General features: G+C 38.4%; 6 protein-coding genes and 1 long non-coding RNA gene across 9 annotated transcripts in view; 5 read left to right on the forward strand and 2 right to left on the reverse strand.

Annotated features, from left to right (window-relative positions):
• The first annotated feature begins 12,911 nt into the window (after nucleotides 1-12,911).
• RGS17 (regulator of G protein signaling 17) lies at nucleotides 12,912-84,080 on the forward strand. 3 transcript variants are annotated; one of them, XM_036380023.2, is made up of 5 exons: nucleotides 12,912-13,134; nucleotides 53,665-53,808; nucleotides 75,328-75,417; nucleotides 77,283-77,517; nucleotides 80,575-84,080. In XM_036380023.2, the coding sequence occupies exons 2-5, from the start codon at nucleotides 53,690-53,692 to the stop codon at nucleotides 80,761-80,763; spliced, it is 633 nt and encodes a 210-aa protein (XP_036235916.1). In that variant the 5' UTR covers nucleotides 12,912-13,134; nucleotides 53,665-53,689; the 3' UTR covers nucleotides 80,764-84,080. The 3 variants fall into 3 exon arrangements, with proteins under 3 accessions (XP_036235916.1, XP_036235914.1, XP_036235913.1); XM_036380021.1 differs by lacking the exon at nucleotides 12,912-13,134 and adding an exon at nucleotides 51,363-51,415 and having other exon boundaries at nucleotides 75,340-75,417; XM_036380020.2 differs by lacking the exon at nucleotides 12,912-13,134 and adding an exon at nucleotides 51,367-51,415.
• A 3,118-nt stretch (nucleotides 84,081-87,198) lies between these two features.
• On the forward strand, nucleotides 87,199-98,889 carry MTRF1L (mitochondrial translation release factor 1 like). Its single transcript, XM_036381216.2, is given in 8 exon segments — nucleotides 87,199-87,558; nucleotides 87,560-87,593; nucleotides 89,000-89,079; nucleotides 90,297-90,480; nucleotides 94,021-94,184; nucleotides 95,096-95,213; nucleotides 96,994-97,130; nucleotides 97,724-98,889. Coding segments are annotated over 8 exon segments (1,182 nt in total). The 5' UTR covers nucleotides 87,199-87,309; the 3' UTR covers nucleotides 97,940-98,889.
• Nucleotides 98,890-102,206: 3,317 nt separating this feature from the next.
• FBXO5 (F-box protein 5) lies at nucleotides 102,207-106,137 on the forward strand. Its single transcript, XM_036380945.1, has 4 exons — nucleotides 102,207-102,934; nucleotides 103,238-103,328; nucleotides 104,501-104,662; nucleotides 105,886-106,137. The coding sequence occupies exons 1-4, from the start codon at nucleotides 102,216-102,218 to the stop codon at nucleotides 106,135-106,137; spliced, it is 1,224 nt and encodes a 407-aa protein (XP_036236838.1). The 5' UTR covers nucleotides 102,207-102,215.
• A 14,564-nt stretch (nucleotides 106,138-120,701) lies between these two features.
• Nucleotides 120,702-220,280, forward strand: LOC118685278 (uncharacterized). Its single transcript, XR_004979948.1, has 4 exons — nucleotides 120,702-120,776; nucleotides 134,748-134,812; nucleotides 210,330-210,425; nucleotides 220,173-220,280. It is a non-coding gene; the product is annotated as an uncharacterized LOC118685278 (long non-coding RNA).
• Nucleotides 220,281-221,843: 1,563 nt separating this feature from the next.
• Nucleotides 221,844-228,910, reverse strand: VIP (vasoactive intestinal peptide). Its single transcript, XM_036380741.2, has 6 exons — nucleotides 228,700-228,910; nucleotides 228,141-228,262; nucleotides 226,551-226,691; nucleotides 224,468-224,587; nucleotides 223,678-223,786; nucleotides 221,844-222,132 (listed from the first exon to the last, which is right to left on the reverse strand). The coding sequence occupies exons 2-6, from the start codon at nucleotides 228,251-228,253 to the stop codon at nucleotides 222,124-222,126; spliced, it is 492 nt and encodes a 163-aa protein (XP_036236634.1). The 5' UTR covers nucleotides 228,254-228,262; nucleotides 228,700-228,910; the 3' UTR covers nucleotides 221,844-222,123.
• Nucleotides 228,911-243,038: 14,128 nt separating this feature from the next.
• On the reverse strand, nucleotides 243,039-266,500 carry MYCT1 (MYC target 1). Its single transcript, XM_036381373.2, has 2 exons — nucleotides 266,251-266,500; nucleotides 243,039-246,048 (listed from the first exon to the last, which is right to left on the reverse strand). The coding sequence occupies exons 1-2, from the start codon at nucleotides 266,498-266,500 to the stop codon at nucleotides 245,516-245,518; spliced, it is 783 nt and encodes a 260-aa protein (XP_036237266.2). The 3' UTR covers nucleotides 243,039-245,515.
• A 16,285-nt stretch (nucleotides 266,501-282,785) lies between these two features.
• SYNE1 (spectrin repeat containing nuclear envelope protein 1) overlaps nucleotides 282,786-288,358 on the forward strand; it is a 288,350-nt gene continuing 282,777 nt past the window's right edge. The window contains 1 exon segment of the mRNA XM_054514453.1: nucleotides 282,786-282,807. The gene's annotated coding sequence lies outside the window, so the exon portion shown is untranslated.

Here is a 288,358-nt window from a genome sequence, read left to right on the forward strand (position 1 = left end):
GAATAATGTCTGTGGTGGGAAATTTCCTCTCTGTTCCTCCCCCACAGAGAAAAGTTCTGTGAATGCTGTGTAGGAGGGATGTTGTGATGATCATATAAACAAAAGAGGTAAATGTATATCATAAAAAATAAAGGAAAAAAACAGCAGACATGAACATTTACTGTCTGTTGGGAAACAAACTCTTACATAAATGAGCTTTATAATTGAACCAGAAAGGCTTCTAGTTTGTTGACATACTGTTCTCTGAAACAGATTTTCAAATTCCAGACCTCACTGTAAACTTTCAGCAATGAACACTGGGGTCAAGGCGGGAAGTCTATGAATGTGGACCTAACAGTAAGTATCATTATTATACACTGAAGAGAAAAATATAAATTTAAAGGACATCTTTTAATAATTTGAGTTATTCACTAAAATGTATAGTGATAATGTTTGTGTTTGTTTAGTAAATTACAAAAGATAATCAGTGATCCATAGGACAGGGAAACTCTGCAGCATCAGTTCATTTTGGGGGCCACCGATATCAGTGCAGATAAAAATCTTGTCAGTTATATTTCAAGCCATCCATCCCAATATTTGGACTTACACAACCTTAGTTCCAAATCTTCTGCTGATGTTAATTAACCCTTTGTCAATTAATCCCATGATTTCAATGTCCCCGTGAATCCACTGACTGTTATCATGGGTGCATAGAGATTTGCAGGCATTTGATTTGCAGGCTTGCAGAAATTGTGTGGGTTCAAGGGACAACATCCCACAATAAGGAGAAGACAATGCAGAGCCCAGGACATGCTCCAGGCCAATACACATTACCAATCAGATCATCTTACTGCTTCACTAAACATGGAAAATTCTGGAATATTTAAATAGTATCTGGGCTAACATCTAATCACACTGAAATAGCATTGTCTTAGCTAGGCAGAAAGCAGGAATGCTATAAAGTTCCTAGAGAGAATTAAACCAGCCCTTTCCCTAGGTATAAATTCTGCACTCTGCCTGGTTTCTGTGACCACACTTACCACTGAACTGATTAGTGCTGGATGCCCTAATTTCAGCAATAACAGCTCTTTCTCCACAAGACAAGCACTGATGTGCACAGCTGTCAGTCCTGATGGTCTCTGCTGGTTGCTCCTTGTGCTGGTTTCAGATGGGGTAGAGTTAATTTTCTTCATAGCATGATTTGGACTTTTGCTGAACACAGACTGTTAATAATGTGGAGATGTTTTAGTTATGGCTGAGCAGGGCTTACACAGAGCCTTTTCTGCTTTTCATACTGCCACGCTGGTGAGGAAGTTGGGGGTGCCAGGGAGGTTGGAAGGAGACACAGCAGGGATAGGTGACCCCTACTGACCACAGGGATATTCTAGACCGTATTATTTCACCCTCAGAATATGAAGTGGGGGGAAGAAAGAGGAAGGGTGGGACCTTTGGAGTGATGGTGTTTGTCTTCCCAAGTCACCATTATGCATGATGTGTCCCTCTCTCCCAGAGATGTCTGATCACCTGCCTGCCCATGGAAGGAAGGAATTAATGCCTTGTTTTGCTCTGCTTGTGTGAGTGGCTTTGGCTTTCCCTATTAAACTGTCTCTATTTCAACATATGAGTTTGGTAGCTTTTACCCCCCTGATTCTCTCCCTGGTACTGCTGGTGGGAGACTGAGTTGAGGGCCTGCCTGGGGCTTGGCTCCTGGCTGGGCTTAAACCTTGACAGTCCTTTATACAGAAATGTTTATCTCTCTGCCATCAGCAAAGCTTGGTCCTTGGCTTTTTTCTTCTCCCTTTTTCCCACCTCATCAGCAAAATTATCCCACTCTTACAATTGTATTTCTTGTGTATTGATCAGGTTGTTATTCTCTTAAATTGGATGTTCTCAACCCTTGCCTTTTTATTTACTTTGAAAAGCAAACTTCATTCCCAATTCCAACACAATATTTCTACAGAAAAACCCCGGGGAGCTCTGAGTGGGTAGGAATAAAACACCAGATTCACTTTAGACATATATATTTTATAAAGAAATCACATACAATAGCCTTTGGTTTCACAGTCAGGATTTTTTTTTGTATTCTCCTACATTTAGACTTGCTCTGTCTCTGGAGTTGTTCAAGGCCAGGTTCCATGGGGCTCTAACAACCCAATCTAGTGAAAAGTGTCATTGCCCATGGCAAGGGAGTTGGAACTAGATGATCTTTAAGGTCCCTTCCAGCTTATGATTCTATGATTTGACTCACAGAAAATTGACAGATGGGGCCAGGGCTTGAGATTTTGGTAATTAAATTACTTCACTGCCATTTTCTGTATGCACAAAGAGACTACATGGGGATGCAGAGATTCTTACAAATTATAGTCCAGATTCTTACAAATTATAGTCCAGTTGTCAGCATCACCAGAAAAATCAGATGCCTTATTAAGTTTCATAATAGGATATGATCTAAAAACCTCTAAAAGATGCTGTTGAAGAAATTGCTCCCAAGCCTGGTTAGAGCTGGGGAGGTGGGGCTTTTTGTAAATTAGATGAGGTTTGGGAAGCACATGTGAGCAAATCCCAGACACAAAAGCAGCCTTATAAAAGCAGTTTTTTTCAGTCCTATGTAACTGAACTGCATCTTCATCTACTGGGCTGTGAAGCAGAATTGAATTTGGCCATTGACTCCCAGATTGAGCTTGTATAAATGAAAGGACAACTTTACCCAAGGTCTGAATTTATAAAGGGCTATTAAAAGAATGGTCTCAATAGTTGCTTGAGTAATTTTTTTCATCAAAATGTTTTCACAGAAAGCCCACAGCACCAAAGGCATTGTGCCTGTGCATGCATGTGCAATACCATTTGTATTATATTTTCCCACAGCCAGTGATTATGTATGTCTCTCAGAGGTTTATACTGCATGCAAGACTGTGACAAACAGGGCAGAAATCATTTTTAAAATACACAGGCACTGCTTATACTCCTTTCTTACTCTTGTTGCTGCTTATTGGCAATATCAATCCTCTACTAAAAAAATGGGATTTTATAGTTCATTATTGGTTTTATTGTTCTGTTTTGTTTTGTTTTTTTAAGGTTGTATGCCAAAGGGCCCTTTCTTGCATTATGTTCTTATCCATTGGGGATTAATAAGAAAAAGAAATATTTTCATATTACTGACTATGGGACTTAAATGTCCTGTAAACTTCATCTTGATCTAAATTAAAATAGCACTACTGTTCAATGAATTCTATTAAATGTGGTGTTGTTGTTTTTTAATTAAGATCAGACTATGACCATGACTTTTATAAAACAGTAAGTGAATTAGAGGAACCAATTTAAGATGTTTCCAGAAAGTCAGTATTATAGAAACTCAAGAGCAAACCATGCTTCTTCCCTGTCCTCTCTTTAAAAATGAGAGACTTTGGGGTGTCTCAGTTTTTTGAGACAAAATAATAAATAATTTCTGAAATATGATTATTTTTAATGTTGGCAACTTTTTCTACCTGCTTTTGACAACACATCAGCCATGAGAAATACCTGGATCTCATAAATAGGAGTTGGTCAGTATAAAAAGGGCCTAGAGTTTAAGGTGCTTTGAAGTTATTTCATTTTATGTCCTTTGATTTGATTCATAAAGTGGTGGTTAGGAATTCTTTGTAATATTCCTTAGCTCAACTATATTTCCAGATGCTTTCCCTCCACGATAGCTCTGATGATATCTTCGGAACAGTCCTTTTTGATTAGAGGGTGCCAGTTTTAAACATCCATATTTCAAGCATAATTTGCTGTTCAGGTTCTGGTCTGTTGCCTTCTGGGCTCTGACAAAAATTGCTCTCCAAAAAAAAAAAAACCAACCTCAAAAAGGCTTTCTTTTCTCTCGTTTCTTGTGTCTAAAGTATTTTATTGGGCAATATCAGCCACATGTAAATTTTTTAATTGTTAGACTCCAGAGAGACTTACCAAAAAAAGGATTGATCTTAAAAAGCTTGATTTTTATACTTACAAACAGTGATGCTATCCACAGCATGTTTATAGTTCTATCTTCTTAGTTTTGAGACAAACTAGAGTTGAAAAGATGTTGTCTTTCATTGTGGGGAAGAAGAAGAAACTTCTGTGACCACATGCAAATTTCCCAGAGTTTATCAATTATCTTTTATTGTAGAAGATATAATGAAACCTAATTTACCACACTATCATTCTGGATTGTGTTAAACAGTTTCTAAAGATTTACAGTAATATACTCTAAATTAAATTCTACAGTTTCAAAAGGGAGAGAAGGTTCTGGCTGGCTCCATTTTAGAAGCTTGCAGTGATTTTTCCTGGAAAAAAAAAAAAACAGTGTGAATTCACATTCCTCTGTACAGTGTTATTGTGTCATGTTTATAGATTAGGTTCATCAAACTGCACAATATTAAACAACTGATATAATAGCGAGCTCTTACCCTTTTATAAAGTGCTGTAGGCATATGGTTAGAAAATAAAGATGGAGTCTTGCTTAAGAGAAATGACATGTGATTTCAAAACAAAGGTGACAGAAGAAGAAAATAAATACAGGAAATTTTTGACGGAGGGAGGCTAAAAATGAAATAATGAGGTGGTGTGGCTGTCTGGTTATAAAATTCAGAATTGCTTTATCATTTTTAAATAAATAAAGACCTGTCTGAAAGTCTTTAAATAAACAAAGACTAATCCCGGGGTCTACTTAGGGAAGAGAGTTTTGACAGATACATAACAGCCACATATGAGAAATAAATATATATGAGACTAACCTCATGAAGCCTTCTGATTTCCAGTTAGGTGTTCAGCTCATTGAAACACAATGACAAATTTGAGTGACAAATTTACAAGTCTTCTTCTAATTTGGATTTATGTTGTAATATTCAAATATAAATGCTTTCAGTTCTGCAAGTCAGGCAAATACCTTTCTCCTTTACCCTCTAAATGAACAATAAGTTTAGGACATAAAGTACTACTTTAAAAATTAAGAATTAAATCTTCAGGACTTTGTATCATTAAAAATGATACATAGCTGAAATAAAGGGGCACTTCCTTTTCTTGTCAGTGAGAGTGCAGTTTCCTTTCTTCCAGAGTCACAAAGCTAGAGGTCCATAAGATTGCAAGAGTAAAAATGAAAACAAAAATCTAAGTCCAAATGGAGCCATAAAAATGCCACTTTGCACAAACCAGCATATTTTCTAATCAGTTCTTTACAAATCACTGGATTTACACCCATTCCCCATTTTTCACCTGCAAATTTCCAAAAGCATTAGGATGCTGTTGGTCCAAACCTGATGCAGTTTGCAACAGTGATGCTGGGCAAGGAAAGCTTGGTAAAAGTCACTACTTATCAGCTTGGGATTGCCACACAGGGTGACTCTGGGAAAAGAACAAATGGAACACATCCTACATACCCTAACACCTGCAATTTAAAGAAGAAACTAAATTGGGAAAAGCAAGCTATATAAAAGCATTCAAAATTTATGCTAATTTTGGGCTGAGTGCAGCAAAACTGCACAGGCATTGGGATGTTTCAAAAAACTTTAAATGGTCTTTAATAGGAAAGTTTGAGAAGCATAATTCTCTGATCAGCTGCGTATGTCACTTGCAGGTCAACACTATTCCATTGTTTTGTGAGAAGGAGGTTGAGGTAAAAAATGTCCTGATCTCTCAGCCTTTGGATTAAGCCATTTCTTTGCAGACTGAACAGTAAATATATTATGGAAGAAAATGCATCAGGGAGACTGTCTCTTGATTTTCAACAGAGTATTTCAGAAGTCAGGAAATTGCCACTAAGTTTACACTATCCTGCAGAAGACTTTAATTGTATGAAAAAAAAATTGTTATTTTAGTGGAGATTTGACAAAAGCTTCTTTGTATTGGCTTTACTACCAGTTATTCTCAGTCAAAGCAAAAAGAAGAAAAAAGTGGGTGAGGAGGAAGAAGTACCAAATAAATACACGTCAAAATTTTTGCCTGATAACTGCAATGAAAGCCACAGTGCTTGCACATGGTATTTCCCTTCTGTGAAGGGTATTAAATTTACCGAAAGTATTCTTGCTCAAGTAGGTGGAAAGCCAATTTCTGTTCTACCTCTGACCTCTCACCAGGTCCAATCCATGTCCATCTACAAAGTCTGTTGTTGGCTAGCTAACCTGTGGGCTGTATCTTAAGGTCAGTGAAGTCATTGATTTTTAAGGACTGATGGAGTTTGCTTTGATAACTTTTATTAGAAGGTTGTTTTCAAATAGAAAGGATTAGGTTTTTTTGTTATGCAAACTCAAAGTTTTCTGGCTAGGGCTGTAGCCAGCTCATTGTTCTTGCATCATATACAAATTTTGACAGTGTTTTTCAAATATTCAGACAAGGGATCAGAGACAGCCAAAAGCAATTAGTTAAGACAATGACACAAGAAGAGCTTCAAATTTTCTTGTGGCAGTTAGATTAAATAAGCCCTTGCAGAACACTTTGAGGATTGTTCTGGTTTTATAAAAATGTTCAGATCACTTTTGTCAGTCTTTATAACAAGTTCTTAAAATGTACTACATTATCTGAAAGTATTTGTATAAAGTGCTTACAAGACAGAGGATTAAGCTCATATTTCCATCTATTATTGGCTTGAAGAGGGCATACCCCAAAAGGGTATGTTACAGAATACATGAGGCATCCTCCACAAGGACAATTTAATGATACTTGCCTACTCTCTTGGCTACATCTGCTAACATTACTTACCCAAGTTACCCTCTGGGGACTCTCTGTGGCTGTGTACCATGTTACTTCAGAAAAGTTTCACCTTATGGAGCACAAGAGGAAAAAGCCAGCACCAACCAGAGAGCGGCATCTTCATGGTTGTTTGTGTACAAGTAAAAACACCATTAAAATGATCTGACATCTTCTAAAGAAGAGGGTTAGAAGTACTCTACCGTATTGAATCATATAATTAAATTACTTGCCCCCACATGAAGGGCTCTATGTGCTCAGGTAGAGCACAGTGGCCAGGCCCCGGAGAGGGAGAGCTCTGCCTCCATCTCTTGGTGATCGAGAGGAAGGGCAGCCAGAGGAGACTTTTTCATCTGGATTCTTCATTGACCCCAAAGCCAGATGAACAGATGCTTGAAGGCAGAGGACAGCTGTGCTGTGACACGCAGGGAAGCATGAGTAGAGGTTCATTCCTGTAAGCTTATCTCCTAGGGTCTTCCACCACTGCTGGGGGACCCACCATTACTGCAAACAGCGGTTGTGGTGCCAATCCAAGGAAGGAGGAAGGAGGCACTTAGTTTGTGGTAAGGATTCTTTTCAAATTACTATCAGATGCTGGTTCCCAGCCATTGAAACCCATATGGATTTGGCAGGTTTCTTTGATACACAGTGACAAAGAGGGAATGAAGAACAGCGAAATGCCTTTGCAATGGGAAAGGCACTTACTGCTGAAGGCAACAAGGCTGGCAGCAGAAGGACCAAAGCTGAATCCTGGTTGCAGCACTGAGGGGTGCAGCTGCAGATGATAAGCCCAGGAGACTTCCCAGCTGCCTGGATCCAAGGCTACCCCTTGTGTCTGGGGATGGTGGGAACACACAAACCCCTGGCACCCATCTGTGACTGGCACGAGAGCCAGGTGGGAAAGTTGCCTCTCTGATCCCTCTCGTTGCCTCTCATTGGCTCTGGGCTGAGTTAAAAAACTCCTGTCAAACCTAGGGGGGATGACTGAGAGAGTGATACGCCATCCATAACACAGGAAGTTGCTCACCCTGCTCCTTTGAGTGTATAATAAAACTTCTGAAGCTGAGAGCTGTAAAACCTGCCTTTCAGAGTGCTGAGGAAAGTCTCAGCTACAGATCAGACCCTCAGCACCTCACCACCAGCTGCATAGCATAGGCAGAAATATACAGGATTAAAACCACATAAACTTCAAAAGCTTCATATTAAACAACTTTTAAAGATATGCCATGACCCTTTATTTCTATAACATAAATCATTGCTATGGTATATCATAGTTTTTCTCCTTGAAAATAAGTTCTTGGTTCTCTCAGAAACTCTGGGTGGTCACCTACATGTGCTCCCAGTCCCAAGTCTTGCTGCTACCAACTTTGAAAAGGGAATTAAATACATTTCAAAATTCTTATTAAAAAATAAGAAATGGGCTCACTTAATTAATAGACATAAAATTCATTTTTCACATTATACTGACCACATTGACTGTACTTATAATAGAGACACGACCCAAACTCACAAATAAGATAACCAATTTTATTGCAACACATCTACCTTGTTCTATATTTAGTTACAAGTCTCCACCTGAAATATTTGCCTCTTTTAGAAGGTGGGCTTATATTCACCCATACTCAGTGGTTTCAAATGCTCAGAGGTTTTAAGTCAAACCATACCATATTGAATTTCAGCAGTATAAGCTTCTATAGGCACTCTTGTCTTATCAGGTGCAAGTTTTTGGGACCTTTTTACTACTAATATTTACATTTTGATCTTTAGCTTCAGCTTAACTAAGATTTTCATACAAATATGAAGTAGACCATTTAAATAAAAAAAGTTATAAAGCACAAGTCCTTGTGATTTCATTTTACCTTCAGAAAAATATATGACATTATAAACTAAGTAAAACACAAACAAAATTACAAACTTCTACTTGAGAAAGCAATCAATGTGCTATTTTTACAAAACTTCTTAAGTATGGAATTACCACTAAATCTCTACATAAGTCTCATTTATTGAGAACAAGCATGTGCTCAAAGGCTTTCTTGACTCAGGATAAATTTCTAAAAGTAATTATTTACTGATAAAAACCAAAGTTTTAGGGACATCGCATTACAATAAACCCATGACATGTGGATGTCAACATTAAAAAGAAATATTAAAGAGTTTGTGGGTCAGCAAACTAAGTAAAAACTAGCATGTCATTGTTTAACTTTAATCTTGATAATTTATTATGAATTTGTCATGATTTACAACCTTGGGATTATCCATCACTAGAAACAGACATGTTCCAAATACTTCATGCTAAATGTCATTTCTTGAGAGATACAGGTGGGGTTTATGACTCCTAGTCTTAAAATCTTACTATTGGTCCTTTCTGTTCAGTGCTACTTAAAGAAATATTTTGCTGCAGAGTGCAAAGATCAGCTGGTTACTGAAGCAAATCTCCATCTCCTGCTTCTGTGCAATGAAACATTTTAAAATCTATTCACTCTAGCTGTTAAAGAAGAGGAATGAAATACATTTAGCTGTATGAATGGTGCTAGGAATCTTTGCCTAGCTTGCAATGAAAGAATATATTTGGTGAAATGATAAACTGATACTACTTCACTACTGAGCTGTGATGAAGAGACCACTGGGGCAGCCCAAGCCCATAAGAAGCCATCTCAAGCAGTAGAGCTATAGCTCAGTTTGGTTTAGTAGCAGTGACATTTTTCTTCTGAGTCAACAGACTTTTGTTTTTGGTGGCTTTTGGCACATAATACCAGCCTTTGAAACACTGATTGCTCAGCCAAAGTTACCAGAAACAGCTGCAAAACAAGATGCCATTATCTCTGGGTCTTGCTCTAAGTAAGCTACAAGAGCACTGCCATCTGTAAAGAGCAGTTCTTTAATAAGGAGACTTCTGAAGCTTTTGTTTCTGCATACAAACAAGCCAAATTATAAACGTTGCTTGGGGAAATCTGAAAGTGGACTGTCAGAGACAGACTCTGTGTTTGCTCAATTTGCTGCTACTGAAAAAAAAAATCTCCCTACTATTGAGATGCTGTAGCTCTAATCACAATTACAAGGGAGCTTTCCATCCAAAGAACCAACTGAAGATGATGATCTCTTCAACTCATTGCTTTGGGACAAAGAAGAGTTAGGTGTTGGTGTTGGTGGATGTTCGGGTTTTTTTCATTTTCATGGTTTTATGTGTAGCAGCACAGAAAGGTCTATTTAGTTCTTTAGATGCATCTTAATAATGTCAAGTAGCTTTAGATAGCCTGATAGTTGTAAAAAAACTCCACAGCTGAAAAAGAACCATGGTATTGCACAGACATAACTAATAAAGATTCAAGATTCATTTTTTTGAATGAAGTAGACCATAAATACACATAAATACATCTCTGTAACTGCAGGACATTTTCCTGACCCATTTCCCAGCTGATACTACAAATATAAGTGTTTTTAAGCTACTACACTACTGCTGCTTACAGAGAAAAAAATGTATATGATCTGCATTTTAAACACATTTTAAATATTTCATTTTGTATCACATTAAAGTCATGCTGGGGCCACAAAAGAAGATCATGGCTTTATGATCAATATTAGGTCTTCAACTATTGAGTTGTTTTAATGTTAGTCTTTGATTTCTTTTATGTTGAACATATGCAGATACTATTAACTGACTGTCGCCTTAAAGAGTTCATGACCATGACAAGTTTTAAATGCCTGGTTTCCTACAGGTAAAATAGGAAGTTGACTGAAATTATACAGCCAACTAACAATAGTGCAGACTTAATACTGGAAAATAAGGAACCTAGCTTCACCCCCATCAAATTCAATAGGAATTTTACAGACATTTAAGCTCACAATGTTGTAGTAAAATGATTTTATTTGATTTATTTGGACTCTTTGTTCCAGAAGACCTTCTCAAGTACATGTTATAGATTTTCACATGTTCTTTTATAATACATTTCTCCATTTCTCCATTTTTTCCTTTTCTCAAAAGACAGTGAAAATTCTTTGGAAAAACAATGCAAATAGGTTTTAATTAATAAAAACAAAAAGGAAAAAAGGAATAAATGGTAGTAAGTAAACCATTTGGATTAAGAAATGCAAAGAAGCATGGAACAAAACCCATAAACCAGGGAGAGAGGATTGAAAGGCCTGGAAGAAAAAGTCATTGAGAGCAATGGCAGGGCTCTAAAATAGGCACAAGGATTAGGCAGTAGCCAGAACAGAGCAGCTGAACAGCTATTGAAAGGAAGTGGGTTTATAAACAGGAGTTCAAGCAGCAACAAGGAATGGCTTCAGTGCAGGAAACTATGGTAAATAGGAATGGCTGGGCTTGTTCAGAGCTGTGGGAAAGATTAAGAGAGTAATAAAAAGCACAAGTCTTTTATTCATTCAATATTTTAAGCATGGCATTTTCAAACTTGTAGTATTTGGTATTTTTCTGATATATGGATAAAATTATTTTCCTTCAATCCTACCCATTACTCAGTTTCCCATTACTGACTCCCTTTTAAACTGAACGTTTCAGTGTAGATACTAAATCTGTAGGAGAAGATGCTTGCTTTGATTGGTTTCATAGTTTTTGTCAGAGTGGAGCTGTCTTCCTAATATTAAGCGGGTATGAAGCCTCACATTCTTTACTGTGAAGTCATTAAGCTTCAACTCTTGAAATTATTTCCTAAATATGGAGGTTTTTCCCAATTGAGGCCTTAGAATAGCACTGGAGCTCCTTAAAGCAGTGGAAAGATAGTCAAGATTGTAAGCATTGCAATTAACTAAATATAAAATACTGTTAATGCTTCAGAGATACATTTTATCCTTTACAATACTCTTTTGAGCACTGTTTCTAGTGATAGGGAATATAACTTAGATTATAAAGACTACCAAATTGTCATGCCAATAATCTTTGGTAATCAGACTGAGTTGTGGCTTCAAGTTGAAGGACTTTTTCTTCACAAGCATTAAGATCAGAAGAAAAAAGAAGTTGTGGTTTTAAGGGGAGAGACTTTCTGGGAGATTAACACTGACTTTAGTCCTTGTGAGATTCAGAATCTGAAGCTTCTATCCCAGAAGACAAAAAGTAAACCAGACAACCATGGCTGCTACTGTCACATTTTAAATTAGTTGTGTTTTGAGAACAGATTCCCGAGAGGCGGGCTTGTTTTGATGTGCCTATGCTCTTACAGCTCATGGAAGCTAGCTGTTCTGGACTGCTTTAAATCCTTTTAATTTCAGCCCTACTAACATATGTGTGATTTTGGCTTCAGTTTTTGCAGCACTCCACTTTGGGCTCTAGATGAAATACAAAGGTGTATTGACCAGTTTTGCAAAGAGAATTGGTACACATTGATGGCAAGCCACAGAACCACCTTAATGCAGCCTTGTGCTTTTAGTACCACCTTGCCAGGCTGTTTTAGTGAAATGGTAAATGTAGTAATGTGCCCTCTCCTGAGTTATTAACATTTCTGGATTCATGGCATGATTTGACAGGATCCAGATGCCAAACATGTACTTTTCCAGTGCTGTTACCTGGAGGCATATCAGGCTCAGATTTCTAAGGTGCAGAAGGAAAGCTAAAAAACGTTCTCTATTGAGCCAAAATTTGGAAACTGGAGTTTGGAAAGATGGGACAAACTAACTGGCAAAACCTGTCAGGATTCTGATTCACAGTCAGATTTTCAGAGCATCCTGATCTTGATTCTTATGGTTGACACCGAGAGATCCATGCAGATCCACCCTGGTTCTTTATTCCCAAACTGTGCTTCAGGTGCCCACCATCAAAAAGTTACTTGGCCACTAAATCCCTGCCTCTCCCTTGGCAGGGATTTAGTGGCCAAGTGAGAATAAAGTGTTGGATAGCGGGTTATGGACTTTCTATTTTTTTTTATCTATTTGGACATAGTGATGTGGGGACCAAAATAAAACCAAAACCGCAGCCCGGCAGCTCTAGCGCTTTACTGAGCACGCTGCCAGCCCACCAGCGGGGATGCTGCCGCTCCGCCGGCGGAGTCGCCCGGCCCTGGCTGCCGGGAAGTGTCCCTGCGACCGAGCGGGCCGGGCCGGGCGGGCGGCGCTGCCGAGCCGGGCCGAGCCGAGCCGGGCCGGGCCGGGGTGGGCCGTGCCTCCCCCGCCGGGCCGCGCCGAGCGGGGAACTCCCGCCGCCGGCGGCAGAGCGCATGTGCGGGGGCTCCCCGCTCCGCGCCGCTCCTCGCACCCTCCCGCCCGCCCTTCGTCTCCGCCGCCCTCCCTCCCTCCCAACCTCTCCCTCTCTCTCGCTCTCTCTCGCTGCCCCCCTCCCTCCCTTCCTCCCTCCCTCCCTGCCCGCCCTCCTGCCGCCGCCTCCCGCCCTCTCCCCGCCGGCTGGGTGCTGAAGTTGGGCGGATGGCAGCGGAGCAGCTGCGCTAGGGGACGAGCCGCACCAGCCCTTCCCGGGATCGCTCAGCGCCAACTGCACGCAGCCGGGCGGGGGTGGGTAAGGCGCTCCGCGCTTATTTCAGCCTGAACCGTGATAAACGGCACCAAAATGTCTGCTTTATAGTGATGCAAAGGGTGTGTGTGGGGGGAAAACCACACCGACCAAAGGGAGGGATGTGGGGGGGAAGAGGAAAAGGAGGGAGGGAGACCATAGGGAGGATGGATGGATGGATGGATGGATGGATGGATGGATGGATGGATGGATGGATGGATGGATGGATGGATGGATGGATGGATGGATGGCGGGCGGTAGAGTGCCACAGAAAATGTATTCTCGGGGTGACAGGGTGTGTATAAGCGTGCCTCTGTGTGTGCGTGTGTAACAACGGGCGGCTTCGGCGCCGAGGTTGCAAGGTGGAGTGTGTGTGTGTGTGTGTGTGTGTGTGTGTGTGTGTGTCGTGCCCGCGATGCACAAAGGGGTGGGGAGAGGTGTCGCCGGGCTCTACCCGCGCCCCCCATCTCCGCCGCCCCCCGGTTTGTGTTGGGGATGCCGCGGGGCATTCGCCGCGCCGGGCGATGCTGCCCAGCCCGGCAGGGGGAGGGATTGGGCCGCCCCCGGGGAAGCCGGGGACACGGGCTGGCGGTGTGACAGCCGCCAGATCGGAGGCGAGGCAGCGCTGCTCCTGTCTTTCCTCTTGACCTTCCCCTGCCTGTAACGTGGGGTCTGCTTCGCGCGAGGAGAGGAGGTGTAATTTTTATTAATATTATTGTTGTTGTTATTTCAATCCGAGGAGCCGGCGGAAGGTGAGGGTGAGCAAGCGAGTCGTTGCTCTAAGATCAGGAGTTGCTTTCCCATCCCTCCCTCCCTCTGCCCCCTTTCTCGCTGCCCCCCCTGGCCGGGCCGGACCGGGGCCGGGGAACCCCCGGGGGCAGCGGCCGCGGAGCCCCGGGCGGCACCCAGCCTCCCCCGCCCGCCGTGCCCTGCGGCACCGCCATCCTCTGCCCGGCCTCCTTCCCGCCCCTCCCCGGGAAATGTCGGCGGGAGGCGGGCGGGGGCCGCGGGAGGAGCAGGTGGCCGGGCGCGGCCGGCGGGCAGGGATGCTCCCGGTGCGCCGTGCCCGGCCCCGAGCGGAGCGGGGCTTCCCCGCGCTGCCGGGAACGCCCGCCGCCGCCGCGGCGCTCGGTGCGGCGGGGATGCGGTGCCTCTGCTCGGACCCGCCGTGTGCTGTTCCTGCGGGGCTGCGCCTCTCCTCGGGATGGAACCGCCCGCAATTAAGAATGCCGAGGTTGCCTCGCTGGCTCGGCTGCCAGCCTAACGTTCATCTCTATCTCTTCTTGTTGATGTAGAAGGAAACCTTACTGGTGCTGCCAGGCTTAGAAATAGCAGGGGTGAAATTTATGGTTTTCGGTATTCAGTTTCTTCGTTTCTGTATCTGGATTTTCACCAACGTGTGTTATAGGTTTGCAGCCAGGATGCTTTTGCAAAATGGATGAAATCTGAAATACCCTTCTAGGTAAATTTAAGTTACATATTGGCTGGCAATACTATTATGGGTAACAGGTGAAAAATAGCTTCCTACAAATGTAATGTTCATGCATTACAAATGTTGGGAGTTCTATAAAGGAAGTTGATTCTTTTTCACATCAGTTGATGCTAGTGTCATCATCCTTACATAAATCACTGGGAAATTTACCTGTGGCACAAGCCATTTAGGCAAAAAACCTATTTAACCTTTATAGAAAAACAGTGTTGCAGTCTGTTACATTGTTATCAAATACATATTTTTATTCTAGCTCATACCCAGAAAAAGCAAAGTCCGATTAAAGATGAGTGAGCCCCACCCCAGTAACTTTATGGCCTAAAACGCAAATGCTATGATACACTCAAGTACTCGCCTCCCTGAAATAACGTGAGCATTAAAGCATTTAAATGCCTTTCTCCATCAAGGCCTTAGATCCTTTTAAGTAGCCAAAATAAGAACATAATTTAATTAAAAGAATACGATCAAATAAATTGCTATAGTGAGTTGAACATCTAGTCCAATATCCTGGCTCTGACTACAGTCATTAGCAGATGCTGAAGGAGAAAAACGTAAGAAACAGGACTGGCATACAGGGATCTTTTCCTGGCGTATCCTTTCAAGTTTCAGCAACACATAGAACATGGATTTCTTAAACTGGAGATTGCTCTCAGACCATCATCTATAATAAAATTCGAGTTTCCCTACTCCCTTTTAAAAACTCTGTTTATGCTTTGGTCTCAACCCTGTTCTGTGGAAATGAGCACCAAAATTTAATTATGATTTGTGTGAAAAACTACTTCCTTTTGTTTGCTATGAACCTGCTGCCTGGTAATTTCACTCAGTGCTCCCTAGCTGACAGGGAGCACATATTGTGTCTATGTAAGGTGCCAGGAGTGTCCTCTGAAACCAGAGCAGGTACAGCACTGGCAGGTCAGGTCCCTTCATTTTACCTATCACCAAGGTGAGAGGCCTGCCCAGGACTGTAAAGCTGTACTCAGCCCTTGGTCTTTTTCTTGAAATCTACAGATAAGAATAGTTCTTCTTCCTCTTGTTATGCAACATGGACACTTATGTACAAAGAATTGCCCTGAACCCTTGAACTTGGTTTCAAGTAGGCTACTGAAAAGCTGTCTGTTGAAAAATACTCGCCGCACTATTGATTTGAATTGAAATCTGACTGACAGCTTGGTGAAAAATTCCCTATCCCAATGCAGTTTTCTACCTACCCCGAAAAGAAGATGAAATATTTTGTTCTTAACTGCAATTCTTATTTTTTTAACAAGTATATTGAATACAAAATGCAGGCTGTATGTCAAGGCCCATATATATATGTATATATGTATATATGTATATATATATATATATAAATATATATATGAACTCTGTACATTTCAAGTAGCATCATTTTCTAATTGTTCTGTGTAATGTTCATTATAAGGATGTGCATCAATATGCACAGTTTCAAAAGGAAAGTTTAAATGTGCCATAAAATGCAGCTGATTTGTAAGGAGCTATAACACAAATTCTTCTTCAGAAGAGTGCTCCTGAATTCAGTCCTGCTTGAGGAGGTATTGATCAGATTAACATTGCAGAATACTTCCCTGATCTCAGTGGTAGCTTCTCTTTGATTTTGTCATAAGAATAGTAAAGGAATAGGAGACCAGGGAACTACAAAAGCACAACCCAGACCCAAAGACACAGAAGTTCTCACAGTTTTAATTTGGCAGCAGACACAACTTGGAGCAACACAATCACAGCAGAATGTGATACAGTAGAGAAGGGTAAAAACCCATGAGCTGTGAAATTCTTCACAAAAAATAAAATGCTAGAAACCTCAAATGTGTTAATCCCCATCTCCCAAAAGACTAAAAGGAGGAGAGGCTGAGTGGTATTGTTATGGGGACAGGATAGGAGGAATGTCAGCTTCCAGTCTCAGACATGATTTTCTACTTACAAGTGGTGTATATGTAGCAAAACACATATATACGTAGATGTATATATATGGTATATACACTTTTGTTCACTAAAAATACATTACCCTAAATAAATGTTACAATCCTAGTACTTTTAAATAGCACTCTCTTACTTGTATGCTTCACATGCATGCCTTTAACTATGAACGTAGGGAGATTTTTAGGAATACACGAGAAGTGTACTAAGTGAGACACTATTAGCTCTTACAGAGATGTTCATCACTGTTCCATTAGCTCCCTCCTGGTCATGGCTTCATGATGCCAGGGATTTATTTTGCACTCATACTAAGATTTCAGCTTCTACAGTGAAAAATATATCCCTACCATACTAGTAGTGCTTATTCTATGAATACAGGATGAGTTTTCTAAGAACATAAAATTCATGTGCTAATTGGCTTGAGCTAAAATTCATTAAAAATAAATCCTTCACAAAACTTAGCATTTCTGTTGACATACCCTTTTCCTCTAAGTAGTTTTTATAATGAAATAATGCAATCAAACTTTCCATACCATTAATTAATTAAAAGCTTGTGCATAGGGTATAAAAACAAGTGAATAGATTAAGTTGTAATTAAGTTTATCTATTCGTGGTTATAGCTAATGGCTATGGCTATACAGGCTGTAAGTAGAGTTGTGTGAATGGCTTTGCTGCTGACTCTTCCAAAGAAGCCCAGCACTTCAGCTTGGCACTTCTGCAGGTCTTGGCTGCAGAGGGTCTGAGGAAGTGAGTTGCATGTGTGTCTCACTCTGATTCTCTGGAAAGTTAACCATTTCAGAGAGCTCTTTTCTACAGAGATTTTGTGTCTCCACTTGAAGTCGGGTTATTGCTCTCAAAAGGTTTTCCTTGGCATGGCTGCTGTCTCTAGCACACACAGAGGAAGCAGCCAAGCGGTGTGATGGTGGCAGGGACCTTGGGGAATGCTTGAAGCACACAAACAGATGAACTGGGGGTCTGCTCTGCTCCTCCTGCCCAGCCACCATGTAACCTGTGCCTTGACCAAACCGACGTAAGGGCTCAATTCCCTAGTGTGCTTTCTTCATTTGCACTGCTCCAGGGATGCAAAATAGATGTAAACTCAATTTAAATGACTTATGGGCTTTGAAAAACTTTCGTTGTTCTGGTATATTAAAGAATCTGGATTTAAATAGGAGTATTTTAATCAATTTAAGGTTGATTCTATCATAGCATCATAAAAATTTTGAATCATAGCTTTGTCTTTAAATTCTTTGCTTCTAAAATATAAATGAAATGCATCTTAACTTCCATACAATAGAAATATTCATACATTATTTACTTTGTAAGCCAATAGCAGCAAGTTCTTAGAAATCAGTAAATATCTAAATAGAATGTATGTGGGAAATTACGGGTAGGGAGATAGAGCAGAAATAAAATCTTAAATCCAGCAGCCAAGCATTGAAAACATGCACACACCTTAAATCCTACATCTGTGCTGCATAATCTTTCTCCAAACAAGACCAATATATATCTCGCCTACGTTCTTCAGTGAGAAAGGGGTAAATTAGACAGTGAGGCATTAACACCTCTATGTAGCCTCTGCTACCAGAGCAGCTTCATTTGGCTGCTCTCTCCAGTGATGCCAGCTCTGTGCTTGCTGGAATAGGAGAGATCACAAGCTGAACCACTGTATACAGCCAGCCCATCTCTGTGCGTACAGACTAGCATAGAGACTGTCACAGTAGCACTGCCTTTAAAGGACTCAGCCACTCTGTCTCAGATCCCTGATTAATTGATTATGTCACCTTGCTAAGCAAGACTCGAGGTCTTTTTTTTTTTTAGGGAGGCTGAATATGGTTTGGGCAGTTTTGCAGTATTATGTTTTTGCTGTATTTTGTTTTGCTGTGCTATGGTATGCTGTAACAATGTCTTCATTTATCAGCAGCTCATGTAAGTTAAAGTAAAATAATCCTGTGAGAGAAAGCAATTAAAGCCCAGGAAGCATGGATGGAAGGTGTCATGGTATCCTTAGCATAGCACTTTTATACCTGCTTCCAAGGCCAAGTTGGACATGGCTTTGAGCAGCCTGGTGGGGGGGGTTGGAACTAGGTGATATTTAAGGTCTGTTCCAACCCAAACTGCTCAGTGATTCTGTGGTTCTCTGATTTTGTAGTTCAGACAGCTTTCAAGAGAGAGACTTCAGAACAGTGAGCACCCTTAGAGGCAGTGTGTCCTAGGCACATTGCAGCTGTGGCAAGGAGCTGCAGGAAGCCCTGACATTTCTCACAGCACCACTGCCTGATTAGTATCAGTATATATGCTGCTCTCATAAAAACTTAAATTAGAGAGAAGTCATAGAATATCTGGTCTGGAAGGGCCCCTGCATATATTTTAGTTGCAGTTCCCCTTGCCATGGACGAGGACAATTTCCACTAGACTGAGTTGCTCAAAGACCCATCCAACCTGACTTTGAACACTTTCAAGGATGGGGCATCCCCAGCTTCTCAGGGCAACCTGTTCCAGTGCCTCACTGGCCTCATAGTGAAGAAATGTATAGTAAATTTTAAATACCATTGTTAATGTTTATGGTTTGCTTAATGGGAACAACCGTCTGAAGTAAGGAATTTCTTATCCATTTTGCTTTATTTTGACAGTACTGCAGACAGCACATGCTCTCTGATATTCACATTGCACCAGACCTTTGGGTAGTGTAGATTCTGCTCTCAATGATTTGCATCATATGAAAATTGAGAACAGTGAATAATAACTTCCTGTACAAGAGCTTCACAAGTAGCCTTGATTTAATGAATGTAGGTGGGAAGTGTCATCCTAATTAGTCAGTGTCCAAAAGGTACTTTTATTTTCAAGTCTTATTATCTTCAGAAATTACAAAGTCCTAAAATATTAGTCAGATGCTTCATAGCTTTCAAGGTGGGTTTGGGAAGAGTGAGATGTAAAAGTTTTTTTTTTATCATTCATGTAGAATGGTTTAAAAATATATCTACTGTGTTGTAATGCAGTTGTCTTATAATGGTCTGATCATCTAATGGATATAGTTTGATATATCTGATAACCTGGTAACTGGAATCTCATGTGTAGAATTTTTTCACTATTTTATATATTACATTTGTCCAAGTATTTTTATAAACACTTACTGACCCTCACAATTTAAAAAAACCCAGATGATAATAAACAGAATCTCAGCTGTATGGTAAGCATTGTGCTGACCAGAATAGACAAGGCTGCTTTCAAATTTTTGATTATTTGATATGTAAAATTGAGTCACAGAGCAACCACAAAAGAAATAAGTACTCATGTGGTGAGAATCTTGAAAGGATAGAGGGAATACCTATAACCAATGAGTGCTACTTCATAAACTATCAAGTTATGAAGGCAGCAGCTTTGAGCTGGGACTGGGCATTGGTCAGTGATTCAGAACACAGAAATCTGACTGTTTATTGGATTTGTCCTCAGCTCTCTCTGCAGAAGGACCATCCCATATCCAGCATCTGTCTCAAAGCCTATGCCTACACTGCTGATTGCAGACTAGGATAGAGATAGCTGACAACGTTCAGACACTTGAAAAATCTAGTAAAAGCAGAACTAACAAGAAAGTTACCTTATTTTACCTCTATTATCGATCATCTTGCATCCTGCAGTACAAACTACTCAGAAGCTGAGAAATGCACTCCTAATTTTTTTCTATTTTTAACCTAAAAAGCTCCTGAAGACATTTACCACCAAATACGTTCCATAGTCCTTCAACCATTGTCTTAGCTCTTCTTAACCTGCTTCAATTGATCAGTAACCATCCAAGGAAATCACAGCTGTTGTTTCAATAGCAGTCAGTACTAAAATACAGCAGTAACATGGTGTTTGTGTGGCTGTCTAAGATTCTGGCTTTAGGTACTAGCCAAAGTAGCACAACTCCTGTGGGTGCAGGATTGCACTGAGCACTTCTTTTAGTTGCCAAGACTCTCAGTTTTTAATAAGAGTCCCAGGTTTTTTTCTCTGCAAAGTAACAGAAGCCTGAGCTTTTGCACCAGAACTTGATTGTCTGTGTACTGAGTTCTTAGGATGGTCCCAGACTTGACTGGAAAGTTACCACATTCCAGGGATCATTCCCAATAAAATGCTAATATGAGACTGTCCTGTTATGCAGAGCAGGTGACTCTAATTGTACGAATGAAACTGAATTGGCCATTTAGCCTCAGAGCCAGAGAACAAACCCAGGAACTGTTTCTTTACAGTACAGGCCCATCACATCTCTCTGCCTCTGGCCTGAATTCTTCCTTGTCAGGAATATGGTATTGACCAAAGGAAACAGTGTTTGCTGAGATTTTTTTAGCTTATGTTGTTCCCTTGATATTCACCTACCACAAACAAGAACACTGCAGATTTTTATAGTTCCTTCTATTTTGTTCACAACAGAGGGGTACGTTGTCAGGTTGTACAAATGAACATATGCTTGAAGGATCCAGTTAGTAACACACCTGCTTAATATTTATTCCCCATGTTTAGTTTCAGATCAAAATTTATCAGCTTTTAATACATTGAATGTTTATCATGTTGACTTTTACCATGTTTATTCTATAATCACAATGTTGTATTCCCTTACAGAAGTCAACATATTTATATTGAAAATACCATAAATTTGGAAATCTGATATATAAAATATTAATATCACCATCTCATACCCATCTCAAATATATATGGTTTTAAAAGTTATATTTAGCATAACTCATATTGAATGGCTTTAACTATACTGAGTTCACTTAAGTCCTTCGTGTGTTTATTACTATTAATATTCTATCACACCCGTGGGACAGGAGGTCATGATTTATGTTCAATATTAATTTTTTTCATACATAACAGGAGAGAGAATTGTTTGAACACATTTTTAAAGAAAGTCTAAAGTTTAGGAAAGGTGAGTTGTTCTTATCTGTACGTGTGTGAGGTAATAGGAAAGTTATATATCTTGTATGACCTTACTTCTGCTGAGCATTTTTCTTGGTCAGGCATATGATGTCTGGTTTAAAATACAGTGTCCTGGTTTCATACAATGTGATATTTCAGGAACTTTTAAGAAAATAGAGAATCCAGAAAGATGAAAATAGTAAAAGAGGAGGTGACTACTCATCATATTATTATTATTCTGAGAATCTAGCAATTTAGCAAGCACTAAGAATAAATAAAGAACACATTATGAAAAGACTATTTCTGTCCTTCCAGATTTTGGCAATTTAGACCTAATAAGTGCTTTTTAATCATTCCATCATGCTCCTTTCTACAAGCTCACCTTTCAAACAACCACTAAATTACCTTTTCATGCTAAGACAGCAGCATTGCTTTTCACAGAACAGAAATGCAGCTACATATCAATTAAGCAATTAGAAGATCACACAGTAAAATGGTGGCAGATGCAGAAATTAAAAATACAGGGCAAAATTCTTGTTGATTTCAAGGGGTAAAATCTAACATTAAGAATCTTGTCTCCTACTCCAGCTTCTTATTACCAAAGTAATGCTCATATATAGAAATCAGAGAGAGCTTAAGATCCAGAAAATCTTCATATGCAGACAATTTCCAGGACAAAATTGGAAATTTGCAGCTGAATGAGAAGTTAGTCTTTCTGATCAAGTATTCTTACTCATTTGAAGATGACCAGGGTAAAACCTCTCCAGTTTTCTCCTTTGAATATGTAATCTGAATATCAACATGAAAAATATTAATTAGGGCCATGTTAGAAAAAAAATTGCTCAGTAAGCAAAACACTACAAAAACAGGAAGACTTTGGATGGTTGAGCAATGTAAACCTGCATTTAAAAAATGAAAAAGAGAGAATGGAAGCATATGGCAAGTAGCATGAGATACCTTCTGCATATATGTATCCCATAACTTTCAGCTCATCAGTTCTTTAAAAAGATATGGGATTTTGGGGATCCATTAAACTGCTACCTCTAGATGTCATCCTCATAAAATGACTTAACTCCAGTATAGTCAGCGCAGTCCTGTTCATAACAGAATAAAACCTGTCCTAGCTTTTCCAAATTATGCATTTAAAAAAAAAATCTATACACATTTCTTTTAGCTTGATTGTTTTCATGACATAAGTTCCTGTAATATCGCAGCTATAGTGCAATAAAATATTTTTACAGGTAACAAAAGGGAGTAGACTAATTAGTCAATGGATACCTAATTCTAATAATGAAGGCAGCATAAGATTTCTAAGCCCAAATTACTCTGAATGTTAGCAACACTTCAATCTTGGATGCAATCAGAACTAGGGGAGATGATTTACCCAGTCCATGTCAGCATATACTTTATATATGCTTATATATATTCATTTGTAACTTAGCCTCAGAAACTTTTAATTAATTGCCTTCTGGTTGTCACTGTGAGAGGACAAACCCATGAGCTGTGGCATGAGCTCCCACCAATTAGCTTCTCCAGGAAATTTCCTGTGAAGCAGGCTGATGGCTCAAGTAAATGCAATTTAGTTTATTTTTTAAAGAAAAGAAGTAAGTTACTGTATGTCCCTTGAAAGATGGGGGAGAGGTCTCCTTGAATTCAAGAAAATATGGTCTGAAAGAGCTTTAATGTATGAAGACTAAATTTATCAGCAAGCACAATTTATTGCAGGTCTAGCTGCAGATGGGGTACAGTTCTTAGGGGTTTTAAGACTCCAAATAATTGAATTGCTAATGTTCAAGACATTTTTCCATTAAATTGAGTGGACTTCTATGGCAGAAACTATTCTTACAAGTAATGCTAATCATGATTCACATTTTAAACATAGGATTGTAAGGCTCTGTTTAGGCTCTGTTAAGTAGAAATTGTTCTGGTGGGCAGTGAGATCATCCCAGAGAATGCCAGAGACACCTTGATTTTGACTGCTTAATATTTGGTGAGGTACTATGTAGAATAACCTAAAGACAGTATTTAATGTTTTAAAACTAAGTTGGGTACTATTCATACAGCAGACTGGCTGTTTTTGTTGGTTTGTTTCTACACTAAACCTTGAGCTATTTAGGTGAGGTACTGTTTAAAATTGTGCTACAGTCCTGTCCTCTGAGGCAGAGAGTGTATCCAGCAGGGTGCCAAGGAAATCAGCTGCTATTGAACCAGGCAGGCAGTGTGTGCTCAGCAGAACTCTGGGTTAGGCTCTGTTCAGTAGCATGGCTGATTCCAGCAGGTGCCACAGTAGCAACTTTAGGAACACTGGAAAATAGGAAAGTATGCTGAGGGAAAAACCCTAGCTAATTTAATCCCAAACTCTGTTTCCATCAACCAGTTCTTACTTTTTCTTTCCTTCTCTCGATCAAGTTGATATTAGGAGCAGGAAATGTTTTTTGTTTTGTTTTGTTGTTGGTTTGGGTTTGTGGCAGTTTTTGGGGGGAGAGGGGAGAAGGTTGTTTGGGTTTTCTTATTTCATTTGGTTTGGTGGGTGTTTTTTTGTTTGGTTGGTTGGGGTTTTTTTTACATTTATTCTTACCCAGAGGCTGTTCCAGATCTCTCGTCGAAAACCTTTTTCTCATTTCCAGCCACATTCACTCAAAGACTGCTTATTCTTCATTTGCTCTTGTGCAATGATCCATATTAAATTTTTCTTCCTCCCTTCCATTTGTTCACCTGACACATTCATATCCCTCCCCTTTAAACATTTGTCCCAGAAACTCTCTTTAGGTCAAACAGACATGAAAAAATGAAGAGAACACTCAGAATGCAGAATCCGTATCTTGTGAAACAAGGGGGCTCAAATGTCCTGGCCACAGCTCTCCTCCCAGTCACAAAACCCCTCCTCCAGCCTTTTCCCTTCATAACTCATCTGTGGAGCTCCTTGGAACAGGAAGACAATAAAGCCTGTGTGACTGCTCCATGAGCATTCTCTCCTGATTATGTAAGGGGGATCCCTTGGTAAGGAATATTCGAGGTGCAGCTCACACCTGAAGCAATCTTAGAAGTGTGCTGCTTGAATTTCAGTGCTGTGTGACCCAGTAGGATCCTCACTGAGAACAGTGGCAGCAAAAGACATAAGGTCATGTGTGTAAGAGAAGATTCACCTACATACCTGAACTTTGGGGCAACCTAAAGGGTCTTTTTTTTTTTTTCCGGTCCACTGTCAAAATACATTTCCATGTTGATTTGGATACAAAATAGCTTCAATATTAGTATAATTTCTCTTCTCAGACAAAATAACTCTTTCAGGAAACTCTTCTCTATGTTACTTAAAAGTGCTTCTCAATCTTGGTATCCTGTGGAACTAGATAGAGATGTAACATTTTAGTACAGACGTGTCTAGAAGAGAAGGGTTCCAGCAATAGCAACTGTGTTGCAAATGCACTGGTTCACCTACATGAGATTGCTCAGGACAAACAAAAGTGTCATCATTTTGATTTGCTGTGCATGACTCACCTTCTAAAGAAAAGTTAGATCACAAGAGAAAATTAAACATTTGTCAAGGAAATGAAGAATCCGGGCCACTAAGATGAATTGGTGATCGTTGGTGATTGTTCTCAGACTTCAGTTCTGTTATGTTGACCCACTTGCAGACTTGAATGGAAACTGATCATTCTTCTTTATAAGGGTTTCAGAGTCATACCTAAAAAGTTGGGTTTTGAGCCAAGGAGAGATTTGAAATGACAATAACCACACTGTGTCCTTTATTCCACTTGTTGACATCCTACCTGTTACTATGTACTGAGAAAAATAACACTATCTCAGGACAGGCACTTAACTAGAAAAAAAAAAAATAAAATTGGCTGCACCCAAGCCTTTGGTGGCTGAATAAGGATCAAACATTTAATGTAATCAGCAGGCAGCTCTGCCTCCCACACTCTCCTGCAATTATAATGTTCAGTTTAGTTTTTCTATTTAAAAATAATTTTATTGTTCGAACAAAAATAAAACCATTCAGAAAACGTCTAAATTTGGCTTTCAGACTCAGATTTTGAATGCCTGGTCACTGCTTCTGAGTGATGTGTAATGGAAATGGAAAGGTCAGTGCTGTTAGCACATGGAAAACATCTTCATCCACATCTCCTTCCTAAGATGTTGCATGGATGAAATACCAGCAGGCAGTGAGTGTCACACATATTTTCTATGTGTGTTCCCTGATCAGAAGGAGCAGCTACTCCGAGATCGTAGGTATGCACATACTGTTTATTAAAGGCAGTATGGAGCTCAGAGACTCCCAACAAGCATGTTGGGACACTGAGATGGCCTGGCTGCCCAAAATTAGCCCTTTTCTTTTCAGCATCCAGTGGATGGTCTTCCATCAGGCACTGCACATCCCACCCACGTGCCTGGGCCTCCCTGGTCCTGCTGCTGTTGTGATGTCCCACACAGGCACAAGTAATCTTGTCATCTTCTTCCCCAGAGAGCAAAGGGTTCCTCAGCACATGCTTATTCTTGCTAGGACTCTAATCTGCAACTCCCCAGAAAGAAAATTTCAGGTGTGTATTTAAACAGAATACTGTTGGCAAGGATCTGTAACCTGTCATAGCAGGTATGTCATACCATCATCCAGAAGTCATGGGTCATAACACAATTAAGGCAGTAAGGCTGTAACTTAAAGTGAAGCCAGAGAAAGAAACTTCCAGGAGTTTTGAGACATTTAGATTGTCCTTGAGAAACATTTAAAAATTAAAGTATCACTTGCCTACAGGTCTGCCCCAGTGAAAAAACATGTTAGTCCAAATCAGTAACTGTAGGGCAAAATTCCTTCCTACATTCCCCCCCAATGAAACAATAAACATGAGCACAGGCATTCACTCTAGCAGCAAAATCTGCAAAATCTTACTTTGTGATCATGCAGGTGGTTCAATTTAATTCTTACTAATTCTTTCCACAAAGCTAAAAAATTTCCCTGAAGGAAGAAGTGCTTGAGTCAGCTCCACAGAGAACAGAAGTTTATCCCATTCACTAACTGGGATGAATCTTCTATTGAGATGCTAAGTGTTGTTTCATTGCTTTCCATACAGCCTTTCCATAAGATCTAAAGAACTTTTTATGCCACATTTATATTCATTGTGAGATTTTTGCCCCGGGCTCTCCAGCTGTTTCCTTGCTTACATCCTGAGGCAAGAACTGCTGAACTTGGGGAGCAGGAAGACTGAATTATTGAGAGGGACAGAAAATTTTAGAGTGTGTAGACCTCAGAATTGGTTATCCAGATGGTCCAGGTGAAGGGACAAATCTCAGGAGTGGAAGTAATAACCAGCATGACAGAGAAGTTGAAAAGGACCTTTAAAATCTGAAGGGGCAAGAAACAGGCATAATAGACAGTGAGACTGAAATCTCAGTAGATAGCAGTGAATGGTACTGAATGTAACATGGATCTGGATGCTAGTTAGTGAAGAAAAAAGCAAATTAGTAAAGAACAGGTGAATTAAAAGGCTACAGTGATAAAGTCTGGAAGTATGGAATAGCAGAGATGGACACTGAAAAATAAATGTATTAGAGCCACTTCTTAAAATATCAGCTGATTTCTAATAGCTTTTGATAATTAGAAGATGTTTGCAGCATTTGAGGAATTCAGTCTTGTAAGAATTTTGTTCAGCCAGATTAAGAATCTGCCTTAAAAAAAGTGTTGAAAATTAAAACCTGCCTTAAAAAAGTTTTAAAAATTAAAACCATTCCTTTATATGCAATAAATAATGGCATATGGGCAACAACAAAAACAAAAAACCCACACTAAACCTAGGTTGTTTTCTTTTCCTATAGGAAAAGTTGCTCTAGTTGCTCTAGTTGCTCTAGTTCAGGAGCAACTAGAATTTGCTCCTGAAAAACTCAAAACTGTGTGCTGTTCAACTAAGTTTCCTTGATCTAGAGACAACAGGAGATAGGAGCCAACAATTAGACAATGCTTCTATTCCTGCTCCTCCTTTCTGATCCTATACCATAGGATCAGAATAAGTAAAATGCCTCTGGCTAAGCAAGAGCAGATGATCTTGAAAAGAGATCAGCTTTCCCAATGCTGTGTGTTCATTGGATCTGGAGATCTGCACGTGAGGAGGAAAGAAGGCCGATAACTTTTGATGGCAATGAAAGGTCACACTATTTGCTGCATGTGGCAAATCTGCTGGAGGCCTTTCTCACCTGCAGGACACCTTCTAGTACAAGAATATGGTCCTAATGAAGAAGGTACTGTTGAGTCAACTGCAAGTCTCCAAAAGATTTTATTGCTGTTACAGATAACTTAAAATTTCATTGTATCCTGTACCCTTAGCATTTAAAAACTAATTTTTTTTACTTGTTTTTGTCTTTTTTAAAAATGAGGCAATTTTCTACTATCCCAAGTTTCCCTAAAATTGTTTTCAACAATTCTGTTTATGGAAGACGCATAAATATTAGAGTAGCATACTTATTGGCACCACTGGTGCCAAAAAAAAAAACCCAAAAAACCACAAAAACCACTCTGGTAAACAGAAAGAGGCCATTTCATAAATGCCATAAATATACATTCAGGGCTCAATCTAAGCACTCCATAATTCAGAGGATACAGGCATTTCTAATAGCCATCTTCTTGAGGAAAGCACTGGGCTTAGATGAGAATTAAAAAATGTGATTAAAATATTTCTCTTAAAATAGTTCTCTTAATTTAAACATTTTCTGTAGCTCCTTCTTCCATGCAGCCTTCCAGGGTGAGGTATTTGTGCACGGGTGGAACTGGCCTAGCACAGAGATGGACAAGGAGGAATTTATCTTCTTTACTGGGATGACAGTAGGTGCTGTGTGCACCTCCACCCCAAACTGCTATATATACTGGGCATCCAAACTGAGACTTAGTTGGCTTTCAGTCCTCTAAGAGGACTCTGAGTTTTTAAGAGCATACAAGGTCCCATCCCCCTCCCACCCTTAGGTACCCAAATTTCCCCAGTTAAGTGCATTGAGTGCCTATTACTCTTGCTTGAAACTACATCCTGCTAACTAGGTCACAACCAGCTCTCAGCAGGACATGTTGTCTGCCAGAGATCTCAGAGGAGCTTGGTCCAGAAGGCACACTGAGAATGTGCCTCTCATTTTCTAAAAGAGCTGAACTCATCACAAAACACTAGACATAAATGAACTGTCAGTCCAAAACAGCCAGAAAGGAGGCTGGTCAGGTCTGGGGTTATTTCATCCCTCCTGCCCTCACCAAAACTCTTGCCATTGTCTCAATTTTTCTTTCATAAAATAAAGGAGGAGGGACAGGTTCAGCCAGGATGTGATACACCTGGGTTCATCCAGTGTGAAGCTGAGGGAATTCAGACCTTCCCCTTCCCACCACAAAAATTCTGCTCTAATCACCAGTTTTGAAGATATTCAAAGGCAGAAACAGTTTCCATTGTTACCATTGACACTGTGCTGTTTTGCAAAGAAACCTACCCAAAACCCTATCAAAAACTTAAAGAGAAATTAGCCAGGTAGAAAGCAGTGCATCCACCATTACAATGTTCACTGGGGAGCAGGATCACCTTGATTTTTGCCTTTTTCTAAGTGCTAAAGAGTGTGGATGCCACATTATTAAATCTTTGCAATATTGAATAAAAGCAAGAAAGCACATCCACTATGTCATTTTACAAAGCATGTTCTAGTCCATAATGTGTTTTTTTTTTTTTGAGGAATGACTCAGGGTCATATCTTACAAAAAATATGATCATATGCAATAGGACTAACTTATAATAAATAACCTGAATCAAAAGCTAAAAAAAGTGTTCAACTTACCAAATAAATAGAAAAATGTAATTAGGGCACACATTAAAACCAGCACAGGTGCCTACATGGGACAAAGACTAAACCTACAGTAAATGTTGCTTAGAACAGATTGCCTGCCAAGTTCTCTTCAAAGAACTAGACATCCTAAAAGGTTTTTATCCTTGCATAGAAGTTTGGCAGCTGTGTGATTATCCTACACCTGTTATCCCATAGCTTCTTTCTCTTTTCTCTTTACTAGCTATGCTATAATCAAGTCTCCTTAAACTTCACCTGGGTGAAAATACTCACCAAACCTGGATGCTGGGGGAACTGAAGGCAGCCTTTTTCTAAGCATTTCATCTAACACAGCTTTTGGTCAGGGCAAAGAAGAACTCTTCTGGGAGTTGTGTCAGACAATTTTGAAATTGTTTCTTTCTGAAAAATAGTACCTTTTAAATCTTTCAAGTGCCATGAGAACATCAGACAAAACTGTAAGGAAATCACTTCCTGGGGTCAAGACCATGCTGATGCAAGTAGAGTGTGGCTGGATTGAGAAAACTCCATTTAGCATTTCTGAAATATCTGTCAGTCCCTGGTTCCAGAGACCCATGGAAGAGAAAAGAGAATGTTCCCCTAGTCCATGAAATTATCAGTATGACAGGTGTCATATGTGGGAGATAAAAGCTGTTGTTTAAAAATTATTGTAGGACTGAAACAAATAATGTACATCAGTTTTGGTAATTCCAGACAGGGCTCCCTTAATACAGGCAAGTACCTCCCACACAACAACTTAGAGGAATGCTAACAGTAAATTTATACAAGTTAAAGTTGTTATCTTACCATTTACATTTCTTTTGTATCTGTCATTATTATCTTGTCCAAGTGCCTCAGAATCTTAAAGATCTTCTGTTCAAGTCCAAGCTCAACTTTTTGGCTATCTAATCAAAAAGAAAATCTCCTTTCTCCTCACTGTCAGTCACTGATTCTTCCACCTGGTTTTAGAAAGCAAGGTTCATGGTGAGCAGAAAAGGTACTTAGACCTGCATCTCTTGCATCCCCTGTTAGCTTTTGAATCTGCTAACAGCTATATCCCATTTGATGCAACCTACACACAAGGGAGAAGTCTGGAGACACTCACTTCAAACATGGAAAGATTTTTAAATCATGTATATGTTTCATGAAAAGGACAAAATTAAGTTTTGTGAGAATACCTGAAATACATGCTCTAACAAACTCTAGTGTCCAAATCCTATTGAAAGAAGTAGCTTACCAAAAGATAATAATCAACAATTTAGTCAGGTTTCTTAAATTCTAGGATAGTCCTCAGCTACTGGATCATCTTTTCTCTCCAGTTTGTTGACTATCTCTGCTCAATGTGCTGTGGGCACAAGTGTTACTTCCTTTGTTAGCTATCTATTAAAGTTCTGAATGTCCAGCTGTTGCAGAAAGTTTGATGCTTCTGTTCTTTAGGGGAATCTGAACACTTGCTCTTAGAATGCCTCTGGCTTATCTACTGAGACACTGTCACATGTGAAGGGTTGCAAAAACTGAGAAAGTGTTCACATCTCCATAAACAGATTTTCTAGTTAGGTAATATAAATATTAACTCAATGCTGTTGGATACTTTTCTTCCTTGAAGTAATGTCCTGCTTATACACTGACGAATTTTAAGATATGAGACAGCAGTGAAGATGAACACTGAAAGACAAATCAAATAAAGAACTGTGTGGTCTGTTAGGGGAATGCAACAGCAGAGAACACTGATAAAACCAAAGTGCAATAAGTGAGAGGGTTTTTTATGCTAAATTTAACTTTAATTATAAGGATTGCACCAGGAGCTCAGAACTTACTTCTTCAGTTAAAAAGCATGCAAGCATCTTTGTGTGATTCTAAGAAGCAGACTGACCAATTTTTTGAAGGTTCTCATGAAAGTGACACAAATGGACAGAAATAGGAATAAATAAATGGGGAAGCAATATTTCTCTCCATTGCTACAATAACTTAGATGGAAAAGGCCACACCATTAAAAGAGAAAGTGTGATAAAAGCATATCACTAGACCACTAAGTTTGCCTTGCACTTTGCTGTAAAAGCTAGGGATCATCAGTCTGAGTGTTCTGAAAGCTCCTCCATTCATCAGGACTCAAAAAAGCAGTTCCTACATTTTGTTATGAGTCAAGCCAGCAAAATGTTTTTAATGGGCTTTCAGACTTGATTTTGGAATTGTCATAGTGTCACTTATGGTAAAACTAGAAGAAATAATAGCATCTGTCTTGAATATAGCCATCTCAGCCCCATTACACTGTAGCAATGCCATTAGAAGCAAACTGGTTTTCTTGTCTTCTCTGTCTATTAAATTATCTTCCAAAGTGATAGCATTCTTGCCAGGAAAATTTGCTAAGCATGTCTAAAGAATGATTAACTGTTTATATATCACTTCAATTTCTCCATCTATTGCAGTTTCTGGTTTCCTTTCATTTATGTCTTGAACATCACATCTAAAAAGTAATTTGTTGCCCCCATTTGATAAAAATTACCCTCTGTATCTGAAGGAAACCAGTGTTCAGCTTGCATCAAGGTTAGTATAAGATACTTGGGAGATTATGGATTAGCAACTCCAAATTTAAAGAAATCCATCTTTTCAAGAAACTGTGGTATGTGAAGTATGTTGCTGGACGTGGGATTGGGGTTTTGGTGTTAGGGTTTATTTTAAACATCATCCTTTAACCTTTCCCAAAGGAAGCATACTGAAGTAACCCATGTAAACTGCAAGTATGCCCACAGGGTAACTAATGTCAGCTGTCACTGAAGAAAATGTTCGAGTGTGCAATGGTGTAGACCATTTAGCATGGGATGGAAAACTCTGAATTTCATTCATGTCATTTTGGGGACCAGATATGACGTGATGCTGAAAAACAAAGTATTGTTCTCCTGAACTGAGTATTGCTCTCTGCAGCTCATCCTTCATAAACTCACTTGAACTAGTGGACTTGGATAGCTAAACTACCAGACAGGCATAGCTTCAGCAGGACTCAAGACTGAGATTGTTCCTGAAATCTGAGGTCAGTCTGTTGTAACCACATGGCTGCTGAACCTCACTGACTCAAATCAGTTTCCTGACATGGTAAAGCATAAACCATCTTTCTTTTTGCCAAATGGCTGTGAGCTGCTCACCAGAGCCTCACAGTAGATCTCTCTGTGACTGAAGCATAAGCACTCACTGGATAACAAGGGAGGATAGAGAACAGAGAAAGGGACCTGAAAAAGCTGACACAGCTGGCAGAACTGCTTTTGTAAAGGAAAACAAGGGGAGCACTGCAAACCCCTGCATCATGGCACATGTCATTCCCTTGAGCAAGAGCAAGGAGTAAACTGTCCTCTGCACTTCACTGCAGTAAGTTAGAGGTCTGAATCCTGTACCATTCCCTTATTCTTTGTAGGAGTAAAAATGCAAGCAAAAAATCCATTGTCATTTAAGAACTTTGTCCCTCATTGTCCTGACCATAAAAAGAGAAGAAAAGAGGAGAAAAAACCCCAAAATTTTAATTGTGTCCAATATGAAATATATTCAATTCTATCTGGAAAACATTGGGTCATTCAAGAAAACCTTGTGTTCTGTAATTCTTGGCTGGTGATTTGCTGTATAACTCTGCAAAATATCCTGCCAAAGCCTTATGCACTTGCTTTTATGTTTAGATGGACAGTTACAGGAAACTAAAACTCCCCTTCCTTCTAGGGTTATTTGGGAACCTGGTGTGTATCCCATGTGTTTGGAATCTGATGGAAATTCTATGCAAATGCATAAAGCTGCTTTCTTACCAAAGTGTGTCTTTGCAATGGCTAAGATGGAGTTAAACCAGAAATACATCTGGGAAGCTTTATTGGGTCACTGGTTGAAATGATTATTCTTTGATCTACCCTACAGCTTCTTCTCCAACCGCTCATGTAAAGCTTTTCCTCACTGTTCACTTTCTCATTTTAAAATACCAGTTTATGTAGCTTTTCCAGTTTATAAGTAAAGGTATGGTAAATGGTGCCTAATAATTTCTAGATGTATTTATGATTCAGCAACACTAGAAAACAGCTATGCAAATAACAGATACCTGCCTTGTGAAAGAAATACCAGGGTAATTTCATAATCTTTGAACCAGAACTTTTTAGACACCAGTCACTTTGTATCACTCAGTTTTGCATCCTGATCCATTCAGTTGCCCAGAGAAAAAACCTTTCACCCAGTTCAAGTGCTGAGGTGCAGTTAGGACAAAATATCTTGTTATAGCATGCAGTAAATGTGATATGGTCATTCTGTTGCTTTATTCATGAAGAGGAGTGATTTTTGTTATCACATATAAGATTTCTTTTTGCACAGGTTTACCATAAACATCAGATATTATAATTATTATATCAGGTATTATATTATTATAATACTATATTTCTCCACATACTTCTTAGCTATTTGATGCTACCTGACTGTGTGGAGCTCTAGCTTTTCCTCTCCATTATGCCCAAAGTGTCCCATCCCTTCAGTTCAATCATCTACTTGTCTACTGGTGCACTCAAAATGAAATGAGCTAATTAGCAGAGGTAAACCTAGATGTCTGTCAAAAAGTTATAAATACTGTCTTTTTTGTTCTTATTGTGAGATACTCAGAATAACCAATTTGCTTCTAGTTGCCATTATTTGCCTTTGTACGTACTACTGCCATTCAAGTATAATTGTTTTATTAAGTGGAAAAGCTTTGGTAATCTAAAAACCTTTCATTAGTATTCATTCTAAGCTAAATACTAAGCTTGCTATGGGGAAACACTTTTCTCCTCTAAAATAACCAGGTATACCCAACTGAATCAGTAGCAATCAGTTGATTAAAGACAAAATTAAAGGCATTTATTTACATCATAAAAAGCGAGCAAATATGGTTTGGGTACAATAAGAATTCTCAATGTATTCACTAAGTATTGGTTGGCTTTTTTTCTTAACCAAGAATTTATGAGTTCTATAGCTTGAGCTCTGCTTTCTCCTCTGAATTGTTCACCCATTTTTAGCTACACTGCAGCCATTTTCACTATTCACGTGGAAGCACTCGGGGTGTTTTCAGCACAACTGCTTGAAAACACAAGAAATTGGATTCCAGGGGAGAATGAAACTTTTGAATCTAGAAGATTAGTGGTTTATAGGCAAGTAGGAAATGGATATTATAATAAACATTTTGTGTTCTACTTTTCACTTGCTGGCTTCTCTAGGAATGTGTTGACACAGAGTCCTGAACAATTTCAGTCTAGAGCCAGAAGATTTGGTGTGTCCCATGAGCATATTAATATTTTCAAAACTGTTTCTGCCCCAAATAGTGAAAAAAAGTCTTAAACATAAAAACTCTTCATACATGGGAAAATGTGTGTATTTGATTTGACTTATTAAAACAAGGTTTTGTTATTTCTTTATTTCAATTCACAATATAAATGGATTAATTTTGAACCAAAATTTCTTTAAATTAAAAACTGCTCTTTATTGATACAAAACAAAACTAACTAAACCATTACAGTGAGATATTTTGGGAACTTCCAAACTTGCTATAAAAGATTTTTTTAAGACAACATCTGTAAAAAACAATTCCTTCAGCAGTCAGTTTTGATTTTGACAATTGTAGTTTTTTCTAATAAATATTATTTGAAAAATTCCTGACCATACCTCTGCTAGATTGATATGGGAGTTGGCTAGAAATTGGCACTGTGCAAGAGAAATATGATAGTTGTGTAACTCAAGGAAGAAAAGGAAGCTGGGAGTGAGGGAGGGCATAAAAATTAAGGTGATGTTATCTCAGGCAAATTCTTTCCCAGAAAAATCTCATAGTGAACAGAAAGCATTACAGATTTAATTTGCTGTGACTGCAAGGGGAAGTAGCATGGTCAAACTGGGATTGCTTAATGCCCTGGCTATTTCCCTGCCCTGGAAAGCATCTGCACATCTCTGCAGCACATAGTATATCAACATGCACAGTGCCAGGAGTTAAAAGTTGAAATTTCACAGAAGACTGGCATCATCAATATATATTTTTGATGAAAAAAAGATTAAAATCTAGATTTTCCTTTACTCCATGGCATAGCCTTTGTGACAGTGATGCCCAACAAAAAGTTTATGTTCTGCTAATTGCAGGGCTACAGAAAACTCTGTACATGAACAGAGTTGCAGAGCTTCCTGCTCCTCTTGATATACCTTAATATAATAATTACCTTGCCAATTACAAAATAGCCCTGCTTATAAAGCATCCCCCCATTTTTAGGCTGAATTTTCAAGGGAAAAAACGGGGTTGTTCTTGGCTGCTGTTGCACCTCCTACCAGATTTATTACTGCTGCCTGAGCAGAGGTGGTGGTGAGGGGCCCTGCCACAGACAACAGTGGCACTTGCAGCAGGAGTCGTACCAGTGGAGGTGGAAAAAGTGCAATCATAAGAACAGTATCAAAAGAGTTGAGTACATGTAGGATGAGTTGGAATTCCTGCATTCCTAGGAAGTGAGATGCTGGAGAGATTTCAAACCTTTTTATTCCTCCACGTCAAATCCTCTTTTTTTTTCTTTCTTCTTTGTTCTTCTAGAGTACAGAAGGAGAATAATGATTACAGTCTCCCTGTGCAATTCCATCTTTCTAGCCACAGACATTTGGGGGCAGATATAATTAATCTTTTTCTTGTGCACTTGAGCATACCTTGGGATATTCTCCAAGTCTCATCTTCAGCAGACACCTTTGTTCCTCAGGGGGAATTTATTCTCTGCCACAAATCACTCACTTTGAACATCCTAATCGATATGTTTCAAGAGAGTTTGAATAAATTATGCTGGGAATCTCTGGTGAATAATTCTTCATCTAAAAGAAAACAAACTCTCCTTGAGAAGGTGTGGATCATGTGTAATTCCAGAGGAGAACTGAAAAAAAATGACTAGAGATCCCTGGATAGCTGATTCACTACAGCAGCTACTCCTCAGTGCAAATTTTAGGCAACAATAAATCAAAAAGATAGAAGATATTCAGGGTTTTAGTGTAATGGCTGAGGTTGTTCTTTCAACCATAGCAGCAAAAGTAGTCTCATTTGCATAGGCCTTGCTGACTTTACAGCCCTGGATGTACCAAGAGTGTAACAGATCACTTTCTCAGCCTCAATAGGTAATGAAACAAAGTCTGCAGTCTTGAATTGCTGAATGAGAAGTAGGTGGAGACAGAGATGGAATCATTAGAAGTGCCAAAGTGGCTGGCATTCCTGATTAGTGCAAGAACACCCAGGCTCACCATACCTCTGCAAAGGAAGAACACCTGCAATAGACTCAACAGAGTAGTTGCATTTACCACAAAACAAGAAGATCAGAATTTGGCCTTTTGTCACTAAAATGTCAATTCATTAATACAAATAATAGTTTCATTACAGGCAATTAAAATAATGAGTAATGAGAACAGGCAAATTCTCATCACTCCATAAAAATTATTCTTCTGGATTAATTTGAATTTGAAAAGACCACAAAGCTGATAGAAGTGACAATGGACTTTTTGAGCATGTTTTCTGGCTCTATAACATAAATTAACTTGCACAAAAATTAGGTTTTCAATCCAATGGTAATCTGCCTTACTTAAATATTTGTGTTCATTTCAAATTATTGAAATAACTCTGCAAAGTTTCTGACCTTTAATTATAACAACGCCAGTCAAAGTATTTTAGGCATTACTTGCAGAATAGCACCTTTCCATTGCACCAAGATCTTCTCTACCAGCTGTTTCCTACGAGGCACTTCCAGTAATGGGACTTCAGTGATACATTGTGGGTTTAGTCAGTGAGGGAAAAGCAGTATACCAGAGAAGATAAATCTAGCAAATGCTCCCAGCATTTGGGAAATTGATGAATCATGGCATCAGTGGCAGAAGCAGCCTAATGTTGAACTGAACAACAGTGGGGGAGAATTCTCCCATCCAGAAACTTAGAACATTACTAGCAAAATCTTTCCAACACTACCACACCACTGTAAACCTTTAGTGTTGCAAAAATTCTGTTTTCCAGCAGCCATAGGGAAACTTTGATTTGTCCTTAGCAGAACAATACTAGATGTTGTTCAGTAATTTGCAGCAAGACACAGCTCTTGGCTTCTGCAGAATCTTTTGTGGTTTTTGAACTATATAACTCAAACATCTCTCAAAAATTTTGCCTAATATCTGCTATGAGCAGCAACACTTAATTTGAGTCTTTTTTTCTGGGAAAAATGTGCCATCATAGTTGTGAATATCATTATTGAGTAATTCACAAGTGTTTCAGGATAGAGAAGGTTATTTTGTAGTTTTGTTCATGGATAAATAAATCACAAGTAAGATACCTCGTAAGTTCACAAGAACCTGAGCAAGAGTGTCCAGCAACAGCATCTGAATAATTTTTCATAAGCCATTTTTTGGTTCAGCTGATTTTGCTTTCCTGTCAGAGCGCATGTTACTAATGGAGTACACAACTTCCAGGTTCTCATCATTTTCATTAACTAGATTCAGATTATCTGTAGTGATTAGTCAGCTTGAAAAGAACCGCCAGCAACCTGCCTTTAACCCACCGTGGTCTTGACACAGAAGGGGAGGGTGGCAGATAAATCTACATAAAAATAGGGGAAAAAAATCTCCCTTCTCCCTCATGTTTTCAGGTTCCTGCCTCCTGCAGTAAGAATTGTTCATGGAGTTGTCTCAGCCCATTCTGGGGGACCTTATTCCTGCAGTTCCCTCTGTGGCACAGCATCCTTCTGTGGGCTGGAAGCAGGGATGGAGCCACAGGTTGGGTTTGGGGAGGGAGGACCTGCAAGGGATGGTGACCTCAGCCAGGCACTGGTCCAGAGATGACAAAACAATAATGGAAACTGTCACCCCAGCCTTAGGGGAAGAAAGGAGCCGGTCATCCTCCACTGAGAGCTGGAAGTCTTGGGATAGAAAAGGCTAATAGAGAAGTTTTAGAAATTCTTTTATTTTGACAGGAGTCAGTGCTATTTGAAAAGGAAGGTGGGCAGGAGCATTACGTTTCGAAAAGTAGATGGTACCAAAGAATCTGTTGCTTTTGTTATTTTTAACAACTCAAGTAAAGGTGGCTAATGACCTATGGTATGCTCAGACCAGGAGCAATGCACAAAAAGGAGCCCCAGAAACAACAAATTTTATAACAAGATATTGCATGCAACTAAAAATGGAGTTAAGGACTGGTCTAGATTTCAAAGATAATTTGGGGAAGGTGAATTTAGATACAAAACCCCATGAGGACTGCAATTTGAGACAAATCCCTTGGCTTACTGAAAGATCCATAAATTGACTCTTATCAATAGGTTTGTTAGGCAAAGGAGGGGAATCTGCCTCAAGTTTTGAATAATAAACAGGACTTTGAATTCTGAATGCCATTCTACTTCAGTTCTATTTCTAAGTTTATGTCCTCATTTTCCACAATGTCAAAGTCCACCATGGGCAGCACCCCACAAATAACCTAAGTACACTTGGCCAGTGTGGAAAAACCAAAGGAACTGTGTTGGATTTTCCCCTTAGGATGACTCTGCAAATTTTAGGAAATTTGATGAGTAGAAGACTGCTTTGTTACAGTCCAAGAGAGCCCTGAAATAAAAGGTGAATGGATTATTAACTGCAGCTATATGGAGCATTCAGTTATCCAATGTTGAATGCTGATGCAGTTAGTGCTGACAGTATTTCAGAGAGAAAATCAGTAGATTGTAACAAGTAAGCAGAATCAGAGTTGTCCAGGTGACTTTTCACCCACAAGAGGACAGCTAGACAACAAACAGAAGAGGTAACTAAAACCTGCAGTACTGCTGGGGGAAGTATTCCTGTTAGGGTTTACAGCTTTTATATCTGTTATATCTTTTCTTTTGGTCTGTGAGCTGTTCCCCTTCAGAAGAGGCTTCAGGTGGCCTCCAGTGGAATGGTGGTCCAGAGACCTCTGCCCCACATGTTCTGTGGGGGTCACGTGTGCCTCTCATATCAGCCTCATTTCTTCCGCATCTGTGAGCTCCTCTCTACAGAACAGGGCAGTTTTTCTCCATCAGTTGTCTCCAAGCATAACCGAGTGGTTCCACTGGGATTTTTTTGTTCTCCTTGTCTGTAATGTGGAATGAAGCCACTCCAAGAGAGGTGTATTAGAACTAGCAAGGACTGGCAGAGGGGCATTAGGCATTCTGACCTGTGTCAATTGTGCTGGGAAGAAATGCTGAGTTTTGCTGTTTCAGTTGTGCATTCACTGAATGTACTAAAACTTTGCAAGAGGCATGAGTCAAATATAAAACATTACAGAGAAGAACAATTTTGTTTGAGAGCTCTTGAAACAAAGCAGTGGTCTCTTTATTGAGAAATATTGTGTTTCCCTCTCTGAAGAAATATTTATGTCCCTCTCTGAAGCCTCTGTTCATACTTGTCATTGCGGTTGCACACCATTCAGATATCACCAAGGAAAGACATAAAGTAGAACTCTGAGGCTGCACAGTTGTGTTAAATATTCATCTTTTGTCTCAAAGGACAAGGATTTATTTAGCTGTAGCAAATGTAATGGTTTTTGCTTCATGAAAAACTATAATGTCAGAGGAATCTCTGCTCCAAATCATGAAACCTTAGAAACCACTACTATGAAACAACCTTGTGTCTAACACCTAAAACACAGATAGCTTTGCAGTAAATAAAATTAATTTCATGTAGTTTTCTGTGATTTATGGGTTTTTTTTAGGTTCTTTTTCTAAAATCTTTATACCTAAAGTTTTTAGAGTATCTTCAGAAATGTCACCTTCTTCATAGTGACAGCCTTGTCTTCACTTTGCTTCAAATTAGAGAATTTTTAAGAACTGATTCTGTTCAGAAAGTACTAGAATAATATGGATGGTTTTGAAAGTCCTATAATACAGAACATACTGTATTTTTCATAAGAGGAAAGATATGTCTTGGTCCATAACAAGCTCTACTTGCTACAGTGCCCTAATTTCCAGTTTGCTCACTCAACAAAAGCCTCATTATTCTTTTATTGTAAAGGGGTTTAGAGGGGAATATACTAGAAATTGCTATGGTAGATTTTAAAGCAACTGATTCCATATTGCATATAAATATAGAACATACTCTACCTTTTGACTCAAAAGAATCAGCTGAGGCAAATTAAAACAGAACATAAGAATTTTGACCTGAAATGAGAGCTAGATCAGTCCCTTAAGATGGAAAACTTCAAATTTTTATGTCTTATGTGACAAAAAAAATAAACCTAAAGAAACATTTTTTCTCATTTTTGCCTTTTTTAAAAAGAGACTTAGGTAGTTTCTAATATTAAGCTTCCTCCTTAGCCTGCTGCAAAGCTTGGTGGCTTCAGTTCAGCCATCTTTTCTAGTTTATTTCATAGCTTGTTTCTCCTCCCCAAAGCACGAAATGACGAAACTGCACAATTGGCAGGATTGAATCTAGCCTAAATACTCCTGACATAGGGAAATAAAACCACAGAGGGGCCTAGCTCTGCTAAACTTTCTAGCTGGGCTAGCAAGTGAGCACTATTCTCCTTCCGCATCCTTTTCCAGCAACAACATTCCTTCTTTGCCTCGATGACTGAAGGCAGCTCCTGGATCAGGGTTGGGGCTGGAAAAAGCAGGAAATGATTATTCGGTGGTGGGTTAGCCAGAGCTCAAAGCTCTTCACCATTCATATAATTTCTGACTTTTCATGTTGGTTTCCCAACGGATGATCCTTGCTGTGTCTGCCTTTCTCTCTCCACTAATTTCTTGTATGTCATTCAATTTCAACCAAATAACAGGTCACACTTTCAAAGACAATCTTAAAGGCAGAAGATTAGGCCAAGTGAAGGGAAGAAAATTTTTTTTTTCCAGCCAAGTGAAGCCTGGAAAAATTCAAACAACCAAGTAAAGGAGAGAGGTCCACTAAAGGTTTTGTGGAGAGAATCACAGCTAAGTATCTGGGAGAGGGCAAATTGTGGGGAAGGTGGAGTTCCAGCTGGCTGGATGGGCCAGATCTGCCATGCCCATAGTACTTTTTAATCCACTTAATGCTGTGCTTAAACATACAGTCAACAGGCTTCCACAAGCTCCTCTTGAACTGTTCTTTTAAGTTAAAACATTACCTTGTCCTCTTATCATTATAGTCATAAGTTTTCTAAAACTCAGCAAAATCCCCCTACCTAGGCATATTTCACTGCCTAGAGGATGTATATCTCTGCAAAGCTCTGTATTTTTTTTCCTGTTCTTTACATTATGAAATATTGGATAAAAGGATGCTTCTGAACTTCCCTCATGGAATCTGAAACAAGGACATCAGGCTGTACTGCCAGTGAGCAGAGCTTTTATGGGGGGAGGGATGCTAGACCAGACATTCACATCAAGCTCCACTCAGTCACATGACACCAGTGTTTCAAGAGGACTCATCTGCTGATCTTAAAAAATCTATTTTTTTAAGTTAAGTCAATTCACTTTATCTCATTGAATACTCTGGTGGAAGAGCTCCTTTAATGTCTTGCTGTGCAGTAACACAGGTAGTGATTGCAGTCTGTGCTAATGCTCAGCATAAGAGCAGAGAGACTGTAAATGTATGGATGTGACTATAGAAGTGAAACTTTCATACAAAATTTACATGTTTCCAGAGATTTTGAAGCTTTTAGGTTTTCACAGCATGTTTTCAGTCCCTTGCGGTTTAGCAGGTTTGGTTTTTTTGGTTTTTTTTTTTACATTTTTATAATATAAAGATAATGAAAAATCATGAACTTCATATTATGGAAGAACAGTTTTAAGTTCCAGCCTTTAAACTTCATAAAAATAAACTGTTAAAGACCTTTTATATAAGACTCTTTTTTAATTCACTTATAAGTGGTATTCAGAGGATTTTCTGTGTTTGGATGTATTTTGCTCTTTTCTGGTCATCAGATAATTTGCAATTCTTTTTCTCCTCTTAAGCTTTGAAAAAATGCAGTAGCACCACAGCCTTCCCTGGGCACATATTGCTTCAAGTAAACATCATAGAAAGAAATGGGCAAAAACATTAAATTCTGGAATATCACTTATTTGTTGTTTGTCCTCCAAATAAAAATATCCTTTCTGAGAAGAAAAAAATGATGGATTCTTTCTATCAAAATTTTTATTTAGCATTTGTAGAAATTATAGAAAAAATAACTCACATGCTTGGTAGGTTAAAAAAATGAGGAAAAAAAAAAGGAACTAAAGCCTCCTATATTGTTTTTTAATATTAAGTTTTCCATACAGCAATAACTGTCAGATTCTGCAGGAAGACATAATTTTTCATTACTGTTGGTGCATATGAAAATACATGCACAGCTTGCTATAAAAAATTTGTTTACTGGGACGGTTGGCATTTTTTTTTCAAACTGACACATTAAATAATGACCATGGGAAGAGAAAAGAGAGGAGAAGCAATAATTGGTTTTGTTTTCTTCCTGTGAACCTCCATACATCCCCTTCAACACACAACATGCTAAATAGTTTTCCACACTAGTAATTTCAGAACATCTTAAGCTTTCTGCCTCAGCGTGTTACTTTGGAAATTCTGTGAACTAAGATACCACATAGCCTGTTAGTATTTTGTGTATAATTTAGACTTTATGTCTTTTTACTTCAGACTTGCACCATACCTCTGTGTTTAGGGGAGGGAGGCTGTGCTCCAAGTGTTCACCAGTGAGTGGCTCTGGGGGAACCGACCCATTCTTCCAGGCAAGCTAACAAACAAGACACTAGTGAGGATTCAGGCAGCTGAGGCAGATGCTCAAGTGGTGAGGTCCACAAAGGAGGCAGCAGCTTTCTGCAAGGGAATCCTTCCAGCCAGAGAAGGGATAAAATGAGGACAAGAGAAAGGAGACTTGCTTTCTCTCACTGAAAAGACAGTAAGTTCTCAAATGCTCTTATAATGGCAAGGGGATTTAACCTGGAAGTCTGAATTTGTTTTTTTCTCCACAAATCTGTTTTTATTTTCTGTGCTGCCTAGTGAGTTGTAGTGAGTCTTGCTGCAGCAGCATTAGACAGGCATCTGCCTGCTATATTGCTCTGCAGGTTATCAGTTTCACAGCAGAGCTGGCAGACACCTTAACCAGGTAAAGAACGTGACCTCAGAAGAGGGATGGAGGCCATGGAAAAGAACAGGCTTGAGTGCATATTGTACCATATTGTGCTACTGTACTATTGCATATTGTATATTATAGTACCACATTGCATATTGCACTATTGGCTGAGTGCATCCTGTACCACTGCCCTGGGTTGTTGCAGGTGAGTACAAATCAAAGCTTGAAGAGCACAGTGTAGTAATTTTAAAAAAACCTGTGGTGTTTTTTTTTTTTTCCTGCTGTCAGAGAACCTTAGATTGCAAATAGCTTCAGGCCTTGACTGGTGGCTTCCACCACACAGAGATGTGTTGGGCTTGGGGCATGGCTTGTCTTTTCCACGAGATCTAGGCAGAAGTTTTATATATTTCACCACATAAATGTTGCTGCTGAAATGTTCACTTTGTTAACATATAAACATAGTTCAGAACACAAAGTAGCTGAAAGCTGTGTGCCTGTTCTTCTATATATTAAAAAAGCCTCCCATTATAAGTTTGGTTTTTCCAGCCATATAGTTTGTGTTGTCTCAGACATCTACTCTAATTTCTAGCTCCAAAATGGTTCTAACCCAATATTTAGTCAGGTAAATTAATGGGTTTTTTCTTCCATCCTTATTTTTTCATTGTCTTCCCATTTTCCTACTCTAGTCAGCTGCTGGTTTTATTTCATGCCAGTTTTTCCTGGTAACTTGCGGAATGGAAGAAAGTTATAAAAGAGCCCCTGTTAACTCCTCCTGACTGTCCTGTGCTGGTGGCTGGATCAGTCTCCCAATTCCCTCTGCACTGGTGAAGCTCCAACCATGTCTCAAAACCAGCTGTAAGTGACACAGAGCCTGGGGAAGGGAGAGAACCAAGTAGAGTATGTAACAAAACCTTGAGGACCTCTGTGTCCACAGTGCCCACTCCAGCACATCCATACATCCATGAACCATTCTGTTACTAAAGAAAAGAGCCACATTATTTTTATAAGTGGGAAACTCTCACATGTGACTGACCATGAAGGACGTGATGCTTAGTATCAGCAGATGGAGAAATGAGTTGCTACATGCAACATGCAGGTAAACAAAGTAGCATTGAACACAGAACAAGCAAGTACAGTGAAAGATTCAGACAGTAGAAATACAGGACTTCAGACAAAAAAACCTTCTCCAAGCATAGTGACAGTATCTGGTTCTAATACCATGTGCCAGCATGGTGGAAAAGAGCACGTCCCTCAGACAGAGTAGAGCTGGTCTTCCCTCACTTCCTCAGACCATCAAGCATCAGCACTGTCTGCAGGAGCTTGCTATGAGTTTAACAGTCGTAGCACAACTTGTGGGAGAGAAGTGGAGATTCATTACAGGTGGGTATGCACCAGCCTGGCCACTCTGCCAAGGGCAAATATTTCTTTAGTTCTATAGACATGAAGTTCATAAAAACTGTAACGTGAGCAGAACATGGCACCTTGACAAGCCTATCTGAGTGTAGTGCTTGCTTCTCCCACCTTCTCCCACTGTTCCAAGCCATCAGAAAAACTTTAGGCTTTGCTACTTCCTTCTACTTTCTTCTCCTCTCCCTCTGTCATACCATGTTAACCAAATACCTTCTCTACGCCGTACTACTCTCTTAATTTTGTTTATACTTGCTATTGTATTTTTTTTTTCCTTTTGAGGGTGTCTGAGGAAAGGAGGACTGGAACACACAGAGATCATGTCAGAAGATATCTCAGAAGTCAGTCAGTGTAACTAAAATCAGCATGACTACCAAATATTGAGTTATTTCAAAAAGCCTATAGTCAGGAAGCCTTTTTGAAGCTCCTTCTGTTCAAATTTGAGACTTTTCATTTTGAAAAGGAAATTGAAAAAATAAAGGGCCTTTGAAGTGGAGGATGCAAATCTTCAGCTTACAGTGAAAATGTGGATTCTGTCATTTCAGAGACTAGAACCATGTCCAATGTGCTTTCAGAAAAGCTCTTCTCACATTAAAACAGTTTTCCTCATCCTTTCCTTTGTCTTTCAACCCTTAGTAGCATGTGCACCATAAACAAAATTTAGGTGCACTTATTTGATTAAAAGCTGCCATTTCTGCAGATGAAAATTTTCCAGAATGGTCTTATCTGCAGAAAAAGTAGTTCACCAAAAATAAAGCTTGTTTGACACTTGGATCGCACTTGCAAATCTGTTTAGCCTATGCTGGCTACAAATTCTTGTGCTATGTCTATGAATTTTTTCCTAAATTTCTGCAGAAATTTGTGCAGAATCTTTGCAGTTCACAAAACCCCCAGATGACAGCTGGCTTTTTATATAGAGAAAAGGCTTTGAGCACAAGAAAACTTATTTAGAAATTACAATGCTAATGCATAAAATAAAGCTCTCTGGGTTCTCAAGTGTCTTCTTAGTGTCCTCTTTATGAGAAATGTCAGAGACTTTAACAAAGCACTTCTTTTCAGCAATATGTCAAGGTTTGTATTTCCCCACTGTAAGGAAATTATCTTCTCAGCTTTCTAAAGTGTTGTGTATGTAAGTCAGTGGAAGCCATGCTAGCTATAATGAATAGGAATATAGATGTCATGTAAACAGGATTCTTAGATGTTTTTCAAACACAAATATGAATAAAAACAATGCACTTAAAAATAAATAAAAGGCTTCCTGATGAGTTTTATATTTTGCTTTTTATAAAATGTTCCCGAAGAATGTAAAGTGCTTTTAATCATAATTTTAGTGCAGCTTCTTAAAAACCACATGCAACCATCTCAAACTTTTCAATAATGCATTACTGTCAGGTTTAATGTTTTGTTGCTGAACAGTAATGTCTGATTCAGAAGCACAAATGCATATTTACTTGATGATGCGAAGATTTAAGCAAGGCTTCTTCAAGATACCAAGTTCCCATAACATAATAAAAAGAAATCTCAGACATCCTTTATGACTACAGAAGGTGTCTGGGAAAGTCATAAAAAGAATATTACTGTAAAAAAGACAAGGATTTCATAGTGTTCAGCCAAATTGCACCGTTTCAATTTAAATGAATATTTGTATAGCAGTGTTCTACCCTAAATAAAACATTTAATGTCTGAACACTTTTTGCCAGTTTTCCACTAGATTTTATTTTCTTTTTATCCTATCCTATAATGGTTAGAATGTCCACTTTATGACCTTCTCAGGGCTTGCTGCAAAAGACTTTAGAAAGAGTCCTACATCTCCAAGTCAGAAGACCTGACAGGAGAAAGATGTCTGCATGGCAGTAATAAATCATGTGCCTTGAAATGTTTTTGTTGAGCTTCAGTAACTAATAGAAGAGCAAGATATTTTACTCTAGACACTCGAGTCCTCAGTTCTCCAAAAGCAAAAGTCAGTAGGTGCAATAACTTGTTCTCTGAGCCAACAGGTGTTCGAAACCTGTGATGTCAAAAGTTCAAGATAACTCAATTGCATTTCTTCTGGTAGATTTCTTCTTTTCCATCCATTACTTTGTATGAATTTATTTGTGAAGTACTGAATGACTTTCAGGATTTATTAAAGAAACCATGTTGAGGTTTCTCTTGTGCAGAGTGAATAGCATGAATGCCATTGCTGTATGATGGCTGTCAAGTGGTCAGCAGCACCCAAAAGGAAGCCTATAGTACTGCTGTCTTGATTTTGCTGCTCACTCAGCATTGCAAGGGGAGTATGGAAATATTTTTGTACCTTGGAGACATCTGTTAAAATCTTGTGGTCTGTCTTCATTTAGCTTGAGGTACCTTTAAAACATTCCTCCAGATGAATGAAGATAGCACAAATAAAAAATCGATGTTGTGTTAGGGCTGTCTTTGCATTGCAAGTGCAGCACATGCATCAGTGATATTATTTAACTGGCAGCTGTATTCAGACTGTGCTGCATGGTTCTGTTACTCTAGGATGTCTGTTCTTAAAAAGCACTATGGATTTCAAACAGATGGTATAGATGGTATATCATACTGCCTTTAAAACAAATAGCACGTCACAGATTATTAGATGTGCCACATTGTAGCATTCTCTGAGGGTTTTTGCTTAGTGTTTCAAGTTAAAAAGTGGTCTATACATTGAAAATTGACTGACTACTGAAAAAAAACCTGACTATTTGAGAAAAAAGAAAAAAAGCAACAGTATTTCAGGGTTATCTTTGTCACTCTCTTGCTGACTATTTTAGGAAACTAAAATCCAAGCAACCAATCAAAATCTTGTAAAGGCATCCAATTATCCCCAAACAACTCATTAAAAAGATTCAATAAAGTGTTAATGTAAGTCTATTCTAATAAACACTGAGATTTTCCAAATATATGGAATATATTCTAAAATGGTAGTTTGAAGTCTTGAATCCACAGGATACTAAGCCTTCCTCAATGTACATTTTAGTTCTTATGGTGAAGCCTGGATGGGGTCCCAAATGGATATTGTCTACCTTAATGCTTAGGTTTTAAAGGCTTTCAAAACCCCTAAACTTAAAAACAATCCTTGTTAGGAATCGAGTGAATGCCAGTAAAGACAGCGAAAACAAGTATGGTTAAGAGATTGATAGAATCATATCTGGGTTTGAAATAAACTAGTATAAAGTACGAATTTAAACTACACAGTTGAGGTTTTGGCCCTTTATTTTCAAAGTCAAGAGAAGAAAAGCAATGCAGGAGAACTGATGTGATAGATCACAAAAAAAGAGATATTTTAAGGGCTCAGTTTCTTGCCTGCAGAGTAAATCACTCTCTGTATCCTTAAGTCATCTACTGCACCTTTCTTTTGCAAGGTGATCTTTCTTGCCTATTGCAAAGTTTGAAAAAGGACAGATTGCTCTAGCTGATTCTGCACCAATTCTGCCCCAAAATATCAGCCATTATGTGTCCTACCTGCAACAAAAGACAAAATGCTACTTCTTTGCTGTAAAAATGGTACGTGTTTATTCTCATCCTTATATGGTCTGTCTCTTCCAAAACAGCTGTTAGACCATGGTTCCAGAAGATAGGATAGGATAGAAACTCTTCTCAACCCCCTGTGGAGTTACAAGGTTTTTCTCTGACTTCATAGCTCAGGAGCTTCTCCAGGGAATGCCTTCACAATGCTAAGAGGGGGACAGAAAATATTGCAGGGGGGTCATGTGCAAGGGAAGGCTCCAAAACAAGCAAAGAGGGCCAGATGGGACAGTGCCAAAAGTTCAGAAAATTGCAGCACTGTAATGACAGCCTTTTGAGGAAAGGGGAAAAAAAGAAAAAAAAAAACTTTTCATCAGAAGAGAGACATCAAATTAAATTATTGAAATGGTGCAACTTGTGTTTTTTGCCATGTCCAATACCTTGGGAATTGCTGGGAAAAACACTTTAAAACCTATCTAAAAGTTAGCACAAATCCTGCAGGAGGTAGAGAGTCAGGGAAGTGCAACAATTGAGAAATTGCCTTTTTTTCATTTTCTAGAGTTACTCTGTGGAATTTGAAGGACTGTAGTCTGTATTCAATAGGGCTTCCCAGGTATAAATGTAATAAACCAAATAATTCTTCCATCAGTTATTTCTTTTGAGCAGTCTTCCCAAGACAGTGCTCTGCACACAAGGGGTTTTCTGTAATAATTACTCCTGGGAACCCAATGAAATAAGTGGTAATTACACTATCTAAACACAGAAATAGATCCTTGTGCCATTGGTTCCAGAACTAATAGGAAAGCTTACTCCAAATTTCTAAGGGTTTTTAAATATTCATAATCTTCCAGCACTAGAAGATTGAAGGCTTGCACAGACTTCCTTACTCTGCAGCTTATAATAGCTATCTGTCTCATAACTGGTATAAAAAACAGTTGCTGTACCCTTGGGCTCCTTTCCTCAGCTACAGAGTAGGGCCAGCAGATGTTACGCAAAATGAAGTCCTCCATGATTGTGGGATTGTTCAAAGGGCCATAATACCAATCCACCCCCAAGAGAATGAGTCAGTCCAACCAGCTCAAATACTATTCCTATTTCCTACCAGTACAAACAGAAATCATAACACAGTTAGTAAACCATGCCACCAAATGCAAGCAAAGAGCCAGATGCAAAACCAACAGAAGAAATTGATACCTGTGATAGTCTGAGAGATCATATGTAGTTTAACAAAGAGAAAAACTGTTCCATTGGACAAAAGGCCCACCTTCACCAACTACTCAGCACTTTTGCCAAGCTAGAGGGTCTCAGGAAGAGTGAAAGTGGTGAAAAAGCTAAAAGGCAACTGAGATCTTGGAGACAGTGTGTATTATTTGTACTATTATTCAAGGTCTACTCAGAATCACTGCACAACATTCTAGTCCTTCATAATTATGTACTAACTTTCACACTCCAGAAAAATTGTTCATTTCATCAGAGTCACTTGCTGAATCAAAGATTCTAAATTTCTTTTTATGCCTTGGACCAAGGCACCAAAAATAAACCCTCTATCTGCTCAGTCTCTAAATATAGCCAAGAATTAAGATATTCCTGCTTCTGCATCCTAAATAATCTAATGGAATCAATTACTGTTTTGCGTAGATGACATCTGGTATTTGCAAATAAAACATGAAACATGAAATCCAACCAAAATAAGCATGAAACTAAAGTTTCCAGCCATCCAACTACATCCTCAGTAAATGTAATAGTTTTGCTTCACAGGGTGGGTTTTTCATATTATAAATTTCAGCTTAAATCTGAGAGAAAGTAACACAAGCAGAAGAACAGGGCTGAAGACTTTGACTTCAGCCACTGGTTGAGCCAGTGAACACTTCATGTATTCACTGAGAATAGTCCCATTGCTTGGAGCTTCAGCCTCAGGCTTTTATTGAGCAGAACACCAGTCATGCCAGGCAAAATCACTTTTTTTGTACCATGAGACACAGCAAGGTTCAGAGTGAACACCAATGTCAGCTGTGGAAAGGAGAGAATCTGAAATGGATTAAATACAACTTTTTCCCACTGTGGCAGTAAGATCTTTCCCCATTATATTTGGCAACTAAGGATAGTCCCACTATATAATATCCATGTTTACAACCCATTTCAAAATGTATCCCATTGTAGCACTTCACTGGCATTGCAATTAATGCTTTATTCTGCTAGAGCCAGAATATCCTTGGATGTACATACAGGACTGGGCATTGTTGCTTGCTCTTTTTTCCTTTCTTCCTTCCTCAGGAAAAGAATTCTTTACTGTGAGAGGAGTGAGGCACTGGAAAAAGTTGCCAAGAGAAGTTGTGTGTGCCCCATCTATCCCTGGCAGCATTCAAGATCAGGTTGGATGGGACATTGAGAAACCTGTCCTAGTGGAAGGTGTCCCTGGCCATGACAGGGAGATTGGAACCAGATGATCTTTCAGGTCCCTTCCAACCCATTCTATGATTCTGACTCTATGAATCTTTTCTTTCTTTCTTTTAGCTGTTTCTTTTTATTTTTCAAATACAGCCTAATTAGATAAATGTAAGTCTACCTGCAATCAAGGACTGCCCTCTTCCTTCACCAAGTAATGCATGGCTAGAAAGGGGATGGATTATGTGCCTCCCCATACTCCAGAGCTGTTATAACATAGCAAAGCAAGCAGTTCTACTCTGAAGACTGGCTAGACTGGCTCTGAGCAACATTGGAGGAAGTAATTTCTCCTGAAATGCTCTACAATGGAGAGCCATATTTCCTCACAATTCTGTGTCCTACCAAACTTGCAAATCTCTGAAACAGTTGACCATGCTAGTTAATACCAAAAGATGAATGCTGGAGAATTTTCAGTGGTTGAGGTTGCTGGTCAGGATCAAAGGTATGAAACATTCCGGAGAAACCCCACTTCTGACTGTCCCTCTCTGCCATATTCTGTGTGTTGGGAACTGCAGTTGCAGATTTTACCTTTCTGCAGCTGCATAATTCCCACCCATTTCACCATCACTTGCTGACAGTGTGAGCAGGAATGGAAGAAAGTCGTCCCCACATTCTCCTTGCCTGCCTGATGTTCAGTTTTCTCCCCTGCTCTGTCCAAGTTCTCACATCTTCCCGAGGTAAATGAGAAAGTCACTTGAAGCAAGTTAAGTCTATTTTTTTTCTTCTCCCTCTAGATTAAATTTCAATCATGGCTATTCTCTTATCAAATTCACCAGGTTCCTGTACAAATGCTACTTCCAGCACAGAGAAGGGAGACAGCTCAGATGAGGTAATGAGTGACTGTGAGCTGTGCAGGAGAAAAGGGAGAGGGTTATTTATTTTAGTTTGCTGCAGCATCTTGTGGTGTGGTAAAGTTTTTGTGAAACTACAGCAAAGTCACCAGTGGTCATCATCATGTCTGAATTGATAACCTTCATCCTGTCCCCTGTATTTATAGTGCCACATATTCTATCCATAGTACATTTTATATGTATATATAGCTAAAATGGTGAAAAAAATGCTTGACTTCAGGTACACAGGTGAAATGAATGGGATTATAGCCCAACAATCCTTAAATATGGATAACTTACTGGTTTCTGAAACTAATACATTTTGTTTGTTTTTTTGTTGTTGTTGTACAAATATTTCTAGAATCACTATCTTACTTAAAAGAAACAAACATTCCATTTGCAAATATCTGGCTTTAATTCCTTTAACCACAGTCATTGCACTTGCTGAAAAAAATACCAATTCACAGCATGACACAGCTATCTATAAAATAATTTAAATGCATCATGCACAGTCAGCAGAAGTTCTGCATTGTAATTTGGAGAAAAAGACTTCATACTGTCACTTACGCTCTGAGCTACATATTATGCTTCAACAATTTCCCTTCCATCCTATCTATTGAAAAAATATGGGCAGTTATCCAGTTACACCAGAGCATCCCTTTGTAACCCCAGAAGTTTGCATTTGATATGAAAAAAAAAAAAATAAAGGCATGGGTTTTGTTTGCATGTCATTTTAATTTTCAAGAGCAGCTATAAACCATAAGTCATATCAATGGCCTAAGCAGGTGCAACTAGCAGTGATAGTTAAATGACTCTTCATTGTTTGATTTGACCAAACACTACAGAAATTACTTGATTCTACTCAGTGACAGTATACATGGAAAAGGTAGCTATGTAAGAAGCCAAAATAACCACCAACCTAGAGTTTCTTGAGTTTTAGAGCATGGGTTTGAGTTCTGAAGCTTAGTATCCTTGCTGTGTGTGGTTGTGTCTAAGCTGTCTAGAAGGACACTATTTTAAAATAAAAGCCTCTGGAGTTTTAGCAACCATGTAAATGATAACTCTCACAGCTGCTGCTTGAGTGCATGTAGAAGAAGTGGCATGTCTCTTATTTGTCTGTGCATGGTGTACCCGGGTGGCAAATCAATCAGATTTTGCCTTTTCCCAGCACCCCTGGTTGTAGCAGGATGCCCTGGGAGTGTGGAGCACAGTGCATGCTGCTCAGACCAGGTCATCTCTACCTGCTTCTCTTTTAAACCAAGCTCCTCTCCACAGTAATCTGTTAGCACTTTTGCAAAGACAAAAGTAGCAAATTTTACTCTAATTTATATGTTTGTACTAGCCATTACTCTGGGAAACTTAAAGTTGTTGTAGAAAGATGTGAGCCATTAGAAGGAGCCTGACATCTAAACCTTCCTAAATAATGTAACTTATCAGTAAATGTTTAACTTCTTTTGAAGAGTAGATAACGCACGGTATACTACTTCCAGCTGCATGTTTTAAGTCACTGGAAGGAGCAAAATCTTGGCCTAGTAAAATCTAGGAAAAACTGGCAATGAGCAAAGAAGATCTGAGACTTTGAGAAAAGATCTTTTGAGAAAAGATCTTTGAGAAAATAGTCTCAAAGGTGGAAAAGTATTTTATAAATACATATTTGCTATTCATTTTATTTACCAAGTATAACTCTTAAGTAACAAGCCTCTCTGTTATGCCATATAAAAATCTTGGCCCTTACCAGACAGCTGCCCTCAATATAAGATCACGTATATCAATTTCATTGGTCCAGTGTAGACTAAAGTCAAAAAGTAAAAAAAAAATCAGTTTCCAACTCATGTTGAAGGTGAATAACCATCCTGCTGTATTTTTAGCTGTATATTTAGCACAATGGAAACAGCTGTGATAGTCCTATGGTGAGGAACAAGGCAGTCTCTCCCAAGTGCTACAAAAGCTGTATGGCTTGCTGTTAAAAACACTGATAATAAAGAGCTCTTTGAGTGCAGCCTAAGCAGTAAGGATGGGCGTGATTCAGCAGCCCAGGAGCATAAGAGTGCCACTGAGATGTGCTCTTCTGGAAGCTGGTTTCAACACACAGGAGCTATTCCTTGGCTGCCTCAGTTCATGGTCACATGCTTTTGTTGCCCTGTGCTGTGAGCAGGGCAGTTGCATCAGGCATTGCTGTAGAAATGTGAATGTAATTTATGACAGTCTGTAGTAATTCTGTACATCTCTTATGTCTGTGTTCTTATAGCCACTTGGGCACTGAAGTAGCTGACATGAGAAAGAGGCAGCAGTCACAAAATGAAGGAACATCAGCTGTGTCTCAAGCACCTGGAAACCAAAGGCCCAACAACACATGTTGCTTTTGTTGGTGCTGTTGCTGCAGCTGTTCATGGTATGTCCTGTAGAATATTTGCTTCCATATCCACCACAGGTAAACAATGAGAATGGAAAGCACTGGGAACATGTTAACTTCTGGGAGAGGAGACACAATTTAACTTTTCACTTAAAAATTTGATTTAAATATTCCCTGATTTGGTTGGACATCTTGTGATGGGGAAGAGGAAAGAATAGTAAATTCAAGCTATATTTATCCTACTTAAGCCATAACTAAATGAGAAAATTTTGGTTGTAAAACATGTATTTGTGAGTGAGAGACTCAATAATGAATATTTTATAGCTTGCATTCAAAACAGTTTTTTCTGCTTGTACTTCTGATAGTGCAGTTCTCTGCATTCAGGAGAATAAAAGGGAGATGGTCATAAATGTGAATATGTGGTATCCTGTTATATTACTAATATAAATAATATAAATTTATAATTTATATAATTATAAATAATATAATTTATAATAATATAAATAATAATATAAATTCTGTAAATCTGAAAACATGAGCCTTAAATTCCACTTTTAAATGAAGTGGCATAATTTTAGTGGCTGCTTGTCCTTCCTCAACAAAGTGTTCACTTGTAAAGTCAAAGATTTAAAGTCAGTTCCAAAAATAGCTTTAAATTCTCAGTGTCTTGAGATGCATCAGATCTTTATTTCTTATTTTTATGAACACAGTATTGAAATATAAGGTAAATGACATTCAGTACTGTTCAGACCCTGTGCATCATATTAACCAGACAGTTCAGTGTTTTGAAGTCACCATCCCTCTGTGTATCTGTGCTATTTTCACTTCAATCACCCATCTGGCCCCAGTCTAAAACCTGAGGCCATTTGCTTCAGTATATTTAAAAATACTTACCAGTATATATGCACTAGGGATAGTTTTTTTTCCAAGATACTGCCACATCCTGGAGGCAGCGGCAGGGGGGACCTGCCTTGGCCGTCATTTCCACTTTCACCTGAAGGCAGAGCGTATTGGGAGCAAGGATGAGCCAGAGCTCATGTTTTACCAAGTAACTTTGCAATATGTTCAATCCATATTGAGAAATAGGTGGAAGTGTATTAAACAGGAAGCAAAGAGAGGGTGTTTTGTCACTTTTCTTTCTGCTCTGGGACAAGGGCACAATATCAGCTATGCTGTTACAGTCCAGAGATTCATTTACCTGTGTCTTATTTCAGGAAGTGACCTTTATCAGGTACCACAAGATAAGGATAAAACAAGTAGATATGCACCTCCTCAAACTACCCACAGTAAAACACCTCACCACTACTGCCAATCTGCAATTTAGGAATTTCCTGGCCCAGAGTTCCTTTTTGTGTGGTTTATAGACCTTGGTGGAATTTTCTTTCCTTAATTTGGTAAAACATTTTCTGAAGCTACTTCCTAAACTCATCTAAAATTTTGGCACCCAGAGTTTCCTCTAGCAATAAGTTCTAAAATGGGCCTGTGTACTCCCTTTTATTTGTGTTAACCTACTAGAAATTAATTTCATTTGATGCTTCCTTGTTCTTATGTGAAGAACAGTGACTAATCATTCCCAGGATGGTCAAGATTTTACAGAGCTCTCTCATATCTTCCTTCACCTGTTTTGTCTTCCACAGTCTTCTCTATTTTAATCTCTGTGATACAGAAACTGACCCAGAGCATGATTTATCCTCATCTGTCCTATTTACTCATCTACTTTGTGCTCACTATATACCTTCTTATTCTATACTATTTCCTGTCTGAGATGTGTGACTAGACCTGTGCTGTTGAGACATGGATGCACCATGTTTTGTGTTTGCTCTTGAGTTTTGTTACTAATTCCTAGCACTCTGCTTAATTTTTAGCAGCCCCAGAGATGATGTTTTCATGGAATTATCCACCCTGAACACAACATCTCTTTCCTGAATGAAAATAAAGCCCATCATTGTGCATGTACAGCTAGGGTTGGCTTTTGCCTTGCATGCTAGAATATTAATAATATTCATATAATGTCAATAGTATTCAATCAAATATCCCTCTAATTTCTAAAACTTAATGACAATTGATTTCATTTTTAAAGCATGCTGCAACTCAAGAAATCTTAAATTTGACAATAATACTCTACTTTGAAGCCTTGTGACCCTTGGAGTGCCTCCAGTCCTTAGAAGGCAATACCATTATATATGTAAACAGCTTATGCACATTAAACTTAAATTAGAGTAATTATTGATTAAAAACATACGATGTACCTTCAGGTGCTCTATTAATTGTTTTTACTGTCTTTCAGGGTTTTTCAGGGCTTGAGGTTGGGATTTTTCTTTGCAAAGTAAATTAGAGCATGGAGAAATCCTGTGAGCTAGTCTTCAAGATTAAGTGAAATAAGTGATCAAAGGAACTGTTACATCACTCATGTTGCTAAAATCAAAGAGAGAAAATGTGATTCAATAAGTACTTTCCAGCTTTAACTTCTAAGATTCTGTGGTAGAAACTCCATTAGAGGAAAGATGGGACAAAACTTTGAAAAATGCAGTATGAAGTGTTTCAGAACCTCAGTTAAAATTAAGTCATTGATTGTGATGCCAAATTTAATAATAACTTTTAAAAAGTAACTAACTTTATTATTCTCTCATATATAGGAGATTCTAGCTAATTAATTCTCTAGGGTAGTTCTCTGTAATGGAAAAGCCTAATCAACAATTGTAACAGGTTCTCTGGACCTAATGTAATTACATTCTTTCCCTAGTTCCACAGGTCTTTGTATTTGAGTAACAGTAATTTCTCAAGAGATACCTGTCTGGAAATGTTGCTAGATTCATTAATTGGGAAGGCAATGTTAGAATTTTCTTCAGTTTTTCCATCTGTATGTGACTGCTGATAGCTCTTACATCTCTAACCACTCATTGCCTCAACTTCACCATTCACAGAAGTGGTAGAAGTATGTGCAGATTTTATTAAAAAATGTTACCTTCCTCCTGTTCAAAGAGCTAGTTCAGTAGTTCCTATATCCAAATAAATCATTAGAATTCTGAAAATATCTTTTGTGACTCATGTGGGACTTGTTTTTTTCTGTTCTACCCTATGTTAAAATCAGAATAGCCATTAAGTCTTCTGTTTACACAACAGCATAGGCAAATATTCACACCTTTGTTTGGGGAAATAGTATCTCGCTTAACAGACACTTGTCAAGAGCAAAAAATTTGAGAAATTATTTGGTACATCTTATTAAAACTCTTTTAAAAATTATTTTTCTCTAATATATTTTTCTTAAAGATAACAACTATTTGAAGGACTTCTCTACTGGTATGGGATAATCCTTGTAGGTAGCTCAGCCCCAGGCAGATGCTTACTCACTGCTCAGCAGCAGGATAGAGAAGAGAATCAGAAAAGTGAAAGCAACAAAACTCTGCCATTGAGATAAAGAGTTTAATTGATAAAGCAAAGCTATGTGCACAAGTAAAGCAAAACAAAAAATTCATTCACAGCTTCCCATCAGTTCAGCCATGTCCTGGAAAGCCATGGTCCATCACATCTTACAGTGACTTGAGGAAACAGCTGCTACAAATCTCAGCCTCCATCCTTCCTTTTTCTTCCGCAGCTTTTATTGCTGATCCCAACGTCATATTGTAGGGAATATCTCTTTGGTGAGTTGTGGTCCCAGATATGTCTCCTCACAACTTATGCACCCCCAGCCAGCCCACTGACCAGGCAGTATGAGAAACAGAGAAATCCTTGATACTGTTCAGTGACTGCTCAGCAGCAGCTATAACATTAATGTGTTATCAACACTGTTTCGGTCAAAAATCCAAAACATAGCACCACAAGGATCCCTATGAAGAAAATTAACTCCATCCCAACCAGACTCAGTACTGTTGGCACTGATAATTATCAGGAGAGTAAATTGCTCAGTTTATGGGGACAAAGCAAGACTTATTACCAAGTTTGCTCAGATTGAAAAATAGTGGAGATTAACAGGACTATTAAGATGGCTATTTTATTTTAATAGGTATGCTCATGAGGTTGCGCAACTAGTTTAAGCTCTGAGCTTTTTTCTGAGTACAAGTAGTGAAGGGAACACTCAGTGGTCCTCCTCAGTGGAAAAAAAATAAAGCCCTTCTGAGGCTCCCAACAGGAAATGCTTGTCCCCTTTCAGCAGAAACAGAAGATACATCCCTGTGAAGATCTTCTATAGGCCTTCTTCTCTTCACTGACCAGACATAGACCTTAGGTACTCATTTCAGGAAGACTTCCTAATTAAAGTAGCTAACAGACAAGTACCAGTCATGTACCTACGGTCCTGGACTGAATCGCCCCCTGTCTTAAGCTTCTGTAAAGCTCCATTTCAATTGAGGACACAAGAATGTGCTTCTTTATGAAGGATCATTTCAATTACTTGGGCAGCCTGAGACTTGCAAAATTTGCAGTAAGTCTTCTGACATGACATTCCATAATTTCCTCAATTACGCTTTCTCCAGAGACTTGCCCATTTAGTACTTAGAGCGGTGACTTTATAGTTTTGAGCTCAGTTTGACAAGGTTAGAGGAGTAAGCCTGCTATTTCGCCTCCCCAGCCTTATTTAGAATCAATTACTCCAGCTTCCTGAGCAGACATGAAACTAGTTGTTTTCTTGCAAACACTTGTAAATTGCATTCTTCAAAAAAACTCTTCAGGCACTAGCATAGGGAGGTTGGCTTTTCTGCCAGTTTTATTTTGCTTTCTCCTTTGTCTCCTACCCAGAGCAGGAGTCATATCTTTTTATTCCCCCTTTCATAAGGTGCTCTGTGATTTGAAAACTGTGGGACACTGATGCTCAATAATCTGTCTCCTTTTACTGTACACAGAAGGCTCAGAAGGGGTCTGACATCTGCCCTGCAAGAGACTTTAGCAGTATGGCAGTCTGGGGGACATGGAAAGGCTTCCAAGGGATAAGTGAAGATGATCACTTAGCTTCACCTGTAGCTCGACTGGAGTGAGCTGAAGGGCCTTTATCCAAAAATGTATCCATTAAAACTGCTGAAGACTTGTGGAAGAGAGTTTCCCACACACAAGAGATCCCAGGGAAGATAGGGTATTGCCATCTTGGCAGTAAACAGGAGTTGCTCTCGGCAAGAAGCCTCTCTCCTCAGTTCTTATAACTTGTCTATGACTGCTGTGAGCTACTCTGAAATTTCTTCTTGATGATGTTGCTACACAAATATTTTTTTTATTAAAGGGAACATTTTCCTTGCAAGAGTTTCACAGTTTACTTGGGCCTATAAGAAAATATTTCTGTCACTTGTGCAATGAATATGAAATGGCAGACACAGTTCTAAGAACAATTTGAAACTGCATTAATACCCACTCTCTATGGGGTTCAGTGTTATCCTCTTAATAAACAGTGTGCTCTAAATGTAATAAAAAACAAACAAACAAAAACAACTACTTTTTTTCCTTTATTTTTTTCTTTTTGCATTTCCCACCTCCCTAGTACTTTGAGAAGAATAACATTTTCCTGGCATATTCAATCTTAGTTTGTTATCAAAAAATTGTGTCAAGGCTTTGCATGAGTCTATACAAGATTATTTCTGGGGGCTACAGTCATGGCCGCTTTATTTCATTTAACTGTGGCAGAAAGTTTGAAGGACAAAGAAGCAAAGAAAGGATGGAAGCAAAAAAAAAAATTAATGCAATACATTATAGCCACATCTTCATAAGTATGTGGAAAACAAAACCCATATCCTTTTTCCCATGCCTGTCTGCAGCAGAACTTTTAGACTAGGAGCAGACTAGAGTTGGACTGGTACAAAAAAGTCACCCAGACTCCAGGATTTTGTTAAAGCTTCTGGCAAGAAAAGAAAATCTTCATCTTTGAAACAAAAGCACTGATTTTGAAAAATGTATTTTGGCTTTTAATTTTGCTTTTAATTCTTCTTTTCCTCCCTGAACACATAGGACAACACATCTGAAACTCAATTCTCTGTGCTTTACCTTTTCAAAACATCACATCTGTAAAAGAACGAATATGGAAAAATGAGTAGACTGTAAACATAATAGACTTTTCTGCATCAGGAAATTTTTTACTCTAGTGCAGAAGACAGAAGTGCAGGCTACTGTACTCTATTTTACTGAAATAGAAGGTGATATTTTTAAAAATATTTAATGGGAAAAGATGTTCCAATCTGAGCCCTTTTATACTTTAAAATATCACACAACACCGTTACATTTTTACCACTTGCTATTGCAGAGGTCAAAGATGAAAACATTCCATCTCTTTCCCAGAGAGTACTTTATTCCGAGGGTGAGAAGGCTTAGGGACTTGTGCTTTGTGCAACTATGGGACAGTATCATCTGATTATCAGAGTGCAATGGGCAGTACTGGTGCTTTCTTAGGAAAGTAGCACCAGTTCTTTGATGGGTAGTATTTAAAGCTGGATAAAATCCATTATCTGTCTTGTCACAGAAGCTACTGAACATGATATTTATGAAAATCAGTCTTAGATCACATTGTCTTTAAATCCACATATCCTCAGTGCTGAACCCATGAGAGAAAGCTGGCAGACATTCCTGTTGTTGATGGAATGCACCATGGGGTGAGCGTGGACTGAGGATTTAAATATCTAGTCTTCAGAAATGGGCCTCTCAAAGTTCCCTGAGATACTTAAAATAAAAGAATTAAATTCCCAGCATTTGTAAAAATAATCAGAATACACACTGAAAATAAATAGCTTGTCAAGTTGTTTTTTTTCATACTTCTGTAAGTTAACAGTGCTTATTAAATACTGCCCAAGAAAAGCATTTCTCTTCCCTTTAAAGCAAAAGAAAAGGATGATCTCTAAACTGAAAAAAAAAAATCAAAGCAGGGAAGCATGTCTTCCTAATAAGTATGAAATTTAATAAGCTCTTTTTCCTTTATAATTAAGACAGGGGAAGTGATTTTGCTGGAAATTTATGGAAGTTTAGGTCCTCAGGGCAGGCTGGAGACAGGTGGCTGTGTACATGCTTGCTTACACAACTCTCCTAGGGCAACACAGCCTGACTTGCCAACCTCTGGACTTGCACTCTTCTGTGACACTGGTCCAGATTGTCAGTGTTAGCCTAATAATTCCTGGAAGCCTGCTCTGTCCTTGAGCCAGACCACAAATTTACCTCATATGGGATTCAATACACAGCTTATCTCAAAGCTCCAGAGCTGGCAGGTAAAGGCAGGTTTGACCACTTCTTGCACCTCCCTGTGAGGCAGATGTGAAATGCTGCCTTTTCAAAAGAGGGAGGCACATTTCTTTGCCACAAGGTGTAAAGGTAGGTAGGCTCACAGATATGCTAACTGCTCCTAACTAGTAGTCTATCATTTTTTCCTGCATCTGCTTCTAGAGAGTAAGATGTGAATGCAGGAAAACAAGATTTACTGGCAAACCAAAAGGACTTTAGAAGTAAGATTTACAGAAAACAAAAACTTCATGTAAAAACAACTAAAGGAAGCTTAAAGTTAACTTATTCAATGTCATGAGAATCTGCCTTGGTCACTATGGATCCCTCTTCTGAATCAATCAAGTATATCTCACCTCCTCTCATAAAAAAGCATCTAAGAAATCCCTTAATCCAAGCTAATGCACCACCTTTTGTCTTCTTCCTTTCTTCTTCTCAGCATCTTGCCACATACCTCCAAATTCCTGTTGGAGCACAAGCTCTTGCACAGCCTTGGAGTAGGGGTAAGGACAATGAGCCACCAGCTCCCACAGCAGAAAGGCATTTCCACAGGAAATTTGCCAAGAAGTAGATTTGATGCAGGCCATTGCTTTCTGGGACATGTAAAGTAAATTAAAATCATGTCCTTCTCTGGGAGAAAGCTGTAAACTACACACTGTATTTATTTTGGCAAGTGGTGCAAAGAGGTAATCACTAAGATGCTGCCAGTCTACCATGAAATCATGGTGGAAGCACAAAGATACACAAGACATTACACAGATGTTCAGCATATATAAATAATTCTGAATTAGTTTCCAACCAAGAACCCTGGTTTGATAAAAAATTAACACTGTAAACTAAGTCCATACAAACTGATAAATGTTTCTATTTTCAAAGGTATGAGGAAAATGTGTTTCTCCCCATAATAAAATAATAAAAATAGAAGGCTAATGCAAAAAGTGGAGCAACAGCTACTTCTGCAGCTGGTCTGTTAACTTTCATCACAAGCCAGTGGTAGAATCCTCATTAACATCAAAATCAGCCCTGGGCTTTCTGTGCCAAGCTTTCCTAGTATCAGGATTTTAGTATGAATAGTTTAAACTTTGAAAGTTCATTTCATTTTGAGGAACAGATGGAGACTCATGTGTTTGCTGATATTTTTCTCCATCTGTGATAACACAAGCAGGTTAGAAAATGAGTAGACTGTAAACATAATAGACTAGGAAAGTTTAAATAAATGTTTCTGAAGATTCACTAATAAAATGCAGATTCCTTTGTGTATAGTACTACTGAGATACAAACCCCTGATCAGTCTAACTGCAGAAAATAGTTCTATTTCAAGCAAACATTTCTGTAAAGAAAATTACAGTGAAAAAAAACCCCAGAACTGCAGTTCTTCTAAATTGAATAATAAATACATGCTGAGAAGGGATTTGGGATTACACCAGGCTCATTCTAATTCAGTGGTGCAAAAGATACCAACAGTAGCTCCTTAGAAGAAGAGAGCAGACTAAATCTAGTTAACTTTAGAACATGATCTTGATTCGGTCCTGGCACAGCACACAAGAGTGTATTCAGGGACAACTGCTCTTGAGGAGACTGGAGGGAGGGAAAGCAGTGGCAGAATCACTTCACTGGTGAAAAGCAGCTTGATGCCTCCTCTGAGGCTGTTTAAAAGATGGATTGCTTCAGAGCATCAGTGCCTTGGCTCTCCCTCACCCCTCATACCCATTTCCCACCTGCCTGTGCCAAAATGCTGTTCAGCTTGGTGTCTGTGGAACACTGGCTGGAGGAAGATTCGTAATGTCATGACAGATTTTCTGTCACCAGAGCACAGCTTGACTGTTGCTGTGGAGAAAATAAAAAAACATAAGGAGCGCTGAGAATGCCTGAGTCCAGCTTATGCTGTGAATTACAGATATTAGGAGTTTGGAGCCTTTGAAATCTCCCCTGACAGGATTTGGGCTGCTTTTGGTTTTCTTATGACAAATTTGCAATTAGATATTTACTCAAAGATGCATTAACTCAGAAGTCCATGGAAAACCACATAAGCAGAGAAGTACATGAAAGGTCACAGTGGGTCTGAGATTAAAATATTACCTGAAGTAAGACATGTTGATAGATGGTGACATTTTAAAGGCGCCAAAGTCCCCTTGCAGACCCTCTGAACTTTATTCGTTGTAGAATAATAAAAACTTTAATATTCAACATGCAAAAACAATAACAAAATACCCTTATCCAAGTTAAACACACTGACAGTGCCTATACCACTAAGCAAACTAAGCAGGGCCAGGGTCTAATGGGCTACAGTCAGCCTGTACAGTAAATTATTAGCAAGTGTTAACTCCCTGGCAGAGATTTGACCAGTGCCAAAGTGGCCAACAAATGGCCTATGGCAGAAACCCTGTTTTGGGCATGGGCTTTAGTGGACTGGGGCTATGTGGTGCCAGTCAACCTCAGGACTTTCCCAGAACATTTTATCTGCAAGAATAAATGCAGCCTGTAGTTCTAAACCAAAAAGGAAAAAAAAATTAGGCTGCTAAAATCTGTCAGCAGCAGAATTTCTATCTTGCATACGTTTATTTTTTAACTGTGCATAATTCCAAATCAGTTTAAGATGCCAGTTAAAACAGGAATAAATGTCTAGCACTTTAAAGAGAAAAAATTATAATATTTCATGGAAATGAGTCTGGACCTCTGTTATGAAGCACTTATTAGATGGAGATCCTCTCACTAGAAAAGTGGGCCAGACATTCATTGTGTGAGTCAGAAAGGCAAAGGAGATCTGAGTCTTGTCTAGTCACCCTGAATAATTCCATAGCACATGCATTTGTCTAGATAGCAGCTCTGGTTCTTCTGAAATACCTGGTTGAAGGCCAGATACTGGCAGATGCTGAGCACCCATTATGAAGGAATGGGTAATTTCAGTTCTTGTTGACATCCATGCTGAAAGGGCTTCCCAGCTGAGGGCCTTGTCTTAAAAAATTTGGAAACCAGCACCAACAAAACAGATGTCTGTAAGATATACAGACTGGCACAGAGGGTCTCAATCCTGTTTGTTATCTGGATGAATGTAAAGCAAATCCCCCATTTTACTTGACTGTGATCTGGATAAGTATCAACTAGTTTAGTCAAGGCTAATTTCACAAAATATGGTGTTGCTCCTACTTTAATACCTGAAAACCAAGAATAATAAAGAAAAAGTCACTACAGAAAGTGAGACTAGGCTCATTTATCAGAATTAGTTGAGACCATTAGGTTTGCTTGCTAGTGATTTGGAGGGCTTTTATTCATCTAGCTACCCTTTGAAGGGATACAATCTCCATTTATTTGAAGAGTACAGAACTGTCACTTTTGATTGTCTCAAATATATGAAGGAATTGCTTGCAAAATAGCTGTAGCCAGGAGTAAGGATGCTGCAGATTGTCTAGTAATTAAATGTATCCATCATACAAGATGGAATATGAATGGTAATATTCTGAAGGAAGGAATGAAGCCAGACTAGCAATCTCTGGGGTGACCTGACAAGAGAAATACATCTTTCGGTTGAATATTGCCTAACGCAGAAACCATCTCTAAACTAATGGAAGAAAGCTAGAGTAACTCCTCTAGAAATCATTGGTAAGCAAACTTTGGCAAGCCTTGGGTTTCTTACCTGTACAAAAATTACAAAAATTCCACATATGAGAATAAAAATCTCAAAAAAATATCCTAGAAAGGACTAGCAGTTTAACAAAAGTTGAAATTACTTCTGTTGTGGCTATCATTATGTAAAAGTAATATAATCTCTTTAAGGTAAAATCCAGCAGAAAGTATATTTTCTTACAGATTTTCAGGAGAACAAAACATTATAAGTAAAAAAGAGTTTAGGAAATTGGATTGCTTTAAATCACTAGTCCTTTCTTCTCTTGCACAGTTACATATTTTGCTCTGTGTTAGTCTAAGTTTGAGGGAGATATTGTCCTTTATTTCAGAAGTTCAAGTGCAGTGCACATTGGTAGTTTCCATCTGCCTTTGAGCTCCTGCTGAGCTGCAATATCTGCAGGTAGGAAGATTAAATAAGTCACACAAGAGCAGAGGAAGAAAACAACACGTTCAGCAAGGCTGTCCATTAAAAGGGCCAGTCTTCTTTCACATAACATTTAACCTGCTTTGACATTGAGAACAGTTCTCTCCTTCACTCTGAAGTCATCCTGAAATGTAAATATAATTGCTTTTTTTTTATGTAGCCCCCCAGAATATTCCTCAATTAGAATCTCTTTTAAAATATATTTTTTGTGGCACTACTGGCCATGCCTAGAGCACTATATCCAGTTCTGGGCTCTTCAATGCAAGAGCCCTGGGTATACTGGAAATAAGAGGCCCTTCCAGCAAAGGGCCTCTAAAATGATTAAAGGACTGGAGCTCCTCTCCTGTGAGGAAAGGCTGAGAGACTTGACATGGTTCCACCCAGAGAAGAGAAGGCTCAATATGTATAAATGCTTTAAGTGAGTGAGCAAAGAAGATGCAGCCAGGGTGTTTTCAGTGGTGCCCACTGACAAGACACCAGAGGCAAGGAAAACAAGCTGTAACAGAGGAGGTTCCATCTCAACATCATAAAACACTGAACTCAGTGCACTGAACTCAGTTTTAAGACTAAAACTCAGATCTTAAACTTTTGCAAAACATTTCTGAGGGCCTTTATGAGTATTTTAGGAGAATATCCCTTTTATCAAGGGTTTTCCAGCAGGTTAGTTTTTCCATTACCAATACATATCAGAACATTTTCTAAAAGACAAAAAAATCAATATAAAAATTATATCAAATATCACATTGCAAATATGAATCTATGATGGAAGAAGTATTGACATGTGGATTTTTAATTCTACAAGGCTTTTCTTTCAAATTTTTCATGGGGTCCAAAAGGAGAAGGTAGTTTGGACAAATTTGACAATTTGTCTGCCAAACATACACTAATTTCAACTTTGATGGAAAATACAGAAGGAAAATATAACTCCTGTCTTTATAAAGAGACTGTTAATCTGACTGTCCCTTAAGAAGAGAAAAGGTTACCAGATTTTATGTCTATTCCATTTAAAAATATTAAATATACAGGAAAGGGAAGAGGGTGATATACTGCAGCTTTGCTAAAACCTTTTAAGTACTTGCTTTACAGAGCACATCCCTCTATGACTTACTTTACTTTAGCACTCATATTTCAGTAAGGATGATCTACCTTCACTGTGCCATGTGGGATGCAATTTAATAACTTTTTATAATGATCTTACATAAACTCCATCTTGGCCAAGATTTCCCATAAACAAAGGGTTGATTATACTCTTAAGCAGTAGATCATTTGGGTTCAATTCTGCTTCTACTCAAGCTGAGGAATAGCACAACATAATACTATCAGGACAGATCTAAACATCTTAACAGACTAGACCTTAATAGCCTGAGGTGCTCCAGATATATTAAACTTTGATTTCCACCAATCTCCTTTTTCTTTTATGGTTTATAGTCAATCTATATTGGCTTTTGACCAATTAGGCTGAATGCTGCGCAGTATTAAGAAAGCACAGCAATCGAAAACCAGTAAGAAATCAAACCTATTCTTCCCCACATTCAAAGTATGACAGAGAGATACAATCTCAAATGAACTGAGAAGTTTCTTATTTTTCATGGAAAAGTTACAGCTCTCAACAAAGATGATCTGGCCTTATCATATACCTTTGAACAAAAGAACTCACAGAACTTTGTCCAGGTTTGCACAAGGAAAAAAGGTAGGACTCTATCCATCTGTAGTATTTTAAAGTGTATTTCCTTCTGAACTCTTCAACATCTCACAGGGCTAAAAGCTATTCCTTCACACAGAAAAGTTGAAATAGAACAGCAATAGCAGCACTAAAGAACAAACACAGGAGAATGGGCAATGATTCTTTCAGTCACCCTGGATTGCTGCTACAGCATTGGTGTCAGAAATAAGACAGTTAATGGGCCAAGATACCCATCTGTAGGCACAAGGAGTTTTGACTATATCTCTGTTCCTGTGTCTGCACCCTCCACAGCCCTACTGTCAATGCTACTCTTCTAGAAATCTCAAGACTATTTTAGGGAAACAAGGATACTTCAAACACAAGAGACAAATGCAATTTTTGCTGTGCTTTGGGATTTTAATGCTGTAAGGCATTGTTCTTCACACTTCTCTCCATAGCTCTTAGTATAAACATGATTCTGAGTGAAAAAATGGAGATGCTGTTTGCAGCACTCTGGGAGATAAAGCTTTAACAAACACTCCATGTATCATGAAGTTAAGAGTTATAGCTGCTGGATTTCCTGATGAGCTGTTTTCTTAATAGAAAATCACTTGTCTCATAATCAGAAAACCCACTGGAAAAGAAATCTGCTATGACAGAATGTAATTTTTCTAAAGAGCTTCTTAAATTTAAGCACAATATTTCATTTAAATCTATTATTTTACGACATTAACTAGAATTACTCACAAAGGAGTAGTAAGAATAATGCTAACTAACAATGAATAAAACCAAGACAACTGATTATTTCGTTTTAAAATGTAATGATAATTATTTTTAGAAATATGAAAAGCAGTTATGAAATGTCATTAAACTTTTCCACAAACACTATTTTGTTAGAAACTCAGTTCAGAAGTAAATTAATTTTAACTGTCAAATCTGTGCAAAACACAAACTCAGTTCCATTCAGCTGCATTCTCCATAAAATCCTGGTGGAAGGGCCTGTGAGACAGCTTCTGTATCCATCCTAGGTAGGAAAAATCAGACCAGAAAGTTTACACCTTGTGTTCCTGCTTGGCCCACAGAATTTATGGTATGCAGAAATGCGCATGTGGGAGCCAGAAGTCTGCCTGCATTTAATATTACTGGATCCTGAGCAGAGGATCCTAAGCTTTCTCAAGGAAAGCACATTCATGGCACATAGAAGTGCCCAACCCTCTGTAACAGACTATTTCTCAGCTGTGTGCTCTTCAAACAGAGATGAAAAAAGGGGAAAAATATGAACTGCAACACTACACACACTACATCATAAACGGAATCAAGGGGGAAAATACAACAAAGAAAAATTTGAAATGACAAGTTGTAGGCTTTCTAGCCATTGGAAGAGACAAAGCATTGGAAGAGACAAACCACTTACTTCATTTTATCTTACTTTTGTGACCTATGAGAAAAAAAGCCAGGCCAGTTATTCGTGCAGCCCTTGTAGTTCAAGGCTAAACCAATGAGAGTACACTGTAAGCTGAACAAAGAGCTGGGAGGTTTGTGACTCCACATTCCTCACCTGATGCTTTGAAATACTGGAGGCGTTTTAGCTGTAATACAAAATCTCTAGGATGGTTAATTTGCAAATACTTGTATTATTAAAAAACAAAAAAATGTTTGGGGTTTTAGTTACATGAGGTAAGACTCACAGAAGCAGATGTCAAGTTTATAAATTCAAGCTGGAGTCTATGCTGGATTGCTTTTTTCTTTTAAAAACAATTTGGATCATACTTGCCTCTTGCACCATCTTATCACCTAAGGCAAATGTAACTCTGGCACTCAAAAGACTCAGCACCACAGGTACCTGGACTTTTTGAAAGGAGTTTATAGTTTCAGTGGACAATGCCAAGTGGGCTGATTATAGCCTTATGGTAATTGTTGGCTTTGCCCCAACAGACTGCTTTCCTATGTCAGTCTGCTAAACACAATCTCATTGTTTAGTTTTAAGCACAAGGCAAGTAATTTTTTACTCAGAGTAGGATGTAGCTATTTTTCATTAAATTTCTAACTTGTTTTCAATATAAAATTTTACATCTTACATTTCTTTATTGAATTCAGTGAAGAGCTGTAAATCATTGTCTTGTTAAAGAACTGGGATTGACACTAATGACAAAAAAACCCTTCACTTTTTTTTGATCTGTTTCTTATTTGTAAAAAAAATTATTATATTCTGCTGACTGAGTTAAGACCATATTCTGATCAGTCTAAGCAAATGATTCCACAGGATTTTGACTACCATTTCCCTTCAAAGTCTCTCACAGACTACCAAGGCAGACATATGGGAATAAAAAATTTACTACACATCACTTATGTTTGCCTTGCAGACCTCCAGGCATCCATGTAAGCCTCCACTCTCAAATTCATTCATTGCCACAAATTTAGCTGACATTTTGAACATACTGGTGTTATTGGAAGAGTTGTAGAGCTTTAGTCTTTCTTGCTATTCTTACAAACTTATAAACTCAAACTTATAAACATTCTTATAAACTCAAGGTCAGATAAGAGATGGGTCCCCTTTCCCTCTCATACAGCCAGGGACTTGAAGGATATAATGCAAGTTTATCTGAGGCTATGAAAATGTCTAGTACATTATCATAAAAATAATGATTCTAGATCTAGTTTTTCTCAGAATAATGATTCTGGATATTATTCACTTACTGCAACAAAAAAGTGAATTCTTTCCTTAACTTTAATAGAAACAAGTTTTTTTACCCTTTACCTCAGCTTTAAAAAAAGAGCTATCATTGGATAATATTGTTCATATAACATTTCATTCTGATCCTAATTTTGTGACATTAAAAGGGAGATAGAAGACAGTGATTTGAGATTAACATAGCTGTATTCTTTATGAATGGGTCACAATAATATTGCAATTATTTTCCATTATTATTGCTTTGCAAAGTGTAGCAAAATCATCATTCTCCTCTGTACATAAACAAACACAGTCTTGACTAGTATTCAGTGACATCAAACTTAAATATTCCAGGTGTCAGAAAAAAATGAGGTGACAAAATGATTTTGAGTCATTTTTAAGTTAAATCAAGTTTCATAATAGAAATTGAAGAATCTCAGTATAGTTGGCTTTTCCATTATCACACAGTATATGGGATATTGGGACCATATCTATCTCTGACATCTAACAGAGCATACCTCAGCATTTAGGAGTCAATTCTGAATACAATTGTGTGAACAATTGATTTTTCAGTGACTGACTGTTGAACTGCAGTATTGAAGATAGTTTGATCAGGTTGAACTGCAATCAAAAATTAAAAAGATACTAGCATGCAGTTTTTTTGCATCTGAAATAAAACCAGAAAAAAATATATTTGTTCATATGGCATGATTTAAGCTAAACACTTGTAATAAAAGGAAAGGAATCAGAGAGCAGGGAGATCAGCAGGAGCACACCATTTTGAATTGGAGTGAGGGTATTTACCCAGCTGGCAAAAGATTGAGACAAAGATGGGCACCAACACTAAGAGTTTTCAAAACCACTTTCCCCTCATTTCAGGAAAATGCACTAAACATATGTTCTTGTTTTCATGCGCAGTAATTTGTTTGTTTAAAGGCCTTTCCTTTTCCAATCAGAAGAGAAAAGATATTTCCTATCTGAATCTATTTGGTAAATTTGGTAAATTGTGTTTTTCAAGACTTTTGGTGAATGGTCATTTTACATCATCTATCTCTGTAATTTTAAAATCATAATTAAATCTTGATATATTGAGGTCTTTTGTGGGGAAAGAGTTGTTGGGGTTTTTTTAGAAAGCTAAAAATATTATGTCTCTTGATCTGATGATAATAAAAAATTCTAGGAGTAGCATAGGGTGAAGTGCAATGCCAGTGAGATATAGTCTTTCAAAGGGTCGATCAGTGAAGGAAACCTGTCAGCACATCTGTTATCCCCAGAATCTTATCTGTACATTAATTTTCATGTGAAAACAAAATTGGGCCTTCAGATTATGTATGGACAATTGACTTAATGTGACTTTTGGCATAGAGTAAAGAAGATTTTTCTGTTACATTTGTGGCTTGAGGGCTCATGGCCCTACTGTGTGACATAAGCATGTCCAGCCTAAAGCGCAGTCACTGCCCAGCAGACTACAAATTTCAGCCAAAAAATAGAAACTGAGCACAGATCTCCTAAACAGCCAACCCAATAGCCATTCACAGTGTCCCTGTTTAATTTCTACTCCTTATCTGCATGGCAATATAAAAAAACCCCATTAAGGCAAGAGGTTTTAATAGTTTTAATTATCTTCAGAGCCAGATATAATCACAAAATACTGTGAGGATATATTGCATATGAGGCACATAACAGAAGATACCAGAACAAATAGTACCTGGTCAGCCATGCAGAGGCAGAATATTAATCTTGGCATGTCTCACAATGGCATGGTTTTCTTGCCATAATGAAAACAGTAATTCCACTGATTTACCAGATTTAGGCTACTGATACATGAGAAAGTGACTCTTGGGAACCAATTAAATACCATTTAATATAAAAAAATACCATTTATTTACTGGGTATGCAGAGAATGAAAGATCAGGTGCAAACTCTAAATTACCTTCAGTTTCTTAAAGGCAGTAGAAGGTAAGTGCAGCAACAGGGATGCAACTTACAAAAAGGCTAAAACCATCAGCTGGAAACATCTGGAGGAAGTCAGTGAGATATTTGCTCTTAAATTAGTTCAACTCTTGATGATTCCATGCAATTAACTTGGCTTTTTTATCTTCTCATGCAATAGGGTGCTTCAATACAGATTTAGCTATGTAATTACTCAACAAAATAATTACTTAATTGCTTAACTTGAATATTACCAGCCAAGTATTAATAGCTAAATAAATAAAGAAATATCAGTTTTCTAAATCCCAGCAGTACCCCCAAAACCATATCAGCTAGAAACCTGGACAGACTTACCCTTATTTGTGGTCATTTGTTCAATATGTATGCTTCTTCAAGTAGTCCCTGATCATTAACTTTTTTATTTATAAAGCTTGTGAAGTTGCAAAATAGAAATACCTTCACTCCAAGAAGAAATTTCTCATAATAATACTGTTGCAGTAGTTCAAGAAACTTATTGGTTTGTAGCAGTCAGGAACCCAAGATATATTTGAAAGGTACATCAAGCTCCAGCCACTGAAGTATTTTTTTCTGCACTCTCCAGAGCAATAAAATCAACATAGAAGTGGGCAGAACAAACCTTCCATACAAAGAGAGAACAAACTCATACTAGTGTTTTCCATTTAAACTCTGCCTTTGGACATCCCAAACTCCCTTTTTAAGGCACTATTAGTTTTGGTGTACTTTTATCATGGGTAATTTGCATCTCTAAATTTTAAAGATATATGATGAGTGTATTCCAATTAATAAATAATACCAAATATGTTAATGACACCAAAGGCGTTCATTTACATCAGATGTCTTTCTAGTGCACTTCCCTTTCATTTAACTGCTTTTTGGTGAGATCTATCAGTAATGTCCTTTTCTTAAATCCTTAACTAAGATAATTTTCTTAATCTTTAGCCTGTTACTTTTAGTCTGTTTAATATTACACTGTACAGCAAAATCCTTCTGACACAAACAGCTAGCTTCAATGATGGATAAATATATCAAGGACATCAGCTCAGGTATGCAGAACACCTTTGCTGCTGCAGACTGCTTGAATTCCATAGAGAAACATGAACAGATAGGGTGTTTCCAGCTGAATATAGCAACATGGGAAAGAGCAGTGCAGTGTTTTCATTTCAAGTTAAAAGGTAACAATCTCTTATTGTGATCAGTTACTTAAAGGCTGCTTTCAAGCTAGCTTTGCAGTCAAAAATGCTTAAATATTTAATTTTTTTTCTAAGAGATCATGAACCAGTTCCTTGAGTGAAAACAAGCATACCTGAATTGAGTGTACTTGAGTATAAAAATGATGGTTTCCTTTACAGGAAAAACATATTAAAAGTAATATATCTGATAGAACTCTAGCCTTGACAGATGTAGATAAATAAAAGTTGAAATTTAGTGCTAGTTTTGTCACAGGAAACATAATGCAGAATATAGGCCAAGATGAATTACAAAAGTATCACAGTTTTAAATGCAATACCCAAACATGTTCCAACCCAGTGTGAGGCTTCTGTCTTTGGAGTGTTCTCTGTTTTGCAGCCCTGACTAACTTCAGCCATTAAACTCCAGTTATGAATGGTGAGATGACGGAATCAGGGCCAAGTGTGTACCTTGCATTGATACTATGGTATACATACCATAAAACTGCATACTGTGTTCCAGGCCCACAATCGCAACTTTTTATTGGGGTTTTTTTTTTTGGGTTTTTTTTTTTTTTTTTTTGTCATTTGGAAAATAAGAAAATAAAATGCATACTGTGCATACTGTCTATTAGTTATTCCTTTGATAGACAAACATTGCAATGAAGTCAACATGGCCTTCTTGCTCCTATTCCTATTTCTCTTTTTCACCACTCACTACTTCACTATCATTGTTTCCCCTTCATCAACCCATGATGGTTTTCCCAAATCTAGCAGAGACTTTGCATGAGCAAAGCAAACAGTATTTGATCCCAGACAACAAATTAAATTAGTAGTGGATACTAACTGCTCTCACATGAGTCACTTTCTACTTCCAGTAAGACTCTGCATCCAAACCTTGAATGTCTAGTACCTGACAAGTAAATTATCTCAGCACAGCTTAGTTGCTGTTCATGTGATGGAGGAAGGAAAACAGGCAGCTTCATTCTCTTTTAGGTAGACTCAACACCTTATTGCATTCGCAACCTACACAAGCTGTTTCCTCCCTCCATGGTATTATTCTTCCATGGAACCAAAGGACACTCTGCTTTCTGCACCCAGCAGAGAAGACAAATGCTGCTCTACCTATGGACTGCAAAGGAGGGAAGGAGGGAGGAAGGCAGGGAGAGAGAGCTTTGTGCCTTCCCTGCTTCTCCCTCACTCCAACTTTGTGCTCTGGCCAGATGCAAGGTGACTCTAAGCAGTTACATGTGTGGACTTAAAGATTACAAGACAGAAAGAAAGTGGATGGTCCCTTTTTTTTTCTCCTCCTGTATATGGAACTCCTTTCTGTCTTTCCTGGGTGCTCCCTCTGTAGACTGACGAACAACAGGTCAGAGGAGACAGAAAGGCTTTTTACCTGCCAACCCCAGAGTTCAGGATGTGTTGTTTCTCCTGCAGCAGTTGATGACACCCTAACAACCTTAGCAGCACTGGAGCTGCATTCCTACGCTGTAACAGGGGAAGCAGGACCAAGGGCCTGAACTAAGGTCTTGGCAGGTAAGTGAAGGAGCAACCAGTATCAAAGAGCTTCGTTTGCAAGTGTACGTCTCTGTAATGTTTAAGTCTTAATATGTGCTCTGCTTTACCTGGGAGCTTAAACTTCCAGTTTTCAGAAGAGTATTTGAGAATACCTATTAGCTCTGCCAAATGCTTGAAAAAAATGTTGAAGTCACTCATAAATGCAGAGAACCTATAAAGGAAGATTATTTGTGCTAGAGATGTCTCAGAGCTGGGATTTCTTCTTAGAGCTGAGCAGGAGTTATTTAGATTAGTGGGGGAGGGAGAAGCTTTATGCTACAAATATATTTTTGTAGCAACACTTAGAGCGACTGAGACCATCATTGTATGGTGAATACTTAATATTCGAAATATGAGCTCTTGAGATTAGAAGGGGGATTTTTTGCTTGGTTGCTTGTTTTCTCTCAACTGGACACATAGGGAACACCTGATGAAAAGAAATTTCCATCTCCTTACTACATTCCACTTCTTAAGCTGAATTATCAGAACCAGGTTTTCCACATGAATATCTAAGTCACTCAAAACATACTTTATTTCAGTAGTTATCAGGAATTGTGGGTTTGCTGGCAATACCCTATTCGAGAAGATTCACAGAGAACACACACAGAGGAAGTCTTTACCACTACAGCAAATCTGATTTAAAAGATATTTGCAAAATAATAAGTGATTCTAGTTAGCAGTTCTAAAAAGAAGCAAAAAACCATTAAAAATATCCTCTCATAAAGGAAGCCTTTCTTTTCCTTGCTTGTAGTAATATGAGGGTAATGGATGCCTTTCTGCTCAGAGGCCAGTATATTTTACTTTTTGGAATCGAAAACACATTTAGGTCAGAAGAGGAAATCATAAGGAGCTGCCACATGCTAAGTTCTGAATCTGAGCCATCTACTGCCACTGTATCTTGGAGACAGAAAAGGGAACATTCATAAAGCCTGAAAAACTATCCAGAACTGGTGGGGCATCAAAGCCCCATCAATATCCAGTTCAGATATTCATATCCCCCCTACTCATACTGTTCCTAGTATTCTCAGTTAACTAAGTGAAATCACTCCAAAAGTGACCTCTAAGTATTTTCACATCTTTCAGTGGATAAACTGTGAGCTTCTAAAACACTGCATGTGCTAATAGCAACTGTAAATTAATATTCATCATAGTTCAGGGGAAAAGTCATTATGAAAACTTTTCTCCAAAATTTTAGACACAAGAGTTAAAAATGATACCCTATATAGGACTATACCTTTTAAAAATTTGCATTACTGTAGTCATTGTCTTAAATTAACTTTCTCTAGACAAAATAAAGTGTTGTACTACATTGCAGCCTCACTGTTAGGAATGAAGATAGAGGAGACAATGCAGGAAGGCCAATACATACGACCAAACTGGAGAGTATCCAGGTCATAGAAGAATGGTAAGTTGGTCAAACTGTTATCTAATAAGTGTTTTGTCCTTAACTAGTATCAAGAATTGTCTTGGGTTTAATTCTTTGGGAATGTCTTTTTCATTGCTTTTCCTCCAAAAAATTCTATACAAAAGGAAGCAAAATCTGTCCTGACAATGAAATGACAGCAGAGACATTCTCAAGTCAGGTTTATTTACATTTTCTTATTTGTGGGCAAGAACCATGGGGAGAAATGGAAGATGCATAGACAGTTCCATATGTGGGTCTCTGTAAGAATCCTCTGCTGCCTGTGAGAGTACTTTTTCCCGTCTCTCCAGACAAGAAGAAAAAATAATAGTCACAAGTGTACTTCATGACCAGATTTTTAATGTGGCTACCTTTCATAAAGCATCTTGAACTATGGTTTCACTGGAATTAAAAAAAAAAGCCACATACCTTGCAAACCAGGTTAAACACACAAAGTCTGAGCTTCTACTTCTGTCTAAAGCTTGGGGCCATGTTTATTATGTGGGGAAAAATGGTAATCTGTCAGGGAACCTGAGTAATCACACAAGAAGAAATTTCAAACTTTAAAGGACATATATGATGACAAAAAAAACCCCAAAAAACTCATTGCCTTTATTGTTAATCATCATCTTTTATGAGAAGGCAATATCGTAAATAGTAAAATATGATAGTGAAGAGCTTCCCAACAGACAGTAAGGGAGCCCAGGTTGTTTGTCAGCCCCATTCAGCTCAGCAGGTTCTTTGAACTCTCCTCAGTGGAGAGCGCAAAGTTCTGAGAGGACTGTTCACCTTAAAATCTGTGTTTAAACTTTTTCATTCAGTTTACAATTACTTTACGGTTAAAAAATTTGTGATTTATCACTAATAGCTTCCCATCATCCATTCTACCTTGCATATAGAGTAGGAGTTGATAAATTGACTTGAACAGAAATTATATAGACAAATGTCACTTATTGTGCATCATGATAACACAAACAGTAATGACAACAGCTAGTAAGGCTCTTGTGTTGGATCAGGAAGGAGAGGGCAAGTGCTCAAAATTAAGTTTGAAACTATATTAAATTGTTGCTAAGTAATCTGGATAATTACTTTCTTAAGCTGTTCATTGGTACATTAATTGATGCCAGTAAGTCTTCTGATCACTTACCCAGTGCATCCACTGGTAAAAGCCAGGAAATAGTTTCCTTCAGGAAATGGAAATAAGGACTTTTCCCCATTTCTTCTCTTTCCTGTTTTGCCAGCAAAATCCATCACATCTCATGCCAAAAGATCATCATTCAGGTCAATAGCATGAAACAGAGGGAAGCTTAGCAACCCTTACGTACAAGCACAGAAATATGCTAATTTAAAATCTCTCTGAATTACTACTTTGTTTGGCCTCATTAGTATGCTTTTGGCTGCTTTTTGTTTTTCTTGTTCCTCCTAAACCAAATTGTGTACAGTCACCATCAGAGGCAGGCAGGGACATCAGGTGTCATCTAAACTCTTCACAGAAGAGTCTGTTTCCAGCTTCCTGGAATCTCCTTTCACTCCAGAGGCAGGAATTCAGTGCTGTTGTAGGATTTTGTCTTTGAGCCACTTGGCTAAGAACACCAGCAGAAAACTCATAAAAAGTCAAGTGCATGTCTCATAACATTAAATACATTTAGTGGGCTAATGGGATAATGAATGCACAAGTGAAGAGCAAACAAAATTCCCCTGTTATTGCTGAAGTTTTTTTGCTTCCAGTTTTTTTTTGCTTTCCAGTTTTTTCAGTCCAAGGTGAAAACCTTGGACTAAAGTGGGTCAAAAGGAGAATTTTTGGATGAATATATGAAAACACCACTACAAAAATAGAAGCATATTTGTAATGATATTTTCTTTTGCAGCCAAAACCCTACTGCAGATGAAATTTTGTCTTGGGCTCAGAATTTTGACAAGATGATGAAAACACCAGCTGGGAGGAACCTTTTCAGAGAGTTTCTTAGAACGGAGTATAGTGAGGAGAACCTGCTTTTCTGGCTTGCATGTGAAGATCTAAAGAAGGAACAGAACAAGAAAGTTATTGAAGAAAAAGCAAGACTTATATATGAAGATTACATTTCTATACTATCACCAAAAGAGGTAAAGCTGTAAATGCTCCACTTGCATTTTCTGTTATCCCAGCAGGAATGTTATACACTGGACTGCCTAGTGAGGGTCTGAAAGTCCGTCAGATGAAAGTCTTAGTATGAACATTAAATCAGGAAAGGAAGGGACACAGACAGTAGAGATGCAGGGACAGGGCCATTTAGCATTACCAGCCACAACACATCCAAGTTCTCTATAAGGCTCAAGAAACTCCAGTAAGACAAAGCTGAGAAATAGCTTTGCCTCTTTAGTAATGCTACATGTTGGAGAGAGAGGAAATAAGTAATGCAAATGCAAATTGATTTCTGGAGAAAAAGCACCAAACTGAAGGAATTTAAATCAGAATCTTTATAGATTTATCTGCTGCTGCAGTTGTCTAGGAGAAAATCTGAATTTCTACTGGTTATTCCTATGTGAGAGTCCAAGAATGAAGATGACATATTTTATCTAGTGAAATGTATAATATCTAGGGAATTTTATAAGATTTTATTCAACCCTTTAACTGAAATAGAAAAATTTTAAAATTATCTTCACCTGTAGTAAAGAAAAAGCATCCCTATCAATCCATGTTTTATTGTACAAAGAGATACATAAATATATAAGCACTATAGAGTTTTTCTTAGGCCACATCATGTACTTTTCTTTGCCTTATCTTTGTGCAGTGCATTTGAATTTCTACTCAATGGCATTATGCTAATTTATGCTCACTGTGGAACTTCCTTCCTACATTTTACTTTTTCACTACATTCAGTAATAATTTGCAACTTCATTCATATGAATGAAGCCAAAAGTGAATTATAGCTCCATTATCTTCTCTTGTGCCATAGTATCTACTTTTGCTTTGGAGTGAAATACAATTGCCAATACAGCAAGCTAATAATAAGCTTTTACTCTAATATTCTTCTGTATTTTTACCAGATAGGTATGTGATGAATGCTCATTTGTCTTTTTAAGCTAAGGCCATTCAGCATTTAAAATTCAAACACTAACCAAGCATTGTTTAACAAAGCTACTCACAAACTTGGTGCACTGGATGCATACAAATCTCATCAATCCGGTTGCTCCTGCCCATACTGGAAATCTTAGGAGGCAAAAAAGAACTGTTTGCAATGCATTAGAATAGCATGGGAACTGAAAAATTCTTGTTCATCCAGGCATGCCTATCCAGATGTTACCTTTTGGCAGAAGAGCTGATATATTTAGCATGACTGGTACAGTAAAGAAGTTATTGAGGCAGAAGGTCTTAGTGTTCTAAACAGATACTTGGTATTTATCTGTTATGCAAAAAAATACCTTTGGTAATTACAACTAGTTTTGCCATCTGGCTTTAGTGAGTCACTGAAAAAATACAATGCAAATTAACAGTTCCATAATTAATTTTGGTTTTCACATTCTCTGAGTGCAATTAACTTTTATTATACTCAGTGGCTCAAAACCCCTCTACCCTGCCAAATTTGAGGGGTTTTTTATCCCAGCTATTATGTTTGATATTGAAGAAACAATTAGCTGCACAAACTGTTTTTGTTGATATAAATGTGTGTGCCTGGGTGTCAGGGGGCAAATTCCTTAAATCTTAGTGTCCTTTCTGTGCTGTAGAAATGCAATGGTTTGGGCTTGAAATCTATTCAAACACATTCTGAAGGCACATGGTTGCAACACTGCCACGCAAAACTGCCATAGTACTGTACTCCTGCCTACACTCACTGGCTGAGCAGCACCACTGGTCTCTCATAGTTGTGCCTTGTGACTGACAACCAAGTGAGAGCAAATATTAGAGGAGAAAGCTTGTCTGCTCTGTCAGTAGCATAATCCAGTACGCCAACAAACCAACAGTGCCAGATTCTACAGCTGGTAGTGAAGACAGAATGAAAATGTATATTTACCTCTCAGTGCTGTACCATACTACACCACAACACACCAGCATTTTTCAAAGACTTTGTTTCACCATGTATGAAAGCACCAGCTCACCATCCAAACATATTCTGAGTTTTCATCTTGGTTACCATCCTTTGTGTATCAAGGTTGAAGTCAACCCTTCAGACAGTATGAATATCTTTGTACAGTTGCAGAGCAGTAGGGTCAGATTGCAACTTGGTGTAAATCACAGTTTCTTAACTGATCTCTTCTTGGCATTTATCTACTCAGGATTTTAGCCCTTTTCTTCTTAGCTGAGTAAACCTTTACTGGTCCCAGTGGGCCTTGCTGCTACTGCCATTTCATTTAATCCAGAACGCATTAATTTACTAGGTTTTATAGCATTTTGTGGATAAACTGTACATTCACTCAAATTTCTAAAGGATATTCTAAAATCATCTGGGCATTCATCCCAAGCACAATATGCCCTTTTCTGCCTGCCTAGGCACAGGAGTTCATCACAAATGGTAAGTAAATGAGAAGCTAAAACTGAAACTTGCTAACAACTTCAATATGGATATATGATCTCCTGAAAGTATGAATTACCAGATGTTAAAGAGTTCTGACAAGAAGAAAAAAATCTGATAGAAATATTTAATAATAATAGGGAGATTAACACAATAAAAATTATAAAAATCCCTGGGTAATTTGTAAGGAACAAATGTAGTGCCTGAAAAAGAAACAGAAAAAAAAAATCTCTAGTGCAGCCAGATAAGAATGATGAATAGAAATCTTCTAAAAGTTTAACCATAAATGCTCAGAAAAAAAACTGCAGCTCTCTGAATGAGGGTAATTCAACATTCATTTCAGAGAAACATTTTTAAATGCAAACAAATTATTTTTTAAGGTAAAACAATATGTTTTGGAAAACTGCAGTTGCACTGCATTTGATCTGCTGTACAGCTGCGTTTCATTGCACAGATCTTAAGAGGGATGCAAAGACCAAGTCAAAACTGAAATAGAGGTGATGGTCTCAGTGCATTACTCAGTAATTGTGTAATGGTTCTGAAAGAAGCACAGAGCATTACTTGAGTAACTGATAAACTCAGCATGTTCAATGGAGCCCTGAGAAATTAAGAGACATATTACTGTTTTTCCAATGCTATTGTTTTATTATTCTGTGCTCATCTTCTTCAGGTTAGTCTTGATTCCCGGGTGAGAGAAGTGATCAACAGAAACTTGTCGGATCCCAGCCCTCACATGTATGAAGATGCCCAGCTCCAGATATACACTTTGATGCACAGAGACTCTTTTCCAAGGTTTTTGAACTCTCAGATTTATAAGTCTCTCGTTGAAAGTATTACAGGCTCTACTTCTGAAACTTAGTTTTAATTTTCAAACAAAATAACTTGATTTTTTTTTGTTTTTTTGGGTGGGTGGGATGGAAGAAAATTAGTTTAATAACATCTGGAGCTGGGTTCCTGGAGAACTACAGTTTAGCACTACTCAGGCTACTGTGAAGAAAAAAAATACATATTATGGTCTCTGTCTACATTTTTACCGAGGTCCTCCTTGCTCAAGATGGCGTGGGAGGGGATCAATGGATTTGCCAAAATACATTTATTTCACACTCCTTTCACCCTACTGCAGTCAAGATTGCAATGATGTATTTGTAGTTTTATGAACAATCTCCTTGTGTATCCTCACACTGCATGTGCAAGGTAAAATTGCTTCACTTACCACTTAGTTGTTGCAATATTTAATCCAATAATATAAATTATAGCTGTATTTAAAAACTTTTTTTGTGCAATACAGTCCTATGGTACATAGAAACAGTTACAGCAAACCAGAAAGAGGCTTGCATTTTTTAACATCACTAACTAAAAAGCCAATTTTTAAGGTGTAGCATTACTCTACATGCTCTACTGAGTACAATACACTGACTTTTTGAAGCCAATATTTCTGTACAGAGAAAAAGAGCTATTTATCACTGTTTATTTAAAATAAATCAAGTGGAGGATTCCTCTGGTTGTTCACTGCCAAAACTGTGGCATTTTCATTACAGAGTTTGCAATGTCAAAGAAAAAGAAAAATAAAAGGAGAAAAAAAAAGCACAAATCACTTAAAGGGATCCATTTCTGGGTGACACAATCTATGCGCTGATATTGTTTAATTGTCAAAAGAACAAAGATTTTCAATGTACATTTCAGATGTCAGATACTGTAATTGATTTATTAAAGACTGGCTATCCAGTTCTAACACTGTTGTATAATGTTATGTACTTCAGAAAAAAAAAAAGAAACAAGAAACAACACAAAAAGCTTGATAATTTAGTTTTTTGAATAAAAAAAATTTAATAAAAGATTGCCTACATGTAGCATTTTAGAGCATTTTAGAACATTTTGATGAACTGCATCTGTTCTGTAAGATACTTTTTTTTGAAAGCTAAATCCGGTAAAAAATGTTTTTAAATGAAGTAACGTTTTACAAGGTGGCGGGTTAAAGAAGACTTATCTTAGCTTCTAGCCTCGTTGATTTTGAACAACTCCTTGAAAACAAGGGGTTTGGAGAGTAATATAAACCAAACTTCAAGGGCTTCTAAACCCACAGATCTTACCCAAGCAAAATGCCTAGAGAAACACAATGGGTATCTTTCCTGGGTAAAGATTCCTGTACTGAGCCCTTAATCATAGCTAAGGCAGCACAGTACTCCCATCACTAGGCTGCCATGGTGTTTTTAATAGGTGTTTGCTTGGCCTTTTTATCAAAGAATGTCCAGTTTCAGGACACATTTTGATGTTTAAAGAGACAGTGACTTGGAACTTAAAAAAACCCCATCTTCATACCCACCATACACAAGCAAAATGAGTGTTAGCATCCCTCAAAAACTGCTAAAGATACAGCAAGAAATTGCTCTGAATACTTGTTAAATATATATATATATATATATAAAATGTTTGTGTGCGTATATATATATATTTAATACTGACAACCATACTAAGACTTCAGAGGCAAGGTTCTTCTCACTTATGTAGGACTAAACATGGCACGAGCCCATCGCTTTCGATTGGCCTGCAAGGTCTGGCAGTTGTGTCCTCGAGTGGAATCTGGCCTGAGCACAGTTGGCTCCAAGCCCTCAGTTACTCCCTGCGGGCAGCCTCCGGTGCCGGCTTTGGCGGGAGCTGCTGCTGCCGAGGCAGGTCTGCTGTGGCACCGTAACTGGGAGCATGCAGGTCTTAGTTTATCTTCTGGGGCTTATTTTTTTCCCTTTGTTTTACTACCTCTCATTTTCTTAATTTATTGAACATGCTTCTGATAGCAGGTTTGGGGAATTTTTTAGTCATTCTTTTTACTTGAAACCTGTGTGCTTTTTTTGGATATATATATGAACAATTTAACAAACTGTTTCTTAAACTGATTTGGTTTTGTAATTTATATAGAATTCAGGAGATGATTAAAAGGGCTATTCTCTATTCCCTATGCAAATATTTTAACTGTTGTAGTGTTTGACAAAATGGGATCTAAAACAAAAATCCGCAAAGTGGAAAAACAAATCTGTTTACAGTGGCATTGCTGACTATCCTACCATATTCAGCACTTTTAAATATTGTTATTTATGAAAATGTAGTTTAAAATGCAAGACAAAATATTTATAAATGTTTCTTTTAATAAATACCTGTTTTGTCTGAAAGTGCTACCGTGTTATGACAACTTTATTCATGTTGGTTAGCTACTTACCATTATGAATAAAATATTCAATTATGATACTGATAGAATATGAGCTATGATGTTTACAAATCCTGAGGGGGGAAAATTCAGTGAAAAAGGACTGCCTCCTTCTACTGTGAAATGCTGTTAGGAAAAAAATAATTTTTCTTGCTTTTTTCTAAATTGGAATTTAACTATGGTCCTACATATGTCTAGTATCATCTGACTAGTTATATTTACTTGGTACTAAACATATACAGCATCATATATGTATATATTTACATAGTGTAATTTCAAGTTCTTGGTGTTTGAGGCACAACACATTTAGTGCACACATCTAAGCAATGTGTAAGAGACAAAACTGCATGCATAAGTCTTGACAAATGTAGACTTGAATATTCTTAATGTTACTATTTGATGGTGACCTGCTAGTCATAAGCTATCTTTATAAGATATTTCACACAGGTAGAACTTCTTGTCAACACAGACAAGTCATCATTTCAAGACAGGTTTAAAGCTAGGTGTGCAGGCCCTAAAATATTACCTTGATTTCTAGCATAAGGTTCCAAAATCTGTATTTGGAAACTGTGACATAATTTTGAAAAATATTACACCAATCTTCAGTGTAATACTGCAATGAAATCACGTTTAAAAGTTTATTGTCTAAAATCCTCTGTTGAGAAGGATTTAAAAATTGAACATAGCATGTAAAGTTTCTTTCTTGGAGCAAATGCTTGCATTAAAACATTTAATATACATTTCGTATATTGGTTTGGATTTCCCAAATTTTTTTATGACAAAAATGGATGTGGTCCAAATGGACAATAAGTAACATGATCTCATTGCCTATCATATAGTTCTTTGAACACAAACTGTAAAAAAGTCAAGCTATTAAACTGATTTATTGTGCATGCAGTGTACAATACACTTTGAAAAACTGCCTAAATACACTTATTCTATAGCTTGGAATAAAATAAGTATGTATTTAACTTGTATTTCAGTTTTTCATAAGAATGTATATAGCAAGTGCACTTCAGAAAGTGAGCTATGTTTTTTGTCACTTTTGCCCGGTGTTTTAAATTCCTGTCAGATAGAACCTAATGCCAAAAAGCCAAAAATAAGCAGAATACTTCTGAACCCTCCTGTCCTTTAGGTTGAAAAGAAACTCAATCTATACTGTGTTACACAGGTGTTCAATTTAGCCATTTGCAGCCAGCTTTCACATAACTGAGCTTAAAGCAATTTGGGATACCCAGAATGAAGCAAAACTCACAGACAGTATCATGAGCATTCAATTAGCCTGAAGGCACATGTGGTGTGAAGGAGACTCAAGGTTTGATGGAGAAAGACAGGTTGGTGACACAGGTGGCTGGGCTGCAGGTTAAACGGCTACGGCACGGTACTATGGGAATGCGGTCATAGCACCTCCAGGTCCACAGGCAGCCCATAACTCAATTGAGTACCTGTGGAGTCCACTAGTTCATTTGCAGGAGAACAGAAAGTGGATACAAACCACACTTCAACTAGTAACTGCTACTTTTTAAATTAAAAGCATACTGAAGTGCTGCTAGGCTGCGGTCTAAACCGAGCAAATAAAGGAGAACTACAGTCTAGCTTTAACAGGCCAGGGTTTAACATGTCATCTCGCGCTAAACTTGATTCCCTAGGCAGCAAACTCATTTACAAGGAGCCAATATCTAAATCAGGTGGGGGATTTTTCAGTAAGAGCAGCTTGCTGGACTGACCATGCTGTGAGCCTGGTTAGGAACCTACAACTTCCATATGCAGGAAGTGGTTGCAAAAGCCATTTAGCAGAAGTTCCATAACACCAATTCAAAAGCAGTCAAAGCTGATACAAGAAAGTCTCTAATTTTAGCAACTCTCTACGCCACAAGGAGCAAAGTCTATATTTCCACAATGTCTAAGCCCACTCCTGGCATTGTTGACCCAGTCAATAGAGCCTGAGCCCTTAAATCCAAGAAAGCAAAAAATTAAGGTTGCACATAGGCAGATAGCTGCAAAGTCTCCTCCAAGTTGATCTGAATCATGTCTGTCAACTTCCAAATAGGGATTTTCTCAGCCTATAATGCTGCTACTTTTTAAGGGACCCAAGAGTAGCACTGTAGCACATCCTGGGACTCGGACAGAGCGACAAAAGTCCCATCCTGTTTACCAATATCCTGAGTACATTTGCAGTGACAAAGCATCAGCCCTGTTCAAACATGTCCTGCATACTTCTGCCAATAGTACAAGTGATGTTGGTGGGATGAAAGAATAAAGCAATAATAGTGCCAAAATCAGTTGGACAAAGACTTGACAGAAACAGTGGCTGCATATTATTTTAACTTTACACCAAAAGCCTGATTTTGCCCCTTCCTTTATCCAAGAACTCACCCTGTGGAAATCCAGCCTTCTCATTTAAAACAGGGATATGATTCAGGTGATTCAAAGGCTGACCATCAGTCATTGACTCAGATTACTTTTTTTCTCTTTTTTTTTCTCAAAAGCTTTTTCTTAAATTACCCCTTACTCTAAGTTTCCTGAGTTTTCCATAGGTCTCTTCACAAGCTAGGCTCACACAGCAGTTAGATGCTTATTCATTGTTATAGAACATCAAAATATTTTGTCTGCTAAAGCATAATTTGGATAATTTTTCCTTTATGCTTCTGGAAGAAGACTTCAAGAAGCTTCATGGGCAGGCAGTAGGAATGGGTGCAAAGGAAGCTTTTGGTGGGTGACATTTCATAAGTGATGGCCTGGGGTTTTTAACAGTGCCAGACAACTCACACAGACTGTACATTCTCCACAAAGATCTTTCAGTGTGACTTTTACTGTAAATGATTGCTACACTGTATTTTGCCAATACACCTTGTCCAAACCTGTGCACTTAAAATCATAGGAAAACATTTTTATCTAACCATTCATTTTAATGTCTAATATTTTGAATAACAAACTCGCACACTGGCTTTTGAATTTCCATCATAGAACAAAAACTTCCATGTTTTCTTTTCTGACTACCAGAACTACTTAGGTTTTCAAGAATTACTCTTGCTTTTGATATTACATTTGAGAAAATAACAATTTACTAATGTTTCATAAGGAAGTAACTGTTATTCCAACACTGTAATTTAGTTGTAAGATATGATAGCCTGGTTCTGGTAAGACATGAACAAGGACAGAAGGAAGGCAAGGACAGAACTCTGACTCCTCCAATGATTGTAATACAAAATACTGCCTAATGAAATTTTATGGATAGTTGCACATTTTTATAATAAAATATAATCTTGAAACTGTTTTGAGTTTAGCCAAGAATCTCACTAATGATGTTATCTAAAACAAGGTAATATGCACTCAGGTCTGCATTTCAGGATGGATTTGCCCAGATCACCCCAGAACACAATAGTTCCTAAATGGCTGCATCCTCGCTGCTTTCCCACTTGAAACTTTCATGTAAAACACTGTACTCAGATCTGTATTGTATAAATGGGCTGTCGTTTAGTCTTACCGCTAATTTCTGACGTGAAGGCACTTAGAATTGCCCTTTTTGCTTCCTCTGACAATTCATTTCTTTTTCTCTAAATGCTTAATTTTGCACCTGCTTTCAGTACAGGGACATCCTTCCACAATTTTTGCACGGTCCTCCCCAGCATACTTTAATTCTGAAGATTTCTTCTGGAGGGAGAAGGTCTGTGACAGTAACTCGGATGTCCAAAGCCCCCGTTCACGCTCCCCATCAACCTCACTTTTACCTATTCAGACTTTAAACCGCTCCAGTAGAAACCTCAATACCCCCGAGGCTCTTGCTCAGAAGTCTGGCCATAGGCTTGGGGTACGGAGGATTTTATGAGGTTTGAAGTGGTTTTTTTGGGTTTTTTGTTTTTTCTTTTCTGGTTGAGAATGACTAACACGCCCCTCTGGGGACTGCAGAGGGCGCTCGGGGCGCCCTGCCGGGCCATGAGGGAGAGCCCCGCCCCATCAGCGCTGGCCAATCAGAGCCCGCCTGCCCCACTGCGGGACAGCGCGAGCCGAGGGAAGCCGAACCCCTTCGGCCATTTCCGCCATCGGACACCCGACGATTTCCGACTGCGCCCAAAGCCAGCGCCGAGTCTCTTCGGTAACTTCCGGAAACTCGGAAGGGAGGCTGTCAAGCGCGTTCGGGCATCTCCGGAACGGCAGTGACGCCCGGGTGACTGGAGGGCGGCCACGCTCCCGCCCCAGCCAGACATGCGGCTGCTCTCGCGGGCTCTCCGCGCGGCGCAAAGCTACCGAGCGGCCGCACTGCCCCCTCAGAGCCTCCGGGCGGCGCCGGTGGGATGGCGGCTCCCGGCGCGGCGCGGGCTGAGCGCACGGCCCGGCCTGGAGGAGCTGTTCGCCGCGCCCTCCCTGCGCCGCCTGCTGGAGGCGCGCGCGCGGGGCGAGGGCGGGGCGGCGCCGCAGCTGGCGGCGCACGTGCGGCGGCTGCGCGACAAGGAGCAGGGAGCTCCGCGACACGCGGGAGTTGGCGCGAGGTGCGGGACGGGGCGCGCGGCCGGCTTGTTCCGCGAGCGGGACGTCACCAGAGAGCGGCCCGGAGGGCCGGGCAGAGGGCGGGGGTTCATTTGCATGCGCTGGCGCCATTGGGTGGGCGAGCGAGCCTTGGGTGGGGCGGAGGGGCGGAGTCTGGCGCGTAGCGCGGCGCACCTGCCGGGCGGGATGGCGGGAGCGCGCGCGGGGGGCGCGCGTGTCCCCGGTTGGGGGCAGGCCGGTGACACCGCACGTGTCACCCCCGGGAGCCCGGGGCGCCCCCCGCCGGCAAAGGAAACAGCCCCAGCAGAGGTCGCGAGTGCGAGTGAGTGGGGGAAGTACTTCCGCCGGCGCAGGAAGTGCTGATGCTGGAACCTATTTCATATAAAACAAAGATAGCTAATCGGGGATAGAAGACTTCTAAAGTTGTGGTGGAGTTTTTTTTTAATCTTTCCCTTGCTGCCAAGACAGCCTAGTCCACCTGCCTGTCTCCTTTTTGGCAGTCATAGAAGTCAGCACCTGAATCTGCTGTCTCCACACCGTGTTTTGACTTTGTTGTGTCAGAAGCTGCGCACGTTTAGTTCTGCCAAATAATGGGCTGCTTTTTTTACCGAGAATCAAAATTCGTTTTGATAGCAGTTGGGAAATTAAAATGTAGAAATGGACTATTTTAGCATCAATAAACATTCGTTAGATGATAAAGTATTCCCTTGAACTAGTATTCCCCAGTATTCCCTAGAACTGTAGTATTCAGATTTTTGCATACAGTGATAGGGCTATTTGTCCTTTTAACAAGGAGTTCCAATTTTGGAGCCTCTGTGCTCTTTAAGTCCTTTATGTTCTTGCCACACTGAAATACAGAAAATACTTTTTTAGAGCCACAGAATGGCTGGTGTGGGAAGGACCTGTGGACAGCACCACTCCACCCTCCTGCTCAAGCAAGGTCACCCACATGCTGCTCAGGATTTCACCTGTTAGGTTTTGAGTATCTCCAAGTTTCACAAGGATGAAAATTCACAACCAATCTGTGCAACCTGTGTGTGCTATTGTTTGACCACCGGCACAGTAATCGTTGTTTTTTATGGTTGGCTTGGATTTTAGTTTTGGATGTTTTAGCAGAAATTCTTTTATTTCAGATTTTTCTCATGTCATATACCTGCACAGGATTAGAAAACACTTAATAGGTACTTAGAATCTTCTTTACAGACCATATTAGTAATTTGATTTTCTAACAGGTTTAGTGTTTTGGTGTTTTGGGGGAGGGAGGGGTTGTATAGTAATATGGTTTTGGTTTGGGTGTTTTTTTTTTTTTTTTGGTAAAGTAAGTTATTCATGTGGTTATTTATTTAAAAGATTTTCTTAGAATGGCACTGATACATGTCTGAGGATTAACCATACTCAAATATTTCAGATGAGAATGAAGATTTCCGGAAGCTTGCAGAAACAGAAATTGCTTCCTGTGAAGAAGAGATAGCTGAACTGAAACAACAGGTTAGATCCCCTTATAAAGCCCTTGTTTCCTTGCCATTCTTAAATTAACAAAGCCAAATTGTCTTCTTGGGGGTGTTGGAACTAGGTGATATTTAAGGCCTCTTCCAACCCAAACCATTCTATGATTCTCATCAAGATATATGTGATAAATTCTTCTTCCTCCCCACTGTGCTAGTTATAGTCCCCAAACAGTGTCTGTTAGCCAAGGAAAATTAAAAAATCAGATTCTATAAAGACATCCTGTAAGCAAGTGTCTGTTTGTACCTGAAAATGTTTCAATCAAAGTATCTTTTTAAATAGGTGCTATAGTTTGTCTTGTCTGGGTGTATCTTTATGGATGTTCAACTCTTTAGCCCTTGGAAACGTTAAACTTACATAGTGTCACTCACTTGAGGGTTTGGAAAAAATGTAGTACTATGTAACTATGTTGGGCTGCTACTTTATATAAATTTTACAGAGTATCTATGTTATTTAACAAAAAAAAAATCCTTAGGTAAACAGACTGTTTCAACTTAACTGTAGAAGCTGCTGTGGTTGTATTCTTTATTCCTCCAACAACAATACAACAGTCACTTTATAAATATTTTTTGTAAATATTTATGATTCTGCCAAAATATTTTTTGTAAATATTTATGATGTTGCCAAAAGATGTTCCTCGTCTGTGGAAAGAAACATCGCCCAATGCTAGTAAAGGATGAGGATTTAAAAGCATTTGCAAATCATCCAGAATTTTGATTCAGCATGCAAAATTTTGATCATTTTTTGGTTTTGGTATATCTTTCTTCTGCAAATCAGGCTCTTTTTAAAAATAAATAAAATAATACATTTGTGTTGTTGTTGAAGGCCTGTGCTCATGAACATCCTTCTTAGCTCTGCAGTTGAGTTAGAATTAAAGGGGACTCTGATTCAGCTGTGTTGCAAGAACAAGCATGTATCCTGTGGTTTATCCTCACAGTGTTCCTGATGGATTAAAAACTTCTGTGAAGCTTTGTGGCGCTCAAGAGAGGCCTGTGTAGCTCTTGTGACCCTGAACAGACACAGGGAGCCTTCCTCCACTGCAGCATCACCCTTGCACACCTTTGCCTGGCTGAATCCTGTCCTCAGGGCAGGAGAACAGAGCCTGGATCAGTTACAGATGGGTCTGGCATTTTACACTGTCTCAGGTGTGGACAGCAGTGTCAGAGAGGAGTCTTAGCTGGGTGCTTTTGTATTCACAGATAGTGTTGCTTTTGATTCCTTCAGAAGAAACAGATGAGAGTGATCTTGTCATGGAAGTAACTGCTGGAGTTGGAGGGCAGGAAGCCATGCTGTTCACCTCGGAGATATTTGATATGTATCAACGATATGCTGCTTATAAAAAGTGGAAATTTGAAGTTTTAGAGTACTTTCCCAGTGAACTAGGTCAGTAATGAAAAAACTGTAACTTCCTAATTCAAGTTGAAACACTCATTCATATGATATTTTAATTTCCAAAGTAAAGGAAATTAATTTGCACTATCTTAATTTTAGAAGTGGAATATTGTTTGAATGTCTGAGTACAGTTCTCTTCAGCTTCTGTATTTGGGCATGAAACTCCATTTCAGAAAAACTATTAAAATACTAAAGTGCTACAAAGAAAATTTTTCTTTCAGTAATTTCATTTCTACATTTTAAAACTGTTGAAAGACAAGTGCTTGGCAGAAGAAAATTTAGAAAATGATACAGATATCTTGGTTTAGGTTTTTTCAAAATAAAGATTATGTAAACTTTATTTGGCTGCAGTGTTCAACTTAGTTATCTAATGTTTTATTGTTTATAGATTAGGTTGGTGGAAGATTGAAAAATCCGGTTTTTATTATAGAGGAATCAGTTTTATTTAAAAAATTCTTGAAATTTAATCTAAAACATTTTAAATTTATTTGTAATAGCATCTCATCTATAATATAAGAGAATGGGATATTTGGATATAGCTCATCTGTAACAGCTGTTAAAATCTTTATTAGAATTTGATTTTCAAAAGTGTTGTATTTGTAAACTGTTTTAATATCTTTCTTTAGGAAGCATCTTATTTCAAGGTCATGAACATGAACTGAGGCTCCCTTCTAGAGTGGCTCACTCCCCTCTAGAGTGACTGCTAATAATTCAATTAATATACTTTTAAAAAAAAATTATGACACTTGAATTTCTTATTTTCTATTATCTAGATTTGCTAATATTAATAAACTTCTTGTATTTTTAAGAGCCCATGTGGCAAGTACACAGTTTATGCAGTTTATGTGGTGATAGGGATGAGAAGCTTCATATTAGAGTGCATCTTGTTGCTGAAGGAACAAAGTCATGTTGATCCCCACTCATGACCAGGCAAATGCTTTGCTAGGAGCTGAACCTGTTCAGCCTTCAAAGCCAAGAGAAATCTGCTTATTTCTTTTTTTTTTTTAAGTAAATGGAATAAACATTGTACATGTTAGATGGGTGTAAACAGAAAAGAGGAAGTGTCTGGGTCTTTTTTTTTTTTTCACATACTAGGGGGAGAGGAAAGTTGCCTTTCCATTGAGGCAAGACTTGGATTAGATAAACCCCAGCAGTCTCACACACTTCACCTTCAGAGCAAGCTTCAGTCAGCTTAAGCAAAGTCTGTCTCATCTTCCAGCCAGCTGTATGTTTTTTCTTTCTCATCTCTAGTAGTTTTGAGGCCACTGTGCTAATTGGATCAGTTCACTGATTTGGCTGAAAATTCCTTGTTATAGAATAGTTGTAAGTCAGGTCTGACTCAGCTTACAGTCCTATGATTAGAAGAAAAAGGGAGTTGGGCTTGGCTACCCTCTTGGTGAAAGCTCAGTCCTTGGACAAGGAGCCCACACCCTCAGAGATATTCTCATTAATGCCTTAAATGGGAAATTGAAATAATACGTGAACCTAGTATAAATCTATCCATATTTTCTCTTGTAAAGGGCTAGTTTTTTAAATGGTTATATATTTATTTTAAATAAATAAATATATATTTATATATATATATAAACCCTGCTTTGCTAAGGGTTTTTTATGCACCTTAATTAACATTTAGGATGTAAATATTGGGAAAAATAAAGGCAGTCCTAGCTTTTGTCAGCCTCTTGCAGGTTATTTTTTGATTTTGTGTAATCACATATTATCAAAACAGATGCTGGAGATAAATTGGGAGGTAGGGGCACTATACATGGCATGGCTAATAAAATGGATATTTGAACCCTCAGGTTCAAAGTGTCTGTGCTGTGCTGAGTAAGAGTGGGGCTAAGGATGCCCCACTGGGCTGTTACATCCTACCCACATTCCATTTTTATTGATCACATGAGCAAAAGGGAGGTCCTGTGTTAAAATGTCCATCTCCCTTATTTCAGAGAACTCCTAAATTTGAAATCTGAAGGTGAGCATGCGTGAACCAGGTACATGTTAAATAACACTGCAATAAAATACAGGTTACAGTCCACTCTTAAATGACTATTGACCTAACCCATGGATGCCATTATGCAAAAATAGCATGTTGAAGATTCAGCACACACGTTGAAGCAGAAACTCACATGTCATTCGCTGCTTCTCACCCTGCAGTGGCAGGCAGAGACAGAGATGTGGGACTTTTCCCTGATCTAAGATGCCACATAAAAAATGAGCACAAACTCATACCCTTGTTATGAGTAAATCAGACATCAGGATAGATTGGGACATTTTGTATGAAAGGGGCAAACACATAGTTATCAAGAGTTAACTACATTTAACAGGCCTACAACTTGTCTGCCAGCATAAAAGGTCTGTCAAAATTTCATTAGATTTTGCTGCAGTTCGTAATAAACCATGTTGGTAGTAGTCAGTTTGCAGCAGTATGACTTAAATACCTGTCATGTGAACCAGTTTCTTGGTCATCTTATTCTAAGCACTGTAGGCACATATGCCACTACAAATTTTAAAAGCAGAAGGATAAAAATGATGTGAAATTGAAAGCCAAACTGCCTCTTCCTATCTTTCACCAACAGGACTGTAAAACAATATATATTTTAATAAAATTATGAGTGAACAAACACATCCATGGAGGGGAACAGCCTGGCCTGTGTTCTGGCAGATTACTTTTTCCTGCTCCACAGGGCAATTTCAGATTCCATATTGTCTTCATTTTACTTTTTTAAAAAGCTGTTATGTTGTTCCTATGGTTGAGTTCTTAGTCTGAGAGATAGCTTAAACCAGTATTTCTGAGAAGTGCGTGCCTCTTCTTTTCCTCAGCTGCGGTTTCATAATGCAAGGCTTGAAAAGCAATACTCTTTCAAGGCCACCTGTGTCTTCAGTCATTCCCTTGGCACATTATCCACTGTGCTGAGAATGGGATTTGGGAATTGAGCTGCATTAGAAACAAAAACGGGTGAAATATATTCATTTATAATATATTATACATGGGTGAAATATATTCATTCATTATATATAAATGATATATTCATTTCTAGTGCCATCATTTCTCTGATCCTTCACTTATACTGCACACCAGCAGACAAGGAAGATCAAGAATATCATAAAGTAGTAGAGCAACAAACTCTGTCCCAAAGCCATGATTTCTATGGGCTTGTCTTCCAAATTCCAAGCTGTTCAATGCTTGTAGGATGTTGCTGTCAAGTGTTTGCCTGGAGGTATTGGTAAGAGGTGCAAGAACCTGTTTTCTGTTTGCTCCAGAAAAAAATTATATAAGTGTATATAAAAAATTAAATGGCACTCTACAAAAGAGAAGTTGACAGTCCTTTCCTTTTTGAGGTAGTGTGTGAGTAAATATGTAGGGCTTTAGGGTTCTTGCATTTTTGGTGTAATTTCGCCCAAGTGTTTAAATGGTAAAATCATCACTTTAAGAAACAAATGCCAGTGGTGTGTAAATATACTGTTTGAAGTATAACAGCATAGTACCAGCAGTTCTTAAAGGTTTACAAGTGTTTTTCTTCTCTGTTTAAGGTGGCCTAAGACATGCAGTAGCCAGTATTGCAGGTGTTGAGGCTTACAAATACATGAAGTTTGAAGGAGGAGTGCATCGTGTTCAGCGGGTACCAAAGACAGAAAAACAAGGACGCATTCACACCAGCACAATGACTGTTGCAATATTACCCCAACCCACTGAGGTAATATTTATATTTCAGTATAACAGAATTTACCAGGAGCAGTGTTTGATACCAAGTGTTTTCTGCCTCTCTTGATATTCTCACATTATGACTTTTTAATTTTAATTTTAAATTAGGTCATATTTGTTATTTTATTTTTATCACAAGGATGGAGTAAAGAATTCTGTCTTTTCTCATAATCCTAATTTCAGTAAAGTCACTGAGAGTTTACTTAACTATGACTTGAAAATTCACTGTGACAGTCTTGCATGCTTTGTGGAAAACTAGATTTTCTGAAAAGTAACAAAAGACCTGAATCATTTTGCCAAGCTCACAGATTACTTCTTTTAGCACTTCCTCTTTCCCGTTTTTGTAGTGTCCTCACTTGCCTGTTCTAAAATGTATGATAATTCAGTTTTGCTATATTTGCTTGCTTAAAAGCAATGGGCTGAGAAAGCTTTGTTTTGATCTTAGTTTCATGTTGACGTAGCAGACTGACAATGTTACTCCTTCCTGAACTTCTTTGAAATTGTCTTGCTCCTTCCTCACAGAGACTATTGCTCCACTTCAAAGCCAAAAAAAGGAATGTCTTCCATTTCATTTAAAAACCATCCAGTCAAGCTCAAATATTGGTTAACTCTGCTGGAAGAGAATGCAGAGCTCTCAGAAGAGAGGAAAATTAGTGCTAAGCAATGGTTATGCATTAAGTTACTATTTGGCTGATTTCTGGGTCTCCATCATTATGCATATTCCAGTCTGATTACCAAGATTTCTTAATATGTTTATAAGTGGATTTGAATTAGTACCCGTAAGCGTTCAGAAGTTTCATCTTGCATGAAGGTGCCTTCTAAAGTAAACTGACTGTGCATATTTTATATCTGTCTAGATAGAAACAACATAAAATACTTCTCTTCTTCTGTCTCCCATGACAGATGAGGCTGCAAATTAGTCCAAAAGATCTACGGATAGAAACAAAGCGAGCTAGTGGAGCTGGAGGCCAGCATGTCAATACCACCGATAGTGCCGTGCGGATAGTTCACATTCCAACAGGTGCTGCTTCATCCTTTCCCTAGTACAAGATCTACATTCCAAAACGGCTGTCAGAATTTCTTTTGAAACAATGGTTTTATTTTCGAGCCTGTGCAACAGTAGGGAAGAGGTTTGATGTAGTTTTCATGTCTATTTATACTACTCCACTCCAGTTTTTAACAGTGAAGACTACTGGCTTCATTAGATAAGCTATAATTTTGCTATTAAACATGACACTCTAAAAGGAGTCATATCAGTTTCTATCAAAAAATTCTATTTAAACTTTCAGATAATGAAAATTACACCGAAAAATGGAGTAGGTTAAAATCTAATGATCTGAATTTTCTTGACTATTCTCCAAAAGAGAAATTGTGCTATTTTCATATTAAGACATTACTTTTAATTGCAGAGTCAGTCTACTCAGAATACCAGCTCCCATTCGTCTGCTGGCTGCTTTCCCATAGATGACACACATAATTAAGAGGCCCTTCCCTCTGGCTCAGGTTAGGAAACATAGCAGGGATAAGATACACCCTCAAACACTACCTGATTTTAGCTGTTGCATGGGGGCTTTTTATTGCCATTCCTAAGCCTTTTACTTCCCTCTGAGTAATTCACAACAGCCTTCTTGACTTTCATTGCATTTTAACTTTTCCTCTTCTCTACTACAAAAATTCGTCAGACTTTACATGGTTTCAGGGTAATCCCAAGCCCTCTTTATCTTCATGTATCCAGATTTTTGCCACCCATTTTGTTGTATTTGTTTAAAACATCGATCTATTCTGCACTTACTGCATCACTCTAGTAAAGCAGAAGGCAAGCAGTGGGAGGATAAAATTCTGTTTACTATATGGTGACAAAAAGATTCCCCAGATTAAAAATGTTTTGCATTGTCTGTATGTTTGGATAAAAACACAGCAAACTAAAAACCAGATCTTTGGTTTTGCTGATGGCAGTTATTAGGGTGTGTTATAGAAATCTTAAAGTGTATTGCAAGTTTTTTGCATTAATACACAGTTAATGGGGGGGTTTATACCTCATGTTAGCTCCAGAGTTTTTCCTCTTCCATCTTTCCCTTTTTCATTTCTCTGATCTCTCTTCCCTTAAAATTGTCCTGTTGCTTCTTCTAGTTGTCTCATCCTAAATCTTTTTATAGACCTTCACTGTGATCCAAAATGTTGTTTATAAATAAGTCTTTCAAAAAGTAATACTATGTGATCTTATAAAATCATCCTCTAATATTACCAGAGCTACTTAATAAGTCCAAATAACAACTTAGCTTGTACTGTATTTCTTCTTCCTGCTCCTTTTTTGGGCTTTTCATGTCTTATCTGTAATTGTGTATCTTGAGATGAGAAAGCACACCCTTCTATTTTTTTAAATAAAATAGTGCCCACTTTTTTATATTCTGATCATATGCTAAGCACTCACTATCTTATATATTTTACTGTTCCTTAAATTCTACGTTTCCTGGAACTGTGGCCAAAATTTATGAGTAATGAAGGTGTCTTTTATAAGTCAGATCACATCACATATCTTTTATTTCATTATTCATCTGTCGTCCAGGTGAAATAAATTTCCACTGAATTAAATTTCTTGTCTTATGGTTTAAAGCACCTGTACAACTCAGCCTACACATCTCTCCCAAAACATATCATTACTCATTAATAAACCTGGACTTCTACATTCCCAGTCCAAATGTAACAGCCTAATATAACATATAAAAAAATCTTCCAGAAATTGCAGAGCTCTTTTAGTATGTGTTAATCTTAAATGCTAAATGTCACGATATTTTTGACAGGGATTGTGGCTGAATGTCAGCAAGAAAGATCCCAAATTAGAAACAAAGAGAAGGCTATGCAAATGCTGTGTGCTAAACTATACAACGCCAAACTAGAAGAAGAAACCAAAAAGAGAAACTATGCTCGAAAGATTCAAGTAAGTTTCATTTAGTTGTGATCTAATTCTGTACAACCATATGTCTTTAGGGTAACACCTTTGTTGAACAGCAAGTAGTAAATGGAAATACAGAGCAGCAGGAGCCCAGGAAGGACTTAAATGAGGCAAAAAAAGTCAAAGATACACAGAATGGTTTGGATTGGCAGGGACCTTAAAAACAACTAGCTCCAACCCTCCTACCATGGGAAGGGATGCCTTCCACTAGGCCACTCTGGAGAACAAAATTGTGGGGTCCCCAAGCCCTCTGAACAATAGCATTGCATTTTACTGCAGTAGTAAAGGCTATATATTAGCCAGACTTAAAATTTCAGAAGTAGGTAAATCCTAGAGATCCAGTGAAACAAACTAGATTGCAGCATGAAGAACCAGAATAGTATTAGAAAAAGATGCAGTAAAATTGTTCTTTTACGTGTTTGAGAACAATAACTGCAGCTGTAGAAGTGATGTGAGTACTATGTAGCTATCAAATTTTGTATAGTCATGTGAGGAAGAGAAACCTTTGCTTTATATGCCTAATCACTATTTCACAATTATTTTAAGATGATGGTAAACTGATTCTTCTTGTTCAACAGATTGGGACTAAAGGAAGATCAGAGAAGATCAGAACATACAACTTTCCACAGGACCGGATTACAGACCACAGAATAAGCAGATCGGTGCATCATGTTGAGTCTTTCATGCTAGGGGAAGAAATGCTAGATGAAATGATACAAACTCTGAGAGAATATGCTGATTATGAATCTCTAATGGAAATTATTTCAGAAAATGATAAAAATAATTCCTCCTGAACATGGTTCTTCCTCAGGCCATTACAACAGACATAGACCTTGGTCTGCAAAGAAGCTTCTAAGAGCATCTTCCAGAAAAAGGAACTTCTTTTCAGATCATGAAAAACATCACAACTTGTTTCCTCATGACTATTAAACAGTTTTTTTACTTGCTGAGTAAAAGACATTATTATCTTCATGTAAGACATTATTGCTGCAGTAGGCCTTTTGAAAAGTTTATTTGACTGCACCAGAAGTAACAGCAGTTTTTAACTTCTACTGAGAACTGATTCACCTCTCTCAAAAGGTATGCATTAAAAAAGGAGTTATTTCTAGTTCCCGTTTTCATTTAAACTATGGCTTAACCATCACACAACAGTGTAAAATAGCTTACTTGGGAGAACAAAAAAAATCCTATTTTGTTTGAGTGATTGGAAAAAAGTGATAAATAAATGACCCCATTCTGTCTATCCACATATTTATTGATCACTTACATGTACCATGGGAAAGGGAATCAAAGTGTATCTCTGTCATGTTTTCAAGACCTTCTGGCCTTTATTCATAAATACAAAGCAAGTTTAGGAATATCCCTTGTTGGAGGAAAAAAAGCCATGGAAGCCAAGTGATAAATCATATGAATTGGTTTTGGAACAAATGTTTCTGTTCTTGAGTCAAAAATAAAAGAAATTGTTACAATATTATTCGACTGATATTTTAGTATCCAGTTGACTTCAGTCAGTGTCTCCTTTATGGTTTTAATGGAATGTCCAAGTTATTGATTTTCGAAAAGTTATGTGCTATGACTGGCACTTACTGGTTCTGTCTTTTTAATTAACAGCATTTTACAACATTTGATACCTTTATAATTTTTTTTTCTAGTAAACACTGCATGGTAACTATGATTAAGTTCCAAGTCTTTTAATTTAAGATGCATTCATTAACTTCAAATAAAGGAATGTCTATGTGCATAAGATGAGGCATACATATTTCCTTTTGATAAGCATGAGTCCTAGGTCTGTATTTACTAGCAGTTTTATAACTCCAAACTGGCACATAAAAAATGTTAAAAGAAACATTGACTCAATTTTTGTGTAAAATAATTAGATACCTATTGGAGCAGAAACTAGGACTGAAGTCTTCATCCTTACTAGATCAGTGTGGTAAGTGGAACACTGGAGAGCACTTGTGATATTCCTATGGACGTGACTTAAAGCCAGGCCTTCTTATGCCAAGAGATAGATGGAGTTTGCTGTTCAGTGTCATATTCCTCTAAACAAATAAGGGCCATTGACCAGGTCTGCACACTGGAATTCTGCATGAAACTTAGATCATTGTTTACGTCTTTGTCACCCTAGACCTTCCCTGATCTTCCAGCCTGTAACCTGTCTGGCCATATTCTGCCTCCCTATTCTCCTCTGGCTCTTGAACAAACACTGAATGTGTTGTTGCCTTGCAAATGCCAAGGCTCTGATCAGTGTGAGAAAAAACAGACATCACATAGCTCTGGCAGGAGGCTGACAGAGGCATTCCAAACCTGGTGTACGTAGTGCTGTACATAGGGGGATTTCACTGTCCTTGGCCTGTCGTGTCAAGCTGTACTATGTAAAGAGTCCCCCACTTGCTCTGTATTAATTTTAATGCAAGGGATGTTGTCTCTGCAAATGCAATCTCCTTGAGCTGTGAGCAGATTGCCTTTCCAGCAGTGGCGGGGATCCCTGCACTGGTGTCCAGTCAGCCTAGCTCCTAGTAGTGCTCCTGCTCACTCTGCAAACACTGGTAGTGTTAGTCATACCAAATACAATTCTTTTATAGGGAGTAGCCCAGATCCTCTGCCAGACCTGAATTACAGAATGAGTCACGTTAGAAGGGACCATAGTGGGTCATGCAGTCCAACATCCCTCCTTAAGCCTGGTCATTCTAGAGCACATGGCACAGGATTGCATCCGAGCAGTTCTTGAATACCTCCAGTGAGGGAGAGAATCCTTTCCCAGTAGAGGAGCTTTGCACGTTCGGAGCGTGCCGGGGCGACGTGGAGGTCCCGGGCGCGTCCATTTAAACAAGCAGACGCAGATGTAGCTGGGCGCCAGGCTGCGCTCAGGCCCGTGTCAGAGCCGGGACGCGGCAGCCGCAGGTTCCTTCGGCACCGGGAGCGGTACGGAGCCGAGCGCGGGAGGAAGGGGCGGGCGGGAGCGGCCAGCGCGGGAGCCGCGGCCGCGCCACTCGCGTCCCTCCCTGGCGCCTGAGGAGGGAAAGCGAGGGGCGGGCCCGGCCCCGCCCGCCGCGCCGCCCATTGGCCCCCGCCGCCTGCCCGCCGCCCATTGGCCGGGGCCGATGCTCCGGCGCCTCGCCATTGGCTGCCGCGGTTTTGGACACCAAATTTAAAGTTTTTAAAAAGCGCCCGGCGCGAGCGGGACTTACTCCCTGCCCGCGGTGGCGCCGGCGCAGCCCTGCAGGTGAGCGTGGGGTGGGAGCCGCGCTCCATCGGGAGCCGCTCCGGGGCTTCGCGGCTGGGGCGCCGCTCTTGGGCCGGCTTGGGGGCGACGGGGCTCCGCGGTCAGGGCTCTTTGGCTGGGGTGGCGGGAGCTGCCGGCGTACGTGGTGGCGGGACCGTGGGGATGCTAGCGGTGCTGCGGCGGAGATTGGACTGGGGAGAGGGATTCCTGGCCGCCGCCCGGTCTCGTTGCTCTCCTAGCCTAGCCCCGCAGCTATCCCGCCGGCTGGATGGGGTGGGACGAGATGGTGGCGCCTTAGCGGCCAGGGAGCGCCCCGATCCCGCCAAGGAGCCGCGTGTGGGGTGGTCCCGGCTGCTCGCCGCACTGGTGGGGCCGGGGCCGGCCGGGATGCGGGTCGCAGCCCGGCTCCCGCCGGCGGGCAGCGGCGGGCGGGGAAGCGCCGCGTTGTCTCCCGCCCGCCGGCCACGCCGTCGGAAGAGCATCCCCCCGGCGCGATCCTATCGGCCCCGCCACCACCGTTTTGGGGGAAATCCTCCATTGTAGAAGGCCCCCGAAGGCGCGGGGTGAAGTTCTCGGGGCCGTGGGGCACGGCGAAGCCGGAACCCGGTCTACCTGCTCCGACCCGGCCGGGCCATCTTGAGAGCGGGGCGGGAGAAGCCTGACAGTGCCGCGGGGCCCCGCGGCTGAGCCCGCTCCTCCGGGGGTCGGGGCAGGCCCTAGTGCACCGAAATGTGATTTTGGAACATTTTCCAAATCATCAGGATTTCAGCCCAAAAGCCTCTCTGGTCGTTCGCATGGACGGGGGGAAGGGAAGGGGAGGAGGGGGAGGCTTAGGGAGGGCTTGCATTTCTTCCCCAACTCACACGATACAAAGCCATAAGCCTCTTTGCACCTTTCTCACACCAAACGTAGGTACAAAGAGGGAACTTTTTCTCTAAGTCATTCACAAAACACATTTTTCTCGTTATTCTTTACAAAACTGCTGGAAGTGCTTAAATTCTTTAAAATGCTTACTCAAATCGGGGATCTTCTATTTCCTACGGATTGCAAAGCATGCTGAAATTTATTTTCCCTTTAGATTTAACTGGGGAGAGATGACCTCCTTCTCCCCTTCAGCTCCCGCCCATCCCCCCGCAATTGTTAATATAGATAGCACCACATTTCGCGGGGGAGGGGAATGGAACAGGGCAAGAAAAAGGCGTATCAATTCTCTTATGATATCTATCGACCTCCCATCCTCTTTAAATCATGCTCAAACCTTTGTTTCACTGACCATTGTTTAGGTATGGCTGCTTCCTTTGTATTTTACTCACACATGTGAGCGCTCAAGCCTTTCCTGTGCCCCCCAGCCTCCTCCCTTCTCAAAAATGCCAGATATCTGGCTGCAGCAGCAGCATTGCTTCTGGTCTTGAATGCAAACTTCAGGCTTCTCTGGCCTGCACAGGCCTGCAGTCGCTCAAGGACCCTCTGCCACTGGTGTCCCTTGCAGGGACCTCAAGTGTCTTGACTGTGTTGCTACCTTTATGGTAGAAAGTGGAAGCACTGGTGTGTCTCATCTATGTTGGTGAAATGGTGGCCAAGTAAATCACTCAGTCGGTTTTCTCTCCCTAGTTACATGCAGCATAAAACTAGTTTTTGGGAAGCTCTTACATAGGTATAATCAGTGGCTGTTCAAATCCTTAGTTCCATTAGTTGTATTTTAGATACTAAAGGGTGAGTCAGATAAAAAGGGTGAGTCAGAAGGGAAGCATGGTAGAGTCTTTATAGGATAAAGAATTTGTGATCTAGTTTATGCTGTGTTTTCATTCTGCCCTTGTTGTACCTTGCAGAATACAAGCAACAAAATGAAATCGAACCTTAACCGCTCTTGCAAAATGAAACGTGATTTTGATTCTCTTCGTGCTGGGTTTGCACCATTGAAATGTGCTGTGGAGAAAACAAGACTGGAAAAATCCTGCCCCTTGAATTATGAGGAAGGCTTTTGTAAAAGCTGTGCAGAAGAACATCAGAAAATACTCCTTAGTGACTCATTCCATGCAGCCACCAGAAATCTAGATATTGAAGATGCAGAAAGACCCATACATAACAAAGAAAACAACCAAGTAACCCAGAGACTTGATGAAGGTATCATCTGTGAAATGGAGGCAATGGAAGGTAGTAAACTTAATGAGGACAGTGGTTATTCCTCTATGTTAAGCACTCACTATGCTGATGCAATAGAACATGAGGATAGTTTACCTTTGGCTGGGAATCTCTGTGGTACACCAAAGCTTTGTCTTATGAAGAACCAAAAACAAGAACAGTTTTCAAAGAAGACACTGTTGCCAGTAATCCATTATGAAGAAGTGGTTTGCTCAACTTTGAAGAAAAGTGGTAAAAGAAATCTCAAGTCTTGGGCTGCTGTAGATAGAATTGTTTCTAGGGGAAAATTTGAACTTTGTAACTTAATTGGAAAGAAAATGGGTCTGGATAGAATAGACATTCTTGCTGAACTCTTCCAAAAGAACCTGAAGCATATATTAGCAAACATTTTAAGACATCTCAGCGAGATGGATTTAGTAAAGTAAGTATGTTCATGTCATTGTATTTCACTAGAAAGGAAAAAACCTAATCACATGCCTTAATGTTTTAGACATGGGGCATGTGACATTTACTCAATGTTTAGTATTATGTGTTAATATATTAAAATATGAACTGACAATGTAAGCTGTGATACATATGGAGAATGTGTCTTTTCCCTAAAAGGCAAATTAAAGACTACAACTGTGAACATATTTTATGTTTACGTAAAAGAAAAAGGTTGTTCTTACTACTTAATAAATCCCTTTCCTAGGAGGCAACTGATGTGTTTGTATTGTTGTTGCAGTTTTGCCAAAGTCAGCACAACATGGCAGAAGATTCTACAAGAAGATAAATGGATTTTCCAAATCTATAGCAGAGCTGTGAAAAACCTTTCTGTAAGTCCCTGCACTGAACCATCAGTATTTTTCTGCTATTTGAGGTCTCCTCCTAAGCTTAAGAGATGACAGATAAGTTTCTTAGATTGAAAACTGTCCCTGGAGTGTGGTTTTGTTTGTTTTTGGGTTTTTTTTGTCCTGTTAGGATGCCTTGCCTCAAGCATTGCTAGTTACCTCAGGGGCTTTGGGGACCCCGAGGAAGGTTGACTGAGAAGGCGACCCAAGGAGAGATGCAGATGTTTTTAAGAGCTTCCACAAGTCCTGTGTTACAGAGAAAGGCAGGAAGGAGAGAGTCATTGCCAGCACAGCCCACTGGGCAAGCCCTAGAGTCTCCCAGCAGGGACTTGCTTGCTTCAGCATCCCCACTGATCCAGAAGGGAGGAAGACTGAGATAAATCACTGCAGTGGCTCTGTGAATCAGGGTCTTTGTTTATAGCAGGATTCTCTGAAGTCCACCATGCCTGCTACGAAAAATTGAAAATCTTTTTGCACTATGAGCTATTCTTAATGCCTCTGTCCTGTGAAATAAAAATAATTGATCCATCCACACTAGACTAGTGTTTTATCAAGTCAGGACTCTTAAAACTAAGCTTTTTTCCTTCTTGAGAGATGGAGAGACAGAACCAAAAAAGGCTTAGGATCTGCCACAGGATAAGGCTGTTAACAATTTAAATTTTATGTAGTATTTTACAGTGCTGTCGGGGTGAAACATTTGTACTGAGTATTCATCCCATAAAGCTTGATTTCTTGCATGCTATTGTATGCTTTTTTGTTTAACTGGAAACTTGGAAAACTGGTGGGCGGAGCTTATTTTTCACAAAGAAAGCCTCAAGCATTCCTGTTCACTATAAAGAATTGGAAGTACTGATTTTTTTTTAAAATGATGAATAGGTTACATTCTCTGCCTAATTAACTGTGTTACTTTGAAAGTAGGATTACATAAGAGAAGATGGCTGGGTTTTGACCAGGAACTAGGGAGCTGTTCTATGCATTTATAACAGAAGTAACTGTGAAAGCTATGGTAAAATCAGTAGCACTCCTTGGTGTGATGCTTTATTATTGGAAACCAGGAGGAAGAATCTAAAATTACTTAATGACTTCTATTAAACAAAGAACTCTTTATCAGGTAAGCTCTCTTCCCAAATTTAAGTCTTTGTTGTTCTTTTCATTAGAATGTCACTAAGGCACCAGAGCATGCTGCAACAAGAGAGTACGTTCTCTACAGAGTGTCCTTAGCTTCCATTCAGAAAGCAACCCCACCAAAACACTCGAACAAAAAAAGCACCAAATCCAAAGCATCTAGGAATCACAGCAGGCTCACAGAGTTTTCTGAGGTAAGCGGTGATTTCCACTGATCTTTAATTTCTCTCATGCTGTCTGGCAAACAATCACCTTGTAAAGCATATTTTTGAAAGTAGCATCTCCAGTTTCAAGTGTTTGTAATTGTTATTAATATGGCTGCCAACTTTTGCTTAGTGTGCCTATTTTAAGACAATGTCAGAAGCTAAGTGGAGAGAATATTGACATACTGGGATGTCCTACATCCTTTTTTTTTCCTTAAGAATTTCACTTAGTGAATTTTTTTTTGCTTAAATTTTGTCTCCTCAGGTATGAAGAAATTTAGTAGTTTCCTGTTATTTTCCATGGGTTTATAATGAATCACATATTTTCCAGATAAGCAATATCACAAAAACTGTCGACTTTGCTTCAAAACTGATGGACAATTAGGAAAAAAAAAGAAAAAAACTTAATAGTTCTTAGTTTCAATTTTTAAAAAAATTAGCAATGCATATTTCTTTTAATCATTCTGTGGAGTATTTTGTGAGTCTGGCATTAAAATTACTTTAAATATTTATTTATAGTGTGTCACACATTTGTCAAAAACTGCCAATAACCTGTTTCCCCTTTACCTTTCTTAAGCTGTTTTTTTTTCCCACATACTTGCAATGTAGACCTGCATCTGTATCTTATAAGACTTTTAAAAATGCTTATTGAAAGTTATTGCTTGTTACTAAACCAAATATTTTTCTAACTAGAAAAAGGCTTTATGCTCAAGTCTTATTTTGCAAATTTATGCAATAAGAGAAGATGAAAGGTCACTGGAAAGTTTAATCAAGATGGTATAATACTACTATATAAGACTTTGTAGCATTAGGAATGTAAAAGAACAACTGTTCAGTAGCAGTCTTAAAATTCAATTCCTAATATCTGCATCTATACACAACTACATCACCATCCTTGAATGAGGTTTGGAAGATTCAGGAAGGCCATTATCCTTGCTGCTCTTGATTTAGCCTGTCCTTTAACTTTTAAATTTTAAGAATTTTTAATTGGCTACCTCTATTCCAGTTCAAAATACCTGCAATTACATCCTGATTATTCCTGTTCTGAGCTCCATCAGAATTTGATGCAACAAGAATTAGGCTAGTTTTTAGTTTGTCTCCTTACATTAGGAGGCGTTATAATATGTTTTGTGGCACTAAGATAATATCATGAAGTGTTTGGAGAGTGTATTTACCCTCTACTCATGATTTTCTGCGTGTGCTTTTGCCAACAGGCTGCCAGGAACTTGAAGAACACTGAAAGCCTTAAAGCCTGCCATCGCTGTGGCTCACCTGCCAAGTATGACTCCTACCTCCAAAGAGCAACGTGCAATCGTGAAAGCTGTGGCTTTGACTTCTGCACCAAGTGCATGTGCAGCTACCACAGCTCCAGTGACTGTGTGAGCAGCAAACCAGTGAAACACAGCTCCACACCAGGGCCGCTTCCTGGGACTAAGAAAAGCAAACAGAATCTAAAGAGATTGTGATCCATTCCCCCAATACAAATTGGCAAATGTCCCATAAAAGTTTTTTTTTAGTCATCTGCAAAGAGCATGCTTTCTGTTTTTCCATATACATAAAATGGTTAATTCTGTTATTCCTCTGTACTACTAGTCAATCATCTTTATTCCTACTATTTAATCATCCTGCTCAGAAAGGTTTTAAAAGCATTTCTAGTGCTGTTGAGTGAGGTGAGTGAAGCCCCTTTTAATGTGAAAATATAAGGGAGACTATATTTTATGGTTTTTCAAAGCTCTGCCTTTGATTTTAAAATGTGGACATTCATAATACTATATTCTCTGATGGCTTCTCTTATGTGAATCTGAAATTTCTCTTCATTTCTTCTTTCATTTCTTGAACCTTTTCTAAGTTCAAAAAAAAAGTACTGTATGTTGGCTATACTGCTAAAAAATACTTTGACTTTTTTTTGACTACACAAGCTAATTTTAATATTTGTATATATTTGTAAATATTATTCATATTTGTCTTGTAAATGTGAAAATAAATGATTATTCTCAACAACTTGGTTGGTAAATCTGCCTTCCTCTTTATCATCCTAAGTGCTTCTCATGCTCTTTTTGCAGGTTTTCTAGTATGTGCTTCTTTAAATTGTTGATTGAACAAGGAGCAAGTCCTCCTGGATTTGTGCAAAACAGTGTACTGAATCCATTGTCATGCTGTATTCCTGCATCTTCCCTAAAGGCTCTTATCAGCAATTGTTTATAGTGTCAATAGTCCCAGCACTTCCTTTTCATTTCAATGGAAATTTTTCTTTTGGCTGGATTTATGCTGCTGTTGCCAAACTAGCTCACTGTCAGCAAAATATTCCTGATCCCACAGTAAAGAAAGGCAAGCTTTCAAGATATAAGACTAATAATTTTGTAGAATTGTCTGGGGTGTTTTTTTCTCTCTTAGGTAAGTAAAAACAGACTGGGAGCACTGCACTGTAGCCCTTCTTGGACTGTAATATGTGTAGTGACAGGACAAGTGGGAATGCCTTCAAAGTTAGGAGAAAGTAGGTTTAGATTACATTAGGTATTAGGAAAAATTCTTTACTGTTAGAGTGGTGAGACACTGAAACAAGTTTCCTAGAGAAACTGGATGCCCAACTTTGGAAGTGTTTATGGAGCTCTGAACAACCTGGTCTAATGAAAAGTGTCTCTGCAGCAGGAGACTTGAAGCTAGATCATCTTTAAGGTCCCTTCCAACCCACACCATTCTATGAATCTGTAGTCCTATTATCCTTTATTCTGGTATTTAGACATTACCATATTGATACATACATATGATACCATCTTGATACCACAGCAAGTCTTAGGCTGAGCACACACACAGATAAGAAATCTTACAAGAAAAATTTGTTAAAATTTTCATCTGTGTCCACTGAAATTCCTGTGTCCTGAAGAATGCAGATAATGTGATCTGAACAGAAATTTTTTCCTATAGAAGTTTTAAGAAATATGGCACAGGCATTCACTCTTAGACTGGTGTTGCACTGTAGGATGCATCTTGAATTAAAATTGTGTGCTTTCAAACTGAATGTGGTAAATCAAGTTTACCTTTTCATATTTTTGAGCTTTCTAAAGGAAAAATGCACTTTCTATTTGTGTACAATTTGTACACTGAGTAAAGAAGAGCTGCTCTTTTTCTTCCTTTTTTTTCATTTTTAGCCATAGAAATTTATCTGTTCATGAAGAATTTTGAGAAAAATTCCTTGTTACCTCCAGATTAGAGAGAAATAAACGTTTTTCACTATCTTCTAAGTGATAAGGAGCAACTACCTTATACCTGAAATCTTGTTGGAAAGGTCAAATTATTTTTCTTAATGAAGCTTTGGCCAAAATGTAATGGATCTGCTGCAAACCATTGTGGCTGTTTTCACTTGCCCAACCCTTTTTGATTTATGTGATTCTCAGATCCTTGCCTACCAGCTTTAGTTTTAATCCGAATAGACATTCAAGATTGCAGCCTTCAACAGGCGAGTGACATCTTCATGACCTTGATCTGTAATCAACACTTACAATTTTTTGATGCGTAGGATCTGTTAGGGTGGCACAGCTATTTCTTTATTATAACCCTGTCCAGCATTTCAAACCTTGCCCAATAACACTGAGCATGGAGCCTGAATAAAACCATGCATCTTCCTGGAAGTCGCAGGATGTTTGATCTCCTCGTAAACAGTGAATGGTGAGCTGCAGAAAAAGAAGATGGACAATCAGTCCCCACCCAGGCATGCTAGCATCTGCTGCTGAGGGAGAAAGCAGGTCCTCAGAGGGTGAGGATGATGGGTGTTACTACTAGTAGGTGCCCCAAGGAGTACTGAGGAGAGTGATTTGTGTGCCGAAGGTGTGAAAGTCGTAGATGCAGATTGTTGTGGATGCCTGCTGAGCTATCTCGGACCTGCCTTTGATATGCAATCGCTGTGAGTCATACCAGGGCAGGAGCGCGGCAATTGCCATTTGGAGATCAGTACTCCTCAGGTACTGCAGCTGTTGTCAAAAAGCACTTTCAAACTCAGCAGTTGGCAGCCCCAGTGACTTTGCAGGAATGTGATAAGCTGCTTACCCACACTGCATACGCCTTTCAGATCTACAGAGGGTGATAAATACCTGCAGGCTGCCAGAGTCTCCTGGTGCAAGTACAGATTTCTTCCAGTGACTTACTTATCTCTAGCAATGGCTCTGCATGGTGAGGAAGGGTGGGACGTTCTTCTGCTATGTAAATTGCTGTGTCTAGCAGCTGTTTCCCCCAGCTTGAACAACTGTGAAGACAGATTATTCCTTCATACTAATGCTAGCTGGGAGACAGACAAACGTAGGCATTTAGGACTTTCTGAAATCAATATTTAATATCTGCATTTTTAAGCTTTTCTTTCTAGTACTTATGATGCTGTCCTGAAAAACCCAAGGAGCTGCTTTATGTCATTAAAGGCAATTTCAGCTCTCATCACAGCAAGGAGAAAAGTTGAAGAGAGGTGCCTGATAGTGATGATAGAGTCACTTGGATAAACAGGGACAAGTTTGGATGCACTTATCAGTTTAATGTATCCTCCAGCAGAAGCCTTTGTGAAGAATCAAAAGAATTCTTTTGATTCTTTGGCACCTTTGCCGAGCTGGTCACCTCGGAGCCTGATTTCTAACGTGTGGCAAAACTGCAACATGTGCCAGATATGTTCTCCCTAGCTAAAGCTTTCACTGCAAGTAAGCAAAATTTTAGCATGTTGAATGGTGGGCTTTTTTTGTTTTGTTTTTTTAAAGTGTTTAAGTCATAGTTGTGTCAGTGATCACTCTCAAAAAATGCTGTATATTTAGCCTTAAAATATAAAGTCTCCCCCGCTTTAGAAACTTTAAAAAGGAAACTTTAAGAAGGAATCTAGATTAGGATTCTAAATGAGAATTCTTTTCCCACCTCTCTAAGCCAAGGACTTTCCTTTTGAGGAAATTATGCTGTAGTATAGAGATTTTTCAAAATGAAATCGGTTCTGGAAAGGGAAAACCACGAGATGGTGCTCTTGACTCACTCACTGCCTGAAGCTGGATTCACTGAGCTCCTTTTGCTGTGTTCACAGAGAGTGAATTCCCTTCTCCTCTAATAACTGTAGCTGTAGATCTAGTTGCTACAGTCATGGGGAATCAAAGTAAATCTGCAACCAGAAGAACAAAACCCAAACCTTGAATTCCATTACTGATTCTAACATTCGTTTCAAACATATTTGTGTAGGACATGAACACATTTGTTAAACTTAAAAATACACAGGAGCCTTTCATGAAAGCTCTGTTGTGCTGCAAAAATGCAGATGCCTTCTTCAAGGAGTGATTAACTGCCCTAAACATGACGATTCCTTTGCTCCCCTTCTGCCCTCATGGTGACAACTGGAGAGCAAAGTCACCCCTCCCAAGCAGTGGGTGCAAGCTGTCCTATGAAGCCATCAGTGCAGGTGTGGAGGAAGCAGCAAACAAAGCTTTGCCTGGGATTGGACGTAGTGTTCCTGCCTATGGAGGTTTGGTGAACACCTCAACAGCCCAACAGCTGTGCTGTCACCTTGACATGTCTTCTGGCAGGAGCTAAATGGTGCCGACTTGCAAATTATCTGACAGTCACAGCATGCTTATGCCACTTCTTGTAGGGTGCCTCCACTGTGCTTAGGAGGGGCTGGCATCTGTAGCTGACATGTCATTACCTGAATGCAAGGATGGACCAGGCCATTACTGTGATAGATGCTTGATTTTTGAAGACACTTGCCATGATGAAAAGATCCCCATTCTAATATATTTGAAATATGGAGTAGAAGATGAGGAGTTAGAGAGACGGACAACTCCTGGATTTTGAGTCTTTGCCTAAGGATGTACAAATTGTCAGGGGTGCTCACTTTTAGTATAACCTTGTCAGAATGGTTTCTCCTCTGAAGTAGTCCATGGGTACTTAAGGATAAAGGTCAAAACATAGTGCTGATGTTCCCAACACAAAATAAAAGCAGCTAGGCTCTGTGAGCCTGCTGGCAAATAGTTGCAGGACTTAAATGATGGAACAGACATTTTTGTAGTGCCATTGAGATGGTTCAGCAGCAGCTGAGGTTTTGTCTCTTAAGGTTTCATTTTGTTCTGCTTTTTGCATTCAGAGCTGCCCTCACAGTACCTCAGTCCAGCACTCAAACCAGCCCTCTGCAGCCCTCAGCCAGCTGCAGTGTCAGGGCCATGGCCTGAAGAACAGCCCTGAGGATGTCACTGGCCATGCAAATGCATGTCTGGGAAGAGGGAGAGAACCCTGCCCCTCCACTGCCCTATTCCCCACCTCACAAGTGCTGGGCTAGCTTTTGGGATGTGCCAGTAGTGCTGTTGCCTTTGGCTGGTGTAAATGTGCCAGGCCAGGGTGGGAAAACCAAGGCCTCTGGGCATTTGATGTTTCCTGGTAGCCAGACCAAGGCAGCAATGATTCGTGCTGGTTTGGGGTTAAAAAGCCTCTCTGCCTTCATCAGGCCCTCAAGTCAGACTCACACTGAAAGGGTCAGGGGTGTCTCTAACCTAAAGTACTTGCTGTGGGCATATAAAGGTCAGGCAGCCCCCAGCGGCTGTGCAGAGGGACTGGGCTCGGGAGACACTCCCGTGTGTTTCAGGAGGAGGTCCAGCTCTTCCAGGGCTAACGCATGGCAGCGAGAGCTTCACACGAGGGACTTGGGATGGGCACAGCTGTGGTGGCCACCACCTCCCAAAACCCCCCTCTGCTTCCTGCCCGTGCCTGCTCTGTGCCCAGCAGAGAGCGCAGTGCCCCTGCTCAGCAGGGATGGAAGCTGCTTCCAGAGGCTCCACTGGAGCCGGCTGATGCATGAATCATAATGCAAACATGATGACACAAGAGCTCTGAGACTTACCTCTTGTGTTTAGTGTCATTTTCTGAGGGTCTACCTTGGCTCAGTTAATTACATTGTGCCACAGATTTTTGTTAGTCATATGTAGATCTAATTTTCAAGATTGTCCCTTGGTACCAAATTAGCAGAGAAAACATCAGCTGCAATTTGCTTACAAACATACTTTAAACACCAGCTGCTTGTAAAAATGCATATGATGTTTTTAAATTAAAAATCTCTGTGTTGCCTTAAAAATACTTGCAACAGGGAGCATAACATTTACTCTCTGCAACAAGTTTACTTATGTCCTCAACAATAAAAAATCTGTGTGTCAGTAGGAAATCCAGAAAGTTTGAATTGTTTCATGTCCCTTTCTTTCTTTGTGGCACATCATCATTGTGTAAAAAATTATGATGCCAGACTGTAGTAGTAAGAGCCCTCTGAAGCAGGGTAAAAATCATGTTAGCTGTCATATGTTTAAGTAAATGAGTAGGAATACCACAGGACTTCCAATCTGTGTACACTTTAGCAATGGTTTTTGGCAAAATAAGCAGTTCACATTTCTTCTGACCTCCTCACCTCTGTTAAATAGCAGTTATAATCTTAGTATTTGTACTTGATATACAAATGGAAAATATATAGAATAAGACATCTCAATGCCTTACACCACTACCACAGCCCCACCACTCTGCCATGAATTAACCATGTAGTAGATAACAAGTACACTTTTTTAGTATTTCTATTGGTACTCTCAACATGCTAATACTCATGGAGTTATTCTCTTGTCAGTACTGATAATCTTCAGTCTTCTCAACACTCTTGTAAATAGCTTATATCCTGAAGGCTGACTTTAAAAGATTAAGACAACTCTTTTACTGCTTAACATATCAGAACAGAAGACATATTCTTTCATTGTAGTTACAATCAAGAGAAAGATTTTCACTGTTCATACAGAACCCTTTTTCCTCACTGTACCAATGTTTTCACAAAGTTTCTCATGTAGATGGTAATTCAGTATATTGCATTATGTTTACATGCCAGTCTCAAATATGATTAAAATTCTCTCAGATTTCCTATCCATACACATTGACACTGAAGCAAATTAAATTCCTTCTTTGTACTTTACTGCATGTCAATTTCTTAAGTTCTGGTGACCAAAATCAAAGGTACTGGTTGTGCATGTCTTAGTAAGATTTGTATTTTGTGTTACCTGGTGCTCAAACAAGTAATGAAACTTCTGGGAATGTTTACAAAAGAAAGATTACTGGCTTAATTAATTAATTTTTTGAAATTTGATTACTTTATTGATGAAATAATATATATATATATAGATACAGCTATAGATATAAAAAGAGATTATATGAAATTATAAAAAATCAGGCTCAGCTCATTTAAGGCCAAGTGAAGATCAGAGGTAGCAAATATCTTTATTTTTCCTTCTCTTATGAAATTCACCTTTTGAAGCAACTTCTTCATGCAGATAAGTGATGTTCACTTGCACAGCCCTCCTAAGTCTACGGCACATGTCTACTACTTATGCAGCTGATAAAACCAGAAATTTATTCTCCTGTATAGAACCAGGATAAATATTTATTGCTGCTGAAATAGTTGTCATTCCAAGTGAAAACATGTGTAACTTGACCAGTGGATTAGGCTTCCAAAGTTTAACAGATGTTAATTATGGAGAGGATGGTGGAGGGTAAATATTGCTTTTCCTTTGCTATCTTTCCTGAATAAATTAAGTATATGATTTAATATGGGCTTACAAGGACTATAAGCTAAAAAAAAAAAAGCCATGAGCTAAATTACTATTTATTTCTGTTCCTTTGATCTTAAATTAGTAGGTTCTCATTCAGAGAAATCATTAAATATAATTGTAAAGTTCAAAAATATTTCTGAATGTTTTCAGTGCATATGAACAGAAATTCTTTCTTATGAACCAACTAAATTTTTATTCAGGGAATATGGTTCTCCTATTCCAGAGTTATCTGTATACTTAATGCCAGTCCACAGAAAATCTATTCAATTTCAAAACAAAATACATTACACATAGAAATTAGAAAGTCTGTAAACTATTGTGCTAGGGCTTAGTTGCAAGTAGGGACATTATACAATGTATTTTTTTAAGTTCTGGGTTTAGTTTTAATTTGCAGAATTTTAAACTAATATTTTTGACTCATTTTCATGATGTAAAGTGTGTTTTATTAAAGCTTTTTTTAAAATGTATTAGCTTATTAAAATATAAAAAGAGCATGAAGTATAACTGCAGGTAAATATTTTTATCTAATAAGTTGAATTTTTGAATGGGGTGTTAGCCCCTTTTTTTGCTTTTTCATTACCTCAGATTCTTTCAGAGAAAAGGAAAGAAAAACATTATGCCAGCTCGGTTGAATCTGTCTTTCACTTTTATTAGTATTTAGCAGAAATTTCCGTGGTAACTGTGCTGAAAAGACATCAGTTGTATAAACTTGTGAACAGGAAATCAGAAAATCATGAAAGTATGAAAAATAAAATATGTATGCCATGTCTTTGTTTCTACTGAATAACAAACTAGAAGTAATGTAATTTGTAATCCAGCTTCCTAGGGTTATAGGGGAAATACACGGTTATTATTTATTACGCAGCTTAGAATAGTTGAGCAAATATTTAATGCAGTATGATAAGAGGTACTGGCTTTAAGAAATCAGATTTTAAACTGATGTGTAGCTGAGAATGTTCCTTTTCAGGCCACCACAAGTATCACAGTCTGCTGGTAGTGGACCTGGTAGAAAAAATTTGAAGGATTAGCAATTAAAAGAAGTCAGCAAATATTTTGGCTACCATCTCCAAGCCTTGTTTAAAGCCAGCAAGAAAGCACATCATTTTAAAAATTAACATGGAGGGAAACATGATCCAAAAGCTTTTTCCTTAAGCTTGCCCTTAAGGGCATGAAAGGAGCTCAATACAGGATTGTGATACACAGCCTACAGGCAAGAAATTGATCCATAAATCTTTGTAAATTAAGCCAGTATTTGTGTTACTGAAAAATGGATTTCATCTGCTGGTGAACTCAGAACACTCATAGGCACGATATATCCTCTGTAGGAGCTCAGTTTAGAGACGCTGCTATATTGTATTAGAAGCTGCTACAAACTTGCCACAAAAACCTCTACTGTATGTATTTTCAATGCCATTCTTGTCTTGGTGTGTTTTGTAGGTAATAAATGTTAACATCATGATAGTTTTTGTATTAAACCTCAGTTAGCATGACTTAAATTCAGAGTAATTAGTAGCATGTAGGTTTTCTTTATTTATGTTAAAATTTAAACACCATGAAAAGCATCAAGAATATATAATTAAGGAGATCTGAGAGATCATAGAATTTAGTCCAGAGAGTACAGGACATCTCTATAACAAAACTTGATTGTCTTCTTTATATGTGCCATGTAATTTCAAATTTGTTGATTTAAAAGGTTATGCAATTTTAAAATAGTTGTCTGCTTAATATTTCTTGATTTTCATCACCTTATTCTTGCAATGCTGATGACAAATTTCAATACTTTTCAGAATATTTTGCTATCTTTCAAGCTAAGACTTTCTGAGTCAACAGACTCAAACTTTTACAAGGTCATCTTACACAATGACCACTGGGGAAAAACTCCAAAAGAAAAACACTTATTTCCAATAGCATTAAAAAAATTCAGTAAAACTTTCTGAATACCAGAGAATTCAGAAATGGAGCAAAAGTTGCCATCTTGAAGTTTGGTATTTGTTACTTGGAGTCCACCAGTGTAATGTCCACATTGTGAACATAGAACATGGTATGACTTGAAGGGAGCCTGAGTTGAAGCTGGGTCTGCCCTTAGTTAGTATGTGCTCATCCAAGACATTCTCTTTGCATATAAAACTAGTCCTCAGATATCTGTTTTGCCTTCAGTATGAGTATGTAATGAGGGTGTGCCTGCAGAGCCTTTCTCTTTTTATTTTTTCCAGACTTGTGAATTCTCTGCCTATGCTCTTAGCAAGCAGGTAGCATGACAAGTTCTATTCAAAACCAGACATGCAACTGAGTTAGCACCATCCTGAATGCAGCCTGGGGAGTCCAGGGTTGCCCCTCAGCTTTGCTCTTTACACTGGTATGACATGGACATGGGTATCACATGCACTCCATTTCTCTCGTGTCCCATCATTCACACATGCAGATGCTGCACACACAACTCCTGCTCTCAGCTTCCAGCACTCCACCATGCAAAGCTCACAGCAGGAACACTGAAAATCATTTACTGTTATTTTAACCAAAGACAGGGTTGTAGAAGACTTGGTTTTTCTCTTGGACATAGTCATGTTCTGAGCAAGCAAAGGCTGGGTTTTTAAAGAAACTTTTAAGTACTTTTGTACTCCCCCATTTCTGGTCAGCCAGAGGCAGGTGGGAACAGGCTGGCAGGGAGTGGTGCTGTTTTCCAGCACTGTATAAACATTCCCACAGCAGTGCTTCACTGCTTGGGGCACTTCCTCCCTAACAGCATAGGAAGTGCAACTACCCACCTTCACACCATTGGAATCATGGTATCCACCCCATCTCCTGAAGCAGCTGGAGACTACACTTTTTAATTTGAAAGTACCTGGTATGGATAACATCTTTAAAGAAAAAAAAAAACAAAACAAAAAACCCCAAAACAGTCAGTGCTTTAACATCAGAACAGAGAAGACAGAAACATCTTCTTACCTGCTTTCTGAGTGGATGTAAAACAAGCAGGTGAAAGCACATGCACATGTAATTCTTGATCTTTGCCAGGGCAAAGATACAAACTTACAAAAATCATTACACTAATGCAGTGATACTTTTCCTTCCTGCTGCAAGGTTGGCCATAAAAAGTGTAGGAGCTCATGCCACCAGTGTCACTCTACATCCTTGGTACTAAACTTGGCCATGATTTCAAGTTTGCTGTCATGATAATCTTTCTCTGATGCCAATAACCATACCAGTACCCACACATTCCTCCAAAGTAAGTCTTCTGCAAAAAAGGAGGAAGGCAAAGAAAAGTGCAAAAGGCAAAATAAAGTGTGTACCAAAGATTTTTTTTCTTTCATTAGATATTTGTCATGCATAATATTTTTGAGTCCTATTTTGTCATGAATTAAAGCACAGCATTCCTACATTTTTGATTATCATTAATTTCCAAAAGTAATGTCAGAAAAATATCAGAGTTCAACATAAGATAATATAATTGAATTTATCTGTTTATAGATGCATTTATGAATGTTGTTTAGAACACACATATTTCTCGAATTACTACCTTGTTTTATAGTCAATGCTGTTTGGCTTTAAATTCTACTTCACTGAAGTTATTTCTAATTCTTTCAGTTCCTAGTGCTTCCTATCTTATTAAGAATGTAAAGCCATCTCTCTGTATACAGACTTGCAGGCATGATGAGGTGGATTCAAAGTTAATGAATCTTCCTCTTAATTTTAACCCCTGAGTATGGCCATGACCTTCTCCTCCTACATTGTTGAATTATAATGAGGTCGGGGGTGGTTTAATCTATTGATCCTGTTGTCCATGACAGCACTGCTATATTATTAATTGCAGACACAGACTACATGTGCATACTTATCCCTCATTTCAAGAAGAGATACTTTGCAATCTTTATGTAACAGAGCCATGCTTGGCATCTAATTATCCCAGCTTAGACTTTCTAACTAGAGTATGTTCTTAATTTGCTGTGGAATGCTAGTCACTATAAGAGCAATATAAGGTACAGTACAAGGCATTCATAACATAGCTGAATTCTAGGCAAATGTATGATGAGTATGTTACAGAAGTTTAAGCACCAGTGCTGAGTGTAATAACAGTTCCAGGACTCAGTCCTGGTTTTCAAGATGCATTTTAGTTTAAAGGCTATCCAGTCGTGTTCAGGATAATTTCTTCTGCTTTACAATATGAATGAGTTTGGAGCATACCTACAGCTACAAGCTGGCAAAATAAAAGTGTTCAGAAATGTTTACAGTAACTGAGGCTAACTAATACAGAACAGCCCATGCCTGGGCTAGTGAATCCCCAGTGCCTCCAAAGGAGGTTGACTATGTGCATGTGACCTCTTTGTGGTCCATTCAGTGTTAACTTTTGAAGAGTACCCAGGAATTATTTGGGAAAAAATTAGTTGGCACATGCTAATAGCACAACTCTAGCGCGAGAAGACAGTATTCCTATGCCCAGGTACCTCCTCAGGTAATTTATAATTTGCTTGCATCAAGACAGCCACAGTGGACCAGCTAAGCTGCTGTAACATAATCAGCTGAGGTTTTAGAATACAGAATGATCTTTGCTGAAACTATGTCATTTAAAAAGTAATTGGAATTTGCCCCACATTCTTAATTATATTTATGGCAGTGAGATAATTTGTTGGGTAACAATCAGTTCACATTCAGATTTCAAACCAAAGGGGTAAAGTTTAGGGAAATCTCTGGAACCTAGGCAGGTCAATGGAGAAAATACCAGGTTGGAGTGTTAAGACATCTCCTGGCAGTCTGTGTCACACTGCCTCATCTTACTCCTGTTTCCAGTGACTGTCCTGTTTTAAGAGACAAGCAAAAATGTACTGATGTTGTAAGAAATATGTGCTGTTTCTGTTGTTTCCCAAAGGATAGCACACCAGATAGAAAAATAGATAGATAGATAGATAGATAGATAGATAGATAGATAGATAGATAGATAGATAGATAGATATAGATGGACTGTAGGAACTTAAAAACCAATTATAGTGAATAAATTACCATGTGTGTATAGATCTGATCCCCTCTTAGGAAAGATGCAGATGTCTAACAGTGCCATGGAAGAAAAGTGCAAGAATGATACACATCCTCAGATAACTGAGCTGAAATGAAGGGATTCTGTTCTGTTTCACCCTGGGCACATAGAAAGGATGTGTTTTTTCCTGTCCTGGAAGGAGTAAACAGAGACATAAAGAGGGTTGTGTATGATGATAGAAGGGCAGGGAAAAAAGACTTCCAATCCTGAGCAATGTCAAGGAAATGGAAAGAAAGTCTTTTTTTTTTCTGAAATTCCTGCTGCAAGTTAGGAAGAAGAGGTGGCTAAGAGCTGAAAGTATGACTTAACTTCCTGACCTTCTTGCCCTAGCTATGCCTGAGTATCACTTGCAGTATTCAGCAAATTAAGATTTTGGCTGGTAATACTCAGACTCTGCATGTGAAAACAGCACATAGATTCCATGTCAGCCAAAGATTCCCAGGGATTTACCTCTCAGATGAAGCCTGTAATTTATGTTTGGTGAGACAGATCTTTCAGCTGTTCTAAATCAAAACTCCTACATGATTCACAGCATATGAGGCTCTAGTCCAAATTGTGTATAGATAATTTCTGTTATACTGTAAGGATTATCGGGCTGGTTTTCCTTGCAAATTCTGTGAGCATAATTTTGGAATAACTGCAGTGAATGTAGAAGTTTTTCTTCATTGAATGAGAAGTGAATTAGCTCCAAAATGTGTGTTGCAAATATATAAATGACAGATCATATTATGTTGTCTTTGTCAAGTTTAAACCCCAGCAGGCATATATTTAACTCCATTGATAAATGTGTTAAATTGAGCACATCATCATGTTAAATACACTATAAATTTGTGGCTAAATCACAATAAATTTAGTCAATTCTTTCTTTTTAGTACTCTTACAGAGAAAAAGACACTGATTATTCAATTCAATTGATGCTGCTAAAATACCAAGAATTTTGAGACAAACAAGCTTTTTCCACACAGAGAAGCAAAGCAAGAAAACTATGTAATACTCTTGAAAATGTGCTGAGAGGTTATAGTTTTGAACAATTCAGCAAGGAGTTGTCAGATCTGTGAAAGATTTTTATGGGATGTTTCCTTAATAACAGTGTAAGAATTGGTTCCCCTGTGGAGTATCTTTTGCAGCCATTGTACTGCTAACAGCTACTGTTTCTCTCTGTACAAGGAGAAAAAATTTCTAGAGTGGCACAGTCCAGCTGAATATTTACAGATAAATTCATCTAAAATTGATTTAGACTCCAGGATACTTCTGCCTGGCCCTTCAACCTCTCCCCAAGGGATGGCTATTCAAGTAATGCAGGTAGTCCTAGAGACACATCCAAAAATCTCCAAGCGCAGCAAGGAAAGAGGGCAAGACTCTGTCACTGTGGGAGAGCAGGTGGAAAGAAGAGCAAGTATTCTCCTGCACCTCCATGTGCCCTACATTTAGATATGCTTCTGGAGCAAGCCAGCCCAGAGACACATCCCTCATCTGGAATACAGCCCCAGTGCTGACAGATTCCAGGCTACTGCCTGAAATGTAATTATCTCTGATATGTATAACTGAAAGTCTGGAAGAAGACACTTTGAATGCTGCTTTCCAAGATGCTTGTGAAGTGCTGGCATGAGAAATTGGACCCAATAAAATAAGAGGGGAAGGCTAAAATAGAAGTGATAGACATTTATTAGCCATTTGTGGAAAGTGTTGGTCATCATGCATGCTAAGTGGCGATAATGATGCGCTGTGATTGTGTGGTGACTCAGAGCTGACTCCAGAAGGCTGCAGCAGCTGCTCTGCTTCCAGCCATCCTCTTCCCTGCTGCTATGGGGAACTGTGTTGGTGGAGAAGCAGTGGCTTTGCCCATTCTGCCCAAGATAGAAGCCTGGAGGCTGGGGAGGAAAAGCTGGTAGGTTGTCATGACTGCCTTTTTTTGTATTCCCCTTTTACTCTCATGGCAGTAACTCCCTCAAGTGACTGGAGGAACAAAGGCAGCTGAGGCATTTCTACAGGAGGTCTACACTGGCATATGGGTCTCACCTGGAGCACCTGCAAGAAGTGGCTACCTTTCCTTTACTTGTGACTCAACAGCTGGTGATTTGGCTGGGTCACTCACCCTTCTACCACAGGCAAGCTGAGGAGCTCTAAGTAGCCTCAGGGGTTCAGGGAAAGCAGGAAGATTTGGTGCCCCAGAATTTTATTAGATGCTGTTATTCACTGTAAGGTAGGGTCTGCTTTAAACATGACAGGCAGCTCTTTCAAAACAGCTGGAGGTGGAGAGGAAGGTGGAGGAGTACAGGATGAGCTTCTTTCTTCAACTAGAGAGAGGGAGTGGGGAGGTGCATGACACTGAATCATATCTTCAATACTTTTGTATTGAAAAATAGACTGAGGAGAGGCTCTGCTACTGACACAGGCCTTCAGCTAGCAGGTGCCTATGGATGTTCAGAGCCCATGAAACCATCTGGGGTGACTTACTGCCATTAGGAGCATCTCATGAAGCACTTCTTGCTAGGTATGTCTGTCTTATGTTTTTTTGCTTATTTCAGGTTTAGGAATTGAGGCCAGAGAAGAGAAGCTGCACTTTAATAGGCCTGAGGTATGCAGGGCTGTTCCACAGCTTTGGCACATGGCACCTCAGTATTGCAGAGTCTCTAGAGCAGGGCTTTTTCTGATTTGGTCATTTGATTTGGAAATTTTCTATCCTTCATATTTAATTTTTGTAGAAATAATTACAAACCAACGCAACATTAAACATAACTTTGCTAAGTGGCTGTTGGAGTTGCATACCAGCTCATTTCTGTCTTCATCATCCCACCCCAACCTGATCCCACGCTTTGCTGCAGTTGCTACTGCAGGAGCTGGGGGAGAACATTAACACCCTCCTGTAAGTTGTTTTTGATGGTAAAACTGATGCATTGTTGAAAGGAGAGATGGCTGAGGTCAATCACCAAACCACGTTGATTGAGAGTGTTGTGTTCATGTTTTGTTACAACATGTTGATAAGTAGTTTTTGGCCTTTGGAAGGATACACTTTGGAAGGAAGTTTTCTGTTGACAATACTTAGCTCCAGGCTGAAGTTTTCATTATCATCATCTCATCTCAGGGAAGTCTTTACATTTACTAAGCTAATAATTTAACATAATAATCTTCAATGAATAAAGTCCAAAACAATCCCAAAGCAAACTTTTTCTGTATTGTGGTCTAACGTAACCTCATAGACCAAAAATGATCTTTCAGAGGGAAGTGTTGCAGTCACTAGCTAGGGCATCATGACAAATTATACACTCAAAATACATGTGAATCGTATAGTGATTTTCTGAGAAAATATCTCTCACTTTAACCCTTGGATGTTGCCTATTAAACTTCTCTAATTGTCTTGGGAAACTTAGGGAGCTTGATTCCTTTCCAAGGCCTAATCCAAGGGGTGCAGCAAGGGACCAGAATGGATCAGCATGGCTCCAAATGGTGTTCTGGTTGATGTGGACATGGATAGCCTAAAAGGGGTAGAGTCAAGAGGACACATTACATTACTGAAATCACAACAGATATTTTACCTGATGAGTTCTGCACTGGAAGGAGTGAAATCATTAATGTTATCCAGATACTTCCCTTCCTAGGCCTTGCATTACAATTATCTTTCTTACAACATTTCTTTCACTTGCTTTACTGACCTCTGCTTCAGGTTTCCTAAGAAAAGTTTTATTCATTACATACACCAAAAGTTCAAGTAGACAGTTTTTGTGGAGGGAGATGAAGGTCAGAGAAAGCTTGTTTATATCTTTATTACAAGAGAACTAGAATGCTGCATTTGTGAACACAGAAAAGTCATCCAATTATTTAAAATCAAACAGCTTTTGTTCAAGGTGAGAAAATGTAATTTCTCTATTTTTTTTTCACAGTAGTATTCTGCAGACTTCAGGGGAGTTATTCTAGTTTATGGTTACCTAAAATTGGAAAGAAAAATACATCCCTTTTTAATTCTTCATTCTTTCTTTTCCAATACTTGATTCTCACACTGTTTTTCAGTGTATACTGAGGATGAAGGAGATCTGTTGTGGTGTGTAACAAATTCTCTGCAACCTCTGCTGTTTGTCTGAAAGCTTGCTGAATACAGCTCTGCAATGTCAAATGTCTTTGATTTGATTTGGACTGGACCAGATGTCAACAAATTGGAATTTAATGTTGTTGAGACAGAGGACAATGTAGGAAGCATAAAGGGTTTCATTACAATTAAAGAAGACATTCAGATGCAGTTGTGCAGTTTTTATATACCGCAACTTAGAGCAATTAGGAAAAAAATCAGAAATCCTGTTTTCCTCTCATTCCTTATGAAGAAGTGAATGGGAATTCAGGACTTGTATGATAAAACATGGTCATGGTGTTTTTTTTTTTTTGTTTTCATCATAACTTTTATTTTTAAAATAAAAATTTGTGGTATATAAGGTGACATTCTTCTTTAGCCCTTTTAAATTATGCATGATTTGTTTATCTGGGGGAATATTAGACAGAAAATCAACAAAAGGCCAGTGTTAAGGAGCAAAAACCAGCCTTGATTATAGTTTCAGACTAATCTGCAGTACTACGCATGAAGCTGGCAATGATCTTTGCTTTCTTCATGCCGCCAGCAGCAAATATACAAACAACTTTATTTTTCATGCAGAGGTGATTGCAAAGCAAGTTCTAAAAGTCAGAAATGCACAGAAATTAACTGTTTAGATGGCCTGTGTGAGCATTTGCCAGATGATGATTGCTTGTTGCTTAAATATGTACTAGAAAATACAGAACAATGAAGACGGAGAACTTTCACTGCAACATGGCATCTGCCTCTCTGCAGGAGAAAGCTCCTTTTCTCCAGAAAAGGAGAAACAAGGTGGAACAAAGATTTCTTTTTCTAGTTCTGACTTACCTGTGGTACATCTGCCTGGGACCTCAGAGACACTTTTCTTCTGCCCACCTGATGTGCCCTCACATTTTCATTAGGAGAGCAGATGGTCTGGCTTTCAGGAAAATGGTTGTAATGGGATGTGGTATTGACTGGTAAACCTCAGGAAATTTGAAGGAGTCAGGAAGGGACTGGGACCAGTTTTCTTCAATTCTGAACAGCCATATCTCCTTCCTGGTGCAGGCAGTGCGGTGGGAATGGAGAAAGAAAAATCTCCAAAGAATGGTTTCATATACAACAGTATAAATATTCCCAGAGGGGTTTTTTGTTGGTTTTAATTTGATTTTCTTGTTTGTTTGTTTCTTTGGGGGGTGGGGGGGTTATTGGGTTGGGTTTGGTTTTTTGGTTTTTTGTTAGTTTGGTTTTGGTTTTGGTTTTTGTTTTCTTTATTTCTGCAAAGCTGTATATACTTCAGATTGCATTAGTTCTGCACACTGTGTTAGATGCCTTAAGGTTCAATGTCTATTTTTGCTGAATTTAGACCTGAACCTTTCTGGAGCCTAACCTTAAAAAAATCAGAAATTCAGATGATCTATGTTGCACCCCATTGATGCTGAGGGAGGTTATGAGAAATATTGCTCTTTGGTTTGTGGAGATCTCCATGGAGATACTTCCTGGTATGTCATCAATAAAATTATTTTACTGGAAGAACACTTAACTCTTCACTTTTTTTCTTTTAGATGACTGAAAAAAGATATTGGCCAATTACAATTTTGAGATTTGTTCACCTTCTAATTGTAACCAAATGTTGCAAAGCACCATAAATCCTTTAAGAGCTTTGTCAAGAACAAGTATGTCTAAAAGTGGTTTTCATCAAATTTTTATGTGAAGTAAAGGATAAGTAAGATTAGTTAATAAGTACAAATCTTCGTGATTTCCATAAAATGCTCATTTAACAAGAGTAGTTTTTTCTCTACCAGCATTATAGTCTAGTTCTTCGTTTTTCTAGAAATCCAAATCTGGCCTGAGAATGATCTTAAAAGTTGACTAGAATAGTAATTGCACCTATTAAATGTCTCTGGTCTGGTAGAATCCAGTGTAGATTGACTTCATATCAGACATAAGTGTTAAAATCCACATTTTTGAGATTAAACCTCTTGAAGTGCGTGACTTTATTCAGTGAGTGATCCTGAACCTCGGAGATGCAATGCTTGATTTTGCAAGAAAGAACAGTTCTTCTGATGATCCACAGCTAATTTTCTTCCTCCTCATTTTTTTGTTATTATGTTAAATATAACCAAAATGTCTATCTTGATGTAACTAATTTTATAGGCAATTTTGAATTATTTAAAGCATATTCTCTCAGTACCAAGGTACAATTTTTCTTACCAATTAAAACTAAAGCTTGAATTCTGTCTTTCAGACTCCCCTTTCTTCTTTACTACCCTTTATCACATCCCCAATGTTTTAGAGTAAAATAAGAAGCAGGTGCTTAATTATTGTTATGGTTATTATTTATCTCAAGTACATAGAGGAGCAAGCAGGACAGAAAATACTAGAAAGATAATGCAAATAGAGACAGAAATCTATAACTGAGGCTTCATATATATTTCAGAGGAGTGAATGGTTGAGAAATGTCATTCGAAAGGAAGAACACATGGCAGTGGAATCTGTTGCTACAATTTAAGGTTCTTCCTTCTCATGATTGAAGCAAAGGGCAGACTATTCCCTACCTTTTTGCAAGGGTCTCGCAAGTCTGCTCCACTTTATCGATGCCGGATGATTCCTCTGCTTTGGTAACAGCAAAATATTGGTAACTCATATGCAGGGGAGCTACAGAAAAGAACCCCAAAAAGGAAAGGAACCACCTCTGCAACAGGCTGAACCAGCCTTGCTTTCTCAGTTCGTCCTCACAGGGTGAGTGCTCTAATCCCTGACCATCTTGGTGGCCCTTCACTAAATCCACCCTAGTTTATTTATGTCTTTCCTGTATCGGGAAGCACAAAATTGAATGCAATACTGTAGAAACAGTACAAGGAGCGCTATGTAAAGGGAGATGATTATTAAGAGATGAATATTCTCTTCTAGTCACACAGCCGAGAATATTGTTGTTCCTCTTTGCTGCCAAGGCACACTGCTGGCTCCTGCTCACTCTCTGTCTGCCAACACACCTTACATCTTGCCAGCAGGGTTGGTCTCCTCCATCAAGCCCAACTGGCATAACTGCAAGGAGTTCTTCCTTCCCAGGTGAAGGACCTTGCACTTGTCCCGTTGTCTCCATCTTTAGTTTGTGCTAAATTCCAGGGTGTTTATAAAACACACCTGAATGACTTAGAAAGAAATCCTCACTGTAAATGCAGAGTCTGGGTAGAAATAGTCTATAAGGAGGAAAAGCCTATCACAGTGTTTAGAGAAAGAGAAGAACATCCTCAGTGAGCTGGGCATGTATCTCCCAATTAGTAGAGCAAATTTTTCTCTTTCAGTTATCTTTCTCAGAACAAAATCTATGGGCCAGTCAATATATTCAAAGAAAAGAAATCTTAGAAACATAGAATCATATAATATGCTGAGTTGGAAGGGACTTGCACAGTACAGGTCTCAACTGAGATAAGTTTTTTGTTCTGTGATTTATTTAAAAATGTTATGCTAATACTTCGTGGGTAACAGACTACTATGCTGGATTATGCACACTCCAAATCTGAGGATTGTCTGCAATCACATCCAAGAAATCAGATCTGGCAAAAAAACCCAGGACAAACCCACACGAGCATCTTTCCTTCTGTTGTAGGAGTCATCATTGACTCTGTAGGAGAAGAGAATGTTGCCTGAAGACCCCACAGCAGCCACCCAGTATCTGAAGGGGGCCTTCAAGGAAGCTGAAGAAGGACAATTCATCAGGAACTGTAGCGATAGGACAATGGGGAATGGCTTAAACCTGAAAAGCGGTAGGCTTAGATTAGATGTTAGGAAGGAATTCTTTACTCTGAAGGTGGTAAGGCACTGGAAGACACTGGAAACAGGTTGCTCAGAGATGTTGTGGATGTCCCGACTCTGGATGTGTCAAGGCCAGGCTGGATGGGGTTTTGAGCACCCTGATCTAGTGGAAGGTGTCTCAGTCCATGGCAGGGCTGTTGGAATTAGATGGCCTTTAAGATCCCTTCAGACCAAACCATTCTGTGATTCCATGTTTCTACTACTCTATGACTCCAAATTGCTATGCAAGCCTACAATGCTTTATTGATGTGTAATTTCAGTTCTGTGATGGATGCATGGTTTACTTAATAGCACCTTGAAATTATTCTCAGACTAGCAGATATGTTGTGATAACATGAACTTCTCCCAGAAAATTCCTGTTTGTCCCTTTGTGTCTACAGTTCTGCTGAGGTTTGGAAGCTGAAATTTACTGAATTGTCTAGTTTCTTAATCTCTTTGTACCATGCTCATCACCATGGTTTGAACATTTGTTTGATTACCAAAGCTTTATTGTGTCTCACCAGTGTATGATAGGGAGAAAACAAGTTATTTCTTATCATCCAAGCTTTAATCTTCAAGCAGGATGCTAAAACAAGCTATCTGCCTGTTGCCCATCATCTCAAGCCATGAGTACTATATAATGATACTTCAGATCTCACACCTTTGTGCAGTGCAATTATAATTATATTACTGGAACCCACACAAATGCATTCTAACTTGCCCAAGACAACAAAAGCTTTGATCTCCAGTTATTACTTCTTGTGCTTGTTGCCTTCACATTTCTTCTGCAGAGTATATTGGATCATTCCAGTATGAAATTAATCTCTTGAAGAAGATAAATGACTTTTTACTTTCTATTTAAAATATGTTCTTGCTTTTCTATTCATAAACATCTTACTTTAAAGAGGTATGTTCTTGTAGAATGACCGCAAGGCTTGAATGTTTTCAAACAGCTGCATTTTACACAGATGTGCTGGATTAAACATGCTTTCACTGGCATTCTTTAAGTAAGAAATTGGAGAATTTGAGCTCCCTTCTAATCTAAACAATTATGTGGCTAGCCTGCACATCCTTGTTGTAGGATATATCATTGTATTTTCAGCTTCAAGAGATATAATAAATCTTGCTATAGTACAGGAATAATTTTGATTATGAAATCTCTAGATCAGATCATTGTTAAATTTTAAATTCCTGAAGTCCTCAAGAGTCTTTCAAAACTTGCAGAAAATATTGGAAAACATTTGAAAGGAGAGATACAAAAAAGTGATCCTCAGAGCTGCAATTTCTTTTTTGACTTAATGTTTTCAAAAATATAACTTCAGATTTAGAAAGTCTTTATTCTGACTGATAAAAAACATGAGTATGTAGGGATACACACCTTCAGACTTGTTTGTTTGTGGAATATTTAACTTTTCATTTGTTTCATGTGGGTTTTTCCATGTAGGATGAGGTGATTATGGAAAAAACCCAACACCCAGACATAGTTTTTTTAGTCATAGTCATAGTCCTGTTGTTAATCAGAAGTGTAATCATTAACAGTTCTAAAAGCTAAGGAGCTAAGTGAGAACTGCTTCTGCTCTTATTCTGGAAGTTACAGAAATCCAAAACCTATTATGATCAAGATATTCCTGTTAATAAAAATGGCTTTATGAAAAGAAAAATGGTTTCTAGTCTCTGTGGCTAGTTTCTGGGAAAAAACAGATTTTTAAATTTTGATTTAAAATGCAAGAGAAAGATAAAACATTAATATTTAATGTTAGTGGGTTAAATTTGTGCTAACCTCAGTAGGGAGTGACCTATAAGTTCAAATGTTATTATAACAAAAAGTAAAGAAATTTTTTTGTTATTTGTCTTCCCTCTTTCATTTTACCTCATCTCTCCCCCAACTAGGAGACAGAATAGGATTCTGAATACTGATAGGTATAGCAGTTCATAAGGTAAATGCTTACCTACAAAAAATTTTCCACCATTTTTTTCTTATTTTCTTCACATATTATGCGGTTTCTTTAGCATATTCCTATTAAACCTTAAAAAATCAGCAATGCTTTTATAATTTTAAAATATCTTCAACAACCATTTTCTAATGGTCTATTGTGCCACAAAAATATGTCAGAAAGGAAATTATAAGCACTAAAACCTATGCTGGAAGTGCCATAGAAGTTGGGAAAATCCTATCCAAATTGTTGTTAAACAGAGCTGGTCACTGTTTGAAGTATAACAGGTTACATGGTTTCAGAGGAGGTTGCAATAGCATGATTTCAACATATGTTATACATATGGCAAGAGGAATCAGGCAGCATTTTATAGCTCCATGCTCAAAATAAACACTAGGAGCTCAATTCATTTGCGTGGACCCATGTTAGTTCCACTCACAAGATTCTAGGATATCTCACCCAGGGCCTTGAGGAGACCCAAGTGCTTCTCTTGAGGCAGCTGGAGGGATGTGAGGATGTACAAGGCCATGCCCAATGGTACTACCTGCCTCTCTGGGGGTCACTGCATATGCCTGTGCTGGCTCTCAGCCTATTCCCTGCAGGGCATTCTCTCTAAGACATCATCAATATGCCAGGTGTGCACGGAACTGACAGATCCATGGGAAATACATATCATTCTGTAGCAGCAGTCAGGAAGCAAGTGAAGTATTCTAGAGTAGCTGAAAAGACACTAAATTACCAATTCTGAACAGCTGGATCCTGCCTCATGGCACGTGCAGACAAATAAAACCTACTCATTAATTCAAACTGTTCTTTAATGGAGGAAAAAATGCCTATTCACATTGATTATACCTCTGCCTTAACTTAGGATTGCCACTAACTAATTTTGTTTCTGAGAATCCAGAGGATTTTTGACAATGACTTTATGCAGCGTGGAATTAAAAATTAACAGCAACAGAAATTCACCTGATTTATTTCCATGTCCCCTAAGCAAACACACCTGCACCTAAATTCCTCCTGATAAACATCTGTTCTAAAACTTCAAATGACAGAAATGCCATAGGATATCTATTCTATTAAAAAGCTAAATTTCTCCTGCTACAATTTAAAACATTACTTATCATTATATTATTCAGAGCAAATTAAAAAAAAAAAACAGAACTTTTTTTCATTTTTTTCTTTGAAACAATAGTCTAAATATTTGAAACTATTTTTTACTAAATGGCATCTTCCAGATGTTTTATTTTCTTCATCTGGTCACATCTTTCAATGAAGCAAACCATACACTGTACAAAAGCTTTTTCTTCCCTGATACCCTATCCCACTAAAAAAAGCCCTCTATGATGGTGATGGTGAGCATTGAACCAGAGATCATCTACATTTGAGGAACAGTCTCTTTCTCTGCCTTTGTTTTTGAGGAACATTCACTGAGATTAAATTCTGAGACCTTCAAACTTTTCACAGCAATAATTTGTAGTGAGTTGTGCCAGGCTTAAAAGTTAACTAACTTGCCTACACTGCTGTTGGACAAAAAAAAAATTAAGAATTTAATAAAAATACCTTTCCAATTAAATAAAGAACTACCAATGCACCACCTACAGAAATGCATGGCAGCGGGGAGCTTGAAAGTCAAACGCTAAGGCATTTTATCACATCCTGCGGAAATTTCTTCTCTTTGAGCTTCCCTGGTGGCAGGCACAAGAATTTTGACATGAGTGAGTCTCAGTAATTTACCATAGCTTCATGTGGACAGAGACTGGGTCAGACAGTCAGTAATGGAATGAGCTTCCCTGGCTGAGGGGACTGTTCAAACCTGCCAACTGCCCATGCTCCATGCCCAGACCTGAGGAAAGGAAGTCTACACAAACCTTTCAAAGTTACTATTTTTCCCCCATTTTTTCTTACGTTTTTAGTCTCAGGAGCTTACCATAGAAAGTAGAAGACAAGAATAGTAGAATGCCACTATAGGACAAACTGGGGGGTTCTTGGCTGCAGGGTATGTCTGTCACTGCTTTTAAAGTGATCAGATTTCGTCATGACTAAATGTGATGGGTTTGGGAATACAGCATCACTTTAAAAGCTAAAGAGTAGTTAGTGATCGGATGAAGTATTGAAGTAATTTGGTGAGCCTGGAATATATAAATCACAAGGAAAATAGACACTTAAAAATAGTTAGTCAAATTATGGATGAAGATCAGATGAAAGAAATAAAAAATAGAAACAGAACAGCCTTTGGGATGTCAGTGGGATCCATCAAAGTCGAATCATTATACAGCTCTGGCATTTAGCTTCAGTGTAGGGGGTCCCCCAAGCACTTCTGGTTGGTGGCTTGCTGAGTAAATGTCAGTTCAATGCTGTTTTCCTGTTTTCGTGGAAAACTCCTGTAGGGTCTCTCATCAGCTAACCAGTTGGATTATGTCCCCAATGCCTCTAGTCAAGCATAAATGTTAGTTCTAAAAGTAGCTGCTTTCTTACCTTGTTTCTATTTCACTCAGTGATATCACGGTTTTTTTGCCATCAAAGGTCCAAGACCAGCTATTTTTGAACTATGAGCTAGTAGTGGCTTTGATGCTGCTTGCAAACCACATTCCTGAGTGTATGTCAGTGAATTTGACATGCACACCATTAAGACAGTTAAAATTATTATACATAGATGATGTAGCCCAGTGAACACACAGGAGACAGGTTCAGCTCTGCTTCTTTGTCATAGGCACCAACAAATAGAAAAGCTTGTGCCTGTTCTTGTGTTACATATGGTATGGGGAGAGAGACTCTTGTCACTTTTATATTTGCAGGGTATGTGTCTGATCATGATTGCACACTACATCTCTTCATTTAAACATGCTTCACACAAAACAGGGAGAAAATATTTTGTTAGTATTAGTTAATTTAGAAAAGTGTCATCACCTAATAATGAAAGTAATGCAGTCCATTATTCTATTCTAAACCCTGCAAGCAACCACAGTAATTTACAGTGTCATACAAAAACTATAATACCTGCATCAGCAGGACATCACAGTCTACAGGCACACTGAGCAGGCACAGTATAGTGACCTTTCCTTGTATGTCTGTTTCATGGACACTTAATTAACAACATATGTATTATATAAAAAAAACATGTATAGAAGGATTAATGGCATTAGAGATGGGCAAAACCAGGGGAGAGGGCTCATTTACTGACCTTCTGTTATAATTCTGATTTAATTTGGGTGTCAGAGTGGGAACTTTTTCATGGGGCTGAGCAGTCTTCTCTGACAGAAAGCGCTGAGAGTGGAGAGAGTTTCAGTAATGCTGCCAGACCTGGTAGTTTACAGCCTAAGATCTTTCATGTTTTGTTTTTAAGTCCCTTGCTAAGGCAAGGCGCAGGCATGGCTGTGCTTCGACTGACCTGACTTCCCTGCATAGCTCGCTGTCAGGCTCTGTGAAAGGCTGGACTGTAAACCTTGGGACTGTGTCCATCTGTGAGTCATGGTGGGAGCAGAAGCTCTGTATTTACACAAATACCAGGTTAGGAGTTTTTGTTTTCATAGGACATCAGTTCACAGAGTTCTGTTAGTAGTGAACAGAAGCTGAGGTGAAGTTGCCATAAAATCTCTCCCTTTGCCAAAGAGTGAATCTGTGATAAAGCAACAAAGCAGCCATGTTTAAATTTCAAGTCTAGTATCTCACCTGCAGATATTATTTTCTTAGTAAAAGGGAGTAAATTTTTAAAAGATGAGAAAACATCATTACTTTGAATAACTTTGATTTAGTTAGAGTCAGATTCTTATAATGTTTTTATGCTGGGTTTTTGTACATAAAATATAAATGAAAGCAGCTATTAAGATTCTGCCTTTTTACTGCATCATAACGTGCTGCTATTTTTAAATAATCATCCCTTAGTGTATCACATTCTTCATTTTCATTAAATAAACATTTGAAATGTGTAAAAGTAATATTCATTAGTACTTTTTAAAATATAAGCTAATGGAAATGCCTCTCTATGAATACATGATATTTTGTCTGCTGTTTCATAGAAAGAACTAGTTATATTAAAATAAGGGGGGGGGGGGGTTCTCTTTTTTTTAATTTCTTCTTCTCTCCATGTATTTTAAAGCAATTCAAACACACTTAGTATTTGTCCCATTCACTCTGTTTCCTCCTGGCTCTAGGGCTCCAGCTCCAAAGAGCTGAGAAGCTGCAACCATCTATACAAACCATATCTGACACCACACTGCACTGCATATTCCATTTACAGCTTTGCCCATTTTCCATCCTCTGCATGTTTTTTTAATGGTACCAGAACCCATTAAACCCAGGCTTCTTGTGGCTTCTAAGCCACACCCCCTAGGTGTGGGGCAGATGCCATTGTAGTTGCTGGAAAGCCAATGGGAGTTGAATGGAACCCCTCCATAATAATTTTCTGGCCAATGGGCTATGCTTATCAAATGATAGAGTCTCCACAACCTCCCTGGACATCACATGGAAGTGTGGGAGTAGTCTCATTTTGCCTCTACTCTTAAAAGTGAGGCTTATCCCTTCTCTGGGAAGTCCTGGAGCAGACTGGAGGTGCAGTGTGTGAATTAGGGAAATTCTAGTAAAATAGTAGTTGTACTGGGATGTGGCTCAGCAGGGAGGACAAGGTCTGTACTCAGTGCATCCATCTGTTTACTTCCCTGGCATGGGATGAAAGCTCCTGGGACACACACCAGCTCTCTAGTGATGCTGGTGTCATTGAAAAGCAGAGATTTGTAAAGAGAAGTGGGAAACCCCAACAGCAGCCTCTGCTAAGTCCTTGTTCAAAAATATTTAATAGGTGCTCCTAGTAACTTCATGGACAAAGAATGAAAAAGGCACAAAGGACACAGGATGTCCTGGAAAAGTTGAAACAAATAAGGCAGTGTGCCTGTCGTCTATCAGTTAGACAAAAAATATGCTTGATTTCCATTTACTTGAAAAACTAAAATGTTTCCAACTATTTTAACTGGTGAAATGGTGAAGAAATACAATGCAAACAGATTAAAGGCAAGTTCTCTAATGAAAAAAGAATCAAAAGTTACAAATGATCTGATTTATTTTATTCTTGCCATAGTACTGTTTTTTCAGGCTTTTGGGAAGCTTAATTACTGACTAAAAAAAAAAGTAATTACTATATTTAATAGTAGATTTAATCAGAGACTGAATTTTGGCTACTTCTGAATAATTATGCAATCTGATACACATGTGTATTTTCATGTACTCTTTTCCCAGTAGACATATTCAAAGTACCATGATGTCCTAAATAATAAGAAGATAATTCTGTGATCACATCTGCCAGGGAGTTAAAAACCCAGTTGTAGTCTGGGCTTTGCAGATTGCTTGCAAGGAATTTGCTAGAGTAGCAGGTAACAAAGCAATGGACCATCATGGAGACTAGGAAAGTTTCAGTTCACAAGTAGTCCATTGGAGCAACAGAGAACGCATTCTTCAGGATTAAGGGTGGTTTGGAGCAACAAAACTTTGTTGGTTAGAAACTAAACATGATGAGGATGTTTTTCATAGCCATAGATATGGTAAATTTTTGTATAAGTCAATAGTAACCTGAGGAAAAAGGAACTGCAGTAGACAGTGGTTATGGCTTACGTGTGAAAGGAAAACACCTGGGTTCACTCAGTGTGTACACATGACCAATAAATCACTTCCTCTGAATTCTCTCTAAGTTCTCTGCATGATGTTTTCAAGGACAGCAGACATTACTCTGAGTAGACCATTAATGTTTTCTGATTTGCGTTTGGTTTGGTTTGATTTTGGTTCTTGACTTAACCCTAGAATTGTACCATCTTCTTTTTACTCTTCAAATTTACTTCCATTGTGTTTATGAGATTTTTGAAACTCATACATTTTTGTTCCATTTCTGTGGACAGAGAGACACTTACCTAAATCTCTCTGAAATGAGAACAGTGACTCTCAATGGAAAAGTGACTGGGAATTAGACTAGGAGATTAGAAGCCCTGGGTTCTAAGATTACTTGTTTTCTAATTTTTATGAGGCTTTGAGTCACTTATCTATATTCTAATTTTTCCATCAAGTGAATATTTATTCCATTAACCATTAAAACAAATACACTTCCTCCTATCAGGGCAATGGTTATAATAAATGAGCTATGACTTGTTCTTATGGCCATTTCCTTTGCATAATTGTAACTACTTTGTGCAAGTGAATACACAGTAATGAAAATCCCTCATATTTTGTACTATTGAAATTGAGAAAAAACAAGAAATGCACAAACAAACAGTTGTTTCTGACCCACTCAAAATGCTTACAAAATGCTCTTTATGGAAATGTTAAAAACTCTGAAAAAACAAATTTTTCCATTTCATAGAAACATTTTTAAAATTACTTTGTTTTGAAAGCTGTTGTATTCACACAAAAATAAGGATAATTCTGCATCAAACACCTATGTTGTAGAAATCATTTCTTCTTGCTATTAGGAACAGCTTTGTAGATCTGTGTAGCTTTCCTGCTGTTATCCCACCTTGAGTTCTTCCCTTGTGTATTGATTGCTGACTGATAAGCACACTGCTCCTCAGGCTCCTGAGCAAATCTAAATCTTAATTTTTTATTTCTTCAGCTAGGTGTTTCTCAGAAATGTTTCCTTATGCCTTGTTATGGTTTGTTGGAGATTTTTAAGGTTAATTGACTAGATTTGATGCTTTTACCTTCCTTCTTTTTACAGATTCAATATTGACATTGAGAGAGATTCAAATCCCAGAGGTTGTCATGAAGTTGTGTTTAGAACAGGTATGTCCTGCATGTTCACTGTAATTCTTTCTCTCTGGGTAAGGCTAGTTGTGGTGCCCAGTTGCCATGATCTACTTCTGGCTTATGTTTTAACATTGTCTCTGTAATTTTTAAAAAGTCTTTCAGGCTTCTCAGTATTAAAGAAAACAAATATGAGAACAGACACAAAAAATGAGAGAAGTTAAGATTCGTGTTCACCACTAGTCTCTGAAATTGAGGAAACAGGAAATAAAGGAGGAAACTTCTCAACAGTCATTTCTGCTCTGTTTTCCGTAGTCAATAATCTGCTAGTGCTGTCAGTAATCTTGACAAACCTCCCCAGGAAAGTGGTCCCAGCACCAAGCCTGACAGAGTCCAAGAAGTTTGGTGTGATTCATGTGGTATCCTGTGCTGATCCAGGAGTTGGACTTGATGACCCTGATGAGTCTCTTCCAACTCAGCATATGCTATGACTATATGATTCCAAGTCCAGACTATAAATCTATATAAAATATCCATTGCTCAACACCACAGGACTCTACAATGGTTTCTCCTGCAAAAGGAAATAAAGCAGAGTTGCACGCTTGTGCAGATTTGTTGAATTGATTTTTATTTCCATGCACAGATCCCAAGTGGCCCTGTCATGAATCTGCAACACTTAATTTGACTGCAGAAATCAGCCAACTCTATCAAATGTCTGCTCTGGGTCAATCTTAAATGGAGACTGAATATTCAGCAGGCAGTGAAATCCACTGTAGTATGATAGAAATACTTTCTCTGTATATAAACATGGTCTATCTGACCATTTAGTACTTATTAACTATGTACTAAATGTCTGTTCTATCTTTGCAGCATTCATTCTTTGAGAAAAATGGGCAAATTTAATTTAGTTGTATTAATTTCATTATATTTTTAATCTTTTTACTACAAAGGGAGGCATATGAAAAAGAAACCTAAACATGATAGTAAGCTTGATTATTCAGTTAATGCTTCTGTTAGTGACCAATTTTGAAATACAGTATTAAATTTACAAAGAACAGACAAAGATATTCAGATTCCATTTTTTATTTTTATACTTTAAAGGGAATATTTGCTCATAACACTGACATTAATGATCAGGACAAAGTGATGGTAACGACACAGTGTTTTTTGATCATTTGCTGATTTTGACTTTTGTATTAAAAATGGTTTAAGAAAAACATCTCACTTTATCTTCTTCTGTTGTTTCACCTGTAAGTAGAGCATCTTTCAATTGACTTTATTTAAGTTAGAGAGTCAATTTGAGCTGTTCATTTAGTTAAAGCTTAAGCTATACATCTTTAGCCAACCCTCTTTAACAAAAAAGAAAGTTAGATTGCTTGAAGACCAAATTCATATAATAATGGAATCAAAGTCAAGTATGGTACATCTTTTTTTTCAATATGCATGTGTCTCTTCTTTGACAATAGAATCAATTGTCAATTGGCTTACCTTAGTACTTAACTTTTATGTGGCTAAAATTAGGAAAAAAACCCCCACTCTAAGATTCTGTCCATCATCTGGGATTTTGGATTATATCCCTGACTATTTTACAATTTAAATTCTTCCCCTTGTCTAATTTCTGGGGCACTTTTCCTCTTCCCTGCTTTGTAGGGCTCCATCTTCTTAATCTCTCTGTTATTTTTCATGCAGCTGAAAGACAAGACTGTGGGTTTCAGTATTAGCCATAAAGAAATCCAATAATATTTCAAATAATAGATCTCAAAATCTAAGTTTACCTGATTTCTGAAATTGGAAGCTCTAAAATGTTTCTCCAGAAAATGTTCAGTAGCATAACCTGGTCTCCTGTTTCAAATAAACTCTTCTAGAGGGTATGTTTTACTCACATTTATAGTTAAAATAAGTTATATGGTGATTTCTTCAGCTGCTGAAAGTGAACATTTAGTTAAAATGAGGTAAAGGAATTTTGTATATTAAAATTTATCATACACTGTATCATATGAGTAATGCTTCATTTGAGATTGATTTTATTATGCTGTGATGAATAACACTGGTCTATTTTAGTAACTTATTTCTACTCCTAACTATATGTAGTTAAGTCATCCACCTTATGTATTTTTTCTCTTTATGTGTTTATTTCTTCTTTTCTTTTCTTTTTCTTTTCTTTTCTTTTCTTTTCTTTTCTTTTCTTTTCTTTTCTTTTCTTTTCTTTTCTTTTCTTTTCTTTTCTTTTCTTTTCTTTTCTTTTCTTTTCTTTTCTCTTTTCTTTCCTTTCCTTTTCTCTTTTCTTTTCTTTTCTTTCCTTTCCTTTTCTTTTCTTTTCTTTCATAAACATACAGAGAGTCTTTAGGGTGAGATTTGATGAAATGGGAATGATGGTAAAGGTCCTTCTTCTTTTCTAACTTTTGCTAAGGTAAAGAAGTTATAAAAACTTAGGGAGAAAGAGGAGAAAGTGAAAAGCTGTATTTTCCCCATTACTGAGATCTGTCTTGGTTAGAAGTGCTTTGTACAAAGCTGGTAAAAGTTACATAAATATTTTCTTGCCTTTGGGAGCCATCTCTGTCAAGACAAGCAGGTACTCTACATCTGGCTGTCTCCTTTCATGTTTTTACTTGGCACTGCTCACTCCGAAAATGGACAGTACAATGTTGCTCATGTTTTCTCTGAAACCCCTGTGTACATGGTCTGCTCATGCTGCTTACAGGGACCGCTGAAGCTGATGAGAGCATTTATCTGCAAGAGAGGGCAGCCAGCTTTCTGGTAAGGCTGCTGACAGAAGGAATTGATTTCATAATTAGAGCTAAATGGCACCTCCCTGGCAACAGACACGTTGAGTCACATCTGCTATGCATGTACCTCTAGGCTGTTCTCTTGGAAACTGTCCTGTATGGGATCTGCCTGCCTCTCAAAACCAGGAACAAAAATGACCTTTTTGAACAGTTCATTTCAGCCAGGTTTTCCAGCTACTGAGTGTTTACAGCACCTATTGCGCCACTTGTTTTTCACAGTTTCCAGATATCCTGTTTTAAGGCAGGTGTCTTCCCTGTATCCCCTGGGCTGAATGAGATATCATAAACCATTATAAACTCCACAATGTAAATAAATTTACAACAAGAACACAATACAGTTTCCTATACAGCTTTGTGATTAACTAAACATATATGTTTTCCCCAAATTTTTGAAACAATATTCTCTGATCAAGATATTGCTTTTACAAGGTAAGGCAATAGCTGTTTTCAAAATTTAATGTATACAGGCTCATAAAAAAAGGTGGAAATTATCCAGCCAACAAGACTGAAACAGCAATTAACTAAGGAGAATCCTATGAGCTGACCTGAACAGGCAAATCGACCTTCACGTGTGTCTCCTACATGAAAGGAGATATCACTGAAATTTTGTCACTTACCATGATTCCTCCTCTACACAGGAGATAATTAATCATCCTCTTGCCCTTTATTAGGTAGATGGAGCTGTGATTGAAATTATGCATTCATTAGAGTAATCAGAGTTCAAAAAACACTTAACAAATTAAGTAGATCAATACATAGCTTCACTTTTCAGTAACAAAATGACACATAGTATAAGAAATTGCAGAGTAATTAGGACCTGTATTTTCTTTCTCTTCACTCAGTAATTCCACTTTTTTTCTTTTCTCTGTTTTCTTCATGTAATGAAGGTTCTCTGATCTTCCTAAAGAAATCTGTCAAATTGTTTCATATTCAGCTTTTGAAAAAAATGTCAAATTATTTTTCCCAGGAGTATAAACAATGATACTAAAGGAAAAGAAAGAAACTCCAAACATCAAAAGACATAGCCCTCCAGAATTTTTAGTGATGAACAATAACAAGTGACTTCATTTATTAAAAATGGTAGATTATTAAAAAAAGGTAGATTACAAGTGGTGCGGGAAATTATTTGGTGGTTTAAAACGGCAGTGCAGAATTTCCTGTTATTCATCTATTATTTCCTCTCTCCTTCAAATGTAATATTAGTTAAATGATAGCTTGTTTCTTCATTATGTCCAGGAAATATGATTCAACATTTCTGCAATGTTTCTTGTAAATGAAAGTAACTATACTTCTAGAAATTATAATGTTTGATATTAATCCCTGTAGATAGCATTTCACTTGGAAAAGTAAACACAAATGTAAATGGAAAATATTTCCAACTGATTAGACAAAATGTGAAATCAAAAGTGCTTCCAAATACAGTGTTGTGATTGCTTCAACAGAATATTGAGTATAAAGAAAAATAATTTTTCTGTGAAAGAAACCAAGAGCTCATATTGATGTTAAGTACAACACAATATTATTATTAGAATATTATTCCATTTTTTTGTTGAGATCAGTAATTTGTTTACAAAATCATACCTTTGAAATAGTATTTAGATATTGAAAGATGAAAAAAAATGTAATTTTGGCTAGTAAACATCACTGTTTAAAATATTGTTCTTTATTTCTTCTTTGACATTGATAATCTCAGAACAGGTCCAGTGCAAGCAAGTTGCTCAGGGCTCCATTCAGCTGAGTCTGGTCTGAATATCTTCAAGCCAGTTCTGATCTTATCCAAGAACAAAGAATCCACAGCTTCACTGGGCAACCCGTTCCAGGGCTTGATCATGCCCAAAGCCGCATGGTGTCTGAAGCCTTTTCAAAACATTTTGAAAATATTCTATTAACTGCTATTTTAGATTAATTATTACACACAGAATAATTGGGAACAATGTCTGGTGCTATAGAGGATTTTTCAGAGATCAGAGTAGAAATCTTTTCCATTGCAATTCTTAGGATACCACCATTCCATGAATAGTAAAGAGATAACTGTGTTATAAAAATCCCTAATGACAAAATTTGTTTTTGAAAAGAATAGACTGAGATGAACTTATTTTACTTGAGAGTCATCATGAACCTTATATATCTTAATATAAAATTACTTTGATGTGAATTTTCAATGCTTTTATGCTGCCTTCCCAGGATTGATTAAAATAATTTCCATTGCGTACATAAACATATCTCTGTAAAATTATCAATGACCAGGACCCTATTAGGCATTATAAAGTGGAAAACCTTTCTCTGCATAACCATATATGTTTTTGTGAAGCAAAACTGAGACCTTTTGTAAAAGGGCAAGAACTTTGAAAGTTGAAGAAAGGAACAGGGTTGGAAATTATTGAATTAAATGAAGCTTCTTAAATATCTCTGGAGATATAAAAATTATCTTCTAATGATTAGGGATGCTGTATACCTACAAATCAAGGCAAGATCTGGAGACAAAAAGTTTTCTTTATATTTTTCTCCTCAGTGTCTTTTTCCACAAAATAAAAAAGGCATGTTAATGCTACTCAGACAGACAGTGCTGCTTCATCTAGGGCAAGTTCCTGAGGGAAAGAAGGCAGAGGAGAGAATAGAAATTACAGACCAGTTATCCTAACTTCAGTTTGTGCAATAACAGCAATATGAAATGATACATTTTTGTAAACACCCCAAAAATAGAGTGAGAATGGGTACCAACAAATGTAAATTTGACAGGAACATATCATAGCCTCTGAATTTCCTTCTCTGTTGATAGGAATTTCTGAATATGAGGAATGGTATATATTGACCTCACCACTGTCTTTTGTTTTGTGTGACATTTTCACGAAACAGAGGTCTTCATGAAATTGCTATGAGGCAGATACATGTTTAGGAAACCATGTTTAGTCGTTATTAATGGTTCCTTGTTTTCTAGCATTACGTATTGAGCGGTGTTCTGCAGAGATCAGTCTTGTGCCCGGTTCTTATCAATGTTCTCATTAGTGACTTGAGTCATTGAGTAGGTAGTCAATGATTAAATAGTGTAGTGTGCTTATTAAATTTCCAATGACATCAAGCTGTGAGGGTCTGTAAACATATATGAGGACAGACTTAAAAAGATCTTGAAAAATTAGGAAAATTATTTAAATAAATTGGATGCAATTCAGTAACAAGAAATGCAGAACACGAAGTTTAAATGATCAAAAATTTCAATAAGTCATAATACATGAAACAGTAATTTTACAGATTAGAATCTGAGGCAGACTGAGTTGATTTTTTCCTTAACATTAGATATCAAAATGTTCCAGACATCCATGTCTGATGTATTTATTTTATTATTCTTTTAGACATTTGGAAGAAATACCTTTTCATGGAACCTTACTTGTTCTAAAAATCTGTTTAAGATTCCTTAGAAATGTATCTATGTCTCCAACGATTATAAAAGAAGCCCAGATATAGATATAGTTATATAGAAATCAGATATAGATGTCCATTCTGTAGAAAGACAAAAACATATTAAGTGTTAGAGACAGATAATTTTCTCTTAAATCAAATGAGAAAAATCCTCCTTATTTGAAGTAATTATAAAGGATTCAAAGTGAGTTAAAGAACAGGAAGTCCTATATGTAAGTTTACCAGACATAATGAGGGAGCACCACTGGTTCCTATAATTCATTAGCCAGCTTCTCTTCGCCTACTGCCTGCCAAAATCATACCAAAATCACACCAAAATCTCACTATTCAGGGGGGAAAAAAGTATTTGAAGAGCAGATGTTCAAAACATCGAGTCAACAAGTCAAACAATGCAATGTTGGTGCCACTCCTCTGAAGTCTGGCCCAATATGCCAAATCACTTCATACTTCTCCATCTAGATCTTATGGCTGGCTGCTAGAAATCACTGTGAGCACTCAGGTCCCTTGAGTCATGCAAGTGTCCATCCTGGCTACTGGCTTTGACAAAATTTCTTGAAAGGGCTATCCAAATACTGCCAATAAGCAGCAAGAGCCCAGCTGCTTGAACAGATGCAGCCCAGATTTTATTTAAAATGTGTTCAGTTCTTGTTCTGATCCATAGAATCATTTCAATCACCCTCCACCAAGACCTAATGGATTATCATAATGAACAAGAGCTAGGGATAGCTGTATGCTAAAGACTTTTTGCATGTTACTGACAAACACTAACCAGGTGTTCAACAATCTGCTGAAAGATGTGGATAGTCTTCCTGTCTAGTGTTGGATTTTGGGGTCATTTACATTGGTTTATGGACCATGGATTTGTAAACGGACAAACCTAAAAGTAGAGAACCTGGGAGTAGCTGATAAAGCACTCAGAGTCTCTAGCTACCCTTTACATGCAACCAAGCTAATTTCAGTTGACTGAAAATGCTTTTCTTTTTCTGCTGAAGAGCTTTGTGGGAAGAATGTGACAGCCACTTTTGGCTCCCAGCAGGCAGATTTTTTTTTAACACAATGTCAAAGGAAATTTTTTTGGAACTTAGAGAAATCTTTATATAGAGTCCCAGGACTCACAGTATTGGGTAGAACCCAGAAGTCCCAGTGACAGTTTGTTTCTCACAGAAGTTTCAGTCTTCACTCTTTCATCCACAATAAAATTGGGAATGTGCTACCCTACAACTGAAATTCCCACATCTTCCATGTTTCTTTCCACAATATCAGAGGAGTTAGACAGATAGAATCTATCACCAGGAGTTTGCATATACTATTTAGTCCCAGCAATAAATTGTTTCAAAAAAGAAAATGCAGACTTAACCAAAATGAACAGCAAAAGCAGCAAAACTCACAGGATTTGTTTCTTTAATCTGTTAGTATTTTGCTTGTGAGGATTTGAGCTTGCACTTAGCAGTCATATGGACCACATAAGTCAAGTCTGATACCTGCTGTCACTGTCTGCGTCAATCAAGTGACAGTGTTATTTCCATCGAATTTATTAGAGTTGTGTGTCCCTGGACACTGGCTCTGAGAGCTGAACAGCCAGGAGCCTAAACCAGGAGAAGTTCAGTGACATTTGGATGAGAATGATTCAGTGCCTGTTTCTTATTGAGGAAGGGGATAGGAACAAATAGGTTTACGCATGCAAGGAGCTCTGTGCTCAAGGTCTGTAAACAATGAGAGTCACTATTTCATAAGTGTTCTGTGACACTTTTGTTATGAAGTAGAGAGCACAAGGATGTCCATAAATCAATAGACATAGATGAGGTGTAAATGTGTTGTGACCAGCAATGAGCAGAAAGGCAAGCACCTTGTGCCCTGTCACAGCCAAAGCAGATCTTGGCCTGCCACTGTGAGACTGGTTTCTTCCTTTTGTCCTCCCTCTTCCTCATGTCCTAACACCTCCTGGGACCTGGTCCCTGTCACCTTGGATGTCTTTTCTGCGCTCTCCAGTTGCAGTTCTAATGCCTCTTGTGCCCTCTCAGCCCACGGCTAAGTGCTGCTAATGCCCTTCTGCTCTGACTGTTCTAGATGGACTTGTTTTCCTCCCTAGAGTGAATTTTCACCTGCTAACTCTCACTCTTTCTCAGTTTCTTGGAAATAGTTTGTTAAAGCTTTAGAGCATGATAAAGTAGTGAAAGCATGGATTTTGCTGACCTCAGTAAGGATTGCTGTGAGAGTTTTGGCAAGTGATCTTTGTAAATGATAAAAACCCTTTGAAAATATGTATATAAACTACCAGTGGAATACATCTTGACAGATGTCTTTTCAACTCAAAGAAAATTTTTTGTTTTAATAGCATCAAGCTTTTCTATTCTAAGTTTGACTTCTTATGCCCACAAGCCCAAATAAAAATCAGAACTGCTTTCCAGAAGAAAAAGGGAAAGTATTTTACATAAGGAGTTCAATGCCAAAAAGTGGATTGGCATGAACACCTGGGCATCTGACTTGATGATCAAATTTGAGGTCACAAACACTAAAGAAAACACAGCACTAGTAAAAGAGCATGAGAAATACCCATAGAGGTGAATAAATCCTCACTGTCACTGCCTTAAAATGGGAATTTACAGCATTGTTATCTGAAGAAAGCTGTCTAGACTGTGGAAATGCTTATGCTTATGGAAGATTCTCAGAATAGGACATAAGCAAGCTCTTAATCTGCCCAGGTTATATCCCAACAGGCTGAAAGGATATAAAATCAGCAATAGTCTGCTTTGCTATGTATTTTCCTCTTTGGAAGTATTTGCATTTGTGTATGACAAACAGTGTCTTTTGAGTTCTTTTTTAGCTGTGCTTTTCAGTGAAAAACATATTTAAAAACTTCCTTTGTATCTGACTGATACTGTCATTACTTTGTAATGACATCCATCCTGAGAAGCCTAACTGCCCAATTTCTGTGCGCAGCCCTTATTTTCTCATTGTCCTAGGGTGACTTTATAACACTTGTATCCCCAACTGAGATGTTCCATTGTTTAATATTATTAATTTTTCCATGTTTGTGAGTATTTTGCTTGTTAAATAAACAGTTTTCTCCACTTCTCTCAAAGGAGGTTTATGTCTCCCAAACTGGTGGAGGGAGGGGCTGCTTGAATTTGCTTTCTAGAGGGACCCCATTCAGAGGTTTCCTCCCACATTTGCCCTAAACCAGGACACTCATGCATCTCCAGCCTTATACCTCCATTTCTCTGTGAAAAATTATTTCAATGCAACCTTAGGTCTCAATACTATAAGTAAAATGTACTCTGATTCCTCAGTGAGGATCCTCTCCTGCATCACAGCCATTTACTCTAGCAGAACATTCTCTAGTGTTTTGCACAGATGCAGCATAAATATGCCCTCAAAAGAGAACCATTACAGCTCAGGCCCTTGATCTCAGATCCTCATTATGCAGTCCACCCTCTAATTCACTTGAGGACTTCCTTGATGTTAATTTGCATAATACTTCATTTTATTAGCTGAATACACAGTGTATTTCCTATCATGAAGGCATATAAATGAAGCAAGTTTTTCTGTGGAAAGAACCTTACTTAAATAAGAATATGAACTTGCAAACCAAAGGCTAAGTTAAAATTATGTCTGTTTCTCTGTAGGAGCAAGTATCGTGCAGATTAGGGTATACAGGAATCTCACTTTTGTTGGAATTTGGATAAGATGAGAAAATTTTAAGTGTTCAACACCTAAACACACACTCCAGACTTTGGAAAATCATCCTCAGCATCAAAAAATGTTTTTTCAAGGATCCTAAAATATTGCTCTTTGATAAAGGAACAAATATTTATTCCAAAGTTAGGAGCCTTAATGGAGGGTACTTAATTGATGGAGTAAAACCACCCTGCTTCTTATAGACCTGAAAGGGTTCTTCCATGACGTAGTCCTTCATAAAATATGACAAAGCTGTAGATAAGATATGAACCTCTTATCTTTGTCAATCTAATTGTTAAACTATTGCATTAAAAAATAGCCTAATTTTTTATCACCAGAGCTTTCAGAATGACCCTAAATATATAACACTGCTAGACTGCATGACCATACTGACCATACTGTATTTACAATGTACACATTTCCAGTATGATGGTTGACAGATTTTTTTCTACTTTCAGTCTTAGTATGAAAACACATATTGCACTCACATTGGAAAAAAGAAATATCGATATATATTTGCATCTTTTGTAAGGGACATAATGAAAACTAATCTTTTATTATATATTTTTATATGTTAAAACATACCTTAGTTTATAGAAGACATGCTGTAATTTTTTCCCAAAATGGGTCCCCTTCCTTGAGACTTGGGGCTGTTGGCAACTGACTGGCAATAAATTTACACTGATATTACATAAAATCAGCTGCTGTCGTCAGCGATAGTTCAGCACACTAAGTGCTTATTTGAACTTCTAGTTCTGGTTTCTCAGTACATTCATTTTACATGCCAATGTGTGGTGTATTCTGGTATGCACTGACAAACTTGCCCACCTTTTCAAGATGGGACTGAGGAGCTGCCACCCTCCATCCCTGAGCTGCTCCCTCCTTGACATACTTTTTAAGAAATGTCTCTGTCTGAGTTCAGTTGTAACATGGACACATTTTTCAATATAAAGATGTAGTCATTTACACATGGACTAGCTATTTCACTGAAAAAATCCATCTTAGAAACATTGAATGGCCACATTTTCCCGTCAGGCTTTTTTTGTTCACAGTGGATTACTAAACAAAGAGGTCTGAGATATATCAAAACTTTGCATTGGATTAAATGTTGTTACAGGAAATAATAAACTCAGTTTTCTCTCAACTTGTCATTGTCCTATTTTTTTTCCCCTACCTCATTCACTTAGCAGCCCTCATACACTTGTCTCTTTCCGCTGTGAATTACGTCAGGCAGCACGTTGGTGCTCGCTGAGATGCTGGGCAGAGGGCTCTGAGGGAATGCTGCTCCCACCTCCAGCTGACAGGAGCAAAAGAAGCTCTGCATCACAACACTGCTGTACCCCAAGATAGAGAAAAAAAAACGCCAAGCATTTTCTAATAGCCATGAACAGATGATATTGAATGTTTTTTTCAGGCCTCTGTCCTATTAGCTTGTGGGTCAGATGTGAAGTGGCTTTTCCTTTGTTTTATTCTGCACAGAGTGCAGTGGCTCTGTAGACAGCAAGCATTTTCTTTGGAAAGATTTTAAGCAGTGCAGCCAGAAGCTTGTCATCTATCTTTAATACTACAAGGATATGACATTAATCAATTTCCAGTAAATCTCTGTTTCATGTCTGAGCATGCAGGTTTTATTCTTCCTGGTAGTTGTTCTAATTGCCCTGCTAAATGCAGCAAATCTGTACCTCTGGGAGCAGTAACACTCCAACACTCTTTCCACAGCTCTGAAATCAGTCAGTGGTAGAACATACTAACTTCAGATGGCCAGATACTCATTTTCTCAGTGATTTTAGCCTGACTTCTTAAGAAAATCAGGTATATGTGGAAACATTGTTTCAATGGCATTCAGCCCTGCTCTTTCTTGAGTAACTTCTAAATATATTTTTGGGCATTTTCAGCTATACTTGACAATGTCTAGATAACTCAAAGCTATTTAATTCTGTTGACCTTTGTGAAAGTAGGTGGATGTAAATCAATTTTATCCCTTCAGTCTGACTTCCTAGCTGCAAAGATAGAGAGACCCTAAAGCCAGACAGTAACTCATACAAGACAACCAGTCAATCTCCATCACAGCAAATTTTGCTGATGCCCCTCTGGCAGATCATGTATGGACAGAAAATTCAGGAGGCTGTGGGTGGTTTGAGAGAGCCCTAGTTAGAAGTGGAAAAGTTTCAGTGATGACTGCAGCTGAAAAATTTTAGAACACAGAGAAAATTGAATGTGTTTCTGAAAAAAACAAGGCTAGTGCTTGAACAGGTAGAGAAATTCCAGGGACACTGTAGAGACTTAAGGCTAATACACTTACTCCAGTGGAAGACATGCAACACATTAATACATTGGAAGAAGAAAACATGGACCAGAGGAGGCACCTACATCCCTAGGTTAATTGCTTTATTGGTCCTGCAGCTTACAAAAAATTATAAATACCTGCTTTCGTTTGCTGCAGTTTAAAAGATTTGAAACAACTCCAAGAAGGTACTTTGCAAAATTCAGTATGAGTGATTTTTATCTTCAGCTATGCAAATTTGCGTCACTTTTTATAGATCAGAAAGTTTCCTAAGCTGAAAAATCAAATGCATTTTATTTTGCCCTTGTACCATCCTGAAAGTGAAGGTTGGATTATTTTCTGTGTTCTGTCAGAAAAAAGTAACAAATTTAGCTCCTAGAGCTATATGAGCATATCACTCCTAAATTGATCTGCACTCATGTTGCTTTCCTTCACTTCTGTTGGTATATTTACCTTTCAGACTAAAGATAAAACACTGAGTTCTGACCAGAGAAATGATCATTCTAATACACCAGTTTTAAAAATTCTCTGGTCATTTGAAAACACAAGTGACATAATAAATCAAAATGTCAAGCTATTCTTTTCCTCTTACTACTTGTTATGCTCTCTTTTAATTTCTCTACTTTCTGCAGTTTTATTTAGGAGAGAGAGGGGTTTTCTTAATTTTGCATTACTGTCATAAACTTGATTGAGGACTATGGAGACTTAATCAGAGACTCAAATAAGAGCCTTTACAGATGGCTGTATTTAGTCACTGGAACTTCTCTTCTGAACTGCATAGTTATGAAATATTGCTTTTGATTTACAATTGAAACAGTATCCATTTGTTTGGGGTTTTCTTCAGTAACCCCTTCCCCAAACAGCACACAGTGAACACTTTATTCTTTTTAAAATGAAATATTACCTGTTATTTGGAGATTTTGATCCAAATTAATTTATTAAACCTGTTCATCTTTAAAAAGAAAATATGCTAAATTAATATTTAGTGGTTTTATTTACTGTATTTATCAATATTTATGCAAAATAATTATTTTTTCCTTAATCCAAACTCTTCCCTAACTTCAACACAGGATTTTCAAATAATTTTTATTTTTCCAGAGGTATATCTTTTGATAGACTACATTAAGAAAAATCATCATAATTTTTAAATTAATATTTTAATTTTCTCTCTCAAACTTCATTAAATCGAGATATAATATTAGTCTATCTTTTGTCCTCTTATAAGGACAATAAATGTATCAGTTTAGGATATTGTCACACATGCTGCAGAGTTCATGACTTATAAGGAGAGATAAAAAGGAATTACTTTTCACAAGCTTAATTTCCAAGTTTTTCTAAGTTGTCTGCCATTTTCCTGCCTGCTACCAATGGCTGCAGTTTTGTGCCATGGTGTTATCCAGGTTACCTGTATAAGAAATCTTTCTGTACTGTGAGCAATCAATTCAAATCCATCAGTAGAAAGTAGAAGAGTGGGTAATCCAGAATCTACCCTTCTCCTCCTCCAGGGCTGTGCAAAGAGACAGTGCATCATTGAGGAGCCATCACTCTTGGAGTCCAAAAAGAAAAAATGTATTTAAAAAGCCTCATATAGTTTAATCTTTAGTCTCAGTCTTAAGGAAAATGGTTCTTGGTGTAAGTTGTTGCTACTTTCTAGAGTTTGCTTTTTTGTGGCTCCCTTTGTCCGTGTCAGTGTCCAAGGCTGAGCTGCTCTCTGTGGGCAGGTGAGCCAGAAGCTGGACAAGCAGCGATCTCACCATGGGGACTTGCCTGAAGACCCCAAACTCAAGGAGAAAAGCTGAGAAAAGAGGTCCTTTGAGAGCCCCAAAGAGGGGACCAGCAAGGAGATGAAATGGAGTCTGTACCAGACAGGGTATCCAGCCCTGGTAATGATGCCAGAGAAACGGCAGGAGACAAGGGCAGATCACACTTGTCCAAGGGGGGCCTCCATGAACCCACTCACCTGGGGTTTGAGGCCAAGGCTCATCCAGCAGGCAGGGCCAGAGGCAGGGTTGGAGACCTGGCAGCTTTCAGCTGGGCTGAAATCTTGAAATTTGCTGAGGAGCTTGTCTCATCAGCAAGGCCATTAATTAAAAACATAGGTGGGTGTTTGCTCTCTGGGGGATACTCTCAGTAACCAGCTGTCAGCTGGTTTTGTGCTGCTGATCACCACCCTTGAGACCAGCTAACTTTCCACCCACCTCATATTCCGTGTTTAAGCCCATATCTCACCAATTTGGATACAGGAACACAGTGGGCGAGGCCTGTATAAAGTCACAGAGAACAGCTTTCCATGCCACCTCCACTGGCACAGCCCTGTCAGTACAGAGGGCAAACTCTTTATGACAGAAACTGCCACAAGGTTGCAAAACAGCTTAATTATTTATTTGGTCTGACCATCTTTTCACTAGGAGCTGGATCAGGGCTCTGGCTAAACAAAATCTTGTCTTGTATTACCTCTACTGTAAACTTCTTTTTCTTGTAACATAGTGGTGTTTTTCCTTCACACCAGCCACCTGCCTTTCAGAAAATGTTTTTATTATACACTTAATATGCTGCATAAATAATATCAAGGTTGCCTTCTCCAGGTTTTTCAGGTCATCAGCTTTCAGTTATTGTCAGTAATTTGCTGAGGTTATTGTCTTGAAAATTCTCTGCAAGAACTAGTTATGACCTTCACTGACTTCTCTTTATTGACGTGAATGCAGAAAAACAATGTTATGACTGTATTTTCATACATAGTTCACTACCTCTGAAATATTTCTTTTATTTTATTTTTAGTTTATTCTTCCCTGATTGATTAACTTTGGGATATGATATGATTTCTACTCTCTCTTTTCATGACTGAAAATAATATCAAGGAAAAAAAAGCTGAGGAAGGAGCACTTTACATGCATGAGCTCTCACATGAAAATGTCAGAGCACAGTTTTGTGCAGGAAACCTTCTTCCTGAGCTTCTGCAAATCAAGTGATAACACCTAATGTTCATAAAATACTCATGCTACAAATGACATACTCATGACAGAGTTCTGGGTTTGCACATTTCTAATTCAAATAACCACATTATAATACTGTATGCTTATTAAGTAGTTCAAACAAGTTGACATACTACTCATATTCTGCAAAAAAAATTTAAAAATTTTTATGCCTATGTGTCAAAGGAAACAGTTTCAGTCGATTTCCTTTGCCTTCCCTTGTCTTCCCATCCCTTCCTTTCTCCAGATGGTTGATTTTGTCTATCTGCTAGATGATCCTTGTGATGTGTGCATAATATGCAGTCTTGTGACGTTCTAATGAAGTCCAAAGCCATGGAACAGCCATAAGAGGAATCTACTGGGGTCACCCAAAGAACTAACATGAAGTTTTGAACCAGAAACGGCCTCTTTTGTAAACTATATTTTGATGTCCCGGCAGCAATATGAAACACGGTGAATCTCAAAAGACTCAAAATTGCAGAAATGGAGTGAAGAAAGCAATTTTGAGAACTTAATTGCCTAGATGATGATATAGGACTTTGCATTTTGAAAGAAGAAATGCTTTAAATATTTTTATTGTGTTATTTTTTTTTTTCCTGATTGTTCTCATGTGAGTAAAGGTTAATTTTTGTTTCAAATAAATAGCTGAATAAAAGCCAAACATTTTGACCCGAGGTCACAAAGGCCATCTAGTCAGATGTCTTTTCAGCTTACCTCCAGTTTTAAGTGTTTTGGCCCAGAGGCCAAAATATGAGTCTACTTAAGAGATTCTGTTTGGCAATTGTTTCTTTTATAGTTAGATTGGAAAATAGATTAAATTTATTACCTTAGCTATTTTCTCATTTACTTCAGAAGTGCCTCAATCACTCTTCTAATCTTATCTCCAATCGCTTTTCAAGCACTATCTCAACAATTAATATTGATCCTTTTTGGTGATCATTTAGATATTCTACATACTACTAAAATCCAAGTCTGATTTTAATAGTACTTTCATGAAGCTGACAAAGAGTTAACATGAAATAAGATTAAATTAGTGTCATTTGCTCTTTAATAGTCAGTAAAATGTAAATCTGAACCTAAGATTGTTCCAGCTTTCTTTCCATAATATATATTTGTATTCATATAATAAACCTTGTTTAAATATCAGGTTCTAGCCACAGTTTTAAAGACTACTGAGCTAAAAACTTACAAGAAAGTAAATTACAAGCTTAGGGAGCTGGGGAGTTTGGTGCCATTTTAGCAGTCCCAGACACTGAGAGTAGGTGGATGGAGTATGATTTCCACTTTCTCTGATTATGCAGGAATGATTTGGTGGTACTGAAGATATTTCTTCTTTCTTAAAGAACATTCTTATGTTCTTTAAGGAATTTCTAAATTCACCTTCAGCTAAATACATCCACCATGTTACGTCTTACTAAAACCTATACTAGACACCCTACTGTATCTAGTTCTATGAGTTACTTTTAAAAAAAGGAAAAAATATAACATTTTAGGGTTAAATTTTAAATAAAAAATACCCCAAAAAACAACAGCAACCACCACAACAACAAAAGGTACTTTGAAATATCCAAAACATCCAAAATAAGCCATATTTATTCAAAAAGCATTTTCACAAAGTGATGCCTTACATCCAGAATGAAAATTTGCCAATTGAAATAGTTCCAAATCAGGATTCAATGAGCAGATTGCATTCACTGTTTATAGCCTGAGCCCAATTTTTTAAGATCAGCTTATGCTATTTGATTGTATCGGGTAATATATTTGCTTTAAAGTGCTATTTGCATGCTTATGCTATTTTCATCTATGTATTTTATCATGTTTTTATTGCTTTTGTATGAAATCATATAGTTAACTAATTAGTAATCCTTGCCAGTGTTCTTGTGGCTCATAACAACAATGTGAATGAGCAGCTCTGCTTCTCTAAAGGACATCCAGCCAGTCCTAAGACCTACACCCCTGGTTGTACAGATAAGTAAAACTAGAGTTGGATTAACCTTGGACTATTTCCCATACATTTTTATTTCCCCCTCATCTTTCCTTTCTTCGCAGCTAGGAGAAATCTGTATCAAAATGTCACCCATGGAAAACTGTCACTATGAAGCCATGAGGTGGTTTTCCAATTAGTTCCTACATCTGGTTATTTGACAACTGTCATGCTCAGTAAAACTTAGAGCTCTTTTAATCAACATTTTTAAACAGAGGGATATTATAGATATTTCAGAAGAATACTCAACCCCCATATATTAAGTTTCATCATGTTATTTATTATTAGTGAGGTATTAGTTTGAGCCCCAAAGCATGTTTTAATATTTCTTCCAGAATATATTTTTAGCAGCAACATTTGTAATTCTGGAATTTTTTCTCTCTGTGTAAATGTGCAATTTCTTTTTACCTCTCACTATTATTTTTTTTCCTTCAGTGCTTCCTTGGGCAATAAGTCATGCAGACCAATTACTGGTATCTTGAGAATGTATTCACTTTTATTGATTTTGAATATGCTACCTGTTAATTTCATGGTGCAATTCTCTGGGGGTGTTTTTTGTTACAGTTCAGGATGAACAGTAATTCCCAAGAGAAACTCTTTATAGCATGCTGTATCTTATAGTTTTACACAAATAATTTAACCTAATTAAGATAATCCTCAAGTACTACTTAAATTAAATTTGTTTGAACCTTTCTCTCTCCTTTTCAGTTTGCTGAACTGACTCAGAGACAAAAGTTACAAAATAAGTGGTAGGCTATTTTGAACAGACATGTTACTGCAAGATTTTCTAGTTCTGGAAAGATAAAAAATCAGACACTCTTAATAAAAAATTCCAAATCAATGAATCTCTGGCTAAACACTAGGCTTGCTCCAGACCTTTGTAAGAGTAAACAAATTATTTTTATTTCACTGAGTTTCAAAGAAACAGGAATGGGCCCCTTGTGAAAGTTGCCCATTAGTAATTTGCAGCAGCATGATCATAGGCAAGTCCTGTTACTACTCACTTTTTCTTGACTTTGTTTTCACAACCAAAGATAGAGTCCTACATGCCCTTGCCAAATAGAGCACTTGGAGATTAGATAATTTTATGAACTAAAGACTCTTTTGTTCACCGTTCTGGCTGACCGATGAGTTGTTTTTCCTTTTTTTTATGACGATATTTAAAAATACACCTGTAGTACAATCCATGTCCCTAAGGAGCATTTTAAGAAGTTTGTGGATAGAAAGTACCATATGTGCAAACCACTGCAATGAGTTAAGATTCTTATTGAAGATTCAGTTGGGTCTTTTGAACTGAAAAAATATTTGTTGGGTTTGTTCTGAAACTTACTAAATTGCTTTCATTATATTTCTGCAGCTAAAACAGATGTCTTTTGATATTGTGCTATTCATCTTTTATTAATTATCTACTTGGACATATGAACAAACCATTTGAAAACTACAAGCATTAGCAAGCTGAACTCTTCTGTATTAGATACACTCAAAATTTTCCTCTTAACTAAAATGTCCCTCATTAAAGGAAAATATTTAGGTATTGAGACAATATCCGCTGTATTCATAAGCCTATAGTTGAACTTAATAACTAACTTATTTTCTAATGGAAATCTATGTGTGTGTTGCTTGCATATATTGATGTTGCCAACTTGTCTTTCATGGAGAAATTAATCGACTACTCTAACAAGCAGGAAAATCGTATATAACATTCTATACATATAGCAAGATAGATCTCAACCTGGCATTTTTTTTTACCTTAGGTGGGTTCTCAGACATTGAATTAGACACACTACGTCAATAAATCATCTCTATGACATGCAGATTTAATAAAATATTTTGGGATTAAGCATTTGAATAAGCATTTGAATTCATGGTGCTTTCACTTCTTTGAAACTGCTGAAGATCATCAATAAAACTTCTGCAATGCCCATGTACTTACTGGCGGGAAAGGAGGGATGGAAAGAGAGAAAACCATCTCTGCTATGGCTCCAGCCCAGGAAAAGAAAAACATAATGCTGAAATTTTTTCCAAAGAATGAAAAAGAGAAAAAACCCACCATTCTTCAGAAGAAGAGTAGTGTCTCTCTATACTGGGTTTGGCTGTCAAATTGGGGTTAAATTTCTTCATAGTAGCTCATGAGGTGCTATGTTTTAGATTTTTGACCAAGCCTGTGTTGATAACAGAGGGCTGTTTTAGCTCTTGCTGAGCAATGCTTGCACAGTGCCAAGGTCTTTTCTGTTTCTCACTCTGTTCCATCATTGAGCAGGCTGCAGTGCACAAGATTTGGGAGGGAACACAGCTGGGAGCTGACTCCAGCTGACCCAAGGAATAACCCATACTACATGACATTCTCTCAGGAGAGAAGCTGGGGGAAAGAGGTGGAAGGGAAGGTGGAATTTTGAAGTTATGCCACCTGTCTTCCCACATCACCATTACCTATCAGGCCCTGCTTTCCTGGATGTGGCTGAACACCAGCCTGCCAATGGGAAAAAGAGAATAAATTCCTTGTTTTGCTTTGCTTCTGTGTGGGGCTTTTGCTTTACCTACTAAACTTCCCTTATCTCAGCTCAAGAGTTTCCTCACCTTTTCCGCCTTCCAGTTCTCTCCCAGATCCCACTGTGAAGCTGGGTGGGACTGAACTGTCTCAACACAGCACTCTTGGGAGTAGCACCTTAGACATGCTGTAATATACATTCAGTACAGAAAGTATTCTGTCAGTAATTGCTTTTTAGATTGTCATTTCTGATTCTTTAACTGCAGGTTCCTGCTCCCTAAAAACAAACAACTTTCTTTGTCTGAAATCCCTTCTTCAGAGATAATCCTTAAAATATATTTTGATATGGAAGAAGAGGTGTAAAGCTGGTGAAATAGGTTATACATTTAAAGGTGATATCTTTAAATCATGTTGGCCTGCACAAGTAAGCAAAATACGTATGAGAGACAATTGGGGGTGCATTTTATCTTTTTTTGCAAATAGGAGAGATTTAAGTTGGTGGGTTGATTCATATATTTTTAAACACAGAAAATTATTTTTAGTTAAATAGACCCCTTTTAATTCTTTATGCTTGCTCACTAAGCCATTGTCCAACACCACTGATTATCATAACAAAACATCAGACTCAATTACAAGCCTTAAAATAAACTGCTACACAAAACCCACTAAATTCACATTTTTGTGGCCTCTAGGTCTCAGAGTACTTTTATAGTTGGGTTTTTTTTCAATCACCACTACTTGCAGTAAAGAAAACCCAACCAACCAAACACAGAACTTTCAAGAGTTGGGTTTCTAAGGAAGAAAAAACTGAATATTTCATATCACTGTAAGAAAATAAAGAAGTATGCCCATGCAGAATTCTGACACTATATTTAAGAAGTTTGTAAATTTTAAGACCAGGGTCACCTGCAGTGATCATTCTTCAAACTGTTTCCTTTTCTCTAAAGACTTGCATTTCAGGTGATACTTTTGCATTTCATAGTCTTGATAGATTTATTCCATGAATTCGGACAGTTGCATATTTAACCCATGTAAGATTTTGCCTCAAAGCATCCCATGGGAAAGTCTTTGACATGCTTCTTGCACAGTGTGTAAAATATTCTCTTTCTGACTGTTTGGAATTGTCATTCCCAAGATTGTCTGGCAAATTCACAATAATTGGAGACGTAACACTTATGCAAACAAGACTGGTGAATTAACATGAAGTGGTGCTGCGATTTCCTGTGGCAGGTGATACCAGATAAGATTATTAAATGGGACATTTGCTCAGATCTTGGCAATGTGAAGAGGGAGGAAAACAGCCCCTGTGCCACTTTTGTGGCTAAAGTTGCTGCAGAAAATCTTCTGGCTCACCAGAAAGATCAGATGAGCTTGTGGTGAGTTGGTTGCAGAGGGCACAAGGTGAGAAAACTGACAAGGAGAGAGAGCAAAAGCACTTCAGATACCTCACATGTCACCGAAGCTATCACAAACCAGCAGTAGTCCACAAAAGTCTGTTGATAAATATTTCTTGTTATGAGGACAAAATGTATGAATGATGCAGTTGAAGTTCCTTATAACTTAGGAGGACAGGCCTGCAGAAGTGAAAGACAAGCAATTAAACACTGACTAAGGGTCCAGAGGAAACAAGATAGTAGGAGCTGGACATGGAATAAAGTTAAGGCATAAAGAGAGCATAGGCTGAACATAGAAAGAAAAAAGAAGAGAAAAGATAAAATGAAGATGGAATCAGGTGTATCCATTTATGATATAATTTCAAATATTTCCTCCTACATATCCATCCAGAAGAGATCACAAATCTGAGGGTTTCTTGTGTCCCTTAATTGATAAATCCATCTTTTTCAGTGTTATTTTTTCATCAGTCTGTGTATGCAATAGTAACCTATGAGACTCTATTTATGCAAAAGCAGATAATGTGACTTTGTTTGATATGCCAATAAGGATTTGGGAGTATTGAGATGAAGTTCTTGATGTTTTTACACAACTGGACTACACAACATTTCACAGCTCTTGGTTAATTAGAGTACTCATTTACAATCAGGTGTATAGTAAAGTGTTCAGGAGATGCTACTCCTTGTTTGCAAACACTCCAGTTTTCATATCTATCAGTCCTTGATGAACTGCAACCCCATCTTTGGTGTACCACTACTTCAAACAATGTGTTTTCTTAACTTCATGGCTACAGCTTTCCTCTCAGTGCAGCTCCTGCTTCAAACTAGGAAACCAAAGAAGACTCCTTATCAACCAGTTGAAGATAACCATCTGCCTCTCCCTCAAATTCTCTTATTTGGTCATTAAAAGGGGCCCCAGTCTCTTCCTTTTGTTGTGTATTCTGCTGCCATCCTGTGGCTATTTCTTTTCATTCACAGCAAGATTAACAAAATACTTGGGTTTGCACCTCATGCGAATTGTATGTTCCACACTCTGTCCTCAAATTTCTTTAAAACTTGTCTCTAAGAAATACAGTCCTTAATTTCAAATTTATTGATAAAGGACACATCTGGCCAACACTCGAAGAATAAGCATTTCAGAGGATTGCAGCTGGATTGTGAAAGTAATTAGGTAAAAAATAGTAATTAGGTAAAAATACACATAATTTTCCACAATGAAGAGTAACAGTGAGTGCACATATCATTTTACAGTTCAGTGAAAAAAAACACTTTTCTCACATGATACTTTCCAGTGAGATGACATAAAGGTAATTGTTCATAATGGCACCTTGAGTTGTCTCAGATAAATTCTATTTTTTTCCATATACTGGGTTTTACTTTGGTGTTCAATCATTGAAGAAGCCCTCTGATTTTTTTTTTTTTTTGCCTTGAATTATGCATTTAGAGACAAGAAATTTTTTTTTCTCTTAGCCTTTTTCTTCTGGTTTTAGTCTTGAAGGTCTTGTATGAAAGTGAAGATGGTTTGATGGTGAACATGGTGTGGGTCTAGGTTGACAATTCGACCTGATAATCCTAAATGTATTTTCAAAACTTTATGATTCTATAATTGCAGGGTGTAATCAGGGTGGAAAACTCTTCCTGGCCTCTAAGATAGATCATGTAGATTGTAGCATCATCAGTCTTCCTGCATTTCACAAAATTACTTTAGTAGCCTAATGGGTTTTGGTTTTATTTGGAATCCTCTTTCTGGGGAAAGAATAGGCTTCTAATCTGACCCGTGTAAACTGGAAATAAAAGAACATCATGAATTGCAGTGGACAGATTCTTAAGGTGTTGACAAAGTCTGCCTGACAATGCTTCTCAACATACACATATGCATGTGAAGCACAGGCAGTCTTGTATTATTTAGAATGTGCAGACACCATCCCGTTGAGTCTGCTTTGTCTATGAACCCTTTTACAGGCACTGCTTTGTGTCTCCTTGATGGTGTCTGACCACTGCCCCCTCATCAGGTCACACACATACTCTGAAAATCTGTATGAAGGACCAATATGTGGCTTCTTTGTGGATAATGGACTTCCATATCTTAGTTCTGTTTAAAGGGGTGGAGGGTATAGGGGAAATTTTCTACCCTTCTGTAGTTGTCAGATTTTTGCCTTAAGCACCAAATGCAATTTTGTGTTACCAAACTCTTTCTGAAACAAGAAAATATTATGTAACATGTCAGATTTAAAGAGATAAGTGATAGTGTTTTAAGCAAATATTAAGATACATAGGGCTATTAAGAACAATATTCCATGCTAAAAGAATTAATAGAAATTCCATCTTCTGCTTAACACTCTTAGATATGTTGTAGTGCCTAAGTTTTAATTTATCAATATGCATAAATGCTAAAAATTCTGCTGTTCTTTCTGCCTAAAAGCATTGCCATCTTGCTGAAGTTGAGCACTGCAGCACCTACTTCATGCCTAACACATCTGGGAATTACAAATTGCCTGACACTCCCCAAGAGCATTGAATGCAGTACAGATCCAGAGGGGAAAGAATGCTTTTCATAATATGGCAAACAGAACTTTATAATCCTTACAGGTTTGCAGTTCCTAAATTAAGATATAATTGCCTGTTGCTTTACTCCATCTGACATCTCTGAAGTGGCAAGCAAAAGGAGTGTTGCAGCTTAAAGTTGAGATGCCTATTTCTGCAGTTGCAATGCAACTGCTTTCCTCCCATTTGCTTATAACTGTGCCACATTCCTTAGGGGCATCAATTTTCCACATTTTATGTTGGTTTAGGTGGGAAATGGTTTAAAAAGTTTAATCTCACACACTTGTCTGTCTATATTTATGTGCATGCACCACACAAAGGAAGAGGGTTTGTCTGTTTATCATCAGTCAGAAACTGCAAGGCAACATCTGAACTAAATTTTGACAAAGTAGCATTTTTGTAGTATCAGCTTGGAATCGAAAGTTAAGCATGAGGGACAAAAGTTAAGCTGGTTGAATATTAAAATTATATGCATATATAGCAGGATTTTTCTCATCATACTTGGGAATAACAGCATAACACTCAATGACACAGGAGAATTTTAGGGTTTTTTCAGCTCATTTTAAAATGACTGCAAGTATTGGCTACTTTGGGAAACATTTTAACTTCAAAGATCTTAGCTTTGGAGGAGAGAGTAAACAAAAGCAAGAAAAGGGAAAAAACATGCTCCCAAAGTTTGAATTGTAGGCTTCCAATAACATTTAGACACACTTAGTAATACTTGTAAAATGTAGAGATTGTCCCATCACTTTAATACCATGATACTGAACTTTGTCTGACACAATGGCCTGTTCTTTAGCAAAACAAGACAGATTTGTGAGGACAGCAAAAGTTTTTAGAGTCTGATGAAGCCTTTTGTTTGGTTATCTGTTTACTTTGTCCCAGCAAAGCCAAATTCTTGTGCTCGTCCAGAACATGTATATACTAGACAAACATAATACAGGAAGCTAACATATCAGACACTGGTTCTAAAAGCTGTGGACAGCACTACAAGGGGCAGGAAATGAAGCTGATGGTTTTTCAAACATCTGTTTTGGAACAGATATCTTCAATCATTAGTAGTTTTCATCCAGTTTTGTTTTGCTTGCATATGCATAATTTGCAGTGATGAATCTCTTAATAGTTGGAATCAACCAGTCAAAGAAAATGTAATCTTAGCATCCTGAAAATCACTGATATTTGATTAATATGGAAGGATGAGAAGCAATCAACTTGCTTGACATGGTACTTACTGAAAAGAAAGCTAAAAAACCCTGTAATTTTGAGTTGTGTAAATTATTTAACTTTCTACTAGGAATTAAATTGAAGGAGCAATAAGAAGATGGAAATTTTCCAGACAGCAGCTCTTTATAATCACTATGTCTTGATAGGTCACACACAGATTTTTACAACTTAACTGTGGTATATTAATTTTCTAGCAAGATACCAACACAGGCAACATAGTATTATGATGTTTTTCTGTCTTGATCACAACTTCTGGGTCAAATTTCTTTCCAGGATATTGCATAGAACCATAAAGCTTTTCTTTCTACTGATAATGTGAAGATGGAGGCTAATGTGAAGATGAAAATGTTCTCATTATTATAGCTGCAGTTAAGCAGGAAAGAATTCAAAATTCTTTTAAAACAAAATAAAAATGGAAATTGAACTGGGAAGTATTACTGTATTTCATCACAGAAACAGTAATTCTTATTACAGTAGTAAAGATATTCAAAAGCTGATTAGAAAAAAAAAATTTGTCCAAGATTAGAATCTGGATGTAAAGAGCTGTGTACAGCATGGGGAAGGCAGCATGCCTAATCCTCAGAAATGCATCTTTACCTCATCAGCTGAGGCACTGAATTATAGGGTAGGAGATTGAGGGAATTTCTCCAATGAAGAATAGTTTTGCAGAGGAGAACATAGTTTTACCCAAATTATTTACTGTGGAGACAAGTTTAAATATTAATTGAGCTAGACTACAACACTGCTTTACCATAGCTCCTGATGTCTTCATTCAAAGATAAGGAAAATGAGGCAAAGGGAGCCAGGATGCCTCACTTTAGCAAGACTTGGAGAATCTCAGAATTATGTCACATCAGTCCAAGTGTCTGTGTGTGCCCAAGGTCCCACCACAGTCAGTGCATAACCAGTCAATGACTGGTGGAGCATGGAAAGATATCCAGCTGGCCCCCAGGTGAACAGCTTCATGCAGGATGCATCACTCCACATGTTCCTTTCTGTAGTGTGACCAGGGGCAGAATGCATTTGCCTAAATGCTGTCTGCCATTTTATACTGTCTCGTAATGACACCTCTGCACTTTTAACAAATGATGAGCTGTAGCATCAGGCTACTCAGTAATTCTGTATCCTAAATACTGAGCTTTTGAGTTTTGAATTGTTGAGTCCTCAACACAAACTATCCTTACCTGCTGTATTCAGTTTGGGTTTAAAGAATTATTTATCCACAAAAAATGAAAAATTTGTTTTTTCTCCTCTGTATGTACCAGGAAAAGAGGTATTATGAAAACATTATGACCAAATATCCATAGGGTCTGTAAATGTGAATTTTAAAGAGAGTTTCATAAGATTATTAGACCTATTCCTGTCTGCACAGGCAAGGAAGCCAGCCCTGTGTGTTTGAGGCAGCACACTGTCTCTGCAAACACTTGAGAAACCCTCTTCTTTGTGCAGTGTGCTGGAAACCCACGAGAAAAACCTGTCCTCATTGCACTCTTTGCAGAGTTCTCAAAGTTCACATTGCGGATGATGAGCCACCACTTATGAATTAGCATATTATATAAATCATGCTTGATTATAAGGGTATATTCCCACTCCTTCACCAGCACAATGAAAATAGAACAGGAAAAAAGAACTGTATGACTGTTTTATTTACGTAAAGACATGCCATTAAAATTCTTTTGATTTTCCTGAAGGCAATTTTTTACATTAGTAGGAATACAGATCTGGCCTAATTTCCTATCTGCAAATTAATGAGGATTGGAGATATTTAAATTACAGTCAGTGAACTCAGATATTTAGAAAAGGGAATATCTCTGGTGAAAGAGATGTGTGAGGAAAAATACTGCAATGAAGTTGGAAAAGAGAACTTTTTGTGGGTTGGGTATATGACAGTTTTCAATATATAGTGTTTTTTATTTGGAGTAGCAACTTAAAATAGGTACTGCAATAGAAACATAAATGGATGCTTGCCAAAGCTGGGCAGAGTTGGATTTTTTTCTTGAAAATAAGAAGCTATTCTGCTTTTTCTCTTCTTTTGCCCTCATTGCTGTATGAACTTTTCAGTTGGGGTCACATATCTGCCCTAATCTGAACTGTCACAGATATCAAATCACAGACTTTAATTCCCCAGTAGGGTACTGGACCTGATATGGCAGAGCTGCACAGAGGAAAGCCAAGCTGGTTCCTGGAGGCATGTGCAGGTCACAGTAGGAGGTGGTGGGCAGTTGCAGATCTTGTATAACAGCTGGACCAAGTGCAGCCTCATGCAGATAGAGGCCCCTTCCCCAGTAACATCAATGTCTACAAATTCTCTGTGCTCCGTGGGGAGTCATGGAGCACACGTGCTGCGCAAGCACACTTGTATATTGTGCTGATTGTATCCTTTTGCCTTACAACACATTCTTGAACTTACTGGAATCACAGCATTTTTTTCATTTTTAAAAATTAAAATTATTTCATTTTTCCCTTTTTTTTCTTTACTGTTGTTTCCTGAAATATTTGGGGTGGCATGCCTGCTGAAACACTGCTAATTTAAAACCTACAAATATTTGAAGTTTTTTATGTTACAAATTTTCAATTTGATAAGTTTAAACCTTTGACAAAAAAATTGGCTGTAATATTGATTTTGATTACTTCTTTCAGTTGGCAATCATATTAATTTAATTTATAAATATATCTACTGAGTATGCACCTTTTCTTGACATTTTTGTCTCTAATGTTTCAGAGAAGTATCTTGTTGACAGCCCACTTCACACTGTTCAATGTTCTACCATTACATCCATCATGCAAAATAATTGCTACATTCTTGGAAACTGGCTGCAAAGAAATGATTGATCAAGTGAAACTTTTGGACTGGGTTGGAAAGCAGAGGGATGATGACAGGAGAAGGAAGGGGATAAAATAATCTTTTATTGCACATGAAAAAAATAAACTTTTTTGAAGTTTTTCCCGCTCTGAGTTTCTGCCCAAGGGCCTTGCTGATGGCTGACCCCATTTCCTGCAGTACTCTGGCCTGTCAGGCAGTTCCTCAAACAGCCACTTCCTGCACAATGGCAAAGCTGAATAAATTGAACTGGAAACCTAAAACCCCTGTGGCACAAAAGAGGCAAATCTCTCACAAGATGTAAAAGGTCCTTCCAGCTCATCTCCTAAGGATTTAATGGAAGTTTTGCTGTGGACAGCAAGGCATGTGTGGCCATTTACTGCCCATACAGACTGAATTAGTGCCTTCTGCCAAAGACAGTTCCTCCAAAGTGTTACAATCTCTGTGCAGATATGATGCTGTTCCAGTGCACAGGTCTGGAGTAGATGCTCTCCTGGAGCATCTAGAGGTCTAAATTTTTCTTATCAAATATACTGTTTGTGTCTGTACAGATTTTGTTCACCTGACTACTTAAAAAATTGTAGTGCAGCATCTGCATATTGGCAGGTGAGAAGAGGTTTTTATTGAATCATGCACGAAAGCTGACAGCTTTCTTCAGTCTTTGGGAGTAAACTCTCACTAATTAACTGTGGCCTTTGTTGCTGCTGACACGTGGCAGAAAGGTTATGTGTACATTTTAAAATCAGCAGAAAGATTGGTTGGCAAAGATTTTCTGACCAATATGTGCTCAACTTGTCAATTTCAACCTACCAGCATCCAAAGAAAATGAAAATAAACCCTGGAAAACATCATCCCTTTTCAAACTTGGTCTTAATCCAAAAGGTTATTATAATCCTCCCCATGAGTCATACTGGTGTTATTCTCTTTCCTGGCATCCTCTATTAGAGGATGAATTTGAAAACTACTGTAGTAACAACACTATGTAGTTACTGCATGCAACAGTAACAGTAACAGTAACAGTTACTGCATGCAACAAATGTTAATGTAAGGTAAAAAGTAATTAAATAAATTAGATCCGTATGATTGAGTTTGATACTTTTGTCACTTCTAGCTTTGAAAACTTAAACTAATTTTTTTATTAATGCTTGATCGTGTTAAGCCAGTAAGAGAGCATGGAAAACGGGTAAGAAGAAATTAATGTAAAAATGCTCTGTTGCATTCATGAAGATTTCACCATGAAGATCTTAAATTTTCTCTAGAGATAAGTTGAACTGGCAAGCATGCTTTTACAGTTGAAATATCTTCTTAAATATTCCAGGAAAAAAATCTTCCTCAAAATCCATATATATTTAAGAAATGAAAACCAAATGCTGAGAAGTTCACTAAGATTTGGGGGACAATCTTTTAGTTGTCTGTTTAGATGACCTCTGGCAAGAAAATAACCACTGTTGTAGTCACAGTCCCCAGACATTTAATTATCTATATATATTTATTCCATTTTAAAAATAATCATTCATGATACCATGGAGTCCCTAAAAGGTTTAAAGTCATGTTTACGTCCATCTTTACCTGGAAATCCAGTTACAGTCACTTGCAATGTTTTAGTTTATCCTGGTGACAAAGCATCATTAATTGTTTGCAAAAAGCAAAAACTGACTTTCAGGTGTCATAGGAAATTAAAATATATTAAACTGGAAATAGTGGTAAGTGGAGATTATAGCACATACAGAGGATTCAAGAGGAATCCTAGAGAGCTACTTGAAACAAATACTGGGAGGAGATCAGCCAGGAGCTGCATCTCGTCCTACCCAAGCAGGCAGCTGCTCACAGAGTTCAGAGGGGCTGCTACCATCCCTGTTCTAAGTCACTTGAGAGAAGTGTGCTTGGGAAGTGTCACTTTACAGTATCATGACAAATAAAATTGCAAGTTCAATGCATCTTGTTAACCTTGGGTCTCAATCTTCCAGCTTTTCCGTCTCATAGCAGACCCTTTAACTGCAGACAGCAGAAAACGGGACAGTGCCTATCAGTTGGGCAGTGCCTGCCAGTTATCAACTGGATGGATCTTAACAGGGTTTCAGAATATGTATTTGAAGATACTGGTCTTTTTTCAAATTTAATTCCTCCAGTGTAAAATTGTTTGGATAGTAAAACATACTTCAGAAAAGCTGAGAAACTAATGCTTTGTTTTTAGATATAATTCCTACTGTTGTTAAAGGAGTTTTCTGTAGTAGGTTGACTAATACTTAATATTTGTAGCTGTTGAACCACTAAGTGAGGTCAATGGTAGTTAGATCTTGGGTGATCATTCTTCACCAGCACCTGATCTCCTTTACCAGCTCATATTTCATACCAAATTGTAGTCCCCTGTATTTCACTAAAAGGAGTTGCAGTTTATATCCAACATTTACCTCATATCCTGTAGTCATCTTGCTGCGAGACTGCACAAACTGAGGGTGAGGGAAGCAGCTGTTATATCTGTGCTCTTCAATGCAGGCAATATATTTGCAAGCAATTACTTTTCAGCATCTTTTCTGAGTTCATGTTCTCTCTGCTCATCAGAGAAGACAAATTAATTAATATAGTGAGCAGATTAATGTAATAAGTAACAAAGCACCTTTGAAAACCAGGGGTCAGTTTTGGGGTCCTTTGTTTTGTTTTCCCAAATAAAAAATAGCTTTAAAATTACTTCTCTCTCTTTTTATTTTTCTCTATTTTTTTTTCTTTAAGAAGGACTTCCCATATAAGCTGCCTTTTGGTTTTGTTTCTTTTTATTTCTAAAAGATGGAAGGCTAAATGTCCATTCTGGGACAGAAGACACCACTCACCTAATCATGAAAGCATCACGAGAGCAAGCATAAATCTATTTACCCAGAATTTACAACTTCCTTTTACAATTAGTTCTTAATTTCATAAGGTCTTCCTAAAAAAAATTATGGCAGGTTTTCTCTTTCTTGCCTTGTCATCTTACCAGCTGGGCCTTGCCATGCTGGGAAAGAGAGGATCTGAAAGGGGGACAGGAGACTCTATGGTTTTCCATAGACAGAAAGTAAGTCAGATACTCATCTGACATAGAGTAATGTACCTTCACCGACTTTGAATCCATATTTTGTCTCAAAGAAATGAAAAGGAGCACTACGAAGTCTCTCCGGTTGCAGCAATGTATAGTTAGGGGTATCAAGACTGGTCTATAGCATTTTTTCCCATTCCTGTGGCAACTAACTTCTTCATTATATGCTAGGAGTTTAGGTATAATACTGTTAACCTGAAAAAAGAACAGACAGAGTACATCTGCCAAGGCAAATTTTAAAGTAAAATAACAGGTCTGGGACCTAGATGAAATATACAAACACGGAAAACTCCTGACTAGCACTTTCCTGGGTTGGCTGTCCAGTCCATCTTAGGGTGATCAGATGTCACAAGGTGCCTTGTAACTCCAATTCAATCAACTTTAAAAATTTTGGTTGTGGTTGATTCCTTATAATCCCACCACACTCTGGATGCACCCCTTGTCCATCTGCCTTCTTGATGATTATTTAGCTGTTACAATTTGTTACACTATTTCTATGTAATCTAATTACAAACTCTACAATCCAAGAAAACTCATCCTTCCATGTCTTGTTTCGCGTTCTAACAGACAAAAGTAGCATGTAGATGTTTGTGCATACATGTAATTTTTCTACAGTGTCTCTCAGCAGCAAGATTTGACACATAGAACAGAAAATCATGACAATATTCTAAGGTTTGGTCTTTGCTTTATAGTCCCGCCATTTCATCTTGGGTGTGTTAGATCAGTCCTGAAGGTAGTTGCAGATGAAGGCTGTTAGAAAGACACAGTAGGAATTTACCAGCTTTGGACTTGTTTCTGTTACAGTTAATGTCAATGCTCTTTCTGATATGGACGCTCTTTCTCAAATAAGTTTTTAACACATTTTCATCTGATCTTTTTTGATAATTCTATTATATACTTAACTAGAAGAATAGTTAGAGTAATCAGAGCCATGATCTCCTCTTTTCCAGTCAGAAGCAACTAATAAATTATTTTATTTTATTTATTTATTTTATTTTATTTTATTTTTCTATTTCCTGGTTCCTCCTCAGATTCCTTCATTTCCCCCTGTGGATTGTTGAGAAAATGTGATATTTAATCACTAAAACAAATACCAACAAAATTTCTAAAAGAAAAACAATATACACAATTCTGTGGATGCTGGTGTGGATGGTAATGAAAACCTTCTTTCATTTATGTGTAACATTAATAGCTGAGTACCTAGGTCCTTTCTCAGGGGAAGAATTGAATTACAAAAAAACTGAGGAGGTGTGATTTCATCTCCTTCTTGCATCTGCAGAACATTGTGGGGTCAACAGTCTTTATTTTATTTGCTTAGTGAACGATATAGAAAATATGCTTTTTAATGAACATGAATACACCAGAAAAACAAATATCTATACAAACTGAATGAAGGTTTTTTTCAAAATGAAACTCCACTTACTGTTTTTCCTCCTGTTTGGTTCAAAATCTGAGTAAGCCATGTCAAAGGTTAGAAATACAAGGAGCAATTAGGCATTTATTAGTTTTTTGCTTTGTTCTATATCATGCAGAATAAAGATGATATCTGCTTTGTTTACTACAAATATGCAGACTTCAAACTGCCTTGCTATTATCCAGCCTGAATGCGTGGAGCTAAATCAGAGGAAGCTCTTAGGGAAAAACAGCAGGAAACAAAACCACTGCAAATATCAGGTCCTTCAAAGAACAAAGAAGAGCTGCTATTTATCCTCAAGTGGCACTGGAGAATAAAGGAGACAGAAGCAAAATAACCTGTGTCCAAACAAGCTAGTGGCCTGCAGCCTCATCATCCCTTAATTTAGAAACAAAATAAATTCTAAAATCTTACAGATGCTGAGGTTAGCAGAAGTGAGAGTGAGTGGGTTTAAAGCACACTGGCAGTCACCAGGAGCAAGGGAAAGGCTGCAGCAGTTTGCAGCCAGACTCACAAGGGCAGGGAGGAAAGGAACTGGGTGGACAAAGCTTGGAGATACTGGCCAGGAAATAGTAGGGTGCAGGCTGAGTATGAAACCCATTTCTGTTTTAATCATTTTGCTTTAAGCACTGCAGACAGAGAGGGACATAAAACCAACATTTTTACTTTGCAGAAACTGGTTTTGAGACTCTGAAGTCAAATGTTATTTGGTTTATTGAATTTATTTGTCATTGCCACAAGGTTTTTTGCATTGTGCAGGAACCAGAACAGGCTGCATGCAATTCCTTTCCTGCTCTCATCAGGCAGTATTGCCTAAAGTTGCACCTATCTGGTTCTGCTCTTGATATAAACAGAAGACATAACCCCCCCAAATAACCATAACTGTGACACTTCCCCATATAATCCTTCAGAGAAGGAGTGTTAGAACTTCAATCCCATATTTTCTCAGGTAGAAAAACCCTCTCCTGGTCTCAGTTATGAATGTTTGGCACCTCATTGGGCCTTTGATGTAAAAAATGCTAGAGTTCAAAAACCCAGATGAACCTTGGTTTCTAAAGGGTGCTTTTAAAAAAAAAATTGCTTGTGTGTTAGTAACAATATGTTACTATCATGAATATGTTCTAGACTTGGTCCTTTCATATCAAAGGTGAACTCTCAATGTTAATGAGATTGTTCAAGTGAACTTTGAACTACTTGAGGCCTTTAATTGTACTAACATTTCACTTGCAAGCCAAAAGGGTATTCTAGTCATATCCAACTTCAGAAAAACTGAGCTAGTTCACGAATTGCACTCATTATTACAGCATCACAGTAAATATATGCTATACTAATTTTATCTGGAAAAATGTATAGTAGAACACTGCAGATGTGATTCCTTTAACTGTTTATACACAATGTCCTCTGGAGGAATTCAATATATTTTTTCACTTAGCCAAGTCATGATTGAATTTCTCACATTCCGAACAGCAGGCACAGATCTATATTTCTTTTCTTTATTTCATTACTGGCTGATAATTTTATTGTATTTCATTTTGAGAGTCGTCTCATGAACACAGTATGTGTTTTGCATTTAGCTAGATCTTTCTTATTTTTAGATCTTGCCTGATTCACAGTATGCTTAAAAAAATAAAAAAGCCGGCCACCCAGTAGCTTTTGTTCTTTCAACCATTTAAAATCAATTTGTGATCCTTTCCACTCAGTCTTTTCCTTTAAAACTGATAAAATTTTCTGCATGAAAAGTTGCTGAGTTGAGAACAATAATATATATTAAAACGATATATGAATTTTTCTTTTAAATTGGTTTTATTATATCTGTACATTTTCTTATCACCTTCTTCAAAGATGGGATTTTATCATGAAAAGCTCTGTACAAAAGAATAAATAAGGTGCCTACACATTCCCTCTGTGACTGTACATACTGGAAAAGAGATCTCAGCTTGGGCAGTCATGTGAAAAGCTTTTCATTTTTCCTTTTTCAATCTAACATAGAGTCTTGAATTTTGCTCTCTAAGGTTCTGGGAGGAACAGGGGTGAGAAGTGTTTTGTTCTTGTTATCTTCAATCTGTCAAGGCAAACACTCTGTCTTCTAACTCACAAAGACTTCTAGTCTTGTCTACAACAAAGCACTTCAAAACACAGGGCTGGTGAGTGCCCCTTGGGAATTCCTAAACTGAAGCATTACCACTGAGTATCCCATCTATAACATGCCAGCAGCAGCCTGAATCTTGCTTTGGGGATATCCCAAGACACACATCTGCAGCAGCCAGAGCAGCCAGACACATGATCCATGATGAAATTTGCTTCCACAAGGACTACTGCCAGACTGTCTCTGAATTTTGTCTCAGTTTGATGCTCATTCCAATACCCAAACTCAAAGTATTTACTATTACAATGGAGGAAGGACAAGATACAAGTCTGGAAGTTGAGAGGTTTTCTGCTTTTTTCCAAACAGTAAAGTATTCAGACAATATTTGGGACTGGAGTAGAAAGTAAACTAGAAATGGAGCCGTGAAATTCTCTTGGATTTTCATTATCATGCAGTAAAGTTACACGTATTTTCATGGGAGCACTGGCATTGTGCCAGCGTCAAACCATGACACAGACAAATATCACAAGAAAATAATATTGGTAGGAAATGTTTGAAACATTAAAATACAATGCACTTCAAACATTTTTTTTATGTCCAGGTGTTCTTTTTGTCACACAGCTTGACATTACAATTTATTCATATATGGGAAATGTTTTAATATTTAATATTCTTCAGATACCTGGCAATGATAAAATTTCTTTTAGGTTAATATATCAATGCAATCGCTGGTGAAAGCATGCCTTGGATTTCAGGGTTCTTACCAGTAGCTAAGATTCTGATTCAGAATCATTATGGCCTTTCATACTTACACTGATGTAAATCTGACACAATGATTAAAGTAAGCAAATATACAGAAGTACATTTTTTGAAATGCATTTTCTTTCCTTACAAATCTTTTTGATTTTTCAGTTGTTCCTTGCAATCCCCTAAACTGTTTACTACTGCTTTTCATCTGCCAGCACACAGTACTGTATACATCATTGGGAGGTCTCATGTACATAGAGGCCCACAAGGTCAAGGTTGTAACACTCTTTTGGACAACTTCAATATGGTTTTCCTGGGTTGAGCATTTGGGACTCTGTGAAAAATTTACACAATATTCTCAGACCAAGAGTATGGCTTTTAACGTTTGTTCAGCCCTTCCTTATCATACATATTCATAGTCTTTGAATCCTTTGACACACAAGTACACCCACAAACACTCACCAGAAATAATATAAAGAGCCAGATGTAAGGACAAACATGCTTAAATTCTTTCTTAAATTGCTTATTCTTCCTAAAAATGCTTAAATTTAATGATATACAGATACAACCTGTACCTCCTGGAGGACCTGATAGGTGGCTTCAAAGAGTGACTTTGTTTCAGCATAGGAAACAATTTCAACTAATTGTGGAAAGAGATAGTGAGTACATTCCCTAGAGTTTATGATTCTGATTTTTGCCCCCCTTTTTTGTTTTCAAAAAAGTAAATCTTTCATCTTTCATATATGCAAAAGGACCAAAATGAGATTTTCATTGCAGAGATAGTGACAGTCATAGGAGTTTAGTCGTCCAGTGTTGCAAATTTTATTGTAGAAAATATAAGTTTTGACGAAAAAAAAAGGTAGAGCAAACTTTGTAATCCAAGTTGTCACTTGTTATTCAGGCCTTTGTCTCTATCAACTGTTATCTGTGGCACCCCTCAGTAAGGATATCTGTAAGCATTTAAAGATGTAAATAATGTAGCCAGTTTCTTCCACAACATAAAAGTTGGGGTTTTTTACCTTTCTTTTGGCTGTCTCTAAGGTGTGTTGAATTCAAGCTGTGTATCTTGGCTGACTATATCTAACATACTACACCTGTTTGCTGTAAGCTTATAATAATTTTTAACTCCTGCACAGAGAAGCAGATGTTTAAAAAAATGTTTGAACAGCAAGCTGAGAGCAGCCACATTATTCCATGGCCTTCAGCTGTGTGAGGTTACAGAGTTATTGATGTGCTGCAAACTGAGAGCATAGATTTTCTTTCATATAAAATGTTTGACTTTATCTGTAACAAAGTAAGTAGAAATCACATACTCTGAACTGCAACTGTGGCAGTTTTAATGTTTCTGTAAAATTCTTGTTTCTGCAGCATCCAGGGTCACTTTGCATTCCCTATCAGACGTCAAGGGAATTTAAAATTAAAGAAAACCTTGAGTGAAAGAAAGTTCGAGAACAGATTTGTGTTATAGAATTTTTGTATGTTGATTCTACTTAATTTGAATTCTTAATTTTAGTGCAAGACCTCAGTGGAAAAAAATTAAATGTTATGGGAAAAATACTAGAATGAGCTCTGTTCAAAGTTCTTCTGGGGTACCTATGGTACTAGGATTTGTTTCTTTACAAGCAGTGTATGTGCACTTTACTAGACATGCAATGTTGGGAGAGGGATCTGTCATTTTGTGAGAATGTGAACAGTGAACAGGAGGAATGGTGTGTTTCCCAGGAATAAGCAGAGAAAAATCTTGATCTGATACAGTAAAATGTAGTGAACACTGAGCATTTTGGAGCAGACTGCTCACTTCAGTGGGTCTTTTGGGGGCTTTCTTTGCCTTAAAAAGTATTTAGCTTCAGGATCGTCTACTCTTTTTTTTTTTTTTTAACCTCAGTTATCAGTGTTTTACATCAGTCTCTAATCTGGATTATGCCTTCTAGGCAATGTTAGAGCATAAATGCTAAATAGAAATTGTACAGAAATAATATTAATTCAACACACCTTTCTCAAATATTACTTAAGATAAAAGAATATAGTACATGCAGATGGACCATTGTATCTCTGGGGGGGGGTTTATAGCTGACTGCTTTGATTGATATTTCCCATTGATACAAAGGACACAGTTTGCATATATGAAATATGGCATGGACATGTGAATTCTGAGCATGAATTGCCCATATCAAATTTTAAAAAGAGTCTTAGCCTAGCCTACATTGCATCTTCAAGTATTGTCCTAGGCCAGTAATTACAGTCTTTTATACAAGACCTATTTTAAGATACTGTTTTTATATAATGTATATTTTTATCTTGACTTTGAAAGATCAGATCCTGTTTGTCATGTAAATTCTGCCTTGTGAATGCTTCAGTGACTTAAAGGAACATCTCAGCTTCCAAGATATTGAAGCAGCAGTATTTTTGCTGTGATTGCCATGTATAGGCAGTTTTCTTCCAAATTCTTCTGACTGAAATAATGGTGATGGGGGCAGGTGGAAGAAGAAGTTATGGCAAATTTAAAATAAAGTTCATTCACAAATGAAACAAGTAATATAGATTGTATTTAGTTCTACTCTGAGTCAAAATAAATTTTAAAAAATCAAGTATTTATAATATGCAGGCTGAATGTTCAGTTCCAACACAAAACTTACTGGAGGTCCTCATCCTTTTTTTTGATCTGCTCAGTCTTCTACCTGGGTAAACTTGAACACAGGAAGCTTAACCAAGGTATCCTATGCTGAGTCACTGGTACACATCCCCCTGCCCAGGATCCCTGTGGCTTTTAGGAATCTTGCTTCAGTCCTGTTGGGATCACCCAGGTCTGTGGGCTGCAAGTGGTATTAAAAAACCCCAAATAAATGATATTTTCAACAGTTGCTTTAAAATCAAGTAACTTGAATATCTAAGATCATGCTACAAAGAAATTGTTCAAGAGGGAGGAATTCTCATCAGTTTTGCCAGTTGTTACCAGCTGCAAATCTAAGTGAAGGTATTCTTTTTTATAATGGTAGAAGTGCTGGATATAATAGGTATTTTTTATGTCTTCCACTAATCTACTCTGTTTTCCTTTCACTCTGCATAGGACATCTGCTTGGAATAAAAAAGATGTGACCATTGCAGTAGCCCTGGTGTTCCTAAAGTCCAGCAGCTGTCTTGAGATGTAGACTCACTGCTTATTTTTAAACATGCAAAACTACTGGGAGGAGAGCAGAGGAAAACGAAGAATTCAAAGTGATTGCCAGAGTACGTTATAAATAATATGTAAAACAATGGTATGTAAATGTACCATGGTGTAGCTAGAATACATTGCCACAAAAATTTCTTATTTAATTACAGACCATGGAAAATGAGTCTCCAAAACCAGGCAGAGTTTTAGACAAAGCTAAATAATGCTTTAATATTTCATAAAAGGGGCAACTGCATCCTCACTTCCTGTTGTGGAGGCAAACTTAAGGCTAATAAACAACATTAGAGTAACAATATTTTTCCACTGGTGAGCAAAGCAGTGAGTCTGGACAAAAAATCACATCATTTTCTCTGCATTTCCAGGATTTAGGATCTCTCTCTCAGCATTAGGAAGACTGCCCAGTTCCTCAAGTAAATGTTCCACTACTTTTCTCAGAAACCCATGGGATTATATACATTCACATTTCAGTCTGACAGTAATCTCTTTGTAAGAATCATCCAGCAGCAATTGTATTATTGAAAGTGATCTGCTGAGGTGATAAAAAAATTCAAGATGTCAACAATTTGGCCATGACATTTAAATTATACGGGCTGAGCTCTGAACACTTGCTAAACTGTATGGCCAGGTAACTCAGAAAACATAATGTGTATAAAGAGAAGATTTCTCTGATATCATCTATGTAAAGTAAAACAACGTGAAAGACACATATATTGGTGTCAGAAGGAAAGTACAATAATTTTTACCTCATGAAATATAACTCAAGATGCATATGGTTCTTACTTCACACAAGCCTCTTAGTTCTCTTCTAGTTTAGGAAAAGTGATTTGAAATATGGGTGTTACTACTTATGCAAACTTAGGTCCATCTATGAATTCATTATTTGAGTTCCTATTTATGTTATTTTTCATTGGAAAACCATCAGAATGGATTCAGTTTTTCAGAAGATGAAATCCACATGTTGGTATATGAGGCTGTTACATTTCCTACTTCTTCAGAGTTAATTACTGGTCAATTCATATGGCAGAATTAAAACTAATAATGGAGCTGATAAATTTGTGTCTCAGTTACTATCGGTAAATTTAAAATATAAACTGTGGGAGTAGGCATGGTCGCAAAAACTTTTTATAATATTAGTATCACTCCATATTTATGTTGATGGCTAATCATCTTTTATTACTCTCTCTTTTCTCTTTTTTTTTTTTTTCTCTCTTGTAGTATATGAACACTCCTGGATACTCAAACAGAAAGCCTGTCTGTGTATGAAAGATAGGAATCCTTTTCACTAGCACATTTAAGTATAGACTTAAACCCAGCAGTCAGGTCACTGCCCTGCCACGCTTTGAATTTGAAAGACCATGAAGGATATACTAGCATGATATTACTATAGCTTTTTTGAAAAAGATTTTCTTCCTGTGGTCCATTTTATCTTTGCCAGTTAAAAGTTGTTTCAAACTGGAGTAGACTGTCTGCAGCTCCTGAGGCACACCAGCTGCCATGCTGCAGTGCAGCATCGACCTCTGTGTTCTGGATGACTCCAACAGAATTGTTCGAGTCATTTGACATTAAAATAATGTTCAGTGACTCTGTCATTTTCAACCAATTTCCTGAATAATTTCAAATCTATTAATATACAGGAAACTGCTGCTTGACAAAGGTTGGATTCTGTGAATGCAGGAGCACCAGTTAATTTTTAACTTCCCTTATTATCTGAAATGAAACCTGATATGACAGACTCATTTTCAGTACCAGATAGTGAGGAAGATGGAAGCAATGAACACAACTAAACATCTTTGTCTGAAAAAATGCAGTGATCTTTTATTTTCCTTGTAGTCCAATGTTTTGCATGAAAAAAAGAAAGCTAAGCAAAAAATATGATGCTGCTCTACCAGGCTTAGGAGACTTTGCCCCAAAAACTAACAGAAATTCAGGAGAAGAAATTTGATTTTATCCAGGAATTTTGCCTTTACACTTGTAGCTTATGAACTGAGCCTGTTGATTACAGTTACAAAAACCCAGCAATATTTTCTTTATCAGGCTTCTTGCCTGGAATGAAAACAAAAGAGCTAGCTGATGTATAATAGGCACAATCTAGATCTTGTTACTGCTTCTTTCAATGTTGCCTCCATTTTTAATTTCATGGGTTTACCTAATGACCTATTAAATAACACAAAAGCCAACATATAGCCTGATATTTTAGGGTGCTGAACTCCCTTAAAAATTATGCCAAATATTTTTTTAACTTACCTGTTACATTTTAGACAGCTAACAATTCTAGCTGGGAAGTTTACATCTGATTATTTTTCTCATGGCATCTTAGAGTATATGCACTGAAGGGTGTCGGTGCCAAGTTACTTAAGGCTTGGTGAAAAGATCATTGCTCTGCTGAAGTGACTGACTGCATCTCATGAGCCAGTAAGAACTGAATCTTTAAAGAGTTTATTTTCAGCAGACAGAAAAAGGAATGATGTTGTCAGATTGAAAGATATGACATATTGTTTTACTTTGATGAATATTGAAGATTGTCTCTTAAAGTAAAATTGAAGACCTCAGATCTTCACATGTCAAAAAAATAGATAAGCCTAAGGGGAAAAAGGAAAGGAAACCACGAGCTAAAAATTGAACTGTTGAAATGTGGTGATTCTTGTAGTCATTATACTGCTGTCAATTAGATTAGCAAGTAGCTCTGGAAATGGTATTGGATGACAAAGTAATGGAAAACTTATTTTGAGTACAACCAATTGGCTTACAGCAAATTAGCTAATGAGTGACTTGAGTTTTCAGCTCAAAGGTGGATTTCTTAAACTCTCAATCTTCTGGATGAATACATAAAATAAATCGGATCATTATCTTCTTACAAGCAATATCTCTGAAACACAGAAAACAAACAACTCTCATTGCATTTTCCCCAAATACTTCTGAAGAAATGGAAAATATGCATATCTGTCCTTCTTTGAAATAGGCAGACACTGAGTACTCTTTCTGTCAATCCAGCCTTCACAGAGGAACTCGTAGAAAGGCAACAGGCCTCACTGGACAGGAGACCAGCTTTAGCATTTGATGTAGGGAAAAGAACAACTGTAAAACAGGACAACTTTAGGGCAAAGAGACTGGTCTGAGTCCCCAGCACGATGAACACAAGCCTGGAACCACATGAAAAGAATATGACCATGTGCAAGGAAGTGAAAAATTTGCTTTGTGGCCTTCAAAGCATGGCCCATCTCTTTATTTACTATCTGTACATGCTGGGTGCATTTTGGGTTCTGGAAGGAGCTAGACATCATGTTTCCATTCTGTCTTAACAGCCTGACCCTTTATTTTTAATCTAGTGAAAAAAAAAAGATAATTTCAATTTTGCTGAACAAAATCTAGTAGTTCATCAGTATAGGTAGTTAATTTTAGGTATGTAATAAGTGGCAAAATGTGCCAGACATATAGAAAAGCTGTTAAAGTATAACTTAATTCCTCATCTCTAGTCAGAATTGAGACAATCTCCATAAACTTTATGCCATGACTTCAAAAAGGACAGTGCTCTTGGGTATATTCTTAATCTAGTCACAATGTGACAGGTATGAAGGTCCATTAGCTTCATTCTTTATTTAGAGTTAATTGGTGTAAACAAGTCTGAAATTTGAACACATGTACCCATACAGGCTCTTCATACACATACTAAAGCTATTTTTCAAGTAATATAAGTTTAATTGACACATCTTTTAATACAGGAAACCTTATTTTGCAATTTGAGGCATTGCATGGCTGAATTTCTGTGCATTTGTCTCACAGAGAGTAGGAAAAGAAAGCAGTAATAATAGCCATGAGTCAAAGCTGTGGTAGCAGGTTTCAAACTGAAACATCTGTATATGTTCACTAAAAATATAGCTCTAATAATTGCAAGGTTGTTCTGTCCAGTATTTATTACAGTGATGATGTACTGATGACACAGTATGGTTTCATAAAACCCAGACTCTTTAATCCATTTTTCTCATACCTTTGGATGTTGGCCATATTTCAGATGTGCTGGACTGCTGACAAATGAGTGAAGAATGCAGAATGCCTTTTCTGTCAGGAGCCTTGCAGCAGAATTGTCTAGCTCTTACTGTAGATTAAAAAAAAAAACCAACCAAAACAAAAACAAAACAAAAAAAAAACCTATGCATGAATGTACAGCCATGCTGGTGACAGGAATTCTGAAATGCTTTCCTATGCCTTACATGAGACTAATTCAGTTAGATGATAATAAATTTTCATTTCATTTATCTCATTTTTGAGGATTCCACTTATTCTTTAAAAATGCATTTCATCTGTGAATTCTCAACTTATTTTTGACTATTCTGGTTTTTATTGAGTTTTTGTAAGCACTTTTCTGTCCTCTTATTTCACTTTTTTTTGTTACTACTTCAGTTTATTTTTTTAGAAAACATCAAGAAAATACAATTTTTAGGCTAATCTATCCTAAAGTACCCCAAATCCTCAGCAGGCAAGAATTAGGTGCACTAAGATCACTAGCAGTTTTGCTGAGTACTTTTCAAATTCTTTTTGTTATCTGGGATTGAGGAGTGCCTTTTTATTCTACATAATTCTGAACAACATTTAGGACACCAATGTTCAGCACCTAGCAGAAAAGTCCTATAAAATATAACCACTAAAAAGATATAATTTTATATATATATATATATATATATATATATATATATATATAACTATATAACTATATATAAGATCTATACATCTAGAGAACAGCAATATTGTGGTCATCTGTAACAAAAATATAGGAATTTTGATTAGACACAAAGAATACCTACAGTTCTGTCTTGATTAACTGTGCAAATAAAAAAGGTAATCACATTCGGTATTAAAAGGCTGATAAAGGAAACAGTTTTCTTTTTCATCTTTTCTGGAATAAAGAAAATTTTTTCTTATGGAACATGCCTTTACCTCTGTCAAGTGAAAAGGTCCTTCACAGAAGAACTGTAGTCTCTCTTCAAGAACAAGTTAAGGAGAACATTGCCCTTTAGTCTACATGGAATGACTGGTACAAAAATTATTTTTTACTGATGAATTCAGACAAATTAATATTAAAAATATACAATTCTTAAAAGAATATTAACATCATAACATGAGGGCAATAAAACATATACCCTAACATATGATTCAATCCAATTCCAGCTGAAAGGGTTAGAAAGACTGCCACTTAGAAAACATTGACTCAAGCCATTAGGGAGGCTGGCTTTTGAAGTTCAAGTGTTTGTTATTAGAATGAAATTTTCAAACCATTCCTACGTAAAAAAAAGCAAAAACCAAAAACAAACAAACCAAAAACCCAAGAACAAAAAAAAAAACCTACAACCCACAAAAAACCCAAACAAAAACAAAACCAAAAACCCAGCAGTTAAGTGAACAGCAGAAAACCTGCAGCAAAGCGGTAATCAGAGGGCAATTTTTTAAATCACATTTTACTGTAGCAGATAACACAACTGAGGAAACACAGCCCATCATATAATTATCTCATATTACTGATATGGTTGAAACAGGACAGTAACTATATCCTTCTGCCACTTCTCTGTCCAAACACTGTCTCTAAAATACTATGGACTTCTAACATAACACAGACTACTTACCTTTAGCCAGCCAGGTTGTAGGAACTCTGGAGCTGCCCAAACAGAGCAGTTTATCCATGCAGCCTCTAATGATGACATATATATGATTAGAGGAAGACAGGCTGCCTCCACTGCTTGGTGGTGCTTCTGGTCCAAATTGCACAAATAGTTGGATGGCATGAATTCCTTTTCAGAGAGGAAAAGGGAATTATTTGATCTATTTCCTGAAAACAGTCATCATCTTAAAACAGCACCAGAAACCTTGCTTGAAGTATCCAGAGCATTAATGTCAGGATCTCTTCAAATATTTCTCTTTAAAACAGATTTCAGTTCTATGAGGTTATTACCTAGCAGCTAGATCATGAAAAACACCTATTTGTGCAAAAACTGAAAAGTCAGTGGTGAAATTACTTATTTAATAAATTATTTATTATGATAATGATCTATACAGTAACTAGCCAGTATAATAAACCATAAAACTATTCATGGATTTGTTTTTTGCTTTTTTCAGACAATGGGAGGTTTTCAGCAAAGTGCAATAGTATTTTCCTGAACCAATAACAGTTCCTCATTCTGCAAAGGGTGTGGGAGAGGAAAACTGCATCTCAGAGAGAGGAAAAATATTCACTTCCTCTGGATTTATACATAGCTAAAATTTTTCAAAAGGCAGGATATTGAGTTCTTGCTGATGATCTTAATAAGAACTTGCTTAATATCACCAATATCCTTTCCTTTGTAGGAACTCTGAGTTTGTATAGTGTGCAATCAAATAAATTGGATAATCACTTTCTCTTAATGGTCTTGTAGTGATTGTAGTGGCTGAAGATTCAGATGCTTTCAGATATTCTACGTGTTTGGTTTGTAGTATAAAAATAGTAGGCAAAGTCTGTATTACTTCAGACTGTTCAAGGATGAAAACATGGCATAGGCTTGACATACTTTCCAGATTTAACTTGATCTATAGCAGTTTTTTATCATGTAGGTACTGAAAGGATAGGGGAAGTTGGGGGATCACATTTCTTTTAAAAAATGGTGAGGAATAAATCTCTATGATATGATTTACTCAGTTCTTTTGTCCTTCCATTCCATCTGTGTGCTCAGCACTTCAAACTGATTATTCCCCAAATTAAGTTAATAGGCCAATTAGCTGAAAGTAAAAGTAAATTAGACATTGTAAATATAGCATAATTAGATTTATTGACAATTAATGAACTGCTGCAGATACAGCACATTCACAAAGAAATATCCGGAAGAGGAGCAAAAAAGACTGATCTGAAAGTATAATCTGTTAAAATTTTTTATGCTAGAAAAGATTTATTTTATTCCTCTCTCTTTTGATTGCTATCAGCATTGCTTTATTATCATCAATAATAATCCGTAGATAAGTAAAAAATTATTATCTTTTCTAAAACATGCAGGATTGACAATCTTGCTGAGCAGCAGACCTTTACCAGTGATAACTTCAGTATTGTACTCTGTTGACTCCATTAGATCTATCCAGTAGTTAACAGTCATTGTGAAGGTCAAAGTGGAATATTTAAATTGCTGCCTGTCATCCCTTTCCCTTCTCCACCCTCATTCCTCTCAGCTTTTAACAACAAAGCCATCAAACATCCTGGATCTAACCCTACTGCTTTTGAAACATTGAATGCCTACTAGGTATAGAACTTGGATGACAGATGGAATTCAATGAACACTTGTTGCCATTTTAGATGCCCTGGTACCATTTGAATTGGATCATCAGTGGAGGTAGAAGCTATATAAGAAAGCTCCTGGTGCCTAAAATGGGACCAAATCTTTTTTTGGCAACTCAATCAAACCTCGTATCACTTCATGCATCTAAGAATATGAGCTGGAATCCAGTTTAAAGTCAAGGTGGGACTAAAATTTTGTGGCTAGAGTCAGAATTCGAGTGTCAGATGCTCTTGCTCCCTTTCCAGTCACTGGGCTTGACTTAGCTGTCCATATGCCAGCTCCTTGTGCCATGGCAGGCACTCTGGGGGTAAGTCCTGGCCTCCATCTGCTGCTCCAGCGCTGTCCAGTCAGCAATAGGCAGCTCATGCCTCCTCAGCCTGGTTTTGGGACTTTGGGAGGACATTTAATTCCTCCTAAATTTTGAGCAGTCTGAGCAGCTCCTGTGGTGGAATGCAATTCCAGTAGGAATTAGAAGCTTAGGTTGTAATACTAAGTCAAAAGCTTGACATCAACAGTTCAACATTACCTATGCATTGTCATAGTTATTCAGTGTTTGGCAAATTTTATAAAGGTACTTAGTGGCCTAAAATATTTTAGTGGATTTTGTTTCATTTTAGTCCCACAAAGCCACTTTAAAATTTTGCCATATACCATTCAAAATGAAATTTTGAATAGTTTATATGACAGAACATAACTATACCTTTTTCTTTTACAGGATATTCTTTGTGGATAAATACATTAAAGATTGTGAAGGTAGCCATATTGTATGTTTTACAATTATCATAGTTATTGATTGAATGGATATGCATTTCCTTGAGAAACTCATATTATCAGAGTACACTTTGAATCTTCATAGTGTCTAAATGGGAAAAAAAAAGAAAAAATAAAAGAAAGGAACCCTATTATTCCACTAGTCTAAAATTATTACTGCAGCAAAATTGTTTCTTGTTCATTTTAGTGTCATCCATCAGTTCAAGAGTTAATATATTTCCCTGTTAATTCAGAAATTCTCGTAACTGTCATGGTGCTATTTCAAAATATAGATTACAATATTTTCATACCTGAAGCTCATAATTATATTCTCTTAATCTGAAGCACTTGTATTAGGTATATTGTGGGAGACTGAAGCAAATTCTAAAATTAACATTATGTCAGTGTAAAAGCCCCTTTCCCCAAAGACAAACGCCTGCCTATATTTAGTATTATCTGGAGATATCTGCAAATGTCATATATGACCTTCTGGTTTTACTTGACCACTTCAAGCTACATACAAGGTAAACATTTAACTAGACTTTTCCACTTTTATGAATCCAAACCATTTCCTGACCAAAGCCCACCTTGAAGTCTCTGCAAATATTTCCCTGTCTGGCTGTGCAAAGAGCTTTACCTGACTGCAGTTTAATAAATTTTTACTCACCTCTTTCAAAACATAAAGGTCATTAGTGTGCTCTTTCTTCTTTTCCCTCCTGAGGTAAAAAATATTCTGAGGACAAATTTAAACCAAAAACCAAAAGAATAATATGACTTAGGGTTCTAATATTTAGCTAAGGCTATTAAACACTTTTTGTTCCACCCATCCCAGTATTTTAGATATAGAGTGAATTCTATCCAGCAGCTGGTGAACTCTGATGTCACTGTCTAAAACCAAGAGGAGTTTTAGGACCACAGGAAAATTCGATATGGAAGGGATCTCAGGAGGCCTTATAGTTCAATATTCTCAGAGTAGGGTCAGCTGTGACATTTTTCCCCCGGTGAGGACTTTCTGTTCCAGATCATAGCTGACTAGTTCAAGAAGGGGTCAGCCTTCTGAAGATCCAAGTTACATAAATTCCTTTTGAAATGAGCTGGTGGTAAAGAATTTCTACCAGCCCCCACAGATTTCAATAGGGAATTAAAGGTACTCAGCTGCTTACTGGCTTAACCCAGATAAAAGAAGAAAGCATAGCATCTGTACGGGAGAAGTTTCTTACAAGGGAATTACTATTTTTTTTGTACACTCACAAATTAAAGAGCTCTCCCCTGGGCTACCAGAAGCACTGAAAACCCTGTGAGCCTGTGTCCTTTCAGCAAATGAAGAAATACATAGGGGGCTTGCTCCAGAAAGCCAAATCGATTTCAAACTTAGTGACTCATGAGCCTTGTTGAATTCAGTGCAAGAACAGTTGTTTCAAGGAAATAAACAGCACAATTGAAAGTACAAGCTTCAAATCATTAAAAAGAAAAAAAGAGCTTGTTCTCAGCATGATTTTTATTCTTTTTTGATTCTTTAAAATCATAGCATAAGAGTTTAGAAGATGCTAATGTGAGGGCCTTTTCCGAGCCTCCTTGAGCTGGGCAGTTTTGAAGGATCTACGCAACTCTTCATCTAACCACCAGCTAGAGTTACCCAGTGCCTTCTTTTGATTCCACTGGAACTGATGTCAGCAGAAGATGATTACACTGGCAAAGACCAGGCACCTCAACAGAGAGACACTGAACAGAGTAGTCTCTGAATAGTCACCTTCATTTTATAATGTAAAAAGTACCTGGTTTTGTATCCTTTAACAAATTTTACTATAAAATAAAGCAGTTGTAATAAATGCTACTCCTAGAATAAATATATAAAATCCCATTGAAAATTCCCTTCCTTGGAATAAAAAAAATGTTCCCTTATGCCTTCCAGAATTCAATAAAATATTCATTGATGTTGAAAGGGTGGAAGGGAAAATCTCATCACTTGTGTTTGCTCTTTTTCATTAACTCTTACTTCTCATACTCTTTCTCAAATATGAGGAACACTTACACTGATTCTTTTATTTAATTTAAGCCTTAAAAAATGAACTTACTTGCCATTTACAAGAAATATATTGTCTGAATTCCTGCTGTTTTCACTCTCTATCCATAGACTTATAATGTCTTTATACAGTTTGCAAATGAAAGACCCCAGAGTAGCTTTGTAAAAAAGCAATGGAAAGTAGTTCACTGAATATTCTGGGTTGAAAGGGACACACAAGAATCATTGATTCCAGCTCTTACTTGAATGGCCTATAACTAAGCTATGACTGTGGGAAGACGTGATATGATGTAATCACGACAGCATGATGCAATAGAATGTATGAATCTCTACAAAAGTAAAATTAAATTGATTTCACATAGTGGAGTAGGAAGAAATGAATACCTCTGCCTGAAAAGTTAGCGGGAAGACATCTGAAGACAAGTAGAGTAGCTCTTTAATCTGTCATCTGATGTACTCAGTAATTCCTCATAAATTTTTTTTTGGCCCCAGATTTATTGAAATACGGTGTCTGTATGCAGACGTTTTGGTTGAGCAGACAACTAACACAAGTACTATGAGGTGTGTCTGTTTATGATCTCTGTTACAAGACCTGATCCCACAATTAGATCTGTGTGGGTAGATCCTTTCTATGTAGCCCGATTGGCCTAAATCATCACACACAGTTGTGACCAAGAAGAGAATTAGAGTCTGGATCAGATTTGTATGGGGTTTGGTGAGATAGAACATACAATTTCTTCTAGAAAACATTCTTTTCCCTAAGTGGACTGACCTTGAATTTATGTACTTGTTTTAAAATTTAGCATTCTAACATTACTGCTTTAATTTTACATCCATGTTATCTTTTAGTATGCAATAATATTGAAATGGCAAGGGGAAATACATGTGTTAAAAGGCTTGAATGGACTAATCTGGTGCTTCCCCTTCAATAACAATACATAGATAGAATTCCTAAGTAAGCAAATTTCTGAACTTTTACAGGCAGCCAACATATTAGCAAAGAAAATATGTTCTATTTATGAATCTATGTCATATTTGTGATTCTTCCAGTTTTATTCTCTATCCTTTACCATGCAGCCATACAAAACTATTATTTCAGTCCCAGTAAACCTTGTGGAGTTTTCACATTAGATTTCATGATAAATTTATGAAATTAGTTATGACAAAATGTGGAAGATTATTATCTGTTTTGGATTTCTAGCAGAAATATCTGTAGAGGTGATTTTAGTTCTAACTCATTTTTGCAATAAGTAAGTGGAGAATCCTATGAGAGGGACTGGGGGGAGGGGCTGCTTCCAGCCAGGTGGAAGAGAGGGAAAACCAGTTTTGCTGTACTGTGTGGAGCAGACACAGCACATTGGCACATTGGGCCCACCACATGGGTATAAGGCTCTAGGAGACAGAGATGCACATTATATGTACCCTAATGCCATTAGGTCATGCAGAGGAAGAACCCACTTGTATTTCTGGCATGGCAAGGGGATCCCGACAGCTGACTGTTTTGGAGACTGAAGTCAGCCTGGCTAGGAATGAGTAACAAAAAATCCCTATGGAGACTGGCTCAGAGGTTCTGTGCATCATTCATGGAATCATAGAATCATAGACTATGCTGAGTTGGAAGGAGCCCATTGAGTGCAACTTCTGTCCCTGTGCAGGACACCCCAAGAGTCACATGCCTAAGAGTGATATCTAAATGCTTCTTGAACTCAAGACAGGCTTGGTGCTGTAACTACTTCCCTGGGGAGCCTGTCTCAGTGCTCCACCATCCTTTGGATGAAAAACCTTCTCCTGACATCCAACTTAAACCTCCCCTGACTCAGTTTCAGGACATTCCCTCAGATCCTATCACTGGTCACAAGAGTGAAGAGATCAGCGCCTGCCCCTCCTCTTCCCCTCATGAGGAAGTTGTACCTGCACTGAGGTCTCCTCCAGGCTGAACAGACCAAGTGACCTCTGCCACTCCTCATAAGGCTTCACCTCCAGAACCTTCACTATCTTTATGGCCTCCTTTGGATGGTCTTTAACAGCTTAATGTCTTTCTTATATTTGCTGGGCATGCATAATTGCCCCCAGCACTCAAGGTGAGGCCACCCCAGCTCAGAGCAGAGTAGGACAATCCCCTTCCTTGCCTGGCTGGCCATGCTGTGCCTGATGCCCCCTAGGACAGGGTTGGCCCTCCTGGCTGCCAGGGCATTGCTTACTCATGTTCAACTTGCCCCTGACCAGGACCCCCAGGTCCCTTTGCATGGCGCTGCTTTCCAACCTCTCATTCCCCAGTCTGTCTGTACATCCAAGTTTGCCCTTTCCCAGTCACAGAATCTGGAGCTTGCCTTTGCTAAACTTGTTAAACTAGCGTGATATTGTTGGTGATTGCCCAGCCCTGTAATTTTCTGAGATCTCCCTGCAGGGCCTCCTTGGCACAGACAATCTCAGGAGAGGGTATTTCAGGGACCCATGATGGTACTGGTGAGCTTTCAGTGAAGCTGCCTTAGAGGAAATTAGGCAGCTGTGTACCTTGTCCAGTCTCTCAGAGGAATCTTCTGTTGTGGGATTGGTGAAGGTTGGAGAATGATAGATCATGATTGCTACCAACAATGTCACACTAACGAGACTCCCCAGTTCCCATCTGTAAGCTGATGTGTAAACTGTAGAGCCAAGGAGTGATCAACAGGACTCACCCGGACTTTAATATTCCCGTATGGCCAGTGCAAAATTCTAATGGAGAATGGAGACTAACAGTAGATTATTGTGGACTGAATGAAGTCACAGGACTGCTGGGTGCTGCTGTGCCAAGCATGCTACAACTTCCATATGAGATGGAGTCAAAGTATATGCCAAGTATATGCCACAATTTATATCACTAATGTGTTTTTCTCAATCCCTTTAGAGGCAGAGTGCAGACCACAGCTTTGCCCTAGAGCACCACCCAGTACACCTGGAGATGACTGCCAAGGGATAGAAACAGCCCTCCTGACTGCCATGGACTGATCCAGACTGCACTGGATCAGGGAGAAGCTCCAGAACACCTGTGATAAACTGATCACATCACTGTGTGCAACAATCCAGAAGAAGTAGTTCAAGGGAAGCAAATAGTCAAAATTCATATGAAAGCTGATTTTTACATACAAATTTTTTTAAAAGGCAAACACGAGATCTACTTCTTAGGAATAAAATTTCAAGATGCACATCATCAAATCCCACTGGATGTGATCAACAAAACAAAAACTACATCTCCACCAACAGAAGCTTTCTTAAGCATGGTGGGTTTTTAGAGAGTGCAGGTTCCAAGTGACAGTCTGATTGCTAGCTCTCTCTATCAAGTGACCTGGAAGAAGAATGATTTCAAATAGGGCCCTGAGCAATGACAAGCCTTTGAACAAATCAGACAGGAGATAGTTCAGCTCAGGTGAAGCCTTGCTGAAGAGGCCTCAGCGTATAATAAATTACCAGAAAGTGAGAAACAATATACCTTGTTTACTGGTAGTTTCCTACTGCCATATTGTAGGTAAGCCTTGGAGGTAGAGGCCATCAGTATGGAGTCCTCTATGCCAAGTCTGGAAACCACTGAAGAAGGAGGGAAAATCAAGTCAGTTTGCAGAGGTGAAAGCTATCCACTTGGCTTTAGACATCGCTGAAGGAGGAAAATGGTCAATATTTTATCTATATACTGACCTCAAGGAGTAGATGCAATGTATAGATAGGCTCATGGCTGAGGGATGGACTTAATGTGAATGTGAAACGTGCTGCAATTATCAGGGCAACCAGTCAAAGCCTATGCAGCATGAAGGGCAATGGCTGAAATACAAGTATGGGGAGGTCTGGAAGATTGACTCTATCACACTCCCACAAGCCTGCCAAGTCATGGGGCCTGTCTCTGCCACTTTGGATCTCAATCCAACTCCCCTTCAATTGCACTATCAAGGATATGACAGTAAAAGTCACCCGGATTAATCAAAATGAATTTTGATGAAACCACACAATCTCAGAGGTGATGGAATCAGATTTGACTTCAGCATGCTGCAATCCAACACCACAAACAATTTTTCCTGCTCTGAAAGACTGCTATGACTGATGTTGTCCAAAATCGTGGACAAAAATCTCATTAGATATTTTATAGAGATTTGCCCACAGATTAAGGGAATGCTATCTGTATATATATATCACAAGACAGGAAAGGTGATGGTGGTTATCTGGGATGTATTAGAAACTGTGGGATCTGGGCATGACTTAAATGCCATAGAATAGCAGGTGGATAACTGTCCTGATTTTGACTGGGATAGAACTATTTTTCTTCCTAGTAGCTGATGCAATGTGGTCCATTTGTATTATAATTGTTGATAGCACAGTGATGTTTCAGTGGTTGCTGACTAGTACATACCTTAAGTCAAGCACATTTCAATTTCCCATGCTCTGCCAGCGAGGACATGCACAAAAAACTAGGAGGGAGCATGGTCAGGAAAGCTGATTCAAACAGTTCTGAGGGATATTCCATACCATAAAACATCACGTTCAGCATGTGAACTGGAGGTAATTGACAGGGAGGGGCCAATCTCTGCTCAGTAACAGGCTGGGCATCAATTAGCAAGTGGTGAGCAATCGCATTTTTCATCACTTGGTTTTTTGGGGTTTTGTTCTTCTCTCAACTCTTGTAATCTCCTTAATCATTATTACAAATATGTCTCACTTTATTTCAGTTATTAAACTGTTCTTATCTCAAACCACGTTTCACTTTTTTCCAGTTCCGTTCCTCATACCACTGGGGTGGGGTGTGGAGGGCAGTGAGCAAGTGGGTGTGTAGAACTTAGCTGCTGTCTGGCATTAAGCCATGATACGAGGCAACCCTGTGAAAAAGAGTGCTTGCAATGTGCAGAGGACATGGGAAAAGAAATTTAAGCATTTCAAAAATTTAGAAAAAGTAAGCTCTTAAACTTTTTTTACATGGTAATCACAATAATATATTATTACTATTACAATTTCATAGAATATGTAAGCGCTCTTCAAGCATAATATAGAAACAAAATAATTGAAATTCAATTGAGCTTTATTCTGCACACTGGCAGCACAACCACATTTATTTCTGGTGCTCTTGAATGTGAATTGGTTTTCATTCGACTGCTGAGATTGTCCAGTTTACTCTGAATAAGCCTGATTTCCTGGTTACCTGGTATACCTAAAATATATGATGGGAAAACACATTTCAGGAGAACTATTATATGATAATTTATAGCTTAATATCTGATTTTTTCCATTTTATAGGATCTTAATAGATTAATGTTAGGTACATAGTGGTACAAGCTGTTCTTCTAATACCAGGTATTGCAAAGGGTAAAAGTTTACATTAGTTCATAAAAACACTGAAAAGCTTTAACAAAATTTAGCCTACCACAGCAGTGGTAGCAGCTATACAAACCAGCTATAGCCCCATGGAATTGCCCATTACATTCTGAGGTTTCCCTATCTTTATAATTCTCTATAAATGTTCATATTGCACTGCCACTTTTTGGTGATCTTTCTAACACTTTTTCTGGTGCATTCTGATGACCTTTCCCCTCAATGAAATAGCCTCTTCATATTAACTGTGAAAAATGTCTTAATATTCCAAGCAAAGCTCAGTTTTGCAGCTTTTGTGTTTCCATATATCTTCAAAGCCACCTCTTTTTTCTGTGAGTGATCTGTAAATGTTTATAACATTCTCATTATTGTGTCACCAGAGCAGTAGTTAGTTGCATGAGAATATGTCTCTTGTGATACACTGAAATACTTAAAAGAGCAGTGTCTTAGGCTCTAGATACCTTTGAAATATTTCTTCTTATTACTGGTTTAAATTAATGTATAAATAAACTAATCTTTTGTATTTTTATTCACTAGGGAAAAATGATAACTGAGATTCCTGTATTTTAATAAAAATATTTTGGTTAAGACAATGGTCCATACTCTTTCAGTGTGAATCTTTCACAATCTACTTTCACTTCCTCTGTCTGCATAAATAAGAGGTGAACACTGGGTAAATATTCCTCAAGCATTGGTCAAAAGCAGAAACGTTGCTAAACTTGGTATCTGTCCTACTAAAGGAGCAGTAACAACCCCCTCAAAACAAGGATAGAGACTCTGAATGTGTAATTCATCTCAAATAGTTAGTTATTCACTCTGTGAAACCAGCAGCTCCTAACAGCAGCTCCTAGCCTGTAACATCTCACAGTTCATGAACAAACAGCTGGATTCCATGATTTATGAAAGATGTGTCATTAGGATGGAAAATGAAAGAAATGCAAGCAGCATGGATTAGAGAGGTTAAAAGTCTGTCTTCCCATTAAGATACCCTTTAGAAGGAATATCTCTGGAGGGCAGTGAAGGATGAAGAAACTCTACAAACCTCAGACAAGTTTAGAAACTGAAGTAGGAAAAAATTTTATAATCCTTATCATTCCAAATGAATTCTTCATTTTTATTTGAATATGTCGTAATTCCCAGACACAGGCTTCTTAACAGAAGGTTAAGGTCTTTCCACCACCTCTAAAATCTAGTTAGCTGCCAACAGTTTGACTTCAGCTCTCTTGCAACTGCTGAAATTTGTGCAACTCTCTCTAACTTCTTGATCTGAAAAACTATAATGGATTTGTTCTGCTCATTTATCTCATTTACAAAAATAATTTAAATAAATCTGTTTGATTTTGCATTACAGAAGTGGACCTTCCTGCATACTAAAGGATTCACATCCTTGTGACACAGCCTGAATGATCAGGGAGGTGATGACCCAAGATATCATTCCTACACATGAGTGAGGCCTGTCCTTTTCAGTGGTTGTAGGAGTCTCTTTCTTTCTTTCTTTCTTTGTTTTACTACACAATATAAAAATCATGTGTAACTTGTTTTTGTGAAAGCAGAGATGTTTGTACGGCTCAGAGCAGGCTCTTCACATCACTATGATGTAACAACTATTCAGGGAATGCTTAAATGTAGAAATTTCCTAAATTTGTTTCTACATCAAAATGTTAGCATCCTTTCAAATGCCCCCAGAAAAGCTGATCGCTAGAGGTCAGTCAGATGAGGAGTATTTTCAGTGATATTGAAGGGTGAAGAAGTGTAACTACATAACAAAAAGCTGACTCAAAAGAAGAAAATGGTTTTCAATCTACATTTGAGCCACGTGTCATCCACTGTGCTTGCACTGTCAACACCTGAGGAAAGTATTTACCTATTCTTGTCCAGCTGTTGGTAATTGCAAGACATCTGAAATCAAATCATGGACAGCTAGTTTATTCTTATTAGAGAAATTAACTATTTCTTCTTAAAAGGTTCTGTCTGAGAAATTTTACTTTTTCATATCTAAATGAACATTCCCACAAGTTTCAGGGAGAAATCCCTGCAATACAACCTAAGTTGTTGTAGTCTGCACATTCCAAAGTGGAGGAGTTGCCTGAGAAATTCCCTATTTTTTTACTTTACATTTATATATCTGTAAGAGATAAATCTGTCTTTGAGCCCAAGATTTTGCAATGTATAATTTAAAATTTACCTTCATGGGTGACTTTATCACAAGTCCAATGAGTAACATAGACAGTAAAGAAAAAGAACAAATAATATATAGCAATGATTATTAATATTAGCAATGTTAGCAATGATCCTTCAGATTTAAAACCTCACATATCACAGAATTATGGAATTCTTAGGGTTGGAAAGGACCTTTGGAGATAATCTAGTCCAACCCCCCTGCCAAGGCAGGGTCACCTAGAGCAGGTGACACAGAAATGCATTGAGGTGGGTTTTGATTGTCTCCAGAGGGGGAGAATCCACAACCCCCTTGGGCAGCCTGTTCCGGTAGTCTGCCACCCTCAATGTGAAAAAGTTTTTCTTGAGCTGGAACCTCTTGTGTTTACTTTGTGGCCATTGCTCCTCATCCTGTCACTGGGCCCAACCCACTTGGCACCTGCCTTTGAAATATTTACATGCATTGATAAGTTCGCCTCCCAGTGTTTAATCAAGACTAAGCAGGCCTAGCTTTCACCTCATAAGAGTGATGCTCCAGATCCCTAATCATCTTTGTAGCTCTCCACTGGGTCCTCACCAGTAGGTCATTCTCATTCGTGTACTGAGAAGGCTAAAACTGGATACCGCATTCCAGATGTGTCCTCAGTAGGGCAAAGTGGAGGGGGAGGATCACCTCCCTCAACCTGCTGGCCACACTATTCCCTATACACCCCAGGATATCACTGTCACTTATTGTCCATAATCCACCAAGGCTCCCAGGTTCTTTTCCAAAGAACTGCTCTCTAGTAGGGTCAGTTCCCAGCCTGTGCTGATACTTGGGGTTATTTCTCCCCAGGCGCAGGACTCTGCATTTGACCTTGTTCAGCCTCATTAGGTTTCTCTCAGCCCAGCTCTGCAGCCTGTCAAGGCCCCACTGAATGGCAGCACAGCTTCAAGTGTAACAGCCACTCCCCCAGTTTACATCATCAGCAAACTTGCCAAGGGTCCACTGTATCCTTTTATCCAGGTGATTCGTAAAAAAGTTGAATAAGACTGGACTTAACATTGTTCCCTAGGGACACCACAGACTACAGACCTTCATCTGGAATCTACTCCTCTGACCATGACCCTCTGAGCTCTGCCATTCAGCCAGTTCTTGATCTACCTCACTGTTCTTTCGTGTAACCCGTATTTCCTGAGCTTACCTACAAGGATAGTATGGGGGACAGTATCAAAAACCTTGCTGAAATCAAGGTAGACAGCATCCACTGCCTCCACTTGTTGACCTGTCCTGCCATGTTATCACAGAAGGCTGTCACATTGGTCAAGCATGACTTGGTGCATCTATGCCTGATGACCTTTTCTTCTTCATGCTTGGTGACGACCTCCAGAATGACCTGTTCCATCACCTTTTCGGGATCAAGGTGAGCCTGACTGGCTGGTCTTTTCCTGGGTTCTCCTTCTTGCCCTAACAAACCAGTCCTTGTTAAGCTGAGCCTTGTAAGCAGTGATGCCTAAAGCAACAGAGGAGTTCATAGCTTTTAAATCATATTAGATGAAAAGTGAAAAATGCAGAGCTAATACTTTATCAGAAGTGTGCAGAGATAATACTTTATCAGAAGTAGGTGTTGTAGTGAACAGTGAAAACTTCAGGAAGTGCATGCAACCAAGGATAATTAATGGCTACATTGAGATGTGTGCTTTGTGTAGCTAGGGTGTGTGAGTGCAGCACAGCAAGGCATATCAGCCATTTTCAGTCTGGTTAGTACGTGTATGGAATACAGCCATGCCGTCACAGATTTAGTGCAAGATAGCAAGCAGTATGCAGATATAAGCTCTCCAAACCCATCCCGAAAGCCTCTTCATTGCTTTTGCACTGTGCTTAACTGTAGAATTAATGTTGCAACTCTCTTCTGATGTTAGTCATGCCCACAGCTGAAGATGTGCTCTTATGATAAGCCTTAAGCATTACTGCAATTGAACCTCAGGATTTCATCAAAGACGTACCTTAATGCTGCCATTCAGCACTTTCAGTGAGACTGTCTGACATGACAAGAGGCTGGGTAGAAATTCATTGCCTCAGGTGTTGTGCTGAACTTGGTTCCTCCAGGCATCCACCTATTTTTCTGCAGTTCCATGTGTTTACTTACAGTCGGCAATTCCTAACAGTGGGATAGGATCTCTTTTCACAAGGGCAGTCAGTCTTGTTAATGTATTTTATTTGTACCATCTGGCTTTGTAGCTTTATCTGAGAAACATATTGGCAATTTCAGAACAAGGGAAAATAAAACCTTGTGTGCAAGAGGCTGTGGAAACAATCTGCCACTCTTACTTGGCAGATCCCTCCCACAAGTAAATGTCATTCAGGAGTGGAGCTGTGAAGTCAAACGGTGTCCCATGAAGCCCCAGGTGCCAGGCACTGGGCACATCTCTGGATGTCAGGAAATGTACTGGGAGGGTGTGCTGTGCAGCTGCTCCTGGGTCAGAGAAGCTTCGGGAGCAGCTTCTCTGTCCTGAGAGGGCACTGTGAAATGCAGGACTGTCTTTGCTTTGGAGAGAATAATAGCTGAGGGAAAACTGCGCTACTGGCAAAATTCGGCTTCCTCATAAATCCTTCTGAACTGATGCAAAAATGTTATCCAGACTTATTCCCTGAAGCCTGTTATTAAATTCTGCGTGAATAGTTAAGTTTTTCAGCAATAGGTAAACAATTGCTGCAGTTCTGAGCTCTGTTACTGAAAATGTAAGAGATGTCAGCAGAGCAGGACAAAACTCTCAGCTTGGTTCTTACATCTCAGAAAGCTTGAAAGGCAAAAGCAGTGTTACAGATTCTTACATATGTTTTTGTTTACATATGCATGCACTCATTACATTTGTACAAATGTACAAATAACTGCCAGGACAGATGAGGGAACAAGGGTGAAAATAGTCCTTCACTCTTTTGTTGGAAAAAGACTGTGGTTGAAGACAAAAAAATTTGTAGACTTTCCCTTTCTAGCTAAGATTTGGCAGGGGCTGCCCTTGGGGCAGTAGTGGTGAAGCTGGGTATTGCTGACCTCTTTTCTTCCTTTCCCGGGACAAGAAAACACTTGGAATCCCTTTGCTTCAACTCCAGGGCACTGCATAAGAAGTACTGTTAATTCTTTATCCTGGTCTCAGGGACAGCAGCAGTGCTTGAATTTCTTGCACTTCCTCATGAGCCTCTGGCATCATGACATTTATTCAGAGTTTGGTTGACCTCTGCTGCCTTTATGTATCTTTAAAGTTCATTCCTGTGCAACTGTCAATACATCTATTTTGTAGCTTTGAAATAAGAAGCTTTAGGGTGACTAAAAGGACACTTGTAACTGTTCAGTCAAGTGTGGTTGTGATTTTAAAGACCTTGCTGTTTTCGGTTGACTTTTTACTAACACCGTATCTATTTTCATCAATATATTTGAAAATATGTTGCATTTTCTAACTGCTTTACCTTGTGTTTCATAAAGCAAGCTATAAGGTAGAAATAGAAGTAGTTTTGGGATCAAAATTTATCCAAAAAATATTCTCTGGAGCAATTTTTTGTTTACCCTTCAATCCTTTATAATTGTAAAATCAGTTTTTCCCAGAATGTTTGAAGTGGTGTTACTATAAAGCAGAAAGTAGATTTTGAGTAGTATAAAATATTTTTAATATGATACTAAAACAGAAGTAAGAAGTGCAGACTATATAAAATGTACCAGCAATTGAGCACTGAGATTGAGGTCAGATTCTAGAAGAGCTCCCAATGAAATAAGGGGATACAATGGGTCAGTTTAATTGTTTGGTGAAAAAAGACATGCCTATTATCTAATTTGTTATATGTGACATTCTTATCTGGACAGAGCTGCAGGAGTTGTAACATCAGCTCTATTTCTGTTTGCCCATTCTATGTCAGTGCAAGAGTATGGTAAGCCTAATGCAAATATTTCAGGGTGTCTTTTCCAGTTTAGGACAGTAAAAAACCCACTGTGCTTTACTTTCTCGGTCCCATACAAGAAGTAAGACAATTGGCAACTTCAGGCAGCTGTAGTAAGCTAGGCTTACTTAAGTTCTCACTCAAAACAAGCTGCATTTTGTTCTCTAGTCTATGGCATGAGATACATATAGGATGCACAGATAGCATGAAAAGAAATGACAATGATGTATTTGTTGCACAAAATGTCAATTTTATCCTCAGGAACCCTTGCCTTTCAAAGTTGTGTTTGCAATGTAAAGCACCATTGTTTTCCGTCACCTTGGGTGATGTTTACTGTCAGGGGAGTCGAAGGATCCAGTGTAGCCTATTTGATAATCCACAAAAATACTTTTTCCCATCTGGAAACATAGCTCTGTTGTGGGCAGCTGTGCTCTGCAGCAGCAGGAGATGGCTAAGGTGTGCCTCATAGGAAACGGTGATAATCAGACCTGGAGATGGTGCAGTCACAAGTTTTATTACTAACTAAGGAGAGTCACAGTCTTCATTCTGAAATTTAAAAAAAAAAATGCTATCCCAATGACTTCTGCCAGCTGGCTGCTGCAAGCCCCAGGGACCAAACGGGTGTCTCAGGAGGTTCAGCTGACCAGGACCATGCCAGCAGCTCCTCCTTTCAGGAAGACACACTTCAGGGATATTTCCCATTGTACAGGCTGTGCAGACTACCAGTGTCAGGTCTGTCTGCCAACCACATTCATCTTTTTTAAACCAGAGTATCTCTACTGACATTCTCATACATATATTTGGTTAAGTATATGGGTTTTCCACCTCCTTTGGCAGCTCATATTTCAGAAATTTCATGCTTTCTGCTTTCTATCAAACTGTACCGTTTTGTATCAAAGACAATTTCCTTTGGTCTTTCCTTATTTGCCCTGGTATTAAATCTGATTTTTTTTATTCTAATTTTTTGTTTATGTTCACAATTCCCCTCATCCTTTTTTATGTTTCTATTCTCCTCTTTTCCTGTTTCTATGCCTGCATTCTCACAATTCTCTTTCTCCCTTCTCTTTTCTGCTTCCTTTATTTTCTCTCATTTCTCGAGAAAAGGAGACTCAAGAGTGACCTTATCACTCTCTGCTCTCAAGTAAAAACTGATATCACAAGACAATAGCCGCAAGTTGCATATGAGGAGGTATCGATTGGATATTAGGGGAAAATTTCTTCACTGAAGGAGTTGTCAGCCACTGGAACAGGCTTCCCAGTGAAGTATTTGAGTCCATATCCCTGGAGATTTTAAAAAAGGTGTAGATGTGGTGCTTAGGGATGTTGTATAATGATTAGGGACATAGTTTAGATTTGACAGTGTTGGGTTAATGGTTGGACTCAATGACCTTTGTGTTCTTTTCCAACCTAAATGATTCAATGATTAATAATTTCTTGTGTCTTTCTTCTTGATCTGATTGTTAGCACTACATTGTGGTGCTGGATTAATCTATTTTTCAGTGACATTTACAGGCTGAGATTCAAGTAAAACTAATTCATCTACTATGAATATAAATCTGGGATTTATAAAAAGACTTCCAAGTCTTTTGTATGAAAACCTGTAGAAACCCAGTTTTCAAATCCAACTTCTTTAGTTAAAGGCAAATGCTGAATTTACAATTAATCTCCTCCCACTCATACATCCCACTTCATTAAACACCTTTCCTTTGCTATAAGGTCACCACAATAGTTTTCTCCCTGAACTTCACAGACCTGAGTCTAGAACTATTGCTTTTTGGATTTTTTTTCCCACTCATGAAGAATTGTTTAGTTTGCAATCAATATTTTTTTTTTAGTTAATAGAAGAAGGATATTTTTTTTTACATCATATGATAGTTGCACAGTCTCTCAGCCAGAATCAAATAAACCAGAAATTTAGAAAATGCTAATTCTTCAAATATATTTTCCTTTCTCTTGAAAAAAAAGCAAAACACTAGAAACAGTCAGGTACATGTCAAGTTTAATCCTAGTCTCCAGTTTTCTGATGTCAATGATTTAAAGAGGACCTTGCATTTCTGTGGTTTTAGTGGGATCTCTAAAGGACTTAGCAAATAGATGGTGGTCAAAAAAGCTGCATTATACAGCCTAAGCTCATGTGAATGACAAATCTGGGTGTCTGTGTTCTTTCAGAAACCCTCAAAGTCCTCATCTGACAGGAGCGAGATTAGCTGTCATCTTTAAATCATCAAAGCTGAGATCAAGCAAGGCTCCTAATCTTAACAATTCTTTTCCTGCGTATCTTGGCGTAGCCATCAAGGTCAGAACCTGCAGCTACAGTGCTTGCTCCTAATACGGTGGTGAAGGAAGTTGCAAATGGATGGGCAGTGCAGGCTGAGCAATGGGGGGAGAAATCTGAGTCTCACAGACAAGGGAACAAAAATCTTCAGATATTCCATGTATTTTGCATGGAACTTCATCCAAGTACTGAGTGACAAATCAAAGCTTTTTTTTCCTTCTACCAATATTTCTTAACACATTGCCCTACACTGGTTTATACCTACTTATGTTAGACATGGATTTTTTTCTTCTCTTGTTCACTTTTACTAAATTGTGTTTTATTATAAACTACACAGCACAAAGAGGGGCAGTTACAACTAAATTATTATCTTTATTACCAGTGTCTGTTTGGAACAGTGAGAATTGCTTTCTGATAGCCTAGGTTCATGCAAATGTCTTCTAGAGCGCTCTACCCCTTACTCAGAGCAAGGGCCATCTGTGACCGAGCCACTTCCCAGGAAGACCCAGAGCAGCTGAGGGTAGGAAGAGGACTCATGTGTCATTATATTAGGCTGAAACAGCTCTTCAAGACTTAATATTTATTGGCAAACTGTATTTCCAGTTTTGAAGTCTCCCACATTGAAGGTGAAGGGCTGGACCAGGCTTTATATGTCTAAGTCGTGGGTGTGAAGTAGAATAACTGTTCAAAATAAAATAAAAGCAAATTTCCTGCTGCAGGGGTCAAGCCTGGCATGGATTTACTGTAAATCTTTTGTTGAATGAATATCAAACTGAACATTCTTTATATTCCTGTAGCTGGAGATCATAGTAGTCCCTATAGTACAGTGATTTCAAAACTTTTTTGGTCAAGAAAAAAATTCTGAGCACACATGCTCCATGTACCTACAGCTATTTATTTATAAATTATGTGGATGCACAGTGTACTATATACAATTCACACTCGAAATTGTATCAAAGGATAGCAATTTTAACAAGGATGATATAAAGACAAAATAAGCCTTATTGTCAATTTTTAAAATAATCTATCTTTCTTATTGATGGCACAAAAAAATATTTTCTTCTTGCACCCCAAGGGATTACCTTGCACACCCACTGGGTTTTATGCACCTCACCACACTTTGGAGATCACTGTTTTAATTGATGTGCTATGGTGCACTAAACACGTGCTCAGTAGCAGTAGTAACAGTAGCAGTAACCCAGTGTAATCTGTCCACAGACCAGAAACTTGATTCTAACATCACATTCACATGAATTTTTCAGTCCTTCAAATCTAAGTCATCTTCTACTTTGAGTCTTCTGGAATATATGCGTCTGGTTTGAGTGAAAAACACTGCTATTATGGTATTAGGAAGTGATGAAGTAACATCACATTCACATAAATTTTTCAATCATTCAAGTCTAATTCATCTTCTGCTTTGTGTATTCTGAAATATCTGTGGCTGGCTTGAGTTAAGAGCACTGTTATAATGGTATTAGGAAGTGATGAAGACTTGGCCATAGCTGTCTGCTAACTTCCTTTTGAATAAAATCACAGAAATTAAATAAGAGAGTGTTTGTCATTTATTTAATTGTTTGGAAATGACTGTTTATTAAAAAATAGGAGAGGATTGCTGATGTATTTCCAGTATTGGCCCCAGTACCTGAATCAACATTGTAACCTAAAACCATTGCATTTAGACCTGAATTAATGATATATCATTTATCTAGGAGTGTGCTAGGAGCCTAGCACAAACATTAACATTAATTCAAATTTATGAAATTAATGAATTAATCCAAGTGCTGAAAATATTTTAAAATTTTCTTTGAACTTCCAACTTTAAATATTTATGTAAATGCTGTAAAGCATGGTTGCTTTTTTGTTTGTTTTTATAAAGGTCAAATATTTGAATGCCACAATTTGGCCAGTAGCAGAATATAGAAGGAGAGCAACAACATCCAGAATTCTTCTGTCCCAAAACAGGACTCTCAGGGTGACCTGGGATGGACTGAACTGCTGCTCTAAAAAGCAGACTTCAGCCCTCTGATCTGCTGCCTCTGACACACACATCACTGTAGCAGCAATCTTCAACAAAAAATTCCAGTCTCAGAACCTTGCTTTTCCAGAAAAAGGACCTTTAACATTTATGCCAAATAATTAAAATTCTTACAAATAAATTTTAAAAGTCTAACTTTTCAAACTGATTTTTCTGTTTTCTCTCCTTCAGAAATTCAAATCTGGCATTCAGCTTACTATTTTTCTCACTGTTACAGCTGAATCTCCATCTCCATACATCTTGACAAGTTGTAATGGTCTGGAGAGTGCCACAGCTTCCTTTAAGTATTATTAGGGAATTGCTGATCCCTAGCATGTGGGAAAACGTGGATAGCATTGAAGTTCATTGAAAATCCCCTTCCCAGTTAGAAACAGGTAATATACAAGCCATGTAAATCACTGACATGTAAATGCTCTGTAAATTATGCCACATTTCTGCCACTGTTGGTTTTTCCTTTCACAGTTTAAAACTATTAAAGGAATAATCATACATTTTTTCTTCCTTGCAATAGCAAGACTGCCCCTCACTTAAAGCTACAAGCTCTTATCTTGCCAAATTAAGGAAATCTCCTTGTGATTCCAGGATGGACATTTATTAATTCCTTTCTTGATTTTTGTCAGTGAAAAGATATTCATGCTTCTCTAGAGCCTCTTCAACAGCAAAAACCTGATCCTGCTCTTATTCAGGTAAAAAAGTTCCCACAGAGCTAATTGGAAATGGAGAGCAGACCATGGTCAAAAGTAGTGTAGTATACAGACATCACAGCAGCACCTAGCTGGCAAGAAGATTAGCAAGCACATCTGTTCTGAACCATTAAAATGATATAAAGAAATTGCCTTTAAACCACCTGCAGGACAGTAATTTCATACAATCATTACAGAGTCATTAAAAGTTAATGTAGAAAAAACACCACTGTGGGAAATGCAATCTTCTTCTGTGTTCACTTGATACTCTAAAAATGTGAGCAGAGAGCAGTCTGAAAATTATTGTGTCAGATGATTATGCCTTATCTCCACAACATATTGTCTCAAATATGTCCTTTGCCACAGATTAGACTACTTTCTAAATTTTCAAGCCATACAGAGAATTTTCACATTGGACATGATACACACATGGCAGCAGGATTTTGGAACCCTTTTGAGAAGATATTCTTGAATTCTGAAAGTGTATAGGGAACTGAATTTCAGTTTTTGAAATTCCTTTATTGAAAATAGAAACACCAGGATGGATATAAGCAAAATGGACTTAAAGAAAGATGTGCTAAAACTGAGAAGGGGACAGTTATTCATACTAGGATCTAAGCAAGACTGGTGAGAAAAACAGCAATGGAGTGCGAAAAAAAGAACCTAATGCTTTAGATCAAAACAAGAGAAAGGCATTAAATGATGTAACAGAGAACATTGTGGTTATATACTGGAATATTTTCTTATAATCATTAGTTCCATAAATAACATTAATGTAGGGGGATAGAATATAAGTAAATAAAGGTGGTATAGAAAGTAATCTTACCCCCTAAAGAGTTGCATCTGGGTTAATTATTAAAGATTAGGAGCAGGCCTGACTTTAACAGGCCACTGCTGTAGCCAATAAGAAGAGTGTTATAAAAGAGTGGATTTGTTGGCTGAGGGAAACTTTAGTTGGTTACTGCAAGAAGAAGAAAGAGTCAGTGCTCTGAGGAGCTGCCTATGAGAAACGTCAAGGAGGTATGAAACTCTTGCACTAGGGAGACAACAATATGAAACCTTTGCAACATAATCACAACACATGAATATGAAGGAACTATGAAAGCGGTCACGGAAAGAAGAAATATTATTTATAAATGTATTCATCTGCTCTGTAAGACAGAAAGTTCTTAATGACTGAGCTGGAAGACATATATGGAAACACTACCTGTTGAGTTTGTAAAGACTGATGTTGTCCTCCATGACAGTCTTGTAAATTAACTATGGAAATGCAAGTTCAGACAAATCCATTGGAAACAGGAAAGATCCAAGCACGAGCAAGATGGTGTATGATGTAGAATCACCAGTATTCCCCCATTAATTGTAAAGTTACATTGTGTAGAGTATTTTCCTTAATGAATGAAAGAAGAGAATATAAGATCTTATTAATTTCAAATAGGATTAGAGATAAAGGGGCCTCATGAACTGGGCAGATTGGAGGAAAGGTTTGAAGAATATGTAATTTAAGTGGCTCTGGATATTGAAATTATTTAGTTTAAAAAGCACGTGGTATTGAGATGTGTAAGGGAGTAAATTCTAGCTGTAAAAGTATTCATTATGAAGAGTGTGTGAGGTACTCTTTGAAATCTATCAAAATCCATTTGGGTTATTTTTTCTTTACTCCAAGAAAGATTTATCAGAGGTGCAATCTCTACCAAAAATAATCCAAACAACCAAACCAACAAACCAAAACAAACAACCAAGAAACCATTAAAAAAACCTCACCAAAAAAAAAAACCAGAGCAAAAAGCATGGTTAGAAATGTTGAAAATCAAATTGGTAGAGAAAAACAAGGGACCTTGTAAGGAGAAAGCTGAAGGGTGATGGATGAAACACAATCCATAAGATTTAAATGCTGCTTTTGGAAAAATTCAAATGCTTTAAGGTGTTCACCACGTCTTCTGGGGAGGGTACAGGAGAGAAAAGCTCAATTGCAGCAAACAATGGTGAGGTTGACTATCAGGGAAGAACATACATTAGGGTAGTGAAGTAACAGCATATGCTATGCAGAAAAGTTCTGAATCTCCCATCACTAGAATTTTTAAGACATTGTTTTGTCAACTATCAGTCAGGGAAATACTGATGTAATTGACTCCTCGTTCAGTCAGAATTACAGCTCATGTCTCAGCACCATTCATCTACCATCGTATGGTGTGGCAACTGCCTGGAGTTTTGGAATAAAGCAATTTGTCCAATCCATAACTAAATTCAGAGGAACACAATTTTGCTACAGCTGCTGAAAAGGAGAGAGGACTGGAGTGGAAGCAGGAGTGTAAGGAGGGTTGAAACAGTCTGGAAAGCAGAGTGCTATATAATCAAAAAGATAATTTAAAAATGTGTAATTTAAAATATGTCAGTAAAAGATAAAGCTACAAATGTAATAGAATAATCAAAGGAAATAGACACTTCTGTAGCAAAAATATGGTCTTATGTCATTTAAATACACAAGCAAAAAGCCAATCAAGTATTCTATGAAGCCACTGAGGGATATACAGAAAGTGGGAAGTAAGTTAATGACGTTAGTATTGCTCTGAGCCTGAATAAATTCTCTGCTTTCGTCTTCATGAAATAAGCCAAAGGTCAGATTCTGAGGATTGGGATATTTTCCCAAGTGGGAGGGAAGGGAATGGAAGCGTTGAAAGACTTATGAGTACATCAAAGCAGAGAGGCAATTAGAGCTGATAAAAGTTCACATAGAAGCAGATAGAGATAAATCGCATCCCAGATTTTTTTTAACCTAGCAAGTTGTAGAAAGATGTGGTTTCCAGCTCATAAGCTCTAAGAAAGCATAATAGGATTCAAGAGAACAGAGATTCAAGAGTCAAACTGGGGGCAGCCATGACACTGAAGTTTATTTATTTGCTGGTTTATATTTTTGTTTATTTATTGTCTCAATGACACACAAGGGAAAGACTTTATAATGAGACTCAGTGAAGTGAGCTATATATTGACAAAGGAATGAGATATCAGTAAGCACTGATCTGAAATCATCACTGTCGTGTTTTCAAAGTAATTTGCACTTAGCATTCTCAGGTGTTTGCTGATATTGAAGTTGTTTTCTTAATATCTCATACTTCAATCAAAAAAACATATCTGAGTTATTTGCTTTAGAATTATGGCAGAAGATAATTCACTGATATTCTGTTATGATGATCTCAAATGTGATTTTTTTGTATCATTTTAGCTGTCTTGAGTGAATGAGTTGAAAAACATTAGTTGCCTTCTTCAGTCTACTTCATCTTTGCTCAGTCGGGCCACCCTATACAGAATATTACTGTGTTCTTAATAAACCAAAACCAGGGAGAAGTTAAGAAGAGAGAGGTAAAAGAAGTGTGAGGTTTCCAGATAACATGAGTTACTGTACTGCCCAATGCATTCAGTGGAGGGGACTGCTCTGATTTAGAGAAAGAAACTGTAGGTGGGAAACCTATAGCATCTGCTGATGTTTTTACGCTAACATGCAGAGACACTCGTGCACTTCTTTTATGTGAGGGGCTTCCTGTATAGCTCATAAATGTGTTTCATATTTTCAGTATTATTCATAATTTTTTTGTCTTTCTTCTCCCTCCTCTATGGCACCCTATAATCTTCTGGAAACAACTTTGCAGAAGAAAGTTGTAAAGTGGTTTTCTTCAATCAATAAAAAGCCAAGGTTCATCAGATGTTTAGATCCAGTTATATGTTTTACCACAAAATATTAGAACAAATATAATCATTAAAAGATTTCTATTACTAAATGGTCTTCTAAATATGTTAAACCCAAAACATAAAAAAAACCCCAAAACATTGGCATCTTAGTCAAAATCTGCCCTGTAATGCATAAGCACTTAGTTTAAGTTTAGTAACAGAATTAATAGACAGCAGGTTGAAAAAATCTGCTCAGGAGATCCCTTTTCCACAAAGCTGTTACAAACCAAAAGGCAGTTTCCAGTGAAAATGGCAAAAGGAAAGATAAAAACCAAGGAAAACTTTAATCCCTCTGTCACAAATGCTTCAGACAATCCTTGCACGTGTAAAGATGGTTCCGGTTAGAGCTGATAGGACTCGGTCAGCTCTTGCGCTTTCAGAAGTGCCAATAAAAATTCCTAATTGAGAAAAAATTTCTTTTTAAACATTCTCTTTTCAGGAAATATCAAGTATATGTAAGATTTTAAAAGGATTTTTAAAAAGCTTGATATAAATATGATCTATGTGATTATGAAAAATACATGTTAAAATGAGCATTAAAATACTGAAATTCTGTATAGCTCTTTGTGTGTGGTTTACTGGAAAAAATATTCTCATTTAAAATGATACTTTAAAACAAACCAAAAAAATATTTCATTCAGAATACCATTCTGAAGTTGTGTAAATGTGTCTTATAGTTTTCAAAAGACATTTTTGGTAGATTTTAATCACTTCTAGTTGCAGGCATTTGAAGTCAGTTTATTGAAAGTGTGGTTTTGAACAGAAAACATAAGCGACAATAAATACCAGGAATAAATACAAGGTTTTACAAGGAAATTGAAATACATGAAACCTAGTGTGAAGGAATTTAATTTTTAATTCTGACTATCAAAAACAATATATTAATCCATTAGGTTTTTGTTAGATGACTTTTCAGCCCTTTCCACTCAGAGAGTTGAACAATTTCAGGGGTTTTCTGTAGCAGTTGCAAGTCATCTTTAGAGATGGAAAGTGACCCATGTTCCCTTAATCTATACTGAGCATATGAGCACAAAGTGAAGTATCCTTATGGATTAATTACTAAATTTAGTATTGCAGTAAGCAATCTAGTATTTTAATAAGTGCAGTGCCTTGAATCACAAACCCTGCTTCAGCCACTGGCTGAGGGACAGGCATTTTATGGATTATTTTATCTTTTCTTCCAGCTAGAGGAGGGGAGCTGAGTCACAGGACATGCCTCCATTGTGTTGACACCAGGCACTGCTCTGCAACTCTAGTTTAAGCAGTAAGGATTTTTGGGGGGATATTTTCCATCTCTTAAAATATTTTATTTACAAAAGGCTGAACTAAAACCATGAATTGACAACTGAGGGTATTTGATTTAATTTCTGGCTTTGTGGAGATATCAAATATGTTGCTTATATTCTCTACAGCATAGTTTCTCCTCCTCTGTCAGATGATTTTAATGATTCTAGCTCTGCTTTCCAGGAGTGTTCTTGATGAGTTTTAATTAATATCTTTAAAGTGTTCTGAGCTCCTTACCTATGCATTGTAATATCAATGTAAAATATGATTAGATTTCAGAAACAATGACTATTCCAAAGGTTAATAATAACAAGATTAATAGTGTATTGAAATTTATGACATCTGTTAGCGGCTTGCATGTCAGATGTTATGGTTTATACCTGTATCTGCCTAGAGGAAAAGAGTTTTTGACTGAAGACTTTTTTCTCTCTCTATTTTTGCATATGCTCTAAACTAGCTCTGGTAAAATGTCTCTGTTACTTTCAGAGATTTCAGTAGTCATCAGAGATTTTGTTTTTAATAAGTAAAATCACTGAAGTAAGGACCAAAAAAAAACCTCCTGCTCCCACACAGGAAAAGTGAATTTCATGCTTCTCACAAAACCTGATGTCAATTAAGGCCTTCTTCCTACTTATTCAGGCAAGTTTGCTCAGTACATTTCTCACTGTTTACAGATTTAAAACAGAATTGTGCAGCTTCCCTCAAAATCTCTGTTTGAGACTAATTCACATCCAGTTTGGCCAAAAATCTTTGTCATCTGACAGCCATCCAGGGTAGTGCTGAATGTGTTTTGATTGCCATAGTCTTGGACTTCTGGTTTCAGAGGACTACTTATCACATTTGTGTTAAACCCTCCCTCTCAGTACTCCCTCAGATGTTACAAGCAGTCACAGAAAGAAAACCAATCTTGTCATGTTTTGAATAAAGGGAGGCACGGTGTTGGAAAGGGTACCGAAAATCTTCTGCTTCCACTACTGCTCTTTGATTGAAGAAATAATGCTTTCAGCAACATTTTATGGAACTGGTCATCCAAAAATTGCTGGCAGTGAGTGCCAGTGCTTCCTGTACACAGTAGGACTCTCAACAGAGCATCTGCAAACCTTGCATGTGCTGACCAAGGCAGTTCCTAATCTAGGCCATCCTGATTCAGCAGGATATCTCATGGGCTGTGTTTCTGAGCACTATCAGGATTGATTTTCTTTTTTTTTTTTTCTTTAATATTCTTTATATTCCTGGATATAGATGCCAGTGCAATTCCCTTTCTTAAAAAATTCTGTGCCTTTATTCAAAACCTATGACATAAATACAGAGTTTTTGCAAGAGTACCAAGAATCCATGCTTCTCCCAGCCTCATTCATTTTTGCTGGCTTTCTGGCATCATGAGGGGGGTTTTTTGCCCATTTTTTATGAGGTATTTTCAACAGAAGGGCTCAAGAACATTCCTTTCTGATCATTTCCTGAATGCATACATCTCTTTGGTTAACACAATTTACTAGAAAGCTGAGCTTGAATCTGCTCTGGCAGTAGCCAAAATTTGTAGAGTGTTGCCAAAGAGGGAATGTTACCATTCCTTGGGGATGTAGGATAAATAATGTGATCCTCACGTGCAGGTGAGTTTAGAGACCAGCCCCACTCTGGATGTGGATGCAACAGGCATCATCCACTCTGTGGATATTTATGAGATGCCAGCATCAAATCTGTTGCAGCTGGAGGGGCTTCTTAGATTCTTCCAGTATCAGAATTTTAGACATGAGGAAATGTAATAGTTTGAATTACTTTGGGTGTCATTAGGATTCTTCAGGGCCAGGCAAGGAAACATGCCTCTTTTCTCTGCCTCTCTCCCATTTTTTTTAATGACTACTTCCTTATGCACACTTTTTTGCACAGGTACCAATGAAATTTTGAGACTTAAATCTAAATTTTGAAACTACTGAAAAATACAGTGAGCTCCCTATTTGCCAGCATTGTTTCAGTTTCATCCAGTCCTAGCTGCCTTACAGACTCTTTTGAATATTTAAAGAAGATTTAATGTACTCTATTAATTTTTCTTTTGCTTCCTATGTTATATAAATAATTGTGTATAATACATAATTATTATTCAAATTATTATACATTCATATGTATGTAATAATTCCTGCTGTTAACCATTCTAAACTTACAATATTTTACTCTAAGAGATATTCTCTTACTTATTTTTCCCTCTTACAATGAAAAACGTAAGACACCATTTATTTTATCTTCTTTTCTGCTAAAGTATTCATTTCAAATCAGACTTTCAGTGCCTATTGATAGTTCATTGCTTGCTTTTAATTAATATTATATGTCATTCAGCTTACGAAATTCAAAGTAAATGTTAAACCTCTGGCAGAAAAAAATCCAATTGGCACTTTATGTGCCTCAATAAAATGGCAGGCAACAGTTGGCACTGTTCAGCAAAAGGAGTGCTGTGCTGGGAAAATGGAGCATGATGATCACTTCTCCTGACATTGAAAACCTCTTAAGAGTCACAGGGCTTATGACACTGACCTCAGGGAGCTAAAATAAAAGTAGGTCCAACGTGCTTGTGGGGACAGCAGCATTGCTGCACCACTGCTTCCTTCCAGGGATAAACCAGAGTGCAGGACTCAATGTCTCATTGCTCAGGACCTGCAGATGAATGATGAGATATACTTTGGCCTCTCCTGAAACAGATATCAGTCTTTGTGATAGGAAATTATTTTTATGGATAATCAAGCAGTATTATTATCTCTTACTGTTATCTATAACAATGTATAGCTGTGCATAAAAATGAAAATGACAGGTCATAACAATAATAATAATCACTGAACTCAACTCAGTGATTATTATTATTGTTATGACCTGTCATTTTCTCAGGTTGTAAAGTTAAAAGGGAGGTGCATCTATCGTGAAGGTATAAGAAGGAACAAGGATTTCTTGTATAGCCAAGCCAGGCTGTCTTTGTGTCTTTGTCACTTGATCACACTTCTCTGTTTTCTGGAACATATGCACCTATCTGTAGAAAATTATAAAGGTACACCCTGCCAAACACACTCACCAGGATTTGTAGGTTGTTGAGACCTGTGCTGGGAATAGAACATTAGAAATGCTGCAGGCATTCTGCCCTGGCAGGGTCCATGAAAGCTGCCCTGTCCCCCTCACTGCCACCACCTTGGCAATGAGCACGTCTCCTTGAAACGTGTGATCAGCCCAAGAACCAGTTTACATCAAGCTCCCTAATCTTTTGTAGTGTCACCAGTCACCACAAACAATAGGGTTTGATTGAGATTTCTTCTCTTCTGAAGGAATCAAATTGCAGTTTTTTCTCCCATGAAATAAGGCTCACTGGTTTGTGATTAAGATGTATTATATATCATCATTTGTTTCCTTGTTTGTATGCCTATATATGTAAGATGTGCTCAGCCAACATTGTGATAAATAGATTTCTTTCAAGAAAAATCTCTCATGCTTTGAGGTCCTATCTCCTTGCATTATGTTCTGGCAACTATTAACAATAACAATTACAATTGACAATACCTCTTGTGTAAAGTTTAATATTAAAATTCACTTCCATACTGTTAGTGACTGGCAGGTAACACTTGTTTAGAAAAAAGTCTTATTTCCATGCAAATAATTTTTCTAGCTTTTCTGTGCAAGTGCAGCTCATGACAGAGAAGATACTAAATATGTACAGTTGCAAAATGGAGGTCTAATGGTGGGAAATAGAGCTTCACCAGGCTGAGGGTTTTTTGCTTTGTTACAACTCACCATGAGAGAGACCAATATTTTTACATATCTTAAAATTAATTTAAGATGGCACAGGAACACCTCATCAGGGTGTTTGGGTATAGACACCAACCATGTTCAAACAATTCATCATTTCACAAATAACCAAAAGAATGACCATGTGATACCTTTTCTTCTAGGATAAAATAGGCAGGGGAGTTGAATAAGATGATCTTTAAAGGTCTCTTCAAACACAAATCATCCTATAATTCTGTGATTCTATGAATGGAAGGTTATTTTTGTATGAAAGTAATAAACATCTTTATATTAAAACACAAATACTCCACCCACCCAAATAATACACATCATAATACACAAAAAACATATCTCAAATATTAATTCCAGAAGGGATATATACACCTAATTTTATCTCAATTCTAATGACAGTGAGGGAGCAGAAATATATTTCCTTTTCCCAGTTGAAACTGACAGGGATTTCCCATATCAGACTAAATATCAGAGTTCAGCTATCAGTAGTGCTACTCCTATTTGTTCTTTGACTTTTTAATATACTCTCCACTTACAGTGTAAACACCACCAACATGCTGAATGTACAAAAGCAATTAGTTATGAATTACATAATCATGGTTTTTACCATGATTATTCTAAATAATGGTACAGCTATTGAAAAGGTAAAAAGAATCATGGTTCCTTCCCCAGCTGACTATGTATTAAAAAGCCGAATTTCATTTTATGTATACAAATTTTATGTATTTGTGATACCCGAAAGACATAAATCATGATCACTATTTCAAATATATATGTTTGGCTTGTATCCTTTCAAACTGGACTCTCTTGACTGTATTATATTGCTTTGCACTGGGAAAAAAATAAAAAACAAAAACAACAATAAAAAAACCAAAACCAAAAACCAAAAACAAAAAACAAAACAAAACAAAAAAAAAAACCAAGCCCAAGCCCCAAAATAGCAGAAAACAAATCCACAAGCAAACAGTACAAGACAAATTTTCCATCAGCTCCTCGATACCTGTAATTTTTAAATCAAGACTATTAAAAGCTTATTTTAAGCTGCTGAAGAGATGGAATTGATCAAAAATCCTGAAGCTGTGGAAAATATGCCAAGGATCTAACCCATTACTCCTGGTCATGATGGACACAAAGAATAAATTTGAAATTTGCTTGTGGTATGCTTAGCTCAATGAAACACAACCACAACTAGTTTCACACGGGTGTAATTTCTGTAAAACCATTGGTGTTAAACAAGCATAAAGCTGCAGTTTTAAACCAAAATTTTAATTGCAATGATGTATTGAGACAAGGAGGGAATAAAGGTAGAGTGAGTGCTAGAAAGCCTCCTGCGGCAAAGCAACTGTTGGAAAGAAAACTAATCAGACACAGTTGGAAACAGTTGGCTTTGATAGACTGTAAACAGTAAAAGTCATGATTTCTCTCCAAGTCATCTGACACCTTCATTACTGCAATTACTTATTTAATGCCCCTCACATCAAGAAGCAAACACAGCTTTATTAGCTCATGCAAGCTTATTTTTTGATCTGTATTCTTCACCAGTACTTACCAATTAACACTATGCATCAACAACCTGCATTTGTAGCAGCTGCTCAGTTAAAAATATATTCAGATAGTAGAAGAGTATTCAGAAGTTTCATACTCCTTCTAGGAACATGACTAAGTGAAGTCAATATTATAAAATACATTTTGAATTACAGCTTTTCAACACCTGAAAGAGCAATTTTAATCTGTAGATTTATCATAGCTGTCCAGTTTAGCAAATATCAAACATTGCATTTCACTCTGTATATTCTTGGTCCTACTTTACAGATGTTCAACCAAGAAAATATCTTGAGTTTGCATACAGGCATCTTTCAAAATATTTAACTTAAATCTTGGCTTCTCATGCTACATTGGTTAACTCATCTACAGAATCTTGGTATCAGGGCTGTTGCCACCAAAACAGAGGAAGTAAACAAAACCAGGTCTATGAGGAGAAGCAATACCCTTCAATAGACCAAATGTTACATTTTCCATGGAAAAACATTCAGACTCAAGCTTTTCTTAAAGTAAGAACCAGAAACAACGTAAGAAACTTTTGGGATCTTGTAATCTCATTTTGTAAAAATACGAAATTCCTGGATTGTGGCCACAGAGATTTGACAATTTTCAAAGACATCACTTACAGAGTTTTTATAACAGCTGTAGTGAGGCTTTTTTTAGCCAAATGCTTGTAATACATGTTTATCTCCCTTGCAGTACTGAGCCAGATGTCAAGTGGAAGGCTTGGAGTGATTTTTTTTCAGTTGTTAGATTGATTGAAAGTTTTTCTGTCCTTCCGGTATGCTGGTGCAGGTAAGAATACACTTGTAATACCTACAAAATACCAGTGAAATCTGAATAAGTGACTACAGTTAGAAAGAAGGGTTGATGCATTCAATTATCACAAGAAATATTATTAGCGTATTTTAGTATCATCAAGTATTTTAACCCTTTAAACAAAGAGTTTCATTGAAAATGCTATAATGTGCCTTCAAAATATATGTCATGAACTGAAAGGGAAGATCAGTGTATCTTCTTTTTATTGTTAATTTCCTTGTTATTAGGCTGGCTGAAGAAAAGGTAGATATATTTTCTATAGGACTGAAATGCATTCTTTAATATCTCTTTGCAACATGTAGAAATCATTGACCTGCACTTTGAGATTAATGAGAAGATCTCAGATGGAGCTAGGGGCTTAAACACAAGTAATGGAAGTCAACCTTCTGGTGCTTTTCTGAACACAATCTTGCATACAAGAAATATAGATCATGTTGCAAAATGCAAAAACTGAATCCACTGCACAATGCTCCATTATTTAATTTTTGATATTCCCTATTTCAGATTCCTTTTAAGGTTTTTTCCTCCTTGAACTGCAATTTTAGTTCATTACTTTGTCCAATAAAACTGCTTCTGCAAAGAATCATCACAGAGTAGGTAATGTTATATGTGCAAACTGAGTTGTAGTAATTTCTTCTGTACCTTGAAAGTGTAAAATTCTTGTACTTTATGATCTCAGAGGAGGCAAGCAGCCCTTCTGTTCCAAGTCAGTCTCCATTAAAGTCCCGTAATGCACATTAATGCAGTGTTCCTAAGGGAATGCCATGGTGATATTTATCCTTGCTCGCCTACTAAGAAAATCCCTGCCAAGCAGGAGAGGAAGCATCTGTATGCGTGGTTGAGTGACATTTTTATGCTAGCAGATATTCAAGGGCTCTGAAAAGATTTGGATTCTGTAGGAAATGAATTTGAAATAAAACACCTGAGGAAAGGCCATTTGACTTTTTTTCCCCTTTAGTTTGGGGGCTTACCTTGACATTTAAAGTAATATAACCATCTGCAAAATCATGTCTTGTCCAGGAGTGCCATTATAACAAGTTGAACTCTTCCAGATTGGATGAAATAACAACTTAATTGTGGTCTTAATAGATTTCCCAGTTGCTTTCTGCAATCAGACCTACCTTTTTAACAGTCCTCATTGCTCATTAATTACATTTCCTCTCTTAATTTCTCCATTTCTTTCCTATTCCTTGAGGAGTATGGAAACCAGTACAACTAATCACCTCTGAATTATGTATGTGAATCATCCCAGAAACACGTGGTTGGGATCTTTCTCTAGGTCAAGAGGCTATTTTAAATACAGAATAATTTCTCATCTTGTGGTAGGGACTTATTGTGAACTTCAGTTCATCCAGAGGCTGTGTTAACAACTGGCTCTTAGGCAGGAATTTTCATTCTAAACTAATTAAGATGTCCTAAATCTCTAACTACTATAAATGAGAAATAATTTGAGATGACTGACTCACCTGATCATTCTTTTCTTTCCTATTAAATGCATTTAAACTCTCTGAGCGCTCTACCAAATGGACTTCAATTAACCTTACAGCCTGACTGCTATGATTAAATGGATGTGGATACTTTTCTTATGTGATTGTAACAGAGTTGTGATATGCAAATAGAAAAGCAATTACAAGCAGAACAATGCCTAAAACAGGTATCTGTTTTCTCTAATAAATGAATTCAACACAATGGTTTAGCAAATTATTTCTGAGTAGCGCTATACAGAAGGATCTCAATATCAGAATGCTGCATTTCTATCCTAATCCATGATATTTTTCATTGTCTTGAATGGGATTCAATTCAGTTTTTCTCCTTATATGGGTCTTTCTTTGGCACATAAGAACAGTGATATAGTCCATTTTCATATCTATCCCCAGCTGCTAAGAGTCAGAGGGGTTTTGGGTGCACAAGAACAAGATTCTATCTGATCTGGATATAACTTTTGTTTTTGTAGATCTATAGATCCAGTCAAGTAACTATGGCTTTGCAAGCACTTGCAAAATCCACAGAGAATCCAGGCCTCAAGTGCTGCATTCCTTCCTGTGGAACACAAAACCAAATTTGAAAAGTAATTTTTCTATAAGTAATTTTTTCAAAAAGTAATTTTTTCAGTAAGAGATTTTTAAAGAGCCATGAAAGCTGGATTCCAATGACTCACTTTGATGATATAATGAACCTGGAGGTAATGGGAAACAAAGCTTTGATTGACCATGTTTATGCTTTATACTGCATGGTTTCCTTCAAATTGTCATTTTCCCTGTTAAGTCCAACATCTGCCAAGAATTAGAAAGACATCTATGGATGCAAAGGTGTGTTGGAATATATATGCATTTATTTTCATGTACACTGAGTGAATTAATAAGCATGCAGCAAAGTATATTTTCCCAATTGTATGTTATTTATCATGCAACATTAAAACATGTAACATATGCGACATTTTCTACCTAAAAATTGTGACTCCCTTAGTTCTGAGTGATATTTTTATATGTATGAGATTTCACTGTCTCTGAAAGTGTTTTGTGACCCAAAATACTAATTATTCTCTACGTATCTGCATTTACAGATATATTTTAAAAAGTAAAAACAGTACATCTGCAATATTGTCAACCATCTAAGTTTATCTCAATCTGTAAATCTAGACAACAAAACAGCCAATGTGAAACTCAGTTAGTTTGACAAATAACAGATAGCCACAGTGAAAAGCTTATTATTTGCTGATATGTGATTTTCTTATATGTTGATTTGGAAGAGAGCACTTAGATCCCTTGGCTATGTGAGATCTAGTCCTTGCTATCACAGAAGAACCATACCAAATTCCAGTTTCATAAATACACTAAATTTATGAAGTAGTAACTTAAAATTCAAATTGGAACATGCTTCCATAATTTAGCTCTGTGATATTGAGAAACTTCATCTCATTTCTCACCTAAATTTATTCTCTGCTAATTTACACAAACTTGTCTTCCACAAGTATTATCCTTTTTGTTCATTCTTTCTTTCTCCTTTGTATTTATTCTTGATGGAGCAAAAAGGAAATTATGAAAATTATGGAAAGAAATTATATCAACTGTAAGGTGCTGTTTTATTTTGAAGTTATATTTAAAATAAAAAAAAAATCCAGTTCACCAAGCTACTATTTTTAGTACCTATACTCTATATACTTAATATAAGACTCAATGCACAAATACAAAAGTGGTGGTTTTATTTACATACTACAGCTATAGTAACAGGTCTTTATGTCTAAGGAAATATTTTTAAGATCTTCATGACTAAAAGAAATTTAACCAGGAATATGAAGTATCAGGACCCCATGAAATCACAATCTTCACAGTAATTAAATCTAACTCTACACGATTACTTTTGACAAAACTAATAACAGCGAGCTTCATCCAAGATGTGGCTACAGCAGTTGTGCATCTGGAGAAAGGGTCACATTCCTGTAAGCCTCAATGACTCAGAGAAGTCTTAGGCATGCTAGCTCCTTCATCAAAATAGAAGGATAATGTATCTGAAGAGCACATTGATTTCAAGCGTTCTCCAAATATTCTCTCCAGACATGAGTGGTTCATTAATTAAATAAATTGTCTCCTAACTAAATCAAGTTATTTGAGACACTTCAAAATCCAGTTTCTTGGAATTCTTGTTTGCTGGCAAGGAATACTAGCAAATGAAAACAAGATTGAAAACATTCATTTGCCTTGGTTACAGCACAACCAGCTTTAAGAAGTCAAATAAATGTTGGTGTGAGTGTTTGTATGGTTCAGCTTAAAACTTTCTACCACTACCAAGTACAAATAGAATGTAAGTTCTTTTTCAATTTACTCTTATTTGGTTTTACTCCATTTCCTTGTCAAAACATTAGCAATATGTACCAGTTTAAGCTTATATCTAAGCTGCAGAATGCAAAAGGAAAGTGACGGCTAGACCAGGTGTCATTGGTAACTTATTTGTACACTTCACTTAAAATTATTGTCTGAATGAAAGTCTTTAATCAACATATATCTGAAAAGCTGACATAGATGAAACAGCAAAAATTAAAAATATGAATTAATCTTTTCTCTTAGTTATTTTGGATAGATTTATAGCAGATAATCTAGCAGATTTATAGGGTGTGACTAGTGCATGTAAGCATTAAAAACTAGAAGTTTTTTCCATGATTTGAGCTGAAAATCTCAGAAAATTAGACCTAACCAAGTCTCTGTTTCTGAAGATGACAATGTAGAACCTAGAAAAAATATGTAAATGTTTAACAATCCTTCAAATGAATATCAGATTTTACTTTAAAATTAGTAAGGACTCAGATTGCTCTTATTCTATTCAGTAGCAGATTCTCCCACAATGGATAGTACTCCATGAAGTTGTCTCTTTCTTTAGTATCCCTCTATGATGCATCTTGTGATGAAAATAAGTTACAATGAGTAGTTCTTTCAAATTCCTTTGTTTATGTCCAGTCATAAAAAGAAGCCTAAAATAATGGTAGCTACCCAGGGAAATGCACACTAGAAAAAAAATTTTGACCAGTCAGAGCTAGCCAAAAAGAATGCTCTTTACTCAGTTGAATTTGGAAGACTCTGGTTCCTGAGCCTGTCAAACTCCTATACTGATACACAGCTCTTGAAAAATGTAATCACACAATGTAGGTTACAACAGCTTAAAATCTGCCTTAAATTTTACCAGAAAGAGTGTAGAAGTCCTTGAAACCATAATATTTTCTGCTGTGGTCTGCTGTTGCAACTACAGAGTAAAGCTGTGGCTTTACTGAAGGATAAGTTCTCCTCCACTGATTTCTTCACTTTTTAACAGGAAATAATTTCATAGTCTGTATGCATTATAATTATGTAGCATGCTGTTTTTACACTGAGGAGCATCATTCAACAAACAAAAATTCATATAAAACCTAATATGTCTTTGAAGCAGAATTTCTGATAGACTTCTCTCAGAGAATTTTTAAGAGGTAATGTAATTAGAAATATAACATAGAACACTTATATGGATTAGTTCTTTTTACAGGGACAGGTTTTCTAGTGGTCATGGACTTTCTTACTAATCATATCCTGAAAACCTATTTATAAAGCATAGGCAAGGAAAAGTCCCCTTGAAATGTCATTCTGACTTTACCAGGTGAAGTTCTGTTTGTTCCAACACCAAAAAGCAATCTAATTATCTCATATATGATTCCAGAACCATTCAGAACGTTGTAAATCTGAAAAAGCTATTCAACAGTGCTAAGGCTAGGGAAATGAAATTTTGAATTAGCCATTCTTTGGGAAAATACATTTAAATGGAGCCTGAAAGTTACCAAATGGGCAATACCCAATTAAATTTGATCTTTACAGAATCAAACCCCTTCTCTATGAAAGTAGGGTACATTGAGCACTTGTACTCTCACCTGTACTGAACAGAGTATGAATCATAAATCAAAGAGTGATGACCCAAGTAGTGCACTCAGCTGGATTTCTTTATTCCTGCCCAGCAGTAGACTAATGATCCAGAAGGTAATCCCTGTTGTAATCCTTTAGCTATGGATGAAAGGAGAGGCTCAGCCCCTTAGCATCACTGGCATTACACTTTAGCATGATATTTTTATATACATGACATAAATACACAAATGAGTGCTTGTCTGGCTCTCTTCCATCTTCCTTTTGAAGAATTAATGTGAATGACAAGCCAGTGTGTGAACTATACTACTTGCTACTGACAGGGCAAGTCAGAGGACATATAGCTGTTTTTACCCTAATCTCCCTGATCATGTGCTAGGGCTTTGTTGTGAACTGATCTCCATTTTCTCCTCCTAGGCTGCCAAACGTCAGCAAAGAACCAGGGCTGCTCCTGCTGCCACACGTCTGTCCAGTATCACAGAGGGTGGAAGGGCAGCATGAGGGTTGCATTTGTCATTCCCTTTGGCTGCAGATTAAGGAAGTTAAATTAAAAATATAGGCTATAGCCATGTAAGAAGGATGCAAAGATCTAGGTGAAACTACCCAGTAATGTGGTCAGTTGCCTTTTTAAGAGTGGAGTTTTACTTTAGATTGGAGTGCCTCCCCATCCACTCACTCCAAAAAAGATACCGAATATCCAGTGCTAAGTGATTCTCTTTTCTCAGCTTTAGAAGACTCACAAATGTTAGAGAAGCAACAACAAAAAAAGTAGCCAGACTGAAAAATCAGCTCTTCCAAAATCTTCAAGACAGACCTGCAAAACCTCTAGTCACTTTTCCTAAATGTCTGCAATATAGACTTTCAGATTCAGTTAGCAAACAGTAATTTAGGAGTGTTCAACTCATTACAGAACATGGGCCCACTGGGCATGGGGCTCCAGCACAGTCTTGGAAACATGGATTCATTTATAAGACTAGACAAGACAAACAGTTTCTTCAGCCTTACAAAGCAGGGCTGAGAGGGTAAAGCAGTCTATAAATACATCTAGGATTACAGATCCCTGAGAGGAGTAATGGTACTCCAACAAAAGGGAGATTAGCAGGTAACAAGTGTTTGAAAAGATGTGGGTCAGTTTAGGCTGTGAACTTATGTAATGTGAGGTCCTCTGACAGCAAGAGATGGCTATTTCTTCTCAAAGCAAGAGTCATAAACCTACAGGGAGCAAACAGCCCTATATAAACTGAGTTTAACATCAGGCACTTTCTGAAGACATAGTCTTCACCTGCTCTACCTCCACATTTACTGGTTTCTTCTTTCTTACTACAAGCTCAAGACCAGAGCTCTGACACCAGCTTTGGAATTCCAAGTACAATGCACTGCTGTGGAAGGAATCATCAGATGGGACTAAAACCACTGAAACCAAATCTTGAATTTCTCAAACTCTTCTTTTTTTTAGCCAAGACTCGGTCTTTCTGCATAAATTATATATCCTTAGCCTTTTCATGAAGACTCTTCCTAGAATGCAGTAGTTTGCTTTCTATACTCCCTAATAAGAGAAAATTGCTTGCTTAAATCTGTGTGCAGATGTTCTGGCTGTGATTATGGGAAGAGGGATTGTCTGAAAAACAAAGATTAAGAACTGTGTTAGAATAGAAACAAATGGTGATAAGACATCTGTCAAAGATACTTGTGACCACTTTCTGTGAAAACAATTCAATGGTGTATAAAACAAGCAAACAGCTAGGAGCCTCTCAGCCTTCCATATAAATGAATTATTCTCTACCAAAAGGCTGATGTGTAACAACTTGACACCTCCCAGTCAACAGCTTTGCTATTTGATAAACTACTGATGAAAGTTGCTGCTCTGAATATATTTCCTAAGTAGAAAGGTCTTCACAGATATAGCTCATCTAACAGAAGACAGTGACTGTTTTTAGATTTTCTTCTACTTTCCCACCATTCCAAAAATAGGATTTGTGTTAGATAAATTCTCATTAGAAAACTATTAAATAACTGTATCTACATACTAAAAGCATTTCTATCTCATGTTTAGAAATAACTTAGGCTATTAGATATTGTGGTCTCACTGAAATGTTCAGACCAGTTCTAAAAAAGGATAAAGAAAATGGATCTTATGCACCTTTCTCATGTACATTCTTCTAAGCACATTATTCTATGCAAAAGTTGATCTAATACTAAATAATCTGCTCAACGGGGAATAACAAGATAATTTACTCTTTTTTTATCTCATTATGGAAACCCTCATTCTTTCCCAAAAATATTCTCTACTGAAAATATTGTTCTTACCATGATAATGTTGATATTTAGATATGTATCTCTTTTTACTGTATCATTATTATTTATGTCACTTTTGGTTTAATTTTGAGTAGTCAGTCATATTTTTATTTATAAATGTTGGTTAATTAAGTTTTTGAAAATATTTATCCTCACAAGGAAAAATTGGGCATTTTTCCTGTCCCTAAGTGGCCTGCATGTATCTGTGTGCAAAACTGAAATAAAACCTTTCCTGTTTGTTTACATCAGAAGAAGAATATGCATCAAATTATTCTCTGGACTTTTTAAAGACTGGTGTAAAAGATGGGTGCCTGGTTTCCTACTTCCAGTTCTAAACCAATTTGGCAAGCTGGCAAGCAATTTTTCTGGGACTGCTTCATATCAGAAAAGCTGAAAATATTATAGTTGCCTGAGCCAGCGCAAGCCCCGGGAGGACACGCATTCTGTTTGATGTATCCAAGGAGAGGATCTTTCAGTCTTCCCTGCCAGTCACACAGTAAATGGGAAGTCTCCAGCTGTAAGTCAGGGACTGTTTACTGCTCCTACAAATCTGCTCCTATAAGCCTGATTGTGCCAGGTCCTCTGCAATACTCCTCTCCATCAACAAGGCCAGTAGTTCTTTAATTGCTGTGCCCTAAACTTAAATTCTGCTCTAATTGCTCTTCTCAAAAGGAAAGGTATATTCATACACCAACGTTGCAAGGCAACAGTGAGATTATTAAAGTGTGGGAAAGCCCGTGGTCAGTGGGAGGAGGGAGAGAAAAAATTAGGAAAAATAAAAGAGGTAGTGGAAAGCATAAGTAGCATCACTAAAGGCAGTTGGCAGCCTCTTCCATCTCCCTGCCCCAAATATCTTGCATGCAAATAAATTGTTCCTGTATGCATACAACTCTTTCCATCTTTGGGGAGATCCCAATATGCCTATACATGAAATTATAACAATGCTTTGGATCAAAGCTATCCATTTCCATAGTTTTAAACAGAATTTTTTCTCAGACTTTCAGGTGGAACAAACTCTCATAGCCCCTCAAATCCATTTAAAATATCAGAGGAGCAGTTAGGGTTTTATTAGTTTTTAATGTGCTTTACTGACTGTAATCTTAAATTTTTTTGTCAACTTCTGTAATTCTCATGGTGTCGTACACAATTCTGACTGTTCTTGAATGGATGATGAATGCACAGATGCCCACAAGCATGAAATTCCTCTCTCAGGATTTAGGCCTAAAAAAGATCCTCTTCTACTGCTGGTGAAGATGCACTTAAAGGTGATTCTGAACCTTTCTTTAATAGCTCCAGAGGGAAGCTTTAAAAAGCTAACCCCATTTGATAAAACAAAAACTAATTAGTTCTATCCTGTGAGACCACAGGTATTCTTACCATGTGTTAGAAGTGAAATTCTGAAGAAACATGGTGAGATCTTCCTTTAATATACACCCCAATAACCCATCACAGTTTTATTCCTTCCCCAGTTGTTGCATTTTCCCTGCTGTGGTGCTCTTCTACATCTCCTGGGTATTTTTTTCCTCCTAGCAGTTCTCCCAACACTCCCTTAGGAGCTGACGTGTTCATTCTCCTAATTGAAATGTTTTGATTCCACTCTTAAGACATTTTGCAGATGGGCTTTAGGATTGGTGGGATATATCAAATCATTGACGAAATGAAAACTTGTGTCATTCAGTGAAATGTTACAATTTCTCTTCAGTTTCATCATTTAACCTTACCCTGACCATTTGCTCTGGGTTTGAGGTGAACAATGTCACCTCTTCCTCAATTAAGCACTCTCACTGTATTAATTTGGCTTCAAATCTCCTATGGAAAGTCAAAGACAAAAGTAGTATCCTCTAAGTTAGCGCCTCCCTTGTCAGTGCTAGGCTTTGCTACAATGTACACAAAATTCAGCACGCTTCTTAGACTGTCACTATTTGCTGACCCTCAGGGGAAGGTATGCTGAATTATTACAATGTGTGTGTGTGTGTGTGTGTGTGTAGATATATATATATATGATTTCCTCATCAATGTCTCTGTTTTCTTCTCCATCATCATGAAACAGAGAAAATACAGGTTCCAGATTCTGCAAATTTCAATGGAGAACAAAATATCAGGCATATCAGGAAGATAATACATTGGACATGGAAGACAAGTTCTCCCATCAGATGCCTTATTGGTAAGCTGGAAACAAAAAAAAAATTAAAAGAAAAATTTAGGAAAAAAATATTTCTGGAATTGTGTAGTCAAAAGTTTGACTACTCTAATTTTTGATACTTTAAATTGAGTGAATTGCACACATTTTAAAAGAATTCTGTGTATAAAGACCATATGCAGCTTTGGTTTTCATTGGTTTTTTTCACTTATTTTTTAATGATTGCATCTCACAGAAATACTAACATTGTTCAAACTACACTGAGGAAAATTTCTAAAAAAGTATTATAGCATGTCTGTTAGTATCCTTCAAGTATTTACAAAGATGTTTTTGCTTTCAGATGTTCATAGTATGATAGGAATTGGGGGTGGAAAACTAATTTTCAAGAGACAACTTCAAAATTATGGTTTTTGTGAAAATATAACTTTTGTGAAACACTCATTGGCTTAGGCTAAAATAGATTCTGTCAAGGCTAGATAGAAATAGCAATATTAGCACCTGATCTGTGAAAGTTGATTTTCTTTTGACATGCAGTTGCCAATATTCAAAAAAATTGCAAATTGGAGGGCTACATATTTATGAGAACCAGTCTCCATAAATCTCAGATTTTATCATGTTAGAAGTTTTTTCTAAATGAGAACAGTAAACTTGTAAGTGAAACTTGCAAATCAGTTTTATCGCTGTCTATGTGTGCCTATGTATGATTTATAAATACACTTGAAATTCCAAATTGAGCTTGTAAGTAGGTCTGATAAGTTTTTCTACTTTCAACATCAGTGCTGTGACTCAAACAGCTGCAAATTTTCAGTTCCATGGTCATCTGCAACAATAGAAAGCTACAGAAAAGGGGACCATAGGTTTGTTTAGTTGTCTTTCTAAAATAATATCACATAAATCAGTTAAAAATATTATCTTCCTCTATTACTACAGTACAGACAGCACTTACAGGAACCTCTGTTGTTCCAGGTAGCTGTAGCACTGATTCAAACCAGTAATAGCTTGCCATGATAATAAAATGATTTATTGTCTGAATATTCTGTAAATTACATTCATTCTGAAAAAATAGTAAACTGTCTTCAGGTCTATTTTATATATAAGCAATAGTTTCATCATCAAAGCTACAGACAATTAAATATAGAATAACTGATGACTTTAGGCATCAAACAAGTCAAAAGATTGCATTCTTTTAGTGCTTTGTCAGCCCCAGAGCATCTAAAACACAACTGAAAATAAAGGGGGCATTTCTGTTCTGGATATAATTTATATGCTGTGAAATATTAAAAATGTGAACCAGAAGTAAAGATACTGCTGGAGGTCAAAAATTTTGTATTCTTATTCTTTTTTTTCTAGTTGCTTGGTTGCTTGGTAAACTGCTAGAAAAGCATTTCTTGGCAATAAACTTCAGAGATCTTTGTAAAGCAGTTTTACACACTTTGGACATTCTTCCCCTCATGTTGTTATATGTTCTTTATGAGGTTATCTAGAAATGTTTCCTTATGATTACACATGTTTGTCTGAAGTTGGAACACACCTAAAATAAGCCAATTAATTAGTCATGATGGGCTCTTTTCAGCTGCACACTCATTTTCAAATGAATTTATTGAAGTAAAGGATTTACAGCATATGGACTCACAGACTTCTTATGAGTTAAACTGGCATCCATATGTACAGCTTTCAGTAGAGAATGCTAGAGTAATATTTACAATGTAAATATCAACTTTTATTACGTAAGAAACAAATATATCACAACTTTCACTTCACAACATATTTGTTCTGGTTTGATGACTAAAGTCATCTCTTTGAAATACTATGTGGAACTCAAAAATAGCTTGTTCTTGTCATAGACTTTACCAGGTGTCCTTCAGAGGTCCTGAAAAGCAAAGGAGAGATGTGCTTTAGAAGTCACTTTTGCAAGCAGTTGCATCATGAGGTGTATGAGGGCAGACAGCAGGCATTGAGGAACACTTGATACAAAACAATTGCTGTGCTTGGGACTGGCAGGCTGAGATGTGGCTGGTCACACGGGGTTTGCTGGGCATCACACTCAGACCAGACCATAGGATGAGAAAAGAAAGGTTGAAGGACTAAAAATGTTACTGCAGATTAGACTAAAATTGTTACTACAGCACAGAATTGCCCACTTTGAAAAAACCTGTATCCTTGAAATGGATACACAAATTCAGGTTGCTCTTTCCACACTACATTAGCAACTGGGCACTGCAATAAAATGCCAAGCAACAGGTCAATACTGATTCACCTACAGGTAGATCTGCCTCATCAGTAAAGTCAATAACAACGGAAAGGACTGAAAATATTTTTTTCTATGACCTGCTGCACCACTATTCTTTCTCCCTTCGTTAATGCCAGAACTTTGAGAAACTGCAAAATCTAAGAGTAGATATTTCTTGCATTAATCTTGTCCAGAAAGAACATTTCTTTCCAGAATCGTGTTGCTTAAAAATTATTTAATTCCTCAGTGCATAAGCAGTTTATGTCCTTTTTAACCTTCAGGAACTTTAGAGGAATTGCCACATTTGTGGAAAGGAAAAGAACATTTTCACATTTTATTTCAGTCTTGAAAGGAAACATCTTTTTTGGGTCAGAGGGATGGGTGGTTCGGGATGATACAAAAAAAGACGTTTCTTCAAATTTTATATTCAAGAATAGCCTTTAATCTTTTTTCTTACTTTTTGAGACACAGCTGAATGCCAAAAACTATCCCATCATCAATTTCATAACACATTTTCAACAATACCAAGCCAAATTTTCTTCTACCTTACTCTTTCAATATTTTGTTCCTGCAAGTGTTGATGTAGAAGGGATTATGTTTCAGTAAACTAAAAAGAAAATAATTGTGAATGACTTTAGAAAAAATAGTAGTAGCTAAATGGAAAACAGTAACTGCAAGATTTGCATGTCAAGTATTTTCTTAAGTACTTGAGTACTACTCATCTTGCTAATACTCTTAGTTCTAGGGGCAACTTCTTTCTAATGAAAAAGATGTTAAACAAAATCTGCAGCATTTTTTTTAATTAAAAGAAATATCCCTAAGTTTTTTCTCTGAAGAAATAATGATCTTTGTAATTAAAAATCAGTCACGTCTGGTTTTATGCTGCAGTGCTCACTGGTTGAAACACCCAAGTGAGTTAGGTGCATTATGAACAGTGTCATTTAATTAGAAATTTTCAATAGCAGCAATCATGTGATAACATAAAGCTTATTATTAAAATTATTATTTTATTCAGACACAATGAGTGAAGAAATATTAGAAATATAAAGCTTTTCATGGAACATGACTCCCTTTCCTAGAATATCCTGATTTTCTGATAGGCCACACTCCATGTACAAATAATGTAATTTTATGGGTCAAGTCAAGTTACAGATAGCAAGAGAAAAGACAGTATTGGCATCTCACCAGTGGGAGGTGGCTCAGCAGCTCATCTACAGAATCATAGTTTTCTGAAAAGGATGGTTCAAGAAGTTCTGCTTCATCTCGAAGTTTGGCAGGATTTAGCTCTTCCTGGCTGTTGTGGATCAGAAACAAGTTTTATTGCTCTTGGAAGAAAAAGCAAAGAAGCAAAGCCTCCTTCTAACTGTAACTTCTGCACATTTTCTTATACTTAAACCATAGTGTTACAGAACATATGAAATTGCATGTTTAATGAATACAGAGACATGATATTTAAAAGCAGTTGTCTAACTAAATACACAAACTGAGTACAAGGTCTACAAAAATGTATGTTCACGTCTCACCTATACTGATGAGGACATATCAAGGATTTTCAAATTTTCAAAATCAAATTTTCAAAATCAAGGATTTTCAAATTTTCATTTCATGTGTTCACAGAGAGGCAAATTTTCAACATATTTCTTTATTAAATTGTTGTTCATGTTCCATAGCTCAGACGGATTTTTTCCTTAAGAAGATTTTTTCTAAACAAAAATCATTTAAGAATCTTTTGGAAGATTTTTTAAATTGCCAGATGCCATCTCCTCTTTATTCTTCTATTCTGATTGTGGTGTCTGTTCCAGTCTGGGAAGAAATGTTGTCTGTATTTGAAAACCATGCTATAAACTATGCTATCAAGTCATTAACATTGAGTGCCTTTTGTTTGTCCTCTCTGTATACATACATGGATATAAACCTTTTCTGTCTTAATGCCATAGAAGTATGGAAAGAATACATATGTGCTTTCTTGTAGTACCTTCTTTTTCCAGTTAAAACTGAGTTTAAGTATTTCTTCACAGCCATCTGCTTTCGAAAGCGGCTGTAGTTGTCGGTGAAGACAGCATCAGAGTGGCGTTTGACAGGACTGTCCTGGGAGCTGGCAATACAACAATTACAAAGGAAAAGTTAAGAGACGACATCTGTTTAAAAGAAAATACAATTAAATGAGTGAAATAAGCTTTATGGTATTGATTAGCCCACTAAAATCAAATTTTCATTTCATCTTTCATTTCCATCTATGACATCAGATCTTTCTTCTGCTGAAAAAAAGCCACTGCTTCCACGGCTTACTATGTATTTTAATAACAAGGATCAAATTCCAAAAATTGTTATTCAGCCTTTTGGGGAACACCTTTCACTGATTGTTTTCTCATCTCATCTGCCATGGCCTGTGCAATTAGGATACACTGTCAATGATTTCTAAAGTCCTTGTGTCAGGAGTTCTGCCAGATCAAATACATAAGTGTGGACTTCATGACTCCTACCTATTCTCACACCCCAGGTAGCACCTTTTAATAAACAGATTTTATTCTAATTTCTATAATTTGTGTGAATGTATTTCAGTACAATGCCAAGGTTTAAGTTGCAATAAGCTCTTCAAGGACCTCATCACTGTTCACATTGAACTCAGTGGAGGTGGAGTCTGCCACTGAGGAAAGGTAGAGTGGGGCATCACATAGCTATAAATGCTTATTCTAGGGTTTCAGAAGACAAAACGCACCTTGTGAAAGCCAAACCTGGAGGTCTTTTCTTCATGGACAATCTTGGGAAATGCCAGGGTGTTCTATTTTAAATGGTCTATGTTAGTTCACAGCATACGAGAAACTGGAACTGTATGTTCTGGAACAAAGGCAGCACTGACATAAATGGAGGACCTAATTTTTACTTGGCTTTTGAACATATGAAGTAGGCACTCAGTGGTATTGCCACAGTGGCTCACAGTTGCTGTTTATGGATTTGAAAACAAGGGAACTATACAGTGATTCTACCTAGCACGCTGTGCCCATTAGTTTATTGATGTATTGGTCTGGAAGTTGCATCCAGACCCCTAGCTTATAAATTTGCCTCATTTTTTGAATTCTGCTGCAATACAGATCTCACAAACATCTGTCAATGTGTTCTACAGCGGAAAAACCCCTATACCTTTACATTTTCACTATAAACCAATCATTTAGTGATTTCATTGTGTACTTCCCTCTTGTTAAGTACTGAGTAATCAATCACTTTGTATTTACTTTTGCCACTCATCCACCAAGCTAGTAAAAACACTACCGAAAAAAACAATTAGCAATTTGGCATGATAATCATTATAATATTTTCAGTACACATTATCCACGTTTTGTGCAGTGTCTGTTGCTCTACCTCTCACAGCCATGTCAGAAATAAATAGTAACGTTCTCATTTAGTAATATCACTAAATACTCATATAGGATTTTCAGCTCCCCCACAATTATATAGGCTTCTCTTTTGGTACCTCTAAATCACAAAAAGGAGACCTTGGATACAGAAGGGTAAAAAATATTTCTAATAAAGCCAGCTAGGAAAAAAAATCTGCCTAATGTGTCACCTCACCTAACTCGTTTTCTAATAAGCGAATGCAGATATCTCTTCACAGCAAGTTTAGCCAAAAGATGGCTGTAGACACTGGTGAAAATTCCATCAGCATGCCTTGCATTTCTGAAATGGACAATAAATAAACTCTACAATACAGCCTGGGTTCATATAATTTTGATAATGTTCATTTTGCAAACATACTGCTTTCCTTAATTTAAGTATTGTACATATTAAAGGGAACTAATTTCATAAAATAACTTTCAGATTTTTGCAATATACTTTTTACTCCTTCCTGGAAAATGAAAGCATTCATCATGCCAGAATGGCAATACAATCAACATTTCTGCTGACATCCCTACTGCTACCAGTATTCAAGCAGCGGCTGTGGGATTTTCTTCCATAACTGAGTCTTCCTTTCCTAATCTCAGTTTGAAAATGTGAATGATTTTTTGGCAGAAATCAAGTAGTCCATCATCTTTTGTATTTATGATAATAAAGAAACTCACCTATCAATAATTCTGGACAGATCAAAATAGAATTTCTCATTTTCAGGTAGTGTGTTCTGCAAAATATCTGATTCTGACTTTAATGACCCACGGGCATGGTCAGGTTCACTGGCTCCATCAAATGGCATTCTGTTTCCCAATCTGTTGGAGAAAGAAACCGTGTAAAGTACAGCTAGCTGAGGACATGAGACACTTTACTAGAGATAACATTCTGGTTTGTGTCGAAATTCACATCTACCGACTTTCATTGGTAAAGCATTTAAAAGAAAACTGGATAATTCAAAAATCACTTTCAGGTAGAATCCATGCTTAATTGTAGATTAATTGACATAACAGATCCTTCTCTCAAATTCATATTTTCTAGATCAATGTTGTCACTGAACGCAATTTATTCCAGTGCATAATGTATGACAATCACACTACAAGTGACAACTGTGAAGCTTTTCCTAACAACTGCATTTTGTATAAATGATGGATGAAATTAACAGCCTCCACCAAAGTGAAAACTGCTCCTGTGACGTACTTACCTCCCAGTTAAGATATAAGATGTGCATTGAAATGCAGAATGAAACAGTTCTTAGGCCTTCTCCAAAGAAAGCAAATACAGCAAGAACTTCAAACTAAATAAAAAGTGCAGTCATGTATCTCTACATGTTTTTATTCTCTCATGATAGAAGACAAAAAATCTTTTAATCTCTTCAAATGTATCATGCAATTGCTCTGTATAAACTGATGTACAGTTCACATTTTCGTAAACTGCAGTTTCTTATGAAGTGTCATATTTTATCAAGGGCAGTCTGACTGCATAGCAGTGGTTTGGCATCATTCCTTCTGGCTGCTCTGATATTCTGTGGCAGACAAGGAAATCATTGTAGAAAACCCCTGTGTGTGATGACATGCAAAAGTCACATACTAAAACTAAGATAGACTTAAGTCCTTGTAATTTTAAAGTCACCTTTAGCACCATTTATATGTCTGATTCATGTAAGTCTTCCATCTGGTAAAAAAAAAAAAGGTGCAAAGTTGCTGTGTAAAACGAACAGGCTCAAGTCACACCTTTTGGAAGTCAGTCAGTGCTTTTTTGCCTGTTTTTCATCGGTCGTTCTACACTGTATGCTTCTCTCACCTAAATGCAAACCGTACCGTTCTGCCGTCTGATTTAATTCAGCTGGACCACTAACAGCACCCTCAATCGGCCGAAGCCCTCAGAGGTACAAACCTGCCCTCCGCCTGTCCCCATGGACCCGTCCCAGGGCTCACCGTGACCCACATCGCGTCCGCCCCCACGCACACCGCGCTCACCGCCCCCCAGCCCGTGGGGCAGCGCTGCAGCTGCCTCGGGAGGTGCGTGCGTGTCCCGGGGCTTTCACCGGGTGAGTTCGGCGGGCACCGGCCGGCACCGCCTGACCGCAGCCTCGCCGCGGGGACCCCGCGCACCGCCCGATGCCGAGCAAACACCCGACGGCGAGCGCCGCACTGCGCGTTCCTCGGGAGGAGTGGCGCTTCTCACAGCCCCTTCGGCACCAGCCGGGGCTGGGCAGGTCCCTGAGGGCAGAGGGGCGCGGAGCGGGGCGCGGAGCGCGGCCTTACCGCGGGACGGGAGGGAAGGCGGCGCCCCGCGGGGGCAGCGCCCGCGCCCGCCAGCAGAGGGCGCTGAGGAGGGCGAGGGCGAGGAGGAGCGGGGAGGCGCCGCGGTGCTCCATGGCCGCCACCTGCGGAGGGAAGAGCGCAGCCGTCACCCTCCGACCCGGCCCGCCCGCACCCGCTGGCCCCGGGGCTTCGCCTCGGGCGGCCGAGCGACTGCCCCGATCCCGCTCCCAAGCCAGGTCTCTGTCCCGAAAGACGCCGGCGGCCAGCTGGGTCGCGATGGCGGGGCAGCTGCCCGCGCTCAGGGAGAGATGGCGTCCCCGAAGGCGACCCCCGGCCCGGTGCGAGGGGCAGCGGTGCCCTGAGCTCAGCGACTTAAGCGGTAGCAAGAGAGGGTCCCGCCCCGGCTGCCCTGGGCTTTCAGAATCTCTCCCCGCTCCCGACGGCCGGGATGGCTTCCCTGCAGGTCCGGGAGGGGCGAAGAGGAGCGAGGGTACGGGACGGGAACATCGTTCCTCATGCGCTGGGAAGTTGCCGCTGTGGCGGGGAGAAAGTTACTCACGGAGCCGCGAGTACGTCGGTGGGTCTGGCTGGGAGGGCGCGGAGCGGAGCGGTGCTGGGGGAGTGCGCCCTGCTCCGCTGCGCGGCTGCCGGGGCGGCGGCAGCAGAAGGTGAGGAGGAGGAGGAGGATGAAGAGGAGGGCTCCGTCTCGCCGCACGCTCTGAGCTGCCCGCCGCGCCACCGCGTTTTATAGCGTTTACACGTTTCTGCTTCCGAAGAAGCAATCACGTTACTGGAGAGACGTCACCCTTCCCAAGGGGACGGTCGCTTTGTTCAGGACAGTCAGAGACTTATATTTAACACATGAGCAGTCGCGTACCTCTTCCCCCTCCCCCTCACCCCCTCGGCCATTATTTGATTTATGTTAATGACATAGTTTTGGAGGAGCGGAGCCCCGTCGGAAGGGTGATTCCGCCTCGCCAGGCGGCAGAGCAGGCGGCCGTCGGGCTCTGAGAACGCACCGCACCGCGCATCCCTGCCCGCACCCCGCATAGCCGGAGAGAAGGTGGCTGCGCTCTCTGGGATCCTCCGCTCCCAGCCCCCACTCCCTCAGCCCCCGTGCTTCCCTGAGGAGCCCCTTCCGCGCCTAAGGATTGCTCCTTTCCCTAGCTCCTCGGCAGTGTTTCCGTGCTAACCTGGTCCCTCTCCATCCCCGGCACATGCAAGTCCCTGATGGAGGTTCCCGCCCGAGGTGCGCAGGGAGCTGGTCTGAAAAACAAAATTTTCGTACGGGTTTTAGTTTTATTTTGGCAGGTGTTGGGGTGCTTTCTACTCTTCGCTATCTTGTTTAAACTGCGTGCGTGTTTGTGGAACACGGATTAAGTCCCACATCCAAGCGCCTCTTGGTGCAGCCGAGCACGGCGGTGCTTGTGACGGTTCCGCTGCGCGGGCGCGCAGGGAGCGCGGCTGGAGCGTATGTTAAACCCCCCTGAGCAGCAGGGGGATCAGCTCTTCCTTCTAAGATGTTTTAAGCCCAAACCTCGGGGATGCCACAGCAAGGGAGAATAGGTTTCAAGCCTTTGATTTTTCTCCTTCGAATTTTCCCTGCCTCAGAGAGATCAGAGGGCAGCAGAGAAAGAAACACAGGGGACGTGGGCGTGGGACCCGAGGGCGGGCCGGCAGGACTGCGCTGCTCCAGCAAGCACCCCTTCGGTATCCCACCGTGTCTTTTCGGTGCCTGCCCTGAAATATTTGCCAAACAACCGCGGAAGAATTTCAGCTGTAAAGATCATCATCCAATTTTTTTTTTTTGCTTTTTTTTTCTTTTTTTTTGAGTTTTTTTGCCTCTAATCCTCCTACTCAGTAGGTAACGATTGTACCAAATCCATACAGACGATTTCACCATTTCTTCTTACTTCTAATAAGTTTTTCTGTTTCATGTTTCACTAAAGGTTAGGCAGGCTCAATGCCGAAGATTCTGCGATGCTTAATCACATTTTCTAATTCAGTTACATAAAGAATAAGTGAATTAGATTAAAAATGCCTGGAAATTTGTTTCTCGGATGACAGCTGTGACTAAAACCAGAGTTCCTGCAGTAGTCTAATTTCAGGAAATTTTCCCCTTGTTACTACATAACTAGGGGTCGAAGGAGCTATTCTGCTCCGGAATGGCGGGATGAGCATCAATGGCACCGTATTCCCCTCACCTCAGAAATATCCCGGCTAGGGCGCATAGGCGTTGTGCAGTGTGCACGACCTGGGGGAAAGCGGTGGTCTTGACTCAGCTACTCGCAGGAGGAGAGAGGAAGGAGAAAGCCATCTCCTGGGTGGCGCAGGGACGCGTGGCTGGGGCACTGCGAAGTCTGCTGTTGCCCGGTCTCCTGGCCTGGAGCGGAGAGCGACGAGGGGAGGCTGCACCGGGACCCCGCGGCCAGGGCGGGTTCGAGGGGGCCGCGGCTGCCCCCGCTCCCGCTCCTCAGCCCCAGTTCCCAGCCCCTCTCCTCCTCCTCCTCCTCCTCCTCAGTCCCGCTCCCGCCGAGGGCGCCGCTGCGGGAAAAGCCAAACGCTGCTGGCAGCAGGAAGCGGAGAAGAAAGAAGTTTCCTTCCAGCGCTGGCAAGCCTGAGCTAGCGCAGCCTGTAGAGGGGGTCTCGCAGGAGTCCTGCGGACTGCGGTCCCTGGCAGGGAGGAGGGGAGCAGCCAACTCAGTCTGAGGGATACGTGAAAAACAAGTCTGCTGTCAGTTGCTATGTATGTGCAGTATGGATGGCTGCGTGCTCTGAGGAGACTAAAAATTGGACTCACTGGCAAATCAGGGGTTTCTTACCATACTGAACCATTTGGGGCTGTGATGTACTGCACCCTTCCATACCGTACCTGGTGAATGTGGTTTGCTGTAACTTTGGTTTTTGCAGGTAGTACACTAGGTCAGACAACATGCTGTCAGGCCGGCTAAAGCGGCCTCAGAACCTCTCTAGGGATGACAGTGATGATAAAGAAACCTCTCTAGGGCTCCCTTAGTGATCTGAGAAATCTGTAGTGCATCTAATCTCACAATACCATCTATTTTCCCTATTCTATAGACAAGAAACTGAGTCATAGGAAGATCGAGTGGTTGCTCTTGTTTACTCAGGAAGTCTCCAGTGGAGCTTTGAATTGGCCCCAAATGCCCCAAGCACCCTTCAGTTGCACTAAAAACTGCCTCATTTCCCTTCAGCATCCTGTTGCAAGCCACCATCTCCTCTTCTTGAAGACAAAGTTCTTCAAGGAAGAACTTTGAGGAAGAGATGGCACCTCACCCTTTGAGGAAGAGATGGCACCTCACCCTTTCTCCTTAGTCCTTCCTCACATTTCTTGAGAGGATTTTCATTGAAGGAGGTTGGTTTGGGATGACTGACAAGGGTTTGGGATGGCAATCCAAATTCTATCTTTTCCAATTTTTTCACCCCTAAAGCTTACATACACTACTATTTCCACATTTGACAAGAGTAAGTCATTAAAAGAAAAATAGTTCTTTATAAACAGACAGATGGAGAAAAGACCCTTTTCCACTGACGTCCTAAGTGAGTCCTCCAAGATCTAGGCAGATGGACCCTTTTCAGATGGTAGCTCCCACTGTGCCCTTTCAAGAAAGTGTCATTTGGGAGAAAAGAGTGCTCAAGAGCCCAGGATAGTAATTAAACACAGGCAACTCCTGGGAAATCAAGTATTTTTCAGTGGTTTTTACAGGAATCCTGATGCACAGCACCCTCATATTTACTGAACCTTTTACCTTTATTTTATGTGTTATCAAATATCTTTTGGTTACTCTCCATTTTTGCTTTAATTGCTTCTTTAATGTTCCACTTAATAAAACAAAAAAATCAAAAAAGTTACAATTATATTAAAATTTTAAAAGTTACAATTATAAAATTGCAAAATTTAGGAATGATGGAAAACCAATTAGACAAGATGGACCAAAGAGCAAAAGTTTTCTGAAAGTTTGTCTTACCATTTGTATACAAACTTGTGCAATGTACATAAATCAAGTATTACCTAGAATAGCTAAATCATCTGGAGTAAGAAATTTGGCATTCTAAGGTTTGTTAGTCAGATTTGCTGACTATTTTTGGCATGTAAAATTGTTCTGAAATTGATGTGCTAAAAATCTCTTAAAACCAAATCCTTAGAAGAGAGAAACCAGCTTATTTCATGAAGGACCTGCTTAGCATTTACCAAATTTATCATGTACTTGTATTTGAAAAAGAGAATTACATCAGAAATAGAATTAACATTTTGTTTGGGGAAAAAAAGAGATAAAAATACTAAGAGACTTGTTTTAGGACTTTCATATTTTATCAGAAAAGGAAACTTCTACTGACTCATGAGCTCTCTCTTACGAATCATTGGGTTAGCAGAATGTCCCCTGTGAATTACAGCTCATGTTGCTGTGGATGACTTCAGAAACTCTGCCTTTGATCCCATAGCCACAGCACATTGATCCATGAGGTTTTAGAGCTTATAGAGCAGATTGATGGTGCACTACTAGTCAGCAGCTAACAGAACAGCTTTTTCAACTTTTACAAAAGCAATAACATGAAAATTCAAGAGGCTGTGTATGAAGAATAAAAAATACAACTAAAAACTGATAAACTAACCTGGCCTTCTCTAATCCTTTAATGGCATGATTGGCATATTCTCCAATATCTGCTTTCAGCATCATGTTGCACTGCTGGATCCTACTCTCATAAATGTTCATATTCCTCAATATCACCTGGTTTGAAAAAATGGATGAAATGCTGAAAGGAAAATGCTGCAGCTTTTTCCAGCATCACTTTCTTTGCAGCTGTCACTGAGTGCTTCTCAGAAGTGATAAGCAGAAAAGCATCAGTTTGTTCTTTTAGATAAGTTTATTATAGAAGTACAATCCACACACCTTTAGCCTGAGTGAGTTCTGCAGACTCAGAAATGTGATGCCAAGCAGACTAAAACACAGACAAATATTTTTAAATTAAAAACTTCTAGTTGCCTTCTGCAACAGAAACATTCAGGAGAATAGTGCTTGTCTCCTTAGATCCCAGGCTGCGGGAGGGTCACAGGTGGAACATGGGAGCCTTCATTTCCTCTCTCACCCTTTTTGAGTCCTGCTTTCAGGTCAAAAGTGTGGATTCTCAGAACAGAGTTATCAACTGAAGCAAACTCCTGCAACATGTAAATTGTATTAACATTATCCTGTCTACACCACCTGTTCAAGTTCCTCCTGTTCCAGGTGGTACCTTTGCATTATTAATCTGTGTGCGTTAACAATTTTCAAAACCAGCTTTCAAAACCACTGGAACATTTGGATTATGCCCGTGACTCCTAAACAGACTTCCACCGCTTGCATTCGTATGCTGGGTATGTCACCAGCATCCATATCAGAGACCTGCTTGATTAAAACTTCTGAATAGATGTAATGATGAGCAAAAGGCATCCAAGAGAGCTGCTGACTCCTGTGATACTTCCAAGGTTCTTTTCCCCTTGCCTGGGATGTTACCTGGGAAAATTCCTAATGCTTCTAGTATAGTTCTGTGTTTTCATATCCCTGCTCCTTCAGCCTAGAATGCAATCTCAGCTTCTCTCAGACTCCAAAGTGGTTTGGGAAGATATTTTGTTCTCCATATGCTTATGTTTTCTGGTATGTGTGTGGACTATTGCTTCATGTCCATCTGTTTCATGATATGCAGCTGTCCTGGAAGTGTCGGTCCGAATTCCTTCTCATTCTTTAGCATGGATGTGATGTTTTTGCCATCACTATCAGACATGTATTCTGCACTCATACCACAGGAGGATCTGTGACCACACAAGCTTTAACAGGAGCTTTAACATATCTGGTTTCAAAGCAATTTCTGACTTTCAAAGCAATTTCCTTCTAATGTTTCACCTGACTTGTTTAAAGGATTCCATTTACCTTAAAGCCCAGAAAACCACATGGTAATCCAAAATTTGTCAGGAAGAAAAGTAGTTTCTGGTTTGGTCATGTTGTACTCTTTGTTTTGAACAAGCTCTCTGAAATATGCCCTATTTCTATCAGCACATTTATAATCTTCAAATTTCAGCTAAGGATCAGATGGTTCTTGCATCACCAGGTATGTTTCCCTCCTCCTTCAGCTACTCCAATCCAATCTTCTTCTTGGCAAATCCAAAATAACCTCTGATGTGACAAGAATGTGTATTTTAGATGTCATAACAGTCAGTCTGAATTTCCCATTCATTTTTACCCAGCTATTTTCTTCATGGTTTTGGATATACAAAACTGGATTTTCTATGGTGAACCTTTGAAAAATTATGTTATTTTTTATGAAGGTCTTACATGTGTAAATATCTCTAAGATAATACCTAATTATCTAAACAAATACTGAGAACAATCTTTCAAACCTATGTTCCTACATTTTCCCCCTGCACTGAGGCCTGTCAACTGTCCTACAGGATGGGACCTTATGGAAGCCCTCTTGCTTCTACCTGCACAAAAGGAATGCAGAATAGAAATAACCTCCAAAATCCATTTGGATTATCTGTTAAAAGCAAAACCCGCAAACAGTGCCATAGTGGAGTTCAAAATTTAGAAATCTGAGACCAAACCTGCCTAGGGTGCCTTACCTCACTGTGATTCACTATTGACACTCACCATATGTAGTCTGCAAGTTTTTTGGGATCTTGGGGAATCCAGGCTTCCTTGGGAAACTAACGATGCTAATGACAAGGAGCGCATCTGCAGATGCAGGCAAGCTGTTAGAAGTCTCTTTGCCTCCTTAACTAATTCCTGTACAGACACCTTAGGTTTTAGCTTTTATATTTTTCAGATTCTGTACTGCTTTAGTGTGTAGTTCTGAGCTTCATATTAGGGGATGGTAAGCTCTCTTCACAGAGTAGGTAGACAAAACAATTCCTTCTCTAGCTGGGGACCAAAGGACAACTGATTCAAATTTCAGGCCCAAGAGCATAAACAACGAAATCTTGAAGAGAGAAAGACAAGAAGGATGGGACTTCATGGGCTAAAGCTGTAATTGGACAATTAACTCAAATGTGGTGCTGAACCACAACTTATAAAAGTGAGAGACTTCATGACTGGTCATCCATTTGTGACCATTTTGTGTTCATCTTAGGTTTAGCCTTGGCTTGGCTCTTGTACTGCCCAAGGTGTATTCACTGAGGCCTTTTAATAAATACCTACTTTATTCTTTAACTCCATCTCATCTCTGTTCTAGGTCAGCCTTCTCAAGGTATCAGTTTTGCAAAAGAATGCATGAAGTATGAGAGAATTTAGTCCATTTCCACATTTGTAACTATATGATAGAATCTTTCATGGGTTGTAATTGTAACATCTGTGCTGGAAACACTGGTATACTTCCTCAATTTTGCATAGATCCTTTTTCCTGTGTATAATACAAGATGCTGGTTCTAGGCTGTGTAGACAAATTCTTTTTGTCTTCCTCAGTGAATACTGCTACTATTGCACTGTCTGGAAGCTTGTGAGAGCAGACATACCAGCTCAGGATATAAAAAACCCCACGTCAGTCGGGCTGGAAGGCTCATCTTAAGATGCTAATTATGCCAAGATAACTTTATCCCTTGAACTGACCTAATCATCACAAGTTCTTTATTTACCAAGCTGAAAAAGGAAACCATCTAAAAGCTAGAGCAGAAACAAGCTAAAAATGCTTCAGTCTCAAGCAATTACCACTATTGTCTTTACGGAAAAAGAGCTGAGAGAGGTTTTCTAAAACTGTCCATGTGTATAGAGCATAGTGTAACGTGCTGTCTCTAGCACTACTCTAAGCCTAATGTACATTATTGTGGCTGTGGAAATCTATATTCACATTTAGTTGCCACAAAGAAGCCATATAGAAGAAAATATCAACCTGTTAGTATATCATCCTTAATAAATGATATAATTTGAACTTGACTGTTTTTGAAAGAGTTTCTGTAGTCTTCATGGACAAGAGAGATACTGTTCCAACTTAGTTTATCATTTAGTTCAACTCCACAGGTCACTCAAACAAACCATAGCTTCCTACGTCTTATTTAATTGGCTTCTTGGCCAATAAATCAATGGCTAATTACCCTTTCCATCTTACATGAAGGATTAAGAGTGTTCCAGTAAACATAGCACCACAGTCAATATATTCCCCTTTATTAAGTACATGTGAATAGATGCAATACTAATAAGTTCCTAAGAGATTTTGGGAAATGGCAATCATCACAAAGATAAAAGACATTAATAGGCACAGCAACACCTTTGATAGTCATCCTGTGTGCTGTCATTATGTGTGTGTATAATTGTATTCTGCAGTTTGTTTGAATTTTTGAATGTGACAAATAAATTAAAGGGATTTCTGCAGAAATAAGTGAAACATTCAGCACCAGAATCAGCACTATTGAATATCAATATTAAAATGTTGCTAATTGTTAGACTAAAGCCATGGACCTTAGCACCTTAAAATTTGCTAAACTTTCTGTTCAAATTGTACTAAATCATGAATTCATAAATTATTAATATAAATTTGAATCTTGCTCCTGGTGACTCTGGGTCAATCATGTGGTTACATTGATAGCTGCACAGTAAAAATAACTGTGTAACTGTTTTGCAGCATGTAAGTACAGGATTTTCAAGTATTATTTCATGTAGTAAATAATTATTCTGTACACTTCAGCAGTCCAAGTCAGAGGTAATTTTTTTATCAGCCTGAGATATTATCTGGTTTAATAGAAAAATTTTCCATAGATATGAAATCACAAAATGTCACAATACAAAATTATATCACAGAGCCACAAAACACTAGGTGTGAAAAGGAAAGAAAAGGTCATCTCTTGCAGGTATTCTTCCTGGTTCATTTTCAGAGATGGTCTCAGGTTGCTTCTAGTAGCTTCAGCTTGGAAAGAGTGGGGAGGATCTTTCAGAATGGTTACACGATTACCAAGACGGGGCTTCTTTGTCTATTGACATAACTCAATAACTGTTGTAATTTTGAACACTGGGTTCAAAGACTTTCAGAGTGAAATGGCAGCAGAACAATTTGCTCAAAGAGCTTTACCCTTTCCTCAGATCTTGAAATAAATAGTATAGCTTGCTTTTTAAGACAAAAGGTAGTTTAAACTGGAGCTGAATCCACAGTCCTGTCTTGGCCTCTATTCCCTTATGCACATTGCTCCATCCAGAATTTTATGGCTCAGAAAGCTCATCCTCAGCACAGCTTGTGGTTCAGGTGTCTGTGACTTCACAGGGTCAAGGATCAGCTTCTCCCAAGCAGAGACAAGGGCTGCACCTCCCAACTTGACAACCACTGGCGGGCTGGGAAAAACTTAATAATTGTCAGCTTGGAAGCTGAAGAGCATAGTAATGTGCAGTGTAGTCATATTTTAGCTACCTACTATGTACACTGCCCAGTAAATAACTGTGGTTACTAATAAGGTTGCATACAATTCTTCATGCAGAATTTGTGTACACACTAAAAGACAGCTGAATAAAATTGTCCTAATAGATAAAAGGTTACAGGGTCAGTCAGAAATGCATGTCATGTACAAATTTAGGAGCATGAAAATAAGCCAGAAACTGGAGTATTAAAAAAATTTCAGACTCCTTTTTTCCTTGTCCTCCAGAATGCTCCAGACAAAGCTGAACCCAAAGGGACCTCTCTCAGGATCTATCAGAGTAATGCATTTTGTCAATTCCTCATGCTGTCTAGAGGCAGTAAAGATTAAAACAATCTTTTCACAACCTTTTAAGAGACTGTCCTGCTGGGGACAGTTTGTCTTCAGACAATCTTGATTACAAGCAGGATCATTGTAATGTTTGCCTCAACAGTCGGAGAGACTGGCTGTCTGATGCTAGAACTGTCTTTGCTCTTCTTTGCTTTCCAAACCCACCTAAATGTCCCTCCAGAAGTGATCTTTACCAGAGTGAGAATCGAGAAAAACTTCTCTTTAGTCTTTCTTGCTGTTATCCAATTTCATAGGCACATAATCCAGAGAGGTGAGATAATGCAAAAACCTCTGTTGAACAACAGAAGTACCCAGATTACAAGGCTGTAATCCAGAGAGAGCTTCCTAACCCTGCTCTCAAATCAAATAATAGAAGGAATTGCCAAGTGTTGAGTCACCATGTCCTTTGTTGTCAGCCTCTTATGTGTCTGCACAAGGATGGAAGGATCACCCTTATATCCCTACAGAAATTTTTACGTGCTCAGAGAGAGACTGGGCAGGCGAGATGGGCAGAGTAGTCATGTGTTTTCACAGGAAGAAACTTTCAAGAAACAGAAGTCATTTGACAGATAAAAACTCTGCTCCTAAATTATCATCAAACTAGTTCCTAAACTGGAATGATGTGCTTTATGAAATTATATTCTGATTCAACAGCGTTATTAAATATATGAGTAATCTTACTGCAGCCAATAATAGAGCAATATAGATTAAACTACCAGCAGTCAGCCAGAGCATTTGGAAGGTTAAGGGTAGATTGTGAGCAAGTTTTTTCTGGATTGGGCTTGTGCAGCAAGGCCCTCAGTTGTGTGTCTAGCATATCCCATTTGCAAACCTACCCCTTAAGTACAGCAATATATAATACAGTATATTTCTTATTTTCTTTTTATTCACTATTGTGGTTTAACCCAGCCAGCAACCAAAGCCCACTCAGCCCCTCACTCACTCCTGCAGCAGCAGCATCAGGGAGAAAATCTGAAGGGCAAAAGGTAGAAAACTCATGGGCTGAGACAAAAAACAGTTCAATAGGGAAAGCAGAAACTGTGCACACAAGCAAAGCAAAACAGGGAATTAATCCACTGCTTCCCATGGGCAGGCAGGTGTCCAGGAGAGCAGGGCCCCATCACAGATGAGAGTTACTTGGGAAGACAGACCATCACTCCAAAGGTCCTCCTTTCCTTCTTCTTCCTCCCACTTTATCCATTCTCAGCATGGCATAATGTGGTCTAGAATACCCCTGTGGTCAGTTTGGGTCACCTATCCCTGATCTGTCTCCTCCCAACCTCCTGTGCACCCCCAATTTCCCTTGCCATGCAGCAGTAGGAAAAGCAGAAAAGGCCTTGGCTCCACAGTAAGCCCTGGTCAGCAGTAACAAAAACATCTCTGTTTTATTAACCCTGTGTTCAGCACAAATCCAAAAAATATCCCCGTGCTCCTGTACTAGTATTGTGAAGACAATTAACCAACCCCAGCCAAAACCAGCACAACTATTTTGTTGTACTGTTAAATAAACAGCCTTGAAACTTTTTGATTGCTAGTGACTCAGATTTTGAGTATAAGCACAACAAGACTGTCTGAAACATTCCTGGTTTATTTTTAAATCTTTGTAATGCCCAGCACTGGAAGCAGCTTTTAAATCACCTAGCTATTCAATGTCTTACAGGTGCTTTGAATGAAGGAGGAACATCTACTTATACCTCTGTGAACTGAGAAAATGCACTCAAATGTATGTGATGACATCCAGCCTTCAGTACCTATAAAATGTCTGTCAGAAGGCATGTATATGCATATGCTTTGTTTTGGATCACAAAATGATCATTTCAGGCATCTTTCAGGAGCACTGTCAGGACATCAAACACACTCACACTTCCCTTATTTTGTGAAGTCATGGTAAATCTGCCATTCTCCAATGCATTTGGATGAGTTGAATCCTGTCAATCTACACTGAGCTTTCACAGTGTTCTTATTTCTCTCCTATATATTTTTGGTTTTATTGGCAAAATCTCTGCCCTAGAGCAGGTTCCATGTATTGGTGAAAGAGATAAAAATTTGAAAATGCTTAACTTTGGTGTCTCAGAGACAGTTTAATTTTTTTTATCTAATACATTTCAAACATGATTACATGATGTGGAAATGTATTTAATGTTCAGTTTCCTTGTCAGAAGTGATTCAATGCCTAGAAGCATTTAGAAGCTTTGAAAGATTTAATTTAATGTATATACAAGTACCCAAAAATGTGTTCTTGTGCATGCAGGAATTTTTATAGAAGTAAGTTTTATATTACCCGAAATGATCCAAAAATATCTTCATCATGACTTAGTGCATTGTGGAGTTATGAGAATTTTGCAAGGCAATTCAAAATTTTTCTAAATGTTGTCTGCCACTCAGTAATGACAAAAAGGTGTCTGTATCTTTCCATGACATTTGCCCAAGGGATTAGGGGGAAAAAAAAGAAAAAAAGATCAGTGCTTTGATGCTGGCAAACTAGTTCTAGAGAGCTTATCACACACAAACCAATCAATTCTCAAAGTGATTTTCTATATAAGAAAATCTGTTTTGTTGTTCTGGCAGAACAACAAAAGAATGGGATAAAGTGAAGATTTGTGTATTTTTATCTTCATACTTATCCACAGATAGATACTCTGGAACTAAATGGAGAAGCACTAAAGGAGAAAAGAAAATCTACAGTCTGTCTAGAAATGGTTTAAAGGGAATTCTTCCCTTTTATTAAAGAAACCCAACAACTTTAGAAGATCACCAGGATACAGAGTATGGGAACAGGGCACAGGGACTCCTGCTTGCCTCTCCATGTACTCAAGCATTAACTGATCAGTCTAGGAGAGTCATCCGATTTCAATGTGCTAGTAATCATCAGCAACTTCTCCATACATGTCAAAGAAATGCATATCACTGCCAGCTGTGGTTTGTGCTCTTCTTAAGTTGGAACAAGAGAGCAGCATCATCCTTCCTTCATATACATCTACATGCTGCTATAAAATAAAGTGGATTTATATGGATGCAGGTCCTACATGAACTAGACAGGAATTATTTTGCATTCCAGTGCCTTTCCATACTGCTCCTAGTCATAGGCACATCAGACAGTTATGTCCTAAATCAGCAAATCCAATTTCCTGCTATCTCAGTCCCATCACTGTGCGTAATCCCTTTCATGATTAAGCTACTCTTGTTTAAAAGAACTCCTTGCTCTAAAATAGGGCAACTGCTCCTTCACAGCCCTCAGCACACAATCACTTGAATCTGCTGCTAAATAGATGAAAACATGTCTCTGATGCAGAATGTCTCCGGGAATGCAGACAGGAAACATGTTCACTGAAATAGCTCCTCAATCCAGTTCATGCCCATCAGGCGTTGCCACAGTCATGCACCAGTGTCGTCAGAAACCTGATGGAAGCCAAAAGCTTTCACAGAAGTCAAAGCAGAAACAAGACTCACAAACCAGAATCCTCCAGAGTTGTTTCCTTAACCTGCAAACTGTTTGAGGGCAAAAGCATGGAATAAGGCACAGACCCCACCTGGCAGTGAGGCCAGAGATCTGTAGTGGAGTCACTGGCTGTTGCTGCTGGTACAGTGTGAGACTGTTGCTTTGTATGCTTCAAAAAGAGCTGCTGCCAGCCGTGGTTCACCTATTGAGTGCTGCAGTAGTTTTCTCAGAACTCTCTAGTCCAGCTGGTTGAAAAATACTGAGATGTAGCCAATATTAATATTAGATTGAAAAAGAGTTTAGGATCTTGTCATCCTTTTTGGCATTCAGAAAGCTAAATATCCAAACAAAATCTTAAAGGAACTCCAAATACTCAATCCCTTTAAAAACTCACTTTTATTAAGAGACCCAAATGAATACAAAAAGGTACAGATATTTTCCTTGAGTTTTAAGACTTTGTAAGTGTAGTTTCTAAAATATTGTTCTCAGTATTTTGAATTTATATCAATGCCTTCTTCTTTAGTCTGCTCTGGACTTGGCAGAGGTAAATTTCCAATTAGTGTTTTCTTTCTCTTTTTTTTTTGTTCCAGAAGCTGTACTGCATCATAGACATCACCTAATTTTATCAAATGCTTATAGGTCAGGGATCTGGCATGTGTCATTTCACCTCTTAGAGGATATTTCCAGTGAGCATAGTTTTCAGTGTATACTTAAGAATGGATTTTGAGATGATTCAAAAGCTTCATGATAAATTACAAGTGAACATTAAAATGTGATTTGGCAAAAATACTGCATGTTCAGAGTGTTACAGTATGGTCATCAGCAGCTGTCCAAAGAGGTGGTCATCAGCTCTTCAGTGATGCAAGGTCAAGGAATATAGCATGAGCTACTTTTATAAATAAGATGGAACATAAATATTCTCTGACAAAGAGCTGTCAAGTCCTTCCTTCTGTATGAACCCATAACTGGAGTGACTTTTTGTGGACATGGACAATAACAGGATAGCATTTCTCTTCATGAGGAGGAGAAGTAGTTCTGGTTACTCAGAACAAGGTGTCAGGATATCTGGATGTTGATCAAAGTTCTGCCTATCAGTCCCTATGTGATTCTGGTAGCACCATTTTATTTGTATTACATGCAAAATAATTGTCAAGTTCAATTCATGCTTGTGAATGCTCTGAAATCTTGAAAACTGCAGTAACATGCTGTTTTAATTCAGCTCATCTTTCTAGTATTTTAAATTGAAATAAAAGATTCTTTCATCAAGCAAATATAATATTTTTTGCATATCAAACACACAATGATTCCTGAATCCCAGTGTTAATTTGGGGGTTGGTCCTGTGCAGTGTGCTTTGGTCCTAATGCAATAAAATGTGCATGAGTCCATTTTAGCATGAACCTTATAGTGATTGCCCTTTTGCTTAAAGCAAGCATTCGCTCAAACGCAATGTGAATTGAAGCCGAAGCACTTAAAAAGCAGTGGATTTAAAACCTGTAAGCGCTGTTACTTGTGAGAGACCTTCTCACTTGTAATCCGTTGAAGCTGTTCTCATAGGGCAAATTCTGACCCTGACTTCAAATAACATCTTCAGTTTTGGGGTGTTTCCCCACAGAAGCAAAGGAAGGAGGGAGTCCTCATTCACATTTCTAACTGTATCAGCTTGCATAATTGAAGATAATACTCTTCCCTTTAAAGGATCTTTTATTTAAATCACCATATTCATCATTAAGAAAAAACATGAGCTTGAGATTATAGCATCTAACTTTATTCCACATTCCGAAGCTTCCTGAATGCTTGCAAAACATTTCTTTCAGATGTGAAAACAAGTTTTAGGCTTCTGACAGTCATATTGGCTATGCACCAAATGTGTTTTTTTTAGTCTCCCTAGTCCAGGGTACATAAGAAATGTTTCGATATCCAGTGCAGATTTCAGGAGGAAAAAAATATACAGTGCATTTAAGCTTCCCTCTTTACAATGTTTACTAAATACAGTATAATACAAGTAATAATTGTGTAATAATTGTGCTGTGGAAAGTTCTACTGTAATGTAACATGCACTTACAATCCAGAAGTAAAAATTTACTCATCTAAAATGATTTCACTCTCAAGGAACAAGCAGTTTTGGCCAGCTGGATGCATGCTGGGTACACAGCTGGTAGGGTAAGTTGTCTCTTCCACAGTCCATAAAACCCACTAAACAAAAGGAGCATGCTTGAATTCTACTTTTTGTAGTCTGGTTAGAATAGGCTGCATCACCTATTCTATAAGAAGGACACTTTGAACATATTTTTGCATGCAATGAAAATCTCTAAATGTAAAAAAGAATATTAATGAATGAAAAAGCATAAATTTCTTTCTTTCTCTCTTTCTTCAGAGGACTGCTATTTTAAGTTTGTAGCCTGTGATCAGCCAAATGCAGTGTTACAATCTTATCAGCAAGTTCTGGGTGTGCTAGAACCATAGTGTGCACAGTGAAATGCTCTGTAGACTCTGTAAATGGTTGTTCTAGCAATGACATACATCTCTCCAGATGTGCTGCACACTAAAACAATGAAATCCAGTCAGTAAATAGTAAGCAAAATAATTTGCCTTTACAATAAGGAATACTTGTTGTTTACAGTAAGTATTGCTTGAAGCTCAATGTTTTTAGCATTATTTGTGAATGGGTGGATATTGGGCTGGAATACTGCAGATCAGAGATGTTTCCCAAATGCCAGTGTTTCCCAAAGGATGTTGACCTCAGCAAAGGGATGCATGCTGCCAGTCTCCAAAAGCCTGGAAAATCTGGGAGATGTTAAGCATTTTGCCCATTCTCAAAAGCTGCTGAATCTTTGTCTCTCCCAGAAGAGAGACAAGAACTTGTTCTCCCTACAGAAGCTCCCTCAGAATCAGGAGTCCTGAGGTTGGTATTGCCCAAGCCTTTTAGAAACAACGGGCATATTTGCATTTGCAGTGTGGAGTGTGGCAGCTCCTCTACTTGTGGAAATTCTTCACCCTTAATTTGAAAAAATTTAACAGGAAACTCATACAATAAGACTTAATTTGGGTAAGACCCATTTGTCTCTGTTATTTCCAAATCCTGAACATTTGTCATATCACTGCAATTAGTCTCTACTAAGCCAGGGGTTAGCTTGACATGACACACATATAAAAGTCAAGAATACATGTAAGCCTCAACTAAGTACTTCATCTTTATCTTCATATCCCAATTCATTATACAATCCCTGTATTCAGCCACAGATGTCTGAAATCTTGTTTTAGTGAAAGACAGGATTTCAATGAATAAAAGAAAGAATTAAACATTGGTACAATTTGAGAAAAAAACATTTGAAATAAGGAAATGACTAACCCCATAGGAAATCAGGAAACTTAATTAAAAAATAGTTGTCATTCATACTGCTTATCTGGATAGCCAGAGCTAGAAAAATGAAACATGAGGAGCTCTGCCCATACAGCCTCACTGGGTATTAAAAACATGACTACCTGTTCTGCTGGCTGCTGACAGAAAAGTCTTTATAATTGTTATCATGCATTTAGTATGTTGTTCAAAACTTTGTTCATTAAGCTATATATACTTCACAATTTTTTTTCCCACACTGTGGGGAATTTGAAACAAGCATCCCTAATATGGGTCTTTTCAGATCAGATATTTGCAATCAACAGAACAGGATGTCTACAGTAGCCAGGACTGCATCCTCTATGAGGTCTGCATCTAAGGTTCCTCAGACTGAAGCTTTTCTGGGGTTATAGCAAGAAAGTGGGTAACAGGAGGCGCTCTGAAAATGTAACAAAAACATGTGAAATCAAAACTTCTTAAAAGAAGGAACAGTGACATTTGCATTGATGTGCTGTGTATATCAGTAATCTCTAGTATTATCTGTTTCTTCAAGAAATGATTTTGTTTTTATGTGGCAGCATTTTTCCCTCTAAAATAAAGAGACAATAGCTGCAATTAAAGATACAACAGTATAAATATGCAAGCATACAGCAGAGCAGTAAATAAAAGCCAGCAGGGCAAAGACAAGTGATCTCTCAGACAGTGGGATGTTGGGCTCCATGAAATCACTTCTACATGCCTCTTGGCAAAGTATGTCCCCTCTGCAGCTGCAGATAGAGACTTCTCAGATGCACTTCTGTGCATCTTCATCATGCACAGAAAATTGTTCAGATAATTGTGGTTCCACCTAAGATGTATATGTGTGTTTGCAGGAGGCTGAAGCTCAGGATTCTGGGAAAGCTTTTATGATGGTTTCATAGGCAGGAGGTGGGGTTTGTGTGGAGTGGCAGATGCGGAGGTTGTTGTTAGACCAGTGGAATTCAGGTCGAGTCAAGCTGTTGGTGGTGCTTGCCACAAGGGTTGTGGTGGTGTTTGTGGGAGTGAGGGTGATCAGCTGACTGTTCGTCTCCACAGGCAGGGGAGGACACTGCAGAAAAGGGTGGAAGGTGGATGCGCGGAAGCTGGACTTCCTGGGGAAGGAGTTGGCCTGCTCCAAGGAGGCTTGCCGCTGGAAGGTGAGGCTGGCCAGGCTGAGGTTGCTCCGACGTTCACAGCTGCTGTTGCGGTAAAATCCAGTCCTGCTGGCAGTGTGGCCGTGGGAGGAGGGTCTGGACCGACGGCTGAAGGATGAGGGGCTCCCCTGGGAGATGTGGGCACTAGCTCTGCGACGGGACAGGCAGGTGAAAAATGCCCAGATGATCCCTCCAATCACCAGTCCAATCACCATGGACACTGTGAAGGCTATTGTTATCTGCTCTGAAATACAGCAAAAATTAATCTCAAAGTTATTGAAGTAACTCTGAGCGATATTCCTGCAAGAAAATTAATTTAAGATGCCAGCCTCCTAAAACGATGAAATGGCCCTTAGGTCTTAGTAACACATGAACTTCACAACACAAACACAACAGTTGAAGGTTCTCTTACTACATAATATTTGGGTGTTTTGTGGGGTTTTGGGGTTTTTTTGGTGTTTTGTTTTGGTTTTGGGGATTGTTTTGGTTTTTTTATTGGTTGCTTGTTTACTTTCCATAATTCAACAACATCCAGAAATGAAAACAATGAAATCCAAAAACGCATATTTAATATCAGTTTCTGTACCAAGGCAAGGAAAGTCTTTAGCCTTTCCCAGAATCAGCCACTCACCAGCTCCAAGTGTTATAAAACTGCCAAGTATTTCCTTCTCTGGGCAAGAGGAGGTGTGGATTTATGCAGACTTGTCCTTCTGGTTATAGACCTTTATGGTCTGTGTGTATGTGTTTGCAAACTCACCTATTAAAACAGTGATGCACCCTCTGCCATGCTCTTAGTGGAGTAAGCTCTGTATTTATTACAACATGAGAACACTTCCCAGCCTTTTACTGCTGAGCAACAGATAGTTTAAATCCTCACAGTAATTAATGTAAATGACTATATCCTAAATAATTTTGGTCAGAGATAACCATTTGTAATACTAAGTCTCTTGAATATTTCCTATCCCCAATGACCAATTTAAAGATGGATTAATCTGCCATTAAGAAAAGTCAATTTCTAGCTCTTTTAGAAATGTTTTTAAAGCCTACAAGATCTGAAAAAGAACAAACAGAAAAACAAAACCAATGGCTAGGATTTTTTTCTCTTGCACATGGTCTCACAGGATGGAGAGATGTGATTTTTCTTTGTATATTTCTAAGAAGAGGACAGTTACTTCAGAAAACTTCACTCGGTTTGCAACTGAGCACCAGCATTATTGCTGTTGTAAAAAGTCCAGATATATACTTGTAATCCTGGATAAGGCCTGAAATAAATGCAAAACCTTTATAGATCCTCTCAAAATTCAAGAAGGGTTTGGATCTAAAACAAGAAGGAACACTATGTTGACAACTGGTGGAGCAAAGAGGGGATAAGCAAAAAAATATCCATGGGACACCTTGAAACATGTTTGTTCTGTCTGTACTGTTGTCTCATATTTGTGAAGCATTTTTGTGAGAAAGCAAAATGTGTTCATTAGATAGAGGAAGGTGAGTAACTCCTAGAGCATACTGAACAGCAGGCCCAATAACACTGTGCCAGACAGAAGGTATTAACTCCAGGACTGGGATGCACACATTAGAGGCTCAGAATTTTCTAGCAGCCACTAAAGAGTTTCCGCTGAATTTATGGTGCTGTACAGTCATTTCCAAGCCCTATAATAATGACAGTGCATCTGAGTTGTGGGACTTGGCTAAAGCAGGTGCTGAAGATGCAAGGAGAATGAGCAGCCTGACTGATGGCTATGGAGAGCAGCCAGCACACCATGAAGAGGGAGGAGAGGTGCCAGGCAGGACTGATTTGCAGACAGAGGCACCTCAGTACTGGCACCCTGGAACAGATTGTTTTGTTTTAAGTCAGCCCTTAACTTAGGACAAGACACTTCAGGAAAGCGGAAAGAAGCATTATCTTTGCTTCCAGTAGAAGAAATGTACATGTTTATTAGTTAATTGCACTTTAAGAAGCAGTCATTATTATCTTCCTTATCTACCTTCTTACTCTTCTCCCTTCAGGGAAAAATTGCTTGTGCTGTGATTCATACTTGGAAGACTCACAATCCTACTGTTCCTGGCCTGTAACCTCTGCTTTCAGGTAAGCTTATAACATTATCCTTTTCAAATAAAGACTGGCAAGGATAATGCATTGGATATGGTTTCAGGGGGCTGCTCCCTCTCAGGAGAACTTTGGTGTCCTTTCCTTCCAAGACAGATCAGACTTGACCCTAAAAGACAAATTTTCTTTAAGCTCTAATTTCTACAACTCAAAAACTTTTGACTGGACACACTAAAGACAATTGGTGACTGCCCTGTCTGCTTTCTACAAGAACCCACAAGCAGCATCCTGCACTGCAACTCTTGGCTTCAGATCAGATCACTTATCAGCAGCCTTCTTCTCACAAGCTCAGTGTGATTCTGCCCTTTATAAAACATCTTTAGAGACACAGCAGGACTTACTGTGCCCCTTTTGGTCAGGAATAGCTTATTATGCCATTTTAATAGATCGAATACACTCTGTTACTGCAAGTTCCTACTCATACTCCCAAAGGTGGGAAGGGAGAGCCAGGACTTGGTGACCTCCAGTTGAATAAACCCCAGGGGGAGTCCTGAAGACAGCACTTCCCACGCACTACTGCTGTCCCTGCATGGCTATGGGAGCAAGAAATAATCCTTTCTTGTGCTCATTTCTTCTGCACTTCAGCTCAAATGCTAGTTGGTTGTATTTGAGGCTGCCAAGGAATCCCCCAGGCACAGGGCTCTGTGCTGCCAATGGATATCCCTGCAACTCTTTGGGCTCTCAGCTGGCAAAGGGGATCTCCACGGGGCTCAGCAGCCTCCAGCATAAGCAGAAGCACAGCAAGCAGCACAAGTGTACCTGGCTCTGGGGTTGCACCATGGTGAGGATTTGTCCCTGTATCCCTTGAGTCATGATTTGCACCACCTGCACAATCTAACCAGAGTCTCACACTGTTAAAAGCAGATAAGGGAATTGACAAAAGTATTGAGTGCAGCTCTTCAGTCCTTCCCACGTGCTGTTCCCCTGTGCTGGAGGTACAGCACAGACAATTATCCCTTTGGATAATGGCGTCATTTTCTTTAACTTGGTTAGTTCTTTTATTTCTCTATCTCCATATATGATGGAAAAATCGAGGGTCAAATTATTCCCTGATGAAGCACAGCTGGGTTCACACTGACTATTTCAGTTGCCAGGACTCCATATGTTCTCTTCTCCATTTGGACCTACATTTAACCCCCTTGGTTCTTATTACAGAAATATCACTAGACCCATTGGTTACAGACATTTCGTTTTTTCTCTTCCCAAAATCTCACTGACTTCAGTTGGAGCGGTGGGTCACTATTGGGTGAAACTTGTTCTTTGCTTACTCCCTGCAGAGGATGAATTTCACAGAAATGTAAATCTGTTCTAAAACCTTATATTGTGGAATTGTAAATCTATGCCCATTGATTTCCTCTTTAGAATGTCCAACAATCACAGCCCTGAGGTACATCGGAGAAAATATTATCAAACAGAGAAAAAGATCAAAGACAGAGTGGGACTTGCTGCACCTGGGATTTTGAGTGGAACATCTGGCCTTCACCAAATTGTTTTTCTCTTCCTTAATCTGGGCAGTGCCAGAGCAGAGCTAGCCTTCGGGGGGAGTCAGGATGACACTGATACAAAGTGTCTCCCAAGGGGCCATTGTAATAACTTACGGTTTCCTGAGAGCTGTGCCTGTCATTCTGTCCTCTGCTTTTAAGGAAAACAGTAAGAAGAAAGATCTGGGGATAAGTTAGGGATGCTGCTAAAAACAACAACTACCCAGGGCCCAGTCCCCTAAATATGTTTTTGATCTGGATGTTTTCAGGCTGCTCACACTGCCTGCTTTATTTGATTGTGCCACAACGGAAAAGATTCGATAACTCACCTCAGTCAATTCTCCATTCTCACCTGTAACACCAGCTGAGCTGAAGAACAAAGACTTTTAACAACAATGCAGGACAGACTTTGAGGTACAAAGTCAGAAGTGAAAGGCTAAGGTAAAAAAGCAATTGGATATCTTAGCCACTTTACTTTTCTATCTGTGAGACTTCCAAATGACGATACAAAAAAGGTTGGCATTTCAGAACCCACAGTAACACCCATAACTTCTTAATGTTACCCCCAGATCTGAACATTAAGTCAGCACATTTGTCAACCCAACATCTATCTAGATCAGGCAATTTCTTCTGAAGTCTCCCTGTTTCCTCATCTCTAGTTTCTGCATGCAGTGTTATGGAAATGTGGTACTACAGGTTTGTGCAGGGGATTATTGCATCTGCTGTGCAAAACTTTTTCTTGATCATTGAAGCTTTCTTTAAAAATTTCATCACTTCCATGAACTATATATATTAAGGGATAGCATATATCCTATCAAATTGATAACTCCTGGCAAGTGCTTATTTCTTGACAGAATCCACACTGGAGAAATTTAGACACAATTTAAACATCACATTAGTAACATGTGATGATAGACTGGCTGATAAGATGTTTTTCCTAGGACTGGGCCCTGAAAATTTTTTTCCCATCTGGCCTGGACACCTGAAACAGAATCAACCAAAGGTGGCTCATACCAATCAGTAAGTCTTGTCAGAAGTGTACTAAGTTCTCTTCTTCCTCTCTTTGGGTTTACCTCACTGAAAAATAGCAACACAATCCCTACCTATTTCAGTCTCTGAAATACCCAAAATCTTCATAAAATAGATTTGATTTTTGTGATAGAGTATCCTACTTCTATCATGTAGGCTTGCAGGATTCTTGCAGACATACCAGGGCAACTTTTACTTCTGCGAATTTCATTTTCTTTCGTTTTATGGATCATATCAGCCATCCCTTTGAATTCAAAACACATTTGTGTTGGGGATTCATTTTCCCATGGAATCTCTCTCTTGCCCTCAGCTCTGGCTGCAATGAGCTGCAATAGGACTTTGTTCCTTGACCTCAGGAAATCCTTGGGAGCTGTATATTTCCTATACCATTATGGTAAGTTCCCCAAGGTGTAAAATTAAGGTGGACACAGGATCTTCCTTCCCCCATGCTCACAAATATATGCTTTGGAAAACTCTACAGCTGGCCATAGTGAGAGAGTAGTACCTTTCAAACTCATGTAAGCAGCACCCCCAATGAGAGCATCTCAGAGCATGAACCAGGGTAGGGTGGAGGAAGATAGGAGAAAGTACTGAATGCAAGGGAAAGAGAAATGGAAAAGACTCTTTTTGCTAGCTCTCTCTCCTTTATGTGATGTCATATGCCAGCTCCTCAAAACTTGTTTAAGTTGGTAAGCATTCCTCTCCCTACATGCACACACATTTGCACCAGCAACTTCAGCTTGCCTTGCCCCAAAGCTGAAAAGCCTTGGTAACTAGTAGAGGGTTTGATTTCAAACATGAAAAAATCAGCTCAGCCTTTTTTTTACTGAGATGATCTTTTCCCAAAATGAAAACTCGGTGTCAAAAGCAGGTATAAAACACATGCAAACCAGGAGGGGAATTCATACCTCACTCATCCATTGCACAGCTTAGTATAGAGCACCAGCTAGTGTACTAAAGCATGAATTGCATTCCACACTTTACAAAGCCATTAAACTGACAGTATCAATGGTTCAGACACTATTTTTGAGGAGTGTCAGGTTTCAAGCGAGGTTCAGCTGTCATTAGCAGAGGATCATAACAGAGCCTCTTCTGTGCAAAACCAGACTGGACCAGCCAGGGTTCTTCAGAGCTTGAACAAACTCACAGCAACTTCCTCACAGCTCCAGTGTTAAGGACACCTTCCTGTCTGAGCAACCAGGAGCCACTCCGGCAGTGACACTCATACCACCAGAGCTGGGACAGAAACCCTTTCACAGCTACACCCCCTGACCCACACAATCAGACCAGGTTTCCTTACCAGCTCAACCCCTGGTGTCCCACAGCAGAGTCTCAGAACTTTAGATCCTAAAAATCATTTGATCAAGATGCAATAACAACAGCCTCCAAGAAGGAACCCAGAACAAAGGAAACTCTAGGCTTTTATGCCCTCATAGTCTAAGGGTGGGAAAATCTGGGGTGCTTGGCTCCTACTGTCTCAAAGAGTCCAAGTCCGATCCCGCGGCAGGGCCACAGGTCCCTGGGCCCATTTTTTATGCAAAGGGTCAGCAGGTCACAGGCTCCTGCCTTGGGCTCAGCCTCCTGCCCCCCAGAACACAGCCTGCAGCTGTCCCTGCAGCTGCACCCCAAGTTACCTGCACTGAGTGGATTCCTCAACAATAGCAAATGTACAGCTCTAATCTGAACAGGCTACAGCTACCCATCCTCATGTATCCCAGGCAACGAGTTGGGAAATGAAGTACACCTGGGGCCCAAAGAGCCACCACTTCTTCCCACCACAGAAGGCTTGAAATAAGTAGCAATACTTGAAATTTTATGCTAGTTCTACCAGCTCCAAGAAATAATTTTAAAGCTGGGGCTAGTATCAGTAGCCAGCTCCTATGCTACTGTTGTCATGCTGAGCTCAAAAAAGCAATTTCTTTATATCTGACAAGTGTTGATATTACTATCTTCCCAATTGCCACTAATTGTGTTAGCAAAACAGCCTCTCATTAATCATTTGTAGGCAGCCCATGATTCAGTTCGGTGGATGAATCAGTTGCTGCGTAATATCAGCCAGCTGTGATCTTAGTCATGGCAACTTCAAGAAACTTCACACATGACTCTTGTAAGATGACTGAGGGACAGGCTGCAGCACAAATTGGTTCAGGTAGTTGTGATGTCCAGAAAACAGAATCTGTAGGGGAAAATTAGCTGAAAGAAAAGTAGACTGTGCAGGCATAAGAACTAATAAGTGAGATAGAGTTGCTGCCAGAAATATCAGAGCTCTGCATTCAGACACAAACTTGCTAAAGGGGTGTTTTATTCTGCCTGTGCTACTGCAAGATTTACAGCAACAGAGAGTAATTCTCCCACTTCACCTAATAACAGGCTTTTTCATGTCCACAGCAGATAAAATAAGAAGTGTTGAGTTTAAAATAAAGCAAAGGAAATTAAAAATCTGTTTCTAGCTATGAGAACAGGTAAGAACTAGCATAGATAATCCAGGCATATAGTGCATCCATCCCCAGTAAAGATTTTAAAAAGCAACATCAGTCAATCCTGTTAATCCTGTCTTGAAAACAGAAGGTAGAACAAATGACAGCTCAAGGTCCACACTGGCATAACTTTGTGCAGTTTCTAAGATTTTCATCAATCAGGTAAGAAAATGGGCTCCAGAAGCATCAAAAAATTATTAATTAAATGACAAGTTTAAAAAAGAAAAAAAAAAAAGGTAGTCCATGCTTTTGGATCAATGCTCCTTTTGAAATGCAGAGGGGCTGGTTGTTCATCAGAGGGTTAACTTCACAAATGAGGAACCTATCTAGGAACAAGATTGCCCTCTGTTGGAAACTGATGCTGGAATCGAAAGTATACAGAAACCACCTTCATTCTGGTAAAACAGGGAGCCAGAAAAAGCTATTGAAAAACATTCCAATAGAAGATTACAGAGATTTTCTTAGTACCTCAAAAACCAGAAAAATTCTGAATTGCATCACCACAAACACTTAGGGCTAGCATTTTGCAGAGGCTTTGAAAGTGAAGTAAACCAAGGCATAGCAAAAGTGTTCAGAAGTTTAAAGATGTAAAGCTTGCACGGTTTTGTACCTTGATGCAAATATCTGCACTCATGGAGGAGCATAAGGCTAAGTCTGTTCTTAAATTCATATTTCTTGACATCCACAGTGATATCCAGAATGATCTTCATGGACTAGAGTACATTTGCTTTGATTACTAATATAATTCATTGTGATAAAAAGCCAGAGGAGTGGAATATGCCATCTCAATATCCCACAAACCAACTCAGAATTAATGATGTTCCCGTGATATTACTGGCAGTTGATTTTTAATGGAATGACAAATAAAGAGTAATTGTAAAAATCAGAAGGAAACATCTAAGATAGAGATGTCAGCATGTTTAATTTAATGCCTTTGGCACAACTATGTAAAACAAAGCAAAGACTCCTTCAGGCATACTTTGTTACTATGTGGTTTCATTGTGATTCCTAGTGCATAACAAAAGCAGTAATAGAGTTTGATCATTTCCGCATATGCAGCAAGCAATCCTCTGGCCAGACTTCTTACCCACCTCACAAAAGCACAGCTAAGCTATAGGGCCTCTTTATAAACCTAAATCAAACACTAAATCACAGTCTGACGCAGAACAATACGGCATTATACTTATTACTTAATTGATTAAAATAATTTACACCCGAGAATAAGGAATCTCATATGTGAACAGACCTTAAAATTAATCAGAATTTTCTAAAACTTTTAAAATTAAGGATGAAATACTGAAATATGTAGCCTAGATTTAAGAAAACTGAAGACATCCAGAGGTGGAACATAACACAAGTGTTTGAAGGTGTTATTGGGAAGAATGTGAGGAATATATAGAAAACATCCTCATTCCCACCATAGTAATTCTTTAGTCAGTGCCTGATCCAGATACAGCTTCAGGTGGAGCTCGCTCTTACTTTAAGAACCCACAAAAGCCAGGAATTATACTGGAAGTCCAAGTCTTATAAGAATATAGAGAAGAATATTTCAAAAGATTCAGAGTAAGAAAGCACACTCTGAGTGCCTGGAGACACTAGCTACACTAGAAAAGAAGGGTGACATTTCAGCCTTCCCAGTGCATCCTCTACAGAGTGGCTCCCAAGGCAGTGCTGGCAGTAGTGCTGAAGGCTCTGCTCATGTCCCTGTGAGGCTCAAGAGTCCCTTTCTGTCACCTGAGGCAAGACCTTGTTTCTGCTCCTTGCTTTTGGCAGTGCAATCTCTCTCCCTCTCCCCCTGCAACCTGCTCATCTGTTCCCCTGTTTCCCAGGAGAGGAGCAATCTCCCCTTTACAGTTCCATAGCTCTTACTCTCCCTTTTGAATACACACCATGTATTTAGCAAAATATTGGAAGGTAATCCTTCCTATGGCAGACAACTTGGAACTAGATGATCTTTAAATTCCCTTCCAAGCCAAACCATTCTATGATTCTATGATTAACATAGATAGAATTAATGAAATGTGCAGCATGGTGTCTTGGCAGAAGTTGAAAGAAATTTACTGAGGCTCAAAATTGTGACATTTCTCCAAGAGAGTCCTTTCTCACTCATAACATACTGCCTTTGAAATACTTCCACAGTGTGTTCTGCTGACAGCTGACTTCTGCATTACTTGTTCAGAAATAGACATTATTAAAAATACTGCTTACTGCTCTATTTACAATCTCATTATTTTTTGAGATTGCTAAAACAAGGACCTTCTTCAGGTGAAAATTTAAAAAGATGTACAAAGTCAAAGAATGGAAGGAAGAGCTGTTTGTGAACTTGCTGAATACTTTTCTGAAGTATCCAATAAATAAGTATTCAAGGAGCAGGAATAGTGATCTATATTTTTTTTCACTACAGTAATACCTGACCTACAACCAGAAATGCAAAAAAATCTCCTGATGCACATCTTCCTCTGGAAAAAGTTTAATAGTGAGCATTTTGAGAACACAGAAGTATGTTTATATGTGATAGTACTGTACTCTTCAGTTACTTACCTGAGGTTCAAAACCTGATCTTTCTTTGTCCTAGTACTTTCTGGGTGAACATCAATCTGTTTGAGAGAGTGCACCAAATATTTCTACGAACATCAATATCAGTGTGGGCTAAGAGATCCAATGAGGTAGCAGTCAGAAAAAATCTGTGCAACCAGAAGTTAAGAAATGCTGACATAATTTCTAAATGAATGGATCACTGATCAGAAGTATTAGTCAACTCTTCTTGACCCAGGACAAAGGATCCAGGCTGGAGAAACTATGAAGTGGGATGTTGTGCTTGTCTCACATGAGCCAGTAGTGTCTGAGACGCTGTATTTGTACCAGGCTGGCCCAGGTCCTGCTTGCCCTCAGATTCATACACTTTTCAATTAACAGAGCAGCTTAATGGCTTCCTTCTTTGCTTATATTGTGCCTGCAAAACTTATGCACTTCCCACAGAAGCCACATGTTTGCTGGGTTGATTAATCTTCCATTACCCTAGATAGCAGAGAGATGGTTTTGATGTAACATAATTTTTAAAAGCAAAAAGTTTAAAATTAACAAATGTCACTCAAATGGTGAAACATGTCATAAGTGTGTGTTAGGATGCTGGATTGTGAAAGCAAATGTCTGAAATAGGGAATTAATTTTCTCCTGCAAATAAGGTGCCAGAGAAGCAAGTCAGAGTCCTCTGGTGAGAAACAGAAACTGCCATGGATCTTTCCTTCAGCAAGCATTTGTCAGATCCCAAAGAAGTTTATATGTTATATTAAACCAACTATTTTTTTTTTCTCTCCCCCATTTATTTTGCTGAAAATTTCCCAGATGTTATTTTATAACAATGCTGTATATATTTGTATTGTTGATGGAATTTTCGTTGTGGTCATTTAACAGATAAATCTTAAAATACAATTGTCTCATCTTCAATATGTGAAAATCAAATTAATGTCTTTCCTGCCTCTTCAAGTAGAAGGGAATAAATTGTGTTAGAAGAATAATTTCAGATTGCTTGGTGCAAATTCAGTACAATAAGCACAATACATTTCAAAATCAGAATAAGTACATTTTTGTATAAGTGAAACTTCCTCCTTGAGAAGCAGGGGAAAATTACATTGTTGATAAATGTTGATAGTCTTCTCTGACTATTTTAAAATTTTCTTTTATTTTTTTCCAGACAAAAGGATATGGCTCTTAAATGAAAATAGTCTTAGTAAGAAAAAGATTCAGTCTTGAGCCTTAATTTTGCCTTGAGCTCCTATTTTTTGATTTTGGACATTTCATTCCTCCTCCATGCTTCAGATTAATCTTCTGTATAAGGGAGATGGTACCACACAGAGCCAGTCATATGGCTCACAAAGGTTTTAACAAATATTATAAACTCATTTAATTCCTGTTTAAAATGAACTACAAGGGTAAAATGGGAAATTGTGTATAAATACAGAGCATTTTCCTTCAATAAGTTCTGCAAGAAGAACTGAGGCAGAACCATGGCACCCACAGTGTGCTGACCAGCAATTGTGAGTATGAACACTCTCAAGCTCTAGCAGGTGACCATGCAGCCTCAGGGCATTTGTCCTGGGGAGAACACAGAGCCCTAAGTTGCTTTGGTTTGTGACACTTTCACATTCCAAAACATTTCCTGGTGTAGTGCATGAAAGAAGAAATAGACTTTGTTTCCTACAGACCAGATTTCTGCATTTGGTGGGTAAAGAATGATGCTTCTGGCAGCTCACGTAACAACAAGCAGCACCATATAATCAGTCAATAATGTAGGTGTAATTACTAAAATGTGTGCATGCTGTGTGCTTGATTATTATTTAAATAATATTCTGAAAAACCTTTTCCTTTTCTTTCTACTACCTCAGGTTTGTGTCCTTCCTGCTAAAGATGGCAAAGCATTTGATAAATCAATGGCTGTATAGTGGGGTGGGTAAAGCAGAAAAGCAGTAATTGGGATGCCACAAAACACAGCCTGAGGATGACAGACTCACTTTAAAAGAATAATTTATATACCAGGAAGAAATCATCCTCCGAATAGACAGAATGCAAGAATAAGACCGGTCTCTTCTCTTCGTGACATAGTTTGCTGCTTTCATCCAACTACAGTAATAATATTCTTTTCTTTGGGCTTGCCAGAATAAGGGCAAAGAAAAAAAACAAGTTCCTCATTAGTATCTACTTTTATCTCTCTGACAGGCTTGCATATAAGATCTTGGAATGCATTTACATATTAACTTTTTCAGTCTAAGCCTCTCTCAGTCAGACTTTCTCAATATCTGACTATTGTTATTGTCCCCTTCACTTCAGTAACAGAAGCCAAAACTTTCATGTGCTCATCAAATCTTTTACCTAATATAAAAATACACATAATGATAATAAATTTGGGATAGTTTGATAATTCTTGCCCTTCAGAAGACAGTATATGTCTTCTGAAGCAAAAAGCACGGCCACTCCAACAAACAGTACCACCATGTGCAGGAGAAGTCTAAGTGAAAAGTTGCATACAGATCAGCTCTTCCCAAACACAGCTGGGGTGAACAGGAACATGGGACATCTTGAAGCTGAGAAGGGGAAGATGAGCAATGTCTTCATTTTTAATTACATAATGGATCATGGATTTATTTCTTTTTTATATGAAAATATTTCTGGCGGACTTCAGATGAGGAGCCAGGGACCTTGAGTGTTACAAAAGAATAAGATTCACTTCTGTCATGCTGGCACTGCAGAGCTGATGTTCAAATGCAGTTGCTGCCATTGCTAACTCCTCACCATCACATGCTGTTTTTTATCTTCCACACCCTTGTTGCCATTGCTCTCAGTATCATCACTATTTATATGACTGCTGTGTCCTCTTTGAGTCACTGGCCCAGGCTGCTCTTCCGCTGCCTTGTGACACATCCCAAGTCAGCTCAGGGGAAGTGGAAAGGGGAAGATCTTCTGGTGAAGTTGACCTGATAGATAGGACAATAAAGTCTTCCCTGTAGAGATCTTAACAGATTCAAGCAGAGGAAAGGTGGTGTGTGTGTGTGCGTCTCACTTGCCCTAGAAGTTTTCTGGCGACCATGTTTTCTGTTCCAATTATGTGGCATACTTAAATCAGCTTCAGACTACTTGATCACTTGATATGTGATTTACTTATGTGATATTTTCTATATCTCTATCACAGGATTGTCATGCAGATCAGTATCTCATCTGAAGTGGAAAAGAAAGCAACTGAAATATCTTTAGCTCTGGAAGCCATGCAGCAAAAGTTACTCTGATGCTGCTGGGCCTGCGAGGATGCACAATCCTACAGCCCTTTCCAAGGGGGGGGGGAAAGGCTGTCTTAGTTCTTATATAGGTGAAACTGAATTTTACTGGTGTTAACCTGTGTTCTCAGGGTCTTTCTGACGTCCCAGTGTGTGGCATTTGTAACAAAAGCAAAACTGGCCCCTATTCTAAAAACTCTGCTGAGATGTATGGGATTTTCATAGTCCTGATTTCTGCAAATTTAGTGTGCAGGGATACTGCTATTGTTCTTCATCAATTGAAGAAGGTTACTCATTCAAGGTAAACCTGGAAATATGGCTTCACTATTAAATTTATGGCATCATGTAGCATTTCACTGAGGAGCAGGAAGGTCCTCTAGATTTAAATCTGGTAATAAGAAGGGAAACATTTCAAGGATTAAAAATTAAAATAAAGATCTCACTGTCTTTCATAGTGTTGTTTAAATGCATCATATTTTATATCTGTGTTGTACATCTGCTTCTCAGCTAAATCTACTCGAAATAATCAGTGTGTTTACAGGAAACCTTTGCAAAGCCAGAGATGCCTTTCTATCTAATCATGTGTCATATTTTACCTCATAATTTTTCTCTTGAGAACATTCTTATGAAGAAGCACAGGGAAATGATCTCTGATTTTCAAATAGGGACCTGAAATATTCTATCCATTCTATCTGATACCATCTTCTCTACCAGAAACCCAACCAAAAATCTGTCTTCCATTATGCCTATTTCCAAAACCTTATTAAAGGGAATCCAGCTTATTCTAAGTTCAATTTGCCTGTAGGAAAATAAGACAATTCAATTTCTCAGTGAATTTGGGAAGAATAAAGGTATTTTACTCCATGTTAAGAACCTTGGCTCAGGAGTCTGAATACATTCTGAAGTTGATAAAAATTTCTCATAGGAGGAGTGTGAGAAAGCTTTATGTCACCATTGCCTTTACTCAACGCAGCTACACATCCACTAAGCCAGGTATGCTTCCAGGTGTCTTATTTGACAGAATTGGAAATCTGCAGTCCCAAGGACATGGTCTGTCCACACAAGACTGACACAAAGGTGTATAGGCATTCCCTACTTCTGTCTGCACTAGACCTTGTAGTATGCACTCACACCATTCACATATTTTGCATATACTTTAAGGAAATTTTGGTCTAATTAGTCCATCTGACCAACATCTGCTGGGCTAAGAAAAAAGGCTGTATTTTTCAGCCAGTTTTCCTGGCCATTTCATATAGTGAATTCTCACAGTTTTCTGACTAAACTAGGAAATCCCTCCTTATTATTTACTGTTTTATGTTAGACTACTTCTCCATGGGGTTGCCCAAATTCACCTGCCACTGACTGATACTAGAATAAAACAACGAGGAAGGCATTTGGATTATACACTCTTCAAAACAAGGTCTTATTCTACCATCAGTAGATGTACTTGGCTTTGAAATAAGAATGCAAGATAAACTGCTACTTGTTATTAGAAGACATAAAAGTATGGAAAGGTAGTTTGAGTAATAAAATTTTTGCCTTTTTTAAAGGCTCCATCTTGAATGAGTAAAGGAAAAAATCTTAGTCAGAAGATGAAAGGTTGGGCAAGCAATAAAGAACTATGACTAGAGAAAATTTGTAATAGCAAATCTGGAAGTATGAGCTATTTATTTGATTGTAAAAAATAGGTGAGGATTCAGAAGAAATGTTTGTTCACAATTAACTCTCATATCAACTCCATCATTATGGACACTGCTCAATGTCTGTTCAATTATTTGAGCCCCTTAATATCATAGACCATGAGCTAAAATCCCAAGCTGAAAGTCCTGAGCTGTGGATCGGTAACCCTGATGAGGCAGAATTCAAACTCTGAGATTCTAGTGTTAAGCAGACTTGCTAAAACAGTGCTTGATAAAGCCCTCTGGGAAATCTGAGCAGGAGAGTGGTTGCTGTAGATAGTGTCAGTATATGCCAGATGGGGAGCTGCAGATTCAGATGCATTTTGCATATATATTATATGGCTGGCTGTCACACAGGAAAGGTTTTAGTAAAGGCTCCTGACCAAAGAACTCAGATATAAGTGCTTCAGATATGTCTGACTTCACCAGATCAATATGGTTCATTCCTTCCTCTGATAACATTTCCTTAGATCTTTCTGCTCCTTTGCCTCCCATTCACCATATATTAATGAATTTGACTTGCTTTTCATTTTTATTCTTATTGGGTAATCATAACTGGTTTTTGTATAACATTTTAACTAAATGCTAAAATGCAATGAGAGTAAATAAATTAAAAATCGGCAATATCAGTTATCACTGGAATTCAATTTTCATTTACTGTCCCCAGTTGTAAGGCTTTATCCTTACTTTAGGTCTCTGTTTTCTAAGAGTACCTATTATTTTGGAGTCCTATTATTTTGGAGTCCTATTATTTTGGATAAGCACTGTAAGGAAATATTCCCTAAAACACCTCAACAGAATTGCATGAAGAGGTTGAAAGAAAGCATTTTGTCTCTCTGTCTCTGCTCTCCTATTGGGGCTGCTTCCAACACAGGAGCCTGTAAAGTCTGAAGTCATCTGACTCCAGCATGATAATTTCAAAAGGAAGAAGCTCATTTTTCCACATCCCATTTCTAAACTTTTGTAGACATTAGTGATTTAACCCAAAGACTCTGCAGAAAGAGATTCTATCTCCTGGGAAAAAATTTATTCCTTGTGATATGAATTCTTTATGATGTGTGATATGCTGCCAAAGATTGCACTTTTAAAATTACTGTGTTTTTTTCCAAATCACAGAGAATTGACAAAACAAAAGACAAACTGTAAGGAAAAACTTCCAGTGATGCAGTGTCTGCAATCACCTTGCTCTATTTTGGCTCATTGCCATGAATTAAAATACCAGGAAGAATGAATGCACACACTGGGGTGATTTTGAAAAGGGAGAAAAGAGAATTGAAGAATAATAACAATTCAGGAAATACAGCCTTGAGGTTGATAGAGCACCTGAATCCAAAGCTCTAATTTTGTTTTGTTCTCCTCCCTCTTTTTTCCAGTTCAACCCTGAAGGTTTTCTCTACAAAGAGCAGTGGTGTAAATCATCTGCAAGTGTTTCTATGTCACAACTTTACTTCCTCCTTTCTGCCGGGAAGGGAGTTGCATTGTCAGCTTATTGAAATCCTCTGCCCTATTAGCAATGCCAGGATAAAAGCCCTCTGTGTGACTCTGGTTCAAAGACACTGGTCTTTTTCAGTCATCAGACTAGGAACTGTAAGTGGCCTGTAAAAAGATCCCACTGACACATCTGCTGTCAGGTGCTCCACAGCTGGCTCCAGCCTGCAGTCTTTCTGTGTGCACATCTCCAGCAGGACAGCTGGGGCAGGGCCCAGAGCCTTTTTGGTGCCTGCTAAAGTATGAATGGAAAGTGTGCACAGTATGGGAACAGGAGCAAAGGGAATGAGGGCAGACCAGCCAGTGGCTCTGCTGGAAATGGGCTGACACAGACATCCAAGTGTAAGCCAAGAGGTTTAACCTGCTGCACCACACAGGTCACCACAAATGCTGCTTTTCCTACCTGCAGGAACGGGGCTGGATCTCTTGCTTATGCTTCAACACTGCCATGAATGCCACTCATGAAGGATCCCAGAAGATCCATGTCCCATGGCTCTCTAGGCTGGACTTTGCAGCTGCCCAGCAGCTGTAATACTGATTGTGCCAGTGCTGCCCTTCACAAGTATTACTCCAGTGCACAAAGGGAGTGATGCACAGCCTTAACCACCATTATTGCTACACCAGTAACATGATAAACACAGCATGAGGCATTAGAATATGCTCATCCCTAATGCCATTTTCTTCAGCAGTGCACATGGTCTGACTTCTTTCAAACAAACAGACACATTTTAATGAGGAGAAGACCAGTGGGTTGAGGGAGAGACTAGGCAAAACTGATATATTTTAAAACATGGGTGCATTTGTAGCTTATGAGGCCAAGCAATAATGCCTACAGTGTGTGCCAAGCAGTTTGCAATCTCAAAATGCTGGAAGCCAGCTGATATATGGCATTATTTCCACACACCAAACAAATAACACCCTGGATTCTTATTCAAGAAAAGAAAAATTGTCCTTAGTGTTTTTAAGTTATTAAATGTTAAAGTTGCATTTTTAAATAGACACTTGAGTAAAACTAGACTGAAGGGCAGTCTAGGGATCTAAGTTAATGTTGATTAAAATCTGCTTGCACTTTTTCTCTCTGCTATTGTCACATTGATCAAATGTACTATTTAAATTAAATTTCCTGATCTGAAATTATATTGCTATCTATGCTGAAGAAATAGGATTGCCTTGAAGACATTTATTGTATTTACTTGTGTGCAACTGAAAATGCTTTTAGGAATTACAAGAAATGCACTCCTGGTTTAAGTGGAAACATCTTTGCTCCCACTGTTATCTTATAAATCAAAATGAACTCAATAAAGTCTATATTAAAACAGTAAAAAGTGAGATTATTTGTTGATGAATGGGTATCAAACCTTGAATTTCTCACTCAGTTATTATTAAGCCTCCTTTTGAAACTAGTAATAAAAAATATAATCCAGACTCTCTGTCTACAGTTACAATGTGATATCAGCAGTGCTGAAGTTCAGCAGAGACTGCCTTTAAGTGCTTGCTTCTCTTGTTACCTCTTCCAAAGTACCACACCGTGGATTCCCACTGCAAAGGAGGTGGGCAGCAGCTACAAAGCTTCACAGAAGCTGGCACCTGATAGAAATGAGTTCCTGCATCCTGGCAGTAGCTCAGACAACATATCTGAAACAGACATGGATATCTACAAAGACTTTGCAAAACATCTGTAGTAGGAAAAAGCCCTAGCCAAGTGAGAGTCAGGATCTAAATTTTTTGCTTATGACACATTACACAGAGGACATTTGCTGACAGGGCCAGGAGTTCTATCATAAACTCATTAATTTAAAACAGAAGAACAGTTTGATATTTTTCTTTTCCTAGCAGAAGTGATTTTAGGCCAGCAAAACATCTTTTTTGCTTCCTTTGTTTTCCTCCACTGCATAATTTAGCATTCCAAAAATACTGCAGATTTATGATGGTGGCATCTGAATTCAAAGAAGAATTCCTGCAAGGTCTACAGCTAAGCAGTACAGTTATTAACTCTCCAGTCTGTCACTGATTGTAAACAGAACTTGCAAAATCAGCTTGTACTGATTTTTTAAAATATTATCATTTTTTAAGATCTTTGCCTGAGAAAAAGAGTTTAGACTACTTAGACAACTCACACAGAATGACTCATACTGAGGTGTTTATATCTTGTTTTTCTCTACACAGCTTGCTTAAGGCATGCTTGCACTGGCCTGGAGCAACTGTAAAATGATTTATATGTGCTCACACATAAGTAAGCAGAGAACAGCTTATTTGTTCATTGTTCTAAAATTCTTAGTCAGTTTTAAGAAGCTATTGTGTGAAGCTATCACTGGAAACTGGACAGCTATAGAAAACAGGATGCCTGTTCTATATTTTCCAGCATAGGGAACCAGTTGTTAGACCATAGATGGTTTATAAAATCATAAGAGATTAAATATCATTATGAACAGTTGCTTTGACTGTTTTTACAGCACTGATTTTTTTCTCACGAACTTAGTCCCTCTCAGCAAACTTTTGTGCCTATGCTGAAGTTTACACTTTGGCTGAGTCCACGGAAGATGCTGAGAAGTCACACAGGGACTTCTCAGCATCTTGCAGGGAGAAGAAATGTATCATGGTAATGTAGTAACATTCACAATACTAATTGGTGGGTGGCTTAGAAAAGAGCCTTTAAGCCATGTCCTAAAAACTCAGTTCAAAGTACTGCATTCTTATTTAATAAAGAACTAAATTTTATTTAGATCTATTATGTGTAGGTTTGGTTTCATTTGGGTTTTTTTACCTCAAGTCATGTATCTCCAGGATATCAGGAAACACACTTCTATAATTTTAAGTGATGTTTCCATACAGTGAGCTTATGTCAGTCATCATCTTCTAACATAGACTATAAAGTCACCCTTCCTAGTCTACCATACATGATGTACCTACAGGAAATAAAGAGAAAATTATATTCACTCCTCTAAAATCTAGCAGAAAAGTAAGAAAAATCTGAGAGGCATTTTCCCTTTCAAGAACCATGAAAGCTCTTCACAAAAAATCAATTTTCTGAGGTTCATCTGCTGTCAGAGCTTAAGCAAATGGGATGTGATCAGGGCTGGGTACAGTGTCAGACCAGCCAGGTGAGCAAAGAGGACGAAAGGAGGTGCTGGCCCTTTCAGCAATAACTCTGATAAGGTGTGTCCTGCTCTGTGTTGTCAAATGCAGCAAGTTTTTTTTCTGAAACAGTCATTTTAGAATTATATCCATCTTCACTGTAAAAAAATGATTGTTGTTCTTCAGAGTCCAGCAGACAACTTCCAGACAAAAGACTCAGAAACAGTAATAACTCTAATTTTTCCACAGTTAATCTGCAAGTGTTTATCAAAGATAAATATCAGTACTCTACTCTTTAGCCAATACACAAAAATGGATTCTTTTGTGGTCTCTCAGTAGGAAAATATATGTATGACTGCAGGAAGCCTAGATGGCATTCAACAGATTCTTGTTCCTCATGACAAGAAAGGAAAGGGACTTCTTTCCATCCACTTGTATGGGGGTTTTTTTCCACTCTTCTAGTGGCACATCTGTGCTACTGAAGTTGTATTTCGCTGATGCATATTATTTTTTAGTTTTAAGTAGTGGTCAGATTCCTGGAGGGATCATTGCTCAATAGCAATAATACAATAGAGAAAAACAGGTATGTAATTAATTCTAAGCTAATTGCTAATAAATGTTAAGATTAAACATAGCAAGCAACATAAGGAATCTTTGGAGGGAAAGATTTTCCACAGCAATTGCATGGAATCCTTTAAGTTCAAATCAATTAATCTAATTACCCTGAATGAATTTCAGTATAACATATACTTTCACCTCACACTGTACATTTCAGTTTATGAACTATTCCCAGATTTGGGTGAAAGAAAATAGCCGTAATAGGTAATAAACAAAATACAGATTGAGGTAAGAATAAGGAAAATCTCACCATAAGGCGGCACAACAAATTACAAATAACTTTTCATTGCGGAGGAATAAGAATTTATTCCAAATGTTGGAACACATTTAGCCTTTGCTATCCCATTTTCATCAAGAGATGAAACAGATCATGTCTGCTGTGTAGGTACACCCATTAAGCAGTTGAGAATGTCTACCTGGTCTGACTATTGATTGAAGTCAATGGACACCTTTTCAACTGACTTCAGTAATGAACTTTTACAAACAATCAATTTTGCCCTGGCAGCTTCTGCTGTCTTCATTCATTTAAAAGCATGATAAAACTTTGTCAAAGAAACATTTGGAAAACAGTCTTATCACTGCAGGAAGTACAAAACCTATTCATTACTCTTTGCATCCAAGATTGAGCTTGAAAATATATACAGGTATATTTTAAGGCAATCCACAACAAATATCTGCATCTACATTAGGAATATATTCTGGAAAAAAAAATCAATATCCTTACCCCAAAACTTTGGCGGCCATGTGACTGGAGTAAAAGTACTGTTCCTATCCATAACATCCAAATAGCAAATACAGAACGGTACGTCCACAGAAGAGCAATAGTTTTCTGAATTTTGAGATTTTTGCACTAGAAGCAAAGGTTTTGTGCTGCCACGGAACTGTGTTGTTTGCCTGAAAGGAAATGGATGTATCACATTTCCTGCTTCTGGACTCGAATTAGTAAGTGCTTGCCTTATCTTGGAACACCACATGGTTCCCGAGACAGGGAAGTAGTTTCCTTCTCGTCATTTCCTCAGTCAGAGCAATTTGACTCAGAACAATACCAAATCACCTCCTTCTCTGAAAGTTTTTGAACTCCAAAAGTCCAGAGATAGAGAGATGAAAATTCCTTTTTCTTTCCTTTAAGGATTTTCTATGTTGAAGATATTCCTTCAACATCCAAAAGTACTTGTATATGGGTAGGAATTTTCAGTAAGAAAGAAATGCATCAAGAGGTTTTTAATGGACACCAATTCTTTAGGATATTAATTTAGGGTATGAGGATGGTTTAGTATTCACCATTGTTCCTTGGCTGGTTTGAGGAATTAGCTGTGCCTGACAGTGTAACTGTAAATTTTTTCCTTTCCACACCCCATTCTGAAATATGAGTTCCCTGGAACACAAACAGGCTTTGAGCTAATTGCTTGGACACGTTTAATACAATGCAGTGTTAATTCCCCAATGGAATTGTAGGTACTGCTGCTATATATAACATATAGGAATAACAACATAGCTACAGGAGAAAAAAGCCAAGACATTTAATGACATAGACCTAGAATTAATGGAGAATGAATGAACATTGATAAAATATATTATTTTGTATTTGTGTGATAATTTCTGTAGAAAAAGTTTTTAACTATTTTCTTCTTAAATATATTTCAGGTAATGGATCTCCATAAACATTCTGCTGTGAATGGAAACTTCTGCTCTCTGAAGGGGTGTATGAGGGTTTCCTTGCCCTTATACTATAAAACCCCTAAACAGCCCCAAACCCAGAAGTAGCTGTATTTATTTTTCATAATGAATATCTAGAATACCCTAAATTTAGGACTATTTCAATATTAAGATTTGGATGTGGCACAATTTTAAGACTGAACCTTTTCTGTTATGCTTCAATTTGTTTTTTTTTTCCTGAAGGGCATTTTTTAAAATACTGAATAAGGCACCATAATGGCTAATAGACACTGATAGTTTTCAAAGCTTGCGCTTAAAATGGCATATCCAAATACTGAGTTAAGAACTTAAATGAAAAAGATCTGGTTTTCAGATGACTGTGAATGAGATACAACTTCATAAGAAATTCTGGGATTATTTAGTTTCAACTGGGATATTGATACCAGAACAGATGCTGCAAATATACAAAATAAATATTTTTCAACTAGGGTTAGATTTGTTCTCTAAGAGCATAGGGAAATAAACCAAAAGTGAATTATTGTAATCTCTAAAATGAGGAAATTAAATCATTTTTATTTACTGACTGCATCTATTGAGATGATCATTGTAAAAAAGAATTGAACACAATCTAGTTGAAAAGCATCTGAGTTCAGACATGAACATGTACAAATAATTGCATGTTACACATAATCAAATGTATGAAATAAAAACCTTAATTCTTTGGGAAGAAGTTGACAACTCTGAGAAACAGGACAGTGTCTGCCTTGACAGTGTGTTCCAAGATGGTAGTTTTCTTGCTTTCCTCAGAAGCAAACAGCTGATATGGGCAATTACCAGCAGCAGATCAGAGAAGCTGCGCAACCAAAAGTCTTACCTGCGACACACACCTATACTGCCTATTAGCAACTTGCAACAAATGAAGTTTTAAATGAATAAAGGTGATGTGGGTGTAAACTGACTTGCTAAGCAGGAGGCTCTCTCAGATCATTTTCAAACTGCCTTTCCACGACTTACTTTTGCAAAGAAAAAGGAAGAATTGTTAGTTCAGGCAACAGAATTTATCTAAAAGGAGTACAGCATATCATATCCCGAGACAGAATCATAGAATGCTTTGGGCTGGAAGAAACCTTCAAGATCATCTAGTTCCAACCCCTTTGCCTTGGCAATGTTGGAACCTTCCACAGGATCACGTTCCTCAACGCCACATCCAACCTGGCCTGGAACACTTCCAGGGATGGGGCATCCACAACTTCTCTGGGCACCCTGTGGAATCTTCACCAAAAAGCTAAAGCAGATTGGTAAATCACAGACTCTTCTTAATTCATTATTTTAAGTGTTAGACTAATTTTATTTCTGTTCTCTTTTTGTTTCTGAGTATTGCAAAAATATATTTTACTCGTAACCCCACAGATTCTTTCATTTTTCTTTATCAAGAAGTATCTTTTCCTGAAAATAAAATGATCATAGGTCAAGGTACCCTCATGGGTAAAAATGCTCCTCATCTTTCATTATACTGACAAGCATAACCCTGTCACTTCTGACTGATGGGATATGGGGGTATGTAGATGATAAGATGTCAAATATATTACTAATGTGAGTTCAATTCCAACAAAATGAGCAGTCTTTTACTCTTTGAAAAGACTAATTTAACTCTGTCCTTAAAGGTTTCAAACTCACTGATTAAATTAGGGAAGGTGCTTTGAATTGACAGCAGCACCAGCCCTGATCCTGGTGAAACACTGGTAAATATATTGAATTCTCCTGCACAAACCCACACAATTTTCTTATTTCAAATGTAAGCAGAGTACACTGAAAAACAAAAAAGAATAGAATGAGCATCCAGTGAAACTTTTTCTTCTTTTTTTTTTTTTTACACTTTCCATCTGGAGATTATGATTTAAACTGGGATTTCCTTTAATTGTTTCATATTTCAGCAGTCTCATATTTGTCCTTGGTTAGCTTTGCAGCCCTCCGGATGCATGAAGAAAAAACTCAGGAATTTTTTTTTTATTTGACCAGTGATGAAAAATGTTCCTGTCTACCATCAAACTACCAATGTTAAATGCTGCTCATAATGTGCCAAAGGGCTGAAAAGCTACATCTTCAATATACTGGCTTTAATGACTCACTTCAAGTTCAGACAGCAAAGTTCTTCAGAGTACCAGCTACAGGTTAAATGTCTTACTGCCTCATGGTGGCTCTATCAGAATGCACCTTCCAATATTATATGGATGTTATGAATGAAAAGAAGCATGGCTGCAGTAACATCACTCTCTTAGAAAACACACTGGTGTCTGGGAGTGTGTTAGTTGTTACTAAAAAATTTTTCAGAGAAAGAATCATGGGTAGGAGTTTCATGAGAATTCATGGTCAGTATTTTTTGGGAGCAATGAAATCCTAAGGATATGATATAAAAAGAAGATCCCTCGTTGCTAATTATGCACCATTACATGATTGAGAAGACAGTGTCACTGTGCAGTATATGAATACTCTTTTTGTTTACTGGAACATGTGCAACATTTTTAGATACAATATTCAACTCAAAACTCTGAAACCATATTTTTGGATACAATATTCAACTCAAAACTCTGAAGCAATATTTTTTCCCTAATGTGGAAGTCTTATATTGCTCAGTGAAAGATGACTGAGAGACACAAAAAGTGGCTGAGGAGAGCACTCCTCTTCTGCCAACTGGGCACTTTCTGATTCCTGTTTTTTTTCATGGAATTTGTGATATTGAAGGCTGTGTGTATTAATATGTGGGTGGAAAAGGAAGGAGAGAATTAAAAGAGAACAGCAAAATATGCTTTATTTTACTGCATTTCAGCACTGGTTAAACTTAAGGTAGGAGAAAAAAAATAAAAAGAAGGAAGTATTTTTGATTCAGGTTTAAATATTTTAAATAAGATCTCAAAATCACCCCAGGTCAGTGGGTCCTGCTGGAAGCAATAGTGGCAAGTCATGTGGACAAAGGACAGTTTTAGCATCTTGGTACTGAATTCCTGCAGGCAAGTGATATCTAGGGAGTATGGTGCTGGGAGTTGGCATTATGGGGCTAGTGGGAGTGTGCTACTGAGGGCACACCTCAGTAATGGGTGTCATCCTCAGGGACAGAAGGAGGTGAAAGAGGGAGGGGGCAAAGATGAGCTATTTGAGGCTAAAAGAAAGTCAGGGATTTCCTCTCTCACTGCTTCCTATCTAGCAGATTGCTTGATATTTTGTGGTGGCCTACACTAGCAATTTGGAAAGCTGAAAGTCTCAAACTCAAACCTTTATCAGGAAACTAAATTGGAAGTAACCATCCCAGAAGAGAAGAAAACAAGGTACTGCCATTAGCTAAGATTTCTTTCCTCACAGGGAATTAAAATGGAGCCATAAATAAATTTGGTTTCAACTTTTAGGTTGAAGTTTCACAAATAACTACAGAGGATTATATTACATGCTTGCTAATAGGAGCAGAACACTGGAATCAGGAAGCCAAAGAATCCTTCTTCATTGTTAGTTCTCCTACAAATGCATCCTGTGAACCCACTTCCCACACAGCAGATGAAAATGAAATCCACCAATATGCTTTCCAAAATGTGGAAAATGTTTATCTAATGGACAAATTTATTAGTTTTGCATAAACTTATGATCTAGGAAAGAAGTTTGCCATTATGTTCTCAGAGTCAAATATTTCCTTGTCTTCAGCTTGGATGCTAGAGGGCAAAGGACAAAGCAATAAACATGGGGGTCTTTCTACTCATTTCTGCTCTCCTAAAAGTCCTGAGGCTTGCAGTGCTGAAGCATGACATTTACTAAAGACATTACCTTAATTCAGATTGCTCTTCTCTTCTTTCTTCTGTCCCCCAAGAAGAGAATCAAGTAAGGGTACAGAAAGCAACAACACCCAAAAGCAATTCAGCGTGACAACAAGACTTTATTTTAACACTTTGATGGTAACTGATTGAGTGCTACAGTTGAACTGAAAATTTTACTTCCACCAGTACTGGACAACAAAATCATCTCTTGCTGTTGAATTCTGTCCAATCTGCTGTAAAAAAGATGGAACAAAATGGAATCCATTTCTCCACTCCCTGGATTGGTCTGAAATTTATCATTTAATTGAAATAATATCACAGATGTAGCTGTATTTGCTTATGCTGAGAGATACTTCTCTTTCACAGACATTAGTCTTCTGAGCAGCAATTCTCACTTAGCTTTACAATTCATGAACAGTTTAGAAGCAAAATTGTATTTTTCCCAAATGGCCACATGGAATTTAATGGACTTATCATGCAGCATTCCCTTATTACAAGAAAAAAAAATATTCCTGTGTACTACCATTTGTGTGTGGAGTTGTGCACCAGTGAATCTGTGTGCATGTTCAGCACCTCTGCAGTGCTGCTGCCCACGGGTGGGCATAGGCTGTCATCTGCAATCCTTCTGCTGAGATGTAAACTAGGATTTAAGACTGACATGGTCTTCATTTTATCACACAGTTAGTCAAGCCAAGAAACAGCATACTGGATTCAAGGTATGTTTCTGGGACCCATTTTTATAGTAATTTTGGTGGGAAGGGTTCCCCACAGTTATTTCATTACAAGTGTTAGGTAAGAGCCTAATCCAAGCACATCACTGCTAATGAAAATATCCCGAAACATAATGAGATAGTATAGTAGGTGTGAAATAGAAAAATGAGCCTCTAGAGGGTATTTATAGCTCCTGAATATCTGAAATATTTTCCAAAAATGAGAACAGAATGATGGCAAGAACAAAATCTTTACTGTTCATATGTTTATATTAGGGCTGTTTCCAAAGCTAATTCTTCTATAGATTCCAATGCTAAAAAAAAAATCAGAATAATTTTATTATAAAATTTTTATCATAAAAATTTTCCCAGTCTAAGGTATTATATCTGGATTACTTAATTATTTCTTTCCAGACCTATATCTGGTCTACCAGGCTAGTCATGAAAAATAGCCTTTCAGTAACCATATGCCACCACAGATACCATTTTGGTTTTACTTAGGTTTACTGTGGGCATACTGTTTAATTTTCATGACTCCATTTGTTTGATAGCTGAACAGATTGAAAATTCTTCTTTCATTTTTTCCAGACAAATGGCTTGTTAAGTCAAAATCTGCTTTCTGAGTCATACCATAGGTAAATGAGTAATGTGAAGCAAAACAACAACAAATGTTTGACAATTATAGCCCCCTTCACCAGTTTACTACTACTTTAAAAAGTCTAGTAAAAAAATTTGCTTTTCTCAAATTTAGAGCAAGAGGAAATCCTATGGGGAAGGTTTAGAATGGAGGCATGATGAACAATTGAAGGAAATTGCCTGTCAGTATTCATGAATGTTTAATTTTCCCGTTCTCTGATTGACAGGATCACATCATAGTCATGGTGTATCCATTTATTTCTATAAATCCACCAAGCTTGAAATGCCACTTGGGAATTTAGCTGGACTTGTATTCCTCTGTTACAGTACTTTTGATTTACTGATGGACAATTCAAATTTATATGATGTCAAAATGTTCTAAGTACATGAAGCCAAGATCAACCATTCAGAAAAGTACAAAAGTGCAACAATAACTCATAACATTGAAAGTAGAGATTTTGAGGAATATAAGGTCCATGGGCAATGCTTTGTATGCCAACTTATCTTGCTTGGTTTTGTAATTAATTATTATTACGATTTCCCCAAGGCATCCCATCCTTCAATCCCAAATCTGTTGTACTTAAGTTCTGCACAGACAAATTACAGTGAGACTAGATGATTTGTATTTCTTCTTTTTTACGTAAAATATTTTTTCCTGCATTCTTCAGGAAAATATCAGAATGCAAAGCAAGAGTGCAAGCTTCCATTAATTTTTTATTATTTTTGTTCATTTTATTTGCCCTTCCCCTGAGAGCCGCATGTGAGGGTTAAAGAAATTTCACAGGGAGATTGTTGTGCTTGCCTTGCTTGTTGAGCTGCAGTTAATTAGAGCAGAACCATTACTGCTGTAAGAAGACTCTGGCAGCAACCTGTTCATCTGACCTTGTCTTAAGTAGAGAAGTAGTCAAAAGCAAAAGCAGGTACTTGATCCTGTTTAAATGGGAAAAAGAGAGAGGTCATGTAATGAAAGCTGTTCTTCTCTCAGCATACCTATGAGTCCCAGAGAAGTTATGTCCCAAACTAATTACAGAATTTTGCTCTGATGAAAGACAGCAGTAGTCATTCCTCCCACTTTCCTTCTAGTCATTCCAGAACATTCCAGAGTCATAAAACCTCCAAGCCTTTGCCCTCACCCATCCTAGCCACCTCTGACAATCCCTACTCCCTCTCTCCTGAGCACTCACACAAACTTCTGTACTTGTAACCTCCACACCACTGAGCACCCCGGTCCCTCAGCAAGCTAATTGGAGAGCTCCACAGAGAATGGAAATGCGATTATGGTCCTTTGGAAACTGGTGAATAATTAATTTAACCATTTTGTACTGCAGGTCATTAATTTTTACTGCTCTCAGATAGCTTGCTGTTAAGGAGAGTAAGCTTAATAAATCTTGTGCTGTAAGGGTGAGAGGTTGCAGACACAGGCATCCAAGCATGGGGTGACTGCAGAAACTCCAGATATTGAAAATAATTTACCAGTAAGTACAAGGAGCTTGGTATTCCTTGAAAGAATGCATGTGCATTCATTTCACGCATGCTTTCAATTTTCTAGTGATGAAACTTTCAATAGAACAACTCCTGATTTATTCTGTAAAGGTCTTGGGAGACAAGCACATCTAAGATGTAGGAATTCTGAAACAGATATTTAGCAAACAGAAATCTGCATGGGAAAATTGAATCACATGTACTCACAATCGTGTTCTGAATGATTGAAAATATCAGGAAATAAAATTATGAGAGATGAGGAAAATGTTATGGAAATGAAACTTATGACAAAGGCAAAGCATTCAACAACATGACTACTTTACATGGGCCAGTCAAACTTAAGAAACTTGAGAAAGAAAGCACAGTAAGAAAGAAAGCTCAATAAGAATAAAACGTAGAATTAAAGGACATACATCAAGAATAACTGCTAACCCTTTGAATTTAGATGACTTGATCTTAACCAAAGATCTCTGAACTGATCAGGGAAGACTGTCAGGACAGTGCATGGAACTAGATTTAAAAAAGAAATAAGAAACAAGTGGAGAACCAGAAAGCCATCACAAATGGTAAGGGGAAGCAGGAGTAGGGGAATTAATGTCAGCAAGAATGCTTCCACTTTCCAGTTTTGAAGACAAAGTCATATGTCTTTTGAAATGATGGGTGTTGCCAGTTCCCAGGAATATATTAAGAAAGGTTCTTGTATGGTAGCAACAACCTAAATCTGATCTTGAGATAAAATCAGAGAAAATACCCTCTGACTGGGTGATTTATTTCTTGCTGTTCCCTTATTTTGAAGCACAGTCAATAAAATGAGCAGGCTGACCTCAGAATGAAATCTGTTTGGATTTTTCCTGGGATTGGTTGAGCTGACTGGAGCTGGGATGGGAATTTTGAGATGAGAGAAGAGAAGCAGAATGGGGAGCATCTAATATGGTTTGCCTCAGAAGACAACAGAAAACAAAAGAAATCCAAAGGACCTCGAGGCTATCAATGCTGGGTCCACTACTGACCCTATTGCTCTCTTCTGTGTCCAGAGAATGTGAGTCTGTGGCAAGTCTGAGCTGCAGAGTGCTGGTGGTCCAGGTACTTCTGTGACAGGTTGTCCTTTTAGTTCTGGGGTGCTGTACTTCATGATCAGAGGTGACAGGCAGAACAGTGGCTGGTATAGTCATCCCTACCAATGAAACATGAATACAAATCCAGTATTTCTGACAATATTTTACAAAATCTGTGTAAACAACAACAAAATCTGTCTCTGGAGAACAGAGAACATTTATGAAAGAAATAAGCACGGGGGAGCTAGAAGCATCTGGGCCTTAATACCATAACTTTGACAGGCATCTGGAAATGGCATTGCATAATGGTGCCCATAACACAGAGGAGCAGTTTTAGTAAAGGTAATAATGGAAATTTAAAGCAAAAGGATATAAATCACCAGTGGGCTGCCTGAGCTTCTCTTCAGCTATAAAACTTAATTTTTGGAGGTCAAAGAGACACAGATATGAGAGATTTTTTACACAACAGAAAAACTCTTCCAAAAGATTGTTTGTTCTCCCAAGAACATTATTTAACAATGATTTGGTCTATATAAGAAAAGATATTCACCCAAGGCATCAACGTAGAAAGAAAGAGTTCCCTTTGGGATTTTTTGCCTAGGGGAAGAGCATATTTACTGAATAATTATTGTGATGAATTTAAAATACATTCTGTATTTTTTGTATTGTGCCACAGTATTTTCCTGAAATAAATGTTGCAGTTTAGTCTTGAAACTACCTAATTTCCTTGCAGTCACAGTTAAATATTGAAAACATCCAGTGAAAAACTATTCAGACATTGTAGGAATGAATAACTCACATGAAGTTGCAGCCACCTTCAGGATAAAGCATAGCACTGAAACAGTGGACACAGTTAAAGCCAAGAGAGGGATAGCACATAATTTTGGGGGGAAAAAAGAGACATTTTGTAGGCATGATAACTCATTCTTTCAACATTGCTTGGCCTTTCTACTGGCCATTTAGAAATCTTACAATTTCATTCTTAGGTTTGATCTACCAATTCAGAAAATGTTTGCTCTTAATAAAATTCCTGTTGTCTCTTTATTACATTATATTATTCTTAAAACTCTTATTCTAAATAAGCATTTTTTTACAGAAATTGCAATGTTGTTTTAAACAACACCATCTGTTTTCACAGAAAACAACATGCTTCCTACTCATTATATGCTATTAGACAAGACATAGAGCTTCAAACTCCTGAATGAAAATGAATATGATAAAAAACACGGATGTCTCATAAAAGAATCCTGACATTGTTCAGAAGAACTACCTGTCAACATCAAATGATAGAAAATAATACCTGATTACATTAATTTCACAGAGATGGCAGATTTCTGCCTTTGGAAGTTCACATGAATACCAAGATGGTTCTTTCATCTAATGATTTTAAGGTATATTCAAAATGAGGTCAGGAAAGATTTTGGATAAATTCTTTCACTCACACAATAGTGTTCAGTGGCTCATATATATGCCTTATCATTTAAAATATTTACCATACTGGACATATTTAGATAATTAATTTTAGTAGGGTTTTTTATATGTTTTCTATTCAGACCACTACAGAAGTCAGAAAATACAGCTTTGAAACTTCAAGCATAGTGACAGAGAACAGCCACTGAGTGCCAGTCAGCTAACAGCTGAGTAATGACAGTGATTATGAGAATCTTAAATATATTGATTACAGATTATGAAAAATCATGGGGCCAGGGTTTCCTCCAGGTAAATATTGTATTATCAGGGAGACTAGACTCATTCTAGATCTATTTGCTGCTTATAGCAACTGAAATAAAGCAAAGAGGTTCAAAACCCATTTCTTATTAGAAAAATAATGCTTTCTCCAATCTCTGACTGATACCACCTGCCTTCTCATGTTTTGGCAACATCAGTTTGTTCTTGTTCCTCATGTGGCACACCAAGCTTCTCACCCCTAATTAAATACCCTGCTCTCAATTTCTGTTCAGATCTCCTTTCAGATTAGATCTTAAAAGACAGCTCCACATTGTCTAACAATCCCAACTTTCCCATAAGCATTCTCTTCCTACCAGTTTGGTCTTTTATTTTAGTCTCCAAATCATCATTTTACTGTGGCCACTGACATATACTGTGGTTTCCATCTTGTTTATTGTTTTTACCACGAGGATTTATTGACTGTAATATTGTATTCCAGAGATGTAATTATTTTGATTTCTTTATAATTTAAGATAGTTTTTTCTGTTCACACATGTATCTCCAAGAAAGCAAAGAAATGCAATTATTCTCCCCAGCGTTACATAACAGGAAGATAATTTACCAAGTTATTATGACTTTTCCTGATAAGATATTTGTCCATGTTTGTTTGAGATTGGTGCCAGCTGAAAATCTGCCCAGTGCTGCTCAAAGGAACAACTCAAAAAGACATTTTGTCTCTATTAGAGTGTAAGGAAACCCGAAATGACTTTTGCTTTAGTGGCTGAGAATTTCTTGGCCTGTTCCTGAAGCATATTTTTAGCCCAGCATTAAAGGAAGCATCTTTTTGATACAGTCCACAGGGTGGCACAATCTGATCATGATTGCTTTGTACTACTGGTTCATTACAGAGAATTTACTCTTACCATGCTCATCTGAATTTTTAAACTGATTTTATTTTTTTTTTTATTTTTCTATGCCAAAGCATTGTTAAAAAATGTTAGGTGATGTGTTTAAAGACTCATCTCCACAACACGCAAAGGGCTGGAGGCACAAGAGTGGGTGGAGGAATGTGGAAAATAGAAGGCTAAGGGGATAAAATGAGTCCTGTAAAAAGGAGTAGTGTTTGTTGATGGGTCAGTGGATCTTTACCTGCCAGTGGAGCAGGGCTCAGGTCTCAGGAGCTAGGCAGACTGGGATCCAGGGGCCAAGTGCTGGCACAATGGAGTGTTTACCATCAGCTATGGGAGGGGTTCACCCTTGATGGCTGTATGTGTATTTGCATGTATTTTCTGCTCTCAGGCTTTCACCCTGATGGGGCAGGATCAGGCTGGTCCCGTGCCAGGGGTCAGCATCAGTTCTGTGGTTTTGGTCCCTGCTGGGCTGTGCACGCAGCCACATTCCTGTGCATGCACATTGATACCATGAGCACACACACACCTCTTGGGGGTGCACACTCAGCTTTGCTGCCGGCTTCATGTCAGGACATGAAGGAACCTGTGGCAGCCTTGCTGCTACTCAACTGCTGGATTGGGCAACTTCTAGTGGAAATTTTAGGCTGGAAGTTTTTCTGCTTGATTAAGACCATCAAGTAATAACCTTTGAGTCTTGTTTTAGACAATATTGGGGTATCCACTTTTCGTTCTTGTATGGAAGTTTGAGATTTTAGTATTTTTTTTTCCAATTTAACTTTTAACTTGTGAAGCATAAACAAGAGAAAATTGTCAAAACAATACATTTTGAAAGGATATAATTACTTTCTTGACAAAAAAATGGGGTGACTAACGCTACAAATAAATGCCATTTGTTTTAGCTCGACTCTTGCCATATGCTAGACTGAGCTCATTCAGTACATATAAATCCTAATTATCTCTAAGCTGTTATAATTTGATAACTTCACTTAAAAGAATCACATATCACAGTATACTAGTTTAGCAGATATCACAGTATATTAGTTTAGCAGATCTTTTTCCTGATTTTTTTCCCACTGCCACATAATTTTGTGTAAACTCATCCCACTATCTTTAATTATTTCAGCACAATGCAAGAGAAGTGAAATGGTGTATTGCTGTATTTCACATAATTCAGTGTAATTAAGTGTGTATTTAATGTAATTTCATGTTAGAGGGAATATATTCTCTGGCTTCTAGTTGTATCTTTATTTTATTTTCAAAGTTTGCCCACACAGGTTTTGTTACACTCAAATATAAAAAATAAGCACTTAAGTACAACATACAAAACTATGTAAAAAAAATCATGCAGTTTTACAGCTTACAGATTCTTGGAGAAGTAAGGAGAGATTTCAGCTAACTTTGACTTCTGGAGGGCACACTTTGGCCTGTTTAGGAGACTGGCTGACAGTCCCTTGGGAGTCAGTCCTGAAAGGCAAAGGAGTCCAGGAAGGCTAGTCATTCTTCAGGAAGGAAATCTTAAATGTGCAGGAGCAGGCTGTCCCAGTGCACTGAAAGATGAGCCAGCAGGAAAGCCCGCCCTGGCTGAACAGAGAGCTTTGGCTCAGGGGTGAAAAGTGGTGCTCCACAAGTGGTGTTCCCCAGGTGTCAGTACTGGGGCCACTTCCTTTCCTTCATTTAATATCTTTATCAACGATTTGGGTGAGGGGATCAAGTGAAACCTCAGTCAGTTTGCAGTTGAGACACCAGGCTGGGAGGGAGTGTGGATCTGCTGGAGAGCTCTGCAGAGGGATCTGGACAGGCTGGATCAATGGGCTGAGGCCAATTGTATGATGTTCAACAAAGCCAAGTGCCAGGTCCTGCCTCTGGGGCACAACAACCCCAGGCAGTAGTAGAGGCTTGGAGAAGAGGAGCTGGGGTGCTGGTCAAGAACCACTGAATCTGAGCCAGCTGTTCCCAGGTGGCCAAGAAGGCCAATGGCAAACAGAAAAAAACCATATCCAGCAGGACCAGGGATGTGATTGTTCTCTTGTACTCAGTACTGCTGATGCACCACCTTGAATCCTGTTTTGGGCCCCTCACTACAAGAAGGACATTGCGGTGCTGGAAGCATGTCCAGAGTAGTTCAACAGAGCTGGTGAAGGGTCTGGAGCACAAGTCTTGTGAGGAGTGGCTGAGGGAAATGGCGTTGTTTCTCTCCTAGAGAAAAGGAGGCTCAGGGGAGACCTTTCTGTTCTCTACAGCTGCCTGAAAGGAGGTTGTAGCAAGATGGATTTCAGTTTCTTCTCCCTATTAATAAGTGATAGTACAAGAACAAACAGCCTCAAGTTGCATCAGGGGAGGTTTAGATTGGATATTAGGAAAATTTCCTCATGGGAAGGGTTATCATTCACTGGAACAGGTTGCCCAGCCAAGTCATTCCCTGTCCCTGGAGGTATTTAAAAGAGATGTAGATGGGATGCTTAGGGACAAGGTGAAGCAGTGGACTTGGACTGGCTTAACAGTTGGGCTTGATGATTTTACAAGTCTTTGTTCAAATGATATGATTCTTTGGTTAAATGTTTATATATTTATGCTTGGTAGAGTACATGGAAACCAGATGTAGTGTGGCAATGCTTCCAGGTTGTACATAGATACCGTGTGGCAGTTTAGGACAGGAAGGAAGTGGCAACTATTGCTCGCTGCAAAACCTGCAGGAGGGAGGGTATGCTCTTTTACTCAAACCAGGCTCAGCATTCACAGTTACAACAAATGGACTCAAAAGAGATCAAGAGACTTACAGAGATATCCTGTTCTGCACCCTGACAAAGTATTAAAAAATTTAAAATGTCTTCCAGGAAGACACTTGCCTAGTGTGAGCTTGAACATCTTCCACGACGCCAGTTTCACTTCTTTCTTAGGGTATGTGGTGCAAAGCTTTATTTCCTCCTAAAATTTTTGGTTCTGATATGACAATATCATGTACAAGGTAAGCAGATTACTTCTTGTCCTATTACTGTGGACACCGAGAAGTGATGATTCCTTCCTTTAAGTGCTCTTTTAGAATGTTTTTATACCTCATGTCAGCTTTTAACCTCTAGATTGAATAACAATTTCAGACTTTTCTTTTGGATTAAGTGTTCTAAACTTTCCACCATGGCCATCCACTGGATTTTCTCTACCTGATTTAGATATTTTTTGAAGTCTGGCAACCCAAACTGGACCAAGTACAGAGTGATACAATACTGAGGCAAACCTAAATGTTACTATACCTCTTTTATAGGTAGTATTTCTCTTTTGAGGAAGAGTGCCCCAAATTCTTCAGTGCAAAAGACCTCTTCATGTCTCAGCTAAAAGCAGCAGCCTTTGAGGGTGCTATATATTATCAAATCTAATTGCCTGTTCTTTCAAAAAAGATATTGACACATATCCAAGAGGAAACAGTTTCAGATCCTGACTTTTTAACAATTAAAAGCAAAATATAAAAATTAATAATGACAAATACATTGTTCTTAGTATAGCACAGACAATTTTTTTTTCTAGCTGAGCTTTTAAAATATACAGTGGAGCATTTAGTGCTGAAATTGAAGCTTATGCTAGCAAGAACTTTGCTGAACTGCTTCAAACAATAGTAGTATTACTATATGAAGTCTGAGCTTTTGCAGTGAAGATGCTCTCATTCAAGTTAACACTCATATTCTTAACCTAGAAAAATAAGGTAGTATTTTCTGAAAGAGGCAGCAAAGTGAGGATTTTTTTCAGCAAAAAGATATATGTAGAAAGGCAGAACTCAGAAACATGTTAGCATCCTCTTCTTTTGCCATTTTCAGTGCTGCAGCTGGCGTGGGGTAAGGCAGAGAAGAAGGACAAAGAGGTAAGAAAAATTGGAAGAGAAAAGCTTTTCAGTTCCCTTCCTGCACACCCTCCCCCCACCCCAGACCCCAGAACACTACCCCTTCCTCCCCCCCCTCCCCCCAAACCAACCAAACAAAAAATCCACAACCCTACAAAAGGAGAAAAATTTCAGGCCCAATATGCCTGGTTACACTCATTGTCAGAAAGAGGTAATTTTTGTGGATGGCTGGAGGCGACCTAGATATGTGTATCCCAGTTTCACGTGAATTCTTGCTGTAGCTCCTGGTATGTCTGCTTCTTCCACACTGGCTCCAAGTGTGCAATCCATAACTGCAAAGTGTTGGGATAGGTGCCATAATTGTAAGTGTTCATATCACGAGGGTAGCACCAATGTTACTATGACTGGTGCTAAAGGACAGGGTGATGCTGAGTAATCTCTGCTGCCTAACTCAGATTTTATCCATCCACTCAGTAAACACCCTGCATGCTAATGTTGTAGAATCACTGCAGCACTGCCAGAAACGATGAAAACTAAGAGGTTCATTGGCACTGCTTCTCTCAACTTCTCCATTTCAGCTCCAAATGAGTGGGTTTTTTTCCCAATGACACAGACCAGAGATGATCCATCTCTTAAGCAGAAAAATATCTTTCTGTCTCCTGCATGAAGCTAGCCTTAATGGTATCAATTAAAATGAAGCAGGGAAAAAGCAAAATTAAGTCACAGGGATTGTGAAATGTCTTTGGAAGAGGCAGAATCATGTTTTATGCTGGGGGCACAAGCACTGTTGCATGGTTAGCGTGGTCTGAGCTCGAAAGTGGCAGACCGTCTTGCCAGCTCCTTTGAATATTTCTGTCCTGCTGCTGTTATGTAAGAGCTGCTGTCCCAGTTTGCTTGTGCAGCTCTCTGCCTTATGCGTGATGATGCTCTGGAGCCTACGCCAAAGGTAATGCCCTATAGCACGCTCTACATTGCAGCAAAAATAATAATAATAATAATAGTAATATAACTAGTAATAGTAATTAGCAGCGACATCTCGATACAGTCGTTCTCAGGTGTATTTCGGCTACTCGCCAGAACGCACTTCGGGGGTGAGGCCGGTGTCTTGTCCTACGACTCCCTGGCACCGCGGTCAACGCAGCCGCCCCCGGACAAGCTGCCCCGGCTTTGCCGCTGCTGCTGCAGCCGCGGCGGGGCGGGGCGGGGCGCGGCCCCCCCGCGATGCGCGCAAGGACAGCGGGCACCGGGGCACAGGCTGCAGCCCGCAGGCGGCGGGGCCGCGCACCGGCAAGCGCCGCAAGGGTACGGCACACGCACCCCCGGCACCGGCGGGACCCCGCATCCTGGCACACGCATCCTGGCACACGCATCCTGGCACACGCAGCCCGGGCACACGCACCGCGCTCCCGCCCTCTCCCCACCCCCGCACCTGCTTCCTCGCCGCGGGGCGGGGCGGCGGGCGTGTTGTGCTCGGTAACCAGGCAGCTGCGCCGGGCGCTGCGAGGCGCGGAGCAGCGCGGTGCGCAGGGCTGAGGTAAGGAGCGGCGGCGCGGGGCCGGGGGCTCCCCGGGGCTGGGGATGTGCGGCGGGGCCGCCGCTTCGGTGAGCCCGCGAGTGGCTGGAGCGCGGCCGGGAAGAAGGGGGTCCCACGGGGCAGCAGCCTCTGCTGGCTACTCCCCAGCCGCCTCCTGCCCCCCTGTCTTAAAGTGAATCCGAAACTCCGTGCCGTGGTTGCGGAGTTTGCCCGTGTTCCGGGGTGGGTTTGAGGTTTTGCCCTTTCGGAGCGGACAAACCCGGCGGAGGGCTGTGGTGGTTCTCCTCCTGAAGTGCACGTACGTGTGTGTTGCAGAGATAGCCAGTTTTCTGCTCAGTCACACACTGCAGGCCAAAACATAGTTAAGCCAAAGGAAATGTGACTATTGATGGGCGCTCCCGGGAAGCCAGTTTTAGCCTGGGTTCCACGCAGTGATGGTGCAAAAAGGACAAGTGCACCACGACAGAGATGCGTAGAGCCCACATGTTCCCTGGCTCGTGTGGTAACTCCTTGGAGGTAAGACCGTCTGAAATACTCACCGACAAGGTTGTTAACTAGGATTTTGACAACCGTATTCATGCTGAGGAGAAGTGCTTTTAAGGAGTGTTAGTAACCTGCTACAAAAGACCATATATTGGAATTTGATGAGGAAATACTTATGTAAATCGTCTGTGTGATGGTGAGGGTAACTCCAGTGCGTCTGGCTGTGAGGGATGTATACCTATGTGGCTTGTAGGGAAATAGTATGTGGTGTTTCTGGCTGCCTGCCAGAACTCTTCTAGTGCGGAGCCTGTTGAAGGATTCCTAACAGGCATACGCTTTCCTGTAGTAGTACTAGTGATGGGCTGTCTGCTCCCCGTGCTCTCTGATAAATATTTTTGTGATTCTTGCATGCACTTCAACACTAAACAGCTCCCAAGCTGTAAATGCTGATGGGCTGTTAACATATTGCCACCAGACAGGAAAAAAATAGGGTGCAATATCATTTTGGATGGTAAACAGAAAGGCTTTTTTGTTTGTTATAGTAAATGTTTGTTGTGTGCTGAATGACATGAAAAAAACCTGCTTTCTGAGGTACAGTGTTAAAATTTTGGAGTTACTTCTTTTCTGATGAGAGTCAGGCATTGCCATTTGGAATGTTTCAGACAGATGTTTTGCCCTGAGGAGGGAGCTCTCCAGAATGACTGTGGTGCTGCGTGTTGCAATAATTAAATTCTCATCTTTGCAAACCCTGTTAGATGTGAATTTGGAAGGAATAATCCCTAACTTCCCACCTGTTCCTTTAATTCCTGTTCATAGTGTCTGCTTTGGCTTGTTTGTTTAATATTAACTTCAGAAATAATGTATGTCAATGGAAATTCCATGTTGCTGAGTATAAAATACCAGTGCTTATGTATTTTGCAGGTGAATCCAAATATGTTTGAGATTTAAAAAAAATTTATTCTATTTTTACTTTAGTGTTGTAATAAGTTTCAGTAGTGACTTGGACTGCTGTAATTAATACAGACACAAGAAACTTGTAATAACTGTATGCCTTCATGCACTATTTCTTTCTCTTTATTAAATATGAGAGTCCTCAGTGATGTTTTTTTGGGAACTTAAGAACTTCACAGGAGCCATGCAGAGTTACACAGCACACTGCTCAAAGAAACTAAGTTTGATACTGGATCAGAGAGGGCAGAGGTGCATAGGGAATGAACAGCACCCTGTTAAATTTGGAGAGAGAGTAAGAGTTCCTGGCAATGAAGAGGCTCTTCCTGGGTGAGGCACTGAACAAGGCATGAACCTTTCAAGGCCAGCACAGTGACAGTGATTGCTGGGGGTCTACAGAGCTTTGGTCCCAAGAGGAATGTACATACATTCACCCTTCAGACAAGACACCACATTAACCCACCTCAGTTATGCTGTGTTAAAGGAAGTCAGCTGTGGCTCAATTTTTTTCTTATCAACTACTGGCAGTAGTTATTGAGAAAGTACATGTATCAAACATAAACAATTGTTTTTATACTTACTCCATACCATAGCTAGTGACAAAACTTTAGAGTTCTTGTGTCTCCTTAGAGGTCATAAAACTAACAGCAGTGGTGTACATCTGAAGTGAATGGACTTTTGGCTTTGTTTCACCCAAAGGTACAATTTAAAGGGAAAACCAGAGGGGTTTCGGCTTTTGCCTTCATTTGGCAGTTGTCTGCCACTTGCTTATAAGTTATTCTTATGGCAAAGTTTCTTGCTTGGGAGATGTGCAGGAATACCAAAGAACTGACGCTTTCTTGCTTATCTCAAACTTGGTTTGACCCACCCTTTCCTGAGATGCTTCAGTGTTTTCTATTTTAGTGGTCCTTTTTATTTTTCCTCCCACAGATGTACCTCTGCAATGGTCTTGTGCTATAGGTCATGTTATGCCACAGAATTCCTAGGTGCCATCAGTGTTAAACGAGAAAATCAGAACAATTCTCCTACCATTAAGTGGCTCACACTTCAGATGTGAACTTCACTCTGTCCTATTTGCTTGTGTATTGTGACCTCTGATCTTAATCTCACCCTGTCTTTGTCTCTGCAGATAGTAAGCTCTTTTAGGCAAGGATTATATCCTGTGTTTGCAGAAGGTAATGAGCTACTGATCCCAGTCTCCTGCTATTACCAACAGCTATATGACTGTAATATATTCCTGCACAATTTCAATAACAGGATCACTAAATTGTAGTTTAGGCTGTCTTTAAATTTTTATATCAATAAGTCTGAATGACCTTTCTTTGCATGTATTTAAAATGTATGTTCTGCCAATTTTCCTAAAAAAAGCAAGTCTCTGCCTTTTATTTTCTCCTAGAACAGTCTGTATTTTCTGTTCAAATGGAATTACAGCTTTCAAGACAAGAATCACATCATTAGATTTTCATCCATCTTACAACAATACTAATAAAAAGTAGATAATAAAACGCTCACTTGCTGAAATGTTAATACATGCATAGGTATGTGCATGACTAGGATCCTACAAATATTTTTTAAATACTGGACTACAGTGGTAGGTAAAATGTAAAATATTGTGTGCCATATGTGCCATAGATTTAAATTTCAGATGTGCAAATTACCTTGAACTTGCAAATTATTAATAGCTGTTGCAAAAGCTTCACGCTTCTGCAGAATGAAAAACTTTTGTTCAACTCCAAGATATGCTTAAGGATACCTAGATGAACCAAAATAATCTGGAGTTCCAGAAAGGATCTAAATCTCTCTCTCTGCTGCCCCACATTCCCCAAGAAAAACAAATTTCAATACCTCCAGGTAGTTACTGCACATTTAGTCAGTATGAGGTTGGATGGTCAGTGAGAAAGAACATTGTGTTTCAGTGTTCCTGTTTCAATGCATTTTTTTTGTCAGTAGAGAAAGGAAGCACAGATTGACAGTGTTGGTATTCAACCATCAAAAACACCTTTCAGAGCCAAAACTGCATTTTCCATGATCTTATGTGGTGCACAGTTATGTCCCATTGCCTTTGGGAAAGTTCCAGTATCCACTGATACACTTCTGCTGCATTGGGTTTAAGCGAGCAACTGCAAACTTGCAGGTCAGCTGTCAGAAAAAATTACCAAAGGGACTCCTCTGTTGGCCTGGATTTTGGAAGATCAGTGAGGAGATGCTGCATTTTCTCTGAGGAAAATATAAGAACCCTGTTGGATCACTCTACCCCACTTCATCCTGGCTCTGAATTTTATATATCCAGTAGGCATCAAGTGCAACTTGACAGATGTATTCAAATAAATTTACAAACGGATTCTCAATATGTAATCTACAGGTTATCAGTATCCTGGAATTAATTTTATTGAGTTTTTCCACTTTTAACTTTGAGTTTATTTAAGAGATGCTGCTTCTGTTTTTTGTCTAGCCTTTGTCTATCAGAAATGTCTTCAGTGGAAACATCAGTATAATACTAATTGAAGCAAATTAATCTCCCCTTGGTCTTATTTTCTATTTTCTTTTTACTTATGTGGCTAAAACCCATTTGCTTGTTGTCTTTATTTCTCAGATGGTCTTTTAGCACATCTCTCTTCAAGCCTGTATTTGGCACACAGTATGGCAGTGCTCTTCGCTTCTCATGCTCTGTTTCTGCCCACTTATTTCTGAGTGATGGCTTTTCCAATTACATCTGTTTTTGTTCTGTTCTGAACAGGTGTAAAGCTGCTAGACTTTGGATTTAAAGAAAAGCCCCAGCCTGCTTCACAGGGGAGGCACTGTGCTTTTCAGTCTAATTGACTTCTCTGCTGATTTTCCTTTTATTTATTTTTTAAGCACTGTGTTTGTAGATCATTTCCTGACCTGCTCAAATGCTTTGGATTATTCTTGTAATATTTTGGACAATGTCAATCACTTCTTTAGTTGGAGCTATTTTCTATTGATTAGCATTTTCTTCCCACTAACAACTAACAGCCAACCTTAAACCAGCTGTTTTTCTGACTATTTGGTGTTTAAAAACGCAGTTATAACCTCCAGAAAATTCTGGTTCCTATCTTTCTGTGAGTCATTCCTGACTGGCAGGAGGCTCACTGCTGTCTCATTGCATCTGTTCCAGTAGTGTCTATCAACCTGGCAGCATTTCCAAGACCTCTTCTGTTTCAGAAACAGAATCTGTGGATCAAAGTGGACTTCTAGCACTGCAGCAGTAAACCAGGCTTGGAAACTATTTTCCTGGAATTTTTTTCTCTTTATAAGTTCTGTGCAACTCTTGCTTACCAGGGAAGTCTGCCTGCCTATTTGTTAGTATATAATGGCACCCCAGCACTTGACCTTATTTCAGTTGCTCTTCACATTCTGTTCAGTTCATATGCTATGGTTATTTTAGTTACTCCACTGTATTTCTTATATCTGTGTAACATTTGATTTGTAAATGTCTTCTAGCTGCAGGACTTCCTTGAATTTATTACTCTGTTTATTGTCCTCTCAAATACCTCTTTTTGAAATGTCCCAGATTAGAAACATCCTTTCACTGCCTGCCCCTGTCTATTTCTTGCTCTCTTCAATATCTTTGTTTATTATTTGTTTGTCTTTGTTTATCTGGAGTTTCTTTATCTATTCTGGTGCTATAATGGGAGTTTATAGAAGTCTAAAACAGTATTTTCAAGTACAGTCATACTTTCACATCAGTAGCTTCTTCTCCTGGCTGCTATATGTGGCATCAACCTGGTGTACCGGGAATCACAGAATGGTTAAGATTGGAAGGAACCACTGGTGGGGTCATTTGGAATCTGCAATTTGTGGCAACATGAAGTGGAGTCAGAGAATTGTTTACCTCTTCTTGGTCAGGTTTATCTTCAGCCCTTGTTGCACGTTGCATATGTCGCCTGCACCTAGCAGACGTCTCTTTGTTTTTCTGGAACCACACTGCTGACAGGCAGGTCTGTTTGCCTTTAATATGTTTTGTAAACTTTCAAAGATAAATTACAATCGGGTCTGGCCAATGCTATTCTAGTTTTACCAATAAAAGGAAAATATCTTTTCTAGTTTAAAGTGCTCCTGAGCACAATGAGAAAAAGAGGATTAAATAGGGGACCCACAA

This window comes from Molothrus ater, chromosome 3, assembly GCF_012460135.2.
Source record: "Molothrus ater isolate BHLD 08-10-18 breed brown headed cowbird chromosome 3, BPBGC_Mater_1.1, whole genome shotgun sequence".
NCBI classification, from domain to species: Eukaryota; Metazoa; Chordata; class Aves; order Passeriformes; family Icteridae; genus Molothrus; species Molothrus ater.

Bases quoted from the DNA above. Each gene is read 5' to 3' on its own strand.
- RGS17 (XM_036380020.2), top strand. From the start codon at position 51,375: ATGCTACTTCCAGCACAGAGAAGGGAGACAGCTCAGATGAG. The intron at 53,809-75,327 runs GTATGTCCTGTA...ACTACATTGCAG, and splicing joins TGTTGCTGCAGCTGTTCATG to CCTCACTGTTAGGAATGAAG. The intron at 77,518-80,574 runs GTAAAGCTGTAA...CATCTTCTTCAG, and splicing joins CTATACTATCACCAAAAGAG to GTTAGTCTTGATTCCCGGGT.
- FBXO5 (XM_036380945.1), top strand. From the start codon at position 102,216: ATGAAATCGAACCTTAACCGCTCTTGCAAAATGAAACGTGATTTTGAT. The intron at 102,935-103,237 runs GTAAGTATGTTC...TTGTTGTTGCAG, and splicing joins AGCGAGATGGATTTAGTAAA to TTTTGCCAAAGTCAGCACAA. The intron at 103,329-104,500 runs GTAAGTCCCTGC...TCTTTTCATTAG, and splicing joins GAGCTGTGAAAAACCTTTCT to AATGTCACTAAGGCACCAGA.
- VIP (XM_036380741.2), bottom strand. From the start codon at position 228,253: ATGGAGCACCGCGGCGCCTCCCCGCTCCTCCTCGCCCTCGCCCTCCTC. The intron at 226,692-228,140 runs GTAAGGCCGCGC...TTTCTCCAACAG, and splicing joins GCCTTCCCTCCCGTCCCGCG to ATTGGGAAACAGAATGCCAT. The intron at 224,588-226,550 runs GTGAGTTTCTTT...TTGTATTGCCAG, and splicing joins CTGTCCAGAATTATTGATAG to CTCCCAGGACAGTCCTGTCA.
- MYCT1 (XM_036381373.2), bottom strand. From the start codon at position 266,500: ATGTGGTGTTCCAAGATAAGGCAAGCACTTACTAATTCGAGTCCAGAA. The intron at 246,049-266,250 runs GTAAGGATATTG...GCTGTATTTCAG, and splicing joins ATGGCCGCCAAAGTTTTGGG to AGCAGATAACAATAGCCTTC.